General features: G+C 42.3%; 3 protein-coding genes, 1 non-coding gene and 6 pseudogenes across 33 annotated transcripts; 5 read left to right on the forward strand and 5 right to left on the reverse strand.

Annotated features, from left to right (window-relative positions):
- Positions 38,969-39,561, reverse strand: LOC100397763 (selenoprotein K pseudogene; annotated as a pseudogene).
- On the reverse strand, positions 43,653-83,545 carry MRPS31 (mitochondrial ribosomal protein S31). Of its 2 annotated transcripts, XM_002748994.7 has the most exons (7): positions 83,388-83,545; positions 79,047-79,334; positions 69,895-70,053; positions 67,824-67,961; positions 65,041-65,120; positions 59,699-59,842; positions 43,653-43,955 (listed from the first exon to the last, which is right to left on the reverse strand). In XM_002748994.7, exons 1-7 carry the CDS (start codon positions 83,510-83,512, stop codon positions 43,726-43,728), a joined length of 1,164 nt encoding a protein of 387 aa, XP_002749040.5. In that variant the 5' UTR covers positions 83,513-83,545; the 3' UTR covers positions 43,653-43,725. The 2 variants fall into 2 exon arrangements, with proteins under 2 accessions (XP_002749040.5, XP_017828547.3); XM_017973058.4 differs by lacking the exon at positions 69,895-70,053.
- On the forward strand, positions 51,869-52,959 carry LOC103793524 (heterogeneous nuclear ribonucleoprotein D-like pseudogene; annotated as a pseudogene).
- LOC118154222 (U6 spliceosomal RNA) lies at positions 63,264-63,370 on the forward strand. The gene has a single exon (XR_004744114.1). It is a non-coding gene; the product is annotated as a U6 spliceosomal RNA (small nuclear RNA).
- Positions 83,546-107,914: 24,369 nt separating the features above from the next.
- On the forward strand, positions 107,915-131,167 carry SLC25A15 (solute carrier family 25 member 15). 11 transcript variants are annotated; one of them, XM_035302549.3, is made up of 8 exons: positions 107,915-107,954; positions 111,641-111,765; positions 117,030-117,948; positions 118,020-118,297; positions 123,721-123,858; positions 126,322-126,632; positions 127,459-127,617; positions 128,218-131,167. In XM_035302549.3, the coding sequence occupies exons 4-8, from the start codon at positions 118,080-118,082 to the stop codon at positions 128,340-128,342; spliced, it is 951 nt and encodes a 316-aa protein (XP_035158440.1). In that variant the 5' UTR covers positions 107,915-107,954; positions 111,641-111,765; positions 117,030-117,948; positions 118,020-118,079; the 3' UTR covers positions 128,343-131,167. The 11 variants fall into 11 exon arrangements, with proteins under 11 accessions (XP_035158440.1, XP_078231459.1, XP_078231456.1 ...); XM_078375333.1 differs by having other exon boundaries at positions 126,322-126,491; XM_078375330.1 differs by having other exon boundaries at positions 117,832-117,948.
- LOC100398471 (phosphatidylinositol 3,4,5-trisphosphate 3-phosphatase TPTE2) lies at positions 128,984-241,494 on the reverse strand. 19 transcript variants are annotated; one of them, XM_078375327.1, is made up of 23 exons: positions 224,073-241,494; positions 222,025-222,554; positions 218,459-218,512; positions 215,813-215,866; positions 212,992-213,048; positions 204,398-204,457; positions 203,249-203,427; positions 202,641-202,691; positions 200,892-201,053; positions 192,507-192,626; positions 190,799-190,898; positions 190,589-190,652; positions 189,780-189,844; positions 171,998-172,058; positions 171,074-171,155; positions 170,886-170,974; positions 156,954-157,015; positions 155,131-155,211; positions 151,180-151,285; positions 148,956-149,047; positions 145,044-145,136; positions 143,237-143,307; positions 128,984-141,507 (listed from the first exon to the last, which is right to left on the reverse strand). In XM_078375327.1, exons 7-23 carry the CDS (start codon positions 203,302-203,304, stop codon positions 141,405-141,407), a joined length of 1,458 nt encoding a protein of 485 aa, XP_078231453.1. In that variant the 5' UTR covers positions 203,305-203,427; positions 204,398-204,457; positions 212,992-213,048; positions 215,813-215,866; positions 218,459-218,512; positions 222,025-222,554; positions 224,073-241,494; the 3' UTR covers positions 128,984-141,404. The 19 variants fall into 19 exon arrangements, 18 of the variants coding, with proteins under 18 accessions (XP_078231453.1, XP_054112783.2, XP_054112781.2 ...); XM_054256808.2 differs by lacking the exon at positions 203,249-203,427 and having other exon boundaries at positions 218,459-222,554; positions 224,073-224,772; positions 241,158-241,494; XM_054256806.2 differs by lacking the exon at positions 203,249-203,427 and having other exon boundaries at positions 218,459-222,554; positions 224,073-229,185; positions 241,158-241,494.
- Positions 133,218-136,245, forward strand: LOC100398123 (M-phase-specific PLK1-interacting protein pseudogene; annotated as a pseudogene).
- LOC108591937 (cytochrome c pseudogene) lies at positions 181,231-182,868 on the reverse strand (annotated as a pseudogene).
- On the reverse strand, positions 192,086-192,207 carry LOC118154111 (U2 spliceosomal RNA; annotated as a pseudogene).
- LOC100414395 (L-lactate dehydrogenase A chain pseudogene) lies at positions 205,239-207,649 on the forward strand (annotated as a pseudogene).
- Positions 241,495-241,847: the final 353 nt, after the last annotated feature.

Consider the following 241,847-nt stretch of genomic DNA (forward strand, 5'->3'; position numbering starts at 1 on the left):
GGGACGAGGCGCTCGCTACGCCCTGACCTCGGCTGCGGGCCGAGTCCCGCGAGCGGGCAGGGCCGGGGGCCGGGGGCGCGGGGTGGACGGGCGGAGGCGGCCGCGCAGAATTCTACCCAGTAGCTCCCTCCTGGCTCCACCCACGAAGTCTTTGCTGAGCAACGTGGGGAATCGCTGGGTTTTGTTTTGGTTGAATGTTTTCTTTCGCTGCGATCTGTCAAGTCCTCCGGCCCCCGCACGGGCGGCACGCGCCCCCCGCCCCAGGCGCCGCGGCCCCCCGCGGTGGAGTCCGCGCCTAGGGTGCCTTCTCCGCGCCCCGCGCCCACCTGTCCGCACCCCCGGGCTCAGCCTGTGCCTTTCTGTCTAGCTGCGGACGCGTCGCCCAGCCGAGCAGCCCCCAGCCGGATTTACTGTATCCTTGACCTTTTTTAAAGGGCTAAACGTGAGGAACTGGGACTCCGGCGCCCGGAGGAGGTACTCCGGTCTCAGTGCAGACAGGGATCCAAAGGCACCCGCAACCGCCTGCCCTCCGTGGGAACTTCTTCCCCTGGGCGGGAACTTCCAGCTTCGTCCACTGAGTTCAGGGCCCGCAGCGAAGGGCTTAGGAACGCAGTTATCGAGAACCAAGACACTTTACTACCTACCCCTAATTAAATTTAACTGTTTGTTATTTTATATTTACAACGGAAGTGATCGGGTGTTAAGTAAAAACGGCGGGGGGGGGCGGGGGATAGGACCAAAGCCTTGGGGCGCAGCCTGCCCCACCCCCAAGTTCTTGAGGCTACTTGCTGTGTGCGTCAGTCAAACCCCCACCCACACCCCATCTTTCCTCATCTGGGCTGCAGGTCCAGGACATCCTGTCAAGGATCAGTGGGGCCAAAGGTAGGAAGATAATGGCCCTTGTGTCTCAGGGAGCAGAAGAAACAGTTTTCCAGTTTTGTTTTGTTATGCCTTTGCTTTTTTAGGAAGAATATGGAAGGCATTTCCTTTTAGAGGGATGGGACCACTCAGAATAGAAGATGGACAGTAAGGTTTTTAATATCTTGCCCAAAAGGACAGCTTCCAACTCTTAAAAAAAAAAAAAAATCCCCTTTCTTTCTTACAAGTAATTCTGCTATAGAAAAAGTAGCATCTAGGCGGGGCGCGGTGGCCCACGTCCATAATCCCAGCACTTTGGGAGGCCGACGCGGGTGGATCACGAAGTCAAGAGATCGAGACCATCCTGACCAACATGGTAAAACCCCATGTCTACTAAAAATACAAAAATTAGCTGGGGGTGGTGACACGGGCCTGTAGTCCCAGCTACTCGGGAGGCTGAGGCAGAATTGCCTGAACCCAGGAGGCGGAGGTTGCGGTGAGCCGAGATCGCGACATTGCACTCCAGCCTGGGTAACGAGGGAAACTCCGTCTAAAAAAAAGAAAGAAAGAAAGAATAGCATCTAGAGAAAATTAAGTCTGTTGGACGAGAGATTGTTGGAAAAAAAAGGAGAAAATGAAAAAATTAGGCCTTTTAACTTTTTACAAAAGTTAAAAAGATTTAGAGAGCGATCTGTTTCTTCTTTTATATTCTTCCTATCCTCTCTCTAGTCCGGGCCCCAGTTTCTTCATGATCCATTTATCACTACAGCTTCTTAATGATACTAGGAATGGGTGGGGTGGGGAGCCTGAGCCGGATGGATTGGGGACGGGTGGAGACTGGTTCCCACCCTTGCCTAGTGGTCTCTTCACGTTTACTGTCAAATTTGGACAGTCTGGGCCTCCTCTGCCAGCCGCTAGGGGACCTCAGTAACCCAGATGATGCGCTCCAAGGCAGGCCCCAAAGTACAGCTGTTGCTTCCCCCAACCTTTCCAGTTACACTCCGCAGAAGCAGTCCCCGATCCAGACAGCCGCACCCTAAAAATAGGCGGTGCCGGAGTGGATCATTCTTGGCAAAGAAAGCCAGCTTCAAATTTGGCCTTGCCTTCATTTCTATTCCGGTTTTTCAGGGCGTCAATCAGAGAAGAATATTTATTTGGTTAAGGGAGTCTTCCTACAGACTTTCCCCAAATCCTTGAAATCTTTGAGGCTCTCCCACCCAGTTGTGTTTCTTCAAATGTTATAGTTTGGTTTTATTTGGTCTTTAAAAAAAAAAGAAAGAAAGAAAAATTGAAGAGGCAGGCACAGAGAACGTATAGCACCAATGTCCCTGACACATAGGTCCAAAAAATATATATTGAAGGGTTTTTACAGCTAACTACCACACCGTTGTATCTAAGTATCAATTTCCTGAACCCCAGGATGTTGGTGAATATGTGACTTGTTTCCAGTCTTGAGCTATCACAGACTATTCTGTAAGAAATAACCTTGCGTAACTTCATTTCACATCTCTAAAAGTGTATCTACAGGAGGAATTTCCAGAAATGGGAGTCACTGGGTCAGCAGGTGACCCATGCATGATTTTGAAAGGCACAGCCAAATTGCCCTTCATCAGGGTTATATCAAGCTAAACTTTCTTTTCCATTAGACCCACAGAATGTTAAACTTGAAAGTAAACTTGGAGATCACCTTGGTGACCCTCTTTAACTTAGAAAAAGAGAGGTACAAAGAGGCTGATTTGCCCAAGCTCACATAAGAGTGGTGATGCAGCTCTCATTTTTCACTTTCCCATCAGTAACCTTCTCAACACACAGATGAAAAATTATAAATATCCTGCAATCCCACTATAGCTATAACCATTATAACTTCGTAGTGTATTTCCTTTCAGTCAACCCGCAGATCTTAGTAATAACAGATGAACTCCACTGAACCAAATGAAGGTTTGATTTAAAAGACCAAGTAGAGGGCTGGGCGTGGTAGCTCAAGCCTGTAATCCCAGCACTTTGGGAGGCCGAGGCGGGTGGATCACGAGGTCAAGAGATCGAGACCATCCTGTCAACATGGTGAAACCCCGTCTCTACTAAAAATCCAAAAAAATTAGCTGGGCATGGTGGCGCCTGCCTGTAATCCCAGCTACTCAGGAGGCTGAGGCAGGAGAATTGCCTGAACCCAGGAGGCGGAGGTTGTAGTGAGCCGAGATCGCGCCATTGCACTCCAGCCTGGGTAACAACAGCGAAACTTGGTCTCAAAAAAAAAAAAAAAAATGTTTTTGATAGATAGAAGAAATGCTAAGGCAGGAAAATGAAATATATTCACCATTTTGGAGGAAAATAATGAGATGAGGTGGAAAAGATTAAAAAATGCACCATCCACAGGCACTGGGAGTATGAGTCATGGCCACTAAGCCTCTGGGATGGGATGATCTTATTCCAAACTGACAAAAGAGGGAGACTGCCTCTGATTATCTGTCTACTAACCGGTAACAGAAAAGCAGCACTGGAGAAGCAGTCAACCACTTCTTTTGTCAATTCTGTGGTGAAGGGCCAATGTTTGTCAACTTCAGTAAACTATTCCTTCACTTTAGGTATTAGTGAATAAACTACTTGTGGGTCTCTGCAAGAATGCTAACACCTGTTTGTAGATAATTTAAATGACCAACTGTAGAGAATGGTTAAATAAATAATGGCATATCTATAAGGTTGAATTTCATACAGCTATTTAAAATAAAATTTTTGGGCCGGGCGTGATGGCTCAGGCCTGTGATCCCAGCACTTTGGGAGGCTGAGGCTGGTGGGTCACTTGAAGTCAGGAGTTCCAGACCAGCCTGGCCAACATGGCAAAACCTTCTCTCTATTAAAAATACAAAAATTAGCCATGTGTGGGGGCACAAGCCTGTAGTCCCAGCTACTAGGAAGGCTGAGGTGGGCGGATCACGTGAACCCAGGAGACAGTGGTTTCGGTGAGCTGAGATCATGCCACTGCACTCCAGCCTGGGCAACAATAAAATAAAATAACTTTCCCAAACTGCAAAGGGCATACACATTAGAATTAAAATTCTTTCTAACATTGAGAACTCATAGAATTGCCATAAAATTAATGATGGCATATGAAATTCCAAATCCTCTGAATGTCACAAATCTGAATCTTATATTCATGGCTGAAACACAATGTGTTTTCACTATTTTATTTCTGTTTCTTGTCATATTAAAGCTCTTAACACACTTCCAAAAATGGGGGGACATATGTATTATTAAATGAGAAAATGCTGCCATGTCGAACACAGATGGTAGAATGTTTCTGGCAGAAAGGAAGTTTAACAAGGCATTTTACTTATTTACTTGGAAAACTAATATGCATAAACGTTCAAGTAAAGCAGTAAGTAATTAATTGTTGTTTTACGATAATCAGTTTTTCCAATCTAATCGCCCCATTTCCATACCGTGATAGTAGAGAAAGGGAGTCTCCTGTGATTGTAGAATCCAGGATAGTAATGAAGGAACGAAGGACGAAACTGTCAGCATTTTGTAACCAACCAAGTTGCTTGTCATTCGTTGATAAAAATCAGTAACAAGAGGTAATGACTGTGTAGTTAAGAGTACATGTGTTTTCCGTATGATATATACAGTCACTAACTGTGTCAGGGTATAAAAACAGGAGGCAAGAGTTTATCAAATTTCAGATTTGGCTGACTCACACGGCCCACCCATAAGCAAAGTCTATTCTGGCAGAGAGTCAACATAGATGAATAGTGAGTATTTCCCTGGGATATCAGGTTTCTACTTTGTGGCAAATACAGTCTTCAGAATACACTGAAATAGTCTATATTCTAAGGTTTAACATTTAAAAATGGAATTTCTAATTAGCTGATTACTGATATAGTGCTGGAGGAAAGATTAATTTGTCTCATGTGATGCCATGTGTACTTTAAATAATTTCGTGTTTCAACAACAAACTGAAAACAGAACATTTGACGGCTATGTTGCATGCCTGAGCTCTGGAGCATTCCAACCTGGAAAAATTCTTCCTATAATCCAAGACTAGGCTCCGACAGCTCTCTTCCTCATTTTTCAGATTTACAGATCATCTGACACAAGATGAACTATAAGTCAATGAATATACATGTAAGTCTTCTTTTAAGATATTTTCAGACATAAACTGTAAATCCTTTTTTACCCAGAATGAGGATATACACGTGAAAGTTTTCCTTGTGCCCCAATGTTAATAAAAACTGCTATTTTTCAACATTATGGACCAAGCACTTTACAGCTATTATCTGAATCAGTCCTCCAAACCACCCAATCATATAAGAGTTATTATGACTCACATTTTATGAAAATTGAAACTAAGGTATGAAGAGCTAAGAAACTTACCTGACGTCTTATCTTAGAAGTGTATCTAATTATAATCAGACTCAAACCTACTGTTATCCAAATTCAGAACTCATCTCCTGTTTAACCTGACACTTTCTACCTCTATAAAATGTTGGGTTTTTTCAAGAGGACCAGAAATTAATGAGAGATTAATTTGAAGTTTCAATTTTTTTTTCCGGAAAATCGACATTTGGACTTTTTTGGGGGCAGTCTATATCAGCAATCATCTCTGCCCAAAGCCAATTCAGCTTATGTTAATGAAAGAAGCCCAGAGACATAATGTAAATAACAATAGTAATGCTGATGTTTGCATGTGTATAAGACAAGCCATGTAGGGGATGTCAAGCCATTAGCACTTGCTTATTTAAACAGCCAACCTAAGATCCAACACAATAAGAGCAGCCAGCTCTTCCAGAAAGGTTGGTTTATCTGGAGCTCTTTCCAAATCTCTCATCCTGAATAAAGGCACATCAAACCATACTGAGCTCTATCCCCATCAAAAAGGGACTAGCACTGGGTATTTATCAGAAAGCCAGTCCTCAGCTGAGTTTCAGAAGCTTGGAGTGAGATTAGAACAGATGAACATGTATTTTACAGTTAGAAGGTGGGCCTTATTCCAGTAATATGTAATCCACCCCTACTGCCTGGACCTACTCAGGAATTCGGCAGAGCCATAAGGTTTACTTTCATGAGGCCATAAACTAAAGCAAAACAAACAAAGCCCTTGTGTTTCTCTCTGTTTTGAAGTTGGCTTCAAAGCTGAATTGCAGAGTGTCCCTCTCTCCCACCAAATGAGCATAAAATATCAGAAATATTTTTAAAGCACCTTCGGAAAAAGTTAACCACATCAGACATAGTGGTGTGTGTCCGTAGTCCCAGCTATTTGGAAGGCTGAGGCAGGAAGATCGCTTAGGCCCAGAAGTTCCACATACCAAGACCTTGTCTCAAAAAAGAAAAACCTGGCTGGAGGCTGGGCAAGGTGGCTAATCCCAGCACCTTGGGAGGCCAGGGCAGGAGGATCACTAGAGGTCAGGAGTTCAAGACCAGCCTGGCCAACATGGCGAAATCCCATCTATACCAAAAATACAAAAATTAGCCAGGTGTGGTGGCGCACACCTGTAATCCCAGCAGGAGAATTGCTTGAACCTGGGAGATAGTGAGGAGCCGAGATTGCACCACTTCAAACCTAGGCGAGAAAGTGAGAATCCATCTCAAAAGAAATGGGGTGGAATCAGGTGTTGATGTCCCCAGTTACCATGAAAAGCATAAATAAAACTTCCCTCAGCTAAGAGTTGAGGTTGTATTCTCTTTCCTTCAGCCTCACATCACAGAGAAGCATGGGAAGCCCCCATCAATTCCAGACAAGAGGCTAGTACTAGTCAGAAGAGCTTATTTGTGGCTACTTTCTGTTCAAGTGGGAACAGTTTTAATTGCCAACAAATCACAAAAGGAAAATCACTCCGTGGTGTTTTCCCATCTCCAGGAGATGTGCTGGTTTTTTGCTTTTTGTTTGGAGATGGAGGCTCCCTCTGTGACCCAGGATGGAGGGCAGTGGCATGATCTCAGCTCACTGCAACCTCCGCCTCCCGGGTTCAAGTGATTCTCCTGCCTCAGCCTCTCAAGTAGCTTGGACTACAGGTGTGTGCCACTACGCCCAGCTAATTGTTTGTATTTTTAATAGAGACAGGGTTTCACCATGTTAGCCAGGATGGTCTCAATTTCTTGACCTCGTGATCCACCCACCTCGGCCTCCAGAGTGTGAGCCACCGCGCCCGGCAGAGATGTGCTAGTTTTAATGGCCCATCGGCCATTGGCCGGTGCATCCACTGATGTTGGCATCAGTGAAGATTAATGCCAACTATTATATGACAACCCAGTAAAATAAAATCAGTTAATTATCTCAGTATATTATCTCTCTTCTTTAGCATCTATGCATTTGACATGTGATTTGATTTTTCCCTTCTCATTGTAGACACAGCCGTATTAGGAGCCTGACAGAGGCCTGGGGAGATAGGGTGGAGGAGGAAAAGAACGCCTGCCCCTCCCTGCTGTGCTCTGGATATGAAAGCACACCCTGAGCCCCTCGGTCATCTCCAACCATGGCTGGGGTGAGGAGAAGGCAAGGGGAACACGGGCGGGGGGGGTCTTTACAGATCATGGCAACCCCTCCTCAGCTTTGCCATGATGCTGGTCCTATATGCAAAATATGAAAAAGTGAAATCACAAACCTCTTCCAAGAAAAGCAGAAAATCAACAGCGCATGATCAGTTAGAACGTCTTTTATTCCCTAAGTAGTGTTCCATTTATTTTGTATTTCAAATTTTTATTTTGGTGTGACTTGCCACCTACATACCTCAAAGAAGTACTGTAAAGATTAAAATAATGCCTTAAAGCACTTTGAAACAGGGATGAAATGTTTGTTCTCTGACATTGGTACAGCCTCGTGGGTAGGTTTTCGTTAGTATACAAATTACTTTAACTCTGGTAAATACGTGATGTCTAAATCACTGATATTTGTTCTGAATTGTTCCTCAGCTCCTCTGTATTCACGTGTTAGGCACATTGGTTGCCAACCAGTCCTTTGTGAATTTAGAGATAATATGTAAAACCATGGCACGTCATAGCAAGTGTTTAGGAAGGCCTCTGGTCTCAGGGATTGTTACTACCTATTCATGCCCTACAGCTTTGTGGGGTTTTGTTGTTGTTGTTGTTACGGTTGGTTTGGGGTTTGTTTTTGGTTTTGGTTTTGAGACAGTCTTACCCTATTGTCCAGAGTGGAGTGCAATGGCACGATCTTGGCTCACTGCAACCTCCGCCTCCCAGTTCGAGCAATTCTCCTGTCTCAGCCTCCCAAGTAGCTGAGATTACAGGTGCCTGCCACCATGCCCAGCTAATTTTTATATCTTTAGTAGAGACAGCGTTTCATCCATGTTGGCCAAGCTGATCTCGAACTCCTGACCTCGTGGCCCACTTTGGCCTCCCAAAGTTCTGGTATTACAAGCGTGAGCCACAGTGCCCGACCACTGGTTTGTTTTGTTTAGAGACAGGGTTTTGCTCTGTCACCCAGGCTGGAGTTGCAGTGGTGGGATCATAGCTCCCTACAGCCTCAAATTCCTGTCATCTCAGTCTCCCTGAGATTTAAGACTACAGATGCCTGCCACCACCACCAACTAATTTTAAAATTATTTGTAAAGATACGAGCTCCTTCTGTTGCCCAGGCTGGTCTGGAACTCCTGGCCTCAAGGAAATCCCCCATCTCAGCCTCCCAAAACACTGGGATTACAGGTGTGAGCCGTCACATCTAGCCAGTATGAGTTTTACGTGGAAGTCAGTTGAGAATTCTGAATCTCTGATCCATCTTTTTATATGATCTGATATACCAGAACTTTGCTGGAAAAGCTTTAAAAATCCTCATATTAGTCTTGATAGTCTCAGCAGGCAATTATAAAGCAGTTAAAAATAGAATTAGCTGACTCATTTCAGAAGTTTAGCTGACAATGGTACTGGTGGCTTCCATTTGACAGATAATATTATCATAGAAAGCAGCACAACAACTTTAACAATCATGCAAATTTCTCTAAAATAATTGCAAAAGAGAATTGATACAACGTATTCTTTGGTTTTCTCTGGCTCTTTTTTTGGATAAAATTCTCAGCAGCTAAACCCACTCAGACACCCCAGTGTATTTTGTAAGAGTTAGATGTCACCTTTAAGAAATACAAACAATTGAGAAACAAAACCAACAAAACAAAAAACCCAAACAAACAAATAAAAAAAGAAATATAAAACTTGGGGCCAAGCGTGGTAGCTCATGCCTATAATTATACCACTTTGGGAGGCTGAGGCAGGAGTATCCCTGAAGCTCAGGAGTTCAAGAGCATCCTGGGCAAAATAGGAAGAGAAGAAGGAGGAGGAGGAGGAGGAGGAGGAGGAGGGAGAAGAAGAAGAAGAGGAAGAAGAAGAGGAGTCTGGAATCTGTTTTTCTGGGTTTGATTTCTTTTTTTTTTTTTTTTTTTGAGATGGAGTTTCTCTCTCTTTATCCAGGCTGGAATGCAATGGTGCTATCTTGGGTCACTGCAACCTCTGCCTCCCAGGTTCAAGCAATTCTCCTGCCTTAGCCTCCCAAGTAGGTGGGATTACAGGTACCTGCCACCATGCCCAGCTAATTTTTTTGTATTTTTAGCAGAGATGGGGTTTCACCATGTTGGCCAGACTGGTCTTGAACTCTCAGCCTCAGGTGATCCACCCGCCTTGACCTCCGAAAGTGCTGGCATTACAGGCAGGAGCCACCATGCCCGGCCATGATTTCTTTTTTTAAGACTAGTCAAATTCTTATTTAGGAAGAAGGCAACAGCTTAATTTTAATGTTCACTTTTAAAATTAAAAAATACTCATGTCTTTTCATGTAGACAAATTATTTCTAACAAGGCAGATTCTGCAGTTATTTCTAGATTCGTTATTTTTGGCAGTTGTACTGTAAAACCATGTGTCAACTTGTGTGTGTGTGTACACACGACGCTTCTATTAAAAGTTGTCGTAAATGCCACCTTATTTTCACAGCCCAATTAAAATATACAACAATTTTAGTCACTAATAAACAAAAATTGATGAGAACCATGGAAATGTCTTAAATTAGAAACCAGGAAAACCTGAAATTTAAAAACAAAAGAAGTTGCGAAAATTACACTCAAGGTAAAAATTTATATTGTAAATGTTACCAAAACACATTTAAAGATGTGAGGGGTTTTCTTTTTTTCTTAATTAGCAAGGACATTCTTACTTCTACCTTTGATGATCAATTCTTAAACAGGTCATAATGAAAGCATTATGTTTTTTTTTTTTAAATGTTTATTTATTTTTGGATGTAAGTTTCACTCTTGTTGCCCAGACTGGAGTGCAGTGTCGTGGTCTACACTCACTACAACCTCTGCCTCCCAGGTTCAAGCAATTCTCCTGCCTCAACCTCCCGAGTAGCTGGGGTTACAGGCACCTGCCACCGTGCCCAGCTAATGTTTGTATTTTTTGTAGAGACGGGGTGTCACCATGTTGGCCAGGCTGGTCTTGGACTCCTGACCTCGTGATCCACCCACCTTGGCCTCCCAAAGTGCTGGGATTACAGGTGTGAGCCACCGCACCTAGCTCTAAATTTTTTTTTTTGCTTGAGGAACCTGATTATTCTGAATTGTGTTCTGCCTCCCCAAATTCATATGCTAAACTTCTAACCCCTACTAGGTCAGAATATGACTGTATTTGGAGACAGGGCCTTTAGAAAGGTGACTAAGTTAAAAGGAGAGTCTTAGGCTAGGCCTTAACCCAGTCAAACCTGTGTCCTCACAAGAAAGGGTGATTTGAATGCATAGACCCCAAGGATGCCGGCACAGGGAAAAGACCACGTGTGAACAGGGAGCAGGCCGTCAGCTGCAAACCAAGGAGCGAGGCCTCGGGAGAAAGCAACCTGCCGGCACTGGACCCGGAACTCCAGACTATGAGAAAATACCTTCCTGTTGTTTAAGCCGCATAGTCCGTGGTATTTTGTTAGGGCAGCGCTCACAAACTACAATGACTGCATGATCAGTTACGTTTTTCCAAACATAGGTTAGGTTTTCAACATTCAATTGAGGAATGAAAGGACCCTAATTCAGGGAGGCAGTTAAGCAAATAAAGCACTAATTTGAGAGGCAGCTCGACCAAACCCTCGCTGCTAACGCACGGTGGCTTGACAAAGCGGCACGGTCAGCAAGTCCAGGAAAATTGACTGTGTGCCAGGCATCAATCTAAGCACTTTTCTTTTTGAGATAGAGTCTCGCTCTGTCACCCAGTCTGGAGCACAGTGACGCGTTCTCGGCTCACCGCAAACTCCACCTCCCAGGTTCAAGCAATTCTCCTGCCTCAGCCTCCCGAGTAGCTGGGATTACAGGCACGCGCCACCACACCCAGCTAATGTTTGTATTTTTAGTAGAGACGGAGTTTCACCATCAGGGCCAGGCTGGTCTCAAACTCCTGACCTTAAGTGATCTGCCTGCCTTGGCCTCCCAAGGTGCTGCGATCACAGGCCTGAGCGGCCTCTAAGCACTTTTCTATATAAACGCGTTTAATCTTCACAACACCCTACTGGGCAGGTATGACTGGAAATTGAGGCACAGGGAAGTTACGTTACTCGTATAGCTAGGATACAAACCCAGGCAGGCTAGAGCCACAGCTTAGCTTCTGACCAGTAATCCGTGCTGCTTCCTTACTTAATAGCTCTAATGCTTATTAGCCCTCCCTCACCAACCAAACACTCAGCAGGACTAAGTGGTAAATTCAAATTCTTGCTCTACTCCTTATTCCTCCAGGCAGATTCCTTATCTGAGTATGTGGCATGATAATATCTTCCTGCTCTGTGGTCACCTGAGATAATGATATGGGTGCTTGACGGTGGGACCGGCCGGGGCACTGCAGGCTTGTTTGCAGCCCCTCTGTATCTCAGGTCTCACTGTTCCATTGTATGATATTCAGAGAAACTCCACCAGGGCCTTAGGAGGGCTCATATCTTCTTTCAGATCATCTTGTATCTGTAATGCACAGTGATTCAGCCACACCCGTCCACAAAAGCTCTTCACCTTTTGCTTGCAGTAAACCAGACTGAAGACAGGTAAGAATGGGAGAAAAAAGAGGTCCCAACTTATGCTTCCTGACCCTTGTCTCTCTTCCCTAGGCTTCTAGAGAGCCTGCCCTAGGTACTAGAGAGCCCTCAGAACATTAGAAGAAGGGAGATTTTGAATAAAAAGTATTTGTGAGGAAAGCTTATTGAAAGGAAAGGGCAGCCTAGCCTATTGAATTCAAGTTAAGCATAGATCAGATCCTATGGATATTCTCCTGATACGGATATCCTCCTGATATCCCATGTCATGATAGCCATAGGATCTGGTCTATGCCTGCAGAGATGTACCATCCTCCTCCCGACACCCAGTAGCCCCTAAGTGCAATTTATGCTCCCCATGCACCCTGGTTTGCTGCAAGACATCCTAATACCAGCCCTGCCTTTCCTGGAGCTGGCCTCAGATGGCTTCAGCTGGATCCAGTTCGTCCAGATTCTAAGCTCTGGCCCTCCAGATAATCCCTGTGGCTTCCCCCAGGCCTCCCATGGTTGGGAACTCTTGGAATCATGGTTGATAATGTCAGTTGCAGGCAATCACCCTAATCTCTAAGGCTTCATCTCAGTGTTCTCGGCTGCTTTACCAACCACCTGTTCAGGCTGATGATGACATTTAATGAATTTCCTTCCTAACCTTGATAACAGCACAGGTGCCTCACTAGAAGGAGAGAAACAGCCTTTGAGAACCTGCTTTGGAAATTGGCATGCTCGACATACAGGTGCATTCCTTTCAGCGCACATTACTGCAGCTGCTCCAATGCCTGCATCTCAACCACCTCATCTTATGTCCAGTGCGGTGAAGTCACCTTGTGGGAAGAGCAGTCAATGTGTTGGTAGGGACTGAGGGCCAAGCCCACCCCACTGGAAACTGGCTGGGCCCAGCCCTGTGTTTGATAGAAATCCTGACATATTCAGAGCCATAGGAATTTTGTTTTCTTGTGCTGATAGTTTCCTTCCATATTACTAAAATTTGCAAAACAAAATGCCATAGGGTAGGCTAAATACAGTGCATGTTCTCTTTTTTTTTCTTTTTTTTTTCCGTTTTTTTGAAATGGAGTTTCACTCTTGTCTCCCAGGCTAGAGTGCAATGTCGCTATCTTGTCTCACTGCAACCTCCATCTCCCAGGTTCAAGTGATTCTCTAGCCTCAGCCTCCCAAGTAGCTGAGATTACAGGTACCCACCACCATGCCCAGCTAATTTTTTTGCATTTTTAGTAAAGATGGGGTTTCACCATGTTGGCTAGGCTGGTCTCAAACTCCTGGCCTCAGATGATCTGCCTGCCTCGGCCTCTCAAAGTGCTGGGATTACAGGCGTGAGCTGCTGCGTTCGGCCACAGTACACATTCTGTAGCTGTACTGCATGACCACAGGAAAAGGGACAAACTTTCTTGTTCCCCTCTGTCTGATGGAAATAAACAGTCCAGGAAACAGAGCATTCACTTTTTCAGGATCAGATTTATTCATGGTATTGGCTGCCCAGCCAGTAAATGAGCTGGGCCTCCAGGAATCCAACCTGCCCAGGTAAACATGGCACCCCGACACCCGAGAATGTTATCTGGCCACTCTTCACCGTATGTTCCTGCCACGCTACAAATGGACAGCTACATGGTTCATGCCCAAACTGTCTAACTAGAAGCTATTGCAATCTAGATTTTTAAAGTTACGTATTCTAGACCCACAAAAGGTATAGCAGACTATGTGCACTGAAGTTTTGCAATTTGTTTCAGCTTGAAGGATTTTCGTACATAATTGCCCATAGTCGTTATGCAGGGTAGAGAGCTAGCACGAAAGGTCGTCTCCATGAGACATAAACCCATCTAAACATAGCTGCACTGATAGTTTTTATGCAGACGATGATGCTCTCTTCTGCAAATTTAGGTCACGGTAATCTGTCTGTTACTTTTGATCTTTCAATTGAACTATATTTCTCCATCTTGCCAGTGTCTGCAATCCTTTTCTTTTGTGAAGAGGGAAAAGAAAGGCTATCCAAAAATTCTTTTTCCACTCTGGGAATGTTCGGATAATGCCTAAAAGCAATGTTTTGTCGCCCCCTGCTGGTATATAACATTAATAGCCACTTGAAAAAAAAAAAAGAAAAGGCAAAACTCAGAAAAGTCAAAAAAAGAAAAAAAAAACGGGGGTCTTTTATGTGCCTTTAAAAATTGTTTCATTTTTGGCCGGGCGCAGTGGCTCACGCCTGTAATCCCAGCACTTTGAGAGGCCGAGGTGGGCGGATCACGAGGTCAGGAATTCAAGACCAGCCTGGCCAATATGGTGAAACCCCATCTCTGCTAAGAATACAAAAAAAAAAAAAAAAAAAAAAATTAGTTGGGCTTGGTGCGCTGTAGTCCTAGCTACTCGGGAAGCTGAGGCAGAAGAATCGCTTGAACCCGGGAGGCAGAGATGACAATGAGCTGAGATTACGCCATTGCACTCCAGCCTGGGCCACAGAGCAAGACTCCGTCTCCAAAAACAAAAATTGTTTCACTATTATTTTTTTTTAATATATATATATGTTTTTGAGACTGAGTTGCCCAGGCTGGAGTGCAGTATGGTACGATCTCGGCTCACTGCAACGTCTGCCTCCTGTGTCTCAGTGCAAGCGATTCTCCTGCCTCAGCTTCCCAAGTAGCTGGGATTACAGGTGCGTGCCACCATGCCCAGCTAGTTTTTGTATTTAATTTTTTAATATTTAATTTTATTTAAATTTTAAATCTAAAATTTTTTTTAGGTGGAGTCTGTCTCCAGGCTGGAGGGTAGTGGCGCAATCTTGGCTCTCTGCAACCTCCAGCTCCCTGGTTCAAGCCATTCTCCTGCCTCAGCCTCCCGAGTAGCTGGGACTTCAGGCGTGCACCACCATGCCCAGCTAATTTTTGTAGTTTTAAAGTAGAGACGGGGTTTCACCTTGTTAACCAGGATGGTCTCAATCTCTTGACATCGTGATCTGCCCGCTTCGGCCTCCCAAAGTGCTGGGATTACAGGCATGAGCCACTACGCCCGGCCTAATTTTTATTTATTTATGACCAGGTTCTGAGGCTGGCTCATTTTCGTATTTTTGGTAGAGATGGGGTTTTGCCATGTTGGCCAGACTGGTCTGGAATTCCTGACTTCAGGTGTTCCACCCCACTCCGCCTCCCAAAGTACTGGGATTAAGGCATAAAACACTGCTCCTGGCCTCATCCTTTTTTTTTTAATCCTAATTTTACTTTTAAAATTCACTGGAGGAGAAGCATTTGAAGTACGTTTGTCATATAACTTTGATTTCTATCATTTATTTCCACCTCTCGCTTTTAGATCTGTTAAGTGAGAAGTGAACATTTAATCAAGGCATATAGTTAAAATGTCCAAAACCATGGAATGTCTCAGTGTGTTCTGCCAAAATCTTAATTCTAGGTGTTTTAGCTTCAATTTAAAAAACTGCCATTATTAGTCATACTGTGGGGGAAAAAAAGCTGCCTCAACTGACAGTGCTTCTAGAACCAAACCTACCCCGTTATTATTTCACAGGAATGAGTCAACTTGAAAACTGCACTTGCCTCTGTGGTTTCTTTCTCTTAAGGTCCGAAGCACAGTGTAACTTCATGTCTCAGCTTGTGCTCTAAGGAAAGGGAAGGCACTGGAAGAAGAATACTTCTTTTTTTTTTTTTTTGAGTTGGAGTTACATTCTCGTTGCCCAGGCTGGAGTCCAATGGCACGATCTCGGCTCACTGCAACCTCCACCTCCCAGATTCAAGTGATTCTCCTGCCTCTGCCTCCTCAGTTGCTGGGATTACAAGTGCATGCCACCATGCCCTGCTAATTTTTGTATTTTTAGTAGAGACAGGGTTTCACCATGTTGGCCAGGCTGGTCTTGAACTCCTGACCTCAGGTGATCCGCCCGCCTCGGTTTCCCAAAGTGCTGGGATTACAGGCATGAGCCACTGCGCCAGAATAATACTTTTTATGACCAAGCCTTCTAAATTCAAATCACTCTTACTGCATCCCATAGTTTTACTAAAATACCTACTTCAAAGAATACGGAGAGGCTGACACCTGCAGGCAACCACATTAGGGCCTGTGCCTCCTCGCTGAATGGAAGGTAGGGTCTCCTTGTGCTAAAAGCACAACTCCTACAGGTGGGGAAACTTGGAAAACCTGATTTAAAAAGCAGTTGCCCTGAGTTTGTTTTTGTCTTCTGAGTTCCACCACTAACTTACTTAGAGAAAACCTACGATTGGCTGGGTGCAGTGGCTAGTGCCTATAATCCCAGCACTTTGGGAGGCCGAGGCGGGTGGATCACCTGATGTCAAGAGTTCAAGACCAGCCTGGCCAACATGATGTAACCCCATCTCTACTAAAAATACAAAAATTAGCTGGGCATAGTGGTGGGCACCTGTAATCCTAGCTACTTGGGAGGTGAGGCAGGAGAATCGCTTGAACCCGGGAGGCGGAGGTTGCAGTGATTTGAGATTGCACCATTGCACTCCAGCCTGTGGGACAAGAGCGAGACTTTGTCTCAATAAGAAAACTTATTGCATAGTTATTCCACAAGAAACTCACTGACGCTTGCTTATCCTATGTTAAAAGCTGTAATAGGGATAGGGATGGGCAACTGAGAGCGACCATTCAGTTCATACTCACCGTGTGCCAGGCACTGTTCTAAGTGCTTCATTCATATTGTCCAACATATCACAAGTGCTGTAATCGCTATCAAATAAAGCAACCACGGCTCAGAGGTGTTAAGCAATTTGTGCACAGTGACACAGCGAGTCAGCCATGGGACCAGATCTGCCATCTTATCTTGCTGATCTAACAGCAGGGCCCTGTGACTGATGCTGAGCCCGCGGGTACAAAAGGAACACCATGGGCTGGGCACGGTGGCTCATGCTTGTAATCCTAGCACTTTGGGAGGCTGAGGTGGATGGATCGTTTGAGCCTAGGAGTTTGAGACCAGCCTGGGCAACATAGTGAGACCCCATCTCAATTAAAAAAAAAAAACAAGAGGAACACCAGGGCCAGTCCTTCCTGGAGAGCCTAGGAGGGAAGCCCAGAACAGCCAGCTGCCAAGCTGAGTCTTGGACGGGACGGGTTGGTAAGAAGTTTCCCAGTTAGAGAAGGAAGGTGGTGATTCCAGTACATGGAAAGGTACAGAGCTGTGGAGTTCGCCGTTTAATCAATGCAGGACCATTAAAGCCATTTTTTTCCTTCTTTTTTTCTTTTCTCTCTTTTTGAAATAGGGTTTCCTTCTGTTGCCCTGGCTGGAGTGCAGTGGCAAAATCATACCTCATTGTAACTTTGATGTCCGGGGCTCAAGCCATCCTCCTGTGTCACAGCCTCTCTTAGCGCTGGGATTAGAGGCATGAGCTACTGTGCCTGGCTCTGAAAGCCTTTTTAAATAGGAGATTATCATTATCACCACTGTACTTTTAAAGATCACTCTGGAGAAACTGATTTCTTTTGGGTTCTTTCAGTTGATTCACACATAAGCAAGTTCATCCCCCACATTCTTGGGGAAGACGGGGATGTGACGCTTCAGAAGAAGATGCAAAGTGCTCCTCGTGGTCTTCCTGCAGGATCATGTGCAAGAAGTTATGTTTCCACTATGGAGTTCACTCACCCCAGTTCTGGGTTTTGCTGGCTCTAGGCTAATAGATATAGGATGATTTTACAGACTTTAGTGTGTTGAGCAGGTACACGCAGGGATCTGGGGTTTGATCCTTTACACCTGCGCTGAGGGCAAGACAAGGGCTGGGCAGCCCCCGGCTGAGGTATCAGTGGCCCCCAAGTGGGGAATTGAAGAAAACTGAGTGTAAATGAGACAGATTTCAGAACAGGAAGTAGGCAGATGTTTTCACCTACCTAGTCTATCATATTATGATAGATTAAGAAAACCTTATTTCCTCTCTAAACTGCTTATTGAAAAAAAAAAAAAAAGAAAACCTTATTGTTTTGTTCTGGGTTTTCTTTCTTTTTTTTTTTTTGAGACGGAGTTTCACTCTTGTTACCCAGGCTGGAGTGCAATGGCACGATCTCGGCTCACCGCAACCTCCGCCTCCTGGGTTCAGGCAATTCTCCTGCCTCAGCCTCCTGAGTAGCTGGGATTACAGGCACGCGCCACCATGCCCAGCTAATTTTTTGTATTTTTAGTAGAGACGGGGTTTCACCATGTTGACCAGGATGGTCTCGATCTCTTGACCTCGTGATCCACCCGCCTCGGCCTCCCAAAGTGCTGGGATTACAGGCGTGGGCACCGCACCCGGCTGTTTTGTTCTGTTTTCATCAAACATTTATCGGCTGTCAACTCTGCCAGCCAGCATGCTAGCCACTGAAAATGAATAAGATGATGGATTTTAAGACTTTGGGACCTTTGCTTTAAAAATAAAAGAAAGCAGGCCGGGTGCAGTGGCTCACGCCTGTAATCCCAGGACTTTGGGAGGCCAAGTTGGGCGGATCACCTGAGGTCGGGAGTTTGAGACCAGCCTGACCAACATGGAAAAACCTTGTCTCTACTAAAAATAAAAAAAATTAGCTGGGCATGGTGGTGCATGCCTATAATCCCAGCTATTTGGGAGGCTGAGGCAGGAGAATGGCTTGAACCTAGGAAGCGGAGGTTGTGGTAAGCCGAGATCGCGCCATTGTACTCCAGCCTGGACAACAAGAGCGAAACTCTGTCTCAAAATAAATAAATAAATAAAAATAAAAATAAAAGAAAGCAAGCTCTTCGTTCTATTCTTCAGGCTTCTGCCTCCCAAAGTGCTAGGATTACAGGCATGAGCCACCATACCTGGCCCCATGACATAATTTCTGTCTTAAAAAATACATCTTGAACCTGTCTGTCAGGCAGACAGGAATTTCCATACCAACTTCCCCTTCTACGTAAAACCAACCTGCCCGGGAAGCTGCCCTGAACTGAGTGGAACAGGGTTGACATAATCAGACAAGAGGGACCAGGGGATCTGATCCAGGGCAGGCCCTTGCGGTGGCCTGAAAGGATGGTTCTGGTCTAGGGACTATGGTCATTACTAAGCCAGCCAGGCTGGCTCCTTCCATGTTGAAGTTTACAAGGAGGAGACAACATTGGGCCAGGCATGGTGGCACATGCCTTTGGTCCCAGATACTCAGGAGGTTGAGATGGGAGGATCACTTGAACCCAGGAGATCCGGGCTGTAGTGAGCTGTAATTACGCCACTGCTCTCCAGCCTGGGCAACAGGAGTGAGACTGTTAAAAAAAAAAAAAAAGAAGGCCGGGTGCAGTGGCTCAAGCCTGTAATCCCAGCACTTTGGGAGGCCGAGGCGGGTGGATCACAAGGTCAAGAGATCGAGACCATCCTGGTCAACATGGTGAAACCCCATCTCTACTAAAAATACAAAAAATTAGCTGGGCACGGTGGCACGTGCCTGTAATCCCAGCTACTCAGGAGGCTGAGGCAGGAGAATTGTCTGAACCCAGGAGGCGGAGGTTGTGGTGAGCCAAGATCGCGCCACTGCACTCCAGCCTGGGTAACAAGAGCAAAACTCTGTATCAAAAAAAAAGAGAGACAACATTGCCCATTGGGTAGAGGGAGGAGGCCAGGGCACTGTAGTGGGAGAACGAGGACCATGAGATCCAGACAGAAGAGCTGGCCCTAGACCAGCCTTAGATCCAGGTCCAGTCCATGTGAGCTTGCCACAAACCTTTTTTCTCTTAGAAAGGCTGAGCCAGGTGCAGTGGCTCACACCTGTAATCCCAGCACTTTGGGAGGATGTGGGTGGCAGATCACCTGAGGTTGGGAGTTCAAGACCAACATGACCAACATGGAGAAACCTCATCTCTACTAAAAATACAAAATTAGCTGGGTGTGGTGGCACATGCCTGTAATCCCAGCTACTTGGGAGGCCAAGGCAGAAGGATCTCTTGAACCCAGGTGGTGGGGGTTGTGGTGAGCCAAGATCACACTATTTCACTCCAGCCTGGGCAACAAGAGCCAAACTCTGTCTCAAAAACAAAAAAAAGGTTGAGTGAGTGAGTCTTTGCTTCTGATATAACTAGCACCTAGCAACCATTCCAGAAACTGTGTAGAGGATGGGTTTGCAGAAAGGCAGATTTTTGACAACTCTGCATTTGATAAAAACACTTTATTGAACTCTTTCCAAATTATTACTGATTTGCATTAGACACTGTCACGTCTCCTATAAGCGCTAATCTTTCAGGCACTTTCTCTTCACTTTGCACTCTGAGTGGCTGAGGTGTTTTTTTTCTTTTTTGAGGCAGAGTCTCACTCTGTTACCCAGGCTGGAGGGCAGTGGCGTGATCTTGGCTCACTGCAACCTCTGCTTCCCAGGTTCAGGTGATTTTCCTGTCTCAGCCTCCTGAGTAGCTGAGATTACAGGCATGTGCCACCACAGTTGGCTAATTTTTGTATTTTTGTAGAGACGGGATTTTGCCATATTGGCCAGGCTGGTCTCGAACTCCTGACCTCAGGTGATCCACCTGCCTCAGCCTCCAAAAGTGCTGGGATTATAGGCATGAGCCACCATGCTTAGCCTCATGTTCTTTAAACTTTGCATGTAGTGGGTTTTCTATAAATGTTTATTAAAGTAGAAAATCCTAAAGACTGACAAAAGTTTCTTGGGACTAATAAATGACTTCAGTAAGGTTTCAGGAAACAAAATCAATGTACAAAAATCAGTAGTATTTTTCTATGCCAATAACCTTCAAACTGAGAGCCAAATCAAGAGGCAATTTCATTTATAATAGCCACAAAAAAATAAATAAGTAAAATACTTAGGAATACATATAACCAAGGAGGTGAAAGACTTCTACAAGGAAAACTATAAAACACTGCTGAAAGAAATCATAGATGACACAAACAAATGGAAAAACATCCCATGTTCATGGATTGGAAGAACCAATATCATTAAGATGACCATATTGTCCAGAGCAATGTACAGATTCAATGCTATTCTTGTCAAACTACCAATGTCATTTTTCACAGAATTAGAAAAAAAAACTATCCTAAAATTTATATAAAACCAGAAACAAGAAAAAAAAACTAAAAATAAAAACAGGCTGGGCACAGTGGCTCACACCTGTAATCCCAGCACTTTGGGAGGCTGAGGCAGGTGGATCACAAGGTCAAGAGATCGAGACCATCCTAGTCAACATGGTGAAACCCCATCTCTACTAAAAATACAAAACAAAAAAAATTAGCTGGGCATGGTGGCGCATGCCTGTAGTCCCAGCTATTCAGGAGGCTGAGGCAGGAGAATTGCTTGAACCCAGGAGGCGGAGGTTGTGGTGAGCCAAGATTGCATCATTGCACTCCAGCCTGGGTAACAAGAGCGAAACTCCGTCTCAAAAAAAAAATAAAAATAAAAACAAATTTATATCAAACCAAAAAAGAGCCCAAATAGCCAAAGTAATTCTAAGTAAAAAGAACAAAGTTGTAGGCATCATACTACCTGATTTCAAACTGTACTATAAGGCTACGGCAACCAAAACCACCTGGTACTAGTACAAAAACAGACACACAGAGCAAAGGAACAGAATGGAGAGCCCAGAAATAAAGCTGCACACCTACATCTGGTCTTCGATGAAGCTGACAAAATTAAGCAATGAGGTAAGGGCTCCTTATTCAGCAAATGGTGCTGAATGTAACAGCTGGCTAGCTATATGCAGAAGAATGAAACCGAACCCCTCTATTTCACCATATAAAAAACTAACTGATGATGGATTAAAGAACTAAGTGTACGACCTCAAACTATAAGAATTTCAGACCAGGCTGGGTACAGTAGGTCATGCCTATAATCCCAGCACTTTGGGAGACTAAAGCTGGAGGATCATTTGAGCCCAGGAGTTTGAGACCAGCTTGGGCGACATGACAAACCCCTATCTTTACCAGAAAAAAAAAATTTTTTAATTACCCAGATGTGGTGGCTTGCACCTATAGTCTCAGCTCTTTGGGAGGCTGAGATGGGAGGATCACTTGAGCCCAGGAGGTCAAGGATGCAGTGACCCCAAATCACATCACTGCACTTCAGCATTGGTGACAGAGCAAGATCCTGTCTCAAAACAAGAAAGAAGAAAGGAAAAAGGAAGGAAGGAAAGATGGAAGGAAGGAAGGAAGGAAGGAAGGAAGGAAGGAAGGAAGGAAGGAGGGAGGGAGGGAGGGAGGGAGGGAGGGAGGGAGGGAGGGAGGGAGGGAGGGAGGGAGGGAAGGGAAGGAAGGAAGAAGGGAAGGGCGAGCATGTGAGAGAGAAAGGAAGGGAAAGAAGGAAGGGAGGGAGAGAGGGAGGGAGGGAAGGAAAAAATAAAAGAAAACCTAGGAAACATTATTCTGTACATCAGCCTTCAGAAATAATTTATGATTAAGTTCTCAATAGCAATTGCAGCCTTGGTGCAGTGGCTCATGCCTATAATCCCAGCATTCTGGGATGCCAAGGGGGGAGGATTGCTTAAACTGAGGAGTACAAGCCTGGGCAACATAAGGATACTCCATCTCTATAAAAAAAAATTTTGGCCAGGTGCGGTAGCCCACGCCTGTAATCCCAGCACTTTGGGAGGCTGAGGTGGGCAGATCACAAGGTCAGGAGTTCAAGACCAGCCTGACCAATATGGTGAAACCCTGTCTCTACTAAAAATGCAAAAATTAGCCAGGCATGATGGCATGTGCCTGTGATTACAGCTACTCAGGAGGCTGAGGCAGGAGAATCGCTTGAACCCAGGAGGCAGAGGGTGCAGTGAGCCGAGCTTGTGCCATTGCACTCTAACAGCCTAGGCAACAGAATGAGGCTTCACCTTTAAAAAAAGACAATTGCAATAAAAACAAAAATAGACAAGCAGGGCCTAATAAAACTAAAGAGCTTCTGCACAGCAAAAGAAACTATCAGTTGGGTGCAGTGGCTCATGCCTGTAATCCCAGCACTTTGGGAGGCGAAGGCAGGCAGATTACCTGAGATTGGGAGTTTGAGATCAGCCTAACATGATGAAACCCTGTCTCTACTAAAAATACAAAATTAGCCTGGGGTGGTGGTGGGCGTCTGTAATCCCAGTGACTTGGGAGGCTGAGGCAGGAGAATCGCTTGAACCCAGGAAATGGAGGTTGCAGTGAGCCGAGATCGCACCATTGCACTCCAGCCTACGCAACGGGAGCAAAACTTTGTCTCAAAATAAAAAAGAGAAAGAAGCTATCAACAGAGTATGCAGATGACCTACAGAACGGGAGAAAATATTTGCAAACTATACATCGGACAAACAACCCCATTAAAAAGTGGACAAAAGGCCAGGTGTGGTGGCTCACGCCTGTAATCGCAGCACTTTGGGAGGACGAGGCAGGCAGATCACCTGAGGTCGGGAGCTCGAAATCAGCCTGGCCAACATGATAAAACCCTGTCTCTACTAAAAATACAAACGTTATTGGGGTATGGTGGTGCACACCTGTAATCCAAGCTACTCAGGAGGCTGAGACAGGAAAATTGCTTGAGCCTGGGAGGCAGAGGTTGCAGTGAGCTGAGATCTTGCCACTGCACTCCAGCCTGGGTGGTAGAGCAAGGCTCTGTCTCAAAAACAAGCAAAGCAAAAAAAGTGGACCAAAGGTATGAACAGACACTTCTCAAAGGAAGACATACAAGGGGCCAACAAACATATGAAAAATGCTTATCATACTAATCATCAGAGAAATGCAAATCAAAACCACAATGAGATACCATGTCACACCAGTGTGAATGGCTATTAATTAAAAGTAAAAAAATAACAGATGCTGGCAGGCTGCAGAGAACTAATTTACATTCCCATCGACATTTACACACTGTTGGTGGGAATGTAAATTAGTTCAACCACTGTAGAAAGCAGTTTGTAGATTTCTCAAAGAATTTAGAACTACTGTTCAACCCAGCAATCCCATTACTGGGTACTGGGTATATATATTTTAAAACATAAGCTGTTCTACCAAAAAAACACATACACTCATGTTCATCACAGTGCGATTCGTAACAGTGAAGTCATAGAATCAACCTAGGTGCCCATCAGCAGTGGAGTGGGTAAAAAAAATGTGGGGCTGGGCATGGTGGTTCACACCTGTAATCCCAGCACTTTGGGAGGCTGAGGCGGGCGGATCACAAGGTCAGGAGTTTGAGATCAGCCTGGCCAATATGGTGAAACCCTGTCTCTACTAAAAATACAAAAATTAGCCAGGCGTGGTGGCACACACCCGTAATCCCAGCAACTCAGGAGGCTGAGGCAGGAGAATCACTTCAAATGGGGTGGGGGCGTGTAGGGAGGCGGAATTTGTAGTGAGCCAAGATCATGCCACTGCACTCCAGCCTGGGCAACAGAGCAAGCAAGACTCTGTCTAAAAAAAAAAAAAAAAAAAAAAGAAAGAAAGAAAATGTGCTACATATACACCACAAAATACTACACGGCTATAAAAAGTAATAAGATGGCTGGGTACAGTGGCTCACACCTGTAATCCCAGCACTTTGGGAGGCTAAGGAGGGTGGATCACCTGAGGTTAGGAGTTCAAGAGCAGCCTGATCAAAACGGTGAAACCCTGTCTCTACTAAAAATACAAACATTAGCCAGGCGTGGTGGTGCATGCCTGTAATCCCAACTACTTGAAAGGCTGAGGCAGGAGAACCACTTGAACCCGGGAGGCGGAGGTTGCAGTGAGCCAAGATTGTACCATTGCACTGCAGCCTGGGCAACAAAAGCTAAACTCCGTCTCAAAAGAAAAAAAAAAAAGGAATGAAATCATGTCATTTGCAGCAACGTGGATGCAGTCGGAGACCAGTATCCTAAGCAAATTGACACAGAAACAGAAAACCAAATACTGCATGTTATTGCTTATAAGTAGGAGCTAAACGTTGGGTACTTATAGACATAAAGATAGCAGCAATAGACAGTGGGGACTGCCGGGGGAGCAGGGGTTTAAAAATCAACTATACTGGGCACTATGCTCAGTACCTGGGTAACGAGATAAATCATACCCTAAACCTCAGCATCATGCAATATACTCAGGTAACAAACCTGTGCGTGCACCCTCTTAACCTAAAATCTAAGTTGAAATTATTTTATAAAAATGAGTAAGTATGGTGTGCTTAAAGGAAAGCTCAACTTCATTCCTGATGTATTTAAGCTTTCTGACCAATAGGAAATTCAGATTTCAGAAACATGGAGGAACTCTTGTTTGGAGGATGGAGATGATAAATGTGTGTAAGGCACTCAGCATCCTTTCTGTCTGAGCATGAGTTATACTTGCTGGTCTTCGCTGAGCACCTGCCATACGCAGGATTAATGTCCTGTTCACTCCTTTTACCCCTTCTTCTCCTCACTGCAAACCGTGAGGTATGTCACCAGGAATCACACTCCCATTTTACAGATAAGGGAACTGAAGAATTTTTTTTTTTTTTTTTTTTTGAGACGGAGTCTCACTCTGTTGCCCAGGCTGGAGTGCACTGGCACCATCTCAGCTCACCACAACATCCACCTCCTGGGTTCAGGTGACTTCCCTGCCTCAGCCTCTCCTGTAGCTGGAACTACAGGCACATGCTATCATGCCTGGCTAATAGTAGAGACAGGGTTTCGCCATGTTGGCCAGGCTGGTCTCAAACTCCTGACATCAAATGATCTGCCTGCCTCAGCCTCCCAAAGTCGGGGATTACCAGCATGAGCCACCATGCCTGTCCTAAAGCCAAACAATACTGAGTGACACACAAAGTCTCTAGGGTAGAAGGTGTGGAAGTTAGGGCTGTGAACTGAATATGTCTGGTAATTTTTCTGTCACACCCAACTTTCAATTTAACTGTCCCATCATGGCTTTCTTTTCTTTTCTTTTTCTTCTTTTTTTTTTTTTTAAGATGGAGTCTTGCTCTGTCGGCTCACTGCAACCTCAACTTCCTGAGTTCAAGCGATTGTCCTGCCTAAGCTTCCTGAGTAGCTGGGATTACAGGCATGCACCAGCAAGCCCAGCTAATTTTTGTATTTTTGGTAGAGACGGGGTTTCACCATATTGGCCAGGCTTAACTCCAACTCCTGACCTTTGATCTGCTTGCCTTGGCCTCCCAAAGTGCTGAGATTACAGGCGTGAGACACGGTGCCCGGCCCATCACAGCTTTCAAAGGGGCAGCCTAGAACGCCAATTAACCTTTACTCCACACATGCCCTCACAATAGCTAATTAGGCTGAGAAAGGGCCCCTCACCCAGGGGGACAAATCCACAGGGTGACCAGTGGCCCACGATGTGGATAAAGATAAAGGTTCTGCCCCAGTGGAGACAAGATGCGCCGATTACATTTTGACTTTTTAAGAATTTAAACTACAACACAACAACATTATGAGCTGATGGTGGACCTTCAAGCTAAGAGGTTATGATTCAGACTTGAGGAGCCACAGTCAATGCAAGACAGAAGCAGTGATAGGCCGGGCACGGTGGCTCACGCCTGTAACCCCAGCACTTTGGGAGGCAGAGACGGGTGGATCACGAGGTCGAGAGATTGAGACCATCCTGGGCAACATGGTGAAACCCCGTCTCTACTAAAATACAAAAATTGGCCAGGCGCGGTGGCTCAAGCCTGTAATCCCAGCACTTTGGGAGGCTGAGGCGGGTGGATCACGAGGTCAACAGATTGAGACCATCCTGGTCAACATGGTGAAACCCCGTCTCTACTAAAAATTACAAAAAATTAGCCGGGCATGGTGGCGCGCGCCTGTAATCCCAGCTACTCAGGAGGCTGAGGCAGGAGAATTGCCTGAACCCAGGAGGCGGAGGTTGTGGTGAGCCGAGATCGCGCCACTGCACTCCAGCCTGGGTAACAAGAGCGAAACTCTGTCTCAAAAAAAAAAAAAAAAAAAAAAGAAGAAGCAGTGATAAAAAGTTAGAGGCCAGGTGTGGTGCCTCACGTCTGTAATCCCAGCACTTTGGGAGGCTGAGGCAGGAGGATCACCTGAGCCCAGGAGTTCGAGACCAGCCTGGGCTACATAGTGAGACCTCATCTCTATTAAAACTTTTAAAAATTAGCTGGGTGTGGTGGCACACACCTGTAGTCCCAGCTACTTGGGAGGCTGAACCTGGAATTTACAGCAAGCACTCCAGTCTGGTGACAGAACTAGATCCTGAGACCCTGTCAAAAAAACAAAAGCAATTGGAATTTCTCCAAGATGATCTCTCTCTCTCTCTCTCTCTCTCTCTCTCTCTCTCTCTCTCTCTGTCTCTCTCTCTCTCTCTCTCACACACACACACACACACACACACACACACACACACAATTTCTACCCATCTATCTGGGATGGGTGGATGGATGGATGGATGGTTATTGTGAGAGTAATGTGAGAGGTGAGTGAAACAGACCAGAAACACAGCTTTTTGGACAAAAAGTCCATGAATATATTCATGGCCCTATGCTGTCTTGAAACAAAGTGCATCCACTTACATAGCAGGACCTTTATAATCCAGGAGGCATCCCAACTTGTACTGTGCACAACTAATTTTCAAATCACACTCATTTGAGGCTATGGAGCCAACATGTCCCCTCCCCTTTTACATTGTGAGATGTTGTATTACAGATGATACCATTTACAAGGCAAAGGCTTTGTTACTCACAGAAGGAGATTAGGAACTCTGGCACAAATCATCCAGAGACAAGGGGTTGTTAGCGAAAGGACCACATTCAGCTATAAGTTAAAACAGCAGGTAGACGAGGTTAACTTCACACTTTACACTCGCCCTTCGAACTCCTGAGAAACTTCCCAGAAATCTTTTCTCTAATTCCCAGATGTGTGTATAATAAGGCGCTTATTATACACTGACTTTACTAAACAGTGAAGCTCAAGACAAGCCTTTTGGATGTCTCTTCCATACTTCACCTGTGACCTCACTCTAAAAAGATGGCATTTATGTTTTTTATTTTTTATTCTTTGAGACAAGGCCTTGCTCTGTTGCCCAGGCTGGAGTACAGTGGCTTGAACATGGCTCACTGCAGCCTCAACCTCCTGCGCTAAAGTGATGCTCCTGACTCAGCCTCCCAGGTAGCTGGTAGTACAGGTACATACCATCATGACTGGCTTTTTTTTTTTTTTTTTTTTGGTAGAGACAGAGGTCTCCCTATGTTGCCCAGGCTGGTCTCAAACTCATAAACTCAAGCAATCCTCCCTCCTCAGCCTGCCAAAGTGCTGGGATTACAGGCATGAGACATCACACCTGGTCAAAAGGAATTTTTTTTCTTTTTTTTTGAGACGGAGTTTCGCTCTCCTTAACCCGGCTGGAGTGCAATGGTGCGATCTCGGCTCACCGCAACCTCCACCTCCCGGGTTCAGGCAATTCTCCTGCCTCAGCCTCCTGAGTAGCTGGGATTACAGGCACGCGCCACCATGCCCAGCTAATTTTTTGTATTTTTAGTAGAGACGGGGTTTCACCATGTTGACCAAGATGGTCTCGATCTCTTGACCTCGTGATCCACCCGCCTCGGCCTCCCAAAGGGCTGGGATTACAGTCGTGAGCCACTACGCCCAGCCAGGAATTTTTTTTAAAAGGCATAGCCGTAAATAGTTTTTATTATTTTGACATACGTTCCATTAATACCTAGTTTATTAGAGTTTTTAGCATAAAGGGTTGTTGAATTTTGTTGAAGGCCTTCTCTGCATCTATTGAGATAATTAAGTGGTTTTTGTCTTTGGTTCTGTTTATGTGGTGGATTACGTTTATAGACTTGCATATTGCTGAACCAGCCTTGCATCCCTGGGATGAAGCCTACCTGATCGTGATGGATACGCTTTTGATGTGCTGAAAACACCAAAAGCATTGGCAACAGAAGCCAAAATAGACAAATGGGATCTAATTAAATTCCAGAGCTTCTGTACAACAAAAGAAACAATCATTACAGTGAACTGGCAACCAACAGAATGGGAAAAAACTTTTGCAATCTACCCATCTGACAAAGGACTAATATCCAGAATCTACAAAGAACTAAAACAGATTTACAAGAAAAAAAAACATACAAACGCATTCAAAAGTGGGCAAAGGACATGAACAGACACTTTTCAAAAGAAGACATATATGAGGCCAACAATCATATGAAAAAATGCTCATCATCACTGGTCGTTAGAGAAATGCAAATCAAAACTACACTGAGATACCACCTCATGCCAGTTACAATGGCAATCATTAAAAAATCTGGAGACAACAGATGCTGGAGAGGATGTGAAGAAATAGGAACACTTTTACACTGTTGGTGGGAGTGTAATTAGTTCAACCATGTGGAAGACAGTGTGGTGATTCCTCAAGGATCTACAAACAGAAATTCCATTTGACCCAGCAACCCCATTACTGGGTATATACCCAAAGGATTAGAAATCATTCTATTATAAAGACACATGCACATGAATGTTCATTGCAGCACTGTTCACAATAGCAAAGACCTGGAACCAACCCAAATGCCCATCAATGAAAGACTGGACAAGGAAAATGTGGCACATATACACCATGGAATACTATGCAGCCACAAAAAACGATAAATTCGTGTCCTTTGTAGGGACATGGATGGATCTGGAGAGCATCATTCTCAGCAACTGACACAAGAACAGAAAATCAAACAATGCATGTTCTCACTCATAGGTAGGTGTTGAACAATGAGAACACATTGACACAGGGAAGGGAGCATCACACATTGGGGTCTGTTGTGGGGGTCTAGGGGAGAGACAGTGAGTGGTGGGGCAGTTGAGGAGGAATAACATGGGGAGAAATGCCAGATGTAGGTGACAGGGGGATGGAGGCAGCAAACCACATTGCCATGTGTGCACCTATGCAACAATCCTGCATGATCTGCACATGTACCCCAGAACCTAAAGTACAATTAAAAAAAAAAAAAGGCATAGCCAACACCATAACTCATGCCTGTAAATTCCAGCATTTTGGGAGGCTAAGGTCAGTGGATCACTTGAGGTCAGGAGTTCAAGACCAGCCTGGCTAACATGGTGAAACCTCACTTCTACTGAAAATACAAAAATTAGCTGGGCCTCGTGGTGCACACCTGTGGTTCCAGCTACTCAGGAGGTTGTGACCTCAGGAGGCAGAGGTTGCAGTGAGCCAAGATCACACCACTCCCCTCCAGCCTGGGTAACAGAGCGATATTGTTTAAAACAAAAAAAAAGTGGCCAGGTGCAGTGGCTCACATCTGTAATCCCAGCACTTTGGGAGGCCAAGGTGGGTGGATCACGAGGTCAAGAAATTGAGACCATCCTGGCCAACATGGTGAAACCCTATTTCTACTAAAAATACAAAATTAGCCCGGCATGGTGGAACATGCCTGTAGTCCTAGCTACTTGGGAGGCTGAGACAAGAGGATCGCTTGAACCTGGGAGGCAGAGGTAGCAGTGAGCTGAGATTGCACCACTGCACTCCAGGCTGGCGAAAGAGTGAGACTCTGCCTCAAAAAAAAAATCTATTGTTATTTTACTGGGGCTTCGGGAAAGAAAGTAGATGGCACGGGTTCAATCTGTTATCTTCTGGTGTAGACTGCAATAAGGACGTACCTCAAAACGTTTCATTATGGAAAGTTTCAAATATATACAAAATACAGAGAATGTTCATGAAACTGTCCCTACAACACACACACATTACCCACCACCCAGCTTTAGCAATTACCAACTCATGGCCAATCTTGTTTCATCCATATTCCTCCCCATTTGCCTCTCCTCTTGGATTATTTTGAAACAAATCCCAAACATCATTTCATTTGTAAAACAATAATGGATTTGGAGAGCTTATGTAGCTCTCTCTAGGAACTGAATTTCTAATTAGGGTACTTCAAATACTAAGTAATATTCTCTAGAGTGTGGGTTCCTAATTAGGGCACTCCAAATGTGAACAAAGTCTAGGGCATAGATTAAAGTTAATCCATACACACATACATCACACTGGTAATACTAAATTACTTCAGAGGAAATTGCCATACAATCTTCCACTGTGAAACTCGAAGGTAGAGAATTAGTGGGTCTTTTCTGAGGGACACAGCACTTAGGGTTGATGACTGTATTTTGCTCTTGGGAGAATGAGAGAAGAGAGGTATCAGGAAAAAGAGGTAATTTGTGAAGAAAGATGAAGAACTTGAGATAATGTTGGACACACATCAAGAAACAGAGCACGGTGAATACATGATTGGGGCTCAGAGAGAAGTCAGGCTGAGTATTCGCATCTAAGAGTCATTCTTATGGAAATAAGAATTGAAACAGCAGCACAAGTGGTTTCTCCAACTGAGAGTTGGAAGAGAATAAAATAACCAGAATTTATTTTGGCTGGGGAGAGGAAAAGGTGCCGCTTATCTGACAGAAAGGGAGCTGGGCCATGACACCCACAATATACGTTACCTACTTCATCACAGAGAGTGTGGTAGAAAGGGTTGTATGTTACACTAGTGGGCAGGGTTCTTAGCCCCGTGCACATGGACTCCCTCAGTAGCTGGGAGAAACCTGTAGACTCCATCTCTGTCACCAGGCTGGAGTGAAGTGGCACGATCTTGGCTCACTGCAACCTCTGCCACCCGGGTTCAAGCGATTCTCCTGCCTCAGCCTCCTGAGTAGCTGGGATTACAGATGCGTACCACCACACCCGGCTAATTTTTGTATTTTTAGTAGAGACGGGGGTTTCACCATGTTGATCAGGCTGTACCTGAACTCCTGACCTCATGATCCAACTGCCTAGGTCTCCTAAAATGCTGGTATTATAGGCATGAGCCACCGCGCCCAGCGAACAGTGTTCTTAAATGCATAAAATAAAATACATAGGATTACAAAGGATGCCAATTACATTGAAATACAGTTATCAAAATATTTTAACATGTGATACAATAATAAATGTTATTCTTTTATTGACATTAACAAGATCTAGTGGCGGGTATAATAATTACTGTAATTTTGAAGTAGTAATGAGTGTAAATTGTATTCTGAGACTCGTGCAACAACTCTAATGTGAGATGAAGGTGACTGTGACTTCCATGGCTGACAAAGTCATAGGTGCTGCTAATACTACTGTCTTTTGTTGTGAGTATTCATAATGGAAGGAAGTGCTGATTTTCAGACAGAGGTAAATGGAAATAAGAAAAGAGTGTTTTCCTTTCCGAGTTCACCAACCGCCCTCCCACCCCCCAATTGTGATGGGACCTACAACCCCTGGTTAAGATTTCTCTTCCAGAGTTAGTCGGTCAAATTACTTCATTCATTTAACAACTATGTTTTGAATGTCAGTCTGGGCTAGACATGGCAATACGAGAATAAATAAGCTACAGGGAGCTCATGGTGAAGTTAGGGAGACCAGCAAATAAACAGATGCGGCAGTTCAGTATGAGGGTGCAATGGAAGCTCAGCGTGTGCAGTTTAGAGGAAGTGGGAGGCCTCCGGAAGCCGTGATGTGCGAAACAAGTGAGTGACCTGAGGTCAGCGTGAAGCTGGAGCTGAGTCTGGGGTCCACAGTTAGTCTGTGGGCTCACAGTGAAGATCGTGGCTTTCTGTGTCCTCCCATGAAGCCCAACATACTTTCCCTTTTTTTTTTTTTAAAGACAGTCTATCTCTGTCACCAAGACAGCCTCTGCTTCCTGGGTTCAAGTGATTCTTGTCCCTCAGCCTCCTGAGTAGTTGGGACTACAGGTGCACACCACCACTCCCAAGTGATTTTTGTATTTTTAATAGAAACGGGGTTTCACCATGTTGGCCAGGCTGGTCTTGAACTCTTGACCTCAAGTGATCTACCCACTTCAGCTTCCCAAAGTGCTGAGATTAAAGGTGTGAGCCACCGTGCCTGGCCCCCAACATGCTTTTCAAGGCTCTGTACCATCCACCTCCACATCCTTCTCCAGTCCCTTTTTTTTTTTTTTTTTTTTAGAGACGGAATCTTACTCTGTTGCTCAGGCTGGAGTGCAGTGGCGCTATCTTGGCTCACTGCAACCTCTGCCTCCTGGGTTCAGGCAATTCTCCTGCCTCAGCCTCCCAAGTAGCTGGAATTACAGGCATACACCACCATACCTGGCTAATTTTTGTATTTTTAGTAGAGACAGGGTTTCACCATTTTGGCCAGGCTGGTCTCGAACTCCTGACCTCAGGTGATTCTCCCACCTCAGCCTCCCAAAGTGCTGGAATTATAGGTGTGAGCCACTGCACCCGGCCTCTCCAGCCCCTTCTTAAGCTCCTCTTCCTCTCCCTGTCTCCTAACCTCCGAGTCTTAGACACACCATCATCTTGCCTCAGGGCCATCCTGTGTGGTATAGCTTGTCTTGGATGCCCTCTCCTCACCCCAACACACATACACAATTCCCATAGCTTGTTCCTACTCATCTTGCCGTTAGTTCACAAATTAAACATCACTTCTTCTAGGAAGCCTTCCACGACTTTCCCCAAGCTGTGTGATACAGTGGTTCAAAGTATTTAACTAGTCCTTCTTCATGGACACTTCAATTATCTCCAGTTTTTCTAGCAATGCAGGCAAACGCACACACACAAACACACATACCCCACTGTATACCTGTACTTATATTTCTGATGGAAACTTTTTAGAAGTGGAATTGCTATGATAAAGTAAATACGCATTTTACATTTCCATCAATACTACCAATTGCTCTCAAATAGGTACTATAGAGAATCTGCTTTTTTTCATACTCTTAATTTCTTTTTTTTGAGACAGAATCTTGCTTTGTCACCCAGGCTGGAGTGCAGTGCTGCAATCATGGCATTTTTCAGTAGCAAACATGTGGCACACCTGACTCCCTTCCTCCCGTTTCTTCTCCTGATCCCTCTTAGTGAAGGTTTAGGGATTGCAGATGTCCTCAAAGCCAGAACTCAGTGGCCTGAATCACCAATCTTTGGATTACCGCAAGCTCACCTAGAGTCTGAAAGAACAATTCTCCTTATGCCCGTTGTGATCCCAGAAAAATGACTTCTCTCCTCAATTGCTGTTTTCCACTTAGCATCTCATTTTGAAAATCTTTGTTTCTCTGTGGCCACTATGACATTTGCTCCACTGAGCTTTCTGGCTTTAATTTTTGCCACCTCAATCAGTTCCCAATATCCCTACTGAAGCAGCCCAGAAACTCGCATTGCTATTCCACTCTAATGATTTCTCCTCTAGATATTAACTACCACTCCTACATTCCTGCATTTGTGGCCATCTTGTCAGCATGTCTCGCGGAACCTAAATGAAGAAACTCCTATTCCTTTCACTCCAGATTATCCATATCATTCTTCTTAAAAGCTATTCTTGGTTGGCCGTGGTGGCTCATGCCTGTGATGCCAGCACTTTGGGAGGCCGAGGCAGGTCACCTGAGGTCAGGAGTTTAAGACAAGCCTGGCCAAGATGATGAAACCCTGTCTCTACTGAAAACACAAAAATGAGCCGGGCATAGTGGTGGGCGCTTATAATCCCAGCTACTCGGGAGGCTGAGGCAGAAGAATCGCTTGAATCAGGGAGGCAGAGGTTGCAGTGAGCCAAGATCAGGCCACTGCACTCCAGCCTGGGCAACAAGAGCAAAACTTCATCTCAACAAAAACAAAAACAAAAAGCTATTCTCAGGATGTACTGAGGGAAGTACCTGACTTTGGGCATCTGCTGATCTAGGGTTTAAGTGCTGGCTGCACCACTGACTTAGGAAATTTCAGAAGGGTATTAAATTCCCACAAACAGGAATAATGCCTACTTTATAAGATGATTCAAAAATGCAGTGATAATGTTATGTGACATACATAGCCCAGTCTGTCAAGAAGGACCCTGTCACTGGTGGCTGTGAAGATGATAAGTACTTATGGACTGCCATGACAGAGCAGTCAACTCTGCTGACCTCAGCCACCAAACGCCAGCCCTTCCAGCTTTCCTGGACCTTGTGCTTCTTTCTGAGATAGTAGGTAGTTCTCTACTTGGCTTGTGAACAGAACATTCCTTCAAATGGTTGAAATATCTTTATTATATACATGGTCTGTGCTTTATCATGCTAATTTTCTTTTTTTCAAGACAGGGTCTCTCTCTGTTGTCCAGGCTGGAGTTGCAGTGGTATGATCACAGCTCACTGCAGCCTTGAACTCACAGGCTAAAGCAATCCTCCCACCTCAGCCTCCTGAGTAGCTGGGACCACAGGTGCATACCGCTGGGCCTGGCTAATTTTTAAACTTTTTTTGTAGAGGCAGGGTACCTCACTATGTTGCCCAGTCTGGTCTCAAACTCCTGGGTTCAGGTGATTCTCCCACCTTGGCCTTCCAATTGTTGGGATTACAGGTGTGAGCCACCTTGCCCAACCCTAAATTTTTTTTCTTATAGTAAAAAAATGTACCATCTTCACCATGTTTAAGTGTGCGATTCAGTAGTGTGAAGTACATTCACATTGTGCTGCCATCACCATTATCCATTCCCTGAACTTTTAAAAATTCATCCCGGCCAGGTGCAGTGGCTCAAGCCTGTAATCCCAGCACTTTGGGAGGCCGAGATGGGTGGATCACGAGGTCAAAAAATCGAGACCATCCTGGTCAACATGGTGAAACCCTGTCTTTACTAAAAATATAAAAAATTAGCTGGGCATGGTGGCGCATGCCTGTAGTTCCAGCTACTCAGGAGGCTGAGGCAGGAGAATTGCCTGAATCCAGGAGGCGAAGGTTGCGGTGAGCCGAGAGCGCGCCATTGCACTCCAGCCTGGGTAACAACAGCAAAACTCCATCTCAAAAAAAAAAAATCATCCCAACAGAAAGTCTACACCCATTACACACTAACTAACTCTATTCTCTCCTGCCCCATCCCCTGGCAACTACCATTCTTCCTGTCTCTATGAATTTGCCTATTCTAGGTTCCTCACATAAGTGAAATTATATCTGTCCTTCTGTGACTGGCTTATTTCACTTAGTATAATGTCCTCAAGGTTCATCTATGTTGTAGCATATATAAGAATTGCAATTCTTTCCAAGGCCGAATCATATTCCATTGTGCATATATACCTCATTTTGTTTACCCATCCATTCATCCATGGATGAAAACATTTGGGTCGTTTCCCCATGTGGCTGTTGTGACTTTATCCTATTGTTCATTCTGCTGCAATTTACATCTTCATTTTCACACCTATTCAGTTTCCTCATACTAATAATTTTAGGAAGAGGCTCATGAAAGACTTTTATCTTATTTGATTTCCTTTTTTGGCCATTATTTATTTATTTATTTAGGCAGCCACAAAGACTGGGATTTCTAATTCCATGCTATGATAAGTGGACAACTGAAGCCATTTATCTTTTTTTCTGTTTCATTTTCCAAAAAAGAAAATAGTATTTTTCTAAAATATGATTACATCAGTTTGGTCTATTTGTATGTGTTAAGGAGAGCAATAACAGACAAAAGAATAACATAATACAATAATTAGGAGTTTAGTTAACAAAAAATAAATGTAGACTGGGCATGGTGGCTCACACTTGTAATCCCAGCACTTTGGGAGGCTGAGGTGGTCAGGAGTTCAAGACCAGCCTGGCCAACATGGTGAGACCCTATTTCTACTAAAACTGCAGAAATTAGTCCGGTGTGGTCATATATGCCTGTAATCTCAGCCACTCAGGAGGCTGAGGTAGGAGAATCACTTGAACCTGGGAAGCACTTGTTGCAGTGAGCTGAGATGCCTCTGTACTCCAGGCCACAGATGAGACTGTCAAAAAAAAAAAAAAAAGAAAAAAAGAAAGAAACAAACAAATAGACAATAAAGAGTATGGCAGGGCCGGGCGTGGTGGCTCATGCCTGTAATCTTAACACTTTGGGAGGCCGAGGCAGGCAGATCACCTGAGGTCAAGAGATCTAGACCCCAGGCACAGTGGCTCAAGCCTGTAATCCGAGCACTTCGGGAGGCTCAGGCGGGTGGATCATCTGAAGTTGGGAGTTTGAGACCAGCCTGACCAACATGGAGAAACCCCATCTCTACTAAAAATACAGCGGGCATGGTGGCACATACCTGTAATCCCAGCTACTAGGGAAGCTGAGGCAGGAGAATTGCTTGAACCCAGGAGGTGGAGGTTGCAGTGAGCCGAGATTGTGCCACTGCACTCCAGCCTGGTGACAGAGCAAGACTCTGTCTCCAAAAAAAAAAAAAAAAAAAGTATGGTGTATGAAGGCCAGAATATTACTTTTATGAACTAAGCTGATTTGGGTGAATGCAGCTTATTTCTACTTGCAGGCAGATGGCCAACTTAATTATACCCTAGAATTAAACAGGTCTCCCAGCCACTCATATACAGGTCTACTACAGGGGAGGAAAAATTATCAACTGACATATAGTGTGATTCCATGCCTGCCTTTCCTACCTGCTATGGATTGAATAGATCTCCTCCAAAGCATATATGTTGCTAATGTGATGGTATTATGAGGCGGGGCCTTTAAGAGGTGATCAGGCCACAAGCGCTCCTGTCTTGTGAATGGGATTAGGTACCTGTATAAAAGGGCTTGATGATGGGAGTTAGTCCCTTTTTGTCTTGCCTTCTGTTATGTGAGTTCACAGCAAGGATGCAACAGCCAAGGTGCCATCTTGGAAGCAGAGAGACCAGACCCTCTGCCAGTGCCTTCATCTTGGACTTCCTGACTTTCAGACCTGTGAGGAAACAAATTCCTGTTTTTTTACACATTACCCAGTCTGTGGTATTCTGTTACAGCAGCTCAGAACGGACTAACACAATGCCCTCAACCCACCTCTCTGCCTTGGTACCCACCACATTGTGTAGTAATGGCCTGACTTGGCCTGTCTCTTTCCTATGAGCATGCTGCCTCATCCATTCTTCTACTCACTCAACTGGTTTTACTGAGTGCCTATTTTGGGCCTGGCAATAGCTAGGTCTTACATTCAGGACCTCACAGAAGTGAAGGAAACAGACACAACCCCACCCTTAAAGAGATCAGCACAGAAAATATTGTAAAGGAGACGGTGTGGTGTTAGACAATCACAAGGACGGAGTGACTTAACAAAGCAGGAGAAGGCTTTCTTGGGAAGTCATATTTATGATGACACCTCAAGGTCGAGTACTTCAGTATACTATACTCTGGTGACTTGTAGAGGCATAGCACGTAGCAGAGCTCAGTAAATGCTTAACAAGTTAGTAAGTAAGAGATATACGTGAAAATACTTCACATGCAAAGTACCACACAGATGTTAGCCATTATCATTGAGTTAATATGGAGAGATTTACTTTTATTCAGTTCTTTGGAACACCGAAAAGATATTACAGCACATGATAGAGAAAACTCATTAGGGACATCTACTCATTTGGACACACCCAGAGTCCTGTCTTCCTAAAAGAGAGTTTGAAACTGTTAGGTGTAGGGCTGAACACAGAGAAATTAGAGAACCAGTCATCCCATTTCAATGTTTGACCAATTCCATCTTTCTCCATGCAAACAAGAGTTCACAAAACTGATTTCTAACATAGCGATAAAATGACTTTAAAGATATTAGAAAAATGAGAGAAATAAATAATAAAGTATTCTATTTCACTGATGGAAGGTAATGTTAACTAGATCTGAAAACAGCTGCCACTCCCAAATTGATACTGAACAGTGAAGAAAATGGCTCATTCTGTGTCCGTCGTGGCACTGGAGTTCTGACAAGCATGTGGAAAGAGACGGATATTATTTTTGAAGCATGTAGTATGTATTAATACATTACCTCATTTAATTCTAACACTGACAAATCCTGTGGGATGAAAATTATACCCATCATTTACGAAGGAGGAAACAGGCTGAAAGATTTTTATGTTGACATGTCAGGGATTTGAACTCAAGTTTCGGACTCCAAAGCAGAGAACAGAAAAAAAGCAGAGAAAAATACAGGAAGGCTACTGTCAAATTGTTTTTTTGTTTTTGTTTTTTGAGACAGAATCTCACTGTCGCCCAGGCTGGAATGCAATGGCACAATCTCGGCTCACTGTAACCTCTGCCTCCCGGTTCAAGCGATAGTCCTGCCTCAGCCTTCTGAGTAGCTGGGAATACAGGCACATGCCACCATGCCCAGCTAATTTTTGTATTTTTAGTAGAGACGGGGTTTCACCTTGTTGGCTAGGATGGTCTTGATTTCCTGACCTCGTGATCCGCCCGCCTCAGCCTCCCAATGTACGGGGATTATAGGCGTGAGCCACCACATCCGGCCAGGATTGTTTTTTTTTTTTTGGCAACCTAAAAATATTTTATCAAAACTATATTAATACTTTAACAAACTGTACAAAAAAGGTAATGAGACAAACATGTGTGCTTTATGGAACTGTATGTCAGTCACCCAGTTTCCTGCAGAGGGAATTCCCAGCATGACCTCATTCATCTGTGAGGACACAGCAGTCCTTATTTAGACATACACATTCATCTATTGCTCCAGCATGGTCAGCCCTTGACTTCTTGATGGTTTCCTTCTGCTATGAATGCACACGTCCAGTTGTCTGCTTTTTAGAGGAGACATTTGCCTTCCTCATCCACTAGCCACTGGAGAAGGACTGGGGCCACAAGGATGACTCATTCTACCTATTCTTTGGGGAAGGTTTCCCGGTGGCCCTCCACCATCATCCTACCTGGAATCAGGTGAGCTTCCATAGCTTCTTCTGTTTTCACATCTTGCTGAAGCAGAGTTTTGAAAAACAAAACCATAAACTCACCTATTCCCCAGAAGAAATCTGTTATCAAAGGTAATCTCCATGGAGACTGACTCTAGCTGTCCAACACCTGTCCATTCGAGATGTAAACCATCTTGCCCCACTTCCCTGCTTCGGAGCGGTGTAGAATTGCGCACAATTCAGGAGCTGGCAAGCAAAGACACACTCAGAGCATTTCTCTTTGCATCCTTGCCCTCTGAGTTGTTCACTAAGTAGTGAAGAACGCAAAGCTACCTGCAGTATTTATTTCAGATCTGCTCTTGCTCTCTAATTTAAAAGCAAGACAAGAACATTAAATTTGTCAGTTTAAACTGGTGAAGGTAGACCTCTATCAGACACAAGTGCTTCTTGACTTACGATGGGTTTATTGGGAAGAGAAAACATCATAAATCAAGTGCCTTTAATACACCTAACCTACTGAACATCAGAGCTTAGCCGAGCCTACCTTAAACATACGCAGAACACTTACATTAGCATACAGTCGGGCAAAACCATCTAACACAAATCCTGTTTTATTATAAAGTGTGGAATAGCTCATATAATTTATGGGAACAACATCCAGATCGTGAAAGACAGAATAGTTGTATCAGGACTTGAAGTACGGTTTCTACTGAATGTGCATCGCCTTTAGAACCATCATAAAGTTGAAAAATGTTAAGTCAAAGCATCATAAGCCCCAGACTGTCTGTATATGAAAAACACTCCCTTGGGTGCACTATGCCAGATACCATGGCTAAGTGTTTTCTAACTTTCTGTAGTACATTCAAAAGGAGCGTTTTCATAAAGACGTTACTGGAATCGTGAAGATCAGTCCTTCTTTCTTTTGCAGCTAACTGGGTTTTTGAGAGAAGCTCTAAACCACAGGCATATTCCAGCAGCTGTCTGTTCTTCCACGTATGAGCTACTTCCTCCCTCTGCCACCATCACTCGTTTTCTAGTTTGAGAAAACATTAAGAAGCATGGTAAATCAGTCTATTTTCAGAAATTGCTTAGTCCTTGAATTAATGTATTTTATAAATCAGGTTGGCTTTAGCTCCTTAAGATTCGGCTACTTAGAATAAAATCTTCCCAATTTGTAGCCAATTTGCATATATGCATAAATGCCTGAATTTTAAAAACACCTTTACAATTAAGAGAGTTTTGGTGTCTGTATTTACATAATTTAAAGCTGATTACTTAGGCGAGTTTTAGAGCAATTTTAACAATAGTAATGAGACAAGAGTCTTAAGATAATATATTCTTGCCAGGCGAGGTGGCACATGCCTGCAATCTCAGGACTTTGGGAGGCCAAGACGGGGGTTATCACTTGAGGTCAGGAGCTGGAGACCAGCCTGGCCAACATGGTGAAACGCTGCCTCTACTAAAAATAACAGAAATTAGCGGGGCATGGTGGTAAGTGCCTGTAATCCCAGCTACTCGGGAGGCTGAGGCAGGACAATTCCTCAAACCTGGGAACTGAAGGTTGCAGTGAGCTGAGACTGCAGACTGCACTCTAGCCTGGGTGACAGAGCGAGACTCCTTCTAAAAAGAAAAAAAGATAATACATTCTTTAGAACCACATGTGTAAATGGCCAAAGGATGCTTTGAACAACACGGTCCCAACTGTGGAGGTATCACCATCTTTCAAAGCTACCTGCAAAAAAGGGACAATGTTATCACCAGCTAGTGAAAACTTAGGAAAATTTAAGGAATTCTCAGCAAATGTCTTATCTGTTAAAATACCAATGGTCATCCGACTACGAGAGTAAATGCACCTCTCTTTTCTGAAAACAAAGCAAAACCAAAACAAAACTCTACAGAAAGATATTATAAAATCAAGGATTAAATTTCTGTTGATTAATAAGTGATCGAGGTTATAGGTAATACCACCTCCAGGATTTTTTTTTTTGATGGAGTCTTGCCCTGTCACCCAGGCAGCTCACTGCAACCCCCACCTTCTGGGTTCAAGCGATTCTCCTGCCTCATCCTCCAGGGTAGCTGTGATTACAGGTGCCTGCCACTGTGCCCAGCTAATTTTTGTATTTTTAGTAGAGACGAGGTTTTACCATGTTGGCCAGGCTGGTCTTGAACTCCTGACCTCAACTCGGCTTCCCAGAGTGCTGGGATTACAGGCATAAGCAATCGTGCCCGGCCAGGATTTTAATTTTAATTAATTAATTTTTAGTTTAATTGTTGGAGTGCAATGGTGCAATCTCAGCTCACTGCAACCTCCACCTACTGGGTTCTCCTGCCTCAAACTCCCAAGTAGCTGGGACTACAGGTGCCTGCCCTCACACCCAGCTAATTTTTGTATTTTTAGTAGAGATGGGGTTTTACCATGTTGGCCAAGCTGGTCTCGAACTCCTGATCTTGCCTCGGCTTCTCCAAGTGCTGGAATTACAGGCATGAGCCATCTCGCCCAGCCAGGATTTTAATTTTAATTTAATTAATTATTATTTTTTTAAGAGACAGAGTCTCACTCTGTGGCCCAGGCTGGAGTGCAGTGGTGCAATCCCAGCTCACCGCAACATCCACCTCTCAGGTTCTAGCAATTCTCCTGCCTCAGCGTCCTGAGTTGCTGGGACTACAGGCACATGCCACTACACCCAGCTAGTTGTTTGTATTTTAGTAGAGACGGGGCTTCACCCGTCTCGAACTCCTGAGCTCAGGCAATCCACCTGCCTCAGCCTCCCAAGTGCTAGGATTACAGGTGTGAGCCACCATGACCAGCCTTTATTTATTTATTTATTTTTTGAGACAGAGTCTTGCTCTGTCGCCCAGGCTGGAGTGCAATGGTGAGATCTCAGTTAATGCAACCTCCACCCACCGGGTTCAAGTGATTCTCCTTCCTCAGCCTCCCAAGTGGCTGGGACTACAGGTGCCTGCCATCATGCCTGGCTAATTTTTGTATTTTTAGTAGAGATGGGGTTTCACTATGCTAGCCAGGCTGGTCTCAAACTCCTGGCCTCAAGTGATCTGCCTGCTTTGGCCTCCCAAGGTGCTGCAATTACAGACGTGAGCCACCATGCCTGGCCTACCTCCAAGGTTTTTAATTTCTCGGCAGGGATAATCTGACATTAAAAACAAGCTTATATTTTATTAATAAGGAGAAGATTTATTCACAACCAATTTCTGCTTCAAAACACTTCCAAGCATGTAACATATGCCATCCTTTAAAGAAGGATTTCCTATTTAATCATCTCAACTCAAATATGGATGGTCTTTTCATTTTAGATCACAAGCCCTTTGTTTGCTTGTTTTTGTACAGGAATTATCTTGGAATCTGATAATTCTGAGACTCACCTGATGGCTAAGCACTGCGTATCTTCATTACGTGCCCATTTCCATTCACTGCTACACACAAAATAGGTAGACCATGTATATTAACATATTATAATTATAATACATTCATCATATAATGAGAATACACAAAAGCATGATGAAATGACCACCTGTGATCCTGACATCCAACTTGAGGAACAGAATGATAAGTGTAGAGGTCCCTATGACCCTCCTCAATCACCCTGTTATGTTGATCATTCTTGTGCTTTTCTTTATAGTTTATCACATTTATAGCTAAGAAAGTATATTCAAAATTTGGCTTTTGATTTTTACAAAATACTATTATATTACATGCATTCTGCTGCAACTTACTTTTTCACTCAGCATTGTTTCTGAAATTCATCTCTGATGATGTGTATAGCTCTATTTCAATCATTTTCACTTCCATATAGTGCTCCACTGCATGGATATACCACAATTTATTATCAGTTCTCCAGGTGTTGGGCACATTCTCCCCTGATTTGCACTGTTTTGATCATTTCTGTACTTGTTTCCCAGCCCTTATCTGCAAGGTTTTTTTTGGTAGTGTTTCCCAGGAACAGGACTGATTGTACACAAATTATGTAACTACATACATAAATATATAATACATACACATAATTATGTATATATTCATAAATATACTTGTTTAATATGAATATGAAAAATGTTATATAATTACATATCATAGAGACTATATATTATATTATAGAGAATATATATATTCTCCAAAATATATATATACTCTATAATATATATTCTATATATATTCTCTATAATATGTAATTATATGTAATAATTACATGTGAATACTGATTTTCCCCATGCAAGAATATTTTTCAGTTGCCGTATTTTTTAAAACAATGTAACACTTATACCAGCCAAATCAAATGTAATAATCAACACAACATATACAAACTAGTAAAATTATTTTATTTAGTTGTAATATCCATCTCTAATTGTTTGAAATAAAATTTCCATGGTCTTAATTGAATTGTACGTTAGTTTCTTTTAGAATGTCCTGTTTTTCATTAAAGTAATTTCTAAACCACTCTATGTGCTCAACCTTCTGTTTAACACTAAGATACGGGTTTTTGGAAAGGCCACAAGTCACCAGCTCCATGAAGTGGCGAATTGGTCCTTGTTTTGGAAAGCCCTCCAGGTGTTTCTCCAGAAATATATGCTCATGAAATTCTGAACCATCATCATCAAAACCTAGGAAATGAGAAAAAATACATTAAATTATAATTTTAAATACAAAAATCTACATCATAAAAATAATATTAACAAAGTAACATATTACATTTTAAGGCATGTGCTTTAGAGTTAAACCTAGGGTTTTTTTTTTCTTTTTTCTTTTGAGATGGAGTCTTGCTCTGTCACCCAGGTTGGAACGCAATGGCATGATCTCAGCTCACTGCAACCTCTGCCTCTCAGGTTCATGCGATTCTCCTGCCTCAGCTTCCTGAGTAGCTGGGACTACAGGCATGTGCCACCATGCTTGGCTAATTTTTGTATTTTTAGTAGAGGCCAGGCTGGTCTTGAACTCTTGACTTCTGCCTGTCCCAGCCTTCCAAAGTTCTGGGATTACAGGCGTGAGCCACCTCACCTAGCCCAGAGTTAGACCTAGGTTTGCCCACCAATTTTTTCAGGAGGCTGAGGCAGAAGAACTGCCTAGACCTGGGAGGTGGAGATTGCAGGGAGCCAAGATTGCACCATTGCATTCCAGCCTAAGTGACAAGAGTGAAAAATTTCATTTAAAATGCCTAGCATGCTATAAGTGTTAAAAATGTGGCAGCAAGGCCAGGCACAGTGGCTTAGCCTCTTGAGTAGCTGGGATTACAGATGCTCACCATCACACCCAGATAATTTTTGTATTTTAGCAGAGATGTGGTTTCACCATGTTGGTCAGGCTGGTCTTGAACTCCTGACCTCAGGTGATCCACCTGCCTCGGCCTCCCAAAGTGCTGGGATTACAGACATGAGCCACCATGCCTGGCCACTAATGAATATTTTCATAAATAATGGCAACCATCAAGAACATTCTACAAATTATATATTTAAATATATAAGTAAAACAAGATGGAATTGCAAAAAATGTTCAGACAGCTCACAAAAAGCCAAGAGGCCAGGTGCTGTGGCCCACACCTATAATCCCAGCACTTTGGGAGGCTGAGGCAGGAGGACTGCTTAAGCCCAGGAGTTCAAGACTAGACTGGGCAACATGGTGAAATCCTGTCTCTACAAAAAATACAAAAAAAATTTATCCAGGTGTGGTAGCAAGTGCCTATAGTCTCAGCTACTTCAAAGGCTGAAGTGGGAGGATCACCTGAGCCTGGGAGGTGGAGGCTGTAGTGAGCTGTGATCACACCACTGCCTTCCAGCCTGGGCAACAGAGTGAGACCCTGTCTCAAAAAAAAAAACCAAAAACCAAAAAACAAGCCAAGAAAAGACAAAGAAACAAGAAATAAAGAAAACAAACAGAAAATAATACTTTAAATGTAAATAATCTAAGTATACCAATCAAAAGACAGAGTTTGGCAGAGTGGATATAAAAACATGAACCAACTATATGCTGTTCATAAGGAATTCACCTTAAATACAACATAGGTAGACTGAAAGTAAAAAGGATGGTTAATGTTATCTTGGCAACGTTAATTTTGTTCAAAAGTATGATAGGCCATATAAATATAAGATAAAGTAGATCAACAGTCTTTTTAACTTAGAATGCTCCAGGAGGGCAGAATGAATAGATCCTTCCTGAATGAATCAATGAATGACTGACAGCCAAGTGGTACTGGCACATATAATGCCAAGGGAAAAAAGAGAGCAATAAAGAGGGTATCCTATATACAAAAATAGACAGATTAAACAGAGAAAGGCAACAGAGCTATGTACAAATTAAATCTCTATTCGCTAAAGATATTCTAAACATTGTAAATTATCTTATCAAAAAGGCTTGAGCCCAAGAGTTTGAGACTAGCTTGGGCAGCCTGACGAAACCCCATCTCTACCGAAAATACAAAAAAGTTAACCGGGCATGGTGGCATGCACCTGTCACCCCAGCTACCATACTTAAGGGGCTGAGGTGGGAGGATCATGTAAGCCTGCAGGTCAAGGCTGCGGTGAGCTATGACTGCACCACTGCACTCCAGCCTGGGCGACAGAGTGAGACTCTCTCAGAAACAGAAAACAACACACACACACACACACACACACACACACACACGATAAGCAGCAAGGACTCAAATTGTGGCAAACTGAATCCATGCTTAACTCTGCTCCCTTGTGACACCTACCAAATGGCCATAAAAACAAGAAAAGCTACAAAAGCACAAAGATGAAAAGAAAAAGAATAACAGACAAGAGATGGCAGTAAAACTGTGGAAGATGGAATGTGCACATGTGAGTAGTAATTGACTTAGCAGAGAAGATACTAAAACTATCTGTAAAAGGAGAAGACAAGAAGCAAAACGTCTTCAAAAATAGAGGATTCGGGTACCACTGAAGTTATGAGTGGGGATAAGAAACAAAAAACAGGAGGAATTAATTGAAAACAGGTTTAGGGAACAGTTAGTTCTTCCACGTCCCATCCCCCACATGCACCTCCAGATGCCTATCCTCCTCCATTCCTGAAGAAGATGGGCAGTTTACTTTTTGGAGAAATTAAAATGGAAAGAGGAAGTATGTTGTTGGATTGATGAGAAAAATTAAGTGAAAGTCTGTATGCTGAATGGTGAGACAGTCACCTCGCTCCCAATCCTTTCCCCCCACCCAGTTCTCAGCATGCACTCAAGGCCTATAGCCTGAAGTCAGGTGGCTGGAATATTTCTCACTGGAGAAACTCAGTGGGAAGAATTATACATATGGAGTTACAGAAGTCCCCAAATGAAGAGGTTCCTTCCCAATTCCTCTCAAATGAAGCCACCAGTTAACTAGTCCCATCCATTCACACACATCTAACAAACAGCTTTTCCTGACTTTCAAATATAAAAAACATTCAAAGAACAGTAGACATTTTAAGAAAGTGTCTAACATAAGTGACAGACACCTTGGCAGGAACTGATACCTACCTCTCAAAATCCATTCTGGCTTTTTATCTTGGTAAAAAAAATTAAAAATCTTTGCATGAGCAGGGGATGGTGGCTCATGTCTGTAATCTCAGCCCTTTGGGAGGCTGAGGCAGGAGGATAGTTTGAAGCCAGGAGTTTAAGACCAGCCTGGGCAACAAAGTGAGACCCCATCTCTATAGAACATTTAAAAATTAGCCAGGTGTAGTGGCATGCACTTGTAGTCCTAGTATGTGAAAGGTTGGGGGCAGGAGGATCAATCATTTGAACCCAGGAGTTTGAGGCTGCAGTAAACTGTGACTGCACCACTGCACTCCAGCCTGGGTGACCGAGTGACACCATACCTCTTTTTTTTGAGTGACACCAGACTTCTTTTTTTTCTTTTCTTTTTTCTCTTTTTTAATCTTTTAAAAATTTTGCTTCATCAGTTGCTTAAAAGAGACCATATCTCTTAAAAGAGAGAAAAAAAACCTGGACATAGCTGTTCAGCAACATTACATTTCTTAGCCACTTTTAGGCTAGGCATGGGCATATGTTTAAATTATCACCAGCAGAAGCTAAACAAAGGTGATGTGTGACATTTATAGCCCAGAGCCTTTCAGAGAGTGAAACTGGGCTAGGCACAGTGGCTCACACCTGTAATCCCAACACTTTGAGGAAAAAAAAGTCTAATACTAAAAAGAACAACAACAAAGTATTTAGTTAGGTGTTTTTTTTTTTTTTTGAGAGGGAGTTTCACTCTTGCTACCCAGGCTGGAATACAATGGTACAATCCCGGCTCACTGCAACCTCCGCCTCCTGGGTTGAAGTGATTCTCCTGCCTCAGCCTCCTGAGTAGCTGGAATTACAGGCGATTGACATTATGCCTGGCTAATTTTTGTATTTTTAGTAGAGACAGAGTTTTGCCATGTTGGCCAGGCTGGTCTTGAACTCCTGACCTCAGGGTGATCTGCCCTCCTCAGCCTCCCAAAATGCTGCAATTAGAGGCTTGAGCCACCGCACCCAGCCCAATGAAGCATTTGGAAGTTAAAAACAGGGCATCAGAAACAAAAATCCAATGGAGAGGTTATAAGATAATAGTTATGAAATGTCCCCAGAGCACAGAACAAAAGGAGAAAAAGAAAAAGACTGGGAGGCTGAAATTATCAAATAATTGAAGAAAATTTACCCAGAATTGAAAAATGGATTAAAATGACCCAATAATGCCTAGAACGAGGACTGTAAATAAGTAAAACCCCTTACCAAGGATAACCCTCTTGAAGGTTACAAATATTATGAAGAGAAGATGCTAAACGTCACCAATAAATAAATAAATAAATAAAAGAGATAACATACAATGAGTCTAGAATGAGAATGGAAAACTGGCAAAAGCATTCTCAACAATGTAAGACAGTAAAGTGGCTGGGCACGTGGCTCACATGGCATTCTGGGAGGCTGAGACGGGTGGACTGCTTGAGTCCAGGAGTTCAAGACCAGCCTGGGCAACTAGCAAAACCCCGTCTCTAATAAAAACATAAAAAACTAGACAGGCATGGTGGCAAGTGTCTGTATGGGAGGCCAAGGTGGAAGAATCATCTGAGTCTGGGAGGTCGAGGCTGCAGTGAGCCAAGAACGAGCCACTGCACTCCATCCTGAACAACCAGAGTGAGACAGTCTCAAAAAAAAAAAAGGCCAGGTGTGGTGGCTCATGTCTGTAATCCCAGCTAATTGGGAGGTTGAGGCAGGAGAACTGCCTGAACCCAAGAGGTGGAGGTTGCAGTGAGCTGAGATCACGCCACTGTACTCTAGCCTGGGTGACAGAGCAAGAAAGACAATGGAGCAAAGGCTTACTGTGAAATAAAACTATTTCCAATCTTGAATTTTATCCTCAAGCAAACCATTAAATAAGTACCAAGACAGAGGAAAGACGTTTTTATACATCAAGGGTCTCAAAGCATGTGCTCCAATAAAATGAGATATAAAAGAAAACATGTGGTCCAAAAAGAAAGGGTATCCAACATAGAAGAGACAGAAGTCCCAGGAGGAGGACAAAATGACAGGAAGACAGTTGTGCCAGAAGACCTCGGTACAGATGACAGCTACAGAGAGCTCCAAGCACCTATGGACAGAAAACGAAATAAACAGGCAATCCAATATTTGTGTGTGTGTGAATTTGAGAGGCTGAATGAAATGTAGAAAAACCTCACTAGAGATTCAAGGAAAAACAAAGCAAATAGGAAGAAAAATAAAGCAACTGTTAACTTCGGGAACAGGGGAACAGGAAAGAGAATATACTTGGCCAGGCCTGGTGGCTCACGCCTGTAATTCTAGCACTTTGGGAGGCCAAGGAGGGTAGATCACAAGGTCAGGAGTTCAAGACCAGCCTGGCCAAGATGGTGAAAACCCATTTCTACGAAAAATACAGAAATTATCCAAGCGTGGTGGTGGGCACCTGTAATCCCAGCTACTCGGGAGGCTGAGGCAGGAGAATTGCTTGAACCTGGGAAGTGGAGGTTGTGGTGAGCCAAGATTGCACCATTGCACTCTAGCCTGGGCAAGAAGAGCAAACTCCATCTCAAAAAAATAAAAAGAAAAGAAAATATACTCATAGTACATTTTTTGTCTTACCATTAAACAATTTTTCAGGCTGGGCACAGTGACTCACACCTGTAATCCCAGCACTTTGGGAGGCCAAGGCAGGAGGATCACTTGAGCCCAGGAGTTTGAGGAGTAGTGAGACCCTGTCTCTACAAAAAAAAAAAAAAAAAAAAGCCAGGCATGATGGTGTGTCTGTGATCCTCCTTACTAGAAAGGCTGAGATGGGAGGATCACTTGAGCCCAGGAATTCAAGGCTGCAGTGAGCCAGGATCCTGCCACTGCAGTCCAGTCTAAGTGACAGAGTGAGTCCCTGTCTCAAAAACCCCCAAAAAACGAAACAAAAAAAATCCCACACAACTGTCCATAGTCATATTAATGTAAACAATGAATACGGGTCTAATAAAAAATTGTAATATATCTATAATGGAAGGATGAGGAGAAGATATATACACTAGATGACCTCTGAAATAGATAGAAGTAAGCATATAATTTAGAAATATAAAAAACAAAATACAGCTAAAAGATTAAATGACGTTGGCTCTGAGAACAGGCCTAACAGGTGATAAAAAGAACTGCTTTCTAAGCCTTGTGCTTTATATTATCACCTTTTACATTAAACCAAATGTTTACTATGTTTTGTTTTGTTTTGTTTTGTTTGAGACAGAGTTTCGCTCTTGTTACCCAGGCTGGAGTGCAATGGCGCGATCTCGGCTCACCGCAACCTCCGCCTCCTAGGTTCAAGCAATTCTCCTGCCTCAGCCTCCTGAGTAGCTGGGACTACAGTCATGAGCCACCATGCTCAGCTAACTTTTGTATTTTTAGTAGAGACGGGGTTTCACCATGTTGACCAGGATGGTCTCGATCTCTTGACCTCGTGATCCACCCGCCTCGGCCTCCCAAAGTGCTGGGATTACAGGCTTGAGCGACCACGTCCGGCCTAAAGTCAAATTATTTTAAAAGAAAGCAAAGAGACAGACTAGGAAACATATTTCCAACACATGTAAGAGTTGAAGAATTAAAGTCTGTAATATATTGAGTTCCTATAAACACTATTAACAAAGAGCCCAACAGAAACAAAGGACGTAAAAATTTAAGTCACACAGGAAGTAAAAATAGCCAATAAATATATAAAAAGACATATAATCTGGATATCAATGGGGAAATGCAAATTCAAATTTCAGGAAAAAAGAAGAGAACTGAAGGGTAAGTATAATATTCTTTACACTATTTGACTTTTTTGCAAGTGAACTTTCATTATTACTTACGTAATGTAAAATATTTTTAATAAACCAAAAAAGCACAATACAGTAAAGAAGACATAAGAGAGGCCGGGCGTGGTGGCTCAAGCCTGTAATCCCAGCACTTTGGGAGGCCGAGGCGGGTGGATCACGAGGTCAAGAGATTGAGACCATCCTGGTCAACATGGTGAAACCCCGTCTCTACTAAAAATACAAAAAATTAGCTGGGCACGGTGGTGCGTGCCTGTAATCCCAGCTACTCAGGAGGCTGAGGCAGGAGAATTGCCTGAACCCAGGAGGCGGAGGTTGCGGTGAGCCGAGATCGCACCACTGAACTCCAGCCTGGGTAACAAGAGCGAAACTCCGTCTCAAAAAAAAGACATAAGAGATAGTGAAACATTAAACATAAGAAGGAAATCCTATATGATGCACAATCAAATAAGGTGACAGGTTAATTGTGTCTAATTCTGCCTTAAATATTGAATACACTTTTAAAATATGGTATAATAAACAAAGAGTGAATTCCAGTTAACAGCAATGAGCAGTGATGTTTGAGAAGGGCATAGTCGGGCACTGAACCAAATTCAGTCATTTTCACTTTGAGTTATTGTTTCCACTTCTATGTAGTATCAAAACTATTATTTCTTTTCCTGTCAGTACTTTAAGGCTCTTGTTCACAGGCCATAATGTCATCTAAAACAACAAATAAATCCTGCTACTTTTTTTTGTTTTTGAGGATGGAGTGCAGTGGGATGATCTTGGCTCACTGCAACCTCCACCTCCTGGGTTCAAGCAATTCTCTCCCTCAGCCTCCCAAGTAGCTGGAATTACAGGTGCCTGACATCATACCTGTCTAATTTTTTTGAATTTTTAGTAGAGATGGGGTTTCACCATCCTGGCCAGGCTGGTCTTGAACTCATGATCTTGTGATCCACCCACCTTGTCCTCCCAAAGTGCTGGGATTACAGGCATAAGCCCCTGCACCTGGTCCCGATACCTTTCAGTTAGCACATACCTAATAATCTTCATACTTCCCCTAATTTTCTCCACATTATACTTGCCCAAATAACACAGCCTTTCTTTAGGGTTTTATGGCAATTTGAACTTTTCTCACTGTTCTTTTTGGCTCATATTACAGCACATATTTCAGATACAATAGAGGACACATAAGAAGTGAAAAAGTTGATACAGCACGGCCGCCATTGCTGCCTCGACCTGGACTGCGCGCCAGCACCCGTCAGCCAACAGCTCTGCCACTATGGAGGACAAGAATGAGTTCAGCAACATTGGGGAATTCGCAGAGATCCAAGATCGATGTGAGCAAGAATCAGCAGGATGGTGGTAAAATGTTTATTGGAGGCTTGAGCTGGGATACAAGCAAAAAAGATCTGACTGAGTATTTGTCTCGATTTGGGGAAGTTGTAGACTGCACAATTAAAACTGATCCAGTCACCGGGAGATGAAGAGGATTTGGATTTGTGGTTTTCAAAGACGCTGCTAGTGTTTATAAGTTTTGGAACTGAAAGAACACAAATTGGATGGCAAATTGATGGATCCCAAAAGGGTCAAAGCTTTAAAACGGAAAGAACGCTAAAAAAATTTTGTGGGTGGACTGAGCCCGGATACTTCTGAAGAACAAATTAAAGAATATTTTGGAGCCTTTGGAGAGATTGAAAACCTTGAACTTCCCATGGATACAAAACAAATGAAAAAGGATTTTGTTTTATCACACATACCACATACCAATGAAGAGCCAGTAAAATCTGTTAGAAAGCAGATCCCATCAGATTGGTTCTGGGAAGTGTGAAATCAAAGCTGCACAACCCAAAGAGGACACAGGCAGCAACAGCAACAACAAAAAGGTGGAAGAGGTGCCGCAGCCCGTGGACGAGGTGGTGTGAGGGGTCTGGCCGAGGTCAGGGCCAAAACCGGAACCAAGGATTTCATAACTATTATGATCAAAGACATGGAAATCATCATCGTGCCTATGGTGGTGATCCAAACTATAGTGGCTGCGGCGGATATGACTATAGTGGGTGTAACCGTGGCAACTATGGATATGGACAGGGAAACGCAGACTACAGTGGCCAACAGAGCACTTATGGCAAGGCATCTCTAGGGGGTGGCAATTGGCAAAGGAGAACACTGGAGAAAACAGAAGGGGTGTTAAAGTCACCCATCCTGCAGGAAGATGTTGAAGATTGGTCTTCTGTTGGTCTAAGATGATTATTTTGTAAGACGTTCTAGTGTACAAGACACGATTGTGTCCAACTGTATATAGTAGCCAATTAGTTTTCTTTGTTTTTACTTTGTCCTTTGCTATCTGTGTTATGACTCAATGTGGATCTGTTTATATACATTTTATTTGTACGAATTCATGTTAAACTTCAAATAAATGCTTATGTGAAAAAAAAAGTGAAAAAGTTTAAACCAACTAAAGAACAGAAACAAAAGTGTGATCGACATCCATCCTGACCTTCTTTGCCCACTGAAGCCTCTAAATTGAGAGTTACTGTAGAAAAGCATATAAAACACAGCCTTAGACTAGCCATATGCAGCAGACTAAAACTGGACCCCCACCTTTGACCATATACAAAAATCAGCTCAAGATGGATTAAAGGCTTAAATGTGAAACCTAAAACTATAAACTCTAGAAGGTGATCTATGAAATACCATTCTAGACAACATCCCAGGCAAGGACTTCATGACAAAGTCAAAAAGCAACTGTAGGCCAGGCACAGTGACTCAATTCTAGTGCTGTAATCCCAGCACTTTGGGAGGCCGAGGCAGGCAAATCACCTGAGGTCAGGAGTTCAAGATTAACCTGTGAACATGGCAAAGCCCTGTCTCTACTAAAAATACAAAAAAATTAGCTGGGCATGGTGGCAGGCACCTATAATCCCAGCTACTTGGGAGGCTGAGGCAGGAGAATCACTTGAACCTGGGAAGCAGACATTATAGTGAATCCAGATTGTGCCACTATACTCCAGCCTGGGCAACAAGAGCGAAAACTCTGTCTCAAAAAAAAAAAAAAGCAGTTGTAACAAAAACAAAAACTGACAAGTGGGACCCAATCAAACTAAAGAGCTTCTGCACAGCAAAAAAAATTTCAATAAGCAACCTACAGAATCAGAGAAAATATCTGCAACCTATACATCTGACAAAGGTCTAATATTCAGACTCTACAAGGAACTCTAACAATTAAAGAAGCAAAAAAAAAAAAAAAAAAATCAACCCTATTAAAAACTAGGCAAAGGACATGAACAGACACTTCTCAAAAGAAGACATCCACATGGGCAGCAAACATGAAAATGTTCAAGATCATGAATCATCCAGGAAATGCAAATCGAAACCACAACAAGATACCACCTCACACCAGTCTGAATGGCCATTATTAAAAAGTCAAAAACAACAGATACCGATGAGGTTGCAGAGGAAAGGGAATGCTTATACACTGCTGGTGAGAATGCAAATTAGTTCAGCCACTGTGGAAAGCGGTATGGAGATTTCTCAAAGAACTTAAAACAGAACTACCATTCGACACAGTAATCCCATTATTCTATCATAAAGATACATGCATACGTATGTTCACTGCAGCACTATTCACAATAGTTAAGACATGGAATCAACTTAGGTACCCATGAATGGTGAACTGGATAAAGAAAATGGGGTAAATATACACCATGGAATACTATGCAGCTGTAAAAGTGATATCATGGCTTTTGCTGCAACATGGATGGAGATGGAGGCTATTATCCTAAGTGAATTAATGCAGAAACAGAAAACCAAATACTACACATCCTCACTTGTAAGCGGGAGCTAAACAGTGAGTACATACAGACACAAAAAAGGGAACAGATACTGGGGCTCATTTGAGGGTGGACGGTAGGAGGAGACTAAAGATTGAGAAACTACCTATCAGGTATTATGCTGATTACCTGGGTGACAAAATTATCTGTACATCAAACCCCCACGACACTCAATTTACCCATGTAACAAACTTGCACACGTACCCCTGAACCTAAAATAAAAGTTGGAAATAAAAAAAAGAGAAGAAAACACAAATTCGAGACGCAAATGAGAGTTTTAAAAAGGAGACATACATTTAAAAGTGAACATTTAGCTATTTGAAAAAAATAATATACAATTCCCTAACAACATACGATGTTTTCATATGCTATCCTTATATGTTCTTTGGTAACGTATCTAATCAGATATTTTACCATTTTATTTTTATTTATTACTTATTTATTTATTTTTTGAGAGGGATTCTCGCTCTGTTACCCAGGCTGGAGTGCAGTGGCGCAATCTCGGCTCACTGAAACCTCCGCCTCCTGGGTTCAAGTGATTCTCCTGCCTCAGCCTCCTGAGTAGCTGGGATTACAGGCGTGTGACACTACGCTCAGATAATTTTTGTGTTTTAGTAGAGATGGGGTTTCACCGTGTTGGCCAGGCTGGTCTCAAACTCCTGACCTCAGGTGATCTGCTCACCTCAGCCTCCCAAAGTGCTGGGATTACAAGCATAAGCCACTGTGCCCCGCCCATTTTATTTTTATTTTTATTCTTATTTAGTTATTTATTTATTTTTGAGACACAGTCTTGCTCTGTTACCCAGGCTAGAGTGCAGTGGCAAGATCTCGGCTCACTGCAACCTCCCCATCCTGAGTTCAAAAGATTCTCGTGACTTAGCCTCCTGAGTAGCTGGAATTACAGGTGCGCACCACCATGCCTGGCTAATTTTTGTATTTTTAGTGGAGATGGGGTTTCACCGTGGTGGCCAGGCTGGTCTCAAACTCCTAACCTCAAGTGATCCACCCGCCTCGGCCTCCCAAGGTGCTGGGATTATAGGCATGAGCCACTGCGCCCAGTCATATTTTGCCATTTTATAACTGGGTTTTTCATTTCTCATTGTTGAGTTTTAAGATTATTATTATTATTATTATTATTATTATTTTGAGATGGAGTTTCACTCTTATTGCCCAGGCTGGAGTGCAATGGCGCAATCTTGGCCCACTGCAACCTCTACCTGCTGGGTTCAAGTGATTCTCCTGCCTCAGTCTCTCAAGTAGCTGGGATTACAGGTGCCCACCACCATGTCTGGCTAATTTTTTGTATTTTTAGTAGAGATGGGGGTTTCACCGTGTTGGCCAGATTGGTCTTGAACTCCTGACCTCTGGTGATCTGCCTGCTTCAGCTTCCCAAAGTGCTGGGAATACAGGCTTGAGCCACCTCGTCTGGACAGCAGTGCATATTCACAAAACAATTTTTAATACATATTTTGTAGAACTGTCCTTTATCACAGATACATGTTTTGCAAATATCTTCTCCTACTCTGTGGCTTTTTATTTTTTGACAGTGTCTTTCACAGTGCAGACATCTTATTTTTAATATAGTTCAACTTACTACTTTCTTCTTTCACGGATCATGCTTTTACGTTGTATTAAAGAAGCCAACACTCTCCCCCCACAAACCCCCTCCCCCATAAAAACCAGCCTTAGAAACACTCTATTATTGGGTAGCCATAAATATGATTAAATTTAGTTAAAATCAAAGTAGAAGCTACAATAAAAACAATGTCATTAACAATCCTAACATATAAAACTAGTACCAAATCTAAGTGAGAACAATTCCACCTAATGTACCTAATAGCGCTTGTAAATCTCCATGCAGGCAAAGCACAAGGGAAGAGACTAACAAGTTCTTTTTGTTTGTTTGAGATGGAGTTTCACTCTTGTTGCCCAGGCTGAAGTGCAATTGTGCGATCTTGGCTTACCACAACCTCCGCCTCCCAGGTTCAAGTGATCCTCCTGCCTCAGCCTCCCGAATAGCTAGGATTACAGGCATATGCCACCACACCCAGCTAATTTTTATATTTTTAGTAGAGATGGGGTTTCTCCATGTTGGTCAGGCTGGTCTCGATCTCCTGAACTCAGGTGATCTGCCTGCCTCAGCCTCCCAAAGTGCTGGGATTACAGGCATGAGCCACCTCACCCAGCTGGGACTAACAAGTTCTTAAAACAGAAACAGAAAAAAAGCTATTCTAAACCAGAAAAATAATTTCTACACATTAAGTGGCAAAACAACAAACCTTAATTTTTTTATATAATGGAAAAACACAATACTTTGAACTAAACTGTAAACACATGACATGTCATTTTGTCATTTTCAATATTATATTCCAATACTGACCCCGTGAGCTGCTAAAAACAGAGCATCTTTCCCCAAAAGCATCCAAGTACATCTTCATAAAGCTAATTATTAGCAGGGAAAGAAAGGTATTTCATTAATCCCAACATTAAAGTGTAAGAAATGTAAAAGAGAGTTATTGAATTGTTGAGGCTCCAGGTTACAATACCAGTTTCTCAAAGTGCAAGCTTCTAAGTGTGTACCCAGGGCAGTGATCAAAGTGAGTTTCCACAGTCTTTTCCTGTTTTTACTCCAGGTAACAATTGCCTTACGGAAATGAGTTTCCCCACCACCAACTTTTCCAACCCTGAAATATCAATAATATGCACAGTGTCATATGGATGGTTGTCACATTTATCTCCCCAACCAGGCCAAAAAAACATATTTATCTCCTTTTTTAGAAATTAAATTTTCGTAGAAACCAGGTCAAATTTAAGATAAATTCCACTGGAGTTTGATCACTCAAAATTTTGATGCACTTAAGTAAAGTTTCACTGCTGATGACAATATACCATGAGGTGGCACTTTCCTAGCACCTGGTGGATCACTAGGTTAAGAGATTGAGACCATCCTGGCCAACACGGTGAAACCCCATCTCTACTAAAAATACTAAAGTAGCCCAATGTGGTGGCCTGTGCCTGTAGTCCCAGCTACTCCAAAGGCTGAGGCAGGAGACTCGCACGAACCTGGGAGGTGGAGCGAGCCAAGATCTCACCACTGCACACCAGCAGCCTGGGCAACACAGTAAGACCTCATCTCAAAAAAAAAAAAAAAAAAAAAAAGAAAAAGAAAATGTTATGGTATACAAATAAATAGTTACAGAAGCAAACCCCCTCTCAATGTTGTTGCTGTAGAAACGGGGATGATGATGGTGACGATGCTTTACTTATATAACCTGACTTACTCCTCACACCAATCTCGTATAATGAGTCCTAGTATTATTCCCATCATTTTAGAGATGAAGGAAGTGAGGTTGGAGAGATCAAGTCTGTAACTCACTCAGGATCTTGAACTTCTAAACACTATGCTTCACTGACTCTCCTGAATAAAATCACTCACTCCTTCCTTCCTTCCTTTTCTTTCCTTTCTTCTTTTTCCTTCTTTCTTTCTGTCCTTCTTTCTTTTCTTCCTTTCTTCTTTCTTTCATTCATTCATTCAAGACAGAGTTTCACTCTGTCACCCAGGCTGGAGTCCAGTGGTGAGACCTTAGCTCACTGCAACCTCTACCTCCCAGGTTCAAGTGATTTTCCTGCCTTAGTCTCCCAAGTAGTTAGGATTACAAGCATGAGCCACCATGCCCGGTCTAACACTGGGATTTTAAATCAGGTTTTTAACCATGAGGACTTGGAACACCCACGTTTCTTCAAATAATGAAATCCAAATATGTTGTCAGAGGAAACCAAATCTTTCCTTAATATCAGATATTATTTTACAGAAGAGGAAACTGAGGCCCAGGAGCTTAAATAATTTCCTCAAAGGCAAATAATGGCTAATAATGGACAGAGCTGGTACTCAGATTTGCACAACTAAAAAGGCATTGGTCTTTTTACCTTACCCTGTTAACTTCCAGAACATAGAAACCATACTTTAAGCAATACACAGGTTAGGTAATACATGAAACACAGTATGCTATATTATTGCAGGTACAATATAAATATACAGGCTGGGCGTGTTGGCTCACACCTGTAATTCCAGCACTCTGGGAGGTCAAAGCAGGTGGATTACTTAAGGTCAGGAGTTTGAGACCAGGCTGGCCAACACTGCAAAACTCCATCTCTACTAAAAATACAAAAGTTAGCTGGGTGTGGTGGTGCACACCCGTAATCCCACCTATTCGGGAGGCTGAGGCATGAAAATTGCTTGAACACGGGAGGCGGAGGTTGCAGTGTGCTGAGATCTTGCCACTGCACTCCAGCCCAGGCGACAGAGAGAGACTCTGTCTCAAAAATCAAAAACAAAAACAATATGAATATACAAAATATTAAGAATTTGCTGAAAGAATCTGTAAGTCTCTAATGTTTTCCTATAAAAAGTAACACTTTATATTAATTACATTATTTACATATAAGACTAAATATTTCTGATATTTAAGCTTCCATTCTACCTATTAATCCAACAAAGAAAAGATTAACAAAAATTAAGATGTTACAATGATACCACATTATGAAGGTTAAAATATAGACTACATTTTCAAAGACTTACTTAGGCTTTTCCAACTTCTAGCTAATCTTCTCATAAATTAATTCAAAATACATCTATACATTCAATTAAAATTTTTAACTGACGACAACATGGGTATCATACAAAATAAATAGCATAGTAATACTGTCTTCCTTTTGATTTAGGAAGAGGTAACATCTCCAAAAAATATCCAGTATTAAGTAGATCATATTCTGTTGCCAGTTCAAAGCATCTGTATTTTGCAGGCAAAGATTTTCATAGCGTACTAATGTTTTTGCTTTGAGTGGCTTATACAAATTCCTTGGACCTCATTTATGCAATGGTTTTATGACTGAAGGACTTTAAGAGTTGTAATGTTCTCCAAAATTCAAGTATAATCTCAGACCCCTTATTCAATACTTAGAAGATTCACCAAGTAATATCCTGCTTAGCAATTAGCAAACGAATATCACCTGCAGTTCTCAGTCTTTTATGTCATAGAAATTCTGATGCATTTTACTTCTTTATTTTCCTTATCGAATATCTAAAAATAAGTGAAATTCTAACATCTTTTTTAAAAAATCTTGTCAGATTCCTTTTAGGACACCATAAAGATATCTAACAAAGTGTTTTGAAATTTACCTGAGTATCTACACTCTAAAAGTGAATACCTGGCAGAAATAATCTCAATCAATAAATTTTATAACCTCGTGAAATTAACACTTACCTGCCTCATTGTTAATTGGGAACTCCCACAGTTTCCCCTCTTTTGTCCACTGGATCAGCTCTTCAAATCCATTCTGAAGGGGTTGTTCATTTACTGTGGCTAACTTCTTAGCAAATTCCACATCCCAAAGTGAAGGTGATGTGTCTGCATAATAAAGACATTTTAATTAAGAATAAGTCAATGTAAATATATTTTTTTAAAAAGTTATAACCAATCCTGAATTGATTATATATTTTTCAGACTTTGACACTCACAATTAAATAGTATATAATAAAAAGTTACTGAGAGATAACTGCAAAAATTACATTAAAAATGATAACTACAATAATGGCAAGCTCAACTTTTGTTTTACAATGCCAGGTACTCACTGCCCCCTCTACTGGAAAGAAAAAAATAAATTTGTATTTTGTTTAAGAGTATTTTTATGAATGTGAATGTTTTTTGCACAACATGTGACTCTGATTTTTAAAGTCTAGCCTGTTTATCTTATAGTCTATCAAAATTAGTCAATAATGTTACTACTGTTAACAACCAAAGAAATTAACGGAAAAAAGATAAAACTGCTAATGAATACTGAGCACTTCCTGTATGCTTAAATGCTTTTTATGCATTAGTGTATGTAATCCTCACAATCAACCCTGTGAGTAAGGTATTATCATATTGGCTAATTACCACCATCATGTTACATGTTTCAATAACTTATTTACTTTTTTTTTTTTTTTTGAGACGGAGTTTCGCTCTTGTTACCCAGGCTGGAGCGCAATGGCGCGATCTCGGCTCACCGCAACCTCCGCCTCCTGGGTTCAGGCAATTCTCCTGCCTCAGCCTCCTGAGTAGCTGGGATTACAGGCGCGCACCACCATGCCCAGCCAATTTTTTGTATTTTTAGTAGAGACGGGGTTTCACCTTGTTGACCAGGATGGTCTCGATCTCTTGACCTCGTGATCCACCCGCCTCGGCCTCCCAAAGTGCTGGGATTACAGGCGTGATAACTTATTTACTTTTGAAACTTCAGATCATCTTTTGAGAATGAGCCATATTCCCACCAGTTACTGCTGCTGGGAACGTAAAACGGTACAACCACCTTGGAAAACAGTTTGACGGCTCCTTAAAAATATATCTATTATTCAACATAGCCAATTCATTCCTGGATATTTACCCAAGAGATAATACATATCTACAGAAAGACTTGTACACAAAAGTTAATGGCAGCTTTCTTTATAACAGCCAAATGTGGGTTATAATTTGGGAAACAACCCAAATGTCCACTAACAGGTGAAAAGGTACAAAAATGTGATGCCTCCGTACAATTGTATACTATTTGGTAATAAAAATGCATTATTAGTATTGTAACAGCATAGATGAATCTCAAATCATTATGCTGAGTGAAAGAAGCCAGATACAAATGAGGACATACTGTGTGATTCCAATTATGTACAATTCTAAAATATGCAAACTAATCTATTGTAACAGAAAGCAGATCAATGGTTGCCTACGAACTGTGTGTGTGTGTGTGTGTGTGTATGTGTGTGTACTGCAAAAGGACACAAGGAAACTTTGGAGGGTCATGAAAATGTTCAGAATTATAACTGGCAGTTTCATGGGTGTATATATTTGTCATAACTAGTCAAGCTATATACTTTAAATATGTGCAGTTTGTTGCACACAAATTATACCTTAATAAAATTGTAAAAAGAAAATGAATATCAATGTCTATCCCTTGGCTACCTTTTTCTCTATATTCTTATTCTTTAGTTATTTTTACCAACATTTTTGATCTTTCTTTTTTTCTGTGTGATCTCACTTTTTAAAATAAATGAGAATCACATAGTTTGGTAATCTACTTTTTCCACTGAATGACTCCATCAGTATTCCATTTTATCTCTTTTAAATATTATAGTGACAAATATCCTTGTAGTTACACTTTTGTGCATATCTGTAATATTTCCTTAGAACAAATTGCTAGGAACACAATTTCTGGGTTAGAGGCATAGACTGCATATGATCTATCCTCCAGCTTACCTCTTTACCCACTTTTGCCAAGCCCACTAAAGCATATCAACAAATAGCTCATTTACTCTTCTACCTGGGTAAGCCTTATTTTATCTATTTTGCTTTTTCTGAATCTGTCTCTATGAGCCTTTATGTGCGGAAATGTGTCTAACCACAAACTGACTGCTATATATTAAGTGTTCTGACACAGATGATCTGATACTGAACAATAATCAGTTGTTAGGCTTAGCTAGCCACATTTACAGAGCAATCAAGCCAGTAAAATAACTTGTCTTGGTTATCTTTCACATGGTGGTGACTGAACAACCTATATCTTTTCCATCATCATTAGGATCATCACTATATTTTTATACTTGCTAATGGTTGCAAGCAGTTATTAAATATGAATTATGTTACAGGCACTGTGCCTGGCACTATTCTCAGATGACCTCATTTAATCCTTGAAATGTATGTACTAGCCCTCATTTTATAGATGGGGAAAGGTTAATGTGGCAGAATCTGAATTTGAATCCAATTTTACACACCAGCACTCTTTCTGTGAATACTGCCTGTCAATTGTAGGATAACCAGTAGGGCCTATGACTCTATCCTTTGTAGCTGGTGGTAAGAACTTAGTGGGGAACAAGATGCGGGAATCCTGGAACAGAATAACTCTTTCAATCGGTCAATAAAAAATTACTAAATGCCAACTATATTTCCAGCATTATTTGAGGCGGTGGGAAAACAATAGTGAACAATTGCTAAACTTACATTTCTACATATTGCTATTCCTGTATTTAATTGGGAACAAAAACCATTCTTTAGACTCATGCAAGCATAGCATATTCAAACAGTGTCTTCATTAGAGTAAATTATTACATAAATTTGTGTGCTATTTTCCTCACCAGAGTATAATCATTTGATATTGTTTGATAAAATACAGAAAACTTCAATGCTTCCTTGCCAACTAACTTCAGTTCTAGAAATAAGATTTTTTTTTTATTTTAAAAAGTAAGCTGGCTACTTCAAGAATCTCAAGAATATTCAAGTGCAGCTGTCCTGACAGCAAATTTCTTTCTTCCTTTTTTTTTTTTTCCTTCACCTGGGTGCAGGTGGACTAAGGCAGAAAAGGGCATTAGGCCACTTTTTCTTTTTTTAAAGATGGAGTTTTGCTCATCACCCATGCTGGAGTGTAATGGCGCAATCTTGGTTCACTGCAACCTCCGCCTCCCTCTTGTGTTCAAATGATTCTCCTGCCTCAGCCTCTGGAGTACCTGGGATTACAGGCACCTGCCACCATGCCCAGTTAATTTTTTTATTTTTATAGAGACAGGGTTTTACCATGCTGGCCAGGCTGGTCTCGAATTCCTGACCTCAGGTGATCCACCCATCTTGGCCTCCCAAAGTGTTGGGATTACAGGCATGAGCCACTGCACCCAGCCAACAAATTCCTTTGTGATCTATGCTTACCAATTTGAGCAGGGGAGAGGCAATTCATTGCCCCTGTGGATTTTGCACTTCCTTTTTACCGTACACAAGAGAATGAAGTTTTTGCAATACAAGAATGGGGGTTGTGCTCGCTTCGGCAGCACATATACTAAAACTGGGACGGTACAGAGAAGATTAGCATGGCCCCTGCGCAAGGAGGACACGCAAATTCGTGAAGCGTTCCATATTAAAAAATTATAAAAAAGAAGGGAGGTTGTTCTTTTAGCTTCACCTTCAGTTCAAATGAACAAACACTGAATTAACATCTTTCCTCTACAAATGTATATTTTATAGTATAGTTTGTTCAAAAAATAATTTAAGATTTAAGATAACTAGTTCCTATGATCTGTAAGTCACATGAATAGGTGCTACATGAATGAGATATAATCCCTAATTGTCTATTAAATAGGGGGAAAATAAAAAGTTCCTACAAGTAACTGGTAGAAAGACTAAATGAGCCCTTGGAGGCTGGCCTTGTCTATCATATACAACATTTTTTTTCCCTTTGACATGGAGTTTCACTCTGTTGCCTAGGATGGAGTGTTATATCACAATCATAGCTCACTGCAGCCTTGAATTCTGCGCTCCAGTGATCCTGCCATCTCAACCTCCCAGGTCACTAGGATGACAGGCATGCACCACCATGTCTGGATAATTTTTTTCTATTTTTTAGAGAAAGGGGCTCACTATGTTGCCCAGGCTGATCTTGGAACTCCTAGTCACAAGCCATCCTGTTGTCTCAGCCTCCAAAGTCCATATACGACATTATTTCTATCAAGATCCAAAAAATGAACTTCTACTCTTTAGAAATGCTTGTCTTTTATATGCTGAAGACATTCTGTATTGAGTTTCTTCATTTATTTTACTAGTAAACCAAATTTAATGTTAAGCAAGAGGACACTTTTATTTCTCTTTTAGATTTAAAATGGCAAATTTCTTACCCAAAGAAAACACTACAAGTCTCTTAAATAGATTTCTTGAATATTCTTTCCATCTCCTGAACAATCACGGGGTCACTTCAGTAAGTTATTTTATAAATTCTATCTCCACTTCTCGGCAGTGAGCTGCCTAAGGGCAGGAACCAGTACCTCTTTATGTAATAGCACAGAGATACACTGTAAATGAGTTGATTATTAATGTTCTCACTCAAATCAGTAGCTCATCTGGCCCTCTGGATTTGGTAACTGGTAGTACTTACCTCCCACTGTCTCACCGAATGCAACATTTCAAGGGGAAAACCTGACCAAAACTAGCAATGTTGACAAGTGTAGTATGATGTGTCCCCCGTCAGGTTACTTAAGAGTGTGTGTGTGTTGCTTTGACCCTGAAGGCTGGGCAGGGAGCCAAGGCCATAGTGCCTACCTGAGGAGCAGGTGTCCCTGAGAACCCAAACATCCCAGGGCATACCTGGGAACATATCAAAGAAAACACTGTCATCACGCATGCAGAGTTGACACAGTCAGAGCACTAGCTTCAAGGCGGCTTAGAGATGGGAGGCAGGGAGACTCTAGAGCTGCCCAGGAAAGTCCAGTATGTAAGTTCTAGTAAACTCATCTATTCGCCAAGCTGGACTTGCCCACATTATTCTATCATACATAAGAGAATGCAGTTTTTGCAATACAAGAAGTGGGGTTGTTCTTTTAGCTTCACTTTCAGCAAAGGTCTCTCGATGCCTTCCCAGTTTGGGGGGACATGACAGTCCCAAGTCTTCCTTATAACAACTGCCACATTTGTGAGTAGGATCCAGGCCAGTGACAGGATGGAATATTAAAATATCCAACTATTACACCATCAGAACACTAAGGACATCTTGAAAGATGAAATGTTTCTCCACCTGAGAAACAGCGTCATTCTTAACAAACCTGTTTCAGAGTCTTCTTTAGCAGTTGCCGTCATGTCAAAAATATAAAGTCTTTTCCCCTTGAATAAACTTTTCGTAATTCTAAAAAAAGAAAATAACATTTTAATGAATATATTTTAAACTGAATATCTTAAGTGAAATAGTCTATGTAGAAATGAAAAATAATTCCACTGACCCACATCAAACTTCTTAGCTAAACTGCCACATTTTTAGGACCCATAAACTAAAAACAGAAATGTGCACTTAAGTTTTGCTTCATAATACAACAAATCAGTTAAAGCAATTTCATTGCCAAAATACCTAATTGAAAAGATTAGCTCAATTTGCCAAAATTTTAATTTTTTCCCTTTTATATTAAGGTTTTAAAAACTCCATGTTGTGAAAAACTATAAAACTATGCTAAAATAGACAGAAGCTCTAAAGCCAACGTTTATCTGTAAGGGCAGAAGACACGGCAATCTTTAATTAGAAATTATAAAAGACTGCACAGGTAAATCCCAACATTCCCCTTCATAAAGCAATTATGCTGTAATTTTAAAATAATTATTAACTATCTTTACATGACTATTTAAAATTAACTACTGAAATTAATATCAGGGAGTTAACAGGTAATGTTTTCTTATATACTTGATAATCAATTGTTTTATGCATCAATTCACATGTTTACTTGAATAAATTTACTGGCAGATTAAAATCAAGTTTATAAACTGGAGGGCTGGCCAGGTAAGGTGGCCTGTGCCTGTAATCCCAGAATTTTGGGAGGCCAAGGCAGGTAAACCACCTTAGGGCAGGAGTTCGAGACCAGCCTGGCCAAAGTGGAGAAACCCCATCTCTACTAAAAATGCAAAAAAAATTAGCTGGGTGTGATGGCCAGTGCCTGTAATCCCAGCTACTGAGGAGACTGAGAAGGGGGAAATCCCTTGAACCCAGGAGGCAGAGGTTGCAGTGGGCCAAGATCATGCCACCATACTCCAGACTGGGTGATAAGAGCAAGATTTCATCTCAAAAAATAAAAATAAAAACTAAAAAAATCAAATAAACTGGAGAGTTAGTTTTAAAAATAATTTTGAATTTAAAAAAAAATTAAATTACTTCTACTAAATAGAAGTAACTGGAAAAATGCAAATACCATATGAACGTTAAATAACATGATCTCAAATCATATAATCTTTACTTTAGTAGGTTCCCAAGTTATTTGTAAACAAGGGCTTTTATGCTTCAGAACTCAAGTGCCTTGCATTCTTCCCCTCAACTGCACATCTGGTAAACAGGATAGTGGATTACAGCAAGTCACAGCAGACGGCGAATGCCTTGGTAAAGCATTGAATTTCAAAAGAGGAATGTACTACAAAGGGAATGGACATTTGCTGAGCACCTACTACGTACCAAATAGTTTACATGTTTCTTTTCTATTCCTCAAGAAAGCCATTTAAGCTAGGTTTCACTTTCAGCATTTTATAGCTGGGGAAACAGGCTAATGGAGGCTATAAAAGGTGCCCAGTCACACAATTAGTCAGTGGCAGTGCCAACATTCTGAGGCAGGCCAGGATAACAACAGAAGGAATCAGCCCAGGCCTGGGTTGCCTGGGGTTGATACCCCAGAATCTGCCCCAGTCATAGCAGAGTGAACAACTTGGCATCTCACCATTGCTTCCCCTTACTCCCCTCTAGCTGGCTTTTTAACACAGTGAAGGCACAGAAACCCCTTTCCTACTTTAGCTTCTAATTTTTAAAATATCAAATTATAATATACCATCCTAATGTAGTTGCAGAATCATGTCCAAGATGAATGATTCAGTTAAATATTCTCAAGGATTAATTGATCTAGTTAAATATTCTTAAGTAAAACTCCAGGTACACCTTCTCCTTTATTCAATAATATATAACAGATACTAAATCACTTTAAATTAGTAATTCAAACAATCTTCCAAAGTCACTATAACCTCTTGAAACTTCCTGTGTTAACTGCTAATTACCTTTTCCAACTTTCTGGCATAAATCAGTAGTTTAACACCCCAGAAGGAGTTAACTCAAGTTCCTGATTTTAGTTAAAACAAATCCACAGAATACACAACGCATTGAAAACACTCCAATTGTGCGCATATCCTGCTATAAAGACAGGATAATTTTTGTCAGACCATGCCAAATATCTGGTTCCTCCTTCCCAGCTCTCATTTTCAGGGTTTAAAGGAGAGAAAGAACAGAAACTTTATGCAAATACAGAACAACTTTAGATTCTAAAATAACTACGTAAGGCATGGCTCAGTATCTTTAAGAACTTCAAATCAGTAAATTCAAAGGGCCACAAATAATCTGCCACTTAAAGGTATTGTATAAATTTTTTCCTCTTGCCTCTCCTTTGCGTTGATGGTGGGTTATTTCTCTAAGGTATACAAAAAGACAAGCATGTATTGAGATATAAAGGGCATATGAATACACAGTATTAGACACATATTTAAAATGAAAAATAATATTTCTCACAAAATACTTATTTGCTCAGAATTCAGTCAGCTCCATTATTTTAAATCAAAAGACCCCGATTCATCACGGGTAGATGTGAGCATGGCCCATTTTGATTTAAGGTATGGAAAACTGCAGGACTGGCTAAATCCAGCACGTGGTTCCTTCTCCAGGAAGTGGTATACAGAGAATAAGAACACGTATGTATATGCATTCACAATGCTCAAATATCCAACAGCAATAATATACACAATAAGACAAATCTACAGCTAAGGTAAAAACAAACTACACAAACAAAACCCAGCAGACTACAAAGCCTGATACCTTTTTCTAAAACCAGCAGTCTTCTGGTCAGGATAACTGTCATGGCCTTCATCAAACCGAATCTGATGCTCTGGTCTTAAATGAACTCTAGCTGTAGCAGATCTGGCAACTTTCATATCTGATATTATGTTACTGAAACTGGAAAAATAAAAAGGTCAACTGTATTAGAAATCTTTGCTACAGAACAGTCAAGCTTACTTAAACAGGAGACTGATATCATTTAATCCTTATTTCATTTTTATGCACTAATTATACAGCATAAAAAAATTTTTTTTTTTTTGAGACGTAGTCTTGCACTGTTGCCCGGGTTGGAGTGCAGTGGTGCAATCTCAGCTCACTACAACCTTCGCATCCCAGGCTCAAGCGATTCTCATGCCTCAGCCTCCCGAGTAGCTGGAATTACAGGTGCCTGCCACCACGCCCAGCTAATTTTTTGTATTCTTAGTAGAGACGGAGTTTCACTATGTTGGCCAGGCTGGTCTCAAACTCCTGATCTCGTGAATTGCCTGCCTCAGTCTCCCAAAGTGCTGGGATTACAGGCGTGAGCCACCATATCCAGCCAAAAAATGTTTAAATAAAAAAGTCACCTATTAACATTCACATAACACAGAACATTACAATTTATGTTTACTTTAATCATTTAAAGGTGCTCTTTAGAAATCGTCATTTAAAACATAAAACATTTCTCATGAAAAACTATTCAGAGAAAATGATAGGAAAGTAAAATCAGTATCTGTATACCTATTGCCTACATTCGATAACTAAATTAAAACCAAGTTAGCCATGTTTATTTGTTTGTATTTGTTCAAAGAAAAATAAAATGAGTCACTGACTGAATTGACAGTCCAGGTATCTGTCTTCCTTTTTTTTTTTTAAAAAAAAACTTAACAATTTCTTTTTTTTTTTTTTTTTTTTTGAGACAGAGTTTCGCTTTTTTGTTACCCAGGCTGGAGTGCAATGGCGCGATCTCGGCTCACCGCAACCTCTGCCTCCTGGGTTCAGGCAATTCTCCTGCCTCAGCCTCCCAAGTAACTGGGATTACAGGCACGCATCACCACGCCCAGCTAATTTTTTGTATCTTTAGTAGAGACAGGGTTTCACCATTTTGACCAGGATGGTCTCGATCTCTTGACCTCGTGATCCACCCACCTTGGCCTCCCAAAGTTCTGGGATTACAGGCTTGAGCCACCGCACCTGGCCAACAATTTCTTTTAGAGATAGGGTCTCACTCTTATTGCCCAGCCTGGAGGGCAGTGGTGAGATTACAGCTCAATGCAGCTTCAAAGCCTGGACTTAAGTGATCCTCCCGCCTCAGCCTCCAAAGTTGCTAGAACTACAGGGACATGCCACCATGCTCGGTTAATTTTTTTATGTTTTGTGGAGATGGAGTCTTGCTTTGTTGCTCAGGCTGGTCTCAAATTCCTGGCCTCAAGTGATCTTCTTGCCTCAGACTCCCAAAGTGCTGGGATCATGGGCATGAGCCAGTGCACATGGCCATTTCTTTTAACTTCTTGAAACAAAGCTGGTACACACACTCTTTGAGAACAACTGATTTCGATCACTCTCCAAAATGAAGCAGGGTTACCACTTACTATAATGTAGGCAGCAAGTAGTACAACATGACATAAAATAATGAGAGATGAAGAGAACAAGTGGGAAGACATCAGCTGAAATGTAAAAATAAGAGGAAAAAGAGAAGGAAACAGACCTGAAGATTATCATACTGTGCATAAAACCAGCAAATTGTTTAACTGAAAAAATTACTTTTCTCAGAGAAGCTACCTTGTTCTGTTACTGATTTTTAATAACATTACTGAATTTACCATTTCTTTTTTCATGGACAAGAAACTGTAACTTCCTAAAAGGAAACTTTATTCAATTGGTTTCTTGAAAACTATAATCATACTTAAGACATATGTTTTTAAAAAACTGAATTGCTAAAATTATGCAGTATATTTTATATACGAATTCTCCTGATGTGGTATATATTATGTGCATTACTCACCAGCCACATGAAAATGGCCCATTTTGAGATATAAACATTACTGACCTAATGGTTTGATTCACGCACCTAATTTTAGGTCTCTCTGCATCGCTCTGCGCCCTTGACTCTTCCTCATGCTGCTGGAGCTGTCTCAGAAGCTCTGACTTGGTTTTTTGCTTATCAAAAGGGAGAGAATCTGCCACAGCAGACGCAGCTGCCACCAACTCCGGACTCAGGGGCTCAATTCTGAAAAAGAAAATGAAAAACAAATGAGAAATAAAAAAGAGAGATTGACCAGGCGTGATGGCTTACTCCTGTAATCCCAGCATTTGGGAAGCCAAGGCAGGCAGATCACTTGAGGTCAGGAGTTCAAGACCAGCCTGGCCAAAACAGTGAAACCCCATCTCTACTAAAAATACAAAAATTAGCCGGGCATGGAACTGCATGCCTATAGTGCCAGTTACTTAGCGGCTGAGTCAAGAGAACTACTTGAAACGGGAGGTGGAGGTTGCAGTGAACCGAGATCATGCCACTGCACTGTAGCCTGAGAGACAGAGTGAGACTCTCACTGCACTGTAGCCTGGGAGACAGAGTGAGACTCCATCTCAAAAAAAAAAGAAAAAAGAAAAGAAAAAAGAGAGATTGCTTATTGCGCCCTTAGTTTAGTGAAAGGTAAAATGATTTTGGGGGGACAAGTGTGGTGTTCGAAAAAGTATTTAATTCAATTTCTGACAAAAACAAGAATTTTCAACTATTAGGTAGCAGTTTTATATAAACTTTGAATGTTAAATGTTAAAATCAATGATATTTGCTGAAGCACAACATGAACTCCGAACAATATATTAAGGTGGAGGGCTGAGGGAAAGATCAGCCTCAAAAATTATAAATTAGTGGCATTTTAAATGAGATGCTATTGTATTTCAAAACCAATATATACCGTAAGCAAATAGAAAGGCAGGTTAACCAGTCCACAGAGGCTTTACCAGAACCAACCTAAAGATCTCTCAATAGAACAGAAAAACAAATTGTGATACATCCATACAATGGAAGAATACTCAGCTCATGTCAACATGAATGACTTTCACAGGCATTAGATCAAGTGAAAGAAGTTGGACACAAAGAATATAATGTCCAAAAATTAGCCAGGCATGGTGGCACGTGCTTATAATCCCAGCTACTCGAGACTGAGACAGCAGAATCACAGGAACCTGGGAGGTGGAGGTTGCACTGAGCTGAGATTGCGCCACTGCACTCCAGCCTGGGCAACTGAGCTAGACTCTGTCTTTAAAAAAAAATTCTGTATGACTCTATTTATATCAAGTTCCAGAATAGGCAACACTAATCTGAGGAGAAAAAAACCCTCAAAACAGCATTTGTCTCAGGACAGATGGCCACTGACTGGGAAGGTGACAATGAAAAACACAATGTCTTGGTAAGTGTGTGGGTCACAGGGATTTATCTGTTTGTCAAAATCCTATACCTAAGATTTGGTACACTTTAATATATGTAAATTTTAACCTTAAAAAAAGCCATAAATCATTATCAAGTAGGAGATGGAAAAAGAGTGAAGGCCTAGGTAATACAAGAAAGGCAAAACGTTGATCACTGTCGAAACTGGGCTACAGTATAAAGGGGTTAGACCACTTTGTGTACTTTGCATATGTTTTAAACTTTTCATAAGAAAAAGCTTTTAAAAGCTTCCTAAATTAGAGAAAGTTAATAGAAGAACATTCTATTATAAAAAGAAAATAAATTATTTACAACTTTTTTTCCTTTTTTTTTTAAAGATGGGGGTCTCAATATGTCAAGTCTGGCCTCAAAGTCTTGGGTTCAAGCAGTCTGCCCACTTCATCCTCTTGAGTAGCTGTGACTACAAGCGTCTGCCACCATGCCTGGCTATTTGCAATTTTTTAATTCACTGAGAACTGACATCTCAATGAATGGGATCTAAATTAACGTTTTATTATGCCTGGCTTTCCATATTATGATCTGTTACCTAATATGCAAATTAAAGTTCCCAAATTCCTGAAGTTCTTGGAGAAAGATTTTAAGGACTTAAGTAAGGCTTGGAAGATCTAAAATCTGATAGGAACAGAAGAAAAATAGAAGAATGAGACAAGGAGTCGGGCATGGTGGCTCATGCCTATAATTCGAGTCTTTTGGGAGGCTGCGGCGGGGGGATCACTTGAGCCCAGGAGTTTGAGACCAGCCTGGAATAGGAAAAAAAAAAAAAAAAAATTAGCCAGGCATGGTGGCACTTGCCTATAGTCCCACCTACCAGTGAGGCTGAGTAGGAGGATTGCTTGAGCACAGGAGGCTGAGGCTGCAGTGAGCCATGATTTTTCCACTGCACTTCAGCCTGAGCCACAGAGTGAGAGCTGGTCTACAAATAAATTAATTAATTAATAAGAAAAAGAAATAAGGAAACATAACAGTTAAAACGTGCTTTCAAAACTGTTTTTTTTTATTGTATTTTAAGTGTTGGGGTACATGTGCAGGACATGCAAGATAGTTGCATGGGTACACACTTGGCAGTGTGATTTGCTGTCTTCCTTCCCTTCACCCACATTTGGCATTTCTCCCCATGCTATCCCTCCCCAGCTCCCCCCACCACGCTGTCCCTCCCCTATTCCCCCCAATAGACCCCAGTGTGTAGTGCTCCCCTCCCTGTGTCCATGTGTTCTCATTGTTCAACACCCACCTATGAGTGAGAACATGTGGTATTTCATTTTCTGTTCTTGTGTCAGTTTGCTGAGAATGATGTTCTCCAGATTCATCCATGTCCCTACAAAGGGAACGAACTCATCGTTTTTGATTGCTGCATAATATTCCATGGTGTATGTGTGCCACATTTTCCCTGACCAGTCTATCATCGATGGGCATTTGGGTTGGTTCCAGGTCTTTGCTATTGTAAACAGTGCTGCAATGAACATTCATGTACATGTGTCCTTATAGTAGAACGATTTATAGTCCTTTGGATATATACCCAGTAATGGGATTGCTGGGTCAAATGGAATTTCTATTTCTAGGTCCTTGAGGAATCACCACACTGTCTTCCACAATGGTTGAACTAATTTACACTCCCACCAGCAGTGTAAAAGTGTTCCTATTTCTCCACATCCTCTCCAGCATCTGTTGTCTCCAGATTTTTTAATGATCGCCATTCTAACTGGCATGAGATGGTATCTCAATGTAGTTTTGATTTGCATTTCTCTAATGACCAGTGATGATGAGCATTTTTTCATATGTTTGTTGGCCTCATGTATGTCTTCTTTTGTAAAGTGTCTGTTCATATCCTTTGCCCATTTCTGAATGGGCTTGTTTTTTTCTTGTGAATCTGTTTGAGTTCTTTGTAAATTCTGGATATTAGCCATTTGTCAGATGGGTAAACTGCAAGAATTTTTTCCCATTCTGTTGGTTGCCGATTCACTCTAATGACTGTTTCTTTTGCCATTCAGAAGCTATGGAGTTTGATTAGGTCCCATTTGTCTATTTTGGCTTTTGTTGCCAATGCTTTTGGTGTTTTGGTCATGAAGTCCTTGTCTACTCCTATGGGAATTTTGATTTCTTTTTTTTTTTAAGATGGGGTTTCTCTATGATGGCCAGGCTGGTCTTGAACTCCTAACCTGAGGTGCTCCACCCACCTCGGCCTCCCAAAGTGCTAGGATTACAGGCGTGAACCACCACGCCCAGCCTCAAAACTGTTATCTGTGAATAAAGCTTTAGCCTTATTCCAAAGTCATTATATTTCTTTCATAAACTACTTGTAAACTTCATTTTCAAATTTTAATATATGTATTTGATCAGAGTGTACACAGAACATAGATGAATATTGATTTTCCAGAATCATACATTTTGTAACAATAGTTTCCTATTAGTCATACTCTCTGGCTTTATAATTTGAAATGTTCTAATTAATAAAAATTGTGGGGGAGCCTCTGTCATGGAATAATTTTTACATATAGGGATCTTCATAGATTTTAATAACGTAAGGAGAACTTGTTAAAGTATCTTTCAACAATCTATTCTATCCTGTAATTAAGACTATTTCATAACATTCTGTACTTTTAAAATTTCTTTAAAATAAACTGTATGACATACAATTTCAGAAAAGGACTCTGATGAGGGAAAGAAACTACTGAGTGGACACTTAAATTGGCACGGGTTTTAGCAGGCAACTTGGTGACAGATATCAAAGGCCAAAAAAAAAATACAAATCTTTTTACCTAGCAATTCCACTTCTAAGAATATGTGTTTAAAGAAAATAAACCAAAAATGAAAGAAAGAAAATAAACAGCTGGGCATGGTGGCTCATGCCTATAATCCCAGCACTTTGAGAAACCAAGATGGGCAAATTACTTGAGTTCAGGAGTTTGAGACCAGCCTGGACAACACAGTGAAACATTGTCTCCACAAAAAGAAAAAAATAATTAGGATGGGCGCGGTGGCTCAAGCCTGTAATCCCAGCACTCTGGGAGGTCAAGAGATCGAGACCATCCTGGTCAACAAGGTGAAACCCCGTCTCTACTAAAAATACAAAAAATTAGCTGGGCGTGGTGGCGCGTGCCTGTAATCCCAGCTACTCAGGAGGCTGAGGCGGGAGAATTGCCTGAACCCAGGAGGCGGAGGTTGCGGTGAGCCGAGATCGCGCCATTGCACTCCAGCCTGAGCAACAAGATCAAAACTCCATCTCCAAAAAAAAAAAGCACCTCTCCAGCATCCTCATTCATTTTTTTTTTTCCACTCAGGCTGGAGTACCGTGGACACAACCATAGCTTAGTGCAGCCTCAACTTCCTCATCTCAAGCAATCCTCTTGCCTCAGCTTCCTGAGTAGCTGGGACTGCAGGTGCATGCCACGACACCCAGTTATTTTATTTTATTTTTTTTGTAGAGACTGGGTCTCACTATGTTGCCTGGGCTGGTCTTGAACTCCTAGACTAAAGTAATCCTCCTGCCTCAGCCTGGGATTATAGGCTGTGCCTGGCCCAACTCCATCATTCTTATTTTTCTTCATGTTTCACTACCTTACATAGTATAGACTGTGTGTGTGTGTGTGTGTGTTGTACATACATCTCCTTTCCCATATCCCTCGCCCCATTTTAATGTAGGAAGCAGAGACTTTGTTTTCTTCAATGTCCAATCTCTAGCACTTTGGATGGTGTGTGAAATATAATGGCAAGGGAAAGCCGCTGAATGAATTAACAATGTTAATCATAGTATCATTTCATACTAGTGAAATGCTAGAAATAATCTAAATTTCCAGCAGGGATCAATTAAATGAGTAATAGCTGATGCCTTCCAAATGAATGATCAGGTTAAGAGAAAGTTAAAGCAGATGCTAGAAATTTTGGTTACTGCTGCACCACCAGGGATCTTTTTAGGTTCCACTAAACATTCAGACCCGAAGGACCACCACAGATGACACCTGGCCCGGTCCATTCAGGAAGATGAAAGACAGAACCGCAGCAGGCCGGCAGGGCAGCCCTGGGTGTCCTTCTCAGTTCCTGCAGTGTTCACGCAGGTGACACTTCACACGGTCATTCATCTTAGAATTAGGATATGAGATCTGCACCATGAAGGCATGGGAGCCGCCTGGCTTACTGCCTCACAGGAGCTAATATCTCTTGTAACAGGGCCACATGCAGTTTCCAGGGTCCCTGCAAAGGAAATGCAGTAAGAAGAATCACTGCATTTAAGTCCTAAATATGGTATCCCCATAGGGTACCTATAGTTCTCCCAGGCCAGATGCAATTTATCAATTAGGGGTCAAGTTTGTCCTAACAATGTTGCCTGTAATATAGCCGACATTCTACAGTTATCAGGTACCAGATTTATAATCAAAACAAATTACACTTTCAGAAAATAGTGACGGCATTACTTCTGGTTCCATATGCTCTTCCAAAACATTGCCACATATCCATTAAGAGAGAGAATCTATCTTCCCTCCCTGAAAACCAGGGGAAACTTTGTGACTGCCTTGATGAGCAGAAGATAGAGGTAACATACTGTGACTTCTGAGGCTAGACCAAATAATGTGATACAGCTTTCACTCCACTCTCTCAAGACATTTGTCTGCAGAACCGAGCTACCAGGCAAGAAGCCCAGGACACAAGGAAAGGCCATGGGTAAGTGCACTGGCCAAGAGCGCTAGCTAAAGCCTCAGCCAACAGCCAGTATCAACCACTGGAAAAGCGCCCTCAGACAATTCCAGATCCCAGCCGTGAATCTACCTTAACTAAAGATGAGTAGAGAAGACATAAACTCTCCACTTGGGACCTGGTTCCCAAACTGTGCCCTAAGGCACTCTGGGGCACCACAGGAAAATACAACCACATGGTGATTTAAACTAGGCAGTTCACAGTAACAGTACAGCTGTCCCTTCATATCTGCAGGGGTTGGGGAGGCTGGGGCCATGGGACACAGGCATTGTTTCCACCAACAAGCTCTGCGCCCCCCTCAGGATGATGCATAAGCCCCTTATATAAAATGGCAGAGTATATGCACATCCTCCCAAATACTTTTAAATCATCTCTAGATTACTTATAACACCTAATTATGTAAGTAGTTGTTATACTGTATTTTTTTCTTTTTTTTATATTTTCAATCAGAGGTTGGTTGAATCTGTGGATGCAGAACCTGGGCATACAGAGGGCCAACTGTATACTGCTCCATTCCTGTCAAGGACATTGTATCTTTGTTAAGATGGTTTCTCAGGAGTGGTTGTGATCAGAACAAATATCCCCGGAAAATCAGTGTGGAACTGGGATGAACACGGGAATGTCCAATCTTATTACAAGGCTAGGTCACTAAAAAGAAAATACAGCTTTCTCTGGGCTCACTTTCTCTTGAGACACCCGCCCTGGAACCCAGCTACCATGCAGTGAGAAAGCCCAGGCCACAAAGAAAGTCACATGTAGCTGTTTCTGCTAACACCCTCAGCTAAGGTCTCAGCTGACAGCTGGCATCAACTGCCAGATCCATGAGTGAGCAAACTTCAGACGATTCCAGCTTCAGACTTCTAAGTCTTCCAACCGAGGCCCCAGACATCATAGAGCACAGGCTGGCCTTCCCCACTGTGTTCTAGCCAAATTGCTAGCCACAGAATCTGTGAGCAAAATGGGCCAATGTTTTATGCCACTAAGTTTGGGAGGCATGGTAACCGTATTAATGAAGGTTCAATATATAATACAAAATAAGAAAAGCAGACTGTGTATGAAGCAATGATGATAGTGCCTCACGAAGCCAAGATCATGACTAACCTAATCCTGTGCACCCTGGAGTCCTTAAGAAAGGCATAGCAGAGGCAAAAAGCATTAAAAGACACCTTTTAAAAACTCAAAACAAATGTGACTCATTCACCAGTCTTCTGATGTAGACCAAAGCCCCTTCTTTGAACATAGGTCCACTGACAGAGGTTCTAAGACGTATCTTTTATATACATCACACCCATCCTCCCATACTTTCAATTTTGGTTTAAATGGAAAGTGGAGCAAGAATGTAAGAAAGCTTACAAAGCAATTTAAGTGTGTGATCCTCCCACATATGTATGTTTGCCTCACTCATACCTAATTGGAAAGAAAATTTTAAAATGACCTTTACTGACTGTTTTTTTTTTTTTTTTTTTTTGAGACAGAGTTTCGCTGTTGTTACCCAGGCTGGAGTGCAATGGCGCGATCTCAGCTCACCACAACCTCTGCCTCCTGGGATCAGACAATTCTCCTGCCTCAACCTCCTGAGTAGCTGGGATTACAGGCACGCGCCACCATGCCCAGTTAATTTTTTGTATTTTTAGTAGAGACAGGGTTTCACCATGTTGACCAGGATGGTCTCGATCTCTTGACCTCATGATCCACCTGCCTCAGCCTCCCAAAGTGCTGGGATTACAGGCGTGGAACTTTACTGACTCTTTCCAAAACATTCAACTCACTTGACCATTTCTGTAACAGTTAATTCAATTATAATAAAGCACATGATGGGTCATAAACAGGACTAGGAGCTTTAAAAATGCCACTCTTGATAAGTATTTATATATGTTTATATTATTTATTTCCATATATTTACATATAACCATTCTGTTTCTAAAAGCAGCAGGAGGATACCTATTAAGGGAACTGACTGTCTGAATTAGCTTACTCTACCACCCAATCATACGTTCTAGAGGTATTTTTGATATAATGCAGAAATCAAGAAGTTGCATTAAAATGTTAAATAATTCTGGCAAACAGAAGACTCTGTTAAAATGTGTTTGTTCTGGTAAGAGAAGTCAGTGATGGGTATCCTAAAGCCACACCCCTCACTACTTGAATTAATAGCGTCATTGGGATACATCGTTACAAAGCACTAAAACAAAATACTGCCATTTAACCTATTGCACAACTCCAGGGTATCACTGATTGCACTTAAGATTAAATATAATACTCCTTTGACAAACACAAATAGTTATAATACTCTGAGGAAACCACCAAGAAAGCTAAAAGCACTGGTAGGTATTGCTCAAAGGAAGTCATGTAAGCAGTTGTAATTAACATGTTAAAACTTTATTCCAGAAATCTTTAAAATGGAAAATTTTAAATAAGCAAGTCCTTTACAGACATTAACTTATCTTCAAATCAAGATGTAAATAATATTAACAGCTTAAAGAGGCAATTAAATGGCAGTTAATAACACTGATAAATATGTACATGTGAAATTCTCAATGAGATCTCTTTTCCTCTCTGAATTGTGTACAGATATCCTCGTTATTTAAATATAATACACAACTGTATTTCTCAAGTAACTATTATTATTGTTGTTGTTGTTGTTGTTTGAGACAGAGTCTCACTCTGCCCCCAGGCTGGAGTGCAGTGGCACAACCTCAGCTCACTACAACGTCTGCTTCCTGGGTTCAAGTGGTCGTCCTGCCTCAGCCTCCCAAGTAGCTGGAATTACAAACATGCACCACTATGCCCAGCTAATTTTTGTATGTTTAGTAGAGACAGGGTTTCACCATGTTGGCCAGGCTGGTCTCGAACTCCTGACCTCAAGTGATCCACCTGCCTCAGCCTCCCAAAGTGCCAGCATTACAGGTGTGAGCCACCACGCCCAGCCTTGAGTAATTATTAGAGTCCCTGTGTTTACAAGCTGATATTTATTCTTCATGAATTCAGCATTTCCCAAGTGCTCATATTAAAAACACGTTTTACCAAAAGAAAAAGCTTACTGGAGTTTCAAACAACATTCGAATTATAATTAAATTTACCTCTTCTTTGGAGGACGTTCTGTAGCTCTTGTAAGCCTGCCAAGTGTAGCTTCCAAACCTTCAAGTGGTCTTCTGTTGGGGGGCTTTGTTGTTTGTACATTTACTGTGCTTAATTCAACTTTCATGCCCTTAATAATGCTTAACAAGTCTTTTTTTGTGTTTTCATTTTCACTGTCTTGGCTCTCTGAAGTCTCCTTGGGAGTCTCATCAGTTCCAACAGACTGGTCACCCTTCTTGCTACAGATCACGCTGCTAGTGCCAAAATATCTTTGGATATTATTTTTTGTCCTGGAAAGATGCATTAAAGAAAAAAAATGAAAAATCTAATGCAGGCTGAGAAAGTAAAAAAACTAGGTATCTTAATTTTTTTCAATTCAAGCCCTTTCCATTTGCTTTTTATAATTATTGTAATAACCGTAACAGCAGCAACTTACCATTTATTAGCATACACTACACGCCTCACCTTGTGCAATATACTTTACGTGCATTTCTCATACCCACATTAACTCCCTAAGGTCTCCATTCTGCAGATAAGGAAACTGAAAATCAGAGCAGTAACCAAAAGTCATGGAGCTCACAGCTCACTAAGAACTAAGACATACTGTGTGCCACAAATAAGTAGAGGTATGCTGAGATACTGGTCACCTGCTCTTTGGGGTGGCCAGGGCAGTTCTGGGGGTGCTAGTGCTCCCAAGTCTGTTCACTCCCTCCATTTATCCCAGGGTTCGGTAGAAAAGCACTCATATGGTTTATCAATGGCAATTTATCATTCTCAAACCTGAATCTGACTGACTGCAAGTCCTTGCTCTTAACATAATAATACCTTTTTAAAAAGATCTAATTAAACAATAAAAATAAATTTCCATAAATAAAGATTATTTCAAAAAAACCTTGCGTGGGTGTTATTCTAATCTGATCAACATTCTCATCAAGCTACATGGCATTTAACACATAACCATTTGTAAGGTAAGCTAAAATGGAACAGAAAAGAGAATAATCAATGGCTAGAAATGTCATTTTTGCTTTCTTAATTAGATAAATTTATGAAAAAGAACAACACAAATGATTACATCTATATTAGATTCATGCAAAAGATTTCCTAATTCTTTTTTACTTTTTATTTTATTTTTTAATAAAGACAGGGTTTCCAAGACAGAAAAAAAAAAAAACAAATAAATAAATAAATAGAGACGGGGTTTCATCGTGTTGGCCAGGCTGGTCTTAAACTCCTGACCTCGTGGACAACCCACCTTGGCCTTCCAAAGTGCTGGGATTACAAGTGAGAGCTACTGCGCCTGGCCAAGATTTCCTAATTCTAAGTAACCCAAATATCCAACTGTATTCTCTTTTGGTATTTGGTTACTGAAGACCTTTAAGAACTCTCCACGAATCAGTTTCAGTAAGAGGGTAAACTCAAAAATCATTTATTAAATATAGTGAATATCTACTCCGTGGTTGTACTATACAAGGTACTGACAATATATTAGTAAACAAGAATTTCATGGTCCCTGCCTTTATGAAGCTGATGTACTAAAGCATTGCTTCTCAAACTTTAATATGAATAGTTTTTCTTGTTTTTTGTTTTTTATTTTTGAGACAGGGTCTCACTCTGTCGAATAGGCTGGAAGTGCAGTGGCATGATCTCAACTCACTGCAGCCTCAACCTCCCTGGGCTCAGGTGATCCTCCCACCTCAGCCTCCCAAGTAACTGGGACTAATTTTTTTCATAGAGACAGGGTTTCGCCACGTTGTCCAGACTGGTCTCGAAGTCCTACGCTCAGCGATCCGCCTGCCTCCCAAAGTGCCGGGATTACAAGCGTAAGCCATCATATCTGGCCCATAGAAATTATCTAGCTCCTTGCTAAAACATAGATTATTTGGTCCCACCAAAGAATTCTGATTCCACAGCTTTGTCCAGGAGACACTTGAGAATTTGGATTTCTAATGAACTCCCAGGTGATGCTGATGCTGCTGGTCAGAGGACCACATTACAGTAGCTATGTATGTTACTTAATCTTTACAATCTTACAGAACAGGCTTTACTATTCTCACCTTACAGAACAAACTGTTGTCAACAGAAGTTAAGTTATTGGTTATAAATCTCTAGAGGTTATACAAATAACATAGGGAGCTGACTTGAATCATAGATTCCTGAAATTCTTAGTTTGGAAGTTTGGAATTTAACTGACATTCAGGTGATTCTCATGCAGGTGAGCTCAAGAGCCTGCATCAGACCCTAGGTTATCAAATTCGGCCAGGTGCAGTGGCTCACGCCTGTAATCTCAGCACTTTGAGAGGCAGAGGCAGGTGGATCACGAGGTCAGCAGTTTGAGACAAGCCTGTCCAATATGGTGAAAACCCCATCTCTACTAAAACTACAAAAATAAGGCGTGGTGTTGAGTGCCTATAGTACTAGATACTCAGGAGCCTGAGGCAGAAGAACCGCTTGAATCCAGGAGTTGGAGGCTGCAGTAAGCAGAGATCATGCCACTGCACTCCAGCCTGGATGACAGAGCGAGACTCCTTTCCCCATAAACCCCCACAAAAAATATTCTATCAAGTTCTCAAAGCCAGGAATTGGCAGCTGCAGGCTAAGGATACTTACATGAAAGAGAAAATGGCAATTTCAAAAAATATTGAAACAAACTATTTGATCTGCTTATAAAAACAATAGAGGCTATTAAATCAGTCACTTTAAAATTAGAATTAAAAAATTAAAATTTATTCTAATTTTAAAATTAGAATAAAAAACCAATTGCATACTAGTATCCTTATAACCAGTACGCAGGACTCTCATTACAGTATTCAATATATGGTACAATCTATTTAAGAAAATGGTCTATTTTACATTTAAAGTTAATATTCAAGGTATTTTAACAGAAAGGTGGTAATCAGGGGAATGAATCTCACATATAATCTTTACTACAATGTTTTCTTTCAAGACTGCTATCACACCATAGAAAGCAATCTACATTATAGGAAAATCATGTCTAAGAAACTCCCTAGCACTGAAAATCATAAAACTCTAGACCTAACCTCCCACCCTAGTTTGTTACCACTGACGGCACCTCATCAGTACGTCAAATGCAACACCTTCAAAGCCACATTCAAGACTCCTCTTTCAGACTGACCTTCCATTTTTCACACTTCTATATTAAAGGCCCCCTAACATAAGCAGAGTTTATTGACTGATTAAGAGACAGGGCTTCGCCATGTTGATCACGTTGGTCTTGAACTCCTGACCTCAGGTGATCCGCCCACCTCGGCCTCCCAAAGTGCTGGCATTACAGGCGTGAGCCACCGCACCTGGCCGATATTTCTTGTTTTCTAAAAATTGTAACATATGTAAAAACCTTTCTCAAGCCTGGCTCTGCATTCTTCTGTTCACATTAAGGATACCCTAATACTCCAATGCAGCCAGCTGAAAACTTTGCTACCTCTGACCAACCTACCATTATCCTATGATGTCACATCCCCTTCATTCTACCCGTGCAATTTTTCTCCTCCATTCAGCTGGTCCTTCCCATCTTCACTGTCACTAACCTGCTTCAGCCCCGTACTTAACCAAAGTGCCTTCTGAGTGTTATTCATGGAATTTATGCAGTGGAATTAAGGTTTCATAATAAAGTTCTCAGAGGATAAAAAACAAAAACTATGCCGCAATTCCCTTCTTTTTTCCTGGCTAACTTCAACCAGTGGTCCTCCTTCAGATTTCATCAGACTCTTACAGAAACGATATCCTGAGTCTCCCTGCAATGGTTAGATGTCCCTGTTTGTTCCCTCAGCAATCATTTATGTTGGATAAACAGTATACTCCGTGCTTACCTACACTATCTCAGCTATTACTTCAGTACACAGCACCTGAATTGCCAACTTGCTGGAACTACACGCTCCGTGATGACAGGACTGTCTTCCTTGGGGTTTACAACCAATACTGGCACGCTGTCAAGTTTTTCAATGATTAACCAAATTAGAAACGAAGGAAACAGAAACGAGACTCTCCAACAATCTTGGGAGGCAAAAGATAAAAAACAACTTCGCTTTTGGAGCTTGGATAAACTGACAGGAGACGATGACAAGAGGAATGAGGCGCGGCATGCATTAGAAATAACACAGCGACCAGGCTTTTAAGCATAGCTCTGTTTTCCACGCACACTATGACCTTGGGCAAGTTATCCTTTCCTTCTGGGATTTCTCTTTCCTCAGATTTAAAGCAATAGTTTCTAAGGACCCAGCAGGTAATAACATGGACCCCAGGAAGTCGGAGGATAACTGAAGGTACAGGACGGGACACAGGGTTGCCAGAGGTCCTGCAGGGCCAAGAGCGCTGCACTGCGGTACCTGACGGTTCCGTGCCGAGCAGCGAGTAGCACAATCGCAGCTGCTGATGTCTCCGGGCTTCCGGAGGACAAAGGGTGGCGGGAAACGGGGCGAAGAGGCAGGAACGTCGCGACTCTAGGAAACATCGCCGAGACACAAACAGAACCCAGAAGGCAACTGAAACGGCGCGTCCCTCTGCCAAACACGTCCTCCGCCCTCTCTTCCGTTTCCGGCCTGACGACTTCCTCTTCCTTTGCGTTCCGGTGGGCATCAGGGGCAGGTGACTGTGTTCCGAACTCTCCAGCGGCCGGGCGGAGCCAGCTGCCTCCACGGGACCCCACCCACCCCGCGATTCTAGTTCTAGAGGCGGAGTCTTCGCCAGAGTTCAGCCAGGGTTCGCTGGCCGAGGCGGGTCCCAGACCCCCGAACTGGTTAGTGGAGGGCGTAATCCGTTGTGCGAAATACCGATAGGGCCATTGAAATCAGTCTCTTGCTTGACACTGTTTTGCGTTGTTTGGAGGGCAAAGGTCTACGGCGTTCATCACGTTCTCAAAACGCGCCATGGCCACCAAAATGGTTGTAAAAAAATTGCTAAAAGATCTGCTGCCTATGAATTAGCGTTTCCTTTCAGTCTTTATTCTTGTCGAGTCAAAATGAGACATAGGGTTTCATTTCTTGAAAACGGCTTTATGGCCGGGCACGGTGGCTCACTCCTGTAATCCCAGCACCTTGGGAGGCAGAGGCCTGGGTATCACTTGAAGTCAGGAGTTCGAGACCAGCCTGGCAACGTGGTGAAACACTTTCTCTACTTAAAAAAAATAATAATTAAGAAAATTAGCCAGGCGCGGTAGCAGGCGCCTGTAATCGCAGCTACTCTGGAGGCTGAGGCAGGATAATCGTTTGAACTCGAAGGCGAGGGCTGTAGTGAGCTGAGATCATGCCTTTGCACTCCAGGTCTGGGCTACAGAGCGAGACTCTTGTCTCAAACAAAAAAAGGATTTAGGCCAGGGGCGTGGTGGCTCACGCCTGTAATCCCAGCACTTTGGGAAGCCGAGGTGGGGGATCACTTGAGGTCAGGGGTTCGAGACCAGCCTGTCAACATGGTCAAACCCCGACTCTACTAAAAATGCAAAAATTAGCCGGGCGTGGTGGTGTGCACCTATAATCCCAGTTACTCGGGAGGTTGAGACAGGAGAATCGCTTGAACCCGGGAGGCAGAGGATGCAGTGAGCCGAGGTAGTGCCACTGCACTCCAGCCCGGGCAACAGAGTAAGACCCGGTCTCAAAAATAAAAAGATGCAAGAGAGAAACTTGGCTTTTACCTGTCCCTCATGAAATGGGGAACCGTGGCCCCAGAAAACATCCGGGGTTCCCAAACTTGGAAGGGCATGAGAATAAATCTGGTGGGAAATGTTGGCTCATAGGACACCTGGGAACCACTAGCCTAAATTTCCGTAAAGGCATTCCAAAGTTTATATCAACATTTTCCCTGTACACTCAAAAAATAATCACGATGGGGCGGTGAGCTTCGGTGATGCTAAAACACAGTTTACAGTGAGCAATCTTCCTGAGATCCACTCACGCTGACAGACCTTTGTGACTGAATTGAAGCATAACTTTGTCAGAAGACAAAATTATGGCAAATTTAGTTAATTGGCTTTTATTTGTGATTCTAGAACAGGGCAGCCTCTCATTCTATAAACTAGAATGAGGGTTCCAGTGAGCTGAGCAGAGGGGTTTGCCTTTTGAAGAAAATAGAAACAGGGAACACAAATCAGATTGGTCATTTCAAAGTTACCTTCCTTATAGGGTTAAAACAGAGGGAATTTCCTGGTCATGCTGGCTCAGGTAAACTAGGCCCCCTCTGACTGGTGCTGTGAATCTCCTGCTTTTGGAAAACTGGCCTGGATTTCAACGTTCAGTTTGAGTACTTGGAACTTAGCACAAGTGACTATTCTGGTTTGGTCTGGTGTGCTGGGGGCTAGTACAGGAAGCCCCAAAGGCTGTCGTCCAAATCTACAGCCTTCTATCAACTTTAGCAATTTCAATACAGAAGAGTACATGAATTCTAAATATGTTGATGAAAATGTACTTTTGCTATTGTTGACATGGGGTCTTGCTCTGTCACCCAGGCTGTAGTGCAATGGTGCAATCTCAGCTCACTGCAACCTCTGCCCCTGGGTTAAAGCCATCCTCTGGCCCTAACCTCTCAAGTAGCTGGGACTACAGGCATGTGCTACCACCCCTGGCTAATTTTTGCATTTTTAGTAGAGATGAGGTTTCACCATGTTGGCCAGGCTTGTCTGGACCTCCTTACCTCGGGTGATCCACTCACCTCGGCCTCCCAAAGTGCTGGGATTACAGACCTGAGCTGCCGTGCCTAACCGAAAATGTGTTTAAGGAATGATCACAAAGTTAATTCCCCCATATAAACCTCCACCTGGATCAAGATATACAATATTAGCAGTAGGGCATACTTTTCTTGATATTACTTGATACCCAGTGGAAAATCCATTCTTAAGCATAATAAACAGTCCATCTGGATCACATTTAATAGTTACTTCATCTTTTTTCAGTTTCTTATAATATTCTTCAAGTGGGTTTTTTAAAACCCTAAAAACTCTTGACAAAGGAGAGGCAGACTTCCCCCTCAATTTCACAGTTTCTCTGGGGGAAGATCTTGTCCCAGTTACCCTGTTCTTAATCTACTCTAAGGTAGTGCAGACACAGTAAATTACCTCCCTCCTGCATGAGGCAGATAGGCTTTGACTATGTGAAAGTGCCTGGCTGAGGGTCACACGTGGGAATTGAACTTTCGCCTACTCTACCATTTGGCTCCTTCGACTCTCACTTTCTTGTAAAAGAGGCTTTCTTTGACTACCGTGCTTCATGGAGTTTCCGCCCCATCCAGTTGCACTCTGGCAGGGATTGCTGTTGTCCACATTCTCTTCTGGAATTTTAGCTGAACACATGACCACAGAGGTAGAGACTACACTGCCCAGCTTCCCTTGCAGATAGATATGTCATGGACTGGAAGTTCTAATCAATAGAATGTGAACAGAAGTGATGTGTCCTTAAAAAAAAAAATGGGCACATAGTCCCTGCAATCTTTTTCTCCTTTCTCCTAGTTGCAATACAGACCAGACGATAGGAGTTGAAGCAACTAGACAACAGCAAGATGAAAGGTCGCAGAGATGAGGGTGACAAAAGCATTCTGCACACCACTTCCTTCAGACAGTTACCGAGGAAAGAGGAGGAACCCACTTCCATCTTGTTTAAAAGGGTTTTCCGGTCTCATTGCTGCAAGTAGCCTAAGCTGTAGGCTAACTAAGGTACTCTCAATGTGAAAACATGGTTTCATTTTCTACAGAGTATTTATGATGATCCGAAATCATCGCATATGTTTATGTGCTAAAATGCTTGTCCACCTTGCTGTGATGGAATATGTGCTCCATGAAGGCATAGACTTTGTCTTATCACCTGTTGCAATCTTAGTTCTTAGAACTGTACCTGGAAATAAAAATAGGTACTTAAAAATATTTGGTGAGTAAATTAAGTGTTTCCAAGTAAAAAGGAAGAGACAGGTGCAGAGGGATCTTTAGTAATTTGCCCAACTTCATACACATTCTAACTCAGGACCATCTGACTCTAATATTCTCGTTCATTCTGGACTAGCTGAGGGTCTCTTACGTTAGTCATGTGTGAAAGTCACATGGGTGTTTCTTAACACGCAGTCCTGAGTAGTAGCTCAGAAACACTGACTCAGTAGATCTCAATCTGAGAATCTAACAAGCACCCTGGGTGATTCTGCAGGCGTTCCTCTGACGGAGCTTTGAGAAACATTGCCAAGGCCCTGTGGCTTATTTAGCTATTCAAAACTCTGCAAGTCCTTAGAATATACATGAAGAAGTTGATAGAACTGGTACAGGACTAAAGGTAAACATCTGAAACAACATGGATGGATCTCAAAGGCATTAAGCGAAGTGAAAGAAGCCAGACACAAGATGACCAATCGTGTATGATTCCATTTACACGATATCGGTGGACAAAGCTACAGGGACACAAATCTGATCACTGGTTACCAGGAAAAAGAGATGGAAGGAAGGAATTAATGACAGAGGGGCAGGAGGACACTTTTGGGGGTTATTAAAACACTCTATTAAGAGATTACAAAGACTCTGGTGGGCTTATATCACCTTTCACATTTGTCAAAACTCATAAATCTGTACACCTATAAAGTGTGAATTTTACTCTATATAAATTATACCTCAATAAACCTGACTTTTAGGCTGAATGTGGTGGCTCATGCCTGTAATCCCAGTACTTTGCGAGGCCAAGGCAGGAATATCACTTGAACCCAGGAGTTCAAGACCAGCCTGGGCAAGGTAGGGAGGCCCTGTCACTACAAAAAAATTAAAAAACGAGCTGGGCGTGGTGCACCTGTGGTCCCAGCTACTTGGGAGGCTGAGGAGGGAGGATTGCTTGAGCACAGAGGGTGGAGGCTACAGTGAGCAGTGATTGAGCCACTGCACTCCGGCCTAGATGACAGGGTGAAACCCTATCTCTAAATAAACAAATAAATTTGACTTTAATACAAAAGAGAATTAATAGGATAGTTCTAGTTGGCCATAAATTAAACCATAAAGAGAATTTCAATAAATTCCCCCCAAATTTCAAGTCTGTCCTTTGAAAAACTAATATGACTTGGGTAATTTTTTTTTCTAGAGCAATCATTTATAAGAACGACAAAAATAGCCGGGCGCGGTGGCTCATGCCTGTAATCCCAGCACTTTGGGAGGCTGAGGCGGGTGGACCACGAGGTCAAGAGATCGAGACCATCCTGGTCAACAAGGTGAAACCCCGTCTCTACTAAAAATACAAAAAATTAGCTGGGCATGGTGGCGCGTGCCTCTAATCCCAGCTACTCGGGAGGCTGAGGCGGGAGAATTGCCTGAACCCAGGAGGCGGAGGTTGCGGTGAGCCGAGATCACGCCATGGCACTCCAGCCTGGGTAACAAGAGCGAAACTCCGTCTCAAAAAAAAAAAAAAAATGAGAAAAATAAAGGTGGAAAGTAGAAACTGTTTTCCTCCTCTAACTTTCCATTATGGTATTTGTTTCCCAGTCATTTTCTTCCCATGCACCCATGGAAATGCACTTTTTAGAAACAAGGCACCTTTGGCAAGAAATAGAAAATCAACTGAAATTGCTCCTGGTATAGACCGGTGACTTTGTCCTGCCTATCTCAACATTCGATACGAATCGAACAAGCCTTACAAGAAAATGAAGAAACAAAATCACGCCATATTCCAGTTATCCTTCGCTGCACGACATTAGTATCTTAAAGCAACAGGTTATTATCTGTCCTGGTTCTGTGGTGAATGGAGCTCAGCTGGGGGCAGTCCCTACTTTGATCTCTCATGTGGTTGCCATCAGATAAGACTGAATGTCCAGGATGATTTCTTCACCCACACATCTGATGCCTCAGCTGGAATGGCTGGAAGAAACGGGCTGACTGGGCCTCTCTCCACACCTTCACCCCATGACCTTAGTACCTGGCTAGGTTGGGCTTCCTTACAGCATGGCAGCTCAGCATATTTGGACTTCTTACGGAGCAGCTGGCTCGCCTTAGAGTGAGCATTCACATCAGGCTAAAGCTGCACAGCATCGAAAGTCACAGAGCATCACTTTCATCGCATTGTATTGGTGCAAAGTGACTAACAGGGCCAGTCCAGATTCAGAGGGAAGGAGCTACACTTCCCTTTGGGTACCAGCAGCAGTGGCTCACTGGGGGACCACTTTCAGAGACTTACTACCATATCCTAGGAAATTTAATTCATTCCATTGATTTCATCAGTGTATTCTTTTTTCAAACATCTGTGTTTAAATTTTTTTGTGGGTATATAGTAGGTGTATGTATTCATGGAGTACATGAGATGTTTTGAATAGGTATGCAATGCATATTAATCACATCGTGGAGAATGGAGTACTCAAGCATTTGTCCTTTGAATTATAAACAATCCAATTACATTCTTTAAGGTATTTTAAAATATGCAATTAAGTTATTGACTATACACACTTCATCGTGCTGTTAAATAGTAGGCCTTATTCATTCTTTCTATTTTTTGCACCCACTAACCACCCCCCTCCTCCCTCCAACTCTCCACTACCCTTCTCAGCCTCTGGTAACCATCCTTTTACTCTCTATGACCATGAGTTCAATTGTTTTGATTTTTAGATCCAAAAGACAGGTCATAACAGACATGGGTGAGGAGGTAGAGAAAGTGTGAACCTGAGATGCTTGTTCTGAGCTTATTTCATTCAGCATAATGACCTCCAGTTCCATCATATTGTTGCACAGGACTGGAACTCATTCTTTTTTATGGCTGAATAATACTCCATTGTGTATATATACCACATTTTATTTATCCATTCATTTGTTGATGGGCACTTAGGTTGTTTCCAAATCTTAGCTATTGTTAAACACAGGAGTGTAGCTGTCTCTCCTATATTCTGATTTCCTGTCTTTTGGGTATATACCCAGCGGTGGGATTGTTGGACGATATGGTAGCTCAATTTTTACTTTTTTGAGGAACCTCCAAACTGTTCTCAGCAGTGGCTGTTCTAATGTACATTCCCTCCAACTGTGTACAAGGATTCCCTTTTCTCCACATCTTCACCCGCATCTGTTACTACCTGTCTTCCAGAAATAAGCCATTTTAACTGGGTGAAATGATATCACATTGCGTTTTGATTTCTGCGTATCTAATGATCTATGATGTCGAGCACCTTTTCATAGGTCTGTTTGCCATTTGTTTGTTTTCTTTTGAGAAATGCCTATTCAAATCTTTTGCTAATTTTTTGATCAGATTATTAGATTTTTTTCCTGTAGAGTTGTTGGAGCTCCTTATGTGTTCTGGTTATTAAACCCTTGTCAGATGGGTAGTTTGCAAATCTTTCCTTCCATTCTGTGGGCTGTCTCTTCACTTTGTCGATTGTATCTTTGGCTGTGTGGAAGCTTTTTAACTTGATGTGATCCCATTTGCCCATTCTTGCGTTGGTTGCCTGTGCTTGTGGAGCATTGCTCAAGAAATTTTGCCCAAACCAATGTCTTGGAGATTGTTCTCTATGTTTTCTTGTAGTTTTATAGTTTGAGGTCTTAAGTCTTTCATCCATTTTGATTTTTTTTGAGACAGAGTTTCGCTCTTGTTACCCAGGCTGGAGTGCAATGGCGCGATCTCGGCTCACTGCAACCTCCGCCTCCTGGGTTGAGGCAATTCTCCTGCCTCAGCCTCCTGAGTAGCCGGGATTACAGGCACATGCCACCATGCCCAGCTAATTTTTTGTATTTTTAGTAGAGACGGGGTTTCACCATGTTGACCAGCATGGTCTCGATCTCTTGACCTCGTGATCCACCCGCCTCGGCCTCCCAAAGTGCTGGGATTTGATTTGATTTTTGTATATGGGGAGAGACAGTGGTCTAGTTTTATCCATTTGCATATGGATATCCAGTTTTCTCAGCATCATTTATTGAAGAGACTGTCTTTTCCTCAATGTATGTCTTGGCACCTTGGTTGAAAGTGAGTTCACTGTGGTGTGTGGATTTGTTTCTGTGTTCTCTACTCTGTTTCATTGGTCTATGTGTTTGTACGCCAGTACCATGCTGTTTTGGATACTATCACTCTATAATTTGATTATACTAGAGATTGGAGGAATCACGTTATAGTATTATAATTTGTTCTAATTTTGTTCTTTTTGCTTAGGATCACTTTGGCTACTCTGAGTCTTCCATGGTTCCATGTAAATTTTAGAATTGTTTTTTCTATTTCTGTGAAGGATGTCATTGGTATTTTGATAGGGATTGGATTAAATCTGTAGATTGCTTTGGCTAGAATAGATATTTGAAAAATATTCATTCTTCCAATCCATGACTATGGAATATCGTTCCATTTTTTGGTGTTCTCTTCAATTTCCTTCATCGATGTTTTATGACTTTCATTATAGAGAACTTTCACATTTTTTATTAATTCCTAGGCATTTAGTTTGATGTGTGGCTATAGTAAATGGGATTACTTTTTAAATTTCTTTTTCGCATTCTTCACTGTTGACATATAGAAATGCTACTGACTTTTTTTTTTTGAGACGGAGTTTCACTCTTGATACCCAGGCTGGAATGCAATGGCGCAATCTCAGCTCACCGCAACCTCCACCTCCTGGGTTCAGGCAATTCTCCTGCCTCAGCCTCCTGAGTAGCTGGGATTACAGGCACGCACCACCATGCCCAACTAATTTTTTGTATCTTTAGTAGAGACGGGGTTTCACCATGTTGACCAGGATGGTCTCGATCTCTTGACCTCGTGATCCACCCGCCTCGGCCTCCCAAAGTGCTGGGATTACAGGCATGAGCCACCACACCCACTGCTACTGACTTTTTGTATGTTAATTTTGAATCCTGCAACTTTATTTATCAGTCCTAATAGTTTTCTTGTGGATTCTTTAGGTTTTTCCTCATCAGTCTGAACTGATGGCTTCTTTTTTTGGTTTAATTTCCAACCATCTTGATGATCTTTCAACAACTTCAGATTTTGCTTCATATTCAATTTTGTAAAGAACTGCCACACAGATTTAATTTTATCATCATAACAATCAAGGGAGGCAGGACAATATATATATATATTTTTTGAGACAGAGTCTCACTCTGTCACCCAGGCTAGAGTGCAGTGGTGCCATCTCAGCTCACTGCGACCTCCACCTCCCAGGTTCAAGTGATTCTTGTGCCTCAGCCTCCTAAGTAGTTGGGATTACAGGCATGTGCCACCACATCTGGCTAACTTTTTTATTTTTAGTAGAAGCAGGTTTCACCATGTTGGCCAGGCTGGTCTCAAACTCCTGATCTCAAGTGATCTGCCCACCTCGGCCTCCCAAAGTGCTGGGATTACAGGCGTGAGTCACTGTGCCCGGCCTCCTTTACCTCTTTAGTCCATGAAGACAGTTCTCAGGTAAAGAGGTGAAACAGGGGCCTGGTACAATTTGTGGACTAAGCTATTTAAAGGGTGCCACGTGTTATAGACTGCTGACAAAATGCTCATCGTTAGAAAAAGAAAATTCTAATATGTGTTTTTAAATGACTTGAAATTTTCTCCCATGAAAGCAAAAGCAAGAGAATGAAGCCATCACACCAAGCCTCCACTGCTCAGGTGTTGAGTAGACGCAGCGGAATACTGCCATGCTGCAGGATGGCACAGTCAGGCAGCCAGGCTCCGCCCCTCTCTGTGGACTCTAGGCAAGTTTTCGCACCCTCTCTGTGTCTCAGCTGCCCTATCTGTGGAAAAGGGAATAATGTTAGCACCTACCTTGAAGGGTTGTCTAAGGATTAAATGAGTTAAAATATGGAACCGTGCTTATACCAGTGTCTAGCACACAGCATGCCCTGCGTAAGTGTTTGCAGCTGTCACAGTCAAAATGGAAACATGGAACGGAAATATCCTTCGAAAGTCTGGGCGCAGTGGCTCACACCTGTAATCCCAGCACTTTGAGAGGCGGAGACAGGTGGATCACCTGAGGTCAGGTGTTCAAGATCAGCCTGACCAACATGGAGAAACCCTGTCTCTACTAAAAGTACGAAATCTAACCGGGCGTGCTGGCACATCCCTGTGTCCCAGCTACTCCGGAGGCTAAGGCAGAAGAACTGCTTGAACCTGGGAGGCAGAGGCTGCAGTGAGCTGAGATCGCACCACTGCACTCCAACTCAGGCAACAGAGCGAGACTCCATCTCAAAAAAAAAAAGTCTATTTAAAATCAAGGAAGCTATACAAAAAAACCAATTTTGCATGAGGTTGTTAAATTATCTAGAAGGTTAATAAACACGGTACTTTATAAGGATATCTTCTGATTTTGAATGTAGTCACTCCTAGAGAACACCAAAGCCAATTTTTTTTCTTTTGAGATGGAGTTTTTTGCTCTGTCACCCAGGCTAGAGTGCAGTGGCGTGATCTCAGCTCACTGTAACCTCCGCCTCCTGAGTTCCTGCCTCAGCCCCACGAGCAGCTGAGACTGCAGGCACCCACCACCACACTCGGCTGATTTTTGTATTTTTAGTAGAATTGGGGTTTCACCATATTGGCCAGGCTGGCCTCGAACAGCTGACCTTGTGATCCGTCTGCCTTGGCCTCCCAAAGTGCTGGGATTACAGGCATGAGCCACTGCGCCTGGCTGCAATTGCTACCTCTGGACATAAGCGTGAACTCCCATTAGTCAACCTTATGAAACAGTCCAGGAGAATGGATTGTGGTGAAGAATGTTAATATATTGCTACATGCAGGTGCTGAAGAAAATGAAATAATGTTAAGAAATGAAAATATTGTTTCCGGCTCTTAATAATTCATGGCGCTGCAGAATCTTGAATCTATTATTAAAAGGCATAAATCTAAGTGAAAATAGTGTTTCTCTTGCATTCAATTGTATTATAAAGCAGTAAGTTTACTTAGCACTGGATGTTATGAAGAGTTTTTCTGTATTCCAAAGTATAACATACCTTTGGATGAGGCCAGCCTGAGAGCTTAGGATCAGGTCTATCCTGAGACAGATAGGCATTCTCAGTTTTCTGCAGTGGGATGAGCAGATAGGAAGGACCAGTGCCAAGAATCTGATTTGCCCTGGGGGTTGCATGAGTGCGGAAGTCCCGCCAGGAAGGGGTCGGTCTGGCTGCCCAAATGAAATATTTGAAGCCCTTGCTGACCAGTATCTAGAGTCCAGTACAGCAGTTGCATTTACTGCCATGTAAGCCAACAATGCTTACTCACGTTTTATGAATACTACCCTGATTCCAAAAGACTCTGAATAAATGATCACTTGGAAGTTGATGGCTAATGAGTTAGAGGTGGAAGTCAGTGACTAGTGGTTCGTAAAGCTGAGAAACCGTATGATGCCTGGTGTTCATAATAGTGTAGAAAGACTGAAAGCAGGCTGACCCTTATGAAGCTACAAAATCACAGCGAAGACATCAAAGTAGCAGGTTAGTTCACGGTGCAAGCAATTTCACTTCATAGCAATGAGCTTCTTTCCCATAATATTGAACGTTTCCCAGATTCGTTTCTAACGTTATTAATTACCACACTAATTCTTAGAAACGCTTCAGGTCTGGTAAATGAATAAATAATACATCTGGAAAGATTCAGAAAGATTTAGAATAGTCTATCAATCTGCATGAAAATAATCACTGGTTCCTGCTAGTGGATCACAAAAAGGGGAAACAGTGAAGCCACTTCTCCCAAGTGGCGGGAGGCAGAACAGGAATGCCGCAGCACAGGTGAGGTTTACAGGCTCTGTAGCCACTTTGCTTGTACAGTAAAATGTATCACATTCTGCTGTTTGTTTAATGCCATTTTCCGTCATACTCACTTTGTCTATGCATTTCGCTGGCAACCAGATGCAATGTATTTTAATTGCTTTTTAGTCACTAGAATTACCCATATATGTAACTTCATTTCCCAACAAATATGTCTATAAATCTGTGTATTTTATGTCCAAAGTAATCCTTTTCCCTAAAATCAACTCTGAATTAACTTTCAATGTCTCTGTGTAAAAAAGTAGGTAAGACTTTCTCCAATAAAATGAGGAGGCAGCATAAACACCCACAATATGGTAATGAGAATAATAACAGCACTAACTGCCTTCATTACATACTAAATAATTTACATTCTTATCTCATTTAATTTTCTCAATGAGGATTAACCAATAAGAGCAGTCAAGTGTCACAGCAGACGTATGAAACCCTATACCAAGGAGTTCAGGGATGGTTAATATTTGAAAATCCAACTAGCCAGGTCAATGGCTCCAGTCTTCTGAGGTTTGCTCTTTGTGAAAAAAGCCTGCAGAATAAACCCAGTTGTCCAGCCGTTTCAGTTACCTGCTTCAATTTACTTGTGGCTCCACTAGCAAAAGTATTAAAGGATTACGAACATCTTTCCAAAGGCAGTGTACTAGCTGAAGGCACAGAAAGAAGGAGAGAACGAGGCTGGATGGGCTCACTGGGGACATAACTCGTCACGAGGTTTCCTGATTTGGGTGATATACATGGTGTGCATGGTACACTGGTTGTGGTATTTCCTTCTTTTTTCTGAGGTGAGTTAAGAGCTGTTTTGTCTCTGAATCTTCCAAGTTGAGAATTTTTTTTTTTTTCTTTCTGGATATATATAGCCACTGGTCTATCTTATAAACCAGATCAAGCTACTGTATCAAACACAACCTAAAACAGCACTTTAAGAGGCTGAGGTGAGTGGATTGCTTGAGACCAGGAGTCAGTGACCAGCTGAGCAAGCTGACAAAACCCCATCTCCCCCAAAAATACCAAAACAAATTAGCTGGACATGGTGGCATGCACTTGCAGTCCCAATTACTTGGGAGCTTAGATGGGATGATTGCTTGCACCCAGGAGGCGCAGGCTGCAGTGAGCCTGATTATGCCACTGCACTCAGGCTGGGTGACAGAGCAAGAGCCTGTCTCAAAAATAAAAAAATAGCAATAGATGAACATGCATAACCTGTTAATATGTAGATAGATGATATTAGTGTAAATGTATAACGCTGTGTGAAAAATGAAGCTTTAGTCCCCTTGGAATACACGGATGAATATGACTTGCTCCCTGCTTCAAGGGGCTGGTGATCCAGCAGAGATCACAGATGTGGAGCAGGTAATCGAACAAGATACGCAGTGCAACAGGTGCCAGGCCTGTGGGCGCCCAGAGAGGCTGCACCCTGATGGACGAGTCTCCCAGATCCCACTACCTGCTCACAAGGCCTTTAGTGCCCAAAGCCAAATGACAAAGTAAGGGAGAGGGACACGGAGAGGCCCGCAGCAGCAGCACTTCCGGGAGATGAGACAGAAGAGGAATTGCTTTCGTGCCCTTCAAATTAGATTGTCTACATACTTGTCTTTCCCCTCCACGTAAGATGACTCATTGTTAGTATATTTATGTGTGAGATTGCTTTGGATGTTAAGTGCATAGGATCATGTCACACTGATGTGTACTGCACAGCATATGACATAGAACCATGTTGAAATGGTGCTTAGCACATACTTTTTGGAGATGACAGATATGACCAGGCGGAACTGTCTGCAGGTCAATTTCTAAAGCACATGAAAATACTCCGTTTCCTCTAGCCCGTCCTCTTGACTTCTTGTGCTCATTCTCTCCTGTCCCTGTCCCATGTTGCTGTCTAGCTTCTCAGAGCCTCCTTGCTTTGGGTCTCACCCAGGCCTGCCATCCTTGCCAAGACCCCTCTGAATCAGCCTTTTCGTCCCCTCTCCTACCTGTCAAACTGCTCTCTCATCTATCCACCAGGGGGAGAGCTGTATTATTAAACTAGCACTAACGTAGGAAAGCCCACATTGCCAGCTTGTTCTACTAACCAACTCAAGAAAATTTAATTTTTAAAAGAGGTGCTTTCAAATTTCAATAAGCCAAGGCTTCCGCTGAGATTATTTTCTTTTTTGCATTCCTGGCCCTGCATTCCTGGCCCTCTCAAGTTATGCCTTCGGGAAACCGCTTCTCTTAAGTGCTAACCCAAGCTGGCCCGTAGATGCATTTGTTATGTTCAAGCGCCCTCTGGAGGCAAAAACAGTCTCCTGTCAGAGAAAAGACAGGTCTGCCAATGACTCTCAAATGATTGGTCCCTGGGCTGTGGGGTCCATTCATTCCTTTCCATCTATTTTTGCGCAGGTCCAGCACAGCCCTAACTCGGGACCTTCAGCTTAGGCACGGAATCTTCTCTGGCCTGGAATAACCGTCCCAATGACTGTCGCGCGATTGGTTCCTTCACACCACCCATTTTAGCTCAGCGGTGCTTTCTCAGTGGTGCACCCCATCTAGCCAAGCCCACCTTCCCTCTCGGTCCTGTGGCGCTGTTTCCTTGTCTTTCTGCACGCAGCACTTTCTGAAATTACCTCCTTCCACTCATTCAACGCGTTCATTGAGTGCCTGATCATATGCCCTGTCTTATGTACTTGGGATAGATCAAGGTACAAATGCAACGGGTTCTCTACCCTGGTGGAATTTACAGGCCTGGTGAATTGCATTGTTTTTTTTTTTTTTTTTTTTTCCATTATCAGCCTCCTGGCTAGAATGTAAGCTTTAGGAGAGCAGAGACCTCTGTCAACCTCGTTCACTACCTTATATCAAGAGCCTAGAACTGCGCCTGGTACATCCTTCATGGTCAATGTGGAATGAACAAACAAATGTTTATGTTAGCCAGTCACAGTGGTTGAAGCGAGAGGATAGCTTGACGCCAGGAGCTCGATACTAGCCTGAGCAATATGGCAAAACCATCGTTTCTAAAAAAAAATTTTTTTAATTTACATTTTCTATCAGGATATACAACTAGCATTTTTTTTCTTTTTTTCAGGCCTTCAGCTGTGCAGAGACAACTAGCATTTTAAACTCTTTTTGCTGTGACAAAATTAATTCATTCCATTATTACAACTATAAAAAATGAGGCAAACTGTACACCTCATTGTTCAAATGATCAATAACAATAATAGCATTTTTGACCACTTACTAAGTACTAAAGACTGTAATAAGTGCTTTATATGTATCATCTCATCTTCACAAATTTTTCTGAGGCGAGTAACACCATTCTCCCCCCCGCCCCCTTTTTTTTTTGAGACAGAGTCTCGCTTTGTCACCCAGGCTGGAGTGCGGTGGCACGATTTCAGCTTACTGCAACCTCTGCCTCCAGGATTCGGGTGATTCTTTTGCCTCAGTCTCTGGAGTAGCTGGGACTACAGGTGTGCACCACCACACCCAGCTAACTTTTTTGTATTTTTAGCAGAGACAAGGTTTCACCATATTGGCTAGGCTTATCTCAAACTCCCGACCTCATGATCTGCCTGCCTTGGCCTCCCAAAGTGCTGGGATTACAGGTATGAGCCACCACGCCCAGTCCATTCTTCCCTTTTTAAGATGAGAAATTTGAGGCTTACAGGAACTTCTCGCCAACACAAAGTCATCAGGTGGAAGAACCAGCTTTTGGGGACTGGACAGTGGGCCCAGAATCTATGCTGTCAGCCTCCTCCACACAGCCACGTTCACATCACGATGTCTGCATCACTCAGCAGCTCCTGCTCCCATCCTCTAAAGAAACTCTCTTAGCAGGGCCTGTGAGACCCCTCAAGATCAGCCCTTCCTCCTTTGCTCATCTCCTTCCCATTACCTCTCCTCCTAGACGCCCTGTAGCTCCTGGACATGGTCATGCCTCCCCCCTTCTCCTTGCAGTCCTATGGTATGTTTCCTCCTTATTTCTTGCCTAACTCCTCCTACTCCTGCTTCAAGGCGCAGCTCTTGCCTCCTCCGGACCCTTTCCTGGTGCTCTGGGCAGGGTTCTGTGCCCCTGCACTGCCGCTCCCAGCTCCCTGTGCCTGGTTCTGTGACTCTTAGTGAACGGAATGAGGTGTGGCTTTTCATCTCCAAATTTCCGGTGCTTAATTCGAACAGAGAGGTTGGGAAAATACTTTGAATGGTAGAGCATTTGGGAATTGGCTATGCTTTACAATTTTAGGCACAGTGCGGAAACTGCTAATATTGTAAATAAGAGGGTTAGAGCTGGGTACAGTGGAGACCAGCCTGCTCAACATAATGAGAACCCCTGCTTCTCTACAAACAAACATACAAACAAAACAATTTAAAAATTAGCAGACATGGTGACGCGTGCCTATAGTTTCAGCTACTTAGAAGGCTGAGGCAGGAGGATCATTTGAATCCGAGAGCTCAAGGCTGCAGTGAACTATGATCAAGCCACTGCACTCCAGCCTGGACAACAGAGGGAGACCTTGTCTCTAGAAATAGATACATTAAATAAAATAAGAGGGTTAGAATGTGGCCCATGGACGTCCTCGAAGGTGCAATGGCAGGAAGCTGAGAAGCAGCGGCATGGAGCAGGGGGTACACAGAGCATCACCCGGCAGCACCTGATCTTGCGTCTCATTCCCATCCCAAGAGACTTTTCTGACTCATCCAGCTGGAGGCAGAGAGGCTAGGATTTTCCCCTCAGGTGTCTGACCCAGAGCCTGCATGCTATTCCTAAGGTAATGGCATCTCAACTGTGCTGGGCCTTTATTTGTGTGTCTTCTCAATGGTTGTATCTGCCTGTGTTTGACCAGAATAATTAATTTAATGCACTTTAAAAATGTTTATAAATGGCTGAGTATCTAGCCATATAAGTATTTAGCTACAAAGGGTCTAAATTCAGATTATTTTTACTGGGCGAACCATTATTCATGTAATTATAAAATAGTACACTGCAGATATGTACACACAAGAAAGAGAGAGAAGCTGTGTACACTGGCTACTTCACAATGATGCAATTGCACAGATTTATGACAATGATTCCTTTAGACAGATACTACTAAAACTCACCAGGGGCAGGGCCCTGGGCCAGGCAAGGAGTAAGTCGCAGCTCCTGGGCCTCAGCAGGGAACACTAAGATACAAGTACTTTCCCATGCTGGGTACAGTAGCTCACACCTGTAATCCTAGCACTTTGGGAGGCCAAGGCAGGAGGATCACTTGAGACCAGGAGTTTAAGGCCACCCTGGGCAACATGGCAAAACCCCATCTCTACAGAAAAATACAAAAATTAGCTGGAGGTGGTGGCACGTACCTATAGTACTCAGGAGACTGAGGTGGGAGGATCCCCTGAGTCCAGGAGTTCAAGGCTGCAGTGAGCTGTGATCATGCCACTGCACTGCATCCTGGGTGACAGAGCAAGGCCCTGTTTCCCCACCCAGAAAAAAAGGTACTTGCCCTTGTGTTTGGAGCCACAGGGGCCATGAGTTCAGCAGGGATTCCTGCCTGCTGCTCCAAGCCACTCTCCCGACACTTGCTGCTCTATTCTCCTGCAGAACCAGACTGCTTACCGTTCCCCAAACATGCTCTGCGGTACACCCTACTGTGCCTTTGCGTGTTTCTTCCGACTGGAATGCTTGGTCCGTGCAGAGTGGACATGTGTCACGTTTTCTGGCTGCTTAGCAGGGTTTGAAAACCCTGCCTACATTCTGGGAATTTCCTAACACAAGAATAAGCCCTGCCTCTCCAAGGCAGATGTCAGAGATCTCACTTGGTCAAGCTTCTTTGCAGAGCAGGGTACAGGCACATGACCCAGCCTCCCTCCATCAGCTGCGTCTACACGAGATAGCAACTTAAGAGATGAGCAATACAAGACAGCGGACACGGTGTGGAAGTGATGTGTCAGGTAATGCTGGTAGCACAGGCGCCAGGCTTTGGAGGAGCAGCAGTTACCAGGCTGTGGCCCTGGCATAAGAAGGGGCAGCGTCACAAACCAGCATATCCAGAGCAGTGGTTTCCACTGCAGGCCAGGTCTGCCGTGGGCATCGGGCCTTGTTTCAGGAAGCTCTTCATGGCACTTTACCTCCCCATCCAGCAAGCAGAAGTTACCCTGTATCCTTTTAATCCTTTTAATCAATCCCTTTTGTGCTTTTGTTGACTATGACTAAGTCGCTGGCTTGGCTGCAGCTCCTCCAGCCCCTGTGGGAGGTGATACACCAACCTAACTCATCCTCTTAATGAAAGGCCACTTGCTTTGCAAACTTCATGTTAGCATGGAGGGCTCCCGTGGGCCTCCCCTGAAACCTTCTCTTCTATCTTTCATTCATGCCCTTCTGGGATGCCCCCCCTACCCACATGCCTCTTGCCACATGCCCCCCTGGATTATAATTGCTGTTTCTTCCTCCTCTGCTTGGACCATGATTTCTTTGAGGCTAGCCACTGGCTCTTTCACTTCTGCATTTCCAGCAGTTAGTTTGGGTTGACAGAGCCCAGCACGGGAGAGGTGCTAAGGGGAAGTTTGTTACTGACAGGAAGGTATACTCAGATTTGCTGTCGGAGACGCAGGAATCAGAAATGGGTGCTATGAGGTGGCCGTGCCTGACATAGATCTGAGTGAATGGCAGGGACTTCAATAGGTGGGGATCATCCTGCCCATATGACATGTAATCTGCTATTCAAAAATTATCATATCCCTCAGCATTTTCCTGTATCCTTAATATGCTGTCGGGGACATTCTCAGTTGCCTAAAAACCCTTCCCTTGCCCTTCTTTTTTTCAGGTGTGGGTGGAGATGTCTCCAGGAAGGTGGACCCTCCCACAGCCATAAGCGAATGAGTCCTCATTGCTCTAAACCAGGGGTTGACAACTGCAGCCTGCTAGCCAAATCTGGCCTGCCACCTGTGTTTGTATGGCCTCACACCATACAAAATGCTTTTTACAGTTTTAGATGGTTGGGAAAAACTCTTTGTGAGAGGTAAACAAATGTATAAAATTCAGGTTTCAGTGTCCGCAGAGACAATGGAGCACAGGCATCCATATTTGTTTCTGGTGTCTCTAGCTGCCTTGGCTCTACAATGGCAGAGCTCAGTACATGTGACAGGGACTGCTCGCCCTGCAAAACCTGACATATTTACCAGCTGGTCCTCTTCAGAAGTTTGCTGACCCTGTTCTCAAGCAATCACGCTAATGCTTATCTCCTCCCAGTGTTGATTTTTGGGAGGAGCATGAGACCCATTTCTGGGCCAATGAAACACAGAAGGAAGCCTGACAGAGGGCTGCTGGCAAAGACTGTTTTCTCTGATGAGAGGGAGATATGTGAGCGTGCTTCCTTCTTTTTTTTTTTTTTTTTAGATGGAGTTTCGCTCTTGTACCCAGGCTAGAGTGCAATGGTGCAATGTCAGCTCACTGCAATCTCCACCAGCTGGGTTCAAGCAATTCTCCTGCCTCAGCCTCCTGAGTAGCTGGAATTACAGGTACCCGCCACCACGGTGTGTTAATTTTTGTATTTTTAGTACAGACGGGGTTTCTCCATGTTGGCCAGGCTAGTCTCAAACTCCTGACCTCAGGTGACCTGCCCACCTTGGTCTCCTATCTTCTTTCTTATTAACTATAAATACATTTGAGTCAGAGATGTTTTATGCTGTTGATCTGTTTGCAACTCCAGTTAAGCTCACCTTGTTAAAACATGCCCCATGTGGTATCAGAACCAGGGATACATTTTGTGAAATTATTTCTCCTTTTAGTGTCATTAACCAGGGCATTGTGAAATTCCGTTGAAATAGCAAATGCTTGCTTTTCCATGCAGACTTTCCATGTCTGTCCTTTCACCTGTGACCTGCGTCACATCTGCACCCAGCACAAAGCCAGCCGCAGTGAAATCTCTGACTCTTGCAATCCCAAATGCAGCAAACAGTTACCTGGAGCAGAGAGGTCAACATGTTGACGTGTTTCCTGTTTGGAACCTAGGTCTCAAATACTATTGAGTTGAGCTATCTACCTCTATGGAGAGCAGTGATCCACGTCTCTAAAATGTTGTTCTCAAGAGGCCTTAGAATTCCTAGAAATTTTTTTTTTTTTTTTTTGAGATGGAGACTCACTCTGTCAACCAGGCTGGAATGTAGTGGTGCAATCTCGGCTCACTGCAACCTCCACCTCCTGGGTTCAAGGAGCAGCCTCCACCTCCTGGGTTCAAGGAGCAGCCTCCACCTCCTGGGTTCAAGCGATTCTCCTGCCTCAGGCTCCTGAGTAGTTGAGGTTACAGGCATGTGCCACCAGGCCTGGCTAATTTTTATATTTTTAGTAGAGACAGGGTTTCACCATGTTGGTCAGACTGGTCTCAAACTCCTGACCTCAGGTGATCCGCCCCACTCGGCCTCTTAAGGTGCTGGGATTACAGGTGTGAGCCACCGAGCCCGGCCAGGATTTCTAGTAAATTACACTCAGAACAAAGTTTGCATGGACAATTTCTTGACTTAGTGCCAAGCAGATGATTTTACAATCAGTTCTCTGAGCATCTGAGAGATAGGAGGCATTTTTATTTATTTATTTTTTACATGGATCATAGGAAACAAAATAGGAAGCATTTTATTTATTTATTTTATTTTTTTACATGGATCATAGGAAACAAGATAGGAAGTATTTTAACATGTACATGTATATTTATTTCTCTATTCCTAAAATAGAGATAGCAGAAAGAGTCACTGTTGTGGGGGATTTTAAGTTGTCGAGGTGATTTTTATAAAATATATGGAAGGAGGTCTATTCCGGAAGAAAGAACGTCCAGTTCCTGCAGCTCTCTTGCTTTTAATAAGAAGCTCTGGGAGGGAGCCCTGCCCAGTGTAGCTGCTGAGCACCTGACCTTCAGAGTTGGACAGAATCTTTGCTGACTCCCGGCTCTGCTCTTAGCACCTGTGTAACTTGGCCTCTCCAAGCCTTGGGTTCTTCCCCAACCTCATTCTTACTGGCCGTTGGGCTCGGCAAGGGAACACGGCAAGTAAATTGGACAGAAGACAAATGAATGAGAGTTTGTCCAAAAAAAAAACCTAAGGAAGGTAACTTTGTAGACTAGGGATTAAAAATTGGAGCAAAATTCCGATGGTTTCTTAGAGAACAAATTGAGGCTGATGTTTGCACAGGGGAGGTGTGGAGAGGAGAAATGTGGAAGGCTTGGGAGTCATGAGAGTTTGGAACAGCCCTTCTTGTGAGGACAAGAGAGAAAGGGGCTTGAGGAAGATAAGACAAAGCACTAGGCTGGGGGTCAATGGCTCGAGGAGAGTATCAGGCGCCCTGCATGGTGGATTGTTCCAGCAGGCTGATGGAACGCAGGGGCTTCAGAGGGACTGGTGATGCAGTCATGCTGTGGCTGGGGTTTACAAAAGTCTAAGTGACTCACTAAAAGTCACACAGGGACATTTCCACAAACATCCTGGCCCCAAGTCCAGTGCTCTTTCTAATCTGTAACAGGATGCTTCCTTTTTTTTTGAGACAGGGTCTTGCTCAGACGCCCATGCTAGACTGCAGTGGTGTGAACATGGCTCACTGCTCCTTCAACCTCCCAGGCTCAAGCGATCCCCTGCTACAGCCTCCCCAGTAGCTGGGACTACAGGCACGCACCACCATACCAGGTTAAAATTATTATTTTTTAATTTTTTAGTAGAGACACGGGCTCACTGAAACTGCTCTTGCAAAATATATATATATATATATATATATATATATATATATATATATATATTTGAGACAGGGTCTCATTCTGTTGCCCAGGCTGGAGTGCAATGGCGAGATCTCGGCTCACTGCAACTTCCACCTCCCAGGTTCAAGTGATTCTCCTGCCTCAGCCTCCTGAGTAGCTGGATTACAGGCGTGCACAGGCGTGCAGCTAATTTTTGTATTTTTAGTAGAGACGGGGTTTCACTGTGTTGGCCAGGCTGGTCTCGAACCCCTGATCTCGTGATCTGCCCACCTCAGCCTCCCAAAGTGATGGGATCACAGGCATGAGCCACCGCACCTGGCCAACATAATTAAAAATTATAACCGAGAAAATTATGACGGTGAAAGAGATCTGAGCGAACTGTCTCCATCTTGCTTCTAACCCCAAACTGTCCTTGTTCTGGGTGGAGGCTGAACTAACTTTGGGGGCTCAGTTTACGGTTTAGTTCTGAAACAGACCACAACAGTCCTTTCCCACATCAAACCCCCTCCCTGCCTGGAGACTAGACTGCCTTGGTAGGGCTAACAAATTAGCCACAAGATTGCAAATTATGGTTTAGGAGTCATGCAGCTGGAGGCTGCAAGATTCTAAACCTCCCCAAATTACTCTTCAGGATGACATCACTACTGTGAACCCTGGGATGAGTGCTCCGGATAGTCTGTAGACCCTGTACTTGATGGATTGATCAGCTGGTACTACCCAGAGTGATAAACTGGCTCATCTGGTTCTGGGGCCCCCACCCGGGAACCGAGTCCGTGCAAAAGGACAGTTTAGACTCCTATGATTTCATCTCCAACCTGACCAATCAGCACTTCACTCACAGGCCCCCTTATCCACCAAATTATCCCTAAAAACTCCAGTCCCCAAATTCTTGGGGATATTGATTTGAGTAATAATAAAACTCTGGTCTCCTGTACCGCTGGCTCTGTGTGAATTAAACCCTTTTGCTGCAATTCCCCCATCTTGATAAATGGCTCAGTTGAGGCAGCGGGCGACAAGAACCCATTGGGCAGTTACAACATTATGTTACTCAGGTTGGACTGGAACTCCTGGGCTGAAGCAATCCTCCTGCCTCAGCCTCCCAACCTGGGGGGTTACAGGCGTGAGCGCCGCACTCAGCCAAGTCTGTCCTTAATCAGGGTTCTTTTGGGTCTCATTCTCATAAGCTGCAAAAGCCACTGGACCAGGTGATATTTTCAACCCCTTTAGGCTGCTGTAACTGTAGTTTCGGCTCCTGGATCTGCTTCCAATTAGTCACATTCCCCATCACTTTGAACAAGTCATCCCAACTCCCTGGCTTGTTTCTGTGACTTGATTATGGCCCAGAAGCCCGAGTTCTAAAGTGCTGATTCTGATGAGTGCCCATTTACCAGGCACTCGGATCCCATCAGAGCATCTACTACAGCCGGGGAGTCTCTTCAGGTGTGCGTTCTTGTTAAGCACCAATCAAATCACTTAAATAACATAGGTAATAATCCAACAGCACAGCTGGGCGAGGTGGCGCATGCCTGTAATCCCTGCAATTTGGGAGGCCGAGGCGGGTGGATTACCTGAGGCCAGTAGTTCAAAACCAGCCTGATCAATGTGGTGGAACCCTGCCTCTACTAAAAAATAGAAACTTAGCTGGCCATAGTGGTGCATGCCTGTAATTCCAGCTACTCAGGAGGCTGAGGCAAGAGAATCGCTTGAACCCAGGAGGTGGAGGTTGCAGTAAGGCGAGGCCATGCCATTGCACTCCAGCCCGGGTGACAAGAGTGAAACTCTGTCTCAAAAAAAGAAAGAAATAAAAGAAAGAAAGAAAAAGAATCCAACAGCACATCCAAACAAGGCTGAAAGTTGTAAAAGAAAATTACACTGTGTGGAAGGTGTCTGTGTGTGTGTCTGTGTGTGTGTGTTTTAGAAATGAGGTCTCTCTGTCACCTAGGTTGAAGTGCAATGGTGCCATCGTAGCTCACCGAGGCCTCCAATTCCTGGCCTCAATTGATCCTCCTGCCTTGGCCTCCCAAGTAGCTGAGACAAGAGACCCGTGTCACCACACCCTGTTTTTTTTTGTTGTTGTTGTTGTTGTTCGTTTTGCTCTGTCATCCAGGTTGGAGTGTAGTGGGGTGATCTTAGCTCACTGCAACCTCCACCTCCTGGGTTCAAACGATTCTCCTGCCTCAGCCTCCTGAGTAGCTGGGATTACAGGCACTCGCCATCATGTTGGGCTAATTTTTGTAATTTTAGAAGAGATTGGGTTTCACCATGTTGACCAGGCTGGTGTTGAACTCTTGACCTCAGGTGATCCGCCCACCTTGGCCTCCCACAGTGCTGGGATTGCAGGTGTGAGCCACCGTGCCCGGCCCACACCCTGTTTAAGGAAGGAAATAGTGTTGAAAATGAAAATCGATACACGAAGGCTGAACCAAAGCAATGGGAAGGTGGTGGCTGAATGTTATGTTGAGTGGCTATCTAAAGTAGATCAAAACCCTTCCGCCCCTTCGACTTAGAGCATTAAAGAAAACGACTCTGGGCAAACAACAACTTCTTTGAATACTTCCACTTGTTTAACGAAATGCCAGAGAACCACAGATATAACCTATAGTTCCTTAAGGACGACAAGATCAGAGCTGACATTGCTACAGTTTTCATCAGTGCGCTTGCATGCAGAAATGGCATCAGATGGATTTCCTTGGGAGAGGGGGATTGGGAAATGGCTTTTGTTTTTTTTTTGAGTTTTGCTATGTCGCCCAGGCTGGAGTGCAGTGGCATGACCTCAGCCTCCCGGGTTCAAGCGATTCTCCTGCCTTAGCCTTCCGAGTAGCTGGGATTACAGGTACGCCACCACGCCTGGCTACTTTTTGTAGTTTTAGTGGAGATGGGGTTATGCCATGTTGGCCAGGCTGGTCTGGAACTCCTGACCTTAAGTGATCTGCCCGCCTCGGCCTCCCAAAGTGCTGGGATTACAGGCGTGAGTCATCGCACCCGGCTAATGCCTGTATTTTCATACTCAATTGGATATTATATTAGGGCCTTGAATCCCGAGTATAATTTTGTACTCAAATATAATTCATAAATAAGGCCTTGGCCGCCCAACGAGGTCACACTAAAAACTACGTCCTCTCAAGCACCGACATTCCCAGCCCAGCCCTGCGGGCTAACTAGGGTCTGGCCTCACAGAGGGTCTCGGGGAGCCCGGAGAGCCGACAGTTCCCGGAGCCGCAGGTCCTGCCCTCCGGCTTCACCGGGGTCAGCGGCAGCGCCACGCCGACTGGGGGCTGAGCTGGGAGCGCCGCAGCCCCGCGCCCACTTCCGCTTCCCGTGCGGGGGGCGGCGGCGGCGGCGGCGGCGGCGGTGGCTCCGGGTCCCGGCCCGGCGCGGCCCTGCGCAGCCCGCCCCCAGGCCGCAGGGGGCGCTCGTGAGCTTGGCGGAGCGGCCGCCGGGGCTGCCTGCGCGAAGGGCGGGGCGGAGGGCGGGCCGCGGCCGACGTGGGCGTTAAGTGGCCGCCCCGGCCGGCGACCTGGAGCCGAGAGCTGGCGGCGGAGCGTGAGCGGGACGCGGTGGTGAGCGCAGCCCGGCCCGGCGCCTGCAGCTGCGGGGAGCGCGCGGGGCGGAGGGAGCTGGGCGCAGGGCGGGCCGCGGCGTGACCTTCCCGGGCGGCTGGGGAAGCGGCCGGCGCCGCCGCGCACGTGCCACTGGACCCCCTCCCCGCCCCGGGGCGCCCCGCCGGAGGATCTCGGGGTCGTGGGGCTTCTTCCCGCAGTGTCCCCACCTGGTGGGAACTTTTGTCCGCCTTTGCCCCCAAGTCGTGTCATTTGGCCGCCGGGCAGCACGGAGCGGCTTCTGAATGGAGACTCGCGGGCTGCCCGAGAGTGGGCGGCTGGGCAGGGCCGGAGAGCGTTCGGCGCCGGGCAGAGAAAGTTGGAAGTCGTCTTTCCAACCCGTCCTTGCGAGGCCCGGGAGGGGACGCGCCTCGCCGGGCCCTTGGCGGCAAAACTGGTTTGCATCCCGGCGCCCTACGGCCCGGGCTCTGGGGACTGGATGGCGAGCTGGCCGGCGCCTGCTACCGCCCAGCTTTAGCCAGAAGCTGGGATCTTCCCGCAGCAGTTCGTGTTCCCTGGTGGAAAATGCAGCCTCATCTACTGACTCTCACCTCCAAAAAAAAGTTAATTTCCCCAAGGATCGAGAAGGATGGGCGGTCGGCGCTGTTCCTCAGTCGCACCCTGGTGTAATTTGAGAGAGGGGCCAAAGGCGCTGAAAAGGTTTTTTTCCTATTCCAAGTGCTACAGCAAGCTCATAAATCCATTTTAATCCATGCCGAACTGTCTTGCCTCCTCCAAGCCCCGTGTCTTCTCCCAGCCAGAGCTACACACAATGTGAATTAGTTGCCTACTCCTTCTGAGTGAATCTGTTAGTACCCATCATCGTTTTCTATCCTAATAATAATTCTACTAGTGGCTATTTGTAGAATTAATTTATTTATTTTTTGAGACAGAGCTTCGCCCTTGTTGCCCAGGCTGCAGTGCAATGGCGCCATCTCGGCTCACCGCAGCCTCCACCTCCCGGGTTCAAGGGATACTCCTGTCTCAGCATCTCGAGTAGCTGGGATTACAGGCATGCACTATCACGCCCAGCTAATTTTGTATTTTTGGTAGAAACAGGTTTCTCAGTGTTGGTCAGGCTGATCTCGAACTCCCAACCTCAGGTGATATGCCCGCCTGGGTCTCTCAAAGTGCTGGGATTATAGGCATGAGCTCCCATGCCCGGCCTATTTGTAGAATTTAATGTGCTTAAGTTTGGCTCACCTAACGGGGTTGAATTCACGTGGACAGATGGATTGCAGTGTGATGTGACTTTCCTTCATAAAGACGGAAGTGTCTGCCCAAAGAAGTGAGCGTGTTGAGGTTTATCTGGGAGGCCTCGCTGGACTTGCCTGTCTGTCTTCTTAGTTGCCTCCTTTTTTTTTCTTTCCTAAAATGCAGGGTTGGGTGTTTTATGTTGCTTTTGGCCAGGTTGAAATAGTCAGATTAAGTGTTGGTTTGTAGGCACAGACCTGAAAGGACAGGACTTTGAACTGAATCATCTGTCACTGACTCGCTGTGTGGCCTTGGATAAGACCTTGTCTCAGTCCAGGCCCCTTGCCTTCTGGAAAGGGATTAGGACCCTGTTAAACTTTTTTAGGAAGACACCAGATGGCCACCACCTTTTCAGCCTAGTAAACAGTGCTGTCTCTCCAAATCTATCAACAGCATATAAACCGGTGTCTCGCACTTCTAACTTAGTTGCTTTATTAAGTACTGTGCCATTGTTGCCATTGGCTTTAAGTTTTTTGTAAATAAAGGAAGATTATTGAAGTCTGATCATTGGCAAAATGCCTCAAGAAGTTGGAAGAAACTTCTCAGTGGACAGTGTCTTCTGCTGTCGGTCAGGATGATGTTGGTGTTAGGAAGGTACTTGGAGTGGCTCACGCCTGTAATCCCAGCACTTTGGGAGGCCAAGGCGGGTAGATTACGAGGTCAAGAGATCAAAACCATCCTGGTCAACATGGTGAAACCCCATCTCTACTAAAAATACAAAAAATTAGCTGGGCACGGTGGCGCGTGCCTGTAATCCCAGCTACTCAGGAGGCTGAGGCGGGAGAATTGCCTGAACCCAGGAGGCGGAGGTTGCGGTGAGCCGAGATCGCGCCATTGCACTCCAGCCTGGGTAACAAGAGCGAAACTCCGTCTCAAAAAAAAAAAAGGAAGGTACTTGGTACTTGGCGTCCATCTCTGATCCAGCACGACAGGTCACACGGCTCCTCAGTGTGACAAATAAATTATTCCTTAGTACTCACAAGTAAGTTATACCTTTTGAAAATTATACAGAATTAGTTGTTGAGTTGAACATTTTAGTCAGCATTTATTAAGCCCCCGCCTCAGCAGTAGTTGACTTTTGTCAAAAGGGAGAGAAGGAAATTCTAGTTTTCCCCACGTCCAAGGCTCCAACCGAAACATACGAAATCAAGATTTCCAGAAGAAAGTCCTGGCAATTTGGATATTTAAGAAGTGCTCTAGGTCATCAAGCAAATCGGACTCAATGGCCCAGGTGTCGCATCTCTTAAGTGGAGTTTGTGGACTCACAGTTGCCATCTCACTTGGGAGCTCATCAAGACAGGCAGAGTCTCTGGTCCCATCCAAGGCTATTGAATCAGAAGCTGCATTTTATTTAGCAAGGCCCCCAGGCAACTGCCATCACATTTACGGTTGAAGGGCTAGTGGAGTGTGGTGATAGGAACATGTTTGGTGCTCTGTACAGGGCCTTGTAAGAATACATGATGCTGTGCACAGTGGCGCATCCCACCGGTCCCATGTGGCTTTTTGTGACAGCCTTTGTTTGATAATGTTTTTATTATTCACTTTGTACAGATGAGGACTCCCACCTGTAGAGGCCGAGGGGCCACGCTGCAGTTAGAGCAGGCACTCACTAAGGCATGTGTCATCCCAGGTGCAGCTCCCATCCTTGGCTGCCTGGGCGCCCCTTTCCAGTCCTAATGTCTTGTGACATCCCCTGAGGCACCCAGCACAGGCTGCTGTCTGAATTTAGAACTGAGCCTGTTCAATTGATGGCTTAATGTCGGCTTCTTAAAATACAAGTCTGCTGTGGTTTGGTACATCTGTGCTTGGTTTACTAATTTGGTGTTCATTTTTTCAGTCTTCAGAAAGGTTGGTTGAAGTGCTGCTGGTGGCTGTTGCATTGATACACAGGGAAGCTTTCTGATCTGTGAGCTTTCTTTTTTTTTTTTTGAGACGGAGTTTCACTCTTGTTACCCAGGCTGGAGTGCAATGGCGCGATCTCGGCTCACCGCAACCTCCGCCTCCTGGGTTCAGGCAATTCTCCTGCCTCAGCCTCCTGAGTAGCTGGGACTACAGGCACGCGCCACCGTGCCCAGCTAATTTTTTGTATTTTTAGTAGAGACGGGGTTTCACCATGTTGACCAGGATGGTCTTGATGTCTTGACCTCGTGATCCACCCACCTCGGCCTCCCAAAGTGCCGGGATTACAGGTGTGAGCCACCGCGCCCGGCCGATCTGTGAGCTTTCTAGAGGGCAATTGCTAGGCTGCACTGAAACCCTGAGCCCCTTTCTTTTGGAGCAATGTAGAGCCCAGTTCATGGCTCCCAGAAGTTTAGGTTCAGTCATTTGGCTGCAGGCCTAGAGAACAGGAAGCTGCAGACTTGGACTAATGGTGAACTCTTGTCTCCTCCCAGGGATATGTGGTGCCTGCCGTAAGCTTCAGAGAGCTGCCTTCCACGGAAACCAGCAGAAGAGTGGGCAAACATGAAGTCCAATCCCGCTGTCCAGGCTGCCATTGACCTCACAGCGGGGGCTGCAGGTACAGTCATGTGTCACGTCACCATGTTTCTGTCAGTGATGGATGGCATATCTGATGGTGGTCCCATGAGATTATACCAGCATATTTTTACTATCCCATTTCCGTGTTTAGAGACTTAGATACACAAATACCATTGTGTTACAGTTGCTTACAGTATCCAGTACAGTAACATGCTGTGCAGGTGTATAGCCTAGAAGCAGCAGGCCACACCGTTCAGCCTAGGTGTGGAGTAGGCTATGCCATCTAGGGTCGGTGTGTATGCTCTAAGATGGCACAATGACAAAATTGTGCAACGACGCGGTTTTCAGAACGTGTCCCGATTATTAAGCGACGCCTGACTATAATCCCAGAGAAAACCCAGCCTTCTCCATTCCTCAGGCAGCTTCTAAGTGAGATCAAGTGAAAGTGGTATGAAAATGTTACTTCCTCCCTTCAGAAGCGATGCGCTGTACCTTCGGGATGAATGCACTGGATGGAAGTGTAGTGTTGTTCAGAGCGTGGCAGAAGGTGGAGGAGTGTCCATTCTTGTTAATACCTTCTGAGTCAGGGTGAGGGGTGGAATGTGCCCACTACAGCCGGAAAACAGCTCAGAGGTGAAGCCCCTTGTCCACTGTCACCTGGCTGGGATATGCAGGTGGCGTGGTGCTTCACTTCAAGCCCGGCAGTCTTCAGAGCCCTTGTGGTGCAAAAATAACGCCATAGCGTCTCCTGGAGACACCACTTACCATCACTGCTAGTGTTGGGAAAGAAAGGACACTCTTTAGAAACAGCTTTAAAAAGGAGACTGATAATGGACCCTGTCCTAGAGCCATTCAAGGAGAGGAGAAGTTGTAGGATTTGCTGGGAATGTCAGCTAACCTGAGCCCAAGGGCAGGCTGAGGCTTGGCACAGGGAGGTGCTGCCTGTGGCAAGGGGGTAGTGCTGGCACTGTGCAGGCTACTCCTTAGATCAGCTTCAGGCTGGGTGCAGTTGCTCACGCCTATAATCCCTGCACTTTGGGAGGCCGAGGTGGGTGGATCATGAGGTCAAGAGTTCAAGACCAGCCTGGTCAAGATGGTGAAACCCCACTTCTACTAAAAATACAAAAATTAGTCAGGTGCAGTGGCAGGCGCCTGTAATCTCAGCTACTTGGGAGGCGGAGGCAGGAGAATCACTTGAACCCGCTTGACAGATTGCAGTGAGCGGAGATTACGCCACTGCACTGCAGCCTGGGCAATAGAGTGAGACTCTGTCTCAAAAAAAAAAAAAAGCTCGAACATGCAGGAAGAGCAAGACCCTCAGGCTGAGGTGTGTGGTAGAATGGGAAGTGCATGGTGGTAATTTAGTTCTCCAGAGTCCAGAAGCAAGAAGAGTGGCTGGAATGCTGATTGCCCAGAGGGAAACCCTGGGCTACCCTGGCCTCCTAGATCTCAGAGTAGTTGCAGCTCCCTGGAGTGCGGAGGCAAGAGGAGGTGTTGCCCAGTGCTCTCCTTATCCAGCACACCCCCCCACCCACCACCGACAGATGAGTATGGTCATGAGTGTGGTCACCTCATCAGTCATTTGCTCAATTGTGAAAAAGAAATTGTTCGGAGAAGTGCCAAGTGTTTTTCCATGAGCCAAAGGTCAGCCAAGGTATGCTAATGAGGTGCTGATAAGGAGCCCTGGGCAAGAGCACTTCTCCCAGGGCAGAGCCCACAAGGAGCGTCTGGACTCCAGACACTCAGGGAACCGAAGGCTGGCAGGGGTCCGCCCAGTAGTCTCTTGTCCACTGCACGCCTTGAGGCTACAGCCTCCCAGGCCCCTCGCCCCCGCCCCACGCCACACTGGGGAGGATGCTGACCCTGAGAATGGTACAGCCATCTGCCTGCCCCTGGTTGCTTCTCACCAGCACATGAATGCTCTTTGAGCTCAGTTCTGTCTCTGCAGTAGGAGGGTGTTTAGCCACATGAGAGAGTCTCACTTTTTGACATTTTATGTCTTTTAGTCAGTCTGTCGAAGATCTAGAACCTCTTGTGATAGAATTAAAAAGTTTACCTTTGGCTGGGCAATGGTGGCTCACGCCTGTAATCCCCACACTTTGGGAGGCCAAGGCGGGTGGATCACTTGAGGTCAGGAGTTCAAAACCAGCCTGGCCAACATGGTGAAACCCTGTCTCTACTAAAAATATAAAAATTAGCCAGGTGTGGTGGCACATGCCTGTAACCCCAGCTACTCTGGAGGCTGAGGCAGGAGAATTGCATGAACCCAGAAGTCAGAGGTTGAAGTGAGCCAGGAATGCACCACTGCACTCTGGCCTGGGTAACAGAGCAGGAATCCACCAGGAAAAAAAAAAAGTTTATCTTTCCCTATTTATGTGTATACTGGTATTTCAGTACCATATTTAGGATTTACACTTAGTTTGAAGGATAGAAATTGCAACAGTATGGTTGTGGGCCTGGTATTTGCTGGTATTTGAACATGCATTGGACCCTTACATGTACTGACACTTACTGTCCCCATCACTGTTGGACTGGTATTTCTCCCGGTGCTGGCAACACAGGGACACCCCTCACCGAATTAGAGCTGCGATGGGTAGTCCCATTCCTGGGCGGGTAGGATGGGGAGGGGAGCCAGACATGATCTGTAGGTTGGGGCTGGGCAGAGGAGGTGCCTCTCAGTGACAGACACCAAAACCTTGTTCTACTGTGAGCCTCACAGAATGCAAATGAAAGGAGATTCCCACTTTTGAGGATCTTGGAGTCTTTGAATGCTGGAGCTAGAGAGGGCTTTAGATGTTGATGGCTCAAATACTCATTAGATATGTAGAAAAAGGCCCAGAGAGGGGCAGTAGATTTGTTCAAGGTTCCACGGCAAGATGGTGTGAAGACAGGGCAGGACTGTGGTCCCTGGGTCCCTTGTCTGGTGGTGTTTCTGCCTCTGCTTTAGTTCTCTGTCTGTGTCTGCAGTGCACTGGCAGTGAGGGTTAGTTTGGAGCCTTTGCTGTCCTGGCTCTGGACGTGGAACTTGCTGGACTTTGGGATTTTTCTGTCAGCTATTGATAGGAGCAGAGGACCTGCGGTGTTTTGCGGCAGAGGCCACCCACGGAAGCAATCTGACTCTAAGCACAGACCCAGCTGCCTCCCGAGGTGATGCGGATGGAGCTTGTGCTGTTCTGTGTGTCTCTTCTTTTCCTTTTAAACAAAGTTTCCCCCACCACACAGGTTTTCAGCCAGCTCGTCTACTCTAAAGTGCTGGGAAGTTCTCTTTTCCCTATCTGCAGTGGTTGTAGGAGATCTGGAACTCTATAGACAGCCAGGATGAAGGAGGATTTGAAGAACTTAGTTAGGTAATTAGATAATTATTGAAATGGGGGTATGTGGATTCCAAAAGTTAAATAGTCTTAAAGGGGAACTTGGTACCACCTTAAGAGTTGGTCATTCCATAACTCTAAAGTGCTGCGGTCACTGCTTTGGCTGCCGTGGCAGTGTACCGTGTTTAGCAGAGTTGAAGAATGTGGCATTTCAGATCATTGACGTTTATCCCCTCAAATGCCAAAATTAAAAACAACCCCAAACCTTTTTTGATTGCAGTTTCTTAAAAATGATGTTAAACTGAACCTGTTAAACTGAACCTTTACGGATGGCCTCCAGAGGGATGTGAGGGCTTCACCTCTGCTTAGGTGGGCCAGTCCTGTGGTGTGCGTCTGCTTTTCTCTTCTCACCTCTCTGCCCTCTTTAGAGCTGTCTCTTCCCTGAGACACTGTCCCTGCCCTGAGAGATTTCCTCTCTATCTCGTGATTTGCTGACTCTGTGTCAAGGACTGAAAATCCAAACCACCACCCTTGGTCAAGTGTCAGGTATGACATGGTCTGAGTACCTCTCCTGCAGAATAAGATGCTTGGCTGGCCACCACTCCACCTAAAGACTGTTTTTATTTGTCTTTTAAGGAGAGTAAGATTGGAAGTCTGACTTCTCGGCACGTGGAGAAATATGATCTCTGTCATTTATTCATGGCTTTATGGACTTGATAGATCCTAGGTGTCAGGCTCCATGGTTGATACTGGTGTTCAGAACAGTCTTCTCTCACTTGAGGGCACAGCGAGTGCCACGACCATGTGGTTTGTGGTAAATTACATGGGAAGTTAGCTTAAGTTAGCTTACCCTCGCAGAGGACGGGTAACAGTTGTTGCTAGCATTTGGTAGTCATTAGCCCCCTGCCTTCTCCCTGTTGGGAATGTAACTGTCCCAGATAGAAGCAAATGTGTATTGTAGTAACCTGCGACGCCTGAAATGTTGAGGAGGTGATCCAGTTAAAATTGAAGGTGCTGAGTTAAATGCTTTATTCAGCTCATCTGCATCCAGGTTAAAACATTCTGTCAGTTCTCTTGAAATAATTAAATTATTTTAATGTAATTCAGATCTCATTTTATCCTAGCCCAGCAGTACCTGGGAGAGAATGACTCTGAATTAATCATACTTAAATTATATTTCACTAACTTCGAATTGGGGATCATTTGGCAATTAAAGGCAGAAGTGTCATTCCTCTCCTGGAAAAACGGTAATGATTATTATAGGTCACAGAGATCCTATTGCTTGTTGCTTAAAAAGAATCAAGCAGTTTTCAGACTCTTTGGAAGTATTGGCTTGTTTGCAAGTAAATAATTGGGAATTACTCTTAATGTCCCTTCCCCCCACTCCACTTTCCGGAGTTTGATGGAATGACTACGTTTAATGTCAAAGTCAGGAAGCTGATTTCTTCAATATTTTCTGTAAACCTTCCTTTGCATTTTCATGAAGTGTGAAGAGCTCCTCTCAGGTTCAGGGGGAGATGGTAAGCACTAACCACTGGCACTTCCCACGACGCTGACCCTACTGCAGGGTCTGGGGATACTGTAGGGTGTTTACGGTTCATTCCTTTTCTTCCCTTTAGAATTTTTATTGAGATGATTTCATGTGGCTGGCCACGGTGTCTCATGCCTGTAATCCCAGCATTTTGGGAGGCCGAGGCAGGAGGAGAATTTGAGGCTAGGAGTTGAAGACCAGCCTGGCCAACATGGTGAAACCCCATCTCTGTGAAAAGTACAAAAATTAGCCAGGTGTGGTGGTGGGTGCCTATAATTCCAGCTACTTGGGAAGCTAAGTCACAGGAATTGCTTGAACCTGGGAGGCTGAGGTTGCAGTGAGCTGGGATTGCACCACTGTACTCCAGACAGAGTGAGACTCCATCTCAAAAAAAAAAAAAGAAATGATTTTGTGCAATGTAGACTTTGCTGTATTTAATATTCTCTCTCTTTTTTTTTTGAGACGTACTTTCACCCTTGTTGCCCAGGCTGGAGTGCAATGGCATGATCTCGGCTCACTGCAACCTCCGGCTCCTGGGTTCAAGTGATTCTCCTGCCTCAGCCTCCTGAGTAGCTGGGATTACAGGCATGCACCATCACACCAGGCTAATTCTGTATTTTTAGTACAGGCAGGGTTTCTCCATGTTGGTCAAGCGGTCTTGAACTCCTGACCTCAGGTGATCCGCCTGCCTCAGCCTCCCAGAGTGCTGGGATTACAGGCGTGAGCCACCGCGCCTGGCCTTAATATTCTTATAAAAGTACATAAATAAAGGATTTAAACCTAGAATAAATAAAGTTCAGTTCATTCTCTATCTAAATACATGTTATTAATTGGTAGAATTCAAATGAAAGAGATTTTTCTGTAGAGTGAACTGTTTCGCTCTTTGGGGATTAATTGGCCAGACTCCTCGTTTCCTTTCCGTGGTGCCAGGTCTGATCAGTCCCACTGGGCATTAGGCAAAGTGAGTGATGAAGACTTCCCAGCTTTCCCCTCCCTTTCTGTGGCTTCCGTCTCTTGCGCACACAGTGACTGTTGGTTATTAACACCTACGTAGCTGGCGCTGTGCTGAGCCCGTCTTCTCCATTTTTATGTAATCCTCGTGCTAACCCTGTGAGGTGGCATGGATGAGGAACTGAGGCTCAGAAGGTACACGGCTTGTCAGGATCTCACAGCAAAGCCATAGTCCCTCTGACCCTTCTGCCCAGGCTCCTGCATGCTCACTGCGCTGTTCATCCCGGGCCTGCCTCTCTCCCCTGCCTGGCAGGAGCTCCTTCAGGGTGGGATTTAGGTGCCAGGCACATTAAGGACCTGCTACAAATTGTTTACTGGACATGGCTGGAAGGTTTTGGAGGAAAAGAGGTTGAAAAGAACTGAAGCAGAGGTGAGTTTTGGGGTAGGCTGCCTGTGCCTTCTCTCCGTGGCTAGTGGAACCGGAGCCTCACACTAGAGCAGTCTTCTGCCCTGATTCCAGGGGGCACAGCCTGTGTACTGACCGGGCAGCCCTTCGACACAATGAAAGTCAAGATGCAGACGTTCCCTGAGCTGTACCGAGGCCTCACCGACTGCTGCCTGAAGACTTACTCCCAGGTCGGCTTCCGTGGCTTCTACAAGGGGACCAGCCCAGCACTGATCGCCAACATCGCGGAGAACTCCGTCCTCTTCATGTGCTATGGCTTCTGCCAGCAGGTGGTACGGAAAGTAGCTGGATTGGACAAGCAGGCAAAGCTGAGGTGAGTCAAGGACACGCACTTTTTTGTTTGTTTAAAAAAAAAAAAAAGCACAAAACTGGCTAACCATGGTGGCTCATGCTTCTTGGGAGGCAAAGGCAAGAGAATGGCTTGAGGCTGGGAGTTCAAAACCAGTGTGGGCAACATAGCAAGATCCCTATCTCTACAAAAATTAGAAATTAAAATCTAGCCAGGCACGGTGGCTCACGCCTGTAATCTTAGCACTTGGGAGGCCGAGGTGGGTGGATTGCCTGAGCTCAGGAGTTCAAGACCAGCCTGGGGAAAACGGTGAAACCCAATCTCTACTAAAAATACGAAAAATTTGCCAGACATGTGCCTGTAATCCCAGCTACTCAGGAGACTGAGACAAGACAATCCCTTGAACCAGGGAGGCAGAGGTTGCAGTGAGCCGAGATTTTTTTCCCTTTTTTTGTTGTTTTTTTAATTTAATTATTTATTTTTTTTAACATTCTCATCTTAGAACATTTCCTTTTTAAAAATATAACTGCTTTCCTTTTATTTATGAAGTTACACATTGCCGTCATATAAAACTTGGAAACCACACGTGCACTCCACGGAGGAGACCTGCTCGTAATCCAGCACTGAGAACGAGCTGCCCTCTGTTTCCGTTTTCTTCAGAATGCTGCTCAAGTGCTGGTGGCAGTGCTACCTCTCGTCAGCAGACACGCTGCACTAAAACCGTATATGCCGCTTGTGATCCAGGTTTTGGCTTTTCTTTCATTAGCAAAATGCAGAGAGCATTGGAAGAGGTTGTCTGAGCCAGATAGATTTGAGGAGTTTTAGGAAGGGTTGGAAATGTCTGAGAAGACACCAGGGAGTCCATCTTTCTCTGTCCAGATAAACATGAGACTTTGGCTCGTGCTTGGTCTTGCCTTGGGTGTTTATTATGTAGACACTAAAGAGAATTTGGAAACCACTGGGATGCTTAGCTCTCCCTCCTTTGAACATCAATTTATTTTAAATCACATAAAATTATGACATAAGCTTCAAGGTTGCAAAGGGCAGTCTCAGTTATTTCAGTAGGAGTTTGAAACCTGAATGCAGCTGCCGGACCCAAGGAACTGAAGTCGGTTCTTCGTGTGCAGCGGTGTTCTCGGGAGGTACCTGGAGGTCTGAGGGTGTGGCCTTTTATAGGCAGGAATTCCACCATGAGGGGTAGAGCTTGTTTTTTTTAAAGGCTTGGGACTGGATACTGTTGCCCACGAAGACAGTGTAGACGGTGAGGAGGGCTGAGTGTGGATGGGATGACCCTCCAGCACAGAAAGGGTAGGCAGGAAGGCAGTAAAGAAACGAGCAGGGCACAAACCGGGAGAGGGTGGCATGTCATGATGGAGACTGAACAGAAGCAAAACCACAGGCGACTGTAGTTTTGTTCCTTGTTGAAGGAGAGATACTCTATTAGAGAAGGCCTGGACTTGAGTTCAGTTTTCTCACAAAGGACGAAATGGGGAGAGAAGACAGGGAGGCAGTGAGCAGCCACATAAGATCCTGGAGAAGACCTCTGCCCTCCGAGCAAAGCAGCCTCTCCCCCCCACAGGAGAGACAGTGACTTCTGTGTTGCATGAGTGAAACCACTGGGGATCTGGCCCTGCCTGCCCCTCCACTTTTTGTTTCCTTATCCTGTGAACAAAGTGAAGGACAGGTAAGAGCAAATTGTTTTTCTGCTGAGAACAATCTAATACCTTATAGCTGCATTTCCCCACACTGCTTTCAGAACATTGAATTGCCGGGGTCCTTAAGAAAGGGTTGGGAAATACATCCGTGTCTCTCATGAAGAATCACTCTGGGTACATTTGTTTCATGTAATGTATGTGCTATTTAGTTCATTAACGATGCCTAAGACTGGGCACAGTGTCTCACGCCTGTAGTGTCAGCACTTTGAGAGACTGAGGTGGGCAGATTACTTGAGCCCAGGAGTTTGAGACCAACCTGGGCAACATGGTAAAAGCCCATCTCTACAAAAACTACAAAACTTAGCTGAGCGTGGTAGCACCCGTCTGTGGTCCCAGCTACTGGGGAGGCTAAGGTGGGAGGATTGCTTGAGCTCAGGAGGCGGAGGTTGCAGTGAGATGATGCCACTGCACTCTCACCTGGGCAACAGAGGAAGACCCTGTCTCTCAAAAAAAGACACTTAGATGTTTTACAGTTACGAAACCATCCTGATGAACCTTACCTAATCCAGCACTCATGCTTTTTGAGCTTGGGGCCTTTTTTTTTCATCCCGAGGAACAGTGTTTGCCTCTTACCTGTTGGGGAAATGCTCCCTTAGAGTCTACAAAGCTCTGATGTGTATATCATGTCTCCATAGCCCTTACCGTGATCCTGTGAGAGCAGCAAGGCAGATGTTACCTCTCTCTTACGGATGGAGGAACTGAGGTGCTGATATTGACATGCTCATGGTCACCCCGCTAAGGACTTGAACTCGCGTCTTCCGAGCCCCTGCCCAGTCTGCTTTCCATCAGACCACAGTTGGGGGTCTGGAATACTTTGTAAGGGTCAGTTTTAGAGAGAAGATTAATTGTGAGCAGTGAAAGGAAAGAGCTGCCTGTGAGAGCCTGTGGTGAATTTCTGCAATCACATTGTAAATATTTGTCTGTTCCCGGTTTCAACATGTCCCAGAGTGTTGTTCTACTTTGACGTTTGGCTGGACAGGGTCTTACACAGCAGGATTGCTCAGGTACATGTTTGTTGAATAGATGACGAACGGATAATTCTTAGAAAAAAAAAATCCCATCCTATACCTATAACCATTGCAATTCCCCTTCTACACATGTATACTACATACAGCACCTCATTCTGTGCACAGTCGATGAAAGTATTCATGAGAAAGCCAAAGTCCACTGCGTATCTGATTTGGCCATGCCCTTGCACTGTAATAATGTGCCGGCTGTTTGTTCAGATGTCTGAACATTATTATATCTTAAACGCAATAGACTTTTACATTTATTGACTGCCACCTTTGTTCTGGCAAACCTGGCAGACCTGATTAATGCCCTTAATTGACTATTGCCTGTCAGCAGGTTAACAGAGTGTCCCTGAGGGAGGCCACGTGTGATCTGAGGCTGGCTGAAAGGCAGCAGAAACCCTCTTAAGCTTTGGTTCTAACAGGCTGCTAAGGAGTGAAGTGGGGAAGGAGTGGTGTGGACGGCACTGGATGGTTTCTACACCCCATCAAAGTGTGTGCAAGTCCATCTGTGTACCTGGTTCTCCTTCGTTAATGGTTTTAGTCTTAATTCTCTAACATCAAAAGGAAGTCCATACTGCAAGCAATGCCTTCCTCCTGAAAGAAACCCCCAGTCCGAGCCACATCTTCTGAAAGACTTGAGTGTATCTGAGTCCCGCTCAGCCTCTGGGATCCCCCCCCCGCACTGCCGCAGCTGGCCATGGCACAGAGGCTGGGCCACCAGGGACTAGCAGACCAGGGCCAAGACTGGGGACTACCTTGATTTTATACTAATCTGTAACACTGGTAAAACTTTAGTACTCCTGAAGATGGTAGCTCTGTCTATACTTTTGCTCAGTTTAGAGAAAAATTGTTAGGGGATTATATCTCTACCTAGGTAGTTAGCCGAAGATTCCCACCCACCCTTGGAGGTTTTTGGAAATCTGTGAGGGTGATCTTGGCTGTTGAGTGAGAGCACGATGCTGGCGTTGAATGGGTGTCAGGGAACCAGTTCAGTCCTTCCTGCTCAATGAAGGATTGTCCCAGCCCAAATGCCAGTCATGATCCTGTGACACCAAACTCTTCTAGGGCTGGAAGGGATCTTTCCTGACTCCCATGAACCATGAACTCCCAGAGAAGTCTTTCTTCTGAAAAGCTTCTCAGACTTTCCCCCGTATTCTTTTTTGTTTTTTTCTGAAACAGTCTCACTGTGTCACCCAGGAGTGTAGTAGCACAATCTCAGCTCACTGCAACCTCCGCCTCCCCGGTTCAGGTACTTCTTGTGCCTCAGCCACCCAAGTAGCTGGGATTACAGGCATGCGCCACCAAAAATACACTCATTTTGTATTTTTAGTAGAGATGGGGTTTTGCCATGTTGGCCAGGCCTCAAGTGCTCTGCTCGCCTCGGCCTCCCAAAATGCTGGGATTACAGATACGAGCCACCGTGCCTGGCCTCCCCATATTCTTGAACCCTTACAGGATTCCAGTTTCATAGCCCTGCTGGTACTAAATCCATATGTGAGGTGAATGCTTCTATTTTCGTATTTCTGTGCATTTGTCCCTCTGCCTAGTGTAGATTTCCAGTTTAGCCACTTCACCTAATACCACCGAGCTTGCAGACCTGTACTGGCTTCCCGCACTCCTGTGGCACCATTTCTCCCTCTTCTGTGCTGCTGAGGTGGTGGGTCATCAGCTGAACTGGAAAACCTTTTTGTGACGCAGCAACTTTGGGTTAAAAGCTTACTCTGGGTTTTCATCCGTGGCCGTTACATTGCACATCTGGTTGCTTCAGACTGTGGGCGTGTAGGGATGGCCTTAGGACCTAGTTTTATTTAAAACTGAGAGCAAATGCACTGAAGTATTAATAGTGCATGTTTTTCAGTGGGGGGCTAGGGGTAATACTTTCCTCCTTTCCTTTAGGTTTTTTTTGTGGAGTTTCATTTTGTCATGTCACGATATATCTTGGCTTTGGCTGCTGTAACAGAATACGACACACTGAGTGGCTTAAAGAAACTTCTCACAGTTCTAGGGGCTGAGGAGTCTAAGATCAGGGTTCCAGCACATGTGCTGTCTGGCGAGGGCTTGTCTTAATTTGAACATACTATCTTCTCACTGTGTCCTCACGTGGCAGACAGTGAGCCAGCTCTCTGGCTTCATCTTCTAAGGGCACTAATCCCATCACAATGGCCCTACCCACATGACCTCACCTATACCTCATTACTTCCAAAGGCCTCATCTCCTAACACCATCATCTTGGGGGGACAGAAGTCAGTCCATAGCACCGTGTGTAATAAAAAGAATATGGATGTTGCAGTCAGGAAGACCTGACTTCACATCCTAGCACTGCCACTTCGTAGCTGTGTGACTGGCCACATTGTGTGTCGTCTCTAAGCGTCACTTCCCATAGGGAATTGGGGTACTGCTGTCTGCCTCACAGGGCTGTGGGATCCACAGATGAAACAGCACATGCAAGTTTCCTTCTTCGTCATTTTTTAGACACGGAGGTCTCTCTGTGTTGCCCAAGCTGGAATGCAGTGGCTGTTCACAGACGCAGTCAGCACTGCAGCCTAGAACACCTGGGCTCGAGTCATCCTCCCACCTCAGCCTCCTGAGTAGCTGGAATCACAGGTTCCTGCCCGACGCCTGGCTCCTTACCCTGCGTTATCACAAAAGTGCCAGCTGTGTGGCGAGTGCTAAAGGAATGAAGGAACTGAGGGGTAGCTGTCTGCTCATGTGCTTTCAGTGATCTGCAGAATGCAGCTGCTGGTTCCTTCGCCTCTGCCTTTGCTGCGCTGGTGCTCTGCCCCACAGAGCTCGTGAAGTGCCGGCTGCAGACCATGTACGAGATGGAGACATCAGGAAAGATAGCCAAAAGCCAGAAGTAAGTGCCACTCGGGCAAAAACCTCAGGCGTCTACTGCCCTAGTGTGTTGGATGTTTTTTCATTTTATATTGTGGTAGATGTGGAGGCCGATTTATCTACTGCAATATACTGTATCTAGGATGCTTTCCTGTATCAGTCAGAGATTTTCTGAAAGGACTGTCTGTGATTGGACCCACCACCCATCTCCTAGAAAGTCTTAGACAGATATTTAACACCCCAGAACTGGAGAAGCCAGGAGCTTAACAGCCTTTTGGCCTCTTGGAAACATAAGGCATGATCTTCAACCATTTTTGGAGGTACATGGTGAGTGGCTTTTGAACTTGGCCTGAGACCTGAGCCTTCGTAAGTGCCAATTTGGATTCTGAGATGAGTATTTGATGCTCACTCCCAGGTTTTACATGGGTATTCAGGCTGATTGCCCCAAATCCTGGAGGTAACTTTCCCTGCCCCACTTACCCTTAGTCCTTCAAGTGTACCTGCAAAGTTCTGAGAACATTAATCAACACCTTTGTAAGCAGAGCTACTCTTCAATGATTAAATCACTCTCTAGCTCAGTCTTGAAAATAGATTCTCATCCTCTGAGAATGCTGTGTCATACACAATTTGATTTACTTGAATTGGAAAGTATTATCTTTACTAATTGCAAAACTTGCATATTTATCTTGATATCTGGCTGAGTTCTGAGCAAGGATTGCTGTGGTTAACTCAAAGCCTATAAATCTGCTGGAAAAGGTCAGTAGATAAATTGACCATTTTCAGGGATCAGTCCCCACTCAGTGAGAATGGGGTTTTTCTGCACCCTTGAGGTTCATTACAGCCAACTGGAATCTAACATTCATTGCCTACAAGTCCAGGAGTGTAAGTCCTTAAAACTACTTATTGAAATATACACACAGTACCATGAATGCACATGTAAGTCACAAGTATGTAGTTCTATAAATAGTGACACAATTTATGTGCTTTTGTAACCTGCTTCTAGATTAACAAATAGAATATTAACAGCACCCAGAAAGCTGCCCTTGTGCCCCTTGGAAGTAATTCAAGGTAATTAAAAGATAGTAAGGCCGGGCGCGATGGCTCAAGTCTGTAATCCCAGCACTTTGGGAGGCCGAGGCGGGTGGATCACGAGGTCAAAAGATCGAGACCATCCTGGTCAACATGGTGAAACCCTGTCTCTACTAAAAATACAAAAAATTAGCTGGGCATGGTGGCGTGTGCCTGTAATCCCAGCTACTCGGGAGGCTGAGGCAGGAGAATTGCCTGAACCCAGGAGGCGGAGGTTGCGGTGAGCCGAGATCGCGCCATTGCACTCCAGCCTGGATAACAAGAGCGAAACTCCGTCTCAAAAAATAAATAAATAAAAGATAGTAATAGTTATATCCAAAGGACTTGGGCAGATGGATGCCTTGAACTATCAGTTGACTTTGGATTTGAGGTCTAGCAGTGTTCACACAAGACATGGTATGGTAGCTTGGGGCTCAGACTTGGATTGGAAGGGAGGTTGGTTGTGTTGAGCTGGATTACTCTGTTGCATTCCATGTGGCGGTGCTGCAGGAAGGGCTGGCTAATGGAGAATACCTGACGGCGCCTTCTGAAGCTCTCAGGAGGAAAATACTTACTAAACATCTGTAGCCTTTATTACCTTGGGACTTGATCCTTCATCTGTCCGAGCCAAGTCCCCTGCTCTCTGAGAACAAAGTGGGAGAGAGGGATTCATTAAGTTGCACAGATGTGTGATTTCTTGGCCTGTTCTTAGCAGGGATAAAGCTGCCCCAGCAGCCCCCCATCAGGAAGGGGAGTCAGACAAAAAGTGTCCTGTGTTCCCGCCACGACAGGAGCAGGGCTGTGATCTGCTTAGAATTCTCCTGCATCCCTGCTGCTCTGAGAACTAAATTCTTGATGCTTCTGCATGGCAGGTGCTGTAACTGGTTCTCAGAGTTCGTCTTACCTTCAAATAACTTTGACTCCTTCATTCATTTCTCTGCACTAAAGCAAAACAAACCCTGTAAACACCTCAACAGATTTCCCAAAAACACATCAGAAAGATTGAGGAAATAGGAATCATAGTGATAAGGGACCGGGCAATAAATGCCGTTTTATGCTTGCTGAGTTTAGACAACTCCTTATTATAAATAAATTGTAGTTTTCATTTATCCACTACTGAAAAAATGTGTATTAGCTTTTATATCTTTGATAATCTGACTTGTAGAAGCATTGCCTCTATTTTAATAAAATTTCTTTACCAATAATTTAGGTGACAAAACTTGTTATAATTATGCCTCTCTGAGACATTTCGTTCCCACAGAAGATGCCTTTTAGTCTCAATTCCTGGCTCTTCATTTATAAAATCAGCTTCTTCCTTACTAGCAGTTGATCAGATCTGTGAATTGGTTGTAAATGCCCTTGTCCATTCTTCCTTCCCACCTGCTATAACTGAGTCTGTCTCTCTGTCTCCTCCTAGTACCGTGTGGTCTGTCATCAAGAGTGTCCTTAGGAAGGATGGCCCCTTGGGCTTCTACCATGGACTCTCAAGCACTTTACTTCGAGAAGTACCAGGCTATTTCTTCTTCTTCGGTGGCTATGAACTGAGCCGGTCATTTTTTGCATCAGGGAGATCAAAAGATGAACTAGGTAAACGTGTCTGCACAACTGCAGTGGGGTATGATGGTGTCTGCTCCCTGAAGGTCTGGTTTCTGTGGACTCTGCGCGTTGCGCTCTCCTCCCTGCATTGGTGGCTCCATCTGGCACAGGGAAGCTTCTGGATGCCAGAAGGTAACATGGTGGCAGGCAGTTGATAGCACCCACCCTCCAGGCTTGATAATTTCCTTAGGACAGGGGTCGTAGCAGTACCTCCCAAATTTTCTTACTGGAATAAAGTTTGTTAATTTTTCTGGATCTATTTTACGGGAGAAGAAATCTAGAAACTACTTCCCCAATTAGGGAATCACCTGTAAATAATCTTGAGATAAGCTTAAAACTCGACCATCTTAGTAGTGTTTTGGGAGCAGTGAAAACCATAGTTCTTTGCAGCTTATCATGTTTAGCTGGTTGGTACAGCTACATGCAGTGCTGGGCTCACATGAGCGAGTGAGTTTTCTTTTCATCTCCCGCAGTGTGTTGAGTCTGTTCTGGGGTTAGTCAAGCTCCCGGATTTAACCGCTGTGTTAATAAAAACAATTCTGGCTTTTAATGGTAAAGAAGAATCAGGGCTATTAAAGTACTTAAGAGTGAGAAAGTTGAAGAAAGCCGTAGATTGTGTTTGGCCCGTCTTCTCCCTGCTGGAAGGGGCTGCCACCCAGCTGGAGGCCTGCTGGTTTCCATGGGCCGGCCCTCGGCACCTCAGGGACCAAACTAAGTAGAACCCTCACTAGGGTTTCTTGTACTTAGCAAGACCCAGGGGTAGATGTGGGCTACCAAACCAAACCTTGTATCCTTAGAGCTCGGTAACAAGAGCTTTGGCAGTTTCCTCAAAGAATTGTATCCTGCAGCGTTAGCTTTTCCGTTTTCACCTCCCTGCAGCCATCACTGCATTGACTTCTGGAAGTGTCACATCAGCTGTTCTGGAGACAAAATGCCATTTGCTGTTTTTCTTCTCTAGGCCCTGTGCCTTTGGTGTTAAGTGGTGGAGTTGGTGGGATTTGCCTCTGGCTTGCGGTTTACCCAGTGGATTGTATCAAATCCAGAATTCAAGTTCTTTCCATGTCTGGAAAACAGGCAGGATTTATCAGAACCTTTATAAGTGTGGTGAAGAACGAAGGTGAGTAAACCCCTATTCTTCCAGCATCCACAATGCATCTGAGCATCTCAGATGTGAACTTGTTTTGATTGTAAAAAGAAAGAGGACAGTAACACAGAAACTTTGTGTCTCAAATAGAGCACAGATACCTTGTCTGTTACTCATTGTAATAGACTCCCTTATATTTGTGTAACACGTAAAGTTTTACAGAGGACTTATAACTCCCTTATCTAATTCAATCTTCATAACCACCCTGGGCAGTACTAATACTATGAACAGGTCTCCAGGTTCAAGGCTGGTGCTCTTGTCAACTGCCCAGGTGCCGCTGCAGAGCTGCGGCCACCTCTGTCTGGCCATCTCAGCCTCAACTCTGCCCCATCCCTGTACAAAGAGTTAATCAAGCATGGAATTGATATATGTTACCTGAGCATCAGTCAGTTTTCCCAGGAGACCTGATGCTTGTCCTTGTTTTTGTTAGTCTATTTAGGGAAGGCTGGAAATGTGCCCTTCCCTGACTTGGCTTTCAGTGCTGTTGTCTGGGTTTGCATGTGCCATGCAGCCGCATGGGGACCCCACAGGAGGGGCGGCTGCAGTCTTTTTGATTGCCCTTTTCTCTTCTAGGAATAATGGCCTTATATTCCGGACTAAAACCTACTATGATTCGAGCATTCCCTGCTAATGGAGCACTCTTTTTGGCCTACGAATACAGCCGGAAGTTGATGATGAGCCAGTTGGAAGCATACTGAAGGGGCCTGAGCCAAGCACGGGTGTCCGAGGACTACAGTTCATCTCAGGGTTTCTTGGAGTACAAGACCAGCATGAAGTTATTCTGATTTCTTGAGAATTTTGCCTTTTGTCTTCCCTTCTACCCTGCATCTTAAACTGTATGGGAGAACCTCTATTTTGCATCTACCGTTTCTGCCCAAAATTGTACTGAAATAGAAAAGTCACTGCTCTTGCCCTTGGTAAAATAGGGAGTGGTCAGTGACCTTGTGCACCTCATTCAGAAGGCCGCGTACAGTTCTGCCAGGGCTGTGCGTAAACCTCTACCTGTACATGCAGTTTGGACAGTTACGTGTTGAGGGAAATACAGTTTGGTTCCATGTTTATTATTTCAAATATTATCAGAAATACCCAGAGGTGGTACTTCTTATGAAGATGCTTACAAATGGTTGTTTAACCCATTCTAGATGTAGGGTCTACTTAATGTGTGTACTATTCTTAAGTGGTTGTACTTAATGTGTGTACTATTCTTAAGTGGTTGATAGATATTTTTTTTTTTTGGATATGGAATCTTGCTCAGTTGCCCAGGCTATAGTGCAATGGCATGATCTCAGTTCACTGCAACCTTCGTCTCCTGGGTTCAAGTAATTCTCTCACCTCAGCCTCCCGAGTAGCTAGGATTACAGGTATGTGCCACCATGCCCAGCTAAAAAATTTTTTTTTTTTTTTTTGAAACAGAGTCTCATACCGTCACCGGGGCCGGAGTGCAGTGGTGCGATCTCAGCTCACTGCAACCTCCCCCTCCTAGGTTCAAGTGATTCTCCTGCCTCAACCTCCCAAGTAGCTGGGATTATAGGTGCCCACCACCAGATCAGCTAATTTTTTGTATTTTTAGTAGAGACAGGGTTTCATTATGTTGGCCAGGCTGGTCTTGAACTCCTGACCTAGTGATCTGCCCGCCTTGGCCTCCCAAAGTGCTTGGATTACAGGCATAAGCCAATGCACCCAGCCTTTTTTTTTTATTTTTTGTAGAGATGGGGTTTCACCATGTTAGCCAGGCTGGTCTTGAACTCCTAACCTCAAGTGATCCACCTGCCTCGGCCTCTCAAAGTGTTGCGATTACCAGTGTGAGCCACTGTGCCTGGCCAGTGGTTGAATTTTTTTAAAAGTTCATGGGGTACTTGAAAACTAAAATATCTATCTAGATTTGTAAGACAGTCTACCTGCATACCAGTGTGGCTTCCACACTTGAGTAAAAGTTTCAGAGTAGTCATCCTAGATTTCCCCAAGATGCTCTGCTCTTAAAATAGTGCCATTCATTTTCTAGGTGGGATCGTATTCTACACCGACTATATTGCTAGGCGTGGCCTGGAGGGTCAGGCCTTTGGTAAACAGCACAGCCTTACCAGCTTCCCTTCTCTCCCAAAGAACTTCCCCTCTTGGGCTTTAGATTGAGGAAGGGCTTTGGATTGAAGAGCGGTAGGCAGTACCACTGTGCTTTGATGAAAGACCCGTGTGGCTAGCAGCAGCTCTTACCTTTTGTCTCTGGGTCCTGGCCTGGGTAGGATTCCTGGGTGTTCTGTTGGCTCATCTGGGGCCATCACTCCACTTTGGACCACTCACTGTCTGCTCTGCCTCCACCAATCAGAATGCCTTCCAAGGAACAGTGAGAGCCAAAGCCAAGAGAAGCCTTGTTTGGTGATTGAGTGACAGTGGTTGAAATCCTCTCTGACAGAACTAGAAAGAACTCAGTGCTTGTACTCCATAGTGAGTAATGGCAGAGCTGACTCATCCTGAAGCCCATCTTGCCATGCTTTTACGGTGTTGGAAGCTTCTGCATTTGGTACTGGCAGTCAGTTTTAAAGATGACTGTATATGGGATGTGACTTTATAAAGCAGTGGAACATAAGAAAAGCCACATGTATGTATTCACTGACCAAACATTCGCTGGCCAACCAACCAAAGCCCGTACTTCATCTGATCCTCCATAGACTTGGGGATGGGCAGCTCTTCTTTGGACATATGGTATAAGGGGGTCATTCTTGTCACTACTAAAGTTAGTTTCACCCTTTTATGCTGCTCTAAGACCAATAGGGTCTCTCCCAATAAAAAATATTGCTTAGCCTGTGAACTGAGTGCTACCAGGCTAACAATTTTCATAATAGTCCATACCATGTGTTCCTGTCAGCAGAATGTACATGTGCAAAACCTCCAGGTTCCTTAAGGTTTGTGCTGTCCATGAATCTTCTATGGCAACTGCAGTCACAAAGCCAGAAGCCAGAGGGTCAGAGATATGAGAGGCCGACAAATACTGGGGGTCACCTGGGGAGGAGACCTCTGTCCTGTCATGTTTCTTGTGCTGCAGAGCTATTACGGCTGGTCCTCTATTTGCTTTTTCTTTAAGAGAAAAGTTTTCTACTTTGCTTTTCCCCCATACTTAAATGGTCAGTAGCTACTGAGTGGTGCTTTTATCTGACCAGGCCTGGATTGAAGCAAAATAGAAATGGGACTGGCTTTCCACAGGAGTTAAACTGCTTCAGAGCCCGCAGTCCCATGCTCAGTGCCTGGAAACTAGGCTGCTGTCAGGAATCTTCCCACAGGCCATTAGAGATTTCACTAGATATCTTCCATTAGAGATTTCACTAGATATCTCCAATAGAAATAGTCTGAGGCAAGTGGGAGTGGTCAGTGGAAGCCTGGGTTGGGAGAATTTTTATTTTTTCATTGTTTGCTTAATTCAGGGTACAGTTTGTGCCATTTCGTATCTGTACTCCAGGCAAAAATATAACTTGAAAATACTGTGTCTAAAGAAATGTCATGTTCTATCATCATTAAATTATTTACTTAATATTTGAGTCTGATGAATTTCATTTAAGTTCTTTACATCCATGCTGGGAACCAGCTGTCAGGAATGTTACAGAGTTCTGTATAGTAGTGTTTCAAGGCAGTGGTTTTATATTGCAGTAAGCATCGCTTTTTGTCAGCAAGATGCCTGATGTGAAATAATTTCACTATAGGTAAGGCAACAAAAACACTTCTGTGCACTGCAGTTACAGAACTTGGCCCACTAGAATTACTTTCTCCCTCTACGTCTTTCTGTCCCTCTATTTATAAAATAAACGGTTTGCTCTTAAGTTTTGGATGATTCTATTCCAAGTTAGTAAATTCTACTTAAGAAAACAAGTACCTGCAGCACCAAGGTGGCTGATCAGAAGCAGCTGGTGTGCGCAGCTCTCCCAAGAGGAGACCGAGTGGTGAATGAACACGAGCTCTTCAGGTTGATCGTCCCGCAGGCTGTGTTGGGATTCATCCAGGAAGCAGTGGTGACTCATGGCCAGCAGAGGGGAGGAAGGCAAGAGAGCTGCCCACCTGGGATTGGTGCAGAGCAAGGGGAGGCTCCCTACAGCCGGGAAAGGGTGAGTGAAAGCTTCTGGGGACCCACACTTCTGCCATGGTCCTTTGCAGTCCCCTGGCACAGGAGTTCATGACTCCACCCGCCCCCCACAGACACTCTGGGGCTCTAGACTGACACAGAAAGCTGCTTGGAGTCTGGGCAGAGCCACTGCTCAAGCCAGTGTGGATCCCTGAGAGGCCCAACACCAGCTGCCATAGTCTAGCCAGCAAGATAGGCCAGGGTCTTTTGTGTGCCCCTAGGATAGGGGCCATATCCATGGTGCTGAGGAGCAGACTGCAGGCCTCACCTCTGCTGCACCTGGCCAGGCAAGGCCCACTGGCCTGGGCCTCCATCACAGCCATCCTACCCTCCACCTGAACACTGCAGCTGGTCACAGCCTTCATTTCTCTGGGATGGAGCTCCCAGGGGTAACCAACAGGCCCTCTGCACTGCTGAAGCCTGTGTGGCTGCTGCCCTCAGGCTGCAGAGGGAGCAAAAAGCCCGACAGCTGTTACAGGCCTCCAGCACACCACAGCTGCCGCATGGAGAGGCAGCCAGACCATTTTCCACACGAGTCCCTGGCCCTGCTGCTCCTCACTGGGCACGGTGCCTCCTGGCTTGGGCCCAGCACAGGTTCTGCCTGATCACTTCAGTTGGTGGTGGCTCTGTGTTTCTCTGGGATAGAGCTCCAGAGACAACTGACAGGCCCCAGCCATTGCTGCCACCACAGTACCTGTCCTTGTTTCCTCCAGGCTAGGGAGGGAATAAAGATCACTTACTCACAGCATCCCACGGATAGGAGGTCAGACTTCTGGATCGGGCTGCCTGACCACCTGCTCTTCAGGCAGGACCCCCAGCTTGGGGCCAGCAGCACATTGCCCCAACCCTGGCTGATCACTCCAGTTGGCTGTGGTTTTGCACTTGTCTGGGGTAAAGTCTCCAGAGGCAACTGATAGGCCCTCTGCCATTACCACTGCCAGGGTCCCACCCCTGCTGTCCCTAACCTGAGGAGGGAAAAAAAAGCCTAAGCCTGCAAGGTTGCAGCTTGGGAGTGCCAAGGCGAGATCTGTGGCAGGCACTAGAGCAGAAGAGCCCACACTCAGTACTGAGGACTGAGTTACGCGAACTTGTGGGCTACCACAGCAGGGGGCGTGCCTCCCTCTGCAGGGCCAGCTGGCTGGAAAACGAGTGGTCTCTCTCCCTACCACAGCCTTGACAAAAGAGACCTGGGCACAGTGCCATTGGTTGGAAGGGACTCCCCCAGGGCCCAGGAGCGGACCTGATGAGGTGGTCACCTCTCTTCCCACTGTACCACAAAGCACAGCCACAAACACCAGAAAATACAAAGGGGCTATGTGGCTAAGATCCATCTACCGACCATTACTCTTAAGCGCCATCTACTGGAATTCAGCCCAAACTACAAAAATAGTTTACTAAGACCTTCCTGTAAAACCGAAGAATTCAACCCTGCACAGAGCCTTGGCCCTCAGAAAACCACGAAGAAATGCAGCCAACTGACTATACTCAACTAACACCACAGTTAAAGGAATACCAACCCTCTCAGATGAGAAGAAATCAGCACAAGAACTCTGGCAATTCAAAAAGCCAGAGTGTCTCCTCACCTCCAAATGTTACCCCACGAGCTCCCTGGCAATGGTTCTTAGCCAGTCGGAAACGTCTGAAGTGACAGATGTAGAAAACAGAATCTGCACGGCAAGGAAGCTCAGCAAGATTCAGAAGAAAGTTGGAAACTAATCCAAGGATTCCAGCAAAGTAATCCAAGAGCTGAAAGATGAAATGGCCTTTTTAAGAAAGAACAAAACTGAACTTCTATAGCTGAAAAATTCACTGTAAGAGTTTTATAATACAATTGGAAGTATTAACAGCAGAACAGACTAAGCTGAGGAAAGAATCTCAGAGTTCTTCTAACCAACTCAGACAAAAAAGAATAATTTTTAAAAATGAGCAAAACTTCAGAGAAATATGGGATTAGGTAAAGAGACCAAGCCTATGACTCATTGGCATTCCTGAGAGAAAAGAGGAGAGAAGAAACAACTTGGAAAATACGTTTAAGGATACAGTTCATGTAACTTTCCCTAATCTTGCTAGAAAGGTTGACATGTAAATCCAAGCAATGCAGAGAACCAAGTTAGATACTATATAAGACGATCGTCCTCAAGGCACACAGTCATCAGATTCACCAAGGTCAATGCAAAAGGAAAAGACCCTAAAGAAAGCAGAAGAGAAGGGCCAGGTTACACACATGGGACCCCTCAGGCTGGCAGCAGACCTTTCAGCAGGACCCTCACAAGCCAGAAGAGACTGGGGATCTGTTTTCAGTGTCCTTAAAGAAAACAAATTCCAATTAAGAATTTCATACCCCACCGAAAAGCTTTTTAAGTGATGGATAAATAAAATCCTCAGAGAAATAAACACTGAGGGAATTCATTTCAACTGGACCAGCCGTATACAAGATCCTTTAGAAAGTGCTAAACACGTAACTGCAAGAACCTGTTACCACAAAAATACATTTAAGCACATAGCCCATAGGCAATGCCGAGCGGCCACACAAGTCTATCCAACAACCAAGTAACAACAACGACAGCATAAAAATCTCACATCGATACTAACCCTGAATGTAAACAGGCTAAACACCCCACTCAAAAGACAAAAAGTGACAGGCTGGGTCAAAAGACAAGACTCAACCATCTGCTGTTTCCAAGAAACCTAACTCATTCCTAGCGACATCCACAGGCTGAAAGTAAAGGGACAGAGAAAGATCTATCATGCAAATGGAAAACGAAAAAGAGCAGGAGTCATTATTCTTATGTTAGATAAAACATATCTATATATTGAGATGGAGTCTTGCTCTATCACCCAGGCTGGAGTGTAGCGGCACAATCTCGACTCACTGCAACCTCCACCTCCCGGGTTCAAATGATTCTCCTGCCTCAGCCTCTTAAGTAGTTGGGACTATAGGAGCCTGCCACCATGCCTGGCTAATTTTTGTATTTTTAGTATAGACAGGGTTTCACCATGTTGGCCAGGCTGGTCTCGAACTCCTGATCTTGTGATCTGCCTGCCTCAGCCTCCCAAAGTGCTGGGATTACAAGTGTGAGCCACCATGCCCAGCAATAAAACATTTTGTGTTTGAGAAAACATTTTGAACCTATAAAAATTAAGGACAAAGCAGGGCATTATAGAATGGCAAAGGGCACAATCCAACCAGAAGACTCAGCCCAAATATGCACACACCCAACATTGGAGCACCTAAATTCATAAAACAAGCTTTTCCTGGCCTACAAAAAGATTTAGACAACCACACAATAATAGCAGGAGTCTTCAATACCCCACTAACAGCAATAGACAGATCATTAACGTAGAAAACGAACAAACCCTGTACTTACACTTGACAGTTGACCGAATGGAACTGATAGACATCTACAGAACACTTGACCCAGCAAACACAGAAGATAGATCCTCATGTGCACACAGAACATAGTCTAAGATCAACCACATGCTTGGCCATAAAGCAAGCCTCAATAAATTCACAAAGTTTGAAATCATACCAAGCATACACTCTGACCACAGTGTGACAAAAACAGAAATCAGTATCAAGATCACCTTTCAAAACTACACCGATACATGGAAATTAAATAATTTGTACCTGAATAACTCCTGGGTGAACATTTAAATTAAGGCAGAGGAGAACGAGGCTGCGAGGACTTCAGATCCCGCTCCTGATATGCAGCAACAGAATTTTCTGCCCCGACTCCTCCTTACCCTGGTCCAGGTGGAGGAGGTTGGGGTAGCGGAAGCAGCTTGCAGGGCATCCCGGGTTGGGGCCGACCACGGCCGCCCTCTCCTCAAGACGGATATGGGAGTCCACACCACAGGCCGCCGAAGGGCCCGGTCTAGACCCCTATGGGAACAGCCACCCTGCGACACGATGGCAGCTTCCCGGGGCCCGGTTCGGGTCTCCGTACCCTGGCGGCTACCCTGGCTCCTACTCCAGGTCCCCCTCGGGGTCCCAGCAGCAATTCGGCTACTTCCCAGGGCAGCAGCAGACCCACCCCCAGGTTCTCCAATGAAATTTGCACCATTTGGATCACGGAGTGTTTGAGAAAACAGAAATGTCTAATGAGTTGGAAAATTATTTCAAGCCTTCAACGCTTGAAGATCCTTGGGCAGGCCTAGAACCACTATCTGTAGTTTAGATGAGCCAACAGTACAGCAATACTCAAACATTCACAGCACAAAACGAAGACACTTTTGTTAACGTTTCTGAAATTCAGCTGGAGGCTTCATGCGTCAGGAACATTTTTGACAAGATTTTAACTTGTGTTGATGTAAATTTACCCAAAGATGATGACTTTGACTGGATAATTAGTAAGGTCTTTTTGTTGGTTTTCATCATATCGGTACTGTTCTGTTGATGTTACAGAAAAAAAGTAGGATAATTTCCACCATTTAACTTTGGAAGTACCTACCACATTTTAGAGATTTACAGTTTCCATATATTTAGCATTCCTGGTTAATTAATGGGCATTTGTCTTTTAATGTTTTTTCAATGTTTTAAAATAAAACATTTTGTCTTCTAGCTAAGAAAAAGAAAAATAATAAAATACAATAAAGGCAGACATAAAATAATTTCTTGACATTAATGAAAATAGGGACACAACATACCAAAATCTCCAGGATGCAGCTAAAGCAGCGTTACAAGTTTCTAGCACTAAAGGCCTTCATCAAGAAGTTAGAAAAATCTCAAATTAACATTCCTACTTTGCACTTATGGAAACAGAAAAAAAAAGAATAAACCAACCCCAAAGCTGGCAGTAGAGAAATAACGAAAATTAGAGGAGCACTGAATGAAGTGCTTTTTGAAATGCTGGTTTTGTTGCTGTTGTTCTTGTTTTTGAGTCTAGGTGCAAAAATCCATACAAAAGATCAATGAAACCAATAATTAGTTTTTTTTTTAATTGATAGACTGCTAGATAAAGAAAGAAAAAAATAGAAGAGCCAAATATGTACAATCAGAAATGACAAACATGACATTACAACCAATCCCACAGAAATACAGAAGATACTCAGAGAATACTATCAACAACTCTATGCACACCAATTAGATAATCTAGAGGAAATGGATAAATTCCTGGAAACATATAATCTCTCCAGATTGAATCAGAAAGAGATTGAAACCTTGAATAGACAAATATCGAGTTCTGAAATCAAATAATTAATAAAAAATGTACCAACAAGGAAGGAGCCACAGCTGAATTCTACCAGATGTACGAACAACTGGTGCTGGTTCTATTGAAACTATTCCAAAGAGCTGAGGATGAGGGGCTCCTCTCTAACTCCTATGAAGTCAACATCAGCCTAATACCAAAATCTGGCAGAGATGCACACAAAAAGAAAACTTCAGGGCAATTACTCTGATGAACACAGACAAAAAAATTCTTAACAAAATACTAGGAAATGGAATCCAACAGCACATCAGTAAGTTCAGACACCACAATCAAGAAGGCTTCAGTCCACGGATGCAAGGCTGGTTCAACATATGCAAATCAATAAACGTAATTTACCACATAAACAGAACTAAAAGCAAAAACCATATGATCATCTCAATAGATGTACAAACAGCTTTTGATAAAAGCTGACATCCCTTCACATTAAAAACCTCAACCGACTAGGCATCAAAGGAACATACCTCAAAATAAGAAGAGCCATCTATGATAAACCCATAGCCCCAACCTACTGAGTGGGCAAAGGCTGGAACCAATCCCCATGAGAAATGGAACAAGACAATGATGCCCGGTCCAGTCTTACCACTCCTATTCAACATCGTACTGGAGGTCCTACCCAGAGCCCTCAGGCAGAAGAAAGAAAGAAAAGGCATCCTAATAGGAAGAGAAGTCCAACTATCTCTCTTCGCTGGTGGTATGATTCTATACCCAGAAAACCCTAAAGACTCTGCCAAAAGGTGCAAATCAAGAACAGAGTTCCATTTACAATAGCCACAAAGAAAATGGAATGCCTAGGATTCAGCTGACAAAGGACGTGAAAGATCTCTACAAGAACTACAACACTCTGCTGAAAGAAATCAGAGACAACAATTAAATGGAAAAACATTCCATGCTCATGGATTGGAAGAATCAATATTGTTCACATGGCCACACTGCCCAAAGCAATCTACAGATTCAGTGCTATTTCTATCAAACTACCAATGTCATTCTTCACAGAATTAGAAAAAACTATTCTAAAATTCATATGAAACCAAAAAACAGCCTGCATAGCAAAAGCAAATCTAAGCAAAAAGGGCAAAGCCAGAGGCTTCAAACTATAAGGTAGCCAAAACAGCATGGAACAAAAGCAGACACTTAGACCAATGGGACAGAATAGAAAACTCAGAATAAAGCCTCACACTTACAACCATCTGATCTCCGACAAGGCTGACAAAAACAAGCAATGGGGGAAGGACTCCCTATTCAATAATTCAATAAATGGTGCAGAGGCAACTGGCTGACTATATGCAGAATAACGGTTCCGGACCCATACCTTTCATCACACATAAAAATTAACTGGAGATAGATTCAAGATTTAAATGTAAGACCTCAAATGATAAGGCAACTGGACTTTGTAACCAACCTCGCTCAACTGACAGGTCAACCTCATGACTCCAGACCCTACGACCCCCTCCCAGCTTGCAAAAACTGCCCTGAACTGTAACTTCTGTAACTTTCCACCGACTACCCCAAAACTATGAAACCAACTTCCTATCCCTTCACCCTTCACTGACTCTCTCTTCAGACTCAGCTCCCCCGCATCCAGGTGAATAAGCAGCCATGTTGCTCAGACAAAGCCTGTTTGGAGGGTCTCTTCATTCAGAGCACACTTAACAATTCTGATATATATAAGTTTCTTGGGATGGTGAAAGAATCATTCATTCTACACTCTAAGAAAGCAATGCCCAAAGAGGCCTTAAACAAGTTTTCTTTGAATAAGCAAAAACAGAATAGTGTGACAACTCAGAATTTCCAAATTTTGATGGGTCTTGGAGGTTTGGGGAAGAGAAAACTTAATGGTAACCTCTTTATTTCAAAAAGTGTTAAAATAAAAAAGGGGTTCCTTCCTTCCTGTATTGCTAGTATTGAAAAAGACAGATCTTACTCTTCACTGAGCCAGCTAAGCGTTTTGCTCCCTATTCACCTAACTGAGGACATCATCTACCCTCTGTAGATTATTGATGTGTGAATTTTAAATGAAATAGTACAACCCGTGTTATGCCTACACATGTGTCTGTAATATGAACGGCAGGGTATAATATTAACATGAAAGGAATGTGAAAGCATGTTCTATTATCTCTTCCTCAAAGGGGGAGCCAGATTAGGGGAGTAAAGGAAAAAGGCTTTAGTTGGGCTGCTGCACGGGCAGTTGGAACCTTTTCTGGAATATTTAGAGGAGAAAAAAAATCACCTGCAGTTAGGCTGCTCACCAGCCTCGTGGGGCTCTTAGCTCCTGGCAGGTTGCTGCCTTCCATGCCCACCATGGCTCAAGGCTCTGAACTCTCATCTGTGCCACTCTGGTGTGCTATAGCTGGAACCTGAGCAACGCCATTTTATAAGAGACAAAGCTGTTTTCCAAAAATAAGTTGTAATGGCTGCCCCATTCTCCTCACAATGACTGCTGGCCTTGGCTTCTGTAAATGAAACTGCTTACCTTTTCTTATCAGTGACTGCCAGAATTGCTGGCCTTTGCAGCAGCCCAAGCTAATTCCATCCTGGCTCCTGCACTTGTAATAAGTAACTAAGATCTGTGGATTCCACCAATGCCCAGACAATGTGTAAACTAACGCTTATCTTGACTTCTGTAAACCACTTAGGTAACAATCGAAGTGACAACAAGTCCCCTAGCCCTTGGAATGTCCAGAGACCCGCACCCTCCTCTCTGCCCTTACGGAATCCCCTGGCCCTCAGAATGTCTGAATCCCTTCACCCCCACCCCCGCCCCACACGCTCTCCCTGGAGGTGGTTTATAGGCATAAAAGGGTCTTGTCACCCTCCTTTTGGGGCCACGGGTTGGAGAGACGTGAGTCCTCTGTGGTCGCCGGCAATAAAGACCCTGCAACTTGGCATACTTTTGTCTTGGTGTCAATTTTTATACTCGATCCAAATACTTCACTGGTACCCACAGCACTTATATATTGTTCCATTTCCACTCAAAAATAAAAAAGCTCCTATGGCAAACTCCAGACCCTGAGGTGCTGACATGGGTAGTCCACGTGGTTAGTGTGTTGGTTACAAAGCTGCTATGCTGGAGTGCTTTGCCTTGATCTCTCAAGCCCTATATATTCATGAACTGCTTCTTTTTTTTAGTGTTTTCTGTAGAATGCGAGGTTTTTCAGGAATGACATACAGTGTTTTAGCAGCGACATTTGACTTACTAGTTGCTACCTTTCAATTTCTGATGAATTCATCTTGGTCTAGATTGTTGAGAGCCTTGCTAATAAAAGGAAAATCATTCAAATAATTTCAGTAAAGCCAAATTAGAACTTTTTCAAGGACAATCATGGCCTGAGGATACAGTGGCAATGAAGGTACTTTGAACAACACCTACAGGCTGGGCGTGGTGGCTCATGCCTGTAATCCCAGCACTTTGGGAGGCTGGGGCAGGCAGATTGTTTGACTTCAGGAATTTGAGACCAGCCTGGGCAACAGGGCAAAACCTCGTCTCTACTAAAAATACAAAAAATTAGCTGGGTGTGGTGGTATGCACCTATAGTCCCAGTTACTTGGGAGGCTGAGGCAGGAGAATCACCTGAGCCTGGGAGGTTGAGGTCGCAGTGAGCCGAGATCGCGCCATTGCTCACCAGCCTGGGTAACAAGAGTGAGACTCTGTCTCAAAAAAAAAAAATTTGTTAAAAAAAAAAAGTAGCACCTGGCATCAAAGAGGAAATAACGATGATTTCCTGTAGACATGTTGCTAACTAAACAAGTATTTCTTTTGATTTCACTTACTTACGATTTTATACAAAAGCAGAAGTTACTGAAGATTACCTATCCTTCGTATTTACCACAGTCTTCTTGTCCCAACCCCCATGTCTGTGTGGAATTAAAAGAAACTCTTGAAGTAAGCTACCCACTTAGTGCTTGGATTGAGAGAAGAGTGTGTGCTGGGAGCCAGGGGACTGCTTGTGTGAAACATTTCTCTCTTCTGGATTTAAAGTATTTGCCGCCAATCTGTTAACAGTTTGTAAATGAAGTAGAAGAAAAAAGTCTAAATTAGCTTTCTAATAAATCTCAGACGACAAATGTGAAACAAAGCAGGGAATAAATACTTGATCAAAAATACGTAAGTAAGTGGGTGTTGGGGAATCACAGTTTTTAAATATCTCAATTATTTTGATATGAAAGTTCTATTTCAAAGTTCTTCAAAATGATGCCTAACGTTTCTGTGTACTGTGTTCCAAATTTATGTAAATACAAGATGGAAACTGAAGTATATGCCTTCAAAAAAGAAAAAAACACACTGATGTTTTATCTACATATATTTAATAGATTTATCAAGAACCTATGTAAACATATATAAACATAGATATATCAGCAGGGAAGGCGGGGGTTGGAAAAAACGTAATTCTTTCCCAGAAGGGGAAGGGGGAACTATTCTTAATTAGCTACACCTTAACTGTAAGTCATTTCTCCTCAAAAATTATCTCCACTGCAAATTCCGGTGGGTAAATTTTCCATGTTTTTGGTTTATGTGGATTATCCAGCTCATTTCTTGGTAGATAAAGCCTAAGAATAGGAAAAAAAAAGCTGCATTTGCTATTGGGGCTAACTGAAAAGGCATGCAGTTGGGCACCCTTGTTCGAGCTTGAAGAAAGAAAAAAAGAACCTCACCGTGAACAGAACCTCAGCCCCTTTTTTGGGTCTCAGTTGTCTCTTTCCCCATTTTAGTGAGACTTAAAGATACTTTAATCACCATATCAGGAACGCATGCTGATTCTTTTAACATGGCTTTTTATGGAATTAGTGACATCCAGGTTTAATAAGATATCTAAATGTCTATATGTGACAGGAATCAGTCAGGCTAGACATAAATGAAAACCCAGTAATAAAATACTATATCTCTTTTAATTCATCTGTGAGGTGGCAACTTTTTGAATTTTTACAATCAGACCTTGGAGATGACCTGGAGCAGTACGATCTAACTCCCACATGCTTAGTGTTCCAATAATGAAACACTCGGAATAAATTGGTTAACACCTTTGTGCCTAGTGTTCTAAATGATAGAAGTTGGCATTTTTGGCTAAACAACAATCTCATAACTAACAAAAACAGCTTTACCAAGTAGTATGCAAATTTAAATGTTACAGAAATCTTTAGAAATTTACATAAAAGTGAGGATAAAAGTGGCCTTATTGCTTCTCCAAATGAACATGGTGTTTTAAAGGGAAAAAAACTGTATCCTTTAGCAAGAATCACTTTTGAGAAATAGTGTCAAATGAAACTCCACCCAGCTCTATTTGAGGGACTCTGCTCATGTTAGAAGAAAAAGCTTATTGTTTGTATGCATCCAAGAAAAAAATTTGTAAAAACTTTCCATCAAATCCAAAGTTCACTCTATCAACATCCATGAAATGTGTATGCTTTACAAGTATGTAGACCAGAGGTTTAATTTAGCGTTGCCTTGCTGGGCTTAAGGAGTTCTAGTTCACATATGAAGAAAAGATTAGGACTGGGTGTAACAATAACTATCAATTCATGCCATTGAATCATAGCCATTTCTACAGCTCTGACCTAAATCATTTAAAAAATATTTTATCCTTTTGTATTGAGGGTATGGTTGATACCAAAACTCAAAATGTTCACCACCACAGAACAAATGCTACATGTAGTGGAGAACTTCTAGACTGAGAAATGAGTTTCCAAATATGGCAGAAGGTTTTTTGGAACAACGATCTCTAAATCCAATTAATAATTATTCAGAAAGTTTTCCCAATTCAGTTATTAGAAAGCCACATTTAAATGAGAGACTATTACTTAATAGTATTTTTAGGTGTATTCCTTAATACTTACTGTGTCTTATAACTTCTCCTAGATATGAGTGTATCAGTCAGCTTCTCAGCTAGCTGAAGCCTCCCTAGGTCCTGCCTTACTTTAGCACAAAATTTGGTTGTGGTTCGTCATTGGTAAATCAGCACCTACTGAAGACCTGACATAATGAAGGTACCGAGCAGGCTCATATTGAACTTCTCTGGGAGGAATTTACTGCCACACTTAAGATCTGATTGTAAGACTTTTGAACCCATGACACAGTCCTATGGCATGAACCTTGAGGATACTGCAACAGTGGGTCTCAAGGACAACTGTATTTTATAATAACCATGGTAAGAGGAGGAAGGTGGCTCGAGGAGCATTTGCTTCCTGTAAATTCAGTTTATGACAAACAGCAAAAGAACTGCCATTACCCCTTAGACACCGAAGATCAGGCTGTTCCTATGGGTTTCTATTATATCCATACCTGTTATCTTGTATGAAAGATGTGTGAAACCAGAAGAAAAAAGGACAATTGTCATAGTATTTAGGAAGCTCCTAAAAAGAAAATAAATTATTTTCAAAGTAAAACTGATATCAAGAACTAATCATTCCAAAGAAATCAGTTTCCTTCCGTTAATCCTTGATATATTTATCAAACAGAACTATTAAATATGCAGCACTCTGCAGTCTATGACGACACAATCTAGACACAAAGGAGGAGGCTTTAAGAAAATGCCATTGCTTTCTCTCGCCATTTCTATCAAAATTTTCAGGGAATAGTATTTTTTTTCCCGATAGATATTTAATTTAAATGCAGATTTAAATTCTGTTTAGATGGTGCTAAACAGGATCTACTAAGGACCTATGCCTACGTATACCCAAGTACATTGTAGTGAATTCTTACAATTTTCTTGTTGCTGTTACCTCAGCATTCCTTTCAAATATAAATTGGACTTTCTGATATCAGAAGTGGGGTTCAGTTACCCTCAGCATTTCCAGTTTACCTCCTCTCAGTTTCTCAACGTGACTGATCCCAATATCTGCCTTATACAATCTTATCCTGGTAACTACTTCATTATGGGACAGCTAGATATAACATACTTGACTCACCCCACAGATCCCCGTACTCTGCATGGACCGTGTAGATGTATCAGTGACCACCTCTCAGTCATAGCATGACTTCATGGCACACATGCCTGCTCGCATTAAACCAAATTAGACTTCCCTGCAGGAAACCTTCTCAGGTAGCGCCTTACATCCCAATAAAGGCCTCCACTCTCGGGTCCCTCCCTCTCTCTCGCTATTGCTCTCCACCCATCAGTCGAGCACAGGTCTCCTGGATGGCTCCCCGGTACAGCTGGCCCAGCGAAGTGTGCTGCCCTCTTCTCTCTGGAATTAATAACAGACTCTCTGGCTATTTCGTGTGTTGTATTGTGCTGCCTTCCTTGCGTTTCACCCAGCTGAGTCACCCAAACCTAACTCTTTTTCCAGTAGATGCTCCCAGCTACTTGGGAGGCTGAAGTGGGAGGATTGCTTGAGCTCAGGAGGCTGAAGCTGCACTCAGCTATGATCACACCACTGCACTCCAGCCTGGGTGACAGAGTGTGACCCTGTCTCAATTTTTAAATTTTAGATGGAGTCTCACTCTGTCGCCAGGCTAGAGTGCAGTGGTGTGATCTCGGCTCACTGCAACCTCTGCTTCCCAGGTTCAAGTGATTCTCCTGCCTCAGCCTCCCAAATAGCTGGGACTATGGGCAGGCACCACCATGCCCAGGTAATTTTTGTATTTTTAGTAGAGACGGGGTTTCACCATTTTGGCCAGGATGGTCTCGATCTCCTGGCCTCAAGATCCACCCGCTTCAGCCTCCCAAAGTGCTGAGATTACAAGCATGAGCCACCAGGTCCGGCCTCAATTTTTTAATTTAAAAAAAAGATGCAAAACAAGATGTAATCATTGCTATGCGGTAAAACATACCTTTGGTTTTTTAGCACCTTGGCTTTTACGTTTTTTCGTATTTTGTATTTTTTGTATAAGAATTAATACATGTAAATTTAGAAAAATTTAGAAAGTTTACAATTTAGAAAAAAAACAATGAACAAAATTATTCAAATTACGTATGTTCTTTTAAAAAATTCCGTTGTATGTCTGATTTATCGTTTTTCTCCCCCTCCCTCTATGCCACGGCCTCTATCACCTCCCTTGCTGGGAACTGCAGTAAAGCAAATCTTAAATAAAATCATTCAAAAGACCAGACAAGAACAACGGCAGAGGCTGCTGCTTGATTACTCACGGAAGAGAAGAACTGCACTTTGACGTCATCATACAGAGGTGGACAGTTCAAGACATCAATTATTACTCTGTCTGTTTCAGCGTCGTGAATCACCTGGGAATGGACACATGGAACTCAGAGCTATAAGCCAGGCTTAGGATAACAGTGAAGTTCCTTTTCATTTATCATGACTTCCTATAGGAAGTTATCAAGTGCTTTTGGTCCATAGACCGATCACTACATATGTAAATAATTCTTAATAATCTTTTCTAGTTGCATTACTATTGTTTATATGTGTGTGTGTGTGTATTTTTTTTTTTTTCCCGAGACAGAGTCTCACTGTCACCCAGGCTGAAGTGCACTGGCATGATCTCAGCTCACTGCAACCTCTGACTCGCAGGTTCAAGTGATTCTTGTGCCTCAGCCTCCCGAGTAGCTGGGACTATAGGTGCATGCCACCACAACCAGCTAATTTTTGTATTTTTAGTAGAGATGGGGTTTCACTGTATTGGCCAGGCTGGTCTTGAACTCCTGGCCTCAAGGGATCTGCCCACCTGGGCTTCTCAAAACGCTGGGATTACAGGCATGAGCCACCATGTCCTGCCTGTTGTTTACATTTTTTAAGGGCCAACATGTTTAAGGGTTATCATGAGGCACTTTCCTTTTCTTTCTTTCTTTTCTTTTTTTTTTTTTTTTTTTTGGAGATGGAGTCTTGCTCTGTTGCCAGGCTGGAGTGTAGTGGTGTGATCTCTGCTCACTGCAACCTCTGCCTTCCAGGTTCAACGATTCTCCTACCTCAGCCTCCTAAGCAGCTGGGACTACAAGCGTGCACCACCACACCCAGCTAATTTTTGTGTTTTTAGTAGAGATGGGGTTGGCTGTCTCTACTAAAAGTGCCTTACCTAAGTGCCTCACTTTTAAAACGTATTGAATTTTCTATCAATTAAATATTATTTAATGTGTGTCATTTGGTTTTCAGGCATTAGGGGCCTCTTTTGAGAATACATTAAGAAGCTCAGTTTTAAAGCTAGCATTGACCTTCAAAAAGTAATGCGTAACTCATCATGGTATTTTATTTTCTAAATTTAAAAAATAACAACGGGGTCCATAACACTTGATGTTTTAACAGAACTCTTGTGTTTGTCAATGGGATCTTTGGACTTGACCACTGCAGGCTGCAGGATGGAGTGACCACAGACAGATCAAGTTTGGTAATGAATGACTTTAAAGCTATACTATTTTTTTGGCTTACTCTCATATAAATAATGACACCTTTACAGTAAGAAAAGTCTATGCTAGGCCCTGTGAAAAACACAAAAGGAGGTACAGACTCAGTTGGTTCCTTAAGGAAGCTGTACACATAAGAAACAGTAGAATGGTATATAACCCAACCTGTATGAGGACGGCTGGTGTGCTCTTACGCACCATTGGGGGCTAGTTAACAGGAGGTGCAGAGTGCGAAAATTTCATTGAGGGGGTAGAAACTGAATTGGGCATGAAACAGTTTAGATAAAGGAAGAAAAGCTCGAAAACAGAATCTAGTCCATTCAGAGGGAAAAAGACCAGCAATAACACAAAGTAGAAATTAGAAAAATAGGCCGGGTGCTGTGGCTCATGCCTGTAATCCCAGCACTTTGGGAGGCCAAGGTGGGCGGATCACCTGAGGTCAGGAGTTCAAGACCAGCCTGGCCAACGTGAAGAAATCTCTTTTCTACTAAAAATACAAAATTAGCCAGGTGTGGTGGTACATGCCTGTAATCCCAGCTACTCGAGAGGCTGAGGCAAGAGAATCGCTTGAACCTGGGAGGCAGAGGTTGCAGTGAGCCGAGATCTCACCATTGCACTCCAGCTTGGGCAATGAGAACCAAAATCCGTCTCAAAAAAAAAAAAAAAAAAAAAAGAAAGAAAGAAATTTAAAAAACAACAACAAAAAAGGTCAGGCTATGTGGTTCATGCCTATAATCCCAGCAAGTTGTGAGGCTGAGGTGGAAAGGTTGCTCGAGCCCAAAGGTTTGAGACCAGCCTAGGTAATACAGCAAGACCCAGTCTCTATAAAAAATAAACAAACTGGGGGATTGCTTGAGCTCAGGAGGTCGAGGCCGCAGTGAGCCATGACCACGCCGCTGAGCTACAGCCTGGGTGACAGAATGAGACCCTGACTCAAGGCAAAAAAAAGGGAAAGGAAGAAAGGAAGGAAAGAAAGAAAGAACCGACTAACGAACGAATGAAATTAAAGTTGTGTTCCAAGATCCAAAAGGGATGACCCAGTTTATTTGGAATGAAGTCTTCTGGTCAAGCTACTGACAGAAATAAGCTCAGGTTTTATGTTAGGGCTGTGATATCTTAACAGCTCAGGAGCCAAGGCAATAAGGGTGCGGCTGCTGAAGAATATGGTGGGGCATTTCCTATGTGACAAAGAGGCCTGGTAATTACCACATTTAACACTCGGTGATTTATAGTTTACAATAAACTTATATATATATATATGCATATATTATTCAATTTAATTCCCACAACACTTGAGATGTGATATTTATTTTACAGATAAGGATATTGAGCCAAGGGTGTTAACTGGTTTTGACCTGGGCACACAGTGTGTCTTCTGCTCCACCTACAACTTTTCACAATGAGAGCCATATTTCAGGATGCGTATTTCAGGATTCTCTACATTCCATTTTATAAGGAGAAAGAAAGGTAAGGTGACCATTGTGGAAGGCTAGGCATGAGCAAATGAGGTTCCGGACAGTCAGTGGCCCTGAGAACAGAAAGTCAGGAGAGTGCAGAAAAATTTCAAAGGCATAATCAACAGGGATTGATAACTAACTGGATTTAGGGGACCGAGGCAAAGAGAATCAAAGCCCAAAGCCGGAGTGGGAGAAAGCTGGTGCCATTTGTAGAAGCAGAAAGAAAGCTCATTGATAATTCAGATAATTCACTGGCTAATGCATTTCGGTTGGAGTGGAAACTGTTCATGTTGTAGCTCCTGCATCTACAACTCAGTGGGTGCTCATAAATATCTGTTATATAAATTAACAAATAATAGTTTAACTAAAGGGGATGGGTCATTCCTTAACCAAGAATAAAGCATTTGCTAAGAACAGAAAGCCAACGGTCAGGCCCAGGTGAATGCCCTCAGTTGGGAGAGGCCAAAAAAAGGGGTGGGGGGATGCAGAGAGGAGAGGAATAGGGTTAGTAATAGGAGAATCAGAGACAAAGGCCTCAGTAGGAATTCTAAGTTTATGGTTATTAGCCCATGAAGGAAGCTTTCTTACTGTTTCAGAAAAGGTTTACAGTTTTAGGCATTTCTTCATTGTAGCAGAACTTCGACTACAAGGTCCTTGAGCTTTGAATAAAGAGTTTCCTCCCCAGTTCCTTCACTCTTGCGCTGTTTCTCATAGTGTCAGCCCACAGAACCTCTGCCTTAGAATCACTTGGGACGTTGCTAAGTCTATCGATTCCTGGGCCCCATTCCAGATTTCCCAAATCATACACTGCAGGGACAAACCAGGAATGTAAACCTTTACGAGCTCCTCGGTGGTTTTCATGTACACTAAAACTTTAGAATCAGTGCTCTAGGATAAAAGATAAAATGACCAAGAAGAAGAGAATAGGGCTAGAAATGACCAGATATGTAAATTAAAACCTTTAATACATTCCTGGGAACATGCTCAGCGTTCGTGGAAAAGTGAAAGGCAAAGCACCGCTGAACAGAAATAAATTCTGGAAAGTACCCTGAAAAAGCTGTTTTGAACAAACAGGTGAATTTATCTCTGGTTTGCATCCAAATCCAGTGATGCCAAGCTGGACAGTAACCAGAAAGCATTATGGAATCTCTTTATAGTGAGTGATAGTTTAGGGAGGTGAACATTGCTGGTTTGACATTCAGCCTTAAAACAAACATCGGATTTTTTCCATTCACGTGTTTTCTCTTACCACACAATTTTTTAAAGAAGTACAGGAAAAGACAACACTTTTCTCCATTACTATTTGGACTTTTAGATCATTTTCATCGCCTGTTCGAATACCTAAATAAAATTTAAAAGTTAGGTTGGTTAGCACAAAGATCAAAATGTCTCACCAATTAACATCATGGATTAAAAAGAGAAAAATTATCCAAGTTAACAATGTATCAGCAGCTACTTATTTGGTCTCGCATGGAGTTTGTCTTTGAAAGACAAGGCTTCAAGCCCAGTTCTAAAGCAGATTTTATAAGAGAGGGGATTAAAAAAAAATCACATACAATCAGCTTCAAAGACTTAGAATCCCATCGCTTCATCTTTCCAGAAAAAATATTTAGGGAAGGTGGACCATACATGGTGGCTCACGCCTGTAATCCCAGCACTTTGGGAGGCAGAGGTAGGTGGATTACTTGAGATCAGGAGTTTGAGACCAGCCTGGCTAACATGGTGAAACCCAATCTCTACTAAAAATACAAAAAATAGCTGGGCATGATGGCGCGTGCCTGTAATTCCAGCTACTCAGGAGGAGGCTGAGACAGGAGAATTGCTTGAACCTGGGAGGCAGAGGTTGCAGTGAGCTGAGATTGCACCACTGCACTCTGGACAGGACAAGAGAGACAGATGCTGTCTCAAAATTTAAAAAAAAAAAAATTTAGGGGAGGTGACTTGCAACCTTTCTTGCTAATGTGTTGCTTTCTTCAGACTTCTAATCACAATGATTCTTAATAATAAATACTGTAGTCTAAACTACTTTGGCCCTACTTTAAGGCCAGTTACTGATGCGACCTCTATAAAGATATAGGATAGTTACATCCAAAAGCTCCCATGGTGTTCAGTGTATATTGACAGACAAAGGCTCTTCCGCCCCTTTTTTTCCAACTCAAATGACCCAATTCCTTTAGCATGTCCTCAAAGACTTGCTTTCTCAGCCAATTAATTTTTTATTGCTTTCCTCTCAACTCTATATTAATTTTAATTTAAATATGCACAAAACTAAAGGTAGAGAATTAAAACAAATATTTTAATAAACTAGTGTATTAATGATTCTTGACTGCTCGTCTCATATGCTGCTTGTTTTCATTTAATTTTGTTTTCACAGACACCATGATATTCATTTGTCATTAGAAATCACAGTTTCTTGTCTTAGTTCCCTCTTCCCCATTCCAGATGCAGAATTTCTATTGATGTCTACCAGAAATCGGTGAAATGTAGAACTAAACTCAGAAGGCTAAAAATGTCTGTGTGGACACCAGTATCCTGGCACCATGGCATCCATAACAGCCAACACTGGCGCCACCTCAGGTGACCACAAGCTGGCTGATACAAGAGGTTTGCTTTCGGGGTGCAGAAGCATCACCTCCCTGCTACCTCTCTGGCAGTGGGAGTGGGTCCCCTCCACACAGACCGATCCTGCTTTCCCACCTTCCCTGAGTGAAAGCTGGGAGTGAGAGGGTTACAGATGGACGACAGAGGGGAAAGGAAGAGCCCAGGGTGATGAGAAAAAAATATGCCTCTGAAGGAAGATGAGAACATGATATGATATGGAGACACCTCCATCAGGACAAACTCTGAACTAGCGGTGGTTATGAGAAATACGAGTCTTGAGGGCACATGGGTCACCCTCCTCCCTCCTCAGAGGCTCACTCTACCCTGAAAAGTCCACCCTACGTTGTGACCAGAGGAGCAATGAGAACAGAAGAGATGGGAAGGGGATGAAGCCCCCCAAATTAGTGATGGAAAAGAGAAAGTAAAGAGCATCTGAGGGCCCGCAATCAACAGGCAATTGCAGGAGGAGCAGCATACGTGATGAAGAGTTCATAAAAAGACAGGTACAGCCAGGTGTGGTGGCTCACACCTGTAATCCTAGCACTTTGGGAGGCTGAGGTGGGCAGATTAGCTGAGGTCAGGAGTTCTAAGACCAGCCTGGCCAACATGGTGAAACCCTGTCTCTACCAAAAATACAAAAATTAGCTGGGCAGAGTGGCATGTGCCCGTAATCCCAGCTACCCAGGAGGCTGAGGCAGAGGCTGCAGTGAGCCGAAATCGCACCACTGGCACTCCAGCCTGGGCAACAGAGCAAGACTTCAAAAACAAGTATGAGTTAGGATCATCTGTATATATAGCTATGAGCAAAACCCTCCCAGGGCAGGAACATTGGCCCTCCTGCCCAATTCTTCAATTATACATAAAGTACTTACCATGGAGCGAATAAATAATGAATCGTTTTATAAAGAGTATCCTTTCAGGAGGGACATTCCAGTTGTAGTGGTATTTCACTTGTGCAAAGTATCCAACATATCTATTCTGAAAAGCAATGGACGCCTCACTTTAAGTGGAGATGAAAAGTCTAAAGTCAACATTCCTTTTTTTTTTTTTTGTATAAAGCTTGTTAAGGGGAGTAAGTAATTAAGGAAATGTTTACTGATGCCGTTTTATAACTAGACATTTTTAGGGAGGTTGCCTCACGACTATATACCTTGGGGGAAAAATACTGAATTAAGCGCTGTAGGGAAGTAACAAGGGTGAAGCCAGGTCGAGTTTATAGGCTGCTTATGGTCGAGAGGGCAACTAACCAGAACCAACAACAGAACAGTTATAGCATCATCGGTGCGCAGATAGAAGCTTAGTGGTGACTGAGTTAGAGGAAGCTTCGTGCTTTGGTGGAGAGCAGCTTCCCGGCATGAGAGAATGGTGTATGTGGAAACTCAAGAGGAATACCTCCACACCTCAGTAGCAGATTTCATGTCATTCTTCTCTCGTTTCTGACAGCTAGAATTTCTTCACTTTCCATTTCCCCAGTTCTGTCTTCACAAGGAAGCCCTGGGATTCTCTTAGCCTTGTCCTTTCCCTGGGGTAAGGTGTTCACAATGGCTCTCCTTGAATTTTCCTCAAAGTTGTTGAAGAGCTTTGGTACTGAATCAACTGGTTCAAAATTCAAAAGTCTGCCAGGCGCAGTGGCTCGTGCCTGTAATCCCAGCACTTTGGGAGGCCGAGGTGGGTGGATCACTTGAGGTCAGGAGTTTGAGATGAGCCTGACCAACAGGGTGACCCTGTCTCTACTAAAGATACAAAAATTAGCCATGCGTGGTGGTGGGCACCTGTAATCCCAGCTACTCAGGAAGCTGAGGCAGGAGAATCGCTTGAACCCAAGAGGTTGAGGTTACAGTGAGCTGAGATTGCACCACTGTACTCCAGTCTAGGTGACAAAGTGAGACTTTGTCCGAAAAAAAAGACTCAGATTCACAGACTCTTCCTTATCCATTGGGAAATGTTCACTAAAGTCACTAACTGCCATACTTTCCTTTAAAAAGGGCCAGCCATGAGGAAGGCTCATGAAAGCTCTTAACTTAGGAGTAGATGTACTCAGCAGAATGGCCCACAATGCAGCATCAGAACGTGATGGTGTCTGAGAATCACCACCAGATACAGAGGGTACTCTCTCCTGAGGTCTTGCCAACACAGCTCTCAAACTGCAGCTGAGTCCCTGTGTTGCTTTCTCAGTGAATTGGAAGAGATTCAGTTGCAGCCTTTGGTGTGCTAGTTCTGCACTAAAGTTGGGGAAACTATGCATAAGTGTAAAAGAACTGGGGATGGGGAGATGCGTGGGTAGAGCTGTTGAAGGCGCTCCATCTAACATCCCCTTGGCTCCTGCCACCAGATTCTCAACCTTCTCCTAAATGGCTTTTGCTCCCCTGCTTCCTTCCCCTATAACTTAAAACAACATGAACTTGTAGTAGAAATTAATACAACCAACACATAGGGGGCACTCACTAAAAACAAAGAAGATATTGTGAGAAAAGTAGGGAAAGATGGGTAAGCCATGGACCTTGCCTTTAAAGGGGATACAGAAGTCACCACTTCACATAGCTAGAGGATAATGCAAAGTGACATAGTCCTGAAGGGAAACACAAAAGGCTTTAAGAATTGAAAGAGCAAGAGACGACTTCAGGCTGAGAAGGCAAAGGGACTCCAGGAAAAGGGGCATGAGCAGTGGCATGAGGGTATCAAGTGTCCACAGGCTGGGAAACAGCACACAGTCAAAATGTGTTAGAGCGTGGGGTGTGGCATGCACACAGCAGAGAAGTCAGACTGTGGCTCTGGAGTGCCAGGTGAAACGTTCTGTTTATTGCCGTTGGCAGCAGGGACGTAGAATGGATTTTGAGCACGGAAGTGGCATGATTAGGGCTGCACTTCAGTAAATTCACCTATTACTTTTAGCTTAGATCTGTGACTATCTTTGTTTTGTTTTTTGGCTTAGATGTGGAAAAAAAGTATCAGTGGATAAGGCTGAGTTCTTTGGGCCCAAACTACAGGTTGAGGATCAGTAGTTACAGTGTTCGGACAGGGCCGAGTACTTACTCAGCTCCTACCACTTAAAGAAAAACTCATTTACAGCCATATCCAAGTCTGTTTAAGAATTCCCAACCCAGTCTCACTTCAGTTTGAGGGGCAATATAGAAAGACAATAAAAATGAGAAGCTGTGCATAGCATGCGCTTCAGAGTCTGACATCTAGATTTCAATCCTTAGTCCAAAAGTTACTCTCTGGACCTCAGTTTTCTAATTTATAAGACGAGCATCATAGTAGTGTCTGCTGATAAAGTAACTGAGAATATTAAATAAGACAGTGAGTGCGTAACTCCTAGGATAGTTCAGCCAAGCTTAGAACGTAGTAAATGCTATAGGATAAACATCCTGGTTTCTGCAATAAACAAAGTACAAGCAACAAAAAATGGTGAGAAATCTATCAACTTAGATTCTTAAAAGAGACTTACGAGACACAGAAAGCAAGTGAAATGTGTGGACCTTGTTTGAATTTTCTGATTGAAACAAACTACATTTTCAAAGATTTTAAGACCATTTTGGAAACAAACATGGACTACAAATTTGATATTAAGGATTTTTAAGGTATAATATTTTTAGATATGATTAAAAGGTATTAAGGGTTTTTGGTGGTTAAGAGTACTTAAATGTCATACTAAAATACTTGTGGGATAAAATGATCTGACGACTGAAATTTGCTTTAAAATAACCCAGGTTTAGGCCGGGCGCGGTGGCTCAAGCCTATAATCCCAGCACTTTGAGAGGCCAAGACAGGTGGATCACGAGGTCGAGAGATCAAGACCATCCTGGTCAACATGGCGAAACGCCGTCTCTACTAAAAATACAAAAAATTAGCTGGGCATGGTGGCCCATGCCTGTAATCCCAGCTACTCAGGAGGCTGAGGCAGGAGAATTGCCTGAACCCAGGAGGCGGAGGTTGCGGTGAGCCGAGATCGCGCCATTGCACTCCAGCCTGGGTAACAAGAACGAAACTCCGTCTCAAAAATAAAATAAAATAAAATAACCCAGGTTTAGGGAAAGCAAGAGTGGAGAGTGGGGTTCGGGGTGTGACCGGAGTGGGAAAACAACGGGAAACGCGGCTCGTTGCAGGCTGAAATAACGGTTGCTGCAATGTCATGACTCTATGGGGATATACTGTATGATTCTCTGGACTTCTGTATATGATTAAAATTTTCCATAATGAAATGTTTTTAAAAGAAAAAATGGAGTAACAGCGTATATTTCATATTGGTGTTATGGGTATTAAATGAGACCTGTAAAAGTGCAATACTGTCTGGGATGTAAAAGGGTTTTTGGAAAGTTTATTTCCCCTTTACTTTCTATTTTAAAATACACCTCCCCCAAAACACACAGAAAAGACACACACACACATACAAAGGGGAGTTATCCAGAAACAGTCTTTGTGATATTCTGCAAAGGTTGAATTGGCCTAGTAAGGGTTTGTGAAAGACTTGTATCTTTTTTACATTGAAATCAAAGGCTGGTGATTTTAGATAAACTTCAGGGTCCTGGAGCCTTAGGTACTGGACCTTCCTGCTTTGGGAGAATAATCAATTTCTGAGCTCCGTAAACAATAATCAGTATGGAATAGAAAGCAGGTGCTCTAAGGAGAAGCCAGAGCCCCCAACCTGTGGGCAGCTCCTGAAGCAGGACCCTCAGCCTCAGGGAGGGACCAAGGCCTGTGCAGGGTGCCCGACTGCTGCTGCCTGATCACCAAAGGAAAAGAGTCTAAAATAAACCAGATAACACGTGGCAATCTTAACCCACTCCCCTAGAAAAACTCTCCCTTTTAAAAAGAAAACTTACCTGAGAAGGAGTTTCAACTCCCTGAAATTTAGTGCTGTTGGTTTTATCTGTTCGCCTTTCTCCAAAGTAACACAGGCTTTCCTACAAAAAAGGGTATAATCAAACCACAGTTCATCTGCACTTTTTCCTTTCCTGTATTAGGTACCCTTCGTGTTTCTATGGCCACCTTCTTTCCTAAAGTCATTGATTTTTTTTTTTTTTTGGGTAGAGTCTTGCTCTGTCACCCAGGCTGGAGTGCAGTGGCAGGATCTCAGCTCACTGCAACCTCTGCCTCCTGGGTTCAAGCGATTCTACTGCCTCAGCCTCCTGAGTAGCTGGGACTACAAGTGTGTACCGCCATGCCCAGCTAATTTTTCATATTTTTAGTAGAGACAGGGGTTTTGCCATGTTGGCCAGGCTGCGTATGAACTCCTGACCTCAAGAGATCCGCCTGCCTCTGCCTCCCAAAGTGCTGGGATTACAGGCATGAGCCATGGTGCCTGGCGCAGTGATCTTCGGGCAGAGGCTACCCAAAATAACAAAATTAACACAGCCACATCAAGGACTTCTCTCATTCAAGGATTCGTAAATTCATAAAATTTTAGAGCTGGAAAGACCTTAGAAATCATATGGTCTAACCCTTCTTTCCATATCACAAATGAGAACACTGAGACCAAAAGAAAACCAAGCAATCTGCCATGGAGACGCTGCAGCCAGTTAGCGGCAGCACAGGCCTGGAATACAAGTCCCTGGTTCTCAGTCCAGGGCTCTGGATCAATGACTGTCAATGACTTTCAAACCTTTTGTTTTTTTAAGCTGCAAGTCACATTAATAACCTAGGAGACACACACACACACACACACACACACACACACAAATACTTAAACTTTTTGATATTTTCTATTCTGCTTTACTCCATTTTATTTTTAAAAGATGTTACTCACAACCCAGTAACTTTATTTTACAACTCGCTGATAAATCATGATCCATAGCTTGAAAACACCATCCCAGCACATCCATTTCCAAAATGTGTGCCTTATATTAGAAAAACCAAAGGTGGTGGAATTGGAGTGCTGGGCACTGGGCATAACCACCACTTCTTCCCTAGACTGAATGCCAAACAACTCGAGCAGAGCTGCTGGAAATGTAGCGTCTCAGCAAGAAAATGGCACAAAGAAAAATGACTGCGAACTTTGCTTTTAGTAGAAACATCCCACCCTGTCTTATCAGAAATTTCTAGATGTCAGACTCCACATGTATTGACTAAGCATTGAGGAGAGGCTTTGTTTTCAGTTGCCTTTTATCTATCTAAGAGTTGTGAGGATGGCCAAGGCTCTTTGGAGAATTTATCTAATTAAGCTCGATATTATTCTCAGGAGGAAGGAAGACGTGTGGTACCAGCAGGAGTAAAAGCAGGGTCAGGTGAGGTGAGAGAAGCATCTTGGTTACTGAATGTTTTTGTATCTGTGTAATATAGCTTTACTCCCCTCACCTTAATCCAGCCCCATCAGGTCTTGTCTTTATTTAAAATGTTCATATTGTATATATCATAGACGTTGTGCATTAATTTTTACTGTTACAATATCGTGTCAAAATTATCGCGTTAAATTCTTGCAATTGCTAGCATTCCATTAAAGTCTGCGCCTCACTGACTTCACTCTAGTCCTGGCAAGAGGTTCTTCAGTCATCTACTAACTAGTGCATGTTAAACAAGAAAGTATCAAAAACACACTTTCTAAAAACTGCTTCTCCAATTACACCATGACTAACGTTCCTACCAGTGATGTTTCAGAACTAGCAAACCAATCATCATAAGACAAAGTTTGTAGTAACATCTTTCATACCTTTGCAGTTAAAAATGTTTCAGAAGCAATAAGACAGGCACAAACCATTGTTCCAGTTCTTCCTAGAAAAGAAATGTTTGTTCAAGATATAAAAAAATACACTCAGAAATATTCAAGGAGTTCATTTTAAGTTGATTTTCTTTCTTTTTTTTTTTTGAGACAGAGTCTTGCTATGTCACCCAAGCTGGGGTGCAGTGGCACAATCTTGGCCCACTGCAACCTCCTCCTCACAGGTGAAAAGTACACAAATTACATTTATAGTAAAAATATTTCTCGCCGCCTCTCTACAAACAGACGTGATGAAGTATTTACCAAATCCGTAAGAAAGCAGTAAGTCCTGTCTTTTATAACCTTTTTTGGATAACAGTTAAAAAGAAAAACTCCTAATTCATTTAGTACACTAATGTAACTGATTCCAAAATTGCACAAATACAGTAGAAGAAAAGATAACTTTAGACCAGCCTCACATATAAATGTAGATTTTAAAATATACATATATTTTCAAAGTGAATTCAGCAATGTAGAAATACCATATATAAATATCAAGTGCCATTTTTCTTAAGAATGCAAGAATGTTTTTTTCAAGATGGCAGATTACAGGCTTTTAGCATGCCTCAATCATTTGGAAATAGCAAGCAAGTACGTAAAGATCAACTCTGTGAGCTTTAATTCAAGAAAGAAAATGGCAATTCCCTGGAATTATGAAGGACACCCCAGATCCTGGGGAGGACAATGCAGACAAACGCCCACATGACAGCATTCGACTGATAAAAGTAAGTGAAGCCTCAGTATGTGAGAGAGGGAGACAGCAACCCTCTGTCTTACCTTTCCACTGGGATCCAAGCAACGCAGGCAGAGGAAGAGCACTGTTTCTCACAAGTCCTGGGGCTAATTTGAGGAGAGACTTGGAGACTTTGTGAGGGAAAGACACAGGAAAAAGTTGCAGGCATTTTTCCAAATCTGGACTGAAAGCAGGATAACTTTAAGGGACCTTCCGAATCTGGCTGCACCCATCTTGTCCCCACAACCCCACTATCCCTAGGGCTGAGGAGGGAGTTTAGATTAATGTCTACTCAGGAAATCAGCCTATTGCCTGAGGCAAGAGAGAGTTCCTCCCAATAGATAAGGATCAAGTACACAACCGGCAGCACTGGCCACAGCCAGCTCTTACCCATGGCACCATCTACTGGCTTGTAGGTATATATAAAACCTGCTGACAGAAGTGCATAGGGCTACAGAAGCAAAGCCGAAAGACCCTACCTAGCAAGCTCTACAGTCACACCCCCCTAGGGGGGAGGAAAAGGGAAAGAAGAAAACAAACAAACAAACGAACAACAACAACAAAAATAATAATATCATAGGAAAGGAAAGAAAAAGAAAAAATGCTAGTGTCTCCAGATGAGAAGGACCAGTGCAAGAATTCGGGCACCCTGAGAAATCTGAATGTAGTGACACCACCAAAAGATCACACTAGCTCTCTGGCAATGCTTTCTACCAAAATGAAAACTCAGAAATGATAATAAAGAATCCAAAGCACGAGTTGCAAGGAAGCTCAACGAGATTCAAGGTTGAAATCAACAAAAAGAAACTTCTAAATCAATCCAGGAAATGAAGGAAGAGATCAACATCTTAATAAGAAATCAATCAGAACTTCTGAAATTAAAAAAACTCACTTAAGGAATTTCAAAATACAACTGAAAGCTTTATCAATAGACTAAAACAAGTAGAAAACACAATTTCAGAGCTTGAAAGCTGGTCTTTTGAGCTAATCCCATCAGGCAAAAATAAAGGAAAAAGAATTTTAAAAAGTGAAGAAATATGAGATTATGTAGTGACCAACCCTACGAATTACTGGCATTTCCTTGAGAGAAGGAGAAAAAGAGAACAACCTGGAAAACATATTTGATAGACTAATTCAAGAAAATTTATTCAATCTTGTTAGAAAGGTAGACATCTAGCTACAATAAAGCTAGATGGCACCTGCAAGATACTATTAAAAATGAACATTACCAAGGCATATACTTACCAGACTGTCCAAGGTCACTGACAAAGAAAACATCCTAAAGATACTAGAGAAAAAGGCCAGATCACATACAAAGGGAGCCCCATCAGGAAACAGCAGACTTCTCTGCAGAAACCTTACAAGCCAAAAGAGATTAGGGGGTCTATTTTCAGAATTCTTAAATAAAATAAATTATAATCAAAAGATTCATATCCTGCCAAGCTGAGCTTCATGAGTGAAGGAGAAATAAAAACATTTTCCAGAGAAGCAAGTGCCAAAAAAATTCATGACCACTAGACCAGTCTTACAAGAGATACCCACGGTAGCTCTAAACATAGAAATGAAAGAATGCTACTTGCTATCATAAAAACACACAAGTACATAGCTCACAGACCCTATAAAACAACCACACAATAGAAAGTACAAAGCAACCAGCAAACAATTTCATGATAGGGTGAAAAGCTCACATGTCAATATTAACCTTGAATATAAATGGTTTAAACACACCACTGAAAAGTCACAGAATGGCAAGTTGGATTAAAAAAACAAATCCCATCTGTCTGCTGTCTTTAAGAGACCATCTCACATGTAACAACACCAACAGGTTCAAAGTAAAGGGTTGAAGAAAGATTTATCATACAAACAAAACGTAAAAAAGAGCGTTTTGTAAAACAGGCTTTAAATCAACAATAGTAAAAAAGGACAAAGAAGGGCATTACATAATGATAAGGAGTTCAATTCACCAAGAAGCCTTAACTATCCTAAATATATATGCACCCAACATTGGCTCACCCAGGTTAATAAAACAGATACTTCTAGACCTATGAAAAGACTTAGCCACACAACAATAGTTAGGGAACTTAAACACTCACTAATAACATGAAACAGATCATTAAGACAGAAAACTAACAAAGAAATTCTGCATTAAAATTCAACACTTGACCAATTAGACCTAACAGAAACCTAAAGAACACTCCACCCATCAACCACAGAATATACATTATTCTCATTTGCACACCAAACACATTCCAAAATCAACCACATGTTCTACCATGAAGCAAGCCCCAATAAATTTTAAAAAATCAAAATCATATCAACCATTCTTTTGGACCACAGTTGAATAAAAAAACCAATACCAGGAAGATCTCTAAAAACCACACAATTACATGTAAATTAAGCAACTTGCTCCTGTATGACTTTTGGGTAAATGACAAAATTAAGGCAGAAATAAAAAAAATTATTTGAAATAAAACAGAAACACAACATAAAATCTCTGAGATGCAGCAAAAAAAGTGTAACAGGAAAGTTTATAGTGCTAAATGTGTACTTCAAAAAGCTATTAAAATCTCAAATTAATGATGTAAATATCATACCTAGAGAAACCAGAAAAACAAGAACCCCAAACCTAGCAGAAGAAAAAAAATAACTAAAATAAGAGGAAACTGAACAAAATTGAGACCCCTAAATCACAACAAAGAATCAAAGAAATGACACAGGGAGGGAACATCACACACTGGGATCTGTGGGGGGGAAAATAGGGGAGGGACAGTGGAGGGTGGGGAGTTGGAGAGGGATAACATGGGGAGAAATGCCAGATATAGGTGATGGAGAGGAAGGCAGCAAAACACACTGCCATATGTGTACCTATGCAACAATCTTACATGTTCTTCACATGTACACCAAAACCTAAAATGCAATAAAAAAAATTTTAAAAAAACAAAAGTTGATTCTTTGAAAAGACAAACAAAATCAATAGACTGCTAGCCAAATTAACAAAAATAAAGAAGATCGAAATAAGCACAATCAGAAATGACAAAGGTGACATTACAACCAGTCTCACAGAAATATAAACTGTCCTCTGAGACTATTATGAACACCTCTATGCACATACACTAGATGATCTAGAGGAAATGAATAAATTCCTGAAAACACAGAACCTCCCAAGATTGAATCAAAAAGAAAGTGAAACCCTGACCAGACAAATACCAAGCTCCAAAATTGAAGCCATAATTTAAAAACATATGAATTGGTTGGGTTTGGTGGCTCATGTCTGTAATCCCAGCACTTTGGGAGGCCAAGGTGGGCAGATCTCTAGGTCAGGAATTCAAGACCAGCCTGGCCAATATGCTGAAATCCCCTGTCTACTAGAAATACAAAAATTAATTTAAGAAGTTTGAGGAAGATCCAAGATGGCCCTTTAGGAGCAGCTCAGGATTGGAGCTCCCAGTGAAAGCACAGAGGGTGAGTGGAAACCGCATTTCCACATGGATCCTTATTGCCCACAGACCAGGAGATTCCCAGGCAGAGGAGTCCCACGGGTCGCCAGTGTGGCTGTTTTGGCCGGCATGGCTGTTTTGGCCGGCATGGCTGTTTTGCCGGCGCTCTGGCACAGCGGTTCTCCATACAAAATACGCTGGACTTTAATTTGCCTTTTAAGCTGGCAATTGGAGCTCCAAGAAGGCAGATTTGCCCATTCATCTGATTAAACAGGGGTCTGAAACAGGGAGCCAGGCCAGGAGATTCCCAGGCAGCACCATTGTTTCAGCTGGCACAGTGGGTCCCCACATGGGAAATCACAAAGGTTCCCGCGCCCTTTCAGCAGGCGACTGGAACACTTGGGAGAGAGTCAACCGTTCAACTTAAAAAAAAGGGGGGCTCTGAGGCAGGGAGCCAGGTGATCAGGCTCGGCAGGTCCCACAACAACAACAACAACAACAGCAAAAATAGCAATTGGAAAGTCTCGAAATTGAGAGTTTCACAGCAAGCACAGCTGAACCTGGGATGGCCCAGCTCTGTGGGGGAGGGGCATCCACCATTACCGAGGCAATCCACTTCTACGCAGGTAATCCACCATTGCTGAGGCAGCCTGCTGTTGCCAAGGCAACCCACCGTTGCCGAGGCAACCCGCCATAACAGAGAGAGCTTGCCATTACAGAGGCTGACCACCATTGCCAAGGCAGTTCTAACCACAACCATATAAACAGGACTGCAGGGAAGTTCACATGGCAGCAGGGTGGAGCCCACAGCAGCTCAGCAAAGCCTCTGCAGGCAGACAGTGACTAGGCTGCCTCCTTGCTGGGCAGGGCAGCCCTGAAATAAAAGGCAGCAGTACAAGGGATACTCATAAATAAAGCCCTAATGCCCTGGGACAGAGCACCTGGGGAAAAAAAGGCGGTTTATGAGTTCTGCTGCAGGAGACCTAAACGTACCTGCCTAGCAGCTCTGAATAAACAACAGAGCTCACAGCTCAGCACCTGAGCTCCTATAAAGAACAGACTGTCTCCTCAGGCAGCTCCCTGACCCCTGTATATCCAAAGAGTCACATCACAAAGGACTGATCAGACTGATATTTGTCGGGCATCATTCTGGGACAAAAATAGCAGAAGAAGAATCTGGTAGCAACCCTTACTGTTCTGCAGCTGCTGCAGTTGACCCCCAGGCAAGCAGGGCCTGGAGTGGACCTCAGCAGTCCTACAGCAGAGGGGCCAGACTGTTAGAAGGACAACTAAGAAACAGAAATAACTTCATCATCAATAATCTGGACATCCACTCAGAGACCCAATCTGAAAATCAGCAACTACACAGACGACAGGTGGATAAATCTACAAAGATGGGAAGAACCAGCGCAAAAAGGAGGAAAACACCTGAAATGAGAACACCTCTCCTCCTACAAAAGATCACAACTCCTCACCAGCAAGGGAACAAAGCTGGATGGAGAATGAATGTGATGAAATGACAGAATCAGACTTCAGGAGGTGGGTAATGAGAAACTTCCGTGAGCTAAAAGAACATGTTCTAACTCAATGCAAAGAAACTGAGAACCTTGAAAAAAGATTTGACAAAATGATAACAAGAATAGACAACTTAGAGATGAATATGAGTGAATTGAAGGAGCTGAAAAACACAACACGAGAACTTTGCGAAGCATGCACAAGTCTCAACAGCCGAATTGACCAAGCAGAAGAAAGGATATCAGAGGTCAAAGATCAACTCAATGATATAAAATGAGAAGGCAAGATTAGAGAAAAAAAGTGCAAAAAGGAATGAACAAAGTCTCCAAGAAATGTGGGACTATGTGAAGAGACCTAATCTACGTTTGATAGGTGTAACTGAATGTGACAAAGAGAATGAATCCTAGCTGGAAAATACTCTTCAGGATATTTTCCACGAAAACTTCCCAAACTAGCAAGGCAGGCCAATATTCAAGTCCAGAAAATACAGAGGACACCACAAAGATATTCCTCAAGAAGAGCAACCCCAAGGCACATAATCGTCAGATTCACCAGGGTTGAAATGAAGGAGAAAATGCTAAGGGCAGCCAGAGAGAAAGGTCGGGTTACCCACAAAGGGAAGCCCATCAGACTCACAGCAGATCTCTCGGCAGAAACCCTACAAGCCAGAAGAGAGTGGGGGCCAATATTCAACATCCTTAAAGAAAAGAACTTTCAACCCAGAATTTCATATCCAGCCAAACTAAGCTTCATAAGTGAGGAAAAAATAAAATCCTTTGCGAACAAGCAAGTATTCAGAGATTTTGTCACCACCAGGCCTGCTTTACAAGAGCTCCTGAAAGAGGCACTAAACATAGAAAGGAACAACCAGTACCAGCCACTCCAAAAACATACGAAATGGTAAAGAGCATCAACAAAATGAAGAATCTGCATCAACTAACAGGCAAAACAGCCAGCTAGCATCAAAATGGCAGTATCAAATTCACACATAACAATATTAACCCTAAATGTAAATGGGCTAAATGCACCAATCAAAAGACACAGACTGGCAAATTGGTTAAAAAGCAAAAACCCGCCGGGTGCTGTGGCTCACACCTGTAATCCCAGCACTTTGGGAGGCTGAGGCAGGTGGATCATGAGTTCAAAAGATAGAGACCATACTGGTCAACATGGTGAAACGCCATCTCTACTAAAAATACAAAAAATTAGCTGGGCATGGTGGCGCATGCCTGTAATCCCATATAAAAATAAAATAAAAAAAAAAGCCAAAACCCATCGGTGTGCTGTATCCGGGAAAGCCATCTCACATGCAGTATCCGGAAAGGCTCAAAATAAAGAAATGAAGGAAGATTTACCAAGCAAATGGAGAGAAAAAAAAAAAGCAGAAGTTACAATTCTCATCTCTGATAAAATAGACTTTAAAGCAACAAAGATCAAAAGAGACAAAGAAGGACATTACATAATGGTAAAAGGATCGATGCAACAAGAAGAGCTAATGATCCTAAATATATACGGACCCAATACAGGGGCACCCAGATACATAAGGCAAGTTCTTAATGACTTACAAAGAGACTTAGACTGCCACACAATAATAGTGGGAGACTTTAACACTCCACTGTCGATATTAGACAGATCAACCAAAATTAACAAGGATATCCAGGACTTGAACTCAGACCTGGAACAAGCAAACCTGATAGACATTTACAGAACTCTCCACCCCAAATCCACAGAATAGACATTCTTCTCAGCACCACATCACAACTACTCTAAAATTGACCACATAATTGGAAGTAAATCACTCCTCAGCAAATGTAAAAGAACGGAAATCATAACAAACAGTCTCTCAGACCATAGTGCAATCAAGTTAGAATTCGGAATTCAGGAACTAACTCAGAACCACACAGCTTCATGGAAACTGAACAACTGGCTCTTGAATGTAGACTGGATAAACAATGAAATGAAGACAGAAATAAAGAAATTCTTCGAAACCAACAAGAATGAAGACACAACATACCAGAATCTCTGGGACACATTTAAAGCAGTCTCTAGAGGAAAATATATAGCAATAAGTGCCCACACAAGAAGACAGGAGAGATCCAAAATTGACACCCTATTGTCAAAATTGAAAGAGCTAGAGGAGCAACATCAAAAAAACTCAAAACCTAGCAGATGACAAGAAATAACTAAGATCAGAGCAGAATGGAAGGAGATAGAGACACAAAAAAAATCCTTCAAAAAAATGAATGAAATCCAGGAGCTGGTTTTTTGAAAAGATCAACAAAATAGACAGACCACTAGCCAGATTAATTTAAAAAAAAAAGAGAGAGAGAGAGAATTACCAAATAGATGCAATAAAAAATGATAAAGGGGAAATCACCACAGATCCCACAGAAATTCACACCATCATCAGAGAATATTACAAACACCTCTATGCACATAAACTAGTAGACCTGGAAAAAAATAAATAAATTCCTGGACACTTGCATCCTCCCAAGCCTAAACCTGGAAGAAGTCAAAACCATGAATAGACCAATAACAAGATCTGAAGTTGAGGCAGCAATTAAGAGCTTACCACACAAAAAAAGCCCAAGTCCAGATGGGTTCACAACCGAATTCTACCAGACACACAAAGAGGAGCTGGTACCATTCCTTCTGAAACTATTCCAAATAATCCAAAAAGAGGGAATCCTTCCCGAATCATTTTATGAGACCAACATCATCCTGATACCAAAACCCAGCAGAGATCCAACAAGAAAACAAAACTTCAGGCCAATATCCATGATGAATATAGATGCAAAAATCTTCAATAAAATACTGGCAAGCCGATTGCAACAGCACATCAAAAAGCTTATCCACCATGATCAAGTAGGATTCATGCCGGGGATGCAAGCCTGGTTCAACATATGCAAGTCTATAAACGTAATTCACCACATAAACAGAACCAAAAACAAAAACCACATGATTATCTCAATTGACTCAGAGAAGGCCTTTGACAAAATTCAACAGCACTTTATGCTAAAAACCCTCAATAAACTCTGTAGTGATGGAACGTATCTCAAAATAATAAAAGCCATTTATGACAAACCAACAGCCAATATCCTACTGAATGGGCAAAAACTGGAAGCATTCCCTTTGAAATCTGGCACTAGACAAGGATGCCCTCTGTCACCACTCCTATTCAATATAGTACTGGAAGTTCTAGCCAGAGCAGTTAGGCAAGAAAAAGAAATAAAGCATATTCAAACAGGAAAAAAGAAAGCCAAATTGTCTCTATTTGCAGACGACATGATAGTATATCTAGAAGACCCCATCATCTCAGCCCAAAAACTCCTGAAACTGATAAGCAACTTCAGCAAAGTCTCAGGATACAAAATCAATGTGCAAAAATCACAAGCATTCCTATACACTAATAACAGACTTAAAGAGAGCCAAATCAAGAACAAACTGCCATTCACAATTGCTACAAAGAGAATAAAATACCTAGGAATACAACTTACAAGGAACGTAAGGGACCTCTTCAAGGAGAACTACAAACCACTGCTCAACAAAATAAGAGAGGACACAAACAGATGGAGAACATTCCATGTTCATGGTTAGGAAGAATCAATACTGTGAAAATGGCCATACTGCCCAAAGAAATTTACAGATTCAATACTATCCCCATCAAGCTACCAATGACCCTCTTCACAGAACTGGAAAAAACCACCTTAAACTTCATATGGAACCAAAAGAGAGCCCGCATAGCCAAGTCAATTCTAAGTAAAATGAACACAGTGGGAGGCATCACATTACTGAACTTCAAACTATACTACAAGGCTACAGTAATCAAAACAGTATGGTACTGGTACCAAAACAGAGATATAGACCAATGGAACAGAACAGAGGCCTCAGAGGCAATACAACATATCTACAACCATACAATCTCTGATAAACCTGACAAAAACAAGCAATGGGGAAAGGATTCTCTGTTTAATAAATGGTGTTGGGAAAACTGGCTAGCCATGTGCAGAAAGCAGAAACTGGACCCCTTCCTGACACCTTGCACTAAAATTAAATCCAGGTGAATTAAAGACTTAAACATAAGACCTAACACCATAAAATCCCTAGAAGAAAATCTAGGCACAACCATTCAGAACATAGGCGTAGGCAAGGACTTCATGACCAAAACACCAAAAGCATTGGCAACAAAAGCCAAAATAGACAAGTGGAACCTAATCAAACTCCACAGCTTCTGCATGGCGAAAGAAACAGTCATTACAGTGAATCAGCAACCAACAGAATGGGAAAAAAATTTTGCAGTTTACTCATCTGACAAAGGGCTGATATCCAGAATTTACAAAGAACTAAAACAGATTTACAAGAAAAAAACAAGCCCATTCAAAAATGGGCAAAGGATATGAACAGACACTTTACAAAAGAAGACATAGATTAGGCTGAAAAACATGAAAAAATGCTCATCATCACTGGTCATTAGAGAAATGCAAATCAAAACTACATTGAGATACCATCTCAGGCCAGTTAGAATGGCGATCATTAAAAAATCTGGAGACAACAGATGCTGGAGAGGATGTGGAGAAATAGGAACACTTCTACACTGCTGGTGGGAGTGTAAATTAGTTCAACCATTGTGGAAGACAGTGTGGCGATTCCTCAAGGACCTAGAAATAGAAATTCCATTTGACCCAGCAATCCCATTACTGGGTATATATCCAAAAGACTATAAATTGTTCTACTATAAGGACACATACAAATGAATTGCAGCACTGTTTACAATAGCAAAGACCTGGAATCAACCCAAATGCCCATCGATGATAGACTGGACTGGGAAAACGTGGCACATATACACCATGGAATATTATGTAGCAATCAAAAACGATGAGTTCGTGTCCTTTGTAGGGACACAGATGAACCTGGAGAACATCATTCTCAGCAAACTGACATAAGAATAGAAAATGAAATACCGCATGTTCTCACTCATAGGCAGGTGTTGAATAATGAAAACACATGGACACAGGGAGGGGAGCACATACTCAAGTTTCTTATATTGTTTTGTTTTTTTGAGACAGTCTCTCACTGTCTCCCGGGCTGGAGTGCAACGGCACAGTCTTGGCTCACTGCAACCTCTGCCTTCCAGGTTCAAGTGATTCTCCTGCTTTAGCCTCCCAAGTAGCTTGGATTACAGGTGCCCACCACCACACCCGGCTAATTTTTTGTATTTTTAATAAAGACAGGGTTTCATTATATTGGCCAGGCTGGTCTCAAATTCCTGACCTTGTGATCTGCCCACCTTGGCCTCCCAAAGTGCTGGGATTACAGGCATGAGCCACCATGCCCAGCTACATACACAAGTTTCAATAGCCAAATCAATCAAGTGGAAGAAATGATATCAGAGATTGAATATCAACTCATTGAAATAAAGCAAGAAGGCAAGATTAGAGAAAAAAGAGTAGAAATAAATGAACAAAGCTTCCAAGAAATATGGGATTATATGAAAAGACCAAATCTACATCTGATTGGTGTACCTGAAAGTAACAGGGAGAATGAAACAAAGTTGGAAAACACTCTTCAGGATATTATCCAGGAGAACTTCTCCAACTTAGCAAGGCAGGCCCGAGCCTGTATATTAACTAATCTATAGCTAAACACAGAACATGTATATTAACTAATGGGCTTGAAACTAGTCAATAAGACTAAAACTTGATTTTACTGAGTTATATGTCAGTTTACAGTGTTATATTTTCCTGGAATTTGATATAAAAATTAATTCAGAGTCCACTAAAAATGTAATTCTTTATGTTAAAAATTGTGAAATATGCTTAGATAATTATTTAAAGCCTACACCTGAATGAGAGAAAATCCACCTAAACTTAAATTGATTGGATTTACAAATGGCTTCTTCCCCCCATTTTAACCCCACCAATGTCAATTTCTTTTTATCATTACACTATCAAAATTCCAGTATAATTTTTGAAATTGCATCTCTGTTGGCTCCCTTAATCTAAAAGATTCTCACAAAATATAAGAACAACCTTAAATATTACTGGAACAAAAACAGACATTACAGTCCAATGGAACAGAATAGAAAGCCCAGAATAAATCCATGCATTTATAGTCAGCTGATCTTCAACAAAGGTGTCACGAATCCATGATGGGGAAAGAACAGTCTCTTCAATAAACGATACTGGGGAAACTGGATATTTACTTTTGGAAGAGTGAACTTGCACCCTATCTCACCCCATACACAAAAAGTCAACTCAAAGTAAACGCTTAGCTGTGAAACCTGAAACTGGAAAACGACTAGGTAAAATATAGGAAAAAATCTTCTTGACATTGGTCTGGACCAAGATTTTTTGGATATGACTGAAAACCATAGGCAACAACAACAAAAAAAAAAAACAGGCAAATGATATTGTGTCAAACTAAAAAGCATTTGCACAGCAAAGGAAACAATTATAAAGAGGCAACCTACAGAATGGGAGAAAATATCTGCAAAGCTTACATTAGATAACAGGTTAATATTTTTTTTATAAAAGGAACTCAAACAACACAATAGCAAGAGAACAAGTTACTTCTCTAGAAAATGGGCAAAGAACCTGAAAAAATATTTCCCAAAAGAAGACATACAAATGGCCAAGAGGTATGTGAAAAAATGTTAAACATCATTAACCATCAGAGGAAAAGCAAATTAAAATCACAAAGAAATATTTTCATACCTGTTAGGATGGTCATAAACAAAAAGACAAAAGAAGAGTTGGCAAGAATGTAGAGAAAAGAGAACACCCTTGTATACTGTTGGTGTGAATGTAAATTAGTAGTTATTATAAAAAACAGCAGAGAGATTCCTCAAAAAAACAAAAACAAAAACAGAAATATAACTACCATAAGATGTGGAGATTCCACTTCTGTGTATACATCCAAAGGAAATGAAATCTGCACTCCCATCTTCACTGCAGCATTATTTACAATAGCCAAGCTATGGAGTCAATCTAAATGTCATCTATGGATGAATGGATAAAGAATATACGGTATATATACATAAGGGCATACTACTCAGCCTTAGAAGATATCCTGTCACTTGAGATAATATGGATGAACCTGGAGAATGTTATGCTAAGTGAAATAAGCCCTGCATAAAAAGACAAATCCTGCATGTGGAATCTAAGAAAGTCAAATTCATAGAAGCAGAGAGTAGAAGGGTGGTTACCAGGGACTGGGGGGACAAAAGTGAGGGGATTGTGGAGATGTTGTTTTTTATTTTATTATTATTATTTTTTGAGATGGAGTTTTGTTCTTGTTGCCCAGACTGGAGTGTAATGGTGCAATCTCAGCTCACTGCAAACTCTACCTCCGGTAATCAAGCAATTCTCCTGCCTCTGGCTCCCGAGTAGCTGGTATTACAGGCGTATACCACCACAACCAGCTAATTTTTTGTATTTTTAGTAGATATAGGGTTTCACCATGTCGGCCAGGCTGGTCTTGAACTCCTGACCTCAGGTGATCCATCCACCTAGGCCTCCCAAAGTACTGGGATTACATGCATGAGCCACCGCACCCGGCCCGAGATGTTGGTTAAAGGATGCAGAATTTCAGTTAGATAAGACGAGTAAGTTCAGGAAACTTATCGTACAACATAGTGACCACAGTTAATAATAATGTAGACTTAAAAATTGCTGAGAGAGTAGATTTTAAAAGTTCTCACCACAAAAAAATATGTGGAGTAATGCATATGTTAATTTGCTTGATTTAGCCATTTCACAATGTTTACATATATCAAAACATCATGTTGTATTCCATAAATATATTGATTTTTTATTTGTTAATTTACAAATAAAAAGAGCCACCTTAAATAAAATAAAAGTATTCTCACATTCTAAAATTAAAGACTATTTGTATTTTGAGAGATATAAATTGGAAAACCAAAAATAAAGAAATCCAAAGAGTAGAAAAAAAAGGAAAAATATGCTCAACCTTCCTTAGCTTTTTTTTTCCTACTTTCTTCCCTCCCTTATCCTCTCCTTGTCTCTTACCTTTCCTCCTCTACTCTTTCCCTTCTCCTTCCCTTATTTCGGTCTTGGAGCTAATATTTTAAAATGCTAACCATTATTAATACTTATTAATAGCAATATGTATCTTGCTCTTGTACTATATCTATAGTTACATGTCTTCAGAAAGGGAGAAATAAAAAGAAAAATGTTTTACCTTTGCCTCCTTTACAGTGAATCGCTATGATGTTCTCAGGATCTTGAGCCATCCACTCACTTGCTTCCTTTGAGAATACCACCATCTCACTGATTCCAAGATTAAGATTTTTAGTTAAATTATTTTCAAAAAATTAAGCCCAATATATTCAGCCCTCCTTCTGATAGTCAACTTAACATAAAACTTACTGTAAAGTGGGGACATTATGGTCATCAATCAGGATTCTACTGACCCTATTATGGAAGTGCTTAGGATCATAAGCTCTTTCACCTAAAATAAATAATATGTATGTCATATCTCTATAGGTAATACCATAGTAAATGATGAGGTTATTAATAGGTTAACATATCTTATTAGAAATTCCATGTCCATCTTCAAAAAGAGCTTTCCAAGTTGCTCCTCCTGCTCTAAAATAAATGTAAGGGTCTCAAAAATGTAAGAATAGTAGTGGTTTATCCATCTCATGTACCCTAAACTCAACTTATTTTTGTTTAATAGGTGCAATTTTCAACTTTCTAGCAGACTAGTCATTATATTATTGCACAGTAGTTAGAAACCACACAAGAGGCAAATGCAGCTGACCAAAAAGATTGCCTGCTGAAAATGTCTATTGAGTATACAGGTAGAGGAAAAAATCAAGAGAGACACAGTGGTAAGCTGGGTTACAACCTATTTTCTACAGAGTTTTTTTTTTTTGTTTTTTTGTTTTTTGCTTTTTTCCCATCTATGACGGCCCTGCTCTCATCGCAACTCACTGCTGATGGATCAGAGGACTTATTTGTTAAATTGTCTATGTCCTCATAACACAATCTGGCAGGAGAAACAGAAAGACTTCCCTAAACCTAATATCGCCAGAACAGATCCTCCCTAAAATGGTTTACCTCCATGCCAGTCTCACTGGTCCTGCCAGAACTGCCTCCTTCATAGGGTACTTTGTGCTGCTGGGCTAACTCCTACCAAATAGGGCCAGTCCAAGGTGGGTATTTTTAAATTCATTCCTCACCACCACCAAATACTTATGATTAAATGCAATATAAAAAACAAAATCATCTTCTTATATGCAGTAATCTATTTTCTAGCTACAGTAGCAAAATATAAAGCAATGTACATACTGCAGAGATTGTAGACGCGATAGTGATTTGGGTGCTTCTTGTCTAGAAACCGCACAACTTCCTAAAAAAAAAAACCACACACACATACCTTACATATCCACATGGCACCATTTTTTTTTTTTTTTGAGATGGAGTCTTGCTCTGTCTCCCAGGCTGGAGTGCAGTGGCTCAATTTCTGCACACTGCAACCTCCACCTTCCGAATTTAAGCAATTCTCTGCCTCAGCCTCCTGAGTAGCTGGGATTATAGGTGCGTGCCACCATGCCTGGCTAATTTTTTGTATTTTTAGTAGAAATGGGGTTTCACCATCTTGGCCAGGCTGGTCTTGAACTCCTGACCTTGTGATCCACCTGCCTCTGCCTCCCAAAGTGCTGTGATTACAGGCGTGAGCCACCGCGCCTAGCCCAATGGTTACTACTTTCTATTAATTTGTCTCTCACTAGCATCTTCTAGGGGAGATTCAGGGAATACCAGGGTATGCAAATTTCAAGTTTTAATCCACTGTGTTTTTTCAAGTAGTCCACTAAGTGTGTCTGGCTATTCAGATTAGTCTCTAGTGTAAATACACAGTGTTTAAAGCTATTGGATAAGTAAATTAGCTGGTTAACTAACTTTAAGTAAATTTGTTCCAAATCGTTAATTCACAGTTAATGTGGTTCTTATTTAAATATGATTCATATTGGTTCTTAAATTTAATTCTGAAGAGATGTGTCTTAAGATAGTGATCTGCATGTCACAGTCTACCTAAGCACTATGTAAACAAATAAATGCAAAAAGTATATAGTATGATTGTGTGTATGCATGACAGAAAAAGATAAATTTTATATCAAATTTTAAATAACTGGTAACAATATGGAGACTTTTTTGGCTCATCTGTTCTCTTTTTTTTTTAATTGCATTTTAGGTTTTGGGGTACATGTGCAGAACATGCAAGATAGTTGCATAGGTACACACGTGGCAGTGTGTTTTGCTGCCTTCCTCCCCTTCACCCACATTTGGCATTTCTCCCCAGGCAATCCCTCCCCAGCTCCCCACCACCGCTGTCCCTCCCCTATTTCCCCCAATAGATCCCAGTGTGTAGTACTCCCCTCCCTGTGTCCATGTATTCTCATTGTTCATCACCCACCTATGAGTGAGAACATGTGGTATTTCATTTTCTGTTCTTGTGTCAGTTTGCTGAGAATGATGTTCTCCAGATTCATCGGTGTCCCTGCAAAGGACACGAACTCATCATTTTTGATTGCTGCATAATATTCCATGGTGTATATGTGCCACACTTTCCCAGTCCAGTCTATCATCGATGGGCATTTGGGTTGATTCCAGGTCTTTGCTATTGTAAACAGTGCTGCAATGAACATTCGTGTGCATGTGTCCTTATAGTAGAATGATTTATAGTCCTTTGGATATATACCCAGTAATGGGATTGCTGGGTCAAATGGAATTTCTATTTCTAGGTCCTTGAGGAATCGCCACACTGTCTTCCACAATGGTTGAACTAATTTACACTCCCACCAGCAGTGTAGAAGTGTTCCTATTTCTCCACATCCCCTCCAGCATCTGTTGTCTCCAGATTTTTTAATGATCGCCATCCTAACTGGCACGAGGTGGTATCTCAATGTTTTGATTTGCATTTCTCTAATGACCAGTGATGATGAGCATTTTTTCATACGTTTATTGGCCTCATGTATGTCTTCTTTTGTAATGTGTCTATTCATATCCTTTGCCCATTTTTGAATGGGCTTGTTTTTTTCTTGTAAATCTGTTTTAGTTCTTTGTAAATTCTGGATATCAGCCCTTTGTCAGATGAGTAAACTGCAAAATTTTTTTCCCATTCTGTTGGTTGCTGATTCACTGTAATGACTGTTTCTTTCGCCATGCAGAAGCTGTGGAGTTTGATTAGGTTCCATTTGTCTATTTTGGCTTTTGTTGCCAATGCTTTTGGTGTTTTGGTCATGAAGTCCTTGCCTACTCCTATGTCCTGAACGGTTTTGCCTAGATTTACTTCTAGGGTTTTTATGGTGCCAGGTCTTATGTTTAAGTCTTTAATCCATCTGGAGTTAATTTTAGTGTAAGGTGTCAGGAAGGGGTCCAGTTTCTGCTTTCTGCACATGGCTAGCCAGTTTTCCCAACACCATTCATTAAATAGGGAGTCCTTTTCCCATTGCTTGTTTTTTTTTCAGGTTTATCAAGGATTGTAAGGTTGTAGATAATGTTGTGTTGACTCCGATGTTCTGTTCCATTGGTCTATATCTCTGTTTTGGTACCAGTACCATGCTGTTTTGATTACTGTAGCCTTGTACTATAGTTTGAAGCCTGGTAGTGTGATGCCTCCTGCTGTGTTCTTTCTGCTTAGAAATGACTTAGCTATGCGGGCTCTCTTTTGGTTTCATATGAAGTTTAAGGTGGTTTTTTTCCAGTTCTGTGAAGAAAGTCATTGGTAGTTTGATGGGGATAGCGTTGAGTCTGTAAATTACTTTGGGCAGTATGGCCATTTTCATGATATTGATTCTTCCTAACCATGAACATGGAATGTTTCTCCATCTGTTTGTGTCCTCTCTTATTTCGTTGAGCAGTGGTTTGTAGTTTTCCTTGAAGAGGTCCCTTACGTTCCTTGTAAGTTGTTTTCCTAGGTATTTTATTCTCTTTGTAGCAATTGTGAATGGCAGCTCGTTCTTGATTTGGCTCTCTTTAAGTCTCTTATTGGTGTATAGAAATGCTTATAATTTTTGCACATTAATTTTATATTCTGAGACTTTGCTGAAGTTGCTTATCAGTTTCAGGAGTTTTGGGGCTGAGATGATGGGGTCGTCTAGATATACTATCATGTCGTCTGCAAATAGAGACAATTTGGCTTCCTCCTTTCCTATTTGAATACCCTTTATTTCTTTTTCTTCCCTGATTGCTCTGGCTAGAACTTCCAGTACTATATTGAATAGGAGTCGTGAGAGAGGGCATCCTTGTCTAGTGCCAGATTTCAAAGGGAATGCTTCCAGTTTTTGCCCATTCAGTATGATATTGGCTGTTGGTTTGTCATAAATAGCTTTTATTATTTTGAGATACATTCCATCAATACTGAGTTTGTTGAGGGTTTTTAGCATAAAGCGCTGTTGAATTTTGTCAAAGGCCTTCTCTGAGTCAATTGAGATAATCATGTGGTTTTTGCTTTTGGTTCTGTTTATGTGGTGAATTACATTTATAGACTTGCGTATGTTGAACCAGCCTTGCATCCCTGCGATGAAACCTACTTGATCATAATGGATAAGCTTTTTGATGTGCTGTTGCAATTGGCTTGCCAGTATTTTATTGAAGATTTTTGCATCTATGTTCATCATGGATATTGGCCTGAAGTTTTGTTTTCTTGTTGGATCTCTGCCGGGTTTTGGTATCAGGATGATGTTGGTCTCATAAAATGATTTGGGAAGAATTCCCTCTTTTTGGATTATTTGGAATAGTTTCAGAAGGAATGGTACCAGCTCCTCTTTGTGTGTCTGGTAGAATTCGGTTGTGAACCCATCTGGACTTGGGCTTTTTTTGTGTGGTAGGCTCTTAATTGCTGCCTCGACTTCAGACCTTGTTATTGGTCTGTTCATAGTTTCGGCTTCCTCCTGGTTTAGGCTTGGGAGGACACAGATGTCCAGGAATTTATCCATTTCTTCCAGGTTTACTAGTTTATGTGCATAGAGCTGTTTATAAGATTCTCTGAGGATGGTTTGAATTTCTGTGGAATCTGTGGTGATTTCCCCTTTATCGTTTTCTATTGCATCTATTTGGTTGTTCTCTTTTCTTTTTTATCAGTCTGGCTAGTGGTTTGTCTATTTTGTTGATCTTTTCAAAAAACCAGCTCTTGGATTTATTGATTTTTTGAAGGTTTTTTTGTGTCTCTATCTCCTTCAGTTCTGCTCTGATCTTAGTTATTTCTTGTCTTCTGCTAGGTTTTGAGTGTTTTTGATCTTGCTCCTCTAGCTCTTTCAATTTTGATGATAGGGTGTCAATTTTGGATCTCTCCACTCTTTTCATGTGGGCACTTACTGCTATATATTTTCCTCTGGAGACTGCTTTAAATGTGTCCCAGAGATTCTGGTATGTTGTGTCTCATTCTTGTTGGTTTCGAAGAACTTCTTTACTTCTGCCTTCATTTCATTGTTTATCCAAACAACATTCAAGAGCCAGTTGTTCAGTTTCCAAGAAGCTGTGTGGTTCTGAGTTAGTTTCTGAATTCTGAGTTCTAAGTTGATTGCACTCTGGTCTGAGAGGCTGTTTGTTATGATTTCAGTTGTTTTGCATTTGCTGAGCAGTGCTTTACTTCCAATTATGTGGTCAATTTTAGAGTAGGTGTGATGTGGTCCTGAGAAGAATGTCTATTCTGTGGATTTGGGGTGGAGAGTTCTGTAAATGTCTACCAGGTTTGCTTGTTCCAAGTCTGAGTTCAAGTCCTGGATATCCTTGCTAATTTTCTGTCTGGTTGATCTGTCTAATATTGTCAGTGGAGTGTTAAAGTCTTCCACTATTATTGTGTGGGACTCTAAGTCTCTTTGTAAGTCATTAAGAACTTGCCTTATATATCTGGATGCTCCTGTATTGGGTCCATATATATTTAGGATTGTTAGCTCTTCTTGTTGTATCGATCCTTTTACCATTATGTAATGTCCTTCTTTGTCTCTTTTGATCTTGTTGCTTTAAAGACTATTTTATCAGAGATGAGAATTGCCACTCCTGCTTTTCTTTGCTCTCCATTTGCTTGGTAAATCTTCCTCCATCCCTTTATTTTGAGCCTTTGTGTATCCTTGCCTGTGAGATGGGTTTCCTGGATACAGCACACTGATGGGTTTTGGCTTTTTATCCAATTTGCCAGTCTGTGTCTTTTGATTGGTGCATTTAGCCCATTTACATTTAGGGTTAATATTGTTATGTGTGAATTTGATACTGCCATTTTGATGCTAGCTGGCTGTTTTGCACATTAGTTGATGCAGATTCTTCATTGTGTTGATGCTCTTTACCATTTCGTATGTTTTTGGAATGGCTGGTACTGGTTGTTCCTTTCTATGTGTAGTGCCTCTTTCAGGAGCTCTTGTAAAGCAGGCCTGGTGGTGACAAAATCTCTGAGTACTTGCTTGCTTGCAAAGGATTTTATTTTTCCTTCACTTATGAAGTTCAGTTTGGCTGGATATGAAATTCTGGGTTGAAAGTTCTTTTCTTTAAGGATGTTGAATATTGGCCCCCACTCTCTTCTGGCTTGTAGGGTTTCTGCCGAGAGATCTGCTGTGAGTCTGATGGGCTTCCCTTTGTGGGTGACCCAACCTTTCTCTCTGGCTGCCCTTAGCATTTTCTTCTTCATTTCAACCCTGGTGAATCTGACGATTATGTGCCTTGGGGTTGCTCTTCTTGAGGAATATCTTTGTGGTGTACTCTGTATTTCCTGGACTTGAATATTGGCCTTCCTTGCTAGGTTGGAAAAATTTTCCTGGATAATATCCTGAAGAGTATTTTCCAGCTTGGATTCATTCTCTTTGTCACATTCAGGTACACCTATCAAACATAGATTAGGTCTCTTCACATAGTCTCACATTTCTTGGAGACTTTGTTCATTCCTTTTTGTGCTTTTTTTTTTCTTATCTTGGCTTCTCATTTTATTTCATTGAGTTGATCTTTGACCTCTGATATCCTTTCTTCTGCTTGGTCAATTCAGCTGTTGAAACTTGTGCATGCTTCGCGAAGTTCTCGTGTTGTGTTTTTCAGCTCCTTCAATTCACTCATATTCCTCTCTAAGTTGTCAATTCTCGTTATCATTTCCTCAAATCTTTTTTCAAATTTTTTTTCAAGGTTCTTAGTTTCTTTGCATTGACTTAGAACATGTTCTTTTAGCTCACAGAAGTTTCTCATTACCCACCTTCTGATGTCTGATTCTATATTTCATCACACTCATTCTCCATCCAGCTTTGTTCCCCTGCTGGTGTGGAGTTTTGGTCCTTTGTAGGATGCGAAGGGTTCTGGTTTTGGGTGTTTTCCTCCTTTTTGCGCTGGTTTCTTCCCATCTTTGTGGATTTATCCACCTGTCATCTGAGTGGTTGCTGATTTTCCTATTGGGTCTCTGAGTGGATGTCCAGATTGTTGAGGATGGAGTATTTCTGTTTCTTAGTTTTCCTTCTAACAGTCTGGCCCCACTGCTGTAGGACTGCTGAGGTCCACTCTAGGCCCTGCTTGCCTGGGGAACTCCTGTAGCGGCTGTGGAACCATGAGGGTTGCTACCAGATTCTTCTTTTGCTATCTTTGTCCCTGAATGATGCCCACCAAATGTCAGTCTGATCAGTCCTTTGTGAGGTGAGTTTTTGGATATACGGGGGTCAGGCAGCTGCTTGAGGAGACTGTCTGTACTTTATAGGAACTCAAGTGCTGAGCTGTGAGCTCCATTGTTCATTCAGGGCTGCTAGGCAGGCATGTTTAAGTCTGCTGCAGCAGAACTCATAAAGCCCCTTTTTTTTTTCCTCAGGTGCTCTGTCCCAGGGAGTTAGGGCTCCATTTATGAGTATCCGTTGCACTGTCCTGCCCAGCAATGGGGTAGTCTAATCACTGCTTGCCTGCAGTGGCTATGCTGAGCTGCCGTGGACTCCGCCCTGTTGCCATGGGCTCCACCCTGCTGCCGTGTGTAATTCCCTGTAGTCCTGTTTATATGAGTGTGCTCGCCTCTGTAGTGGCAGACTCTGTTATTGTAGGTTTCCTCGGCAACGGCGGGTTGCCTCGGCAATGGCCGGCTGCATCAGCAATGGCAGCATAGCTCCACAGGAGTCGAGTGCCTCGGTAATGGCAGAAGCCCCTCTCCCTCCGAGCTACACTGTCCTGGGTTCTGCTGTGCATTCCGTGAAACTCTCAACCCCGAGCGTTTCCAATTGCTGTTTTGTTTGTTTTTGTGGGGGTGGAACCGCCGAGCCTGATCACCTGGCTCCCTGCCTCAGAGCCCTTTTTTTTTTTTAAGTTGAGCAGTTGACTCTCTCCCAGGTGTTCCAGTCACCGGCTACAAGGGCGCTGGGATCTGTGTGATTTCCCGTACAGCGACCTGCTATGCCGGCTCAAACCACATTGCTGCCCGGGAATCTCCTGGGCTGGCTTTCTGTTTAAGTCTCGTTTAATCAGATGAATATGCTAATCTGCCTTCTGAAATCTCCAATCGCCAGTTAAACAGGGCAACCCAACCAGCATATTTTGTACAGAGTGTCGCTGCGCTGCGGCCCCAGCCGAAACAGCCATGCTGGCCCAAACAGCCGCACCGGCCCAAACAGCCACACCAGCCCAAACTGCTGCATGGCCAGTGGGGCTCTTACACCTGGGAATCTCCTAGTCTGTGGACAATAAAGATCCATATGGAAATGCGGCATCCACTCACCCTCTGCGGATTTACTGGGAGCTGCAATCCTGAGTTGGTCTTCTCTCTTTTTTTTTAATGAGGACATATGTGTACTTATGTGTGTATGTGTGTGTATGTATGCATATCTCTATATATACACACTCATATGTGTATATATGTATAACCTTTAAAATGAAAAACAAATAGTAGTTATTACTTAAAATACAGTTAATACCAGTAAGTGAATCCCACTATTTTCAGGAAATATACTTTCTGAAACATACACATGTACACACATGTATCTCTGTGCAACAACAAAAATGACACAAAATTTTAAAACTGACTAGTATGGTACCCTCAGAGCAATGTTTACTATTTTAATATTGAGAAAAATAAAATTAAGGTCTCAAAGTCATCCATTTATTAAACTGGTTTTCTCTGTTGGGAGGAAATAATAAGTAAAAAAGTTGAAAACTGTGGTCTGGACTTAAGTATAGACAAGTCATAAAGAAAGGACAAGCCCAGAAACAGATCTACGCATATACGTTCGCTTGATTTGCAATAAACATACCTCTGCAATTCATTGGGGGAAATTATGCTCTTTACAGTAAATGGCACAGGAGGGATTGATGGCTCTACGAGAAACATGAACCTTCATACTTTATATCTTTACAACAATTAATTGGAGATCAGTCATAGATCAATATATTGATGGAGGTGTTGGTTACATGCATACATACTTATGAATAACATCAAGATATACACTCGATCAGTGCAACTTAACCATACGTGTTATACCTCAATAAAAATGTGATTATATATGCATGCATATACATATGTGTACTTACACCAGGGCATACATACATACAGATAATTTTACACATCTTTCTACTTCAACTTTTATTTTAGGTTCGGGGTACATGCACAGGATATGCAAGTTTATTACATAGGTAAACGTGGCCATGGTGGTTTAGTGCACAGACCCTCCCAGCCCTAGGCATTAAGCCTGGCATTCCATTAGCTATTCTTCCTGATGCTTTCCTTCCCCCACACCCTTCCTCCCAACAGGTCCCAGTGTGTGTTGTTCCCCACCATATACCCACGTGTTCTCATCGTCAGCGCCCATGTATAAGTGAGAACGTGCAATGTTTGGTTTTCTATTCCTGTGTCAGTTTGCCGAGGAAAATGGCTTCCAGCTCCATCCATGTCCCTGCAAAGGTTGTAATCTTGTTCCTTTTTATGGCGTCATAGTATTTCACAGTGTTTATGTATTTCACACATTTTCTTTTTGTTGTCCTTGTTGTTTTTTAAGTGTTAAATACTCTTTATTTGATATTTCGCATAAACCACACTAAAATGCCTTTCAATAAGTAAAGGGAACCATTTTAAATAACGGGAATTCTAATTACATTGGCACAGTTAAGGCCAAAAATATAAAGTAGACATTGCTACCTTATCTTCAACCCTTGCCTTTAAGAGGCAAATAAACACAAAATACTGGTGAATCTTACTTGGTTCTGAGCAGTAAAGGAATTTCCCCAGTATTTAAATATATTCACATAACGAGTTATATAAATCTAAATATAAAACCGGTCTTCAATAAGTTTTAAGATGGCACTCAACATCTTTGAAAAGTTGAACATTATTAACAAAGTCTAATCATATCTTTAGAAGGGGCATACAGTGAAGGCATTTACTGAATTGGAATGACTTTTAAAATTCAAAACCCAAACGTACTCATTTAACCACAAGCCAGTCTTAGTTTTAAATCAGGACTGCCCAACAGTCAGTCATTGATGATCTGAATTCTGGTGTATGAGACCTATTAAATTACGGTACACAGAAAAAAGTCATGAGAAATTTCTCATGCTTTGTAATAAATAAGGCAGCGGCCAATGACTACTCACTAGCAGATTTTTTGAGATAAGCTATGAAGTCTGTCCTTTCTGCCTTCTTCTTAATGCTGTCGAAGATCATTTTTGTTCCAGGGATGTACTTCTCGGGATTCTCCGAATACTCCATCAGTGTATCCTCTCCCCAGGTGATGCTTTTGTTCTTATTGGCATCTGTGTAAGAAAATCCAATGGCCTGACCTGCCTTGCGCCTGAATAGACCATGGAGATTAGGCCCAGTCTTGCGCTTGCCTCCCTTTTCCACGGTGTGGCACTGGGCACACTTCTGAAGAAAAATTTTCCCGCCTTTCTCAACATCACCCATATTTAATTCTCTCTTTCGTCAATGGTGCTACAAAGGTTCCCGCTTGGAAGCCAGATGTCCCACTCCCTCTGTGTACTATATTTTCTTTATCCCTTCTATCATTGATGGCCATTTAGGTTGATTCCATGTCTTTGCTATTGTGAATACCGCTGCAATGAACGTGTGTGCATGCATGTATCTTTATAAGACGACAATGGTTTCTATTCCTTTGGGTATATGCCATGCGATGGGATTGCTGGGTCAAATGGTATTTCTACCTCTAGGTCTTTGAGGATTTGACACACTGTCTTCCAAAAGGGTGGAACTAATTTACACACCCACCAACAGTGTAAAAGCACTCCTTTTTCTCCGCAACCTTGCCAGCATATGTTGTTTTTTGGCTTTTTAATAATGGCCTTTCTGACTGGCATAAGATGGTATCTCATTGTGGTTTTGTTTGCATTTCTTTAATGACCAGTGAGGTTGAGCTTTTTTTTTTCATATTTTTGTTGACTGCACGTATGTCTCTTTTGTGAAGTGTCTGTTCATATCCTTTGTCCACTATTTAATGGTGGTTTTTTTCTCACAAATTGAAGTTCCTCGTAGACTCTGAATATCAGAGATCTCATTTGTCAATTTTTGCTTCTGTTGCAATTGCTTTTGGCATTTTCATTATGAAATCTTTGCTCATGCCTATGTCCTGGATGGCATGGCCTAGATTTTATTCTAGCGTTTTTACAGTTTGGGGTTTTACATTTAAGTCTTGAGTTAATTTTTGTATATGGTATAAGGAAGAAGTCCAGTTTCAGTTTTCTGCATATGGCTAACCAGCACTCCAGCACCATTTCTCCAATAGGGTGTCCTTTCCTCACTGCAAGTTTTTGTCAAGTTTGTTGAAGATCAGATAGTTGTAGGTGTGTGGTCTTATTTCTGAGTTCTCTATTCTGTTCCATTGGTCCATATGTCTGTTCTTGTACCAGTACCATGCTGTTTTGGATACTGTAGCCTTGCAGTACAGTTTGAAGTCAGGTAGCAGGATGGCTTCAGTTTGTTCTTTTTGCTTGGGATTGTCTTAGCTATTCAGGCTCTTTTTGTTGTTGTTCCATATAAATTTTAAAATAGTTTTCTTCCCCTAATTCTGTGAAGAATTTCAATGGTTGTTTAATGGGAATGGCCTTGAATCTATAAATTGCTTTGGGCAGTATGGCCATTTTCACAATATTTATTCTTTCTAACCATGAGCATGAAATGTTTTTCCGTTTTTTGTATGTATTCTCTGATTTCTTTGAGCAGTCGTTGGTATTTTCTGTTTGTTTTTCCTTTAACAGGCCACTCTCCATTCCAGTTTGCTGGGGGTCCATTCCAGTTTGCTGGGGGTCCATTCCAGTTTGCTGGGGGTCTATTCCAGTTTGCTGGGGGTCCATTCCAGTTTGCTGGGGGTCCATTCCAGTTTGCTGGGGGTCCATTCCAGTTTGCTGGGGGTCCATTCCAGTTTGCTGGGGGTCTATAGTTTGCTGGGGGTCCATTCCAGTTTGCTGGGGGTCCATTCCAGTTTGCTGGGGGTCTATTCCAGTTTGCTGGGGGTCTATTCCAGTTTGCTGGGGGTCTATTCCAGTTTGCTGGGGGTCTATAGTTTGCTGGGGGTCCATTCCAGTTTGCTGGGGGTCCATTCCAGTTTGCTGGGGGTCTATTCCAGTTTGCTGGGGGGTCCATTCCAGTTTGCTGGGGGTCCATTCCAGTTTGCTGGGGGTCTATTCCAGTTTGCTGGGGGTCTATAGTTTGCTGGGGGTCCATTCCAGTTTGCTGGGGGTCCATTCCAGTTTGCTGGGGGGTCCATTCCAGTTTGCTGGGGGTCCATTCCAGTTTGCTGGGGGTCCATTCCAGTTTGCTGGGGGTCCATTCCAGTTTGCTGGGGGTCCATTCCAGTTTGCTGGGGGTCCATTCCAGTTTGCTGGGGGTCCATTCCAGTTTGCTGGGGGTCCATTCCAGTTTGCTGGGGGTCCATTCCAGTTTGCTGGGGGTCCATTCCAGTTTGCTGGGGGTCCATTCCAGTTTGCTGGGGGGTCTATTCCAGTTTGCTGGGGGTCCATTCCAGTTTGCTGGGGGTCCATTCCAGTTTGCTGGGGGTCCATTCCAGTTTGCTGGGGGTCCATTCCAGTTTGCTGGGGGTCCATTCCAGTTTGCTGGGGGTCTATTCCAGTTTGCTGGGGGTCTATTCCAGTTTGCTGGGGGTCCATTCCAGTTTGCTGGGGGTCCATTCCAGTTTGCTGGGGGTCTATTCCAGTTTGCTGGGGGGTCCATTCCAGTTTGCTGGGGGGTCCATTCCAGTTTGCTGGGGGTCCATTCCAGTTTGCTGGGGGTCCATTCCAGTTTGCTGGGGGTCCATTCCAGTTTGCTGGGGGTCTATTCCAGTTTGCTGGGGGTCCATTCCAGTTTGCTGGGGGTCTATTCCAGTTTGCTGGGGGTCCATGCCAGTTTGCTGGGGGTCCATTCCAGTTTGCTGGGGGTCCATTCCAGTTTGCTGGGGGTCTATTCCAGTTTGCTGGGGGTCCATTCCAGTTTGCTGGGGGTCCATTCCAGTTTGCTGGGGGTCCATTCCAGTTTGCTGGGGGTCCATTCCAGTTTGCTGGGGGTCCATTCCAGTTTGCTGGGGGTCTATTCCAGTTTGCTGGGGGGTCCATTCCAGTTTGCTGGGGGTCTATTCCAGTTTGCTGGGGGTCCATTCCAGTTTGCTGGGGATCCACCTAAGTTTCTCCAATACCTGGAGCTATTACCAGTGAAAGCTGCAAACAGCAAAGACGGCAGCCAGCTCCTTCCTTTGGAAGCTCTATCCCAGGGGTATACTGACCAGTAGCCAACTTGCATGTACCTGCAGAAGGTGGCTGGAGACCCCTGTTGGGCGTTCTCATTCAGACAGGAGGTATGGGATCAGGGACCCATCCAAACAAGCAGTCTGGCTGCTTTTGGGTAGAGCAGGTGTGCTACATTCTGGGGACACTTCCTTCTCTAGAGCACCTGTATTCTCCAAAGCTAGCAGGCTGGAGTGGCTGAGTTGGCCAAACAGCAGAGATGGCAGCTGCTCCTCCCACCAGGAGCTCCATTTCAGGGAGAGATGAAATCTCTGTCCATAGAACCGTTGCTGGAGTAGTTAAAGCCCCCGTAGGGAGTCCTGCCCAGTGAGGAGTAATGAACTGGGGTCCTGCTTAAAGAAGCAGTCTGGTCACAATTAGCTGTGCTATGGGGAACTCTTTTTTGTCCAGATGGTCTGTATTCTCCATAGCTGGCAGGCTGGAGTGGCTGAGTCTATGAACCACAGTGATGCTGGCTGTGCCTCCCCAACTCCCGGGGAACTCAGACTCATCTGAGGCAGACTCCAACCCGCTGCTGTTGGCTGGCTAGGATTCCAAGCCAGTGGGTTTTAACTTGTGAGGTGCCATGGAAATGGGGCCTGCAGAATGACACTGCCTGCTCCCTGGATTCAGCCACCTTCCCAGAGTTATGTATGGACAAATTTCCTACTGTGCTGAAGATCCCAGGGGCTGGAGTATGTAAAACTCCTGGGTTTCTGTGTGTGCCTGGGCAGCTGATGTGCCGAGACTCCACACAGCTCTGTGTATCAGACCCAAGGCCCTGGTGGCATGGGCCCACAAGGGGATCTCCTGATCCACAGGTTGCAAAGATCCATGGAAGAAGCAGTTTCCTGGGCAGGACTGCACAATCCCTCACGGCTTCCTTTGGCTGGGAGTGGGGATTCCTTTGGCTCCATGCTGCTCCCTGCTGGCCCGTTGCACCCTCTCTCCGCTTTCCTTTGTTCTCCATAGGTTGAGCTGTTCATTCAGTCAGTCCCAATGTGAGACTCTGGATATCTCAGTTGAAGGTGCTGAATTTACTTGCCCCTTTTCCTTCCTCTTCCTGAATACCATGGACTGCAGCTGCTTCTAATTGGCCATGTTGGATCACTCTAAACATTTCTTTTTTAGCCCTAGTTCTTAATTCCTATAGCCCTTGGTTTATCACCAGTTTCTTGATAAAATAATCGGTCCACATTCTCCAGTCATGGGATGATGACTCAGGTCAGGGATTCAGGCCATTTTCTGGGAAGCAGCTGAACTTGCGGCCTGTCCTGTTCAGACCTGAGCTAACACGCTGCAGAGAGGTATTCCTTCCACCTCTCAGCAACTGATGTCAGTCTTCAATAATTATATTTTTATTGAGGTATAATAAGTATTACAAATTACATAAAATTAAACAATGATCCTTTCACCTAGCATTTCACAGTAAACAGCATTATACGTTGGAAATTAATGTGGTCACCCACAGAGCCTAAAGCAGTATGCCCTGAATATAACTTAGCATTTCACAGTAAACAGCATTATACATTTGAAATTAATTTAGTCATCCACAGAGCCTAAAGCATTATGCCCTGAATATAATTTAGAATCTCAACCTAAGAATACACATTTTGGTCATAACATCCTGATCCTTCTTCCCTATGGTAGACTATCAAAAACGGCTATAATTTTTAAAAATTCCTTCCATCAAGTATTGGAGTTTATTTTCTACTTCTTGAATCCAGACTGGTAGTGTAATTTGCATCGTCCAGTAAAATGGGGTAGAAGGAATATACTAATTTTGAGCCTGGGCCTTAAGAGGATTTGCATTGTTTTGCTTGCTGCTTCTGGGACTCTTGCCTCTGCCATCATGTGAACAGGACTGAAGTAGCCTACTGGAGAATCAGAGAGCACATGGGGCCATTCAGCCAAGTCACGTTATTTTCTTTCCTTTCATTAAAAAAAATCTTTTTCCTTCATTCTTTAAAAATATTTTTAATTGATACATGATACTTGTTCATATTTATAAGGTAGATAGTGATATCTCAATACCTGTATACAATATATAATGATAAAATCAGGATAATCAGCATATCTATCACCTCAAATATTTACCATTATTTGTGTTGGGAATACTCAATCTCCTCTTGATTTAAAAATATATAATAAATTATTGTTAACTGTAGTTACCCTACAGCACTATAGAACTCCAGAACTTATCCCTATCTGTAAGCTTAAATCTGATATTTCTTTGTTGATTTACTGTCTAGATGATCTTTCCAGTGCTAAGCGTGGGCTATTAAAGGTCCCAACTATGACTGCATTGGAGTCTATCTTTCCCTTTAGATCTAATATTTCCCTTGTTTATCTGAGTGTTCTAGTGTTGGGTACATATATATTTACAATTATTATATCTTATTATGATCTTATAATGATCCCTTTATCATTATAAAATGACCTTTTTTCTCTCTTCATACAGTTTGACTTAAAGTCTGTTTTATCTTATATAACTACCCCTGCTGACTTTTGGTTTCTGTTTGCCTGGAATATTTTTTTCTATCCCTTCAGTTTCAGTCTGTGTACCTTTACAGGTGAAGTTAGTTTCTTGTTGGCCGTATATATTTGGGTCTTTTTTTTTTTTTTAATATTGGCAACCAACTCTATATCTTTTAATTGGAAATTTGATCTGTTTACATTACATTCAAAGTTATTATAAATAGATAAGCCTTTATCTTATCATTTTGTTCATTTTTTTCTGGGTGTTTTGTATATCCTTTGTTCTTTTCTTCCCATATATTTTTTTAAATCTTTGTGATTTTTTATAGTGATAAAGTTTGATTTCTCTTTCTTTTTCATGTGTGTATCTGCTCTACCAGTGAGTTTTATACTTTTGTGTTTTCACAATGGTAATCATCCTCTTGTTTCCAGATGGAGCACCACCTTAAGCAGACCTTGTAAGGCCAGTCTAGTGGTGATGAATTTCCTCAGTTTTTGCTTGTCTGGGAAACATTTTATTTCTCTCTCATTTCTAAGGGATAGCTCTGCTGGGTATAGTATTCTTGGTTGACAGTTGTTTTTTTTTTCTTTTTCCTTTCAATACTTTGAATATATCATCCCATTTCATTGTCTACTGACCTGTAAAGTTTCCACTGGGAAACCCACTGTTAATCAAATGGATGTTCCCTTATATGTGACTTCTTTACTGTCATTTTTAATATTTTCTTTTTCTTTTTTTTTTTTTTTTGAGACAGTATCACTCTGTCACCCAGGCTGTAGTGCAGTGGTGTGATCTTAACTCACTGTAACCTCCATCTCCTGGGTTTAAGCAATTTTCGTGATTCAGCCTCCCAAGTAGCTGGAACTACAGGTGCATGCCACCACACTCAGTTAATTTTTATTATTAGTAGAAATGGGGTCTCTTCATATTGGCCATGGTGGTCTTGAACTCCTGGCCTCAAGTTACCCAGCCACCTCAGTCTTTCAAAGTGCTGGGATTATAGGTATGAGCCACTGCACTCGAACAATATTCCCTCTTTTTGACTTTTGACATTTTGACTATTATGCACCCCAGAGAAGATCTTTTTGGGTTGAATCTACTTGAGAACCTTCAAGCTTCGTAGATTTTGGCCATATCTCTCCCATGTCTGTTTTTAAAGCTCTTAATTTTTTTTTTTTTTTTTTTTTTTTGAGACAGGGACTTGCTCTGTGTCACCCAGGCTGGAGTTCAGTGATACAATCTTGGCTCACTGCAACCTCCACCTCCTGGGTTCAAGCAATTTTCATGCCTCAGCCTCCCAAGCAGCTGGGATTACACGCATGTGCCACCAAACCCAACTAATTTTTGTATTTTTTAGAGACAGGATGTTACCATGTTAATCAGGCTTGTCCTGAATGCCTGGCCTCAAGTGATCCACCATCTTGGCCTCCCAAAGTTCTGGGATAACAGGTGTGAGCCACTGCACCTGGACTCTTGATTGTATTTTTTATTTTATTCCTTAAATTCTTCAGCTCCAAGATCTCTGTCTGGTTTTTAATGACATATATATCTTTGTTGAATTTCTCAGAAGATCATAAATTATTTTTCTAATTTCATCAATATGTCTATCTGTATTCTCTTGTGTGTCATAGAGTTTTCTTAAGATCATTATTTTGAATTCCTTCTTAGTCATTTGATATACTCTTAAAATACAGGATCTGTTAATGGGAAATCATTGTGTTTCTTTGGAGGTATAATGTTCCTGCATTTTATGCTTCTTGTGGCCCTAAGTTGATTTTTGCACATCTAGGGAAACAGTTGCCTCTTCCAACATTAGGGAGCTTTCATAGAGAAATACGTTTTCCAATAGTTGTCTCCTATAGCGTTCATGAATAGGGTACTTTGACTTTGGTTTTTTTTTTTTTTTTTTTTTTTTGAGGTGGAGTCTCACTCTGTTGCCAAGCTAGAGCACAGTGGTGCAATCTCAGCTCACTGCAACCTCCACCTCCTGGGTTCAAGCAATTCTCCTGCCTCAGCCCCCCAAGTAGCTGAGACTACAGGTGTGTGTCACCATGCCCAGCTAATTTTTTTAGTTTTAGTAGAGACAGAGTTTCACCATGTTGGCCAAGATAGTCTTGATCTTTTGACTTTGTGATCCGCGCACCTCGATCTCCCAAAATGCTGGGATTACAGGCGTGAGCCACTGCGCCTGGCCATACAGTCTTCATGTGACTTCTTTGGCTGTAATCAGTATTCAGTGGTGTCTCAGTGGGTGCCTCAGTGGCCTGATAGTGAGTTTGTGCAGACAGTGGTATGGCTTTTCTTGGGGTGGGAGCCATCATTCAGATTAGTTCTTAGGCACTAAGCATAGGCATGCTAGGTACAGTGGCTTTGCTAGTTGTGGGGTGTTGCCACCAGCAGGGTGGACACCAGGTAGGCCAGTCCTCAGGGCCTTAGAAGTGCATGCAGCATATGGCAGCTCTGCTGGTGAAGGGGGTGGGACTGTTGGTAGCAGTGGGTGCCAGATGGGACGGGCCTTGGGCCTTGGGGGTGTGCGTGTAGCATGCAATAGCTCTGTCCGTTGAGAGTGGCCAAGGCATTTTAGACTAGCCAGTCCTCAGATGACCCAGTAGCTGCCCACAGATACATGAATGAGCTTAGTTGAGATAGGAAATCCTTTCTGTGAGCACCCAAATTGGACAGTTAAGCCCATCCCAAATTCACAAACCATAGTATCATGAGCCAAATAAATAGTTGCTGTTATAAGTCAGTAAGTTTTGGGGTGGTTTGTAACCACTGGTACAATTGTAACTGGAATCAATCCATTATGAATTTTTTTACTTGAAAAAGAATACTGCCATTTCTGGGTCAATATTAAACTTATGACTACACAGTCTACATTCACTGAGAAATGAGTATTTGTCAGAGAAATATCCTTACCTCAATTGGGTTCCTATAGTAAGACCGCCTTCCAGAAGATGGAAATGACATAGCGATAATACGTTCTGAAAGTCAAAATCATCACTATTACAAACATTATTATAGATTTCAAATAACATACAAAAAATTAATTTATATGTAATCAGACTCCATTTTCACAGAAAAAAAACTTTTAAGATTGAGGTTGACAGAAAAGAGCTAATACTCAGGATAATAAAATAACATATTAAATTATACAACATAATGACCATGAAACTGGCAAGGTGTTCTTCAGACTCTACAGGTTCTAACCATATCCCGTGTACTTATGCTGGCCTCATTCTGAAGATCCTCTTGTTCTTAGAATTTATTTCTTATCTTAAATACCGAGAAGATCCAAGAGTTCTGGGCACCAGTGATGGTGGGAACTCTCAAAGTGCTCTGCAGCCCTCTGTCTCAGAAAACCTGAGATCTACAAAGCAGTAACCACATTCTCTGGGGTTCTAGGAAGAGAAGAGGTCTCTCTGGGATCCTTGGGACTTAGAATAACTACTAGAGCTTAATAAATTTAAACTCGAATCGAGACAGCCGAAAATCCATTCAAGTTCCTGTGGTGCAACCAAGTAGTTGTGAATTGAAATGACATGGAAATCTTCCATTGCCAGGGCTAAACCACAGACATGTCACACTACCACAGTGGCATGTATCCTCATGAATAAAGAATACTTTGAGTAGTGAATGTGGCTTAGACAAGGCAAAAACAAAATAAAAATATGATTACAAGAAAAAGTGAAGTAATACAAGTAAATCAACAGTTAATTGTTACAAACCAGTGACATAAGTGAGGTCTAGGTCAAATCCATTCCTTACATATCGCCTTTTGTTTTCTGAAACCTGAGAGTTTAAAACCATCATTAGTTTGTGAAACATTTATCAACATAAAAATAAAGAACATTATACAGTATAGATATTGACCCTTGCCAAGAGGTCCCAAAACACAAAATATTTTACTAAATCATAAGCATGTTTTGCCCACTTACCAGCCTTCTGATCAGCTTTTCAAGTTGTCTTTTTTGATGAACCAGATGAACAATTCTTGTCAGAATAATAAGTCGTAGATGTCGAACTACAGGTGTCCATCTAACGATAAATTTAAAACATCAATTTTTTGCTTCAGAAACAGAATTTTATCAATATAAACTATGTCTAGAGCAGCAGTTGTTAACCAGGGACAATTTCCCTCCTCTCCTCATTTACCCACCTGGGGGATATTTGGCAATGTCTTCAGGCATTTTTGGTTTTCACAACTGGGGTGTGGGTGTGTTACATCTAGTGGATAGAGGCCAGTAATTCTGCTAGACACCCTGTAATTAATATAACTGCTCACCACCCTCTTACGACAATGATCTCGCCCAAAATGTCAGTAATGCTGAGGCCGAGAAATTTGGGTCTGAGTCAATAGACTTAGAATTTGTAAATTTAATTTTGGGTTTAAAACTAGTATTTTCAATTTCCACATAAAAACAAATCGAGAATTCTTGTTCATCTCTGTTACTCCCATGAGTAACAGGGGTTCACTACAGCTGCTCATGCACATCAGGCAGGCAACAGATTGAGGTACCTCCCAAGTGTGCGAGCTGGCGTCTCTCCTACCATAAGAAACACCAAAGCAGAGAACTGATGGTCTGGGCTAGTGCTTCTCTAATTTGGGCACACATAAATAAGAGCCATCTGAAAAAGCCTGTTAAGCTACAGATTGCAGGGTCCCAGAGATACTGATTCAGTGGGTCCAAAGTGGGGCCTAAGGTATTTTTCTTCTCGTATTTCTAGTAAGCTCTCAAGTGACGCTAAGGTTTCTAGTCAGAGGATCACACTAGCTCAAGTTATTTTCAAATAACTCCAAAACCCCATTACTTAACATGCTTGGTTGGGGCCTGAGTTGGTCTAGGGAAGCTAGGGTACAGAAAGAAACTAGCTATTTGACCCATGAACAAGCTTAGGAAGCCACCACCTACATCCCGGTACACATTTGCTCTTCCATTTTCCTCACTGTCACAGTAAAAAAAGAAGAAAAAAGTCACCAGGTCCTCAAACCCTCTTTAGTTTCCTAATCCCTAACAGTTCTAACTTTGTGTTAGCTTTCTTTGTTTCTACCACAACTATACGGCAAAACTCTACCATTGTGTTGCTATACATCTCATCTCCTAGTTTTCTGTTCTGTCTGCTACTTTTTGAAGAAACTCATGATTGAAGTCACTCGAATTTTGCATATACTCAAATAAATTTCCGCTTGGCTGTAGGAAAAATCCAGACAGAACATTATGTGTAAGGGATTTGTAGTTGAAGCACAGAGAGGAATTGTTTTTAATATAGATTTTTTTTTTATGTACCAGTTATTAAACTGATAAGAATATCACACTTGATCTGAGCCAAAAGGCTGAAAAACGATAAAAATGGGAATATGATGAGAAGTTAAAGTTAGTACAGGAGGTAAGAGTCCTTCTTTGGGCACTCCATCTGCTTTATTCAATTAATGGTACTTAGTGTGTATACTCTTCACTGCTCCCTAAATATCACAATCTTTTTGTGTCAAAGTATGTGGGACTTTACCGAAACATTTTTTAAAGCAATGTGTTTGGTATAGAATGAGAACATTTGAAGTTTGAAAAGATGACATAGAATAAAAGCCACAGAAAATGCAAAAAATTAATGAAAAACTATAAGACAGGTAAGTCTTATGTTTCATACCTGGGAATATCACTAAGAAACTTAAAGTCAAAAAAAATGTAAATGACATCAGTCAGCAGAGTAATCACAATAATGGCAATATCTAAAATGTTACATAAGCCAGAAAAATAATGCTGTCTCCTGTAATATAAGACAAAAAAAATAAGTTAATTTCTCCTGCAAGAAGAGACAGGAATATTTAAAGACCACAAACTATTGACTCATCCCCATTAAGAATTCTACTTTTTCTGAGTTATTTAAATGTTAGACTAAGGGAAAAATATAACATTCATGGGAAATTTACAAACAATAAATTTATATTCATCATTTGACACATATATATGACTAAAGCACCAATATGGCAATTTAAATACAGCAAGAGATATAACTAAATGTGTACTAATCACCCTTATTGTGGACAATGGGGTATATATCCCCTCAAGCATTTATCATTCATGTTACAAACAATTCAGTTATACTCTTTCAGTCATCTAAAAATGTACAATTAAGTTATTCTTGACTGTGGTCAGCCTGTTGTGCTATCAAATACTAGATGTTATTCATTCCTTCCACTTTTTTGTACCCATTAACCATCCCCACCTCCCCACCCCCAAACCCCTACTATTCCCAGCCCCTCTGATGATCATCCTTCTACTCTCTCTGAGTTCAATTTTTTCTTTCTTTCTTTCTTTTTTTTTTAGAGCTCACAAATAAGTGAGAACATGTGACGTTTGTCCTTCTGTGCCTGGTTTATTTCACTTAACATAGTGATCTCCAGTTCCCTCCATGTCGTTGCAAATGACAGGATCTCATTCTTTTTTATGGCTAAATAATACTCTCTTGTGTATACGTACTATATTTTCTTTATCCATTCGTCTGTTGATGGACACTTAGGTTGCTTTTAAATCTTAGCTATTGGCTGGGCATGGTGGCTCAGGCCAGTAATCCCAGAACTTTGGGTGGCCAAGGTGGATGGATCATGAGGTCAGGAGATTGAGACCATTCTGGCTAACACAGTGAAAACCTGTCCCTACTAAAAATACAAAAATTAGCCAGGCTTGATGGTATGTGCCTGTAGTCCCATCTACTCAGAAGGCTGAGGCAGGAGAACCACTTGACCCTTAAAGGCAGAGGTTGCAGTGAGCCAAGTTCGTGCCACTGCACTCCAGCCTGGGTGACAGAGAGAGATTCTGTTTCAAAAATAAATAAATATAAATAAATCTTAGCTATTATGAACAGTGCTACAACAAATATGGGAATGCAGATATCTTTTTTTTTTTTTTAAGATGGAGTTTTGCTCTTGTTGCCCAGGCTGGAATGCAATGGCATGATCTTGGCTCACTGAAACCTCTACACCTCCTGGGTTCAAGCAATTCTCCTGCCTCAGCCTCCTGAGTAGCTGGGATTACAGGCATATGCCACCATGCACGGCTAATTTTGTATTTTTAGTAGAGGTGGAGTTTCTTCATGTTGGTCAGGCTGGTCTTGAACTCCCAACCTCAGGTGATTTGCCAGCCTCGTCCTCCCAAAATGCGGGGATTACAGGCATGAGCCACTGCATCCGGCCATCTCTTTTATATACTGGTTTCCTTTCTTGTGGGTATATACCCAGCAGTGGGATTGCTAGGTCATATGATAGCTCTATTTTTACTTTTTTGAGGACCCTCCAAACTGTTCTCCACAGTGGTTCTACTAATTTACATTTCCACAAACAGTGTATGAGGGTTCTCTTATCTTCACGTCTTTGCGGGCATTTGTTATTGCCCGACTTTTGGATATAAACCATTTTAGCTGGGGTGAGATGATATCTCATTGTAGTTTTCTACACTGATAATTTCTCTAATGATCAGTAATGTTAAGCACCTCTTCATATGCCTGTTTACCATCTGTATGTTTTGAGAAATGCCTATTCAAATCTTTTGCTCATTTAAAAAATTAATTAGATTTTTTTCCTATAGAGTTGTTTGACCTCCTTATATATTCAGGTTATTAATTCCTTGTCAGGTGGGTTGTTTGCAAATATCTTCTCCCATTCTGTGGGCTGTCTCTTCACTTTGTTAATTGTTTCCTATGCTTTGAAGTTTTTAATTTGATGTGATCTCATTTGTCCATTTTTGCTTTGGTTGCCTGTGCTTGTGGGGTATTGCCCAAGTAATTTTTGCTCAGACCAATGTCCTGGAGATTTCTCCCAGTGTTCTCTTGCAGTAGGTTCATTGAGGTCTTAGATTTAAGTCTTTAATCCATGTTGATTTGATTGTTGTATACGGTGAGAGGTAGGGGTCTGGTTGTAGTCTTCTGCATGTGTATATTCAGTTTTCCCAGAACCATTTGTTGAAGAGACTGTCTTTTCCTCAATGTATGTTCTTGTCACATTTGTTGAAAATGAGTTCACTGCAAGTGTGTGGATTTGTTTCTGGGTTCTCTATTCTGTTCCATTGGTCTATGTGTCTGTTTTTATGCCAGTGCCATGCTGTTTTGCTTACTATAGTTCTGTAGTATAATTTGATGTCAGGTAATGTGATTCCTCCAGTTTTGTTCTTTTTGCTTAGAATGGCTTTGGCTATTCTGGGTCTTTTGTGGCTCCATATAAATTTTTAAATTATTTTTTTCTATTTTTGTGAAGAATGTCATTTGTATTTTGACAGGGAGTGCACTGAATATGCAAATTGCTTTGGATAGTATGAATATTTTAACAATATTGATTCTTCCAATCTATGAACATGGAATCTCTTTCAATTTTTTGGTGTCCTCTTCAATTTCTTTCAACAGTGTTTTATTGTTTTCATTATAAAGATCCTACACTGCTTTGGTTAAGTTACTTCCTAGGTATTTAATTTTATTTGTAGCTATTGTATATAGGACCACTTTTTAGATGTCCTTTTCAAATGGTTTGCTGTTGGCATATAGAAGTGCTACTGATTTTTGTGTGCTGATTTTGTATCCTGCAACTTTACTGAATTTACCAATCTCATAGTTTTTTGGGGGAGTCTTTAGTTTTTTCCAAATAAAACATACTATCTGCAAACATAAGGACAATTTTACTTCTTCCATATCAATTTGGATTTCTGTTCCCTTTATTTCTTTCTCCTCTATGATGACTCAAGCAAGGACTGCTGGTACTATGGTGAATAACAGTGGTGAACTCATTGTGTTCTAAATCTCAGAGGAAAGCTTTTCAGTTTTCCCCCATTCAGTTTGATATTGACTGTGGAAATCTGACTGTATAAATGGCTTTTATGTTGAGGTGTGTTACTTCTATACCCAGTTTTTTTAGATTGTTTATCGGGAAGGAATGCTGAATTTTATCAGATACTTTTTCAGCATCAACTGAAATGATCCTATGGTTTTTATCCTTTATTGCATTGATATGATATATCGCATTGATTGATTTGCATATGTTGAACAATCCTTGCATCGTGGGGATAAATCCCACTTGTCATGATGAAACTTTCCCAAATATTGTTGAATTCCGTTTTCTAGTATGTTGTTGAGGATTCTTGCATCAATATTTATCAGACATATTGGCCTTTTTTGTTTGTTTTTTGAGACTGAGTCTCACTCTGTCACCCAGGCTGGAGTGCAGTGGCGTGATCTTGGCTCACTGCAACCTCTGCCTCCCAGGTTCAAGTGATTCTCCTGCCTCAGCCTCCCAAGTAGTGAGGATTACAGGCACATACCACCACACCTAGCTAATTTTGTATTTTTAGTAGAGAAACAATTTCACCATATTGGCCAAGTTGCTCTTGAACTCCTGACTTCAGGTAATCCACCTGCCTTGGCCTGCCAAAGTGTTGCGATTACAAGCGTGAACCATTGCACCTGGCCTGTCTTCCTTTTCTGATGCATCTGTGTCTGCTTTTGGTATCAGGGTAATACTGACCTTGTGGAATGAGTTTGGAAGTATTCCTTCCTCTTCTGCTTTCTGGAAGAGCTTAAGCAGGATTGGTGTTCATTCTTCTTTAAATGTTTGGTAGGATTCGGCAGGGAAGCCATTGGGTCTCAGTGCATATGTTGGATATAAGTATATGTGTTGGGTACATACATACTTAAAATTGTGATAGCCTCTTGCTGAACTGATTCCTTTATCATTAAATAGTAACATTCTTTGTCTCTTCTTATCATTTTTGTCTTGAGATCTATTTTATCTGATATAAGGATAGCTACTCCTGCTCTCTTTTGGTTTCTCCTGGAATGAACTACATCTTTGCATCTCTTTATTTTCAGTCTATGTGTGGCTTTATGGGAATACTGTGTTTCTTGTAGGCAGCAGATCATGGGTCTTGTTTTTGTTTGTTTGTTTGTTTTGAGATGGAGTCATGTTCTGTTGCCAGGCTGGAGTGCAGTGGTGCGATCTTGGCTCACTGCAATCTCTGCCTCCTGGGTTCAAGTGATTCTCCTGCTTCAGCCTTCTGAGTAGCTGGGACTACAGGTGTGCTCCACCACATCTAGCTAATTTTTGTATTTTTAGTAGAGACGAGGTTTCACCATGCTGGCCAGGATGGTCTCTATCTCTTGACCTTGTGATCTACCTGCCTCGGCCTCCCAAAGTGCTGGGATTACATGCATGAGCCACCGCACCTGGCCGGGGCTTGTTTTTTCGTCCAACCAGCCACTCGGGCACTTAATTAAAAAGTTTAGTCCAGGTCTGCAACTCAAGCCAAGAAAGTGACGATGGCCACCAAATCATGTCCCTGTGGTTACATATTTATTAGCAGAAAACTTTTAAATGCAAAACACTCAGAGAAATCACCACCTTCTACAGAAAACAAGCATGAGGCCAAGAGGAGGCGAACAGAGAGAGTTAGGAGGGAGAAGATAAACTCTACAGTAAAGATTTAGAAAACAGAAAGAGGTCTCAAAGTAACAGCCATTCAGATCATATCAGACGAGAAAGAGGAAGACCTAAAAGTGCATCTGCCAAAAAACATGAGGAAGAAAGAGAGAAACAGGAGAAGGAAATTGACATCTATGCTAACCTGTCTGATGAAAAGGCTTTCGTGTTTTCGGTCACCTTGGCGGAAATAAATAGAAAAATTATCAATCAAAGACTTATTCTCTCATACTTGTCTGCAAAATCTGCTGAAACTTCCGTCAGGATTACATCAGCACAGTTGTGGACTCTCGGGAGCATTCTGACTGCATCAATAAGGGCCATTGATTGTTCCTTTCTCTCCTGTCCTTTAGCCTGTGCCACACTTTGGGAGCAAAGCTGTTTAGGCTTGGACTGTTCTGGGATTTCCTTGTTTACCAAGGAGTATTGTCCGTGTTTTGTGTTTGGGACATAAGTAAGTGTATTTGCCAAAAAAAAAAAAAAAAAAAAGCGCTGGACAGATGTTAAAGGATAAAAAGTGATGGGGTCTGGGTTAGGTATGAAAACTAGGGGAGTAAGATGCTTGATTGTTTTCAGCTTTGCCAGAGATGCAATGTTTTAAATACTGTCAGAAAGAGTGATTTTTAAACATATATATTTCAGATTTTCAGTGCTAACAGATGGCATATATACAGTTTATTTACTTTTAGTAAATTGGCAATTGATATTTTATTGAATGGGGAATTAAGAATATAAACTGTAAATTTTGTCTTAAATTGATTTTTTTTCTTGCCCTTTATTTTTATTACTTAATGTGTGAGTTATATTTTAGGAGATAGTTTCTAGACAGTTTGAAGTTTGGGTGCTATATGAAGAAAAACATTAAATGATATACTCAGATATAAACACCTTGTTTTCTTGAATATAATTTATTTATTAGTTAAAAAAGAAAACTTCTGCTCTCAAGACGGTGCCTGTTAAGCTAAACATGAAATATATTTATTACATGCAAAATATTTCTTAGCCACTTTTAAGCGGTAATGTTTTATCTGAATGGATGTTCATTTATACATACTGATAATTATTTAAATTCTTACTTTACTTTTACTTGAAGAAAAAATAAATGTTAATACTGAAACTAAGTAAAAAAAAAAAGTTTAGTCCACTGACATTCTATGTTGTTATTATAACTTACTCCTGCCATTTTGTTATTTGCTTTCTGGTCTTCTCTCCCTTCTTTCCTTCCTGTCTTCCATTAGGGAAAGTAATTTTCTCTGGTGATATGATGAGTTTCTTGTTTTTTATTTTTTGTGTATCCATTGTGTGTTTTTTGGTTTGAGGTTACCATGAAGCTTGCAAATACTATCTTATAACCCATGATTTTAAGCTTATTATAACACTGTTTGCATAAACAAGTAAAAAGAAAATTAATAAAAACTCTACAAATTAACTTTGTCTACCTACTTTTTAACTTTTTGTTATTTCTATTTATATCTTATACTATGACTTGAAAAGTTGTTGTAGTTGATATATTTGATCGGCTCATAGTTTAGTCTCTATTTAGAATAAGAGTAGTTTATACATCATAGTTACAGTGTTATAACATTCTGCATTTTTCTGTGTCTTTACTGTTACCTGTGAGTTTTATACTTTCAGGTGGTTATTTATTGCTCATTAATGTCCTTGTGTTTCTGACTGAAGTACTCCCTTTAGCATTTCTTCAAGGATAGGTCTGGTGTTGGTGAAATCCCTCATCTTTTGTTTGTGTGGAAAAGTCTTTATTTCTTCTTTACTTTGAAGGATCTTTTCACTGGATATACTGTTTTTGGGTAAATGTTTTTTCCCTTCAGCACTTTATTTTCTTTTTTTGAGACGGAGTTTCGCTCTTGTTACCCAGGCTGGAGTGCAATGGCGCGATCTCGGCTCACCCCAACCTCCGCCTCCTGGGTTCAGGCAATTCTCCTGCCTCAGCCTCCTGAGTAGCTGGGATTACAGGCACGCGCCACCATGCCCAGCTAATTTTTTGTCTTTTTAGTAGAGACGGGGTTTCATCATGTTGACCAGGATGGTCTCGATCTCTTGACCTCATGATCCACCAGCCTCGGCCTCCCAAAGTGCTGGGATTACAGGCGTGAGCCACCGCGCCCGGCCTCCTTCAGCACTTTCAATATGTCATGCCACTCTTCCTGGCCTGCAACGTTGGTACTGAAAAGTCTGCGGCCAGCCCTGTTGTGCCTCCACTGTATATTACTGGTTTCTTCTCTCTTGCTGCTTTATCCTTGATCTTTGGGAATGTGATTATTCAATGCCTTGAGGTGGTGTTTGAGTTGCATCTGCTTCATGTTTTATAAATTTCTTGTACTTGGATATTGGTATCTTTCTGTAGGTTTGGGAAGGTCTGTTACTAACCCTTTGAATAAACTTTCTACACCCCCCTCTACCTCCTCTTTAAGGCCAATATTGTTTAGATTTGCCCATTCAAGGTTATACTCTAGATCCTGTAGGCACGCTTCCCAGGGCTTGTTTGTACCCATCTTTATTGAGAAGGCTTTCCAGATATTGGAAAGAACTTGGATATTGTGATCTAAGCTGTATCTGCTTTAGGGGGAACCCGAGCCTCCGAAACTCTGTGGTTCTTGCAGATCCATAGTGGTACTGCCTTAATGGTCTTGGACAAGATCCAGGATAATTCTCTGGATTACCAAGAGACTCTTGTTCTCTTCCCTTAGTTTCTCCCACACAGAGTCTCTCTCTCTCTCTCTGTTCTGGCCACCTAAAGCTTGAGGGTGAGTGACACAAGCACCCACTATAATGACTGCATTGGGTCAGACCTGAAGCCAGCACAGCACTAGGTATTGCCCAAGACCTGCTGTAACCACACCCTAGCTATTGCATAAATTTGCTGAAGGCCCTGGGGCTTTACAATCACGTGGTGAAAAACAGCCAGGCCTGTGTCCTTCCCTTCAGGATGGCAAGTACTTCCAGGCTGTGGGTGGGTCCAAAGGTGCTGTCTGGGAATCAGGGCCTATATCAAAAACTTTAAAAGTCTACCTGGTGTTTGATTGTGCTATAGCTAAGCTGTCACTCAAACCACAAGATACAGGCCCTCCCATTCTTTCCACCCCTCTCCAAAGGCAGAGGAGCATCAATGGGTGGCCACATCAAACAGAGCCATGGGGGGTATTGCCAGCCTACCGCCGATGTTCTCATGAGGCCCAAAGGCTCTTGGGTCAGCTTGTGGTGGATGGTCCTGTAAATTATTTTCAAATGCCTTTTTTTTGCGGTGGGGGAGAGGGAGGGTAGAGTCTTGGCCTGTCACCGAGCTGGAGTACAATGGCACGACCTCAGCTCACAGCAACCTCCACCTCCCAGGTTAAAACAATTCTCCTGCCTCAGCCTCCCAAACAGCTGGGATTACATGCACCTGCCACCCTACCCAGGTAATTTTTGGATTTTTAGTAGAGACGAGGTTTCACCATGTTGTCCAAGACGGTATCGAACTCCTGACTTTGTGATCCTCCCGCCTCAGCCTCCCAAAGTGCTTCTTATAAAAGTACAAAATAACTTTGTGCAGTATAAAAAATAATCAAACTTACCCATCAACAAATACTCGAAGAAGAATATCCATGAGAAAAAATATGGCAATAGATGGAGAAATACAACGATATTCCAAAGGCATATAAATTTTCTTTTCAGCAAAAATTAGGTCGGCAAAGATGAGACCCACATTCAATAAGAGCAGGCAAACTCCAAATATTCTAAAATAAATGCATAAGCAAGGAAGTAAATAAAAGTAAAGATAGAGGGGCTTTTGTCCCGATAGTTATACTATATTTAGGCCAATGATTGGGCACCAAAATGATATTATTTAGTATTAAACTGCCCAGTGCCAGGAAAAACTGTAATGCCTTAGAACCTCAGGAAAAATCAGTTTTCACCCAACAGAAGCAGTTCTTAATAAAACTCCCACCAAACTGGTTCACAAGATGTTATCATGCTCTTTTATAGCAGACATATCAGACTGATACTTCAAAAGAGAAAAATAAAACTGAACTAAAATTACCTGTCTGTTTGTAAACTCTTCCTAAAATTTGAGAATTTTTATAAGAAGTTTATATGAATTTCTCATAAAAAACAAAATCTCATTAATCTGGATAATTCTTAAGAATGTATTAATAAAAACCAAATGAAAGCATGAGTAACATAAACACTTAAAAGACCAAGTTTTTTGTCAGTGACATTTTCAACAAGTATATAATTACATATTTACGGGTGCTTCTAACACAGTGACGGGTACATGAGAAAGAATTCAATTCCATAAATATTTATAGTATTGGACTCTAAAGTACCTACTGACACTTGCTGTTACATATTCTAAATACATTCCCCACAAATTGATTATACTATTTGCCTAATCTATGAAGATGAATTAGTCTTCAAAGTACTTTTGAAAAAAATTACAATATTATTAATTCAAAAGGAAACAGTTATATTGCATAAATCTGTATCATAGTATAAAATCTTACTCTTATGTAGAGAAGAGTCTAAGTAAATTGTGATAGAATTAAAGAGTAATTCTAGATGTATAAGGTACTTAATAAAACACTTTACTTATAGAATTTTAACACTGGGTTTTCATTAACATTACCTTTGCAGATGGAGGAAAAACAATATTAATATGTTACTATTAATCTTAGGCAAAAGCCATTTCTTTGCAAGTTTTAATGTCCAGCTTAAACCAAAATTCCATCATAAATTAGATTACATTAGATAGGGCACATGGCTACTTAGCAATTGGTGGACATGGAAATGCTTTTTGGTTTCAGAGACTTAATATTTCAATGAGAGACAGAAAAAAAAAAACAGCATTTCCATATCCACCGATTGCTAAGTAGCCATGTGCTTTATCTAATGTAATACATATACATATATGTGTATATATGTATATATATGTAATATGTATATATACATGTATATATATATATATATATTGGAGATGGAGTTTCACTCTGCCACCCAGGCTGCAATGCAATGGCATGCTCTCAGCTCACTGTAATCTCTACTTCCCAGATTCAAGCAATTCTTCTGCCTCAGCCTCCTGAGTAGCTGGGATTACAGACACCACCATCATGCTCGGCTAATTTTTGTGTTTTTAGTAGAGATGGGGTTTCAAGGCTGGTCTTGAACTGCTGACCTCAGGTGATCCACCTGCCTTGGCCTCTCAGAGTGCCAGGATGATAGGCGTGAGCCATCGCATCCAACTCAAATATATTTAATACATGGTATTTTTTATGTATTAAGTCTCAGACATATTTAATACAAGGTGTTTTTTATGTCTCACATACCCAAATGCAAAGGATGATACAATTGAGTGTGCTATTTTCTTAATCTTGCTGCTGCAAAAAGAAGTAAAAATAAAAATAATCAGATTTCTTCTAACATATATTATAAATTTAACCAAAAACAAAGGCCTTTTTCCTTTTTTTTTTTTTTCCATTTTGTGGAGAACGGGGTCTCGCTATATTGCCCAGGCAGGTCTTGAACTCCTGGGCTCAAGCTATTCTCCTGCCTCTGCCTCCCTAACAGCTGGGATTACAGGTGTGAGCCACAGCACCCGGCACAAAGGCCTTTATAAATACAATTTTAAAAGAAAATTATTCAAAAGTTATGTAACAAAATGCTTTTAAATTACTATTATACTTTCAGTTCTGGGGTACATGTGTACAACATGCAGGTTAACAAACCTTGTAGGTATACATGTGCCATGGTGGTTTGCTGCACCCATCAACCTGTCATCTACATTAGGTATTTCTCTTAATGCTATCCCTCCCCTTGCCCCGCATCTGCTGACATGCCCTGGTGTGTGATGTTCCCCTCCCTGTGTCCATGTGTTCTCATTGTTCAACTCCCACTTATGAGTGAGAACATGTGGTGTTTGGTTTTCTGTTCTTACATTAGTTTGCTGAGAATGATGGTTTCCAGCTTCATCCATGTCCCTGCAAAGGACATGAACTCCTCCTATTTTATGGCTGCAGAGTATTCTATGGAGTATTATGTGCCACATTTTCTTGATCCAGTCTATCATTGATGGGCATTTGTGTTTGTTCCAAGTCTTTGCTATTGTGAACAGTGCTGCAATAAACATACATGTGCATGTGTCTTTATAGCAGAATGATTTATAATCCTTTGGGTATATACCCAGTAATGGAATTGCTGGGTCAAATGGTATTTCTATTTCTAGATCCTTGACGAACTGCCACACTGTCTTCCACAATGGTTGAACTAATTCACACCCCCACCAACAGTGTAAAAGTGTTCCTATTTCTCCACTTCCTCTCCAGCATTTGCTGTTTCCTGACTTTTTGATGATTGCCATTCTAACTGGCATGAGACAGTATCTCATTGTGGTTTCGATTTGCATTTCTCTAATGACCAGTGATGAGCTTTTTTTCATATGCTTGTCGGCTACATGTCTTCTTTGGAGAAGTGCCTGTTCATATCCTTTGCCCACTTTTTGATGGGGTTGATTTTTTCCTGTAAATTTGTTTAAGTTCTTTGCAGATTCTGGATATTAGCCCTTTGTCAGATGGATAGATTGAAAAAATTTTTCCCATTCTGTTGGTTGCCTGTTCACTCTGATGATAGTTTCTTTCGCCATGCAGAAGCTCTTTAGTTCAATTAGATCCCATTTTCTATTTTGGCTTCTGTTGCCATTGCTTTTGGTGTTTTAGTTGTGAAGTCCTTGCCCATGCCTATGTCCTGAATGGTGCTGCCTAGATTTTCTTCCAGGGTTTCTATGATGTCTGTTCTTATGTTTACATCTTTAATCCATCTGGAGTTAAATTTTGAATTAGGTATAAGGAAGGAATCCAGATTCCCCTGCCTCGGCCTCCTGAGTAGCTGGGACTACAGCCGCGCACCACCACGCCTGGCTAATCTTTTTTTTATTTTCAGTAAAGATGGGGTTTCACCATCCGCCCACCCCAGCCTCCCAAAGTGCTGGATTACAAGCATGAGCCACTGCGCCCAGCCTAAGCCCTGTTTAACTAAAGATAAGAGATCCATCAATGGCTCCCTCCTTTCAAACTTCAAAGTGACTTACTCATATGCAGTAACATCAGTGCCTTCTTCATCTTCAAACCTGGAAAGTTGTTCTGCCATACTTTAGCCACCAAAAAATGCAAAAATATATTATTAGATATTTGCTACACAAAACAGTGATGAAGAATTTATTTGAATAACAAGAATCTGAATCTAAGGATACAGTAAACATAACTTAGCTCACTGGAAGACCTAATATCTAAGAAAGAAAACTATAATATGTATACAGATAGAGAATATATAAATAATGTGTGTATAGACGTATCTCAAAGACTTTGTGGGTTTCATTCCAGACCACTGCAATAAAGCAAAAACTGCATTAAGTGACTCATACAAATGTTTTGGTTTCCCTATACATATGAAAGTTATGTTTATACTACACTGTAGTCTGTTAAGTGTGTAATGGCATTATATCTAAAAAAATTACATACATACCTTAATTTAAAACTACTTTATTGGTTTAAATATGCTAATGATCACCTGAGCCTTTAGTGAGTCATAATCTTTTTGCTGGTGGAGGGCGCTGCTTCCATGTTGATGGCTGCTGACTGATCAGAGTGGTGGTTGCCAATGGTTGGGGTGGCTGAGGCAACTTCTAGTAATATTTACTTTATATATATGGGCGTTCTGGTGTTGAGTGCATACAAATTTATAATTATAAACATATTACAATTATATCTCTCACTAAATTGAACCCTTTATTATTACATAACAATCTTGTTTGTCACTTTTTATGGTTTTTAATTTGAAGTCTGTTTTGTCTGATATAAGTATAGCTATTTCTGTTAACTTTTGGCTTCTGTTTGCATGGATATCTTTTTCCTTCCCTTCATTATCAGTCTATGTGTTTCTTTACAGGTAAGGTGAGTTTGTTTTAGATAAAATATAGTTGGGTCTTATTTTTCAATCCACTCAGCAAGTCTATATCTTTCATGGGGTATGTAATCTATTAACATTCAAAGTTACTAATGGTAGGTGAGGAGTTACTTCCAACATTTTACTATTTTCTGGTTGTTTTGTATACGTTTTGTTCTTTTCTTCCTCTCTGTTTACTTTTGAAGTTGGGTAGTTTTCTGCAGTGACAAGGTTTCATCCCCTTCTCTTTCTCCTTTATGTATTAACTTTAACAGTGACTTTTAAAGTTTTACATGTTTTTATGATGGTATCATCTTTTTACTCCCAGATGTAAGACTCCCTTGGGCATTTCTTGTAAGGCTGGACTAGTGGTGATGAATTATCTTGGTTTTTGTTTATCTGTGACAGACTTTATGTCTTCTTCATTTGTAAAGGATAGCTGTGCGGGGTATAATATCCTTGGTGGAAACTTTTTTTTTCTTTCAAAATTTTTAATATATCATCCCATTTTCTTCCAGTTTAAAGTTTCTTCTGGGAAATCAACTGTTAGTCTAACAGGGATTCCATTATAAGTGTCTTCATGTTTTCTCTTGCTATTTTACAAAATCTTTCTCTTTTTCACAATTTGACTATACGGTTTGGGTTGAATATATTTTGGGTGCTTTGATCTTCCTGGAACTAGATGTCTAGCTTTCCAGAGTTACAAAGTTTTATGCTATCATTTTATTAAATATGTTTTCCTCACATTTTTTCTTCAATTTTCCTTCTGTAATGCCCATAATATTTGTTAAATTAATGATATCCCATAAATCCTGTAGGCTTTTTTCACTCTTTTTTGTCTGCTTGTGTTATTTCAAAGACTTGTCTTCAAGTTCAGAAATCATTTCTTCTGCTTGTTTTTGTCTGTAAAGCCAATGATTGTATTTTTCATTTCATCCATTAACTGTTTAGCTCTTAGGACTTCTGTCTGGTTCTTTTTGTGATATCTGTATCTTTACTGAATTTCTCATTCAAATCATGTTTTCCTGATTTCACTGACTTGTCTATCTGTATTAACCTTATACCTCACTGAGTTTACTTAAGATTATTCTTTTGAATTCTTTTTCTGGCATTTTATATGTTTAAGATTGGGGTCTATTACTGGATAATTATTACTTTCCGACTGCCACACACTCCGGATGCCTGCCTGACATGCATTCCTGATTCCTTTTGGTTCCCAGTCCAAAATGGCAAGTCTCAAGGATCAGCTGATTCTAATCTTCTAAGATTAATTCTAATTAATTCTTAGAATAATCTTCTAAGGGAAGAACAGAACCCCCAGAATAAGATTACAGTCGTTGAGGTTGGTGCTGTTGGAATGGCCTGTGCCATCAGTATCTTAATGATCTTAATGAAGGACTTGGCAGACAAACTTGCTCTTGTTGATGTCATGGAAGACAAATTGAAAGGAGAGATGATGTATCGCCAGTGTGGCAGCCTTTTCCTTAAAACACCAAAGACTGTCTCTGGGAAAGACATAATGTAACTGCAAACTCTAAGCTGGTCATTATCACGGCTGGGACACATCAACAAGAGAGAGAAAGCCATCTTAATTTGGTCCAGTGTAATGTGAACATCTTTAATTTCATCATTCCTAATGTAAAATACAGCCCAAACTGCAAGTTGCTTATTGTTTCAAATCCAGTGAATATCTTGACCTATGTGGCTTGGAAGATAAGTGTCTTTCCCAAAAACCATGTTATTGGAAGTGGTTGCAATCTAGATTCAGTCTGGAGTTCACCCATTAAGCTGTCATGGGTGGGTCCTCGGGGAACATGGAGATTCCAGTGTGCCTGTATGGAGTGGAGTGAATGTTACTGGTGTCTCCTGAAGACTCTACATCCAGATTTAGGGACTGATACAGACAAGGAACAGTGGAAAGAGGTTCACAAGCAGGTGGTTCAGAGTGCTTACGAGGTGGTCAAACTCAAAGGCTACACATCTGGGGCCACTGGACTCTCTGTGGCAATTTGGCAGAGAGTATAATGAAGAATCTTAGGCAGATGCACCCAATTTCCACCATGATTAAGGGTCTCTATGGAATAAAGGATGATGTCTTCCTTAGTGTTCCTTGCATTTTGGGACAGAATGGAATCTCAGACCTTGTGAAGGTGACCCTGACTCCTGAGGAAGAGGCCCGTTTGAAGAAGAGTGCCAATACACTGTGAGAGATCCAAAAAGAACTGCAATTTTAAAGTCTTCTGATGTCACACCATTTCACTGTCTAGGCTACAACAGGATTTTAGCTGGAGGTTGTGCATGTTGTCCTTTTTATCTGATCTGTGATTAAAGCAGTAATATTTTAAGATGGACTGGGAAAAACATCAATTCCTGAAGTTAAGAATAGGAATGGTTTGTAAAATCCTACAGCTACATCCGGATGCTGGATGGTAGTAACCTTGTGTAGTCCTAAACTGGTCACCTCTGAGGCACCACTGCCAATGCTGCACACGGTGCAGTTGCCCCTTGAGCCAGATGGATGTTTGCTGTGCATTATATAACTTCCTGGCTCCTTCACTGAGCATGCCTAGTCCAACATTGTTTCCCAGTCAGTCACATCCTGGGATCTAGTGTACAAATCCAGTATTGCATGTCTTCTGCATAACTGTTCCAAAGGATCTTGTCTTGTGAACTATACATATCAGTAGTATACATTACCATATAATGTAAAAAGGTCTACATATAAACAATGCAACCAACTATCCAAGTGCTACACCAACAAAAACCCCCAATAAACCTTGAACAGTGAAAAAAATTGCTATTTCCATTTGAGGGTGACAAGTTTTCTTGCATTTTCATGACTGATGTGTTTCTATGTTGATTTCTATGCATCTGGTGAAAAAGTCACCTTTTCCAATTTTATGGAGTAGGTTTACTTGCATGAATTTATTCGTATGAATGGGTCTTGGGTATCAGTTCATTGGGGTATATTGATCTTGCTTCTACATGGATGCTGTAAATGTAGTCTCCGTGTAGTTTATTCAGCTGTGATCCACACTGGTAACATTTGCAAGTTTCTCAGTGTCCTAAGACAAGGAAGTTGGTGGTGATGGTGGGCTCACTGGGCTGTTTCTCAGGGTAGGGGTGTGTGCAGGCATAGAGTGGGTCAGAAAACTTGGTCAGCTTCATGGGGCTGGCCATGGTACTGTTACTCTGGCTAGAAGCATGGGAATACAGTTGCTCAACCAGGCCATGCCTGCCAGATGTGGCCTGCAGGGTAGTTTCTCAGGCCCAGGATGCAGGCATATGGCTGTTTGCCTGGCTTGGAAATATGCACTCCAGGAGTGGCCTGACAGGCTGTTTCCCATGCCGGGTATGTGGGTACACAGCTGCTCATCCAGCCTGGGGCCAATCTGCTGGGGGAAACTCAAGGTTCAAATGTGTAGCTGCATGGCTAAGCTGGACTGCAGGTATCTTTGCCAGGGCTGGCCAAGAGGGGGTGTTTCTCAGGCCTGGGATACAGTCAAATGACTTCTCAGCCATCCTGGGTGTGTGTCTGCTGGGGGTAGTCCATAGGGCTCTTCTAGTTCAGGATATGGGCATACTGCTGCTCAGCTGGCCTGGCTGGTGCCAGCTAAAGGAAACCCAGGGGACTGCTTCTATGACCCAGGATCTGTGCACAAGGCTGCTTGGCTGGCCTAGGGGAAGGCCTTTTGGGAGCAGCCCATGGAGCTCTTTCTCAAGTCCAGAATATGGGCATTCATGGCTGATTGGCTGGTCTGGAGGTGCCTCTGCTGGGAATGGGTACAGGACTGTTTCTCAAGCTCATGCAAACTTTCAGCCTACAGGGCTGTTCCTCAAGCTGGGATATAAGTATGTGAGTGCTTAGTTGACCTAGGGTATGCTGAGACATAGGTATGTGAGTGCTTAGTTGGCCTAGGGTATGCTGAGACATAGGTATGTGAGTGCTTAGTTGGCCTGAGGGTATGCTGAGACATAGGTATGTGACTGCCTAGTTGACCTAAGGGTATGCTGAGACATAGGTATGTGACTGCCTAGTTGACCTAAGGGTAAGCTGAGACATAGGTATGTGAGTGCTTAGTTGGCCTGAGGGTATGCTGAGACATAGGTATGTGACTGCTTAGTTGGCCTGAGGGTATGCTGAGACATAGGTATGTGAGTGCTTAGTTGGCCTGAGGGTATGCTGGCCAGAGTAAGCTCCCAGGGTTGTTTCTTGGCCCTGAGGCTTGGGCACACACAGCTGCTTGCTTCTCAGGTCTGAGACACAGGTGCGAGGCCCACTCAGTGGTGTGCCTGCTGGGGGCAGCCTGCGGGACTGTTTCTCAAGCACTTATTAAAGGCAGAGGGCTGCTGAGCAGGCCAGGAGCATGTCTGTGGTGGATGGGACCTGCAGGGCTGTTTCTCAGGTCCTGAGCATGGGTTCAGTCACTCTGTTGACCTGGGAGTGTATCAGCTGCTCAGAGGCTTAGGGTCCTCTCTCATTTGGGAGAGGGTATGTAGTGGTTTGGCTGGCTCAAGGGTGGGACCGCAGACTACTCCTATTTGCAAGCGTGGTGGTGGGGTTGATTTTCCTGCTCTACAGCACTTGAGCTACAGCCAATCCTGGGACCAACCTCCACACAGCCGGGGTTGTGGCTGTAACCCACCCATGTCGGCTTGGGGTATAAAGATAAAGCTCCATTGCTGGAGAGGTGCTGTGGCTACTGGCCCCCAGAGGAGGGCACACTCAAGAGATGACTCTGGTCTCTAAGCTGTGCTGCTCGCGCTGAGATCCCTACAGGTGGAAGGTCTTCACCTTGTACTGCTAGTCCAGGACACGCAGGTGTGTAAATTCTTGGCAGTACTCCAAATCGACCTCAGGGCTTTCAAAGACTGTGAGATTCTCCTGTTGTAAAGACTTCGTGTTTGTGATGGCAGCGGGGCTGGTGGGGATCTTCTGCTTGCCTTTACCCTGCAATGAGAAGTCCCTCCTGTCTCTGGGCCAATTCAATCCAGGTGGGAGAGAAGGGGCTGCAGAGGCCGAGTGCTTCCATGCTGTGGGGACTTCCAGTAACCACAGGTGTGTCTCCACTCCTTTGCTGCACTCCAGGACTATCCCTCTGATACTCTAATCAAATCTTAGATGTGCATTTGTTGCCTACGTTCATTCTTGAAGGGCAGATGAGCACCAGGCATCTCTAGTCATCCGTCTTGCTTGATTTAGCATAATTCATAAGGGCCCTAGGATTTTCAGAATAGTCAATGACACTGGCTTCAACTTAAAGTCACCAGCTTCATTAGCCCCTAACAAGAGAATCGGCCTGTGCTTTGAAGCTTTGAAACCATGCAGTGACTTGTCCTCTCTAAATATAAAAGTCCTAGATGGCGTCTTCTTCCAATAAAAGGTTATCTTGTCTACATTGAAAATCTGTTGTTCGGTGTGGCCATCTTCATCAGTTACCTCAGCTAGACCTTCTGGCCAACCTGCTGCTGCTTCTGCGTCAGCACTTGCTGTTTCTCCTTCTCCTTTTATGTTATGAAGAGGGCTTCTTTTCTTAAACCTCATGAACCAACCTGTTAGCTTCAAGCTTTCCTTCTGCAGCTCCCTTACCTCTCTCAGCCATCACTGACTTGAACAGAGTGAGGGCCTTGTCCTGGATTAGGCTTTGGCTTAAGGGAATCCTGTGGCTGATTTGATCTTTTTTTTTTGAGACGGAGTTTCGCTTTTGTGACCCAGGCTGGAGTGCAATGGCGCGATCTTGGCTCACCGCAACCTCTGCCTCCTGGGTTCAGGCAATTCTCCTGCCTCAGCCTCCTGAGTAGCTGGGATTACAGGCACACGCCACCATGCCCAGCTAATTTTTTGTATTTTTAGTAGAGACGGGGTCTCACCATGTTGAGCAGGATGGTCTTGATCTCTTGACCTCGTGATCCACCCGCCTCAGCCTCCCAAAGTGCTAGAATTACAGGCTTGAGCCACCGCGCCCGGCCAGAACTGTTCCTCTTTTATCCAACTAGATCGAAGAACGAAGAAAGATAGAAAGGTAACTGTAGATACTACAGTAATAAGACTTTAGAAAACAGTGTCTAAGACTCTGTGTTGTTATGGAGTCTCCATAACACGGAAGACATGAGCTTACCAAATCTGAATGTATGTATGCCTATGTGTGTGTGCCTATGTGTGTATTACATGTGTATGTTTACATCTAGCTTTCTATTTACTTAAACCTCACATTTTGTTGAGTTCATGAGTTACTGTTATCATTCCACTGAAAGCAGTGCTGATGGAATAAAAAGGTGCATAGACATAAAATGAATTTCTCTTCTTTGACACTATTAGCAAATACACTTTTTTTGCACCAAAAGGAATAGGTTTTCCATAAATATTAAACACATATATATATAATAAGTGAGGATATGTAAATCCTACCATATAGTCCAGTAAGTAAAGTCCAACAATTAACAAAGACTCATTCATCATGGCTAATTAGAGAATAAACTACATATATATAAATTAAACCTATATACATATTAGAAATATATTTTAATTTACCCATGTATCCAATGTCCTATATAATAATTTTTTTTTAATTTATTTATTTGCCGGCTTAAAAATCAATTCTACATACAAAACTCACATACTACTACTTAACAAGCAACAGCAGAATTCTCACCTCGATGTTTCCTTAATCAGCCACTGATTAAACACAATCCTTTTATAACTTCTGTAAAATCTCATTCACTTTGAAAATTTTCTTGAGCATATCAGGTTTTCCATATTACTTATACCTTTATGATTTATTTCCAGGAAAGGTTTTCATATGACTGGGAAAACCCTCCACGATCCCTTCCTTTCACCGATCATGTTGGTCTTTCCCGCCCGTGAGAAACAGTGAAAAGCATCTGCACACCTAAGGAAGAGCGGCATCCAGTGAGGTGGTGGGTTTGGGTTGAGTCTGGGCACCAACTCATATGTGGACAGAGCTCTCAAGGCTGTGGGACAAGTCCATGTTCCATTAGCTCCGTTCTTTTCTGCCCAGGGCTTCACTGCACCTGTGGGCCACTATCTCCTCCATGTTGCAAATAGGATTCTCTCCTCCCTTGGAACTCTCTGGTAGGGTCTCAAACTCAGGAAACCTGAGTCCCTTAAAAAACTGTGTCTCTTAAAAAAAACTACTGCCCCAAAGGCAAACCCACCATCAGAGGGGATGGAGCCCCTGACTTAACCCTATCTGAGGGGCAGGAAAGACATCCATGATTGGTGAAGAGTTATTGGTGGTATTTGAACGTGAGAAGGCAAAACATTACAAGGACAAGCAAGGTGGGTATTTACAAACTGATGTTGAATTTATAGAAATTTTGCCAGGAAAAATGTATATATTTGTCACTTTTACTAGGAACTAAGGGTGACAAATACACCAACAGGAAGAAGCAGCTCTCCTATGACCTGACCAAAGCAACTCCATCAAAAAAGGATGCAAAGTTACCTACAAACGCTACAATGAAAAGAATTGGAAATGCTGTTCAAAAACACTCCGTACGGCCATGCAGGCTCCTGAGAGTCAATTCCACAAATGTCCATCTGTCTCCTTGCTTCATGGTTCCACTGTGGGATGGGTTTGTTTGTGCACGTGTGTTGAGAGAATTATGGATGGATGGATAAGACGGATGGATGGATACATTTGTTTATGTGCCTGTGTGTGTGTACATATAGTTCTGTGCACTTATGCATATACATGTCTTTATCTATTTATAACTCACCTGTTACTGGTACCTGAATGCTCCTGGGTTGCTACCATCAACTTACTTGTGTGTGGACTAGAGGATGGTAAGAGAATACAGTCAGACAGGGGACACAATTTTAAATTTCCTTTTTTTTTTGAAAAATTAGCTTTTATTACTCTAGACGGAAACGGATTAATTTCTGACTATTCACATGCATACAACTATTGGACCCTGGAATGGCTTCCTTTTTTATTAGAAATGAGGATTTGTATGATGGCAATCAACATCTTAGGCTGGAAAAAATAGTAATACTTCCAGATTTAACCAAACCTCTTTATTATGACCTCAGTCCCAATGTGTGACAGCCTTGACGGTGGCAGTTATTTCAGTCAACTCCAGTTTGTAGGTAGTCAGCCCTCTTATTCCATTGAATGTCCTGCTTCAAAGGCCCTTACTTTCGCCTACCATGGTAGTCTCTCTTGCCCCACAAAAAGGGTCAAGTAACTAAAAGTCTGACACAGGGGCAAAATCTAATATGATGGTGATTTGTGGTTTGGTGCACCAGCCTTCATGATGGCAGAGTTCTGGGGACTGGAGGACACCTCCAAGGCTCTTAGCTCTGATCCTTTCTGCTGAGGGGTTCACCCTGACTGCTTCTACCTCTTGCTCCAAATAGGATTCTCTCCTCCCTCGGACAAATCTAATATGCCTGCTACTAACTAAGGGTGACAACAGAGTAACAGACGGAAGCCTTTCTCTATAGTCTATTCCTCTTTTATCCAAAAATAACTGTAAAAATGTGTAAGTGTTCCTAAACCTTCTACAGTGAGAAGATTAAGAAACTGTATCTAAGATACTCTAGATTGCCATGGCCACTCCTGAGAGAAGATCCCACAAATCTCAATCTCTTTCTCTGTCATTGTTCTGTTTGAGCGTGTGTTTGTGTGTGCATCGTTTATAAATCACATTTCATCAGTGACTATATCAGTGATGGATCCTAATAGTTTAGGTAGTGAACATAGCAATGCATCCAGATCAAGGGACTGTATTTTCACTAAAACGTGTAACAGCCTTTTTCGAGGACATTTAATTCCAGTTCAACTTTAATTTGTAAGTCCCCCTTCTTATAATCCCATCTGAATTCCTCATTCTCAGTCACCTTGAAACACCTCCTCACTTTTCACCAATCCTAGTTAGTCTTTCCTTCCCAAGAGTCGGGGTCAAGTAGCCACAGGCCTCAAAGTAGGGCAGCATCCCATGTGATGATGGGTACGGGCCAAGGAGTCAGCCTCACACAGTGCAAGAGTTCTGGAGGGTGGGGGAATACTTCCAGGGCTGTTATCTCTCTTCCTTTTTTTTTTTTCCCCGCTGGGAGTTCTGTGCACTTTGTCCGCTGCTGTCTGCATCTGGCTCCAAGCAGGATTCGCTTCTCCCTTGATCCACGCTACGAGTACAGTCTCATTCCCACAGAAAAGAAAGGTGCTCAACACTAACATAAAAAGCCACCCTCTATGAGTTCGTCCACATTTCTTACGTCTTTCTAAAAACAGAAGAATATTTTTCCCAAAGTTCACCCTGAGAAGATGCTAAAAATAGTTTCAAGGGAACTCCTTGTCCCCATGGATGCTCGTGACAGTGAATAGCCCGAATCTCAATCTCTCTGCATGTTGTATGTATGAATGCATGTATGTGTGTGTTCATATACACACGCATACATGTACAGTTGTATTCCTTTAGTTCATATATTGCATTGTCCAGTCAACCAGAAGTCCCTTTCAATTCACACACAGGGCAGTGCCAAAGAACTTAAAACATACACAGTAAGACAACATGTAATGTCCCAGCTTTAACGTTTTCAGTTAAAAATAGTTCCAATTACTTTTCAACCTGTGAACTGCTTGATCGTTACAGAATTCAGGTGTGTATTTGGTTATTTGGAATCCTCCATGCCATTTTCCCTATGCACCATACTTTACATCATTGTAGCACACATTTCACACTTACCCAAGACTCAATGACTCAAGATTTAACTGAATTCCCTATCACTGAAGCTGACCAATGCTTGACAGCCTTTTGAGGGTGAATTTCTTTTAAATTCAACTCCACTGTGCAGGCAGTCAGCCTGCTAATCCCATCTGAGGACCCACTTCCTGGATACCCCCATCACTTCCTTCCTTTTGCGCATCATGCTAGTCTTTCCTGTCCCTGAGACACAGGCAAGTAGCTGTGGGCTTAAGGAAGGGCTGCATGCAATGAGGTGGGCTTGGGGTTGGCTCTGGGCTCCAACCTCACATGTGGACAGAGCTCTGGAGGGTGAGGGACAAGTCCACGTTCCATCAGCTCTGTTTGTTTCTGCCAAGGGTTTCTCTACTCCTTGTCAGCTGCTATCCCCATGTGGCAAATAGGATTCTCTCCCTGGTAGGGCCACTCTGTTAGGCTCCTGAACTCAGGAAATCTGAGTCCCTGAGGAAACTGCTTACTATCAACTATGGGTAACAAAGAAACTCACAGGAAGAAGCAACTCTCCTATAACCTGCTCCTCTTTATACAACTCCACCAAAGACGGATGCAAAGTTACCCACAAATGCTGCAATGTGAAGAACTGGAAACCCTGTTTAAAATCACTCCTTAGGGCCATGCTGTCTCCTGAGAGTAAATGCCACAAATGCCCATTGGTCTCCTTGTTGTGTGTTTCCATTGTGGGCATGGGATTGTGTGTACATGTGTGTTGACAGAAGTGTGTATGGATAGATGCATGGACGGATGGACAGATGGATATATTTATGGGCCTGTGTGTGTGTACAGCTCTATGCACACTGATGCATATGTGTGTCTTTATTCTCTAATTATAACTCACCTTTCATCGATAGGTGCCTCCTGACTTGCCCCTGCCAATTCATTTGTGTGTGAACTAGGGATGATAAAAGGATACAGTCAAACAGGAGACACAACTCTAAATTTACTTTTCTGGCAAAACTAGCATATAAACCAGATAACTTGTAACTACTCATGTATATAGCACTACTTGGGTCTGAAATGTCAATCTTTTTCATTAGAAATGAGGATACACATGATGGATACCAATATCTCAAGCTACGGAAAATAGTAATGCCTCCCGATTTAACTAAACCTCTTTATTAGACCTCAGTCCCACATGTCCCAATGTGACACCCTTTGTGGTGGCAGTTATTTCAAAGTCAACTCCAGTTCGTAGGTAGTCAGCCCTCTTATTCCATTGAATTTCCTGCTTCAAAGACCCCTCCATTAGCTCCTTACATTCACCCACCATGGTGGTCCCTCTTGACCCTCAAAGTGGGTCAAATAACTAAAGGTCTGACACAGGGGCGCCATCCAGTATGACAGTGATTTGAGGTTTGCAGCACTAGTCTCCATGGTGGTAGAGTTCTAGGGGGTAAAGAATACCTCCAAGGCTCTTAGCTCTGATCCTTTCTGCTGAGAGCCTCACAGCACCCTCACTATTCCTAACTCCTCCTTCCTGCAAACAGGAATGTCTCTTCTCTTGGCCCACTCTAGTATGTCTCATACACAGAAAATCTGAGTTTCCAAGGCATTTGCCTGCTACTCAGGGTGACAAGACAGTAAGAGACGGAAGCCTCCCTGTTTACTCTGTTTCTCTTTTTTCCAAAACAACTATAAAAATGTGGACATTTACCTATACATGCTACAGTGAGAAGATAAAGAAACTGTGTCAAAGACACTCTGTACTGCCATGGACACTCCTCAGAGTAAATCCCATTAATCTCAATCTCTTTCTCTGTCATTATTTTGTGTGTGTTTTGTGTGTACATCTTTTATAACTCACATGTCTTCAGTGGCACTATCAATGATGTTTCCTGCCAGCTCATTCAGATGGGGACTAAAGGACAAATACGGTCAGACTCAGACACTATGTGTAATTCTAAATGTTTTGCATCAAATAGCTAGTTACTCTATGAGTCATTCCCTGGTTACCCTTTAAATCTTCACATGTATGTATATCACTAAATTCACCTGATTTGGCATTTTTTCAATGAGAAATGAGGTGGTGTATGTCAACAGTGAATATCTTAGGTTTTGTACATAGCAACGCATCCAGATTAAGTGACATATCATCACCTCCATGTGTCACACTCTTTTTCGAGTACTGTTAATTCCAGTTCAACTTTAGTTTGTAAGTCCCCTTCTTATAATCCCATCTGAATTCCTCATTCTCAATCACCTCCAATCACCTCCTCACTTTTCACCCATTTAGTGGTCTTTCCTGCCCAAAAGTCAGGGCCCAGTGGCTGCTGGCCTCAAGCAAGGGCTCTATCCAATGTCATGATGGGTACAGGCCCAGGGAGTCAGCCTCACAGTGGCAGGGCCCTGGAGGCTGAGAAATACTTTCAAGGCTATTAGCTCTGTTCTTTTTCCGCCACTGGCTTCTCTGTTCATCATCCACTGCTATCTCTTTCTGGCTCCATGCAGGATTTGCTTCTTTTTTCGGTCCACACTCCTAGAACAGTCTCATTCCCATAGAAACAACAGGTGGCACACACTAACATAGCAAGCCTCCCTCTATGAGTTCTTCCCCATTTTCCTGCCTCCATCCAAAAGACAAAAGAATATTTTGTACAGAAGCTGATCCTGAGAGGGCTCTTGACATAGTTTCAAGGGAGCTGCTAGTTCCTGTGTATGGTTCATGGCAGTCAATAGGCAAATCTCAATCTTTCTGTGTATGATGCATGTATGTGTGTGTTCATATATGCATATATACATGCATATTCCTTTAGATCACATGTTACATTGCCAGTCTACCAGAAGATCCTCTTTCAATTCACACAGAGGGCAGGGTCGAAGAATTTAAAACGTACATAGTAAAACAACGTGCAACTTCGTAGACTTAACGTTTTCAGTTCTAAATAGTTCCAATTACTTTTCAACCTGTAAACGGCTTGACCCTTACACAAGCCATGTGTGTATTTGGTTGTTTGGATTCTGCCATGCCATTTTTCCCTAAGCATCATACTTTATATGATTGTAGCATACATTTTAGACCTATCCAAGACTCACTGACTCAGATTTAACTAAAACTCCCTGCCACTGAAGCTGACCAATACATAACAGCCTCTAGTGGGTGAATTTCCTTTAAAATTGTTATAAAAGAACTAAGGGTGACAAATACACAAATCGGAAGAAGCAGCTCTCCTATGACTTGTTCCTCTGAATATAACTCCACCAAAAAAAGATGCAAAGTTACCTACAATGCTACAATGAGAAGAACTGGAAACCCCATCATAAAACACTCTGTGTGGCCATGCAGGCTCCTGAGAGCAAATTCCACAAACGTCCATCTGTCTCCTTGTTTTATGTTTCCATCGCGTGTATGGGTTTGTTTGTGTTCGTGTATTGAAAGAGTGTACGGATGGATGCATGGATGGATACATTTGTTTCTGTGCCCGTGTGTGTGCAAAGTTCTACGCACACTTATGCATATGTGTGTCTTTATGTATTTATAACTCACCTTTCATTGATAGGTGCCTCCTGGGTTGCTCCTCTCAATTCATTTGTGTGTGGACTAGAGGACGATAAAAGATCAGTTAGACAGAAGACATAATTCTAAATTTACTTTTTGGAAAAGCTAGCTTTCATTGCTTCCATTACTCTACACACAAACCAGTTTATTTCTGACTATTCGTGTGTATGTAACTATTTTAATCTAGAATGTAACTTTTTTTATTAAACATGGGAATTTATATGGTGGCAACCAACATCTTAGGCTGGGGATAAAATGAATGCTTCCTGATTTAAGTAAAGCCTCTGTATTATGCCCTCAGTCCCAGTGTGTGATAGCCTTCGTTGTGGCAGTTATTTCAAACTCAGCTCCAGTTCGTAAGGAGTCAGTCCTCGTATTCTACTCAATGTCGTGCTTCGAAGGCCCTCTAACACCTCCTTACCTGATCGTCTCTCCTGTTCCTCAAGCAGGATAAAGGAACTGCAGGTCTGAGTCAAGGGCACAGTCTGATATCATGGTATTTGGAGTTTGGAACATGGGCTCGATCTCTTCACCTCGTGATCCACCCGCCTCGGCCTCCCAAAGTGCTGGGATTACAGGCGTGAGCCACCGCGCCCGGCCAGCACCATGTTTTTAAATGTTACTAAAAAGACTGCATTATTGCCAAATTGTTTACAAATGTAAAATAATCACATTGAAAAATAAACATAATTTTTAAAGAAATTTAATTAACTTATTCCAAAACATAAAATACTCAGAAAGAACACATGTTACTTAACAAGACAAAGATAAGAACACTAGTGGAAAAATGGGCTAAGTTCACGAATGGACCATTTCAGAAGAAATCCCAAATGTTGTAAGCATATAAACTGAGGCTCAGACTCACAACTTATCACGTAAATGCAAAGTAAAATGCAGTGTGTTACCATTTATTAGACTGGTGATACAAATAAAAAAGTGTGATTACGTCAAGTGTTGCTGTGAATGTGTATGTGTGGGAACCATCAACCACTGTTGAGATGCAGACTGGTATAACCATTGTGAGAGCAACAGGCAGTATTCAGTCAAATTCAAAATATGCAGTCCCATGGCCCATCGAATCCTGCTTCATCTTCCTACAGAAATACTCAAATAGGTCTATAGGGGTCCGGCATAAGGATAATCATTTTGCATCACTCTTTGTGAAGGCAAATGGTAGGAAGCAATATATGTGTTCCTCACAAGGGGAGGCATGCCTTTGAATTTTTCATATAAGTTAAAAGCAACAACTAAAGGTATACACAAGAAGAATCTTATGTTATTGAGCCAAAAACTAACAAAATGAGATACAACTTAATATCATTTAAGTAAATTTAAAAAGTAACACATATAGGCAAAACAACAAAACATAGTTTACCAGAACACATATAAATATATATACTGTATATTCAACATATTAAGATTGTTGCATATATGTATCTACCTATATATGTCAATATGTCTATCTATACTCTCATCTATATACTAAAAAGGCCTACAGGTGGCAATGAGCCAATAGCAATGAGCATACCAAATGTACAAATAGTTTCTAAGAGGAATCAAGGTCTTTGGGTAAATGGCTGATTCCAGGGCTGAGGAAATGCTCAAAATGTGACGGGGACATGTCAAGTCAAGTGGACACAGGAGCTAGACTTTAGGGAGTCCCACTGGCCAAATATGGGACCATTTAAACATCAAAATAAATAATGACAGAAATGGATTGTAATCCATTGAAATAAAATAAGAATTTATAAATTAATACTAATAATAAATAAATAGGGGTAGGAATAGCTCTTCCTTTTAATAGAATGATTTTAAAAACTGTAATATTTAATAGGAGAGTTACTTGATCTGAAAGTGGTATTCTATCCTTTCAAAGGCTATGAAATTATTTTGTGTCATCTCATATAAAAGATGTAATATTCTTTTTTTTTTTTTTTGAGACGGAGTTTTGCTCTTGTTACCCAGGCTGGAGTGCAATGGCGCGATCTCGGCTCACCGCAACCTCCGCCTCCTGGGTTCAGGCAATTCTCCTGCTTCAGCCTCCTGAGTAGCTGGGATTACAGGCACGCGCCACCATGCCCAGCTAATTTTTTGTATTTTTAGTAGAGACGGGGTTTCACCATTTTGACCAGGATGGTCTCGATCTCTTGACCTCGTGGTCCACCCGCCTCGGACTCCCAAAGTGCTGGGGTTACAGGCTTGAGCCACCGCACCTGGCCAAAGATGTAATATCCTAAGAGCTTGAATTTAGCTTGTCTCTGAAGAATCTGATGAATAATCTTGACAATAAGAAAGTGAATGCTGAGATTTTAGAGTGAATAGACATTTTTAATCTCATAATCTACTTTTTGTTGACTAAATACCCCTCTCACATTTCTAAGACATCTAAAAGTAGCTGTTAGACCTATTAAGTCCTCCTGATGAAAACTGAAATGTTTGGAGATTCCATCTTTGCATCATCTTTTAAACATTTTTTCCATGAAAATTCTTCTTCAAATGAACTTGTAGATATCAAACATGCCCAGTAAACTTCACATCTGCAAGTGATGAACAGATAAACTGCACAGGAAACACGTTTGACAAATGTACCAGCATTTCCTGTTGTAGAATCCTTGGGCCATATTAAGGGCATTATTAAGCTGGCATCTCATAAAGTGTATAGAATGAACCACTCATTTGGGAAGATGTTAAAAGGAAATAGTAACAACAGCCAAACTTGTTTTATTTAAATGTATAAAATTAATTCCAAATATTAAAAATATTTGGTGACTATACTGGTAATCTTGGGATGGTAAAGAACTTTGAGTATGACACACACAGCATTAGTCATTAAAGCACCAATCGTATCTGAACACACGAAGCTTATTCTAAAGCTCTATGTAAGGTTGCAATATTTTACCTTAAACATCAAATGCAAAAACATATTAGAGATTTGCCACATAAAACTGTCATGTGACCAATTTATTTGAACAACAAAATTTCTTGAATCTAAAAGATAAAGTAAATATGACTTAGGTCACTTAAGATTTAACTTTTTAGAAAGAATTTTAGAATCGGTGTCCAGAAAACTATTTTCCCATCGATATGAATAATTCTGAGACTGAACTCCTCCAATCCCCAATATATATTATGACATCACTTTTCATTGTTGGCTCCAGCACTGATTTCTGATGTCACAGTGCAAAGGATTTAAAGGCAAATAGTAAGAAACAACATAAATTCATACACTATTTTTTTGGGTTCAAATTTGCTATGATTGCGTTAAAAAATTACAATGTGTTGTCCCTTAAAAATTCTCATGTAAATCTGTTATTTGGAACCTGGCACTTCATTTTTCTCTAGAATGAAGTTTTTATGTGTTGGTAATAAAAATTGTTTAGGACTTTCCAAGAAGTCTAATAAATCAAGATTTAAATACAATCCTCTATCACTGAACCTGATCATCATGTGTGACAGCAAATTGAACTTAAATTTACCCCAAATTCATGTTCCATTTGTACGCACACATTGTTCTTGCCCATTTTGATTTCCTAATTCTCAAATCCTTCCATCACCTTCATGCTCTTCATGAGTCACAGATATCTTTTCTTCTCCTCAAACAGGATCCAGTGACTAAACCTGAGGCAGGGGCTCCATCCAATGTGATGATGGCTTTGGGTTTGGGGCACAAGCTCTGCAGGGTGAGGGATAGACACAGGGTCTCTTAGCTCCTTTCCTTTTGTTGAGTGCTCCTCTGCTGCCTGTCCAACACTACCGTCGTCTTTCTCTAAGTAAGATTCTCTCCTCTCTTGGATCGCTGTTGATAGAGTCTCATACACAGGCTTTCTGATAGTCTCCTAAGGGCTTTGACTGCTAATTACTAAGGGTCACAAACTTTGAGTATCAAGTGTCCCTCTTCTGAGCTGATCTTATATTTTCCACTTAGGTTCAAAAACAATGTTACCTAAAGATGCTTATGGTCTCATAGAAAGCTCTTATTGCCATTGACGCTCCCTGTAGTTTTTACCTGTTAGATCAGTCAACTCACCCACTGCTGTCATTGTTGTCAGAACATACAGTAGAAGCTGTTGATGAATCCAGAATTCTACCAAACAGTAAAAAAAAACACATACAAAAAATAAAGTCAGATATTTTGGAAGGCAATCAGGACGCAACAGTATTTCAGGACAGGAAAAGTAAAATCAGAGGAATTTTGACAAGAATGAAAGAAACAATTTCAGGGTCCAGCACTAGTACTTCTGAGACAGGGTGTGTGTGTGTGTGTGTGTGTGTGTGTGTGTGTGTGTGTCTGTGTGTCTGTGTGTGTAAGAAAGGACACAGAAAAAATAAGGAAAATGTCAGAGTATTGAATGTCCCTATATGAATGGCTAGTTTGTGAACTGAAAGTAGATTATATGTTCAGAATGATTCTGTTTTCTTTTTGTCTGGATTCATTTCTTTAAGTTATGTGGCTATATTTTATAAAATCAAGACTTCCAAAATCTTCCTAAACCAGTAGCTGCAGATAGGACCATATGAGGATCAAGCCTTGGGTGTCATCTCTAAGAACACGTTGCAGGCCACACTCATATTCTTTTATTCTGCTTATGCAAGGGTGGGCTGTCTCCAAAACACTTTAGCTATTCACAGATATTAAAATGTCATATAATTGTAACATCCACTATGTTCCTTTATAAGCCACCAATCTCACTAATAAAAACCAATTTGTGACTTTCATTGTAATAATTAACAATGTTTCAGGTGTTAACTGAGATGGGACCACTGAAGCCCTTTTGGTGGCCATCTCTATGGAGTGGCTTCCTGAGCTGAACCCTAGCTCACCTGATCCTTGAACAGAGCATCCACCATTAGGGCATCCCAGCCTAATGGTGGGAAAGATTAAGGAGCATCCACAATTAGCAGCCCAGCCTCCCTTATAAGAAAGACTAAAGCCACCAGTATGTGCTTACTATCACACTGCCTAAAAGGTCTTATTTTTAAAGACATTAGCAGGCATAGAATGAGACTTTTTAATTTTTTTATATTTATTTATTTAGAGACAGAGTCTCACTTTGTCACCCAGGCTGGAGTGCAGTGGCATGAACTCAGCTCACTGCAACCTTCGTTTCCCAGGTTCAAGCGATTCTCCTGCCTCAGCCTCCCAAGTAGCTGGGACTGCAGGCGTCCGCCACCATACTGTGCTAATTTTTTTTTTTTTTTTGTACTTTTAGTAGAAACAGGGTTTCACTATATTGACCAGGCTCGTCTCGAACTCCCGACCTTGTGATCCACCCGCCTTGGCCTCCCAAAGTGCTGGGATTACAGGCATGAGCCACCACACCCAGCTGGCTTTTTTATTTTTCATTTTTTTTCTATTTCTATTATTTTCCTATCTAATTATTTTTCTGTTTCTAGTTGCTGGGTCACAGACAGCAGCAAATTCCATCCCTTCGGGGTTATACCAGCTCATCTGCAGTAGGAGTAGAAATATCCAAGCTCTCAGTCTATACCACCTTGTGTTCTAGAGACGTGTCCCAAGCACATCTCTGGACATGAACCAGGGCAACCCAAGGCAGAGCTGGATTTCTGGGAGATTTTCTCTGTAAGCCCTGGACCTGCTTACCTGTAGGCCAGACTGCTTCAGGGTCACTGCCGCTCAGAAGAGCCTGGGGTCAGTTCAGCCGAAAGAATGACACAAGTCTCAGGTCTTGTGCCAACAATACACGTCTCTCTAAGAAGGAGAAATTTATTCAAGGTCCTGTTAGCAGTTTTCTCTCCTGCTGCCTTTCGGGATTATGGCTTTTCCTTTTTTTATTTTTTTAATTTCCCAAAACCAAGTTTGTTAAATCAAATCTTTACCCAATTCCTGGCCATTAACAAGGTTACTGCTATTTGGCCCTACACCCACTAGGTGTCCTCCAGTACTATGAGGATAAGGGGACTCTGTGAGGTCCCTGGGAGGGAAAGGAAAGTCAATTAGTGATCTCCGCAGCTGGGTATAAGCAAACTTTCCTGTCTATGGGCCCAGAAACCTCCATCTAGTTCTCCCACCAAAACTTTACAGGATTCTAATCCTCCTGATGGGATGAGAGGGGATTATTAGCCAACAGAGAGGGCAGAGGCTGGGATGGGAATCCCTTGCTCAGAGACCCTCACCTCTAGGTCTTTACCTTACCTCGTGTTGAGAACAAGTGAGTATTGGGATAAGAACTCTGTGTCCATGGCAACCCGAAACAGAATCCTGGTGCTCTTGAGATTCTCGCAGAGTGGGGAATAGAACAAGCTGGGTTGGAGACTGCAGAGACTTAAAAACGGATGCTGTTCTGTCACACATACAGATAGTCATTAAATAAGATGAGGGGGAGGGCATGGGGTAGAGGAGAATGTACCAAAAGTAAAGACCCCAGGGTAATAACCTCAGAGCAGAGATATCTCTCCAGCCTTTTTTTTTTTTTAAATGTAATGGAGGGGTTTCTTCTTATTTACTCTGATGAAGAAAGTTACATCAATGGTTCAGCTTCCTTTGTGGGTTAGAGAAGATAACCAGAAGGCTCAATGTTTTCTAGACAATATTAAATTTGACTAGAATAGGCAAGGTTGATAGGACTGTGAGAAAACAAATAGTTGTACATTTAAAATACACTAATATTCTAGCTAGAAGAGAGAATTTTGAGTGTTTTTAAAGCAAAGAAATGGTAAATGTTTAAGGCAATGGATATGCTAATTATCATAATTTGATCATGATACTATGTATAAATGTACTGAAACATCACATTGTACTTCATAAATACGTGCAATTTATTGTGTCAACTACAATTTTGATTATAAGAAAAAATAAACTTCAATTGTAAGAAAACAACCCAACTTTTAAAAAATGTGTAAAATATGTGAACAGATACTTTAGATTTGCAATTGGCAAATAAGCAAATGAAAAGATGTTCATCATCACTAGCCATTAGAGGAATGTAGAAACCACCAGATAGCTATTAGAATACCTAAAATTAGAAAGATAGAGGGTTGACAAAGATAGAAACCGAAACTCTCATACAATGCCAGGAAGGTAAAATGCTAGATCCACTTTGGAAAAGAGTTCGGCAGTTTCTTAAGAAGTTAATTAGGTCTTTTTGTCCCCACTTCAACAAGTAGAGAACTTGGAAGTCATCACTCCCATCTTCACAACAGGAAAAAAGATAATCAAACTGAAAATCAACAACTTTTCTTAGATCTGTCAGAGAATAGAGGTCACAGACCAAACCACTTGCTCAAAAACTAGAGAGATGGGTGACTACAGAAAATCACAGTTTACAGGACAGCAGAAGCCACTAGAGCCAGTAATTGGTAGGAACACTTAAGTGGCAATCAATAAATTACTGGTGGCTGAGTGTGGCTTGAGAGTTAAAGACTCGCTGGAGTCCCGTTCTGGGATTTTACTTCCCAGAAAAGTTCATGAATTTCACTTCCAGGAACCCACCAGGTTCTCATGATGAAGGCTGAAGAGAATTTCCTCAGGCTTTTTAGGCAAGGAAAAGGGAAAAGCAACCATTTCAAACTATGCCCTAATTCGGGGACAGAGACAGTGAGTGGGTATAGCAACCCTTTTGAGTATGCCCAGAGCATTCTGTTCTCTGTGTAAAAGGCCTGCCCTAAAGAAAGACTGCTTTATCAGGGTCTTGTCTGACACAGGGGAAAAGCAGTAAGACAACTCTAAACCCCTCTAGTTTTCCTGCCCCACAAAAAAGGAAGGGAAAAAAGAAATAATTACTAATTCAACAGCATAAAAATTTACACCTAATGTCTAAGAGTATAGTTTGGGATCTTCACTTAGATATTTCTTCCATTTGAGGTTAATTTTTCTGTATGATGTGAGGAAGAGATCTAATTTCATTCATTTGTATGTGGATATCCAGGTGTCCCAGCACCACCTGCTGAAGAGACTGTTCTTTTCCACTGGATAGTCTTGGTACCCTTGTGGAAAATCAACTGACTTCAAATGTATGGATTTACTTCTGGACTCTCAGTTCCATTCCACTGACCTACGTGTCTGTCCTGATTCTAGTACGACACTATTTGAACCACTATAGCTTTATTGTAAGTTTTGAAATAATGAAGTGTGGACTCTGCAACTTCGTTGTTCTTCAAGATTGTTTTGGTTATTCAGAGTCCCTTGCATTTTCAAACAAATTTTAGGATCAGCAAGTCAATTTCTGGAAAAAGAAAAGCTAGGATTTTGATAGGAACTGAGCTGACTATGTAGGTCGATTTGTGGAGTACTGTCATCTGAACAGTTTTCCTTCATTCAGTGAGTACCGGATGTGTACCCATTCATTTAGGTCTTAATCACTTTCAATAATATTTTGTAGTCTTACATTTCTTTTGTTTTATTCTTAGCTTTTCAGTGCTGTTATAAATAAAACTAGTTTCTTAATTTCATTTCAGGCCACTCATGCTAGTATTTCTAAATATAACCAATTTTTGTACATTGACCTTGTATCTTTCGTGAACTAAATTGTTAACTCCAGAAGGTTTGCTGTTGTGGATTCCTTAGACTTTTTACATATAAGATTATCTGCAAAAAATATAGTTTCGCTTTTTCCATTCCAATCTAGATGTTTTTTATTTCTTTTCTTTCTTTTGCCTTGTTTTGTTTTTGGTTCAATTATCCTGGCTAGAACCTCCAGTACAATGTTGAATAGAAAAGCAAGAGCAGGCATCCTTGTCTTCTTCCTCATCTTAGGAGAAAAGCTTTAAGACTCTCACCACTAAGTTTAATGTTTGCTGATGGTTTTTCATAATCTTTACTAGATTACCTAAAGGTTTGTTTTTTTGTTGTTGTTATTGTTATTTACTTAGGGCATTTACCATATTTTTTAGTTCTTTTCTTTTTTTCTTGATCAGTCTAGCTAAGCTATCAATTTTGTTGATTTTTTTCCAAATAACTTTTGGTTTTGTTTATTTTCTCTATTGTTTTTCTGCTTGCTATTTTATTTATTTTCACTCTAATTTTTATTATATCCTGGCTTTACGTGCTTTCAGTTTGCTCTTCTTTTTGTAGTTTCTTTAGATGGAAAGTTAGGTTATTGAATGAGATCTTTCTTCTGTTCTAAATAAGAATTTACATCTATAAATTTCCCTTCACGCACTGTATCGGCTGCATTCCTTAAGTTTTGTGATGCGGAGTTCTTGTTTTCATTCATCTCAAAATATGTTCTGATTTCTCTTGGATTTATTCTTTGTCCAATTGATTATTTAAGTGTACACTGATTCATTTCCATATATTTGTGAATTTCCCAAATTTCCTTCTCTTTCTATTCTACCTTCATTTTATTACAGTTGAGAATATACTTTGTATTATTTAAATATTTCAAAAGTTATTGAGAGTTGTTTTATTGCCTAGTATATGGTCTTTGCTGGAGAATGTTCCATATGTTCTTATAAAGAATGTACACTCTGTTGTTGGATGGAGCATGCTGTAGATATCTGTTAAAACCAGTTGGTTTATAGTATTATTCAAGTCTTATATTTCCTTATGGATTGGCTGCCTGATTGTCTAGCTATTATTGAAAGTGGGGAATTTAAGTCCTCAGCTATTATTGCTGAATTTTTTCTTCCTTCAATTCTGTCAATGTTTTCTTCATGTATTTTAGGACTCTGTTACATGTTTTTGGTGGACTGATCCTTTTATTATTATAAAATGTCCTTTGTTGCTAATAAAAATTTTTGCCTTTAAGTCTATTTTTTTCTGATTTCATATCATGATTCCATCTCTTTCTCAGCTCTTTATTTCCTGTGGATTTGAGTTACTACCTAGTGTTCTTTCATTTCAGCCGGAATGACTCCCATTAGTATTTCTTATAGAGATATCTTCAAGCAACAAATTTTTTTAGTTTTGTTTACCAAAGAATGTTTTATGATACTTAATGTCTTATGTTTTTCCTTCAGTGTTGGAGGGTATTTTTGCCAGATATAGAACTCTTGATTAATAAGTCTCATTAGACCCTTAGTAGCCATCTTGATTATCACACCAACTGCCATGGCATCATGGGGGTTGTATACAAAGTAACCCTTATTTTACTTCATAATTGCCCCAGTATGCGACAGCAATTATCCTGGCAATTTGGATATGCTAGAAAGAAGCCATAATATGTTTCCTTTAAGTGAAAAGACGGAACTCCCTGACATTGTAAGAAAAGAAAAATATTACAGGCTGAGTAAGGACAAATCTTCTACCCATAAAATTGTGAAGAAGAACAAAGAAATTTGTGCTAATTTTGCTGTCACACCTCAAGCTGCAAAAGTTACAGCTACCAGCATAAGGGCTTAGTTGAGGTGGAAAAGACATTAAATTTGTAGGCAGAAAACAGGAACAAAAATGTCTTCTGTCAGCAATTAGGTTTGGTACTTTCAGCATTTTGTTTTGTTTTGTTTACATTTTTGTTAGCGTATTGTGTATCTCAATTTATCTATGCCTCAGGTAGCCATGATATTCAGTAACTGCCTCTGATTGTCTTCAACAAATATCCCCTGAACAAAGGCTGAGGGAGCTCCAAGTCAGGCCAATAAAGATAGTCTTGTCAGTGGGGTCTTCCTGGCACCTCTTAGTCAGGTCAGACAATGACATTTCTCTGGGAATAAGGCTTTGAATGAGTCACAACCCCTTTTTTGTTCCTTTCTGTGGCTCCCAGGAGCTTGTTTTTCACCAACATTGTAGGATATTGACTTTCAAGGCTACCATGGATCTGGAAGGATATGATAAGCATAGAGCAAGTAAGAACACTATAAAGCTCAACATTATCACCAAAATTTGCCTACATTCCTCAATAAATGCTTCAAGGTTGCTGCAAGTCTTTGGATATTTTCCAGAGCTCTGAAAAACTTGCTTCTATTTTTCCCAGTTGATTTTATGAAGAAATAAATTTTTGAAGGTTCCTAGCTTGCCATTTTTACTGACATCACTTCCAAATTCTCGGTTTTGTTGTCGTTGTTGTTTTTTGAGACAGAGTCTCACTCTGTTGCCCAGGCTGGAGTGCAGTAGTGTGATCTCAGCTCACTGCAACCTCTGGCTTCCAAGTTCAAGCAATTCTCCTGTCTTAGCCTCCTTAGTAGCTAGGATTACAGGTGTGTACCACCATGCCTGGCTAACTTTTATATTTTTAGTAGAGCTGGGGTTTCACCAAGTTGGCCAGGCAGGTCTCAAACTCCTGAATTCAGGGTATCCTCCCACCTTGGCCTCCCAAAGTGTTGAGATTACAGGTGTGAGCCACTGTGCCTGGCCCCAAATACACTTTAAATACATTTCTGAACTCACAAAAATGTAAAGGAAATACAAAATGATTACACACACACACACACACACACACACAATCTAGAGGAGAAACTAATGTCAAAACTAAAGTCATCAATCAACATAGAAGCCAGAGATGCCCTGGAAATATGCCCAAACCAAAAACCTAGGGCTTTGTTAGTTAACACTTTGGCTCCCTTAGGTAGTAAATCAAAACTGGGGCAATCAATAGGAAAATTAAAATACTTTTGTTTTAAAAAGCTGGGAATGAGATGTCAGGAGGTGACTTTGAAATGCTCTGACACATCCTGACTGAGAATCTAGAATTTTTTCTGATTGACTAATAGGATTTAAACTGACGAAGAAGGGAACTGAATCTCAGACCTCCACATAAATCCAGGCACCAAAATTGGCTATATATTTAGTAGAAAGGACAAAATTTGAAGGATATGAAAAGTGAACCAATTAACAAATCGGTCTCTGCAGGCAGTAGTTTAAAACATTAATAATTTTATTAGTCTTCCTAATGTTTTCTAATCAGCTTTACTCTCATACTGGAATGTGAATTCATACCATGCTCATAGTCCAAGAGACCGCAAACCAATAAATCAAACTAGAATGGTTCCCGATTGGTCCTACTTCCAGAGCGAAGCAGAAAACACGTAAATCATCTCAATCTTAGTCCCTCAATAAATCAAACTAGAATGGTTCCCGATTGGTCCTACTTCCAGAGCCAAGCAGAAAACACGTAAATCATCTCAATCTTAGTCCCTCAATAAATCAAACTAGAATGGTTCCCGATTGGTCCTACTTCCAGAGCCAAGCAGAAAACACGTAAATCATCTCAATTTTAGTCCTTCAATGTATCAAACTAGAATGGCCCCCGATTGGTCCTACTTCCAGAGCCAAGCAGAAAACAGGCAAATCATCTCAATCTTAGTCCCTCAATAAATCAAACTAGAATGGTTCCCGATTGGTCCTACTTCCAGAGCCAAGCAGAAAACACGTAAATCATCTCAATCTTAGTCCCTCAATAAATCAAACTAGAATGGCCCCCGATTGGTCCTACTTCCAGAGCCAAGCAGAAAACACGTAAATCATCTCAATCTTAGTCCTTCAATAAATCAAACTAGAATGGCCCCCGATTGGTCCTACTTCCAGAGCCAAGCAGAAAACACGTAAATCATCTCAATTTTAGTCCTTCAATAAATCAAACTAGAATGGCCCCCGATTGGTCCTACTTCCAGAGCCAAGCAGAAAACAGGCAAATCATCTCAATTTTAGTCCCTCAATAAATCAAACTAGAATGGTTCCCGATTGGTCCTACTTCCAGAGCCAAGCAGAAAACACGTAAATCATCTCAATTTTAGTCCCTCAATAAATCAAACTAGAATGGCCCCCGATTGGTCCTACTTCCAGAGCCAAGCAGAAAACAGGCAAATCATCTCAATCTTAGTCCCTCAGGATATCCAAAGTTAAAGTTTAGACAAATGCAAGCTATCTATAAAATTTAACAAAGTGTTGAAGGGTCAAACTACTATAAGCAGGAGTCAACAGAAACCATAAAAAGAACAACAAGACACAGAAAAATATAAATATTAAAATTATAACAAACTCTATACTCAGGAAGTAGGTTTAAAAGTACGTTTAAAGTGAAAAGATAGAGATCAGCACTGGGGAGCATTAAAAGGGGCCAGTGGTCCACTCTGGAACTTTAAAGTAGCAAGTCTCATGATAATTTTGTCTTAGGTAGTCTGCCTTTCAGTGGTAAAGAGAGAGGGGCAACCCTGAAGTGTCAAGGATCCATTTAGAGGCTACTACAAAGCTTAGGTGAGAGAGATTGATGGCCTGAAAACCAGGGTGGTAGTAAGAATTGAGAGGAGAGAAAGATTTGAGAAACAGCAGAAAAAATTAGCACAACTTGTAATTCACTAGCTATGTGGAAGACAGCCAAAGCAATCCTATGAAAAAGAATGAAGCTGGAGGTATCACGCTACCCAAATTCAAACAATCTACAAGGCTACAGTGACCAAAACAGCATGGCACTGGTACAAAAACAGACACATAGGCCAATGGAACAGGTTAGAGAGCCCAGAAACAAAGCTGCGTAGCTACAACCATCTGATCTTCGACAAAGCCAACAAAAACAAGCAATGGAGAAAGGACACCCTACTCGACAAATGGTGCTGGGATAACTGACTAGCCATATGCAGAAGACTGAAACTGAACCCCTTCCTTTCACCCCAAACAAAAATCAACCCATGATGGATAAAAGACTTAAATGGAAAACCTAAAACTATAAAATCCTAGAAGAGGACAGGCATGGTGGCTCACACCTGTAATCCCAGCCTGAGGCAGGCAGATCATGAGGTCAGGAGTTTGAGACCAGCCTGGCCAACATGGTGAAACCTTTAGTAGATATTTAGTATATCTACCAAAAATATAAAAATTAGATGGGCATGGTGGTGCACGCCTGTGCATGGGCATGGTGGTGCATTCCAGCTACTGGGGAGGTTGAGGCAGGAGAATCACTTGAACCCAGTAGGTGGATGTTGCAGTGAGGCGTTATCATACCACTGTACTCCAGCCTGGGTGGCAGAGCAAAAAAAAAAAAAAAAAAAAACGCTATAAACTCTCTGGGAGATAACCTAGGAAATACCATTCTGACATAGGACCTTGCAAAGATTTCATGAAGATGCTGAAAGCAATTGCAACAAAAACAAAAACAGACAAGTAGAAACTAATTAAACTAAAGAAGAGCTTCTGCAGAGCAAAACAAACTATCAACAGACTAAACAGACAGCCTACAGAATACGAAAAATTTTTTGCAAATTATGCTTCTGACAAAGGTCTAATATCCAGAATCCATAAGAAACTTAAACAAATCTACAAGCAAAAAACAACCTCATTTAAAAAAAGAGGGGAGCAAAGGACATGAACAGACACTTCTCAAAAGAAGACATACACACAGCTAACAAACATGATAAAATTCTCAACATCAGTAATCACTAGAGAAATGCAAATCAAAACTACAATGAGATACCATCACATAATAGTCAGAATGGCTCAAAAAATAGAAACTGGCAAAGTTGCAGAGGAAAGGGAATGCTTATACACTACAGGTGGGTATGTAAATTAGTTCAGCCATTATGGAAAGCAGTTTGGTGATTTCTCAAAGAACTAGGGAATTACCCTGCGACCCAGCAATCCTGTTACCGAGTATATACCCAAAGGAATATAAATCATTCTACCATAAAGACACGTGCATGCATGTGTTCATCACAGTACTATTCACAATAGCAAGGGCACAGATTTAACCTAGCTGCCTTTCAATGAATGGTGAACTGAATATAAAAATGTGGCACACATATACCATGGAATACTACGCAGCCATAAATTTAAACAAAGCAAGATCATGTCCTTCGCAGCAATGCAGATGGAGCTGGAGGCCACCCAGCTATAGCTTAAAAATTATTCTAAGCAAAAAAAAAAAAATTATTCTAAGCAAACTAACACAGGAACAGCCGAACAAAGACCACATGTTCTCACTTATAAGTGGGAGTTAAACACTGAGTACACATGGACATAATTATGGAAACAACAGACATTGGGGCTTATTTGAGGGTGGAGATTGGGAGGAGGGCTAGTATCAAAAACTACCTATAAGCTACCATGCTTATTATCTGAGTGACAAAATAATCTGTACATCAAACCCCCATGACACACAACTTGCATATATAACAAACCTGCACATGTATCCTGGAACCTAAAATAAAAATTAAAAATTAAATAAAATGTGCACACAAAAAATAAACTGGATTTAGGCATGCCTTTTTGTATATAAACATTGAGCTATTGGCACAGTTAAGAACCAACTGAATTATACCTCAGTAGATCAAAATAGCTAATATTGATGTAAAGATAATCAATACAGAAGACAAAATATTTCAGGTCAGATTTAGGATTTTTTTTTTTTTTTGAGATGGAGTCTTGCTCTGACACCCAGGCTGGAGTACAATGGCATGATCTTGGCTCACTGCAGCCTCCGCCTCCTGGGTTCAAGTGATGCTCTTGCCTCAGCCTCCTGAGTAGCTGAGATTACAGGTGCCCATTTCCATGCCTGGCTAAGTTTTATATTTTTAGTAGAGATGGAGTTTGGCTATGTTGGCCAGGCTGGCCACAAACTCCTGACCTCAGGTGATTCACCCACCTCAGCCTCCCAAAGGGCTGGCATTACAGGCGTGAGCCACCACGCCCAGCTCAGATTTAGGATTTTACATGAAATTATCACTGCTGGAAAACCAACAGATTATATATCGGATGGATCCCAGGAGATGTGTGAGGATTGACACAACGTGGAATAAACATTAAAAAAAAAAAGCTTCAACAGACCAGTTTGAGCAGTATAACAAATTCCAGAATGTGAGGACAGATCCTTTAAAATAACCCCATCAGACAAAAATGAAAAAAGAAAAAGGAATGAACAGAGCCTACATGGCATATGGGACACCATAAAGCAATCAAACATTTGAATTTTCAGTGTCCCAGAAGGCAAAGAGCAAACCAAGGGGATGGAAAAGCTATTTAACAAAGTAATAAAACTTTCCAAGTCTAGAAAGAGATTTAGACATGCAGATACAAGAAGCACAGATATCCCCAAACAGACATAATTCAAAAAGATATTCTCCATGGCACATTATAATCAAATTTTCAAAAATCAAAGACAGAGAAAATTCTAAAAACAGCAAGAGAAAAGTCTCTAGTCACATGTAAGGGAACCCCATCAGACTAACAGTTGATTTCTCAGAATAAGCCTTACAGGCCAAGAAAGAATGGGGTGATATATTTTAAGTTCAGAAAGAAAGAAACCATCAGCCAAGGATACTACATCCAGAAAACTTATCCTTCATAAATGGAGTTGAAATAATGTCTTGCCCAGATAAGCAAAAGCTGAGGGAATTAATCACCACTAGACCAGCTATATAAGAAGTGTGTAAGGGAATCCTACACCTGGAAGCAAAAGGATATCTATCATCATGGAAACACATGAAAGTATAAAACCCACTGGTAGAGCAAGCACACAAATAAGGAAGACAATCCAAAGGTTATCACTAAAGATAACCACCAATTCACAATGATAAACAATAAGAGAGGAAGGAACAAAGGATATATAAAGCAACCAGAAATCCATTAATAAAATGACAGGAGCAGGACACGGTGGCTCACATCTGTAATCCCAGCACTTTGGGAGGCTGAGGCGAGCAGACCACCTGAGGTCAGGAGTTCAAGACCAGCCTGACCACTATGATGAAACCCCAGCTTTAAAAAAATAAATAAATAGGCCAGGCGTGGTGGCTCAAGCCTGTAATCCCAGCACTTTGGGAGGCCAAGGCGGGTGGATCACGAGGTCAAGACATCGAGACCATCCTGGTCAACATGGTGAAACCCTGTCTCTACTAAAAATGCAAAAAAAATTAGCTGGGCACGGTGGCGTGTGCCTGTAATCTCAGCTACTCAGGAGGCTGAGGCAGGAGAATTGCCTGAACCCAGGAGGCAGAGGTTGCGGTGAGCCGAGGTCGCACCATTGCCCTCCAGCCTGGGTAACAAGAGCGAAACTCCGTCTCAAAATAAATAAATAAATAAATAAAAAGTAAAATGACAGGAATAACCCTCACATATCAAATACAGTCTTCAATGTAAATGGATTAAACTTTCCATTGAAAAGACAGACTGGCTGAATGGATTATAAAAATAAACATGACCCAAATATATGCTGCCTACAAGAAACTCGCCTCACCTGTGGAGACATAAAGACCAAAAGGAAAGAAGTAGAAAAAGATATTCTGTGCAAAAGGAAACCGGAAGTGAGCAGGAACAGCTATGCTTATATCAGATAAAACAGACTTTAAGTCAAAAACAGTAAAAAGAGACGAGGATGATCATTATATGATGACATGGGGCTACGTTAGCAAGTGGATGTAACAGTTTGAAGCATATATGCACTCAATACTAGGATACCCAGATGTATAAAGCAAATACCATTAGACCTAAAGGGAGAGACAGACTCCAGTACAATAAAAGATGAGTACTTCAACACTCTACTCAGCATTAGATAATCCAGACAGAAAATTAACAAAGAAACACTGATTTTAAACTGTACTTTAGACCAAATAGGCCTAACAGACATTTATAGCACATTTCATTCAACAGTTACAGAATACACATACTTCTTCATCAGCACATGGAACATTCTCCAAGACAGACCATATATTAGGACACAGAATAAGTCTCAACAATTTTTTTGAAATCAAAATCATGTCAAGTATCCTCTCAGACCACAGTGAAATAGGATAGGAAATCAGTAACAAAGAAATTTTAGAATCTGTACAAATACATAAAAATGAAACATGCTCCTGAATGACCTGTAGGTCGAGGAAGAAATTAAAGAGGATATCAAAAAACGTCTTGAAACAGTCCAGGTGTGGTGGCTCATGCATGTAATTCCAGCACTTTGGGAGGCCAAGGTGGGTGGCTCGCTTGAGCACAGGAGTTTGAGACTGCCCTGGGCAACATAGTGAGATTCTGTGTCTACAGAAAAATACGACAGTTCACCAGGCATGCTAGTGCGTGCCTGTAATCCCAGCTACTCGGAAGGCTCAGGAAGAAGGATCGCTTGAACCCAGGAGGTGGAGGTTGCAGTGAGCCAAGACTGCACCCCAGCCTGAGCAACAGAGAGAGATCTTGTCTCAAAAAATAAAATGTCTTGAAAAAATGAAAATTGAAACACAACATACCAAAACCTATGGGATACAACCAAAGTGTGCTAGGAAGGAAGTTTATAGCAATATATTTTAAAAGCAGAAAGATTTCAAATAAACAAACTGATACACCCCAAAGAACTAGAAAAGCAAGAACAAAACAAACCCCAAATTAGTAGGACAGACATAATAAAGATCAGAGCAGACCGAAATGAAATAGATTTCTAAAACAACACAAAGAATCAATGAAACAAAAAATTTGTTTTTGAAAAGGTAAACAAAATAGATAAACTGTCAGCTAGACTAACCAGGGGGGAAAAAAAAAAGATGGCCCAAATAAACAAAATCCAAGATGAAAAAGAAGACACTACCAGGCACAGTGGCTCATGCCTGTAATCCCAGCATTTTGAGAGGCTGAGGCAGATGGGCTGCTTGAGCTCAGGAGAACAAGTCCAGCCTGGGCAACATGGCAAAACTCCATCTCTAAAAACAACACAGAAATTAGCTGGGTATGGTGGCATACACTTGTACTCCCACTACTCACAAGTCTGAAGTGGGAAGATTGCTTCAGCCCAGGAGGTTCAGGCTGCAGTGAGTCATGATCACACCACTGCACTCCAGCCTGGGTGATGGAGCAAGACCCTGTGTCAAAAAAATTAATAAATAAAAGTAGACATTACAGCTGACACCAAAGAAATACCAAAAGTCATCAGACACTATTATGAACAACTATATATTAATAAACTAGAAAACTTAGAGGAAATGCATAAATTCCTTGACACATACAAGCTACCATGATTGAATCAGGAACAAACAGAAAACCTGGACAGGGAAATCACGAATAATGAAAGTGAATTCATAGTAAAAAGTATCCCAGTGGCGAAAAGCTCAGGACCCAATGGCTTCACCGCTAATGATTTCACTACCAAATTCTACCAAACTTACAAAGACAAATTAACACCAATTCTCAAAGTATTCCAGAAAATTGAAAAGGAGGGAATTCTTCCTCATTCTACCCGGCTAGCAGTACCCTGATACCAAGCCCAGATAAAGAATGCAACAACAAAAAAGACAGTTACACTCTAATATCCCTGATAAACACAGATGTAAAAATCCTCAATAAAATACCAACCAACCGAATCCAACGGTACATCAAAAAGACAACACACCAGGATCAAGTATGATTTGTCCCCAAAATGCAAAGGTGGCTCCACATACACAGATCAACAAAGATGACATACCACATCAATAGAATAAAGGATAAAAACCGTATGATCATTTCAAGAGATGTAGTTTGATAAAATTCAAAATCTCTTCATGATAAAAACTCTCAACAGGCCGGGCGCAGTGGCTCAAGCCTGTAATCCCAGCACTTTGGGAGGCCGAGGCAGGTGGATCATGAGGTCAAGAGATCGAGACCATCCTGGTCAACATGGTGAAACCCGTTTCTACTAAAAATACAAAAAATTAGCTGGGCATGGTGGCGCGTGCCTGTAATCCCAGCTACTCAGGAGGCTGAGGCAGGAGAATTGCCTGAACCCAGGAGGCGGAGGTTGCGGTGAGCCGAGATCGCGCCATTGCACTCCAGCCTGGGTAACAAGAGCTAAACTCCGTCTCAAACAAAACAAAACAAAAAACTGTCAACAAACTAGGCATTGAAGGGGTATATTAATACCTTGACATAATAAAGGCTACGTATGACAAACCCACAGTTAACATCATACCATCATAGCCTTCAGCTTTTCCTCTAAAAACTGAAACAAAACAAGGATCTCTATTTTCGCCATTCCTATTCAACACAGTACTGGAAGTCTTGGCCAGTGCAATCAGGCAACAGAAACAAAAGGCACCCAAATTGGAAAAGAGGAAGTAAAACTGTCCCTCTTTGCAGATGACATGATCTTGTATCTAGAAAAACCTAGACTCCACCAAAAACTCTTAGATCGGATACATAAGTTCAATAAAGTTGTAGGATACAGCCGGGTACGATGGCTCATGCCCATAATCCTAGCACTTTAGGAGGCCAAGGCAGGAGGATCACTTAAGGTCAGGAGTTCAAGACCAGCCTGACCAATATGATGAAACCCTGTCTCTACTAAAAACATAAAAATTAGCTGGGCATGGTGGCATGTGCCTGTAGCCAGAAGCTACTCAGGAGGTTGAAACAGGAGAATTGCTTGAACGGAGGCAGAGGTTGCAGTGAGGTGAGATTGTGCCACTGCACTCCAGCCTAGGCTACAGAATAAGACTCCATCTCAAAAAAAAAAAAAAAAAAAGAAAAAGAAAAAAAGAAAGTTTTAGGATACAAAATCAACATACGAAAATTAGTAGCATTTCTGTATGTCAATAATAAACTAGCTGAGAAAGAAATCAACAGGAAATCCCATTTATAATAGCTACAAGAAAATAAAATACCTAGAAAAAGAATTTAACCAAATAAGTGAAAAACCTCTACAATGAAAACTAAAGAATATTGATGAAAGAAATTGAAGAGGACATAAAGAAATGGAAAGACAATCCATGCTCATGGATCAGAAAAAATTAATATTGTTAAAATGACCATACAACCCAAAGCAATCTACAGATTCAATAAAATCCCTATCAAAATACCAATGTAATTTTTCACAAAGTAATCCTAAAATTCATATGGAAAAAATTCTAAAATTCATATGGCACCAAAAATGAGCTCGAATAGCCAAAGCAATCCTAAGTAAAAAGAAAGCTGGAGACATTATACTATCTGACTTCAGATAGTAATAATACATCTTATTACAAGGCTCTAGTGACCAAAATAGCATGGTATTGGTATCAAAACAGGTATAAAATGAGACAAAATAAAAAACACAGAAGTAGATCCAACATTTACAGCCAATTGATTTTCAACATGGTGTCAAGGACACTCAATGGGGAAAGGACATTCTCTTCAATAAATGGTGCTGGGAAAATTGGATATCCATATGCAAAAGAATGCAACTAACTCCTACCTTTCACTATGTACAAAAATCAACTCAAGATGGATTAAAGGCTGGGCGCCATGGCTCACGCCTGTAATTCCAGTACTTTGGGAGGCCGAGGCAGGTGGATCACGAGGTCAAGAGATTGAGACCATCCTGGCCAACTCCCATCTCTACTAAAAATACAAAAATTAGCCGGGCGTTTGGCACGTGCCTGTAGTCCTAGCTACTTGGGAGGCTGAGGCGGAAGAATCACTTGAAGCTGGGAGGCGGAGGCTGCAGTAAGCCGAGACTGTGCCGCTGTGCACCAGCCTGGCAACAGAGCAAGACTCTGTCTCAAAAAAAAAAAAAAGGAAGGTGAATTAAAGACTTAAACATAAGGCCAGAAACCTTAAAACTAGTAGAAGAAAACATAGGAGCAGCATTTCAGGAGACTGGTAAACATTTTATGGCTAAGACTTCAAAAGCACAGGCAACAAAAAAGTAGACAAACTGGACTATATTAAACTAAAAAGCTTCTGCACATCAGAGGAGACAATGGAGTGAAAAGACAACCTGTTGAATGGAAGAAAATATTTGCAAACTATTCATCCAACAGAGAATTAATATCCAGAATACACAAGGAACTCAAACACCTCAACAGTAAAAAATAATAATAATTCCATTTAAAAGTGGGCAAAGAGTCAGGCATAATGGCTCATGCCTGTAATCCTAACACTTTGGGAGGCTTATGTAAGTGGACCACTTGAGCCCAGGAGTTTGAGACTAGCCTGGGCAACATAGCAAAACCCCATTTCTACAAAAAAATACAAAAATTAGGCTGGGTCTGGTGGCTCACGCCTGTAATCCCAGCACTTGGGGAGGCCAAGGTGATAGGATCACTTGAGCCCAAGAGTTCAAGACCAGCCTGGGCAACATAGTGAGACCTCATCTCTAACAAAAATTTAAAAAATGAGGTGGGATGATCACTTGACCCAGGAGGTTGAGGCTACAATGAGCAGTGATTGCACCACTGCACTCCCATCCGCATCTCAGAAACACATGCGCGCACACATACACACACACACACACACATTAGCTGGCCATAGTGGCATGTGCCTGTGATCTCAGCCATTCCAGAGGCTGAGGCAGGAGAATCATTGAGCCCAGGAAGTGGAGGCTGCAGTGACTCATGATTGCGCCACTGCACTCCAGCCTGGGCAACAGAGCAAAACCCTGACACCAATCAATCAATCAAGAGTGGCCAAAGGACATAAATAGATATTTCTCCAAAGAAGACATACAGGTATATGAAAAAATGCTCAATGTCACTAACCACAGGGAAATGCAAATTAAAACCACAATGAGATACCATGTTTACTCAGTGAGAATGGCTATGATTAAAAACACAAAATAGGCTGGGCATGGTGGCTCACGCCTGTAATCCCAGCACTTTGGGAGGCCGAGGCGGGCAGATCACCTGAGGTCAGGAGTTCAAGACCAGCCTGACCAACATGAAGAAACCCCGTCTCTACTAAAAATACAAAAAAAATTAGCTGGGTGTGGTGGAGCATGCCTATAACCACAGCTACTTGGGATGCTTAAGCAGGAGAATCGCTTGAACCTAGGAGGCGGAAGTATAATAGAGGACATCTGGGCCTTAATTCCACCCCCTGCCCAAGCCCCGACAGCCGGTGCCTAGTGGAGGGTCGACAAACAGTAGTCTGTATTATTACCACTCTCTCGGTGCAGTTCCAGCAAGGAGGGGTTCCACACCTCGTTGGCGACCAGTTCCCGAGCAGGGCTCCGAGCACCCTCTCGAGGCGGTGGTGCAAGGGCCCACGGGGGCTCTGAGGCTCCTCCCGGGCCTTGTGGGCCTTCACAGAAGTGGCAGGGCATTGGCACAAGCTCTTGAGGCTGCGCAGGCTGAAAGGTCCCTCGGGCATCCAGAAAGCTCGCCCGACACTCATCGGTGAGGTTAGGCCCCAGCTCGTATCCATGGAGGAGGAATTCGGTTTCCATGGACGAAGTCAACCGAAACGGCCGTTTTGAAGCCTGAGCGGATCTCCCATCAGGCCCCGCCCCCCGGCGTGGGCCCCGCCCCCCCGGCGTGGGCCCCGCCCCCCCGGCGTGGGCCCCGCCCCTGGCGCCAGGCTCGCTGGGCAGTACCTCCTCACAGAGGTCCCTCCCTTGGTTCCTTCCTTCTGCTAAATGATCAGGGAGTCTCAAGCACACACTCAACTGGGGACAGACCGTGAGCAGGTACCTTGGGGCCCCGACCTCCAAGAAGACAAGATAAGCAAGCGAAAGTCACTACCAGTGTGAAAACTGCTGGAATGAAGGGAAGAAGGGACAAGGATAGTCTCCTAGAGGGACATCTCTTTCAAAATAAAAGGGAGGGGCCGAGCGCGGTGGCTCTCTCCTGT

The sequence above is a fragment of the Callithrix jacchus genome, chromosome 5, assembly GCF_049354715.1.
Source record: "Callithrix jacchus isolate 240 chromosome 5, calJac240_pri, whole genome shotgun sequence".
In the NCBI taxonomy this organism is placed as follows: Eukaryota; Metazoa; Chordata; class Mammalia; order Primates; family Cebidae; genus Callithrix; species Callithrix jacchus.

Bases quoted from the DNA above. Each gene is read 5' to 3' on its own strand.
- MRPS31 (XM_002748994.7), bottom strand. From the start codon at position 83,512: ATGTTTCCTAGAGTCGCGACGTTCCTGCCTCTTCGCCCCGTTTCCCGC. The intron at 70,054-79,046 runs GTAAATTTAATT...TTTCTTTTTCAG, and splicing joins GAACGTCCTCCAAAGAAGAG to AATTGAGCCCCTGAGTCCGG. The intron at 65,121-67,823 runs GTATCAGGCTTT...TTCTTTTTTTAG, and splicing joins ACTGCTGGTTTTAGAAAAAG to AATTACGAAAAGTTTATTCA.
- SLC25A15 (XM_035302547.3), top strand. From the start codon at position 111,711: ATGAAGTCCAATCCCGCTGTCCAGGCTGCCATTGACCTCACAGCGGGG. The intron at 118,298-123,720 runs GTGAGTCAAGGA...ATGTGCTTTCAG, and splicing joins GACAAGCAGGCAAAGCTGAG to TGATCTGCAGAATGCAGCTG. The intron at 126,633-127,458 runs GTAACATGGTGG...TTTCTTCTCTAG, and splicing joins AAGCTTCTGGATGCCAGAAG to GCCCTGTGCCTTTGGTGTTA.
- LOC100398471 (XM_054256808.2), bottom strand. From the start codon at position 213,029: ATGGTAGCAACCCAGGAGCATTCAGGTACCAGTAACAG. The intron at 202,692-204,397 runs GTAAGTCACTTT...TTCTTTTTGCAG, and splicing joins ACTGATGTTACTGCATATGA to CAGCAAGATTAAGAAAATAG. The intron at 171,156-171,997 runs GTATGTACATTG...TATTTATTTTAG, and splicing joins TCGCGTCTACAATCTCTGCA to GTGAAAGAGCTTATGATCCT.